Source organism: Rhipicephalus microplus, chromosome 1 (assembly GCF_043290135.1).
Source record: "Rhipicephalus microplus isolate Deutch F79 chromosome 1, USDA_Rmic, whole genome shotgun sequence".
Taxonomy (NCBI): domain Eukaryota; kingdom Metazoa; phylum Arthropoda; class Arachnida; order Ixodida; family Ixodidae; genus Rhipicephalus; species Rhipicephalus microplus.
The window spans coordinates 60,434,028-60,722,385 of NC_134700.1; the positions used below are offsets into that span (position 1 = coordinate 60,434,028).

The window sequence follows — 288,358 nt, forward strand, 5'->3', positions numbered from 1 at the left end:
AAAATAAACCATTCTTTGGTTCGGTCAATAGAACACAAGGCTCTGAACAAATTAGTATAAACTTCTGGTTGCTATCATTAATACATGCTTAAAAATGATGACAATAGGGTAAAAAATACGTGGAAGTCTGGGACTTGCCGGTCTTCTCTAATCGACACAGTGCTCTGAAATAAGGCAGTGTTTACATGCACCCGCAGAGCTGTCTTATTCAATAATGGCAAAGTAGATACATGGTGCAGAAAAGTTATTGTTGCTACCCCTTAATTGGAGGCAGTAACCAAGTAGACTCCAATGGCTGACTTAACAGCCCCCAAAATGCACTGCTAAAGCTTGAACAGTTTAACATCAGGTCCTTTTAGCAGGGGTGCAACAGCTGCGCCAATCGCGCCAATTTGATACAATTCCAGATTGTTGCACCGAGCTGCGCCAAACCCGTGAAATTGTTAAAATTGCACCAGGCTGCACCAAAATGCCCAGCCAGCCTCAATTTTTTTTTCAGGTGTATCAATTGCGGTGAGCAATGCAGGCCATGTCGGCCACCTGCAGCTTTGCGCCATCAGTCAAAGCGCGCAGACCCGAAGTAAAGTGCCTAGAATATACCTAAAATAATCTAGCCACCCACCCTATACTGGTGAGACGTGATTGACCAGATAAAGTAACAACACTGCATGCCTATCGGTCCGCTGACCACAATAGATACGTATCGGCGGGACGGCAGAACTTTAAAACAAAAACGTGTTGGTGTAGCCACCAACCCTTCGCGGAAAATGTAAGTTCTCTTGCCAGAAACGCGGCTATGGCTTATTAAGGCTCGAACAAGCTCGACGTGCTGCAAATGCCGACGTTGATTACCTTAGCAGTGGCACATAACGAATTTTGGCTGGAAGAGTGTTCTTGCCACGGTCTTGGCGATAGATATCTAGTACCGTCGCCGGGGCAACGGGCGTGCGCCGTTGTTACTTTATCTGGTCAAACTCGTCTTGCAAGGTAGCCGAAGCGGCACATAGCCCCATGCTGAAAAGGGTGGGTTGGAGGGGGTGGTGAGTGGTTAGAAAATTTGTTGACTTTGGTTCTAAAGCTGCTTGAGTCACCTTTGTCGCGCTAGACCGGTGCACGCGAAAAAGCGTGTTGAGATTTACAAGGGGCTGTTCGCGATACTGGGACACTTCACATTTTGCTCAGTTACTCATGCGTTTGTACACCGTTGAATTTTGAATACCAGTATAATTACCGACGTATAAATAAGCTACTGGCAATCATTTGAAGCAGTGTGTGACATTTATGCTTCTCTACATAAATAAACTAAATTGTGCGCCAATTTTTTCTTCACCACCTCTAGTTCTCGTTTTTACTAATCTTCCAAATTTCAAGCTCACAATATCGGCAGATTGATATTGAAACTCTCAGAGTTTGTCAATTGATTTAACAGGTGCAGTAAACGCTAATATGAACTTTATCATTGGTTCCTTAGCGAGGTGGTTCAAAATACTACCTTCATTGAAATAGTAGTAAATACTATGCTCACACTACATAATTTAGGTTATGTTGAATTGTTTATACATGTTTTTTCTCTAAATGTAAGCCGCCTTTTTTATAGTGCTCCAAATTCGCTATGTCATGATAAAAATGCATGTTCTTTTTTTCCATTACCAGCTCCGAACTTGGAATTTAGTGCTCCAAAAGTAACATTTTGCTGCTCCAAAAATTGCTCCAAATGATATTTCGGCTGTTGCACCCCTGTTTTAGCACGCCAGGAAATGCCGGTTGGGGTCCAAAGATAAAGTCTGAGCTCAGAGTTTTGTTACAAGCATGAAGCAATGAAGAAAATAGGAGCAAATGGGAATGCTATACAAAGATTAGCACTTAACTCTTCAGATTCAATTTCACAAAACGAAACACTGGTTAAAGTCAATGTCAGTGCTGCTGAGAGTGAGTGGGTTTTTGTGCTGTCGGTAGTCTCAACGAATAGAAAGTGCTGAGAGCACACTACGTAAATAAGCCGTGTAGTGATATTTATCCAAATAGCACGCACCAGCACTCGTAGTTGCGCCCTTATGTTCAATGGTAGCAGCTGTTGAAAGTGTCCATATAATTGCCATTGCAATATTTTATTCTAAATGAATGGCTAGTGGAATCACTGGATTACTCAAATGGGTTTAACAATGATTGTGAAACAATCAAGTATTGCTCATCACAAGCATGAAACTCAGGCACTCCAGAATATTCAATCCTTTAAGCAATGATTTCATCACCAGCCCGACTAGTTCCTCCATGTAGACTGCAGTATTGACCAGGGGCTCCCCTGCTGCAGTCGGTGATTACTTGTTACTCCTCAGTGTCACTGTGTGAGACTCTCTTTCAAAACACCTCCTCAGTGACTGCACAGCATCATCTATAAAATCTTCATCATAGACTGACTGATTGATGCCCTAATAAGGTGCTGTTAGGAGCTGTTTGGTATGCAAAACATCACACTGCATTGTTTCAAATTTTTTCTGGCCAGTGTTTTTCTCGGCAGCGATGTAAGATGATCGATGGTACTACTTAATAATGTAACACTTCTCTGGACAACCGAAGAACTCTTCTATATCATAACACATTGCCTTACCAACTGAACCACTTCTGCATTTACCCTGTCTCTGCGTGCTTATATTCAGCAGCACCCTGCATAGGTTAAAAAGAAATCTGTGAATCATTCACACTCACTCATAAAATATATTTTTTCCTTAGGCCTTACTAGTTGACTCAGACTCGCGGCTCAATGCAAATCTGACAAGTCTGGTGAGTCGACTTCCGAGCCCGTTAAAATATGATGATCATTTCCACACATGGTTTCAATGCTCCTTAATAGCAATATGTTGTATAATTGGCGCTCCAGTTGATGATCTTTTCCACAAATGGTTTCAATGCTCCTTAACAGCAATGTGTTGCATAATTGGTGCTCCAGTTACAACCTTTCAATTTCAGACCTTTATATAGTGACTGCAACCCAGTAAGGTAATCTCTATTCAAAGAGATAGCGCCTCAGATACTTTATGAGAATGTCCCGGGAAGAAATTCACAGGAGGGCATGTCAAGGAACCGCGACTCCGCCCCCCCCCCTCCTTGTAGTTCTGACCTCTCAGCTATAAATATTGAGTCGGTGCACAAATGCTTGTGCATTGAGATATGTGTGAGCTGTGAAAATTGAAAGCTCAAGGCGCAATTCCATGTGGAGGGAGGCCGCTACACTGCCACGAGACACTGCAAGGTGCCAGCTGGAGCACCTATAATGCAATATATTGCTTTTATGGAGCACTGAAACTATAGGTGAAAAAGATAATCATATTTTAACGGACTCGTAAGTTGACTCACCAGACTTCGTCATTGGTCACTATCAACACAAAAACCCTTCATTCTTGGGAGCACTCACATTTGCTTTAACCAGCGTTTTGTTTTGTAGAGTTAAGTGAGATTGAATCCAAAAGAGGTAACTGCTAATATCGATTCTCAATTGCTATAATTCTTGAACAAGGGTGCCAATAGTTGCAATTTGCGCCCTGGTTCGAGGAATATTGACATGACTCATCCATGCATAGTAAAACAAAGGCAAAGCCTTGAAATGAACAGGTTTCTTGCATGCTTTTCTCATAGCACTGTAGCGGCTTCCACATGACATTGTGTCCTGAGTTCTCATTTTATTGGGGGGCTTTTGCACCAGCATTTGGTGTGAAGCATGCTGGCTATTGCGCGGTGCCTTCTTTCAGAGGAGGGTGCAGGAGCATGCATGCTTCACAGAAACAGCTATTGATAGCTCGTGTAGCTGCAAAGGGCTCATTAGGGGCTGTGCTTGGGCGCTTCTTTTTTAATGCTGTTTAAGTGCTCATTTGTGTCAGCTGTGGTTGCATGCTTGTGTGGAATCACCTTATTTTATGGCTGACCTAATTATCAGATTTTTTTGCTTTTCGGGGGCCAGCACCCAGTGGGAGGACTGCCGCTTACAGTTCTGGCCCTCATAAATAACAAAGTAGGCAGCTGTGCTTTCTTTTGAAAATTTTTGTTTGCTGTTGATGCATTAATACTCATCTCTACCAGTTCCACGACATTCCTCATGCAGCCTGAATATGCCATTTACACTCCTGCTGCTTGCACTTATCTTTTTTATATCCATGTACCGTATTTGCTCACATAATAATTCCATTTTCTTCATTTTTGGATAATTTACTGATTTAAAGGTGTGGTTTGTACAGTGGGTAAAGTTTTGGAACAGGTCGACTAAATTTAAAACTGGAAGCTGGAATTGTGATGACTACGTTGTGCCATAACAAAACCATATCAGGTTGAAGAGTTCCTACCTTCATGTTACAGGCACATGTTCGCATTGCCTTGTAATGAAGAAGCCCTGAAAAGCCTTTGCAAGTAATCATCAAATGTCTTCATTAGAGAAACTTATTCATCCCAAATCGACTGTTGGAAAAAATTTTGCAATCTGCGAAGTACTAGTGGAGCTACAGAGATTCGTCACATGCTTTACGTGCTTTCCTTCACCTTTCGTTTGAGTGAGCTCACTCAAACCCACGCAGGAAGGGATGACTGAGGGACAAGAAGCTATGCCTATTTATCAACGTGCGTTCTGAACTTGAGCTCTTTTATTTTTATTCCCCCCCCCCTTTTTTTTTCTTCAAACATGGGGCTTCTTCTCAGTGTAATCACAAACAGGTGCACGGGCATGTGCCAGCCTCCGGTTTCGGTTGTACACATTGTACTTGAAGTGCAGTCAGTTGAATTTGGAGCCTTATTTGTTCAGGGGAAACAGCGTTTTTCAGGTGACTGATAATAAATTATGAATAACAGGCTGCGTGTTGCCCTATTATGTCTGTCTCACATGCTCTCAGGTGCCTCGACTACCCTCGGCAGCATTTTCTGACCATGCTCGAAAAGGGTTGCTGGGCCACTTAAATTGCTTCATGGAGAGTGTTGTGTATACTATACTGAATTTGTAAAAGAAATGCCCATTTTAGCATGCCTAATTCCTGTATATCTGCTATCTGCTACACTTTGTAAGAACAATTTGAAAACAATTTAAGTAACGACAGTAGATGATCGAGGCCCTTAAATTGCTGCACATTAAATGTTACCGTCAAGGCACTCAAAAAACAGGAGGAAAAGGTCTCTCTGGTGCAAGTGTGCCCTTAATTGACTATGCTTTATATGGTTTTGCCTGCTTCAACATCATCAAAGTGCTTGAAGAACAAGAAGAATAATTCTCTGTGGCACGAGTGTGCGATAAAATGCTCAGCTATTTCTGGTTTTCCCACTTCTCTTGAACTTTATTGTTATAGTATGTGTGCCAAAGTGAATTCTAATATTGAAGTGTGTGTGCAAATTGAATATTTTTCTGAAATTTCTCGAATACTTCTAGAATTTTTTTCAAATTCTTCATGTGGAATTCCAGAAAAAAGTTGGAGAGGCTTCCAAAGTTTATTCTTATGAGATGAAAGTCTTCCTTTTGGTAAAATTGATAAGTGTTGGTTGGGTGGCGTTTCGTAGTTGCCTTATAAAGAATAAGGCAATGCACAATTGAATTTATGTATGCTCGAATGTGTTTATATGCACGATTTCATGCAGGCGAAGAATTGATCAAATTTCAGGTCAAAAACCACTATAAATAAGCCCTTGCCTCTGCCACACCTATCATCTCCTTGTTAGAATCAGCCTTTTCTAGAGTCAGTGCATTTGTGACCGTAGCAGAGCCAGAAAGGCAGCTTTCACGCAATACGAGTGTGATGAGGTGAAACATATTGAAAATTTGGAGGGTCCCTTTCAGTCAGACATTGACCCTATTTTGTCTCTGGTAAGTTATAATAGTTCAAATAGCAAAATTTACAGTACGAATTGAGTCAAATAGCAAACATTATTCAAAAGATATTCAAAAATATGAATATTTGCGTAACCCTACTTATTGTTTACTTCACATTTTTCACCCCATTTTTCGTTCTCTGTAGAAAAGACATGTGCCCTTCTAAATGCTGTGCTAAGGCCACAGATCACAACTCATGCACGTGCCTAGAGCTCCACGCATATTCTTCTGTGAGACCTTCTATTTACCTGTTTGAATTCAAAATTGTGGAACCTCTTGGATCAATTTTCACTATTGAAACTTTATTCTTTGAAGTAGTTATGCTAGTAAGTTTTAAGTGTTCAAGCAATAATTTGAGAGTGAGTGTAATGATGTTAACTCCCACACAAGAAAAAAGGATCACAGAGACATTTTTCCCCTGCAGGTTCAATTGAGAGGCAGAAGAAGGAGCAGTGGGCTTGGCTGCGGTCGTGATGCAAGGAGGCCACAAAGCTCCTGTGGAGTGTCCTTCAGCTTGAGAACAAGAGCCTCATAGTAGCCCCGTGTTGGAGTATTTGTGCATCAATAGGACAAACAGGTGCCCCTGAACGGGGCCCTGACAGTGAGAAATTTGGAAGTTGTGGCTAGTGATTATTGCTTAAAGAGGTACTGACGCAAATTTTTGTCTTACAATATTAACATTGTTGACAGCCTATTAGTCACAATGTGGCGGATTGCTTGCTGCAGCATAGGACAGGTGGACAATTGCTGTCTGTTTATTACAGACTAGTTTTATCTTGGCACAGGTCTGAGAACACGAGCCACGGAATGCAAATGCCAGCTAGTGTGCTAAATGCTACACATAAAACGGGGCTTCCAGGTGTAAGCACTTGCACAGCAGGTCTATCAATAGTGAAAGTGGGCGGTGACAACCGACACAGTAATCAAGGCGCTGGGGCAAACAGCTCCCGCTCGGCGCTTCTGGCTTAAGAGATGGCCCACCATGGCGTATTGTTCTTCTTCCTCCTTATACACAGAACACTGATGCACTTCCGTGCTGCCTGCGTTATGTGCTCACATTCTTTTGCTGCTGCATATGCAGCACAATGTCGTCGTCAAGTTGATCGTTCTCGTTTGGGTGCAAAGATTTTCTTGGGGCATCCTCATGTTCCACATGTTTGCATTAGGCATGGACACAGCAGTCACTGAATAGTAGCCTGCTAGCACAAGTGTGGCCAAAAGGCAACAACCACTATGATGTCAATAATGTAGCTGTGCCAACTCTGAGCTCGGCAATATTGGTGGCACCTGGAAGTTGGGACTCAGCTTCAGGTCACTTTCAGTGATTCAATGATGCGAGATGCGGCATATAGCACTGGTTCAGGCACGCAAACTTTAATATTCATATAATTGGCCGTATGAGCTATAATTGTTCATCCAATTCGTAGATATACGCATCTTCAAGGGAATCGATGTCGCAGGCTATATTAGCCACAAAATTTTGTGTCAGTACTCTTTATGGTATTTTGCTTTATGTTTTAACTTACAGTTAAACAAATAAGTAAAGTATTTAGTAAGTGCTACATGTATTTGCCCAGTACTGTGCAAATGGTTTTGCAAAATTTGTGAATCAGCGAGCAGATACGCATGCACCTAGCAGGCTGAGAAAGATAAACACACTTCCTTGCAAAATGTTTAATCATATAAATAAATTCGAGGATGCAAAAATATTTGTCTTGTTTTTCTCAAATGTCCCGACACTACACTACATACAACACTTCCACCCCTTTACTCTACTGCACTTTCGAAGCACCATTAAATTGCTCATTGTGGCATATTCATATTTTTTACACTTTATAAACTGGCATAGCCTTATTACCATGCTTAGGCAAACATTACTTATGACCCTTACTACTTGCCCAAAGTAACCGGGATTTTTCTGCTGAAGGACTTGTTTTTGGGCTAGTTTATGCTTGCTTAAAATTATATGGTGTGTGGTTTTGTGTGACTGTTCTCTCTTTTTTGCACTATATTATGATTTTCAGCAGGAACCGGAAAACTCCTCGGACCCCTATCATCTATATTACCCACGAACCCAGAACTCCTGTATGGCCCATATACCCCATATGCCCCATAAGCCCTGTATCCCCCATATGGCCCCTAATCCCTGTATGCCCCATATGGCCCGTAATCCCTGTATCACCTGTATCCAATAACTTCGTATGATACGGGTCCTATCTGTGTAGGATTTTTCAGTAGGGTGATTTCACTTTTTTTTTACTCGGAGTTTTCTTCTGTGCACAGAGCTTTCCAAGCAGACATTTAAGGCATTCCATTTGCTTTTTATCATCATGGAACACCCGAGAAAAATCAGGGAATTTGAAAAAAAAATAAATATGGTAAACACCCTGACTGCAATTTTCAGAAATATTTCATAGAAATATCCGAGTCCTTCAACAGCTCTGAGTTTTTTATGTCTGTACCAACATGCGTTAAACCAAATGAAATCGTACATTTCCTCAAATTAACAAACTAATTGCTGTTGTCATCAGATTATCTTGATGTCTCTGGTTAGCTAAATAAACTATGCGCAACAACATATACTCTTTCTCAGGGTCTACAAATGTGTGTGACCTGGCGAAGGCACAAGCTGCAGCTATTTGTGATGACTACGAGGTGCTGGCATCAGTTACACAACCACTTGCCAGTACCTCTGTGAGTACAACAGGACAGACAGCTGAACCCAGCAGCGTGCCGGTTCAACACCTTTCAACCAGCTCTACTCCTGGCACCATCCAAGGGCCTAGTCCACGCCCTATTCTGAACACCACCACTGATCTCTCATTTGACCCCACCTCTACCCTCCGTCCTAGCCCCATCCTTGGTACCACCCGTGGTTCTTCTCTTGCCCCTCCCCTGGCTCGTCTTCTGGCCCCACCACTGGCACTTCTTCTGGCCCCACCCCTGGCCCCACCAGTGGCCTTTTGCCCCCTACTGCAAAGGGGTATATGCGTACACAATCTGGCACATGCCTCAAAATGTGTACGTTTCAGTTTACAACTCTTTGAACATTGTGAGATAGCCATGTCCATCCACCAGCTTCTGGTGAAAAATGACTAATTTTTGACACAAACATCATCAATGTTAGTTTGTACTTGATAAACAAAATGCAACTAGACATACATTTCTTCGTAGACACAAGAAAAGCTATAACCGTTACTCTGACATTTTGAGTTGCTCTCCAAATATACATTACTGCATGTACACAAAGCACAAGAAAATGAAATGCATAAATGATGTATTTTCACTAGAATCAACCTATTGCAGTGACTTGTGTAATTCTGCTTCTACCGATACATTGTCAATGCATTACTTTTGGTCATCAAGCGTAGTTATGTTCTTTCTTTCTCTTTGCTCTTCATTTTCTATTCTTCACCTCTTCTATCTATTCTACGCTTGTATATTCTTGTCCGATTCCATAAGAGAATAGAACTGCACGACCCATTATTATTGTGGCAGTGTGTTAGTGTTCAAAACAAAAAAGAAATGTACATACTGTACACGTGCACATGGAGGAATAGCTGCACTACAATCATTGTGATGAGCAAGATGTCGTCTTTCCTGGGCCTTGTCGAGAGCACCCAAGTTTAGCCTTAGAGAAGTCGACGAGCATAGATAGTATATCTGTTCAGTTAAAATTTGGGGACACTCATATGTTTGTTACGGTAATTTTTTTCTCTAATGCAATGAAAAACTACCCAATCGGAGCTGGATCACTAGGTGGCATAGTAAATGCTCTTAGACATTTATAACCAGGTGTTTTAAATCTGTCTCGACTGTGAAGTCGTACGCTCAAGAAGTGTTTCGAACAGTGGCAGGTGACCACGGCAGCAGTTAATCATATGTATTGTGTTGTGCATACACCAATACTCGTCATCTTCCACCAGCCGCTCTGAAGGCAGTGATTCAGTTAAGCTAAGGGCAATCTCCTTTTAGTACCTCGTAAGCAGCGTGGAGTAGAGCTGGGATGAATTATGATATTGTGGGCTTGTACATTATTCAACTCTTTACAATCATGATCACAGGCTTTTTTTTTATTCATGAATATTGCTTGTGGAGACTCCACGATATATTGTTCGGTACCTATGATGCGTCTGCCTTTCCACATCTTTAGCGCGATGGAGGGAAAAATGCTGTGGGTCCGTGTGCTAAGATTTGGGGGCACGTTAAAGAACATGAGATGGTCGAAATTTGCGGATTCCTCCACTACGGCGTCTCTCATAACCATATGGTAATTTTCGGACGTTAAACCCCACATATCAGTCAATCACATCTTCAAGGCGTATTGAAGGGCTGGGATTTCCTTAGTCACAATGTGCACACTCGAACTTTCAGTACTAATTAAGGTATACACAGAAGCATCAGAATATGCGTAAGAAACTGAACGACAGTAAAGTAAAGCATCTCGGCTTTTTTGGACATAGCACAATATTTTAGAATTAGATATTGAAACGCAGTTTCAGAATATAACCCTACACAAATCGTGAAAACAAAACTTGATTTTCACTATAACTCACGGCTTTTAAATTTTCACCAAAACCTAATTACACATTCCAGCTACTTTCAGTTCATTTGACCTTGTACATGGATTGAAACATGAAGATATATATACATATTTTATATATATATATATATACATCATTGAAGATTGAAAATTAATATATATATATATGTATATATATATATATATATATATATATATATATATATATATCCTGTGTGTGTATGTGTACCAATGCATATTAGGTCAAATGCATTACAATAGACACGATTATATAAAAAATATAGGGACCTTGAAGCTTCTTCTTTAGGAGTTGAACACCATCAAAATGTGTTACTAGGGCGTACTTCAAACACTTCTAGCAAAAATCACGAATTTTGGTAGTAGGCTTCGTCGCTTGTTCCTGTTCTGCCTTTTACCCACAAGGGGATTGTACAAGTAGCTGGCACCTAATGTAAGTGATCAATAAAAGACCACGCAGGCTAAAAACAATTTTGAGTTCTTTTTAACAGCATATGCTAATTTTGATGTCCACATAAGCAAAAGAGAATTGATTGATCTTTTTGGATGAATTATACCTATTTGTGAATGCGTTATTCTTTGGTAGGCTAAAAAGTGCAGTGTAGTATTGAAAATCTGAGTTTAGGCTTTGTTTGGAAACAGCATATTAACTACTCAGGAAGGCCGGCATTCCTTATGCTATCCTTTTCATTCTTCGGAAAAGTATGGTATTCGCTACAAACCTACAAAAGATTTTTTGTTCAAATTTAATGCTATGGCTCAAGACGAAGAATTATGCCCGACCAAGCCGGGTAGGCACAACTGCTGATAGGGGATCAAAACTTTGTAATGGGCTGGAGCATCGGATGACCTAATTGTTATGAAATTGTTTTTGGACGTTAAACCCCACATATCAATCCATCAATCAATTGTTATGCAATTTGCATTTTGTCATTTGTTGTTCTTTTGCAGTTCTGAAACACCTGTAGTACTCTTACTAACGCGGATATTTGCTCGACATCAAGCCTGCCCTTGTGATCTCATAGCAGCTTTCGCTGTAATAAATGTCTGCCCTTCGGAGCTGCACTGATGTGTCGCATCACTCTTTTCCTGCTGTGGTACAGTCCAAATATATGCCGTACTAATTTGATGGAGCATATTGTCAGAAAACGTCGGAAGTGCAGGAGGCTTTTAATTATCCAAGATGTAGCCAGCTCTTAAAAAGCGCTCTTGTCTTGTCTTGTCGCCTGGAACATCTTGGCTCATACCCACATAGGGGATTGGCCACATTGTAACTCATAATAGATAATTTTTTTTACGACGCTTGCTGAAAAACAGAAATTAGATAGGAACACTAATAAAGTTCCTTCAAAAAACGTGAAAAAGTGCAGAAGAATGCGATAAACCAGAATATATCAAACAAATTAGCAAGAATGAGGAGGGGGGACAAAGAATTGGATATATCTGGCAGTACCACTAGCAGCGTCCGTCGCAGCTGGATCTAGAGCGAAGACGCAGGCGGTCTTCTTTTTCGGGATAAGAGCCGCTATTGCTCCATACGCATTGCATGCAGGTGGCATTATCCCCCTATCCGAAAACAACAAAAAGACAAAAGAGAGGAAAAGAAAAGACATAACATTGCTCCGATGCTATAACATGGGCGCATGAACAAATTAAGGAGATAAAAATCAAAGCTAGACAAAAAGTAGAAAACAAATATCGTGACAATAAGAAAAAATCAGTGAACATGCAAGAAAGTTCACGAAAATGAATGGAAAGCACAAAGACTGATAAATGTTAAAAAGATGGCAGCATATCTACGGGGTGAATGATAGAGAGTGGGGTGAAGCATCCGTCCGTCCACTCGTTCTTGCTTCCGTCTACCATGCGTCCGTCTGTGTGACCGTCCGTGCGCACATCCACACGGCCGTGCGGGCGTCTGTTCGTGCGTCCGCACGTCCATCTGTGTATCGGTCGCTGCGTTCGTTCATGCATCCCCCTGCGTCCGTCCATGCGTCAATCCATCCGTGCAGCCATCCGTGCGTTCGTCCGTTCATACGTCTAGTGAACACTTCAAGTACCACCAACTCGCAACTTTCCACATATAAAAGCACCGCCATCCAGCGGGCGTTCCAAGGATTAAACGAGAGATGGCACACACACACTTTCCTACGGCTAGCGTTTCGTGTCTACTTCCCACCTTCAACCACCTTGAATTCATGATATATACTAGTTCACTGGATTCATGGCACTGCGGTCCGACACTCGCTAAATCTTTCTAAAACCAAAGAGGTTATGCCCAGCGAGTATAACGTACCAACCCTTTCTTTGTCAAATAGTGCTCAATTTGCATGCCAATGGCTGCTAATGGGGAATGAGAGACTGAAGAATTCGGCTTTTATTTATTGCACACGCTGCGAATTTTTCATTGCTCAACAACGCACAGGAGAAATCTCCCACCAGCACCACCCTGCAGGTCAAAACGTAAGACTGGTTACGAACAACAACTACGACGAGAGACGAACGGGTGCCGCTTTAAGGAGCTTCGCCCCTAAAAAGTCAAGAACTCGCAATGAATGATTTAATGCGCACAACATGAACGATGACCGGGATCGGTCGTGTGTTGGTCCGTGCCTGCGGTGTTACGTAGTCCAGGACCACTTCGTAGTTAACGTCATCGACATGGCTGGCATAGCACTTTGTTTGCCGCCGAAATACCGGCTGAGTAGCTTTTCACTGAGACCTCGGTGGCGAACAGGCGTCCCCGCCCAAACTAGGTCTCCGCGGTTGTAAACCACGTCCCTGTGGCGGGTATTGTAGCGTCGTGCGTCTGTTGCTGCTGCTGGCCGATGTGAAGTCGTGCAAGCTGTCGAGCTTCCTCCGTGCGCGCTGCGAATCCCTCGGCGTCAGTTTCCAACTCATCGTTGCTTTGACATGGTAGCATGGAGCCGAGCATCGCCTGCGCTTCGCGGCCGTAGACCCCGTCGTGGTGGTCTAGTGGCTAAGGTACTCGGCTGCTGACCCGCAGGTCACGGGATCGAATCTCGGCTGCGGCGGCTGCATTTCCGATGGAGGCGGAGATGTTGTAGGCCCATGTGCTCAGATTTGGGTGCACGTTAAGGAACCCCAGGTGGTCGAAATTTCCGGAGCCCACCACTACAGCGTCTATCATAATCATAGCGTGGTTTTGGGACGTTAAACACCACAAATCAATCTAATCGCGGCCGTAGAGAAGCTGAAATGGCTTGAACCACGTGGTTTCTTGCACGGGGGTGTTATACGTGAAGGTCACGTAAGGCAAGAACCGGTCCAATGTTTTGTACTGTACGTTGATGTACAGTGGTGGGCACTATAAGGGTGAACACGCGAGCGCGTGGCCGACGGCACTATCAGTGCCACGTAACAGCCATCGTTGGAAACACTGCACATACGCAGCATGTGCTTTGCGAAATACTCTTTCCACCGCGCGCATCATGACATCGATACGCTTGTTCGTCGTCTGCTAGCCGCATTTTTTGTTCGCTGAGCTGATACCTTCTGCATTTCAAGGTCCATCTGGATTGAAGATTGGCACGTGAAGGAAAGAAGTGAGTGTAAGAGGTATAATTATTAAACTTTTTATTCAAGAAAATTGCACTGTTGCAATTCAAGTTAAACAAGACCATGAGAACAAATATAAAAACATGAGAAAATCTAATAGCGAGTCATGTGACCACTTACAGCAACCCTAACACCCTAAGAGTGCTCAACGCTGTACATTGCGGTCATGTCTGCGAGCGTTTTATTCAGCCGCTCGGTAAGCCCATTCGTTCGCGGATGGTACGCGGTTGTCTTTCTGTGCCTCGTGCTGCTTAGTTCAAAGACTTATTCCATAAGCTGTGCGGTGAATGCTGTGCCTCTGTCTGTTATAACGCTAGAAAGTGCAGCGGGACGCAACACGACGTGGCTCATGAAAAATTGCTCTACCTCAGAAGCTGTTGCTCGTGGGATCGCTTGTGTCTCAGCGTAGTGTCTTAAATAATCGTTCGCTAAAATCACCAAACTTTTCCGTCAAAAGACAGGGGATATGGGCTGAGAATGTCTATGCCAACTTGGTCGAACGCCGTACAGGGTGCTTCAATTGGCTGAAGTAAGCCAGCCAGCTTAACAGATGATTGCTTTCAGCGCTGGCATTCCCGACAGACTTTGACGTACTCTTTGACGTGTGTAGAAAGTCCACGCCAATAGTACTTCTTGCTCACTCTCACAAGTGTACGTGAGTAGCCTAGGCGGCCAGGCGTGGCTTCGTCATAGCAAGCGAAAAGGACGTAATCTCGCAAGTCCCCATGAACACCAGCAGGTAGTGTTGCGACTGGCACCAGAGCTGACGACGGAGCGGTGCTCTTTGGATCCTCAAACAAGAAACCGACCGGCCGGCTGCCTATGACCACCAGGCATTGTCCCTCCTAGACAGAGGGTGAGACGTCGTGTTGCCACGACGCCGTAAACCCTTCAAGAGAGGACAACAAATACAGCATCTTCCTTGGAAGAGACCGCGGTGGCCGCCACAAATCGCCCCGCTATAAGCGAGCAGTTCGGCGGACCCTTTGAAGTATGCTGTCATGAGCTTGGGACGCCTCGGCCAGCGGCACACACATGACGAGGAAGAGCCGCGCTGGCGCCACCTCGGACTGCAGAGTCACGCATCAATATTGGACGTTCACGTGGGCCGTGCATGCTCGTCCTCCTCGCCAGGGGCCTGTGATCTGTGATCGGACAGTACCATCTGCACGTGTTCCCTGATCAAGAAATCTGGAGAGCACAGACCCTTATAATGAACTACTCGGCTCATTAGAAGGAGCGCCATGTAGAGGAACACCAGACTCCAGAGCTCCCCATGTAAGAAAGAGCTCGTACTGCACAAGAGCTCACATTGTATATAATGCAAATGAACCCTCATCAAGTCTCTCTTCCTCCTGCCTTGACAACTTCATCCTAGATCTCCGGTGTCTGCCAACCTTGGTCGTACCAACTGATTGGCAGCGTTGGGATACGACTCAGCGACGGAGAACGACATGGACCGGAGATCAGCCAAAAGCGCTGGAATTCAGCGGGATCGAAGCAGCATACCATGACCGCACATAATGGTGTGAGTGCCTGCCTTTGTGCTTAAGATGTATCGAGTCTTTTAGCCTAGTTGCGTTAAAATATATATATAACCAGCACCTGCCTGGCCACTGTGGTTGATATCTAAGCACTGAGCAGCTTTTGATGTTTTTTCTGAGAAAATAGGTTAAGAAAAAAAGCTTACGTGTAGTACCACGCGCCTCACGTAGCATGCGCCTCACGCGCCTCACGTACCACCTGAAGTTCACGAACGCGATGCGCAAACTGCTTCCGGCGCCCGAACATTCGCTTCTAGACGTTCTACTTCCCGTTCGCCTTCACCTTCAACAAGTCGTCGTTCTGTATCGCCTATGCGTCGACAACCCACCTCCATTGAGACGGAAAACTAACTGCCGCAGCTCCGGAGGCACGAGTTGCGTCATCGTCTAATCGTTTAACTCCTCGCCTGTCTCCATCAAATCTTAACGTTGTAATCGTCGAAGGTGTACGAACACTCGCACTCATCTATACCGGTGCCACGATATCTGTGATTAGTCAAAGACTCTGCCGCTCTCTTCCTGAAGTGACGATGCTTTCTCCCGTGGTTTCTCTTAGTACTGCGAGCGCCCAACAAACTCAGCCCGTCGCGGCATGTACAGCAAAAGTGGTTATTCGAGACGTGTTGTACACCATTGAATTTCACGTGTTGGCTTCGTGTTCCCATGATGTCATCCTAGAATGGGATTTCTTATCACGTCATCACTCCGTTGTGGACTGCGCTCGGGCCGAAGTGGAGCTGTTACCGTTTCGTGATGCGCCTTCTGTTGATGCGGCCGTATCTAGTGTGGCTAACCTTGTCGTCGCGACGGACATCGACCTTCCTCCTTTCAGCGCCCAGTTTGTCCCTGCCTGCTGTGCTTTACTTTCTGACGCTACCGTCCTATTCACGCCATCTGACATCTTCGGTAGCCGCCACCACACATCACTGCCATTCGCCGTTCTTGAGATTTGTCAAGACGCTACCGGGATATTTATTCTGAATCCCAACTCGTGCCCCCTCAGTTTGCGCCGCAACGAGACGCTCGGCCACATTCAGCTTATCGATGAAGGTAATATCGTGCCTGCCGATTTCTTCGACACCAAGCCGAATATAGAGCTGAACGCATTGGTTCCTCAATTTGCCTTTCACAGCGTGTCTACCGATGCATACCACCGTTCTATTGACAGCCATCTCGCTCCGGCTCAACGAGAGCAGCTTGTTACCCTGTTGCACAAATTCAAGCGTTCGTTGGACTTTCCCCAAGTGGTGCTAGGAAGAACGAACACCGTTGTGCACACAATTGACACAGGAAAGAGTACTTCTTTGCGCCAGCGCCCTTATTGTGTGTCACCGGCGGAGCGTCGGGTAATTTCAGAACAAGTAGATGACATGTTACAGCGTGGAGTGATCAAGCCTGCTTGTAGTCCTTGGTCTTCCCCAGTTGTACTCGTTAAAAAAAGGATGGTTCAATCCGGTTCTGCGTAGACTACAGGTGTCTAAACAACATTACGTGGAAAGAAGTTTACCCTCTTCCCCGCATAGACGACGCTCTAGATTGTCTCCAAGGTGCAGAATTCTTTTCCTCGCTTGACCTTCGCTCAAGTTATTGGCAGGTCCCAATGGCTGAGTCTGATCGTCCAAAAACAGAGTTTGTCACACCGGATGGCCTCTATGAATTTACCGTAATGCCATTCGAACTCTGCAATGCGCCTGCAACATTCGAGCGAATGATGGAGAGCATTTTACGTGGTCTCAAATGGAGCATATGCTTGTGCTATCTTGATGACGTTGTGGTTTTTTCACCCGATTTCACTTCGCATCTTACTCGTCTGTGTAAGATTCTACAGTGCCTTACAAACGCGAGGCTTCAGCTTAACCTGAGGAAGTGTCACTTCGGGGCTGAACAACTCACCATACTTGGTCATGTCGTCTCGAAAGCCGGCATCCTTCCCGACCCTGACAAGCTTCGTGCTGTTGCCGAATTTCCTAAGCCGACTACATTTAAACAAATACGGAGATTTGAGGCCCTGTGCTCCTATTTTCGTCGGTTTGTTCGGAACTTTGCCTCCATCAACGCTCCACTAACAAAACTCTTTGCTGGCCCTGCAGATCTTTCGAATTGGACAGCAGCCTGTGACGAATCCTTCGCAACACTGCGCCGACTCCTTACCTCACCACCCGTACTGCGCCATTACGACCCTACTGCGCCAACCAAAGTACACACGGAAGCAATTGGCGTCTGTCTTGGTGCAGTACTCGCGCAACGCAAACCAGGTTACACGGAGTATGTGGTCGCCTATGCCAGCCGCGCCCTCACTAAGCAGAAGCCAACTATTCTGTTACGGAAAAAGAGTGCCTCGCGATTGTGTGGGAGTTAAACAAGTTTCGCCCCTATTTGTACGGCCAAACTTTTGATGTGGTAACTGACAATCACGCACCCTGTTGGTTGGCTTCACTGAAAGATCCTTCCAGCCACCTCGGACGTTGGGCACTACACCTCCAAGAATTCGACATACGCGTCGTCTACCGATCGGGGCGAAAGTACTCTGACGCAGATGCGCTTTCACGATCACCCGTGAAATCTAATGATACCATTATATCAGCCCTGGACCTTCCCCTCTCTGCCGTCAGCGTCACACCCATGCCATCCGAACAGCGGAAGGACCCTTGGATTGCCTCGCTCTTGAATATGCTTTCTGACGCATCAACTTCCGGTTACCCGCGTGTTCTTCGCCGCCAAGCAACGCATTTCGCCATACGGGATGGCCTGTTATACCGTCGCAACTATCAAGTGGCGGGTCGTAAATGGCTGCTACTCATACCCAGCCATATGCGCTGTGATATCTGCGAATATTTTCATGCTGAGCCGCAACACGCACACGCCTGTGCGCTAAAGACGTATGAACGGATCCGCCAACGTTACTACTGACGGGGTATGTACACGTTTGTACGCAAACGCATTCGCTCATGTTCCCAGTGTCAGCAGCGCAAGACATTCCCTCATTCACCCGGTCAAATGCAGCCTTTGCCATGTCCTGCACGCCCATTGGACCGTGTTGGGTTTGACCTATACGGCCCGCTACTGTGCTCTATTGGTGGTAATGGATGGGTGATTGTGGCTGCCGACCATCTGACAAGGTACGCCGAAACGGCAGCGCTACCTTCGGCTGGCGCTCGCGACGTTGCAACTTTCTTTTTGCACCGGTTTGTTCTTCGTCATGGTGCACCACGGGAGCTCCTAAGTGACAGAGGTCGCGTATTTTCGTCCGAAGTTCTGCAGCAGCTCCTACATTCATGCCGTACGGTACACCGCACATCAACAGCCTACCACCTTCAGACGAATGGCGTAACGGAACGTTTCAACAGAACCCTCGGAGATATGCTCGCTATGTATATTGATTCCGCCCACTCCAACTGGGACGTTGTTCTTTCTTTGGGAGGAGGAAGAAGTGCGTTCGGGCATAATTCTGCCTTGAACAACTATCGTTTTTTCTTAAACTATCAGAATTTCTGACTTTCTCTGAATAAGCGGAACGGAAGACGTCACCCCCGGGATGGGGGACCATCCATCCAACGAGACAGCGGGCCCTAGCCGTTTGCTTAAGGATGGACCGAATGTGGGTGACCGCGTTGGCGCATCTGCTCCTTGTGATGATTCTACCGAGAGCTCATCAGTGGAAGAGATGGAATCGGAAGCCGACTTCAGGACATTCCATACCCGCCGGTTGAAAAGGAAGCTTCGCAGGACGTCATCAACGGCGGAGCCACAACCGGCGCTAGACAAAGGCAAGCGATGTTTCACCATCTCGTATGTACCCATGTCTACAACAGACAACCTGAACTCACTTAACAGGCAGTAATTGACTAATCATTTCGAGCGAGTAGCACCTGCTCTAGTGAATGAAATTCGCATAAATAGCAGAAAAAGCATATTGTCAGTTGATGTGACAAACAAAACCATTCTTGACAAACTGAAGGCAGTCACGCCGCTCGGAAGTATTTCAGTTCGCGCGTTTCTCGCTCAAGGGAAAAGAACAATGACTGGCGTGATAAATGACGTCGACGCTGACATCACAGACACTGACCAGCAGAATGTTGTCACGTCGACAGTCAAAATCGTGACCGTACGCCGCTTCGGGCAGTCTCGCTGCATCAAACTAGTATTTGATTCTGAGACTCTACCTCCTAGCGTGAAGGTTGGATACGTGAGACATCCCGTGCACCCTTACGTGCCACGGCCTTTGCAATGTCACAAGTGCTGCAAGTTGGGACACGTCAGTGCAATGTGCAAAGGTGAGACAACTTGCCAGCGGTGCGGTGGGTCTCATAAGGTGGACAACTGCGATACTGCTGTTCCATTGATATGCCAAAACTGCTCTGGTGCACATGAAGCAACGTCGAAGGAGTGCCCGAAGATCAAAGAATAAATGCGCGTCCTGCGGAAGATGGTCAGAGACAACTCGACACACAGAGAGGCAGTCACGTCCATCCGCCGACACAGACGTCGTCCAAAACGTTCGCACCAGCGAAAGCATAGTGGACATAGGAGTGATGCATCACCATCAGCAACAGATGAACATACACGTGCGCATTATCAGGCCGTTACACCCATGTTGTACACACCACGTCCCAGGGATGCAGAAAGTGGACCAACGCCCGCGTTGCATGCCGATGCTTCAGATACTGAGTGGCCTTCGCTACCGACCGGAGCAATAAAAAAGACCACATCATGGGCTGCAACTTCAAAGAGGGCGGAAAATGATAGGCAAGATACTGAGAAGAGCAAAACTATGCTGAAGCATCTACTAAAATCTATTCGTTCAATTCTCAACGAGCTACTACACACACCAGGAGCGAAAACAGCAGTGCAGATCCTCAACGTGCTGGAACCGCTACTGCTGATCCTTTCATAAACAATATGGCGAATTTCTACGATGAACGTGTGCGCAACTCTGATATAATGCAGTGGAACGTACGAGGTTTGTGAAGCCGATTGTCTGACTTTCGGCAATGGATGTTTAAATACAGATTTCCGTTGGTTGTAATATGTGAGCCGAATATGATGTCGTCGTTTCGTATTTGCGGATACATCACATTGTGGTCCCGTGATGATCGAAATGCGAGCAAAGTAATTATATGCGTACGTCAAGATCAAACGTACGTGAGACATGCCGTGGCTCCTCATGCTTCTAACGACTATATTTGCCTATCTATAAAGCACAACCGACGTTCAATATCGATCATTGGTGGATACATTCTTCATAGAAGCCACGTGGACTGTCCCCATCTCTTGTCTGTTCTCCAAGCTTGCCCTGGACCACATGTATTAGTTGGGGATTTTAATGCACATCATCCAATGTTAGGTTCTGCCTCAATGAACAACCGCGGGACGGACATTGCCGATTTTGTGCTCAATCAGGGCCTTATGTCTATTAACGATGGCTCACCTACTTACCTCCGTGGCACATCGTACAGCAGCTGTCTAGACGTATGTTTTGTGAGCAGAAGTCTCTTGCCTACCACCTGTCGGTTTGTAGACGTTGAAACACATGGAAGTGACCATCTCCCTACATATATACAGCTAAAAGGATTCCGTCGTTCGTCTCCCCGGCCTGTGAAAAGCGTAGACTGGCTAGGATTCCAAACTTCTGTGCATGCTCAGTGCGGGAACATTCAATCTATATCTGAAATAGAAAGCATAATTGCATCAGCCTTAACAACGCATACGAAACATGTGAATGTGTCGCTACCAAGATCACAACTTGACGCACAATATGAATACCTTCGTGCAATTGGTCGCCAGGTAGAGAGAAAATACAGGAGGACGAAATCACCATCTGACCTATCTACAGCACGCCAAGCACAACGACATGTATTGTGACACCTCGATAAGCTCGATAGGCAACGGTGGAGGGTATTTTGTAGCTCTCTTGATCCCAGAAAACCCCTGTCTCGAATATGGCAAACTGTCCGAAGCCTTCAGACGCCCACTCAACAGTTGTTCCCTTTCCGATCTTGGGCTCTAAAGCAAGGTCGACCTGAAGTAGAGGTTGCAGAAGATTACTGCCACTTACTCGTAGGTATGTCCTCCTAATCGATATCACCTTCGTATTTAGCCTCACCGCCATCCAGCGATGATCGCCTCGACTTACCATTCACAATGAACGAACTCGACGCTGTGATTTCTACGTCCTGACGGTTGTCCGCACCAGGCCCTGACGGAATTACTTATTCGGCTCTATATCACCTCAGCCAGGAAGCAAGGCGGGCTCTCTTGTCGTTCTACAACTCTACGTGGGAAACAGCGACAGTCCCAGAAAGTTGGAAGTGCAGCCGCATAGTGGCCTACTGAAACCAGGCAAGTGTTCACACGACTTGTCTTCTTATAGACCCATTGCCCTATCCAGTTGCATCGGTAAGGTGATTGAACGCATGGTGCTGGCAAGATTGGAATGGCTGCTGGAGAATATTGTCGGCTTACCAGATTTTAGAAATGGCTTCCGTAGAGGTCGATCATCTATAGATAATATTGTAGATCTAATTTCTTCTGTTGAAAAGGAAACACAACGTCGGAGATTGGTAGGTGCCATTTTCTTAGATATAAAGGGCGCGTACGATAGCGTCTACCATGAGGCTATTCATGACGCACTTAAAGACATCGGCGTAGGTGGCCGACAACACCTAGGATAAGGAGCTATCTCAAGGACGTATCATTTTTATGTCGACATCCGACGGTGACACGGTCAGGCACCTTGTAAGCCGTGGAGTTGCGCAAGGCGCCGTCCTGAGCCCCATGCTTTTTAACATAACACTCATTGGCCCGACGTTGCCAGAATCAGTGCGTATGCGGACGACATATGCATATGGGCATCTGGAGCAACGCGACTGCAAATGCGAGCAAGGCTACAACAAGGCACATCAATAACATCTAAGTACTTACGGTGTCAGGGCCTGGAACTTTCAATAGCAAAATGTGCTGCATTGACAATTACGAAGAATTCAATGTCGTGGTACCCAATATTCGCTCATGGAACAGTGATTCCCGTGGTCAAGCACCACCGCTATTTAGCGGTCGTCATTGATCGCAACCTGTCTTGGTCAAAGCATGTGACTGTGCTGCGAAACAAAATAATCAGTTTTGTGTATGTTCTTCGTGTTATAGCAGGACTGAGATGGGGCCCTTCGAAGAAAAGTCTTCTGCAGTTATACAAGGCACTGTTTGTGGGCTATATAAGGTACAGCTCACCTGTGCTTTCCAGCATGCGGGCAACGTGCCTTCGTACTTTAGAGAGCTTTCAGGCACGAGCACTGAGAATATGCCTTGGCCTGCCACGGTGCACATCTACCTCTGGCACTATCGAGGAGTCACGCACCTACCGTATACAGGTTTACACGTCCTGTGAGCCTCTTCGAGTGCACCTTCGTCTGCTGACCCGACATGCACAGCACCCGTTGTCTTCGCTACAAGTGGACCGACCAGGCTGTACCTATTCGTGATGCCTCGATATGCATAGGCACATGATCCCTTCAGGCTTCGCACCTGCCGTAATCCCTGCAGTGCCTCCATGGACATTGACTAAACCGCTGGTGTGCCTTCCCATACGTGGAATTTCGTATCAGTCGCATGTTTCTTATATTGCCCTCAAGCAACTAACCTTGGCACATTTAGATGACCTATACAGCGACTCTGTGCACATTTACACCGATGGATCTGTAACTTCACACGCCTCAGCTGCAGCCTTCGTGATCCCTCAACTCGGTATTTCCAGACAGTAAAAATTAAGATCATAGGTCATCTTCCACAGCTGCAGAATTTGTTGCTATACAAGAAGCCATAAAATTTGTGAACGACCAAGCACCGCGTAAATGGACGATTCTGTCTGATTCAAAATTAGCGCTTCAAGCTATCTATTCTTGCTCAAGAAGGGGCCAATTTTACGAGTTAACGTTAGCAATTGTCCAAGCATTTGACCCAACACACAGGAGCGGTCACTTGATTACACTGCAATGAATTCCTGGACACTGCGGCCTGGTTGGCAACGAAACAGCCGATAGCGCAGCAAGAGCGGCAATATACAACGCTCCTATGTACGTCAAAGTACCCTACTCGCGAGGTGATGCCAACACATTGTTGAGATCACTCATGCGCGAATGCGCTGCCACTTACTGGTCGCTACCAGATCACCGGAACAAGCGCCTGCGGGAAACAGACCCCGGTATGACTTTTCGTCTTCCAGATAAAATCAGCCGAAGACATGCTAATATACTGCACCGAATTCGCCTGGGCGTCGCCTTCACACGCCACTACACCCACCTAATCGGCCGTGCGGACAGCCCAAATTGTGAACGCTGCCAAGTGCGCGAAACGATAGCTCACATATTTTGTGAATGTGCATTATACGTGGCGCAAAGAAAAATGCTAACTGCAACGTTGGCAAGCATTGGACGAACACCACTAAGTGAAAGCCACATATTGTCAGCAATGAACGACCAAACGGTGTCAAAAACTGCTACAAAGGCTGTCCTAGACTTTATAAAAAGCACTGGACTAGAAACTAGACTGTAAGGTACTATGCTAAGTGGCTACTGTACATAAGCACCACCTCTTTTTGTCCTCATCATCACCCTTCATCCCTCTTTCCTACCCCTTTCCCTTATTCCCTGTGTAGAGTAGAAGGCTAGAGCGAACTAGCTGAGGCTGACCTCTCTGCCTTCTAATAAATTCTCACTCACTCACTCTCTTGTTCTTCATTTCATGACGTACGCCTATAATACGGCAATTCAATCAACAACAAGCTTTTCTCTATTTTTTTATATGGTCGTGACCCATGCAACACACTCGAAACAATTCTGCTATACAATCCTGATGCCTCGGAGTTCAGCCTAGTTTCTGAAATGGCCGAACAAGCCGAAGAGTGTCGTCAGCTTGCACGGTCCTTCACAGCCGATAACCAAGCTTTCCAAAAAGATCGCCACGACCATGATCTTGTTCAGAATACCTTCCCCGTTGGTTCTCTCGTGTGGCTCCGACTGCCTTTCCACTCTCCTGGATTGACTACCAAGTTTGCACCGAAGTATACGGGCCCTTACCGCGTCATACAGCACGCTTCTTCTGTCACTTATGTGATTGAACCACTCAAGCCGTCCACGGACAAGCGCCGCCTTGGTCGTGAGACGGTCCACGTCAGTCGCCTCAAGCCCTGTTACGACCCTCCTGTTTTCTCGTCACCTTGAGTCACCAGGATTGCTCGTCTTCGTCGCCGGGGCATTGTAGTGGGGAATTGGCAAGGCACTGACTAGTGGGACCATCTCTCTCGAAGTGCGAAGCGCGAGTGTGTGCTCGAGCTGTAAACGCTGGACTTCCCGAGCATTTGTTTCCGTACCGGCTGTCTGCCTATTACCTGGCGTCGCTATTAAACCCCCTTGCAAAGGTAATTCAGTAGGAACTTGTCTATTTTGCAGAATTGGTAAGGGTATGTTGTGGGAGAAATTGGGATGTTGTAAAACTCAGTTGAGTGAGAAAGAAACTCCAAACAGGTTAAAGAGGGAGGTTGCCACGTAGTGCTACTTGTGTGCTTAAGCTTGTGGTTTCCGCTGTGGGATTTGCCAGGCTTCAATTTCTCCAGTTCCAGAATTGAAACACTGTTGGGTTTGTGTTTCGTCACAGCTGAGCCAAAGCAAATCAGTAGTTATGGACCTCAACAAATTGACAAGAGAGAACCTGCTGAACCTGTTTTGGAACCTTTACAAAAATTTTAACGATGATATGCTTGCATCTCAACTCCATGAAATAATTCTTGAAAGCAAAATTGAAAAGGTGGGAATAGACGACTTCGTGAATATGTATTGATTAGATCAGGAAGAGGAAGAGAAGCGCAATCGTGACAAAGAGAAAATTGTGCGGAAGAATGAAGAACATCAAAAGAAGATGCAGGAATTAGACGAGGAGGTAAAAAGAATGCATCGTAAAGTGGGGGCATTGCAGCAAAGAGGCCAGGCATTCGTAAATGTAACGCACTAACGGTGTGATGTAGCAGCGTACCGTTTAAGGCCGAAGAGAAGGCTAGTGCCTATAAGGACATGGTTGAGGTTCTAACCCGTTCCGAGGAAAAAGAGCTCATGTTCAAAGCAACGTGTGAGGGTTCCGTGGTGGTGGAAACGTAGTAAAGATTATCAGAGAGTTCCACGAGAATTGAACCTTGCGGCCCTTTAGACGATGTTGATGAGCATCACAGGCGGACGAAAGGCTCCAAAGTTGGCACCAACGAGTGTGCCAAACGGAGAAGGCGTCCGAAAAACCCAAGCGCGGCAAAGCTCGCGTTCAGCGTGGGGCATTTTACGTGGACCTTCAAATGGCGTGGCGTATTCGCGAGAAAAGGCCCGTTGTCATCTGTGATTGGCTTGAATCACATGCGTCTGAGCGGCCGGAGAGTAAAGAAAAGAAAAGCGCAATCTACGTGGCCGTGGTCTAACGATGAACTGATAGGCGATCATCAGGACTGTGCGCGCGAGACAGCGGAGGAGCTTATGGATGATGAAGAACGCCAGAGTGGGACGAAGGGGTTGTAAGTCCGCTCAAAGAAGGGTGCACCGGGGACAAAGCGTCCGAAGGGCAACTGTAAGGCAAAGTTTGCGATGAGCACAACGCGTTTGAGTAAGCGCTTCAAACGGTGCGATGAAATCGTGAGAAAAGTGCCGTTGTTGTCACTGACGGGTCTGTATCGTATGCGGCCGAGCCGCCGGAAAACGAAAGCGCATCGTACGCGGCAGTTTTCGAATGATAAATTGCTACGCAATCATCAGGACAGTGCATGCGAAAGAGCTAACAAGCATGTAGGTGCTGATAAGCATCAGAGGTGGGCGAAAAGCTCTGTAGACGGCACCAATAAGGGTGCAAAACGGAGAAAGCGTCCTGAGAACAGGCAGGCGAAAATAGAGACGCGTTTGGGGAATGTGTTCAAAAGGTGGAGCGAAATTGCGAGAAAGTTGCCGTATCGCAAGCTTCCGAGCGGCCGAGGAGCAAGGAAAAGAAAAGCGCATTTTGTGCGTAAGTGGTCAGAGGGAAAGGGACTGTTCCGTTGTTTTCGTGGCACATTGGACGCGGTGCGAAACATAAATTTCGGTGGGTTTCGTGAACTAACAGGAATGGACGACGGCAGGTCTGCTTCAAGGAACGTCGCGGGGTTAGGTAGCAAGGGGATTCACTTATACGTGTGTTGTACACCCCATTTGTCGAGAAGATCGTTCCGGGCGCGACCGCCACGAGTTCGACTCAAGGTTTTTGAGAACAGTTGTTAGCTTCTCAGAAATATTGACCCAGGACTGTTAAAAGGAATGCTTTGTTTGTTTCCTTTAGTTATTTTGTACATACCTAGTTTTGAACTTTGTTTTTGCTAGCGCTATGTCGTTTCGGTAGCCTATATGCGTTGCATATATTCTAAGCACAACATTGACAATGCTTGACCTTAATCTTCTTCATCTGTAAATAATCATCATCACGAAAAACGTCGTCCTCCTTCGAAGGGTTGATCACGCGATTCGGCCTAATAAACGCCGTTGAGACTCCAACGCTGCTACTGTCTCACAGAGTGGTGAAGGTGCTTTGATCCCCAAGTCCTCTCCGACGTCACGTTCCCCTGGAGCTTCGTTTGTGTCGCCGCTTGCTTCCCCCGTCCGCTGTCATGGCTCAAGAACCGCTGCCCGGAACATCCAGCATCCCTGTCCAACAAACCCTTCCTGCGTGGATCGTCAACGCCCGGCAGCGCGACCCACCCATCTTCTGTGGTGTTCCGCGCGACGACGTCTAGGTATGGCTAAAAGAATACGACATGACCAGTGTTTATAACCTATGAGATGAGCCTTAAAAACTTTGTCATGTCACCTTCTATCTGTCCGATGTCGCGAAAACGTGGTTTTTTAACCACGAGAGCAGCTTCCCGGATGGACCTACTTTTGCTCAAGAAGTCCGTAGGATTTTCGGAAAACCGAACATCCATTCCAAAGTGTCGAAACGAAAGCTCGATGGGCGTGCCCCACTTCCCGGGGAGACGTACACTTCGTACATTGAAGACATCCTTACCCTTTGCCACCGCGTGAACTTGGCAATGACAGAAGCTGATCGTGTTCGCCACATCATCAAAGGGATAAGCCATGCCGCGTTTAACGCTCTGGCTGTTAAAAACCTCACCACCGTTGAGGACGTCATCACTACACGTAAGCATCTGGATGAACTCTAAGCCATTTGAGTGCACCCAGACTACCCAGACGCCAGTGACAGCCGGCCTTCCTCGGATGCAGATTTGCGCGCGCTGATTCGCACTCTGATTCGCGAGGAACTTCAAGCGCAAGAGTTGTCATGTGCACCCGCCCCTCGGCCTCACTCTCAAATTGCTTGTCTGGGCGACATCATCAAAGAGGAGCTCTCATCCATGGCTGGCGCTCTCCCATCGAACACTACGGCGCCACCAACACCACCCATGACGTATGCGCAAGTCGCTGCCATGCCACATGCCTTGGTTCAGCACGCGCATACTGTTCCTGCGCAGTCCAACGTAGCAGCATTTGCACCACACTTGCCTGTCCCAGCGCCAGTACCAGCGCCTGTGACAGCTCCAGCACGCTACGCCCCCTGGCGCTCGCCTCGCCCAATATGTTACTACTGTGGCATTCGAGGCCATATTTCAGGATTTTGCCGCAAGCGCCTACAGGACGAACGCCGTGGCTATGATGTTTACGAAAGGGATTCGAAGCCATCCCCGAACCAGTACCAGCGACGCCCTACGACACTTTCCTTCTCTCCGACTTCCCTCGCCGCACCTCGCCCCTGCTATCCTGGACGCCGTCAGTCCCATTCACCTCTACGACGCTCAACATCTCCTCTGAGACCGGCTGTACCTACTTTTGACTACCACTCAGAAAACTAGCTGGTGCAGCTTTTGGAGGGAAAGCTGCATCGCTCGAACAAACACCAAGACCTCCAGAGGACCCAGCCAACTTGTTATTAGTGTATGTGGAAGGGGTACCAGTTCAGGCATTGGTGGACACGGGGGCTGCTATTTCTGTTATTGATGCGGATTTGTGTACTCGTCTACGTAAGGTTGCCGCACCTTATACTGGAACTCTCTTACGTAGCGCAAATGACTCGCAGATACGGCCATCAGCACAGTGCACCGTTAGAGTTTTCATTGATGGGATCCGGCATCATATTAAATTTGCTGTACTGTATTCTTGTGCTTTTATGCTTATTTTAGGATGGGACTTTCTTTCTGATGCTGATGCTTCCATCTCTTGTCGACAGCGACTCATACATAAGCGAGAGACGGATGATATTTCCCGACATTATCACGTGACCGGCTACGAACAGCCAATGACTTCTTTGTGCCACCTAACCACGAGCACGTTATCACGGTTATGTCTGACTCCATTGACCATGGTGACGTGCTACTAAGTCCATCAGCCCGTTGTCAATTCAGAGGGATTGCACTTTCATCGAGTCTTGTCCGCTTCTCCAATGGCACCGCATTTCTCGCAGTACTGAATATAACCAATGAGCCGATTCTGCTGACCAAGGGCACTGTTGAAGTTTCGAGCGTGGACACACAACCTATCTCTGTAGGGGCTTCGGATACCAGTCAGGTGGAATCACGTTCGATAGCGACAGATGCTCCACCCACTACGGCTCTCGTCAATACCATCAGCACGGATCTCTCTCCCCCGCAAGCAGACGAACTACTGGCGTTGTTGTCTAAGCATAAATTTTCTTTCGACGTACATTCCACTGCTTTAAGTCAGACTTTTGCGGTGGCTCATCGCATACACACCGACAGAACTTCTATTGTCCGTCGTCGACCATACCGTGTTTCTTCCAGCGAACGCGAGATCATCGACAAGCACGTTGCTGATATGCTCAAGCAAAACATCCTCCGCCCCTCCTCAAGCCCTTGGTCGTCACCTGTCATTCTTGTAAGAAAAAAAGACGGTTTGGTGCGATTCTGCGTTGACTACCACGCAATAAACAAAGTAACCAGAAAAGACGTATATCCCTTGCCTCGCATTGATGATGCCTTAGATTCCTTACAAGGAGCGGAATATTTTTCGAGCCTTGACCTATGCTCCAGTTATTGGCAAATTCTAATGCACGAGGATGACAAGAAAAAAACTGCGTTTGCCACACCTGATGGGCTTTACGAATTTAACGTCATGCCTTTCGGCCTCTGCAATGCGCCAGCAACGTTTGAACGACTGATAGACACTGTATTGCGGGGCCTTAAGTGGAAAACTTGCCTATGTTACGTTGACGACATTGTCATATTTTCTTCAACATTAGAACAGCACTTGCAGTGCCTGGATGAAGTTCTGATGTGTCTCGCAGCTGCTGGTTTTCAGCTCAACACTAAGAAGTGCCACTTTGCTAGCAAAAGTATTAAAATACTCGGACATCTCGTCAGCAAAGATGGAATCCGGCCTGATCCTGACAAGATCACCGCCATTCTTCACTTCCCGGTGCCTCAACGCGTCAAAGAGCTCCGAAGCTTTCTTGGCCTTGCGTCGTACTTCCGGCGTTTTATACGAGACTTCACCACCATTGCTGCGCCACTTCACCAACTCCTTTTTTCGGGAGAGTCATACATAATGCAGGACGAATGCCAAAGGGCTTTTGACCCCTTAAAACGTGCCCTCACGTCTGAGCCAATGCTTTGTCATTTCGATAACGCCGCACCCACTCTCCACCATACTGATGCCAGCGGACACGAACTCGGCGCTGTACTTCTGCAACGAACAGATTGTTATGATGAACGTGTGATCGCATACGCAAGTTGCACCCTCACAGAAGCAGAGAAAAACCACACAATCACTGAGCAGAAGTGTCTCGCCGTTGTCTGCCATCCAGAAGTTTCGACCATATCTTCACGGCCGCCAGTTTACCGTCATAACTGACCACCACGCTTTGTGCTGGCTGTCGACGTTGAAGAATTTGTCTGGACGTCTCGGTCGCTGGATACTTCGTCTCCAAGAATACGAGTTGGACGTTATCTACCAATCCGGCAAGAAACACAACGATGCCGATGCCCTTAGCCGCTGTCCTTTACAATCCTCATCAGGCACTCCTGGCCTATCGCCAATTATGAGTGAACCCATCGAAGTGCCTCCGTCAGTTCATTCACTTGCCGCTGTCGATTTTCTTTCTACCTTCAACAACAACACGTTTGCATCCCACTAACGCAGCGGCACTTACTGTCGCTCTATAATACAGCGCCTTCAAGGCTCCTCTCGTCCTCCCAACGCTCGCGCCCATCGACAGCTGCGGAACTTCAAGACTGAAAACTCAATCCTTTACCGCTTTGTCTTTAATCCTGAAAGACAGTACTGAGTTCCTGTTGCTCCTCGTTCTCTAAGGGCGCAGATTTTGAAGGCTTTTCACGATGACCCCAAGGCTGGTCATCACGGTTTTCAAAAAAACCTATGAACGCATCCGCACTCGTTTCGCCTGGCCTGGTCTTTCCAACTGCGTAGCGCAATATGTTGCGTCATGCTCGCTATGCCAACGCCACAAGCGACCCACTTCCTCCCCGGGCGGTCTTCTACAACCTCTTCCGTGTCCTGACACTCCCTTCGATGTCATTGGCATTGAGCTCTACGGAGCGCTACCAATATCAGCAAGCGGCAAGCGCTGATTTGTCTCAGCAGTTTATCACTTAACAAGGTACGCCGAAAGAGCTGCCCTTTCGTCAGGATCAGCAGAAGACATTGCCACATTTTTTCTGGAGGCAATCTTTCTAAGACATGGTGCACCACGCATCCTATGGAGCGATCGCGGCAAGGCGTTCTCTCGAAACTACTCGAACGAGTCCTCCACGCATGTTATACAATTCATAAGACAACATCCAGCTACCATCCCCAGACTAACGGCCTCATAGAGCACTTCCATCAAACTTTCACCGACATGATATCTATGTATATCAACGCCGACCACACCAACTAGAATACCATCCTGCCATTCGTGACTTTTGCGTACAATGGCGCTACGCAGGGCACCACGGGCTATTTCCCATTCTTCCTCGTTTATGGCCGTCAACCAACATCTCCGCTCGACATCTTTTTTGATGACCCTGTGAACTCGTCATCGTCATCGAGGGAGCACTTGATCTCTCACCTGGCCGATTGTCACCGAAGCGCCCTCCTCAATACACAGGCAAGCCAACAAGAGCGGAAGACTCGCTACGATGGCGTCCACCGCGTAGTTCACTTCAATACTGGAGACGAAGTACTGTTGTGGACCTCAACGCGGGTTCCCGGCCTTTGTGATAAGTTTTACTCACGTTTCATCGGCTCCTACGCTCTAGTCGAGCAGACGTCTCCTGTTAACTATCGAGTAACCCCTGTTGCCGTGCCTCCCGACAGCCATTTTCGTGGTACGGAGGTTCTTCACGTGTCGCGCTTAAAACCATACGTGCGCCGTACACCACCGTCATAAACAGCGGCCTAATTGGCCGCTTCTGCGTGAGGGGGAAATTAGTGTAAGCACAATATTGACAACGCTTGACCTTCATCTTCTTCGTCTGTATATAATCATCATCACAAAAAACGTCGTCTTCGTTCGAAGAGTTGATCAGGCGATTGGGCCTACATAAACGCGGTCGAGACTCCAACGCTGCTACTGTCTTACAATATATCTATGAGAAGGATAGTGACATGCATTAGAGCGAGTCGCAGGGCTTAAGAGATGAGCTTCTTCAGAATAACGTGACGGCAGCTGACGAAAAAGAGGGTATGGCGTTTCCGTTGCGGGTCATGCATAGACACCAAGAAAGATCATGTTAGTCATGTTGATCATGTTAGATCATGTTAGGAGAGATCTTGACCCTTAGAAGAAGCGTAGACGGAAGTGGCGTCGTAAAGCAAAGGATACGACAAAGAGCACAGCCTGCTTGAAGAGAGCTGGTAAACATTTGAGGGCGGTTTACAGAAGTAGGTTTTTGTCGTCGGTGCCGGAGTTGCTTTGTATGCGTCCGAGTCACCGGACAAAACGGAAAAAAACACGGTCGGTGAAAAGGCAAACGGAAGGAAGGGGACCGTCAGCCTTTTGTCGCTCTATTGATAGCATGTTTGATGGGCCGCGGTAGTGTGAGGTCCGTGACTCGCTAATAATAACTGAGCGAGAGTAAGAGCTCTGGTTGCCAGCGATGAGCTTTGCGGGAATTGGAGGCGAAGCGAATGGTTTTTGCCGTTGTTCCATTTCCCGTTCACCAGGAAAGACTCACACGACGCGACACCACGCGTTCGTCTGAAAGGGAGTAGACAGCCGTAGGATTTTGAGAATATTCAGTAGTGAATTTGTTTTGTTTTGAAGTTTGCTTTTGACGGCTTAGGTTTGTTTTGAGTTTTTGACTGTGTTGATACTCCTTTAGAGTTTTTCAAGGTTCACGCAAAAGTTTCTTTTGTTAGCATAATGTTTTCTTCGCATGTGTCCGGTGTGGAAGAAAAACTAGTTGGTGAATTCAGGTGTATGCGTTGTGAGAGTAGTAACTGCAAGGGAAAGTCGTGTAGTAGTACATCCAAAGAGGAGCACTGTGACGTGCATTTGCGTATGTGGATGTTCCTGATGCAGGTGCAGCATATCAGATGTCTCTTCATCGGTTCTGAGGGAACTGATGATTAGCTTTGGCAGCACGAAGTTTTGGGAACTAAAATATGGTGTGAAACAAAAGGCTTTATTTTATGTGTATGAGGCCTGCTAATTTACAGCGGATTACTAACCCTTGCACATGGGTATGCCACGGGGAACGCATCGTTTGACAGGTAATTTTCTTGAAATCAGTCTAATGGGAAGATATTTCTCGTATTCGGATTGGGAGTTTTGACGAAAGCTCAGAGAAACGTTCCAATTGCTGCTTTACGTTTTGTGATACTACTTACGGAAGGCTATTTTGGAGAAGTGTTAGGACTCAATGTGTCTCAGTGCGGGCAGGGCGCTCTGCCGTGCTTGTGGTGGTGTGTATGAATGCTTTTCCCAGAAGATAGCCACAAGGAACGAGCGAGAAAAAGTCCTTGGCTGGGCGTCATCGGCAGTGACCTGGAAGACGGCTCCACACTACGACACTTCAGGCAACCTGTGCAGCTGGTCAACCTAAGGTCTAATCTATCGCCGGCGGACGAACTGTTGTGACTGGCGCCAGTGCTGACGACGGAGCGGCGCTGTTTAGATCGTCAAACAAGTAACTAACCTATGACTGCCAGGCATTGTTCCTCCTAGCCGGAGGCTGAGACGTCGTGTCGCCGCGAGGCCATCAACCCTTAGAGAGAAGACAATAAATACAGCATCTTCCTCGAAAGAGACCGCGGTGGCCGCCACAAATCGCCCCGCTATAAGCGAGCAGTTCGGCAGACCCTTTGAAGTATGCTGTCATGAGCTTGGGACCCCTCGACCAGCGGCACACACATGACGAGGAACAGCACCGCTGGCGCCACCTTAGACTGCAGAGTCACGCGTCAATATGAGAGGTTCACCTGGGGCGTGCTTGCTCGTCCCCCTCGCTAGTAGTGTGTGATCCGTGATTGGGCAGTACCATCTGCACCTGCTCCCTGATCTAGAGATCTGGGGAGCACATACCCTTTATTATGTACCACCCGGCTAATTCAAAAAAGTGCCATGTAGAGGAACACCAGATTCGAAAGCTCGCCTCGTAAAAAAGAGCTCGTCATGTGCAAAAGCTATCCTTGTATATAATGTAAATAAACCCTCTTCAAGTCTCTCTTCCTCCTGCCTCGACAACTTCATCCTGGACCTCCGGTGCCTGCAAACTCCAGTCGTAGCAGTCGGCATGGTCGTTCAAACGGGCGTTCTTGTATAACACGCCGCCTCAAGGTCTACAAGACGTCAACGAGCGGGAGATAAGCCGAGTTATGGTTGTGTCGTGGCCCTCCATGTGATCACTGATTGGTCGAATTTTCTCGTTGTCACGCTGCCGTCTGCTCAGGTCTGACAACCTAATAGCTCCCAAGAAGCCTTCGTCATCCTCTGTTTCCTGACTGACGAGACGAAGCGGTGCGCGCGACAGTGTGAAAGCGCATTCATGCTTACGGCCGGACTTATAAGCAATAGTGACGTCAAATTCTTGCAGCCGCAAGCTCCACAGTGCTGGTCGTGCCTAAGAGTCTCGCATGTTTGCCAACCAACAGAGGGCATGGTGGTCTGTCACTATCTTAAAGGAACGACCATAAAGGTGCGGGCAAAACTTCGTGATTGCCCACATTACTGCCAGGGACTCTTCCTATGCTATGCAATAATTCGCCTTGGCCCGGGAGAGGGAGCGGCTCGCGTAAGCTATGACTCTTTCGGTGCCGTCTTGACTCTGAACAAGCACTGCATCGAGACCAACGTTGGTGGCGTCAGTATGCACCTCCGTGTCAGCATCATCGTCGAAATGAGCGAGAACGGGCACTGACTGCATGCGCTGTCGCAGTTCAGCAAACACTGCTTGTTCTTGTTTTCCCACACAAGCGGGGACTTGTCCCTTGCGAGCCGAGCCAGGAATTCCACAATCCCTGTAAAGCCGCCAAAGAACCTGCGATAGTATACACACAAACCAAAAAAGTGCCGGAGTGCCTTCTTATTACCAGGACCAGGAAAATTGGCAACATAAGCAAGTTTGTTTGGCTTGAAATGGACTCCTTTGGCACTAACTACATATCCAAGAAATTTCAGTTCCTCATAAAAGAAGTGGCCCTTCTGTGGCTTTAGTTCGAGGTTCGCCGATCGGATAGCCTCTAGCACACTGCGCAAGTGGTGAAGGTGCTGCTCTAACGTGGCAGAAAAGACCACCACATCGTCAAGGTAGACAAGACAAGTATGCCACTTCAGCCCTATAAGGATAGTGTTCATCATTCGCTGGAACGTTGCCAGCGCTGAAAACAAGCCAAAAAGAGGCACTAAAAATCGGCAGAGGCCGTCTGGAGTCGTGATGGCTGTTTTTTCGCGGTCTCGCTCATCTACCTATATTTGCCAATACCCATTTTTCACATCCAGAGAAGAGAAATACTGGGCATGGCGAAGTCTATGCAACGAGTCGTCAATACGTGGCAGTAGGTACACGTATTTTTTCACCACGTTGTCAAGCTTCCGGAAGTCGACGCAAAAGCATAGTGTCCCGTCTTTCTTTTTGACCAGGACAACCGGAAACAGACGACCCTGGGCTGTTGAATGGTTTCATGACAACGTCTTCAAGCACCTCTTGGACTTTCTGACGTATCGCTTCGCGTTCTTTTATCGACACGCGGTAAGGATGCTGGTTGATCGGGCGTGCGTCGTCGTACGTGATTTTTCCGTGCTTTGTGACGCATGTCTGGTGGACTTTTGAGGAACTTGCGAAGCATCACCAGAATTCACAAAAGAACATGCGCAGTGCAGTCTCGTTACTGGTCGACAGCGCAGCATTGATGTCGATATTACCAAATACCGTGTCTGTGGCGTCGGTGGGCTCCGACGCAAAACAGTTGCCACTTTTTCTACTTAGTTGGCTAAAGCGATTCAAGTGCTGCAGAAGAGGTGTCGGTGCTCTTTGCTAGAGTTGGTAACAAGCAACTGCGATTGGTCATCACGAAGCTGTATAAGACTTCTGGCTACACAAATGTCTTGTTTTAGAAGGCGCTTTATGTTCGTTTTGGCCACTGCTATGCCATCGCCCAAATAGCAGCATGTGACGTCGACCATGACACTTGCTCGAGGAGGAAGCGTCACGCTGTCTGCAGAAACTCGAAGTACGTCGATACGCCGTTCTACATGCTGTACATAAATCGCTTGGTCATCTGAAAACATGACACGACACTCTTGCAGGTCAATAATAGCGCCACACTCTTGAAGAAAGTCAACTCCAAGAATAACGTCACCGAGGCTGTCACGTAGGACAAGCCAGCTAGCGACGGACTTATATCCTTGGATCTGAACTTTAGTAGCGCAGGCGCCCAGCGGAGTAACAACATGGCCGCCAGCGCTCTTGATCTCGAAGTTGTGCCATGGGGTGAGTATTTTTTTAGCTGCGAGGCCAGTTTCCTACTCAATTTTGAGTAATCTGCGCCAGTGTCCACTAACGCGTCAACCGCGTAACCATCAATCGTCACTTGTATATCAAGTGAAAGCCGGTCGTATACTGCAGTATTGTTACGTCTTTGAGTCGGTCGGAAGTCTTTGGCACTTTTATGTTCAGCGATCCCGCCCACAGAAGTAGCTTCATTACGTTTTCATGGTAGGTAGTTGGAGACCGTGCGGTTGAATACGGCTGAGGCAACAATGAAAATCGCCTCGACGGTGGTGAACGTGACTGGCGCCCAGCGGATGGCTGTGCAGGGCGCTGAGTGAGGTAGTTTTCGCAGTCGCAGGGTCACTGGCCATACCGGGGTGGTGGTGAGTACGTATAGAAGCCGCGAAGCCCAAGGCGGCGGTGTGGGCACTGGTGGTACAAGTGATCTGCTTCACCGCCGAGAAAGCAGAGAGGCCGGCGGTTGGGTCTACTCCAAGTATCTCACTTCCGAGAAGACGTGCACCTATCATCCATGTAATGAAGTGGCTGCTCTGATTAATGGCCAACTGGACGGCTCAGACAAATGTTGGTGACGCATACCTATCGTCGTAGTACTCTGCTGGCTGCGCCGAAAGGAGTGACGCTGTGGGAGGAGCGTGAACGAACAATGACGGAGAGGCCGCAGGTCACTTTAGGGGTCGTCTCACGGCGGTATTCAGTGGGGGCTGGCGTGGAGCTTTCAGAAGGTGAGGGGCCTTACAGTACATAGTGCAGTTATTTTCTGATAGCCACTGCAATTGAGCCAGACGTGGGATGAGGTGTCACGCTGGCCTTCAGCAGCTCTTGGCTAACCGCGGAACGAATAAGTTCTCGTAGGCTGTCGTTGGTTCAAGTTGTGGCGAGAATGTCCGCAGCGCACATGCCATTTATTTGTCTGTCACCCATGCTGGAACGTTGCTGCAGCATATTTTCAATAATCACAGCCTCTGTCAAGAACTCCGTGACGGTCTTAAGAAGGCTTCGCTGGAGGCCAGCAAAGAGCTCCTCTTTAACACCACGCTTCAGATGGCGCAATTTCTTATCCTCCGGCATTGTTGTGTCAGCTCGTCGGAACAGGCGTGTCATGTCTTCCACGTAGGTGAAAATCATTTCACTTCCGAACTTGACCTGGGCCTGAATCACTCATTCCGCTCGTTCTTGACGATTAGCGCTTGTGTAGACCTCCAGAAGCCTACGACGGAACTGGTGTCACGATGTCAGGTGCACCTCGCGATTCTGTTACCACGTACATGCCCCGTCCTCCAGGTAGAAGTATCCCAGTTTGTCCCATGTCCCAGTTTGGCTGCGTCATCTCATTGATTTAAGGCGGCTACGTGCTTGAAATCAGCCAATTCTTCGAAGTCTTCGTGCTTTGCTCTCCGGAACGTCGTCGGCACCTGGGGGTTCTCCAACGTAGGCCGGTTAAGAATCGCTGTTCCCGTGTCGGTTGAAGAACCACTCGTCATACCTGTTGAAGTGGTGGGATCCGTGTCACTGACTTGCGGAAGCAAACCCCCGATTTAGCGGCTGGTTCAATGCACTGGGGTGTTAACCCGGACTGAACTCGTATGGCGACTCCCTAAAGGGGTTGCCACATCCGTGAAGGCTACCCAGCAGCTCCACCAGTTTGTCCCGAGACTCCAGAAGTTCAAAGGGGCTTTTAATTAGTCATGATGTAGCCAGCTTTTGAAAAGTGCGTCCGTCGCGGCTGGGTCTCGAGCGAAGAAGACACACGCGATCTTTTTTTCAGGGTATGAGCCACCCTTGCTCCTAACCTATTACATACATGTAGTAATATGCAAGTTCTGGCACATGTGAGAAAAAACTCAAAGATTCTGGGCAGAAGTAGGTACAAGATGGTGCACAAATACTTTAGGTGTACCCTATAGGGAAAGAGGGGATGCGCATCTGATACATTGGTGCAGCTTTGGATGGCAGAAACTGACTTTCTTGATAAGAATTCCTGAAATATCATCAAGTCTACGACAATGCATTTGACTTTCTGTACATGTGTTTTTTTAAATATTTGCTGGATAGCCTCAAATAAAGTTTATATATATTGTAATGATGACAAAGCGGCGATCGTGCTCGGCGCATACCTGGAAGAGAAGGAAGACGACGAAGAGGAGGCAGATAAAGAACAGCCGGCCTGCAGCAAAGGCGTTGTCTCTTTGTCTCATTTCTCCTCGTTACAATGGCGCAGTCGCGAACTACTGACCCCGATATCCCTGCGTCCACTACACTTCGAAGTGGACGAGTGCTCTCGAACTCCCCACCGATCACGGACGGCGTCCAAGCCTCCACGGCGGCACCGCATCATGACTGCAGCGAGGCCATTTCTCGAGGCTTCTCTCTGTTCGCCCAAGAGCTCAAGACATCCGGGTTTGGCTGCGCCTCTTTTGGATCGTTCAACGAGAACGAAATTCCATATTTTCAGGGATTCAAGGATGACCCTACCAACTGGGTAAGCGTGATAAACTCGGTTGCCCTTAAATACTCGTGGAGCGACACGATTAAGAAGTCGGTCGCTGAAGGACGTTTGCGAGGATCTGCCCAAGCGTGGCATCGTTTCCAAGGCAGTACATACGCTACATGGCAAACATGGAGCGCGGCCCTGATATCCGCGTTTGCGCCGCTTCCGAGCGCTTACGACGACCGTTTCATGACCATGCGGTCACGCCGGCAAGGTGCAACAGAGGACGTCGCGACTTACATCTACGACAAGCTGGACCTTTTACAAGCTTGCGATATACAGTGGACCTCCTCCGCAGCCAGGCAGTACATCATCGACGGGATCCATGACTCGACGCACGCAGCCGTCTTGTCCGCCTACAACCACCCAGTCCACATCTCCACTTTCGTACGCCAGGCAATGGAGTTGCAGGACACGTCTCATCGCCGGGCGGCTGAAGTTGGCCCAAAGGAGCCAGCTTCACCGAGACGCGGATGCTACACGTGTGGCCGCATCGGGCATGGGTATAAAAGCTGCCCACAAAGCCAACCTCAAGCGATGCAATATCAATCACGCCCACTTCCAACCCTCAAGGTCCGCGTCGACGGCATCGGAGAACTGACAGCTCTCGTTGATACCGGAGCTCAACGTACGGCGTTGCTTCGCCGCCACGCCTCCGAACCTCTCCAGCCTTGGACTGAGCCACCACTGCGGGGTCTCGGTGGCGACGTACTACCGGTCGGTGCCCTAAACCTGCAACTCAACACCGAGGCCGGCAGCAAGTTTTTGTCCTCGGTGCCCGTCTTCGACGACCTGCCCACAGACATGGTTTTAGGGGCCGACTACCTGCTCTCCGGGGAAGTGCGTCTCACGGTGGAAGGAAGTACCGTCAACCTCCATCCTGTGGCTCCAAGTGTGCCTCCGGCGCAATCCCAAGGTGAGCTGACGACGCCACTTACACTTCCCGCAATACTCGAGAGGCACGCATCGCTCTTCGCTGATACTACTACTCAGCTTCCCGGAACTAGCGTGCTAGTGCACCATATTACTACCGACAATCATCCGCCGGTGTCCATACCGTTACGTAGATATGCCGAACGAGAGCGGATATTAATTGACCAGCAGGTGCAAGAAATGCTTGCCGCAAGCATAATCAGGCCATCTTCTAGCCCGTGGGCAGCACCTGTTGTCCTAGTCCGTAAAAAGGACGGCAATCTCCGATTCTGTGTTGACTACCGAGAGCTGAACAAGCACACCATACCAGACTCGTACCCGCTGCCACGCATTGACGACGCTATTGACGCCGTACGAAAAGCGAGGTTCTTTTCGTCGCTAGATTTAAAAGCAGGGTATTGGCAGATCAACGTGGCTGAAGAAGATAAGTTTAAGACGGCCTTCCGAACACCATCTGGCTTGTACGAGTTTAATCGGATGCCGTTCGGTCTGCGAACTGCTCCAAGCACCTTTCAGCGTGCCATGAACACAGTGTTAGGCACACTGATAGACCGTGCCTGCGTCGTGTACCTCGATGACGTTCTAGTCATCGGGGAAACAGAAAAACAACATCTACAAAATCTCGACACGGTTCTGCAGAGGCTATACAACACCGGCTTTCGACTTAACCGCGAGAAGTGCCAGTTTGGGTTGACGACAATATCTTATCTTGGTTATCAGATATCTCATAATGGCGTACGACCCTTGCCTGAACGCATAGACGCCGTTGCCAAATACCCTGCACCAACATCTATAAAACAGCTCCAGGTATTCCTAGGAATGGCGTCATACTTGCGCAAGTTTGTACCGAGCTTTGCGTCAACTGCTGCTCCACTCACGGACTTACTGAAGAAAAACGCCCAATTTCAGTGGGGTCCTTTGCAGGATAACGCCTTCCAAACCCTCAAACACCAGCTTACACATAGCCCGGTGCTCTGCCACTTTAATGAAGATTGGATGACAGAAGTCCATACTGATGCGAGTCAGATTGGCCTGGGGGCGGTTTTACTTCAACGTGACTCGAGTGGGCGTGGGCACGTCATCTGCTACGCCAGTCGTAAACTATCGGACGCAGAACGGCATTATCATTCGAATGAACTGGAGTGTTTGGCTGTAGTATGGAGTGTGGATGAAAAGTTCCGCCACTACTTGTTTGGCCGACACTTCACGGTAGTAACAGACAACTCCGCGATTGCGTGGATGTTCCAGAAGCAGCACCTCAAGCACAAGTTTGCCCGATGGATTGTTCGGCTCCAAGACTATACGTACGACATCCGTCACCGTGCTGGAGCACAAAATCAGCTTGCGGACGCTTTATCGCGAAATCCGATCGAGGAGTTCTCCACACGAAATCGAGAAACCTGGATCCTGTTTTCTCAACAGGACGTGACCAAGGCTCAGCAAGCCGATGGAAGACTCGCATCCGTTATAGACTCCATTGGCGATGCGGGACGCAATGCCAAGTTTGTCTTACGTAATGGAACGCTGTATCGGCGTCACTGGGCCGATAAAAGCACCGAGTGTCATCTCCTGGTCATTCCTGACACCTTAAGATCGAGCGTACTACGCGCCATCCATGACACTCCCGAGGGAGGCCATGTTGGCTACAGAGCCACCTTACGCAAGGCACAAGAACGTTTTTGGTGGCCGAAAATGGATAAAAGCGTGCGTTCATACGTTGCCAGTTGCGAGATTTGTCAGCAACACAAACGACGTCCTGGAGCTCGACATGGACTTCTTACGCCGATCAAGCCTCCAGAGACAATTTTCCACACGTTGGGCATAGATCACATCGGGCCTCTTCCAATGACGACAGCGGGCAATCGTTACATTATACTCGCTGTGGACTACTTGTCCAAGTTCGTAGAGGTCGCGGCCGTGCCTTCGCTTGCTGCTAGCCATGTCATCCGATTCCTGAAAGATCGCTTCGAATGGCGACACGGTCTTCCTAACAAGTTGATCTCCGACCGGTCGACCACCTTTCGCAGTCGCGAGCTCCGCACTTACCTACAACAAGCTGGAGTGGACCATCACTTCGCGTCGGCATACCATCCGCAGGCGAACGGACTGACCGAAAGGTCGAACCAGACTATCCAGGCTAGACTCGCACCGTACTGTAAGAATCACAAACGAGGTGAGGCCGACTGGGATGATCATCTCCAAGCAGCTGCGTACGCAGTGAACACGGCGGCACACAGCTCCACAGGAATTTGCCCCTACGAGATTGTCTATGGTCAGCTCCCGCAACTGAATGCTACGTTCGGTTTGGACACTCCCGTTAAAGTAGGGCGTTCCGCTGCACGCCAGAGACTTTGTCGCGATATCCGTGTGGAGGCGCGTAGGAGGATTGTGCATGCTCAACAGGCACAAAAGCGATACTACGACCGACGCCACCGTCCCGCGCCGAAATACAGTGTAGGTGATGAGGTGTGGCTACAGCGAGGTGCGCCATCGTCTTCAAACAAACTGCACCCAAAGTACGACGGCCCTTACATTATTTCTGAGCGCTTGGGAGATAACACTTGGCGAGTACGATCCACAGCTTCTGATACGCGCAGAGACAAGAGAAAACGGAATAACTTTGCGGTGCATGTGTCGCGGATGAAGAACTGCATACGGCGGCAAACGTGACATTGGTTTGTGTTTTTCTTACAGGAGTAGACCAGCTGCAGCGTGGCCGAGTGTAATGATGACAAAGCGGCGATCGTGCTCGGCGCATACCTGGAAGAGAAGGAAGACGACGAAGAGGAGGCAGATAAAGAACAGCCGGCCTGCAGCAAAGGCGTTGTCTCTTTGTCTCATTTCTCCTCGTTACAATATCTATATATCTCGTTCTTGTCTTGTCTTGCACTAAAATATTCTAGGAACACTACGATATTGTGGTTGCTCTTGTGTTTGTACTAGAAAAATAGGTGTCATAATCCAGGCAGTACTGCACATTTTAATTACGTGCAAATATATCAAATGGAGAGACAATGTTTCGTTGAACTGCATCAAATGTGAAAACCCCTATCCCAAACTTTTGGGGATGATCTACTTGTCCCTCTGGCAAAGGTCATGTTTAACCTAAGGTAGGCTGTCTCAGTAGACTTTGTATTGCAAGGTTTGCTCCTTCACTACACTCCTTTTCAGTTCGTTGCTTTTGGGGAGACATTAACCCAATCTCATTTGCACAACAAACCCAGAGTAGGAGCTTTAGAGGGCTCCTTGCAACTAGGCCTGCTCGCACAGTTGTTGCATTCATCACTTCAATCTTTTACATGTAAGTGTAGGTTAGGGGCAAATGCAATGTTGCAGTTGCTTTTAGATGTTACCAATGAACAATTACTAATTTCAACAGACTGAAGGACTATTCTCAGCTTTAAGAATAACCTTATTTATCAAAATATCAAAACGTATTCAGTTCATGAGTGATGGAAGTGATCTTACTTTTTTGAGCAGCCATAAAAGTTTTCAGAGCAGAAAAATGCTAGTTTACACGAAGATAGGTATAACGCGAGAACATAACAACGGCAAAAGGACACAAAGGAGACCTTTGTCATCGTTCTGATTTTGTGCTATACGTATCATCATGTCGTACAAACTAGCCGAAACCACCACACTGCTAGTTTACGGCAGATAGTAGTGTCTGAGGAGCAGAAATAAATTTGCCTCGCAATAATTGGAGTTCAGAGCATTGTTCAATATTCTTGTAAATATTCTCACTGTGAAATGTATTTATCAGACATCAATAGAAGTAAATTTCCTGATGCAAACAATGGCAGGTTGTCAAAAATGTGCTGTCAAATAAGCTACAATTTGAAATAGTAGTATTCAGGGCAAAAATCAAATTAAACTGTAAAAGCTGAGTGCCACACTTAAGAAGTGATCACAGTCTCATGCAAGTGTTGCCAAACGAGCAGTAGATAATAGGCTTGATAGAAAAGCAATCCGGCTCATTTTCACACTTCATTACATTAGCCTGCGAGTCTAGCTGTGAAAGAAGCCATATGTCCTATTAAGCCAATATGACAATTTTGTCGCACAAACAGGAAGACATCTGATAATGCTGCACACTAGTAGAATGCTGAGGTGAAAGTACACTGATTCTTTCTAAGTGCTTATAAGTTGTTCAAAGAGTACAATTTCGTACCCTCTCACTCACTCAGTATCATTTCGGAGCAGCTTTCGAGCAATTGCTAACAAAAATGACTGTTTGGAGCAGCGCGGAGCAACCTTTCTTTTTTGGAGCAATTGAAGCAACACTTCCATCACTGCTTCATAAAGCGACGCTTTAGATGTGTAGATGCTTTCTGAATATGTGCCACAAACTGCTGGCCCTGCACCAACCATAGTATCACGGGTATAAAAAGATACCTCAGGCACTGGTGCAGAAATGACGCAGAAGGAATGAAGACGACGGTGTTGTTGTGGGGCTGAGTCTCGACTGCCCTGTTGTCTTGAGTCCTTGCACACTGTGCGCAGCGTTACCCCAACCAGCGTTAACCTATTAAATACTCCCCGTTACATACTTTAGCTATGTCTTCGGCTGTGCGGGTAGCCGACGACAGCCGAACGTCAGTTGCTGGTATGTGCACTGCCCACGTCACTGTTGCCGGCCTTCACACTTCAGTCCTCCTCGCTGTTCTAAACGCTTACCCACACGACGTGATTCTCGGAATTGACTTATTGACTGGGCATACAGCCCTCATCGATTGTTCAACCGGCACTTTACAGCTAGAGTCGCCTTTGTGCTCTGATGTCCCTTCTGCAGCTCGCACACAGTTACGGTCTGTGGAGTGTTCACGATTACCACCTCAGGCCACTGTGTACCTTTCTATATACCGTTCCCACCTGTTCCTGATGGCGACTACTTGACAGCTCCACTCATTGACCTGACCCTTTTCCGGAACATCATACTTCCTCATACTATAGTGAGGATTGGCGACAACAAGACGCTTCTCACTGTCATCAACTCTTCCGTGTCGACCCAGGTCATTCCTTAAGGTATTGCCCCCACTCTGGAGCAATGTACAATTTCATCTTTCACTCCTGACATCAAGACCATAGCCGAACCTGTCGCAGCCGCACAGAATAGAGCTTTTCTAGACGAAATGATATCAAACAACCTGTCGCCGTCACAAGTTGAAGCGCGCCAAGATCTTCTTTCTTACCTCGAATTTTTGGTATCGATGACCGTTGCTTGGGCCGCACGAGCGTCGTAGCCCACCGTAAGGAGACTGGCGACGCCAGTGCCCTTCATTAGCGTCCTTACCATGTGTCTCATTCAGAGCGCCAAATAGTCCAGAAGGAGGTAGAGAAAATGCTCGACTTAGACATCACAGCGCTTTCAAGCTGTCCTTGGGCATCACCTGTTGTGTTTGTTAAATAGAAGGACAACACCTGGCGGTTCTGCATCCACTATCGGCATCTCAATCAAATAACCAAAAACTATGTCTATCCTCTACCTCGAATTGATAATGCATTTAACTGCCTTACTGGTGCCAAAAATTTCTCTTCCCTGGACCTACGATCTGGATATTGGCGAATTTCAGTCGATGACCGCGACCACTAAAAGACGGCATTCATAACACCCGACGGGATTTATTATTTAAAGTCATACCTTTTGGGTTGTGCATTCGCCAGCAACTTTTGAGTACCCGTTGGACTCCTTTGCGGTTTTGAATGTTCGACTTGCCTGTGCTATCTAGACAAAGTGATCGTTTTCTCGCCAATCTTTCAAGGCCATCTTCTACGTCTGTCGGCCATTCTTGACGTTTTTTTGCTGTGCTGGCCTCCAGCTTAACGCGTCTAAGTGCACCTTTGGGCACCATCAAATAAAGCTACTTGGCCACCTTGTTGACGCTACTGGTGTATGACCCAACCCTCATAAAGTCCGCTTATAAAGTCCGCTCATAAATCCTGATAAAATTTCCGGTCCCACATTCGACGCAGGAACTCCGCAGCTTTTTGGGACTTTGTTCATATTTCCGCCGTTTTGTCAGCAACTTCGCGGAAATCGCTCGGCCCCTCACGGATCTCCTCAAAAAGAACGTGGCTTTTTCCTAGTGCGAATACGAAGAACATTCTTTTGCGTAATTGATTTCTGCGCTCACATCACCACCTGTGTTGGCTCATTTTGACCCAGCCGCTCAAATGGAGCTTCGCACTGACGCAAGTGGCCATGGCATAGGGGCAATACTCGCACAAATGCAGAACGGCACAAACCGTGTCAAAGCGTACGCTAGCCGCCAACTTTCTCAGTCGGAAAGGAACTATTTAATTACTAAGCAAGAGTGCGTGGCTCTGATCTGGGCTATCGCAAAATTTCGTCCGTACCTATATGAACGCACGTTCGCAGTTATCACAGACCACCATGTGCTCTGCTGACTGTCAACCCTTAAGGATCCCACAGGAAGACTCGGGCGATGGGCGTTGGAATTGAAAGAGTACACGTTCTCTGTAGTGTACAAGTCTGGCAAGCTTCACAGCGATGCCGACTGCTTATCTCGACACCCTGTTGATCCACCCGACTCTTGTGAGTTGGAGGCTCATGCCAACATCCTAGCTATACCAGAGTTTCTGCATATAGCCGACGAACAACGCCAAAATCCATCGCTGCTATCAATGATTGACCGTCTTCAATTTGGCCATAAAGACCCTTAACTGAGCTCATTTTTCCTTCAAGACAACGTTTTGTAAAACCACAACTTACAGCCTGATGGCGCTGAAATTTTGCTCGTCGTCCCACGTCATCTGCGCAAGAACATCTAGCAAGAACTTCACAACGCCCCAACTTTCGGACATTTAGGTGTTTCCAGGCCCCATGACCGCGTCCACCGACGGGTATTCTGGAAGGGCCTTTATTGTCCGGTTCGCCGCTACGTTGCAGAATGGGACCTGTGCCAGCGTCGGAAGAAGCCTTTCGTCTCTCCCTGCCGGTAACCTTCAACCTGTGGAAGTCCCATTCGAGCCGTTACATCGTGCGGGTTTGGATTTGTTACGTCCTTTCCCAACATCGGCAATGTGAAACAAATGGAGAGCAGTAGGTACTAATTGTGTCACTCGGTATGCAATTACTCGAGCGCTACCGGCTAGCTGCGCGACGGACGTCGCAGATTTCCTACTCTATGACATCATCCTTCAGCATGGTGCTCCTTCTCACCTACTCACGAACCATGGCCGCTGCTTCTTGTCTCGTGTGTTTGAAGACCTCCATAAATCTTGTGCTACCCGGCATAACTTTACGACAACTTACTATCTTCAAACTAATGAACTTACTGAACGCCTCAACCGCACACTGATGGACATACTTGCTATGTATGTTTGTGACGACTACACCAATTGGGACATTGCCCTTCCATTCGTAACCTTCGTCTACAACTCGTCGCGTCATCAAGCTTCTGGCTACTCAACACTTTATCTTCTCTATGGACGTGATCCCTTAGTATCTTTTGACACCCTGCTTGCGCATGACCTTCCGTCCACCACTTCGTACGCATGCTCTGATCACACGTACAGTTGCCCGCTCCAAGTTCTCATTGTCCCGGAGAGCACAAAAATTGCTCAACGACAGCCGACATAGGGATGTCGATTTTTCTCCAGGCTCTCTCGTGCTACAGTTGCTGCCATTCCGTTATGTCAACCTGTGCGAGAAACTTTTATCGCAATACGTTGGGCCTTACCAAGCTCTGCGCCAAGTTACACCTGTAACCAATGAAACTTCTCCTACTACGAACTCCAGTGTTACATCCAGAAGTGACATTAGTCATGTTTCTCGCCTGAAGCCATATCACAGTGACCCGTCCGTCTAATAACAGCAGGCACCGGGACAGTTATTTGCCGCCCGTGGTAATGTCGCGGGTATAGAAAGGCACATCAGGCACAGGTGCAGTAATGACGCAGAAGGAACGAAGACGACGATGTTGTTGTGGGGCAGTGTCTGGACTGCCCCGTTGTCCTGCTTCCTAGCACAGTGTGCGTAGCCCAACCGGCGTTAAGTTATAAATACTCCCCGTTACAATACTGACGAGCCTTGCTTCATACACTCTAGAACATCAAATATTGAATAATTAAGAAGCCGATTCCTCGAATTCGAGTAACACTTTATGAAAAAAAAATTAAGATGAAACTCTCTAGGAGAGACATATAACATGCTGATGTAATAGAAGTAAAAAACAAGCTAAGCTGTGCATCTGTCGTAAATCCGGTACACTACGATCACCAGATGGCTTGGAAGAATAAAAATATTTTCCATCAGTTGAGAAAAATTTCCGCACAAAAGAGAATATGTACGCAAGTTTGTCGCACGCGATACACACCATCTGTCGAACTCACACTGAGATACATGCAATCTAATAGTGAAACGCAAGAACACACACTACTGAGAAAATTCTCCCCACCAGTCTCACTTCTGGCCGCTGTCTGTTGATCGTCGGACGCACAAAAATTGCTGCTAGGTACTGCACAACAGAGCAGCTGAACTGTTCTAAATGTTGAAGCAGCGATCACAGTGCATGGTTGCCGAACCGAACGTAGCAGCCTTGATCTCCACTGCGGTGATCACTTTCCAATCGATGCGAAAATTCAGAGGCCCAGTGTCGGTGCACGTTAAGGAACGCCGTTGTGGCGAAAATTCGCAGAGCCCTCCTCTACAGCATACTATAATCCTGAAGAATCAGGAAGATGGAAGACCAGGTATCAATATTAATACAATAAATTGTCTACACACTTATTCGGCGTCTCCCATAATTATATTGCCACCATTGCTGAACGAGCCACTGTGGTTCATACGCGTTTTGGGGCTGGGAAGAAGAAGAGAACATTTTCGTTGCTCTGGTTCAGGTGAACTCCTGGGTGTAGGTCTTGTTTTACTCGTTACATTACTGGTAGAAATGCTGGATACGTGTACTTCGGCTGTGTCAGCCATCTTGGAGACAGCTACATCTCCCTGAGCAAGAAGCAGCCGCCGCAAGCGTGGGTTACCTTTTGAATTTGGTCCCTTGGCATCGGCACATAGAAAGATGGCAACCACGATGACAAGCCAAGCGGTCAAAACCAGCGATGCCCATGGTTGTCTTCTCGCGCATGTTTTTTATGCACTACAGACACCAAAGTCGCTCTATGGAGACATCTTCGAGGATGCTGATGACTGGCTCGACGACTTTGATCGGGTTGCACTGATCAACGGATTGGACGATGTTCGCAAGCTGCGGCGAGTTTACTTCTACTTGGAGGATTCTGCGAAGATGTGGCACGAGAACCACGAGGGCTCCTTTGCAACCTGGCAAGGGTTCAGGCGACAGCTCCGTGACGCCTATCGCAACACCAAGAGGAAGGAGAGGGTTGAAAAAGCCTTATCAGGCAGAAACCAGCGGCCGAACGAACGAGTATCCTTGTTTGTCGAAGACATGCTTCGGCTCTTCAAGCGCGTGGACCCTGCCATGCCGGAGGAAAAGAAGGTGTGGCGTTTGATGAGCGGAGTAAAAGAACATCTTTTCGCTGGGCTCGTACGCAATCAACCGACGACAGTCGCCCAGTTCATCAGTGAGGCAACCAGGATGTAACGTACCCTGCAGCAGCGGTCATCACAATGCGAAAGCCAGATCCCGGCCACAGCATGCTCTATCGGCTCTGACAGTGAGAGACAGGCCCTCGCAGACTTAATTCGAAGTATCGTTCGAAACTAATTACGACAGCTTCATGCAGTGGGATCCCATTCACCTGTGTCAACCCTCGCGGATGTAATCAGACAAGAAGTCCGGCAGACCGTCACACCCTTGGCCCCAATCTCATCACCAATTTCCGAGGCCTCAGTCCTGACTTACGCAGCGGCATTGCGATCCCCAGCGCCACTGGCTAAAGATCCTGCTATGCGGACGAAATACCAGGCGATTCAACCATTCCACGACACTGCTTTGAGCCCGCCGCTCGGCTGAAGGTTTCCGAGTACACCCACCTATCTGCCGTCTGCCTCAAGAAAAAGTGTTGGCAAGGCAAGCACGTAGCGCACCTTGGATAACTGTCCGCTCTGCTATCACTGTGGCTAAGCGGGTCACGTATACCTGCACTGTCAATACCAGCAACTAAGTCTCCGCGGCTTGCACCCTGATTCTCGATGCCCGTGTTACGGTGAGCACCCCCGCGAAATCGAAACCTATCTCACGGGCCAGCGAACTCCCTCGACTATTCAGCACCACCAGTCGAGATGACCATCGCCTCGCCAGTTTACGTCACCCAGTTTGCCCTTATGGTCTTCCACTCCTTTCAGGAGCCGGTCACCAAGCCCCCGTAGGGGAAACTATAAACGGTGACTTCTGGGGGTAAAGTCGCAGCCCGGCAAACTGTAAGAAACCCTCCGACGGAAGGACCGGACTAGTACCATTCCGGTTTTGCAGTGTTCTCCGACAGAAAAAATATTTTTGTACCTAAATCGCCGTCTTCGTCGTCAATCATACTGTCAACGCCCTCGTCGACACTGGTGCCTACTATTCCATGATGAGCGCCACAATGGCAGCTGAAATAAGAAAAGTTACCACACCGTGGCAAGGACCCCAGTTGCTCATGGCAGGTGGCCATCTGGTGATGCCTACTGGTATGTGCATGGCACGCGTTCGAATACGTACGTCGACACTTGCGGGCTCCTTCCTCGTATTGCGCGTGTGCTCTCGGCCAGTCATTCTACGAATGAACTTACCTCGTGAATACGGCGCTGTTATCGACCTCCGTGAATTACTTGTGTCGTTCGAAGATCCTTTTAGCGCTGCGACTGACAGTACGCAATTCCGGATAAGAGCGCTCCGTGTTACCGACGATTCTCTGACTCCCACCTCGAAGCAGTCTCTTTGTCAAAATAGAATTGGGACAGGACGTGTCTGACGTGGTAATTGCAGAGGCCAATTTGTCTCTCCTTATTTCACGACAAATCTGTGTTGCCCGAGGAATGATTCAGCCTAGCAACAGGAATGTTGACCTGCTGGTCACGAACTTCAGTGACGAATATCGCCACGTAACGAGACACACTGCCATTGCATATTGTGAAGAACTTGCCGATGCCGATGGTTCGTCCCAGCTAGCTTCACTTTTATCAAATGGCCATACTGACGAGGCCCTCGCAAGCACTCTCGACGTAAACGAGAGACTACCTTCGGCTCAAAGAGAGAGCCTTTTGCGTATACTCGGCGCATTTCGAAACTGCTTTGCCACTACGTCGAAGGTTAAACAGACGGCACTTGCTCAACATCGTATCATCACGGAAGCCACCAAGAGACCCATCCACAACATGCCTACAGGTTGTGGCAAAAAGAGCAAGACGCTATACGTGACCAAGTCCAGCGGATGCTTCAGGACTACGTCATCCAGCCTTCGACCAGTCCCTGGGCTTCGCCAGTTGTGCTAGTAAAGAAGAAGGAGGGCACGTTGTGTTTTTGCGTTGATTACCGTAAACTGAACAAGGTCACAAAAAAGGACGTTTATCTTCTACCCCGGATAGATGACTCGTTGGACCGTAGATGCAATGCTAAATAGTTTTCCTTCATGGATTTGTATAGCGGCTACAGGCAAATCGCAGTGGATGAGCGCGACCACGAAAAGACGGCGTTTATTACTCCCGACGGCCTGCACGAGTTTAAAGTGTTGCTTTTCGGTCTATACTCTGCGCCAGCTACTTGCCAAAGATTGACGGATACGGTTCTCACGGGGCTCAAATAGCAATCATGACTTGTTTACCTAGATGACGTCGTAATCTTTGTAGACACGTTTGAACAACACGTCCAAAGCGTGCAGGCAGTCCTTCGGGCAATTAGGACAGCGGGGCTTTCTCTTAAACCCGAGAAACGTCATTTTCGATATCAAAAACTGAAGTTTCTTCGTCACATTATGAGCCATGCCGGCATCCGCCCAGAACCGGGGAAAACCTGGGCCGTTGCCACTTTTCCCGTGCTCTCAAATAATCGCGACCTACGCCGATTTCTGGGGCTCTGTGCGTATTACATGCGCTTTGTCAAAAACTTTTATAGCATTGCTGAACCCCTCAACAAGCTTACAGAAGACGGTGTCTCGTTTGCTTGGGGTCCCGATCAGTGCCATGCGTTCGACACCCTCCAAAACCTCCTCCAGGCTGCGCCTGTACTGAGCCATTTTGGCGAAAGCGCCGACACTGAATTACACACTGATGCCAGCAACGTTGGGCTAGGAGCGGTATTAGTTCAGTGGCATAATGGCGTAGAGCGCGTGATCGCTTATGCGAGCTGATAGTTATCACCTGCGGATAAAAACTATTCTGCAACCGAAAAGGAATGCCTCGCTGTTGTCTGGGCCCTAACAAAGTTCCGCCCATACTTGTATAGCCACCCATTCAGGGTAGTTAGCGACCACCATTCCCTTTGTTTGCTTCCAAATCTCAAAGATCCCTCAGGTCGTCTAGCATGATGGAGCCTTCGGCTACAAAATTTGAATGTCACCATCGTCTACAAATCTGGGCGGAAACACACCAACGTCGACTGTCTCTCACGTGCACCGGTCGAAAATGCCAACGCTGACCTTGAAGACAACGACTTTTTTCTTTCTGCCGTATCAGCAACCCGTTTGGCTGAGCAACAGCGTCACAACTCAGAGCTTATCCCGCTCATTGACTACCTGGAAGGACGCAATTCCCATCCTTCTCGAAGCTTTGCTCGCTTGCTATCCTCCTTTTATTTCCGTGATGGAGTGCTTTATCAAAAGAACTTTCATCCTACGCAAGCTATGCATCTGCTTGTTGCGCCACCTACGCTTCGTGGTAATATTTTACGTGCGTGTCATGATGGGCCATCGTCCGGACACCTCGGCTATACGCGCACGCTGCAATGTAATCAACACTCCTACTACTGGCCACGTCTTACAAAGACTGTGAAGCACTACGTTCGCACACGTCGCGACTGTCAGCGACGTAAGATTCCACCTTTATGACCAGCGGGACTACTGCAACCGATAGGCACACCAAAGGCGCCCTATCATCAGATAGGCATGGACTTGTTGGGGTAATTCCCCACGTCTTCGTCTGGAAACTGGTGGATTGTTGTCGCTACTGACTACTTAACACGCTACTGTGAAACAAAGGCACTTCCAAAAGCCAATGCAGCAAACGTCGTCCAATTTTACGTTAACAGCATCCTCTTACGTCACGGTGCTCCAGCTGTCATCATAACTGATCGTGGGACAGCTTTCACCGCAGAGATGCTGCAGGAAGTCTTGCGATTAAGTGGCACGGAACTTCGTAAAACTACGGCTTACCACCCGCAAGCAAACGCGCTGACTGAACGACTCAATAACACAATTGCTGACATGCCGTCAATGTATGTGCACATCAATCACAAAAATTTAGACGCAATACTTCCTTACATAACTTTTGCGTATAACACTGCTCTTCAAGAAAGTAGCGGTTGCACACCTTTTCGCTTAGTCCGCGGTCGCGAGGTCATGACGATGCTCGACGCCATGCTCCTGCCCGACAACTCAGGAGTATACCACAGGAGTATGCCGCCAAATTCGCGCAGTGCGCAGAAGAGGTCCGCCAACTTGCTCGTCACAGTATTCAACATCACCAAATCGCACACGCGCGCCTCTACAATCTTCGTCACCGTGAAGTTATTTTCAAGCCTGGTGATGAAGTCTGAGTGTGGACCCCTATCTGACAGCGTTGCCGTTCAGAAAAGCTTTGTCGCTGCTACTTCGGCTCTTACAAGGTCGTACGACATCTCGGCGACGTCACTTACGAGGCTCTCCCAGAAGACACGTCGAGACGCTCCCGTTCCACCCCGCAAACTGAAGCCATTCACGTTTCACAGCTCACACCATACTTTTCGTGCTGAGAATTACCAGTGAGTGACTGACCACGTTGGTAACTTCGCATCTTTCTTTTAGTTTCGTCTTTTCCTTACACTCTTTTCTATTTTTTATTTCTCATTTTACTCTTGACTGCACAACCAACTACGTTATTCCACTTTACGCAGTTTATTTTGCTTGCATGGTAACTTTCGTCTCATTTTCTTTTTTTGCCTTCATGTACAGCATCGAGACGATACTACTTGGGAGAGGGGGTAATGCCACCATTGATGAACGAGCCGCTGTGGCTCATACGCGTTTGGGTTTGGGAATAAGAAGAGAACATTTTCGTTGCCCTTGTTCAGGTGAACTCCTGGCTGTAGGCTTATTTTACTCGTGACAATATGGTGGTATTGAGACGTTAAACTCCACATATCAATCAATACATACTTAGTCACACCTCAATTATTCCTGCAGGTGAGATGCTCGGAGGCCAAAAAAACATTCCTGTCTGACTTCTATGCAGACATAAGTGACGATTTGCGAGTAAAGCGCCAGCACGATACGTTTGGCCAACGTTCTGCAGCAGGAGTTTTTTAGCCTTTTTGAAATCTAAAAAAGCGAACTCAGCCACAGTCTTTTCAAATCCCCACTTGACCACCCGACAAACAGTGCTCATGTGCCTACTGAAAAGTGCTTTTGGTCGTGTGAGGATGGCACCAGCATAAAGCCTCATTAGTAAAGGCCGTAGTGGGCATGCAGGATCACCATATATCTCATACGAGTAGCCCTGGGATAACTTTCCAGCTTCTCGTTCAGTCCACTGACACGTAAGATGCCTGCAAAGAATGAAAGAACTTCCTTGAATTGCATTTTTTGTAAGACGTTAGTCTTTCTTAGAGACCTTCGACGCAAAAATTTTAGTCTGTACAATTGGCTGTTTGATTGATTGATTGATTTGTGGGGTTTAACGTCCTAAAACCGCCATTTGATTATGAGTGACGCCGTAGTGGAGGGCTCCGGAAATTTTGACCACCTGGAGTTCTTTAACGTGCATCCAAATCTGAGTACACGGGCCTACAACAATACCGCCTCTATCGAAAATGCAGCCACCACAACCGGCATTTGATCCCGCGACCTGCGGGTCAGCAGCCAAGTACCTTAGCCATTAGCCCACCGTGGTGGGGCGTACATTTGTCTGTTTGTCCACCTTTAACGATACTGCGTATCCTAAACGGCACCAGCTGATAACTCAAACGGCCGATCCTGTCTGCCGCGCCAACTAATGTTGCTCGAAATTCAGCGTTCCTACTTGTGCAATTGTCAATTAAAAAGCAATTATTGTGCATATCTGAGGCACCATAACAACATGCATGTATTATGAATGTGCGTCTTTTGCTAGAAAATGCATACATTAGTAATTCTAAGGACCACAGCGTTTATCACGCTCGGCTGACTGTGCAATGCTTGCACGAAAAGGCAAGTGTTTCCAACGCTGAGATAAGACGGCACGGTGGTGGCACCTACCCATCGCCTCGCGTTCCACAACTTATCACCTCTGAGACGGGCGCGCACGCCCGTCTCAGAGCCGTCCGCTTCGTTTTCCAAGATAACCGCCAGATAGCGCTCATTTCTCACGTGTGGCGTGACATGATGCGCTCGTTCGCCTCCGCTGCATGCTCGAGGTGCTCTAACGCAGCGCTTCCAGAATACCATTTACCGGTTTTCTTGCACAGAACCTCAAAGAACGTTTTGTTCACTCTCTCCAGACGCAAGACTATGGTCTTTCGACGACATTTGCAGATTTATATGAAGATAGGGGGCCAAATTTTTACATGCCATTTTCCGTGTCAAGTTGGAGTGATGTGTTGAGAAACATTCACTTTAGAATATACAATGCGATTCATGTGGCTTCCACACACACACACACACACACACACACACACACAAAGAGAGAGAGAGAGAGAAACGAAAGGTTTATTCGAGCCTTGCAGATACCCAGGCTCAAGACAATGAAACGAAGCTATATGCTACTTGATGGTGATTGTGCCTAACAGTCACAACACTCTTAGAACTGTTGAGTTTCAATATGAAAGTCTAAACAAAGAGAACACAGTATTACCAAAATATGTTTGTACCTTATAAGCTAAAACCAGGGCTGTACATCACCTATCTAGTTGTCCATGTAATCGAGCAAGTACTTGTTGCCGTGGCACTTTTAGCAGAAATTGAAAAAAAAACTTTAGGGTATAACGCAAAGTTCGTGTCAATTGTTTTATTAGCAGATCTCAAAAGAATACCTTTGCATTATCACACAGAGATTAAGCACCGCCAGGTTCAAGCAGCTATAGACTATCACCATTGTCATTACAGGTGGTATAGGCATTTCATCTGAAAAGTGCTCAAGAGGTGAATACTAGCTGACAGCAAGCCAAAGTAGTGGGACCATTCTTAATGTTTAAACTTGTTGGCCTATATTGGGAAAGCCTTTCAGCGAAGTATTATTTCGGAAAACATTCTGGGAGTCAAACATGTGATTACGGCACGGAGAAAGAACTATTTGAGGAGGAGAATCTCAAGGCGGCGGCAGCGCGCGAGGGCGGCGCGATAGCGTCCCGGCGGAATACGGGTTACGCCGAAGCACGACAGATGGCGCTTTCGACCTGTTGCCATGAGGTGCTTCGAGGTCTGTGGAAGGGTGTAATGGTTCCAGGGCTTACTTTTGGGAACTCAGTGGTGTGCATGAGGGCAGAGGTGCAATCGGGAATGGATGTAAATCAAAGGCCTGTGGGACGCCTCGCGTTGGGTGCTCACGGGAAGACGACAAACGAGGCTGTAAAGGGCGATATGGGGTGGGCAGGTTTTGAGGCGAGGGAAGCGCAGAGCAAAATAAGGTTCGAAGAAAGGCTAAGAAATATGAAGGAGAGTAGATGGGCAGAGAAGGTGTTCCGTTATTTGTATAGGAAGAGCGTGGACACACAGTGGAGAAAAAGAACTAGAAGACTCACTAGTAAATATACGGCTGGTATTGTGAGCCATATGTCAACAAAGAGCGTTAAGGGAAAAGTCAGGGAGGCGGAGAGGATTTACTGGATGGCAGCTATGGAGAAAAAACCGGCTTTGAGTAACTACCGAAAGGGCAAAAATGAAATAAGGAGGGAGGCATTTTACGATAATTCAAGGGGAAGCGCTTTACTGTTTGAAGCGAGATCGGGTTGCCTTAGAACGCGTAGTTATAAAGCAAGATTCAGTAAAGAAGAAGAAAAATGCACATGCTGCGGGAAAGATAAGGAAACGGCGGAGCATGTTCTGATTGAATGTGGAGATATCCACCCAGGTGTACGTTTGGGCACGAGCCTACAGGAAGCCTTGGGTTTTAGGGACAACAATGGAAAGCTGAACACACCCGCGATTGAAATAAGTAAGAGACGGTTAGAGTATTGGTGGCAGAAAATTAGAGAGAAAGGACAAAAATAAATATTGGAAAAATAAAATATGGACAGAGTGCCGTAAATGGCAGAGAACTTAAGCTGAAAATTTACCTTTTTTCCATTAAGATAGAATTTATCGAAGTAGAGGCATTAGGCCAACATAAAAAAAGGGAAAAAAGGTTTTTTTTTTGTCGAGCCTGGTGGCATACTTGCCACCACCCCGTTATAAAGGGGACGCTCATAGCATCCATCCAGCATCCATCCATCCATCCATGACTGAAGTCCGCCGAGGAAGCGCTAGCGAAGCTGAACAAAGAAGCGACCTACCGAGAGAACAGTAGGAAACCGGCAACCAGAACGGTGGAGAAGGAAAAGCAGGCAAGTTTGGAAAAAACAGGTTTAGCCGGTTCAACTGTCGCAAGGCCCAGCTTCAGCGGGGTAGTGGTGGGGCAGGGAGGGAACAAAGCAGCCGGCGTCACAGGTGCAAGTAGCCCCCAGGTGCAGAACGCTCCAGCTGAAAAGTCGCAGCATGTGATAATCGCCGGGGACTCGAATTTAAATCGATGCACAGAAGCCATCAAAGAGAGGGTAAGAGGTGACAAGAGGGTTGCAGTAGGGGCGTTCCCCGGACGCAAGCTGGAAGCAGTCATGAGGCAAGCGAGCGCAAAGCTCAAAACGACAGCTGATGGACGAAACCTAGTGATAATTTCAGGCGGTTTAAACGATGTCCTAAATAGAGATGCAGCAAGACTAGCAGCCACACTGGCGAAAGGCGTCGATGACATGCGCGCCACTTCTCCTAAGGTACAGGTAGTGATATGCACGATACCGGAGGTACCGGTGCGTGATAGCAACCTGCAAAGAGCGGTGGTCAACGCAAACCAAGAGATATGGCGGATGAGTCGAGAGAAAGGCTTTGAGGTGGTGGAAATAAACAGAGAGGTGCATAGGTGGGGGGTTTTCAACGAGACAGAATTCACTTCGATGGGCGGCTAGGTCATGAGGTGGGCTGGCGACTTGCAGGACGCGCAGTAGCTTTTTTGGGGGGCAAGCGAGCCCTTCGGGGTGCAGGATAGCTAGTAACGAGAAAAACAACCAAGGAGACTCTTCGACAGGTGGTATGGACAGAGACGATTCCAAAGTGGCACCAATATCTAAGATAGGTAGAGTCCGTGGCATAAATAGACGTAGCCACGAGCGCCGAGCCAATTCAGACATAGGGTATATTAACATGCAGGGTGGTAGGAACAGGCTGAAGTGAGAAGAGATAGAAGAACAGCTAAGGGAAGAGAGGCCGATGGTATACGGTTTTGTAGAAACACATCTCAGGGACATGGAACAACCTCCGAACAATCCGGACTACGCGTGGGAATATTGTAATAGAACAGAAGGCAGCAGAAAGGGGGGTGGTATTGGGGCATTCATTCATAAAAGTACAGACTGGTAAAGGGTCAAGCAGGAGTGCAAGGAACATTTATGGCTAAAAGGGAAAGTGGCAGGTCAAAAGACACTCCTTGGTTTCGTGTACTTGTGGACGGGAGCAAAGGCCAGAGAGGAAAGCCAGGCAATGGTAGAGTGTATATCAAAGGACATTCAAGAGTTAGGAAGAGAGTGCGAGATAATTATACTAGGAGACATGAATGCGCACATAGAAGATATAGATGGGTATACCGACCCGACAGGCAAAATGATCATGCATATGTGTGAAAGGCTCGATTTGATCATTTGCAACAGTACCGAGAAGTGTGAAGGGCAAATAACATGGGAGGTAGGAAGGCTTCAGTCGACGTTAGATTATGCACTGATGTCACATAGGATGTATGATAAGCTCAGGGGAATGCACATAGATGAAGGTGGCTCCGGAAGTCTGGGTAGCGATCACAAACGTATCAAGCTAAGTTTTGGAAGAGCAGTGAAAGTGGGAAGGAGATAAGATGAGCAACTACAGGAAAATTTTTATCCGGAAAGGCAAATTGAAATAGCCACTAAACAAATTGAGAAAGTAATCACGGAGGATAATAAGACAGTATGGACATACACGAATCTAATTGGACTCTTTGAGCTAGAGCTTGCTAAGACGCGTGACAAGTCACCCCAGAAAAGAAGACACAAACCCAAAAGTTGGTGGGATGAGGAAGTTAAGAGAGCCTTAGCAAAACGTCAGGAAGCCTCTAGGGAACACAGACATGCTAAGCAGCGGGGTGAACCGACAGATGATGTTGAAAGAAAATGGGCAGCCTTTCTAAGCTGTAGAAGAGATGCATCCCTTCTGATCAATGAAAAGATTAGAAGGAAGGGAGCTCAGTGGCTGGCAGAAGTACATAAAAAAGATAAAAAGGCAGCTGCGAAATTTTGGAACCATCTAAACTCCCTAAGAAATGAGACGAGCCTAGAGCAGAGATTTATAACTACAGCCCAAGGTGCTAGGCTAGAAGGGGACGAAGCTATTGAATATATAAGAACAAAAGTGACAGAAAAATTTCGACAAAGAAGTACTTTATGCACCACAATAGACAAGGACGAATCAAGTGGTGCAATGGCTCCATTTTCACAACAAGAGTGGGTAAGGGCTGAGAAAAGGGTTCCTAGTAGTACATCAACAGGCCCAGATGGCATTCCAATTAGGCTGATAAAGACATTAGGTCCGAAGTCTAAGCAGGCTTTGAGAGAGGCAGTGAGCACAATAATAATCGATGGTGAAGTTCCCGATGGATGGAAACTTAGCAGAATGAGCATGATCTATAAAGGAAAGGGGGACAAAGCTGACATAAACAACAACCGTCCTATAACAGTGACATCAGTGGTCTACAGGCTGGCGATGCAGATTATAAAGGAAAGACTGCAGGCGTGGATAGAGGATGAGGGGGTGCTGGGGGAACTGCAGAATGGATTTCGGAAACACAGGAGTTTGGAAGACAATCTGTTCTCACTGACGCAGTGCATCGAAATAGCAGAAAAGGAACACAGGCCCCTGTGGCTAGCATTTTTGGATATCAAGGGAGCGTACGATAGCGTGGTTCAAGAGGAATTGCGGGGAATACTGTACACACTAGGCGTGGAACATGTAGTCACTAATCTTTTAAAGGGTATCTATAAAGATAACAAGGTAGTTATAAAGTGGGAAAAACAGGTATCCAAGCCTGCAGGGGTAAAACGGGTGCTTAGGCAGGGGTGCCCCCTGTCACCCTTATTATTCATGATGTACCTACAAGGATTAGAGGCAAAATTAGAGGGAAGTGGACTGGGCTTCAACCTCTCTTTAGTCAAACAAGGAAAACTTATTGATCAGGCACTACCAGCAATAATGTACGCAGATGATATAGTGCTAATGGCCAACAACAAGGAAGATTTGCAGAGATTGATGGACATCTGCGGTAATGAGGGAGATAGGTTAGATTTCAGCTTCAGTAAGGAAAAATCAGCAGTCATGATTTTCAATGACAACGAAGGTAGTGAGCTTAGAATACAGGAGGTCACGCTAGAGATAACAGATAAATACAAATATCTGGGCGTATGGATAAGCAATGGGACCGAGTATCTGAGGGAACACGAAATATACGTGACGACTAAAGAAAACAGGAATGCAGCAGTCATGAAAAATAGGGCACTGTGGAATTACAATAGGTATGATGTTGTGAGAGGAATATGGAAAGGGGTCATGGTTCCTGGGCTGACGTTTGGCAATGCGGTCTTGTGCATGAGATCAGAAGTTCAAGCAAGATTAGAAATTAAGCAACGTGGAATAGGTAGGCTTGCTTTAGGAGCTCACGGGAATACACAAAATCAGGGAGTACAAGGTGATATGGGTTGGACATCATTTGAGGGCAGGGAAGCTAGCAGCAAGATAAAATTTGAGGAGCGATTGAGAGAAATGGGGGAAGAGCGTTGGGCTAGGAAGGTTTTCAGCTACTTGTACATGAAGAATGTCGATACAAAATGGAGGGAGCGAACCACGAAGTTGACTGGTAAATACTTAGAAAACAGCAGGTGGCCAAACCAAAAAGAACTATCGGTTAAGAAGAAAGTGAAGGAAACGGAGACTGGCATGTGGAGAATGGGCATGATTAAGAAGTCCGCACTAGAGGTCTATCGAACGTTTAAGCAGGAAATTGCCAAGGAAAGGATCTATGATAATACTCGGGGTAGTTCTCTACTGTTTGAGGCCAGAACGGGAGTACTGCGAACCAAGACATATCGGGCCAAATACGAAGGGGTAGACACAGTATGCAGTGCGTGTGGAGAGGAAGAAGAAACTGCCGAACACTTGATAATGTTCTGTAAAGGGCTTCACCCTATAGTTCAGGATGATGGCGCAGAGTTTTTCAAAGCCCTGGGGTTTAGGGACCGGGAGGGCAAAATAAACTTTAAGCGGGTAGACTTCACTAGAAGGAGGTTGTCTGATTGGTGGGTAAAGTCAAGGCGCGAGTGAAAATTAAACTCTTCACTGCAAAGTACGAATCCTCAAACTCTTTTTTAAAGAAAAAAAATTAATATAGTTTTTGGTTCATTATATATTACGGCTTGGTGGCGCTAGCCACCGCCCGATCTAAAGGGTACAGCCATATCCATCCATCCATCCATCCATCCATCTTTTACATGCTCTTCTATGAACGGGACGCATAAAAATCGTGATAGCGCCTCGTACATTGTAAAATTTCAAAGATTTCTGTCTGTAACATCAATTGGTAGATATGACAGATATTTAAGCAACAGTCACTAATCGATACTGCCAGAATTATAGGCCGTACAGCGCTTGAAACGAACTGCAAATAGTGGCCCCTCAGCAGACGACGTCTGCCGCCGCATGCACGCGCCCCTCTTTCGTGCCGAACTGCAGCAGCGGGTACGCGTCCTGCAAGGAGAAGGTAATTACCTTCAAAGCTCCTAGTGACCCAGTGAGGTTGCGATCGTGGGCTCGCGCCATACCGAGAAAAGACCGACAGCTCACGCCTCGTGACTACGTTTGCGAGAAGCACTTCTCGGACAGTGACATAGACAGGCGGCGCTGTTATGGCTAGCTCGGTGGCGAAGTTCTCCTCGACAAACCGAAACGGCCAGTGTTATTACGAGACGCCGTGCCTTCAATCTTTCCGTGCTGTCACAGCTACTTGTCTGCTGTTCCCAAAAAAAGACAACGAACCGGACCTGACGTGAAGTGCGGAAAGCGTGCGAGGACAGATACTTCCGTGGCTCGAGGTACGAACAAACCCGCTGCTTGTAAGGGTGAGGAAATTGAGACTGTGTGTCGTGTAACGTCCTCTTCGCATGAGTTCACTGCATTGATCTACGTAGAAACAAGTACCCGTGTTTCCTAGGTTGAAAGATACAATACTACAATACTACGCTCTGTGCCGGTAGTTCTGGTGCTGCTGACGCGCTAGTGACGAACATGCGAATAGAGTCTTCGCAACTTAATTCATCTCAGATGTGCGTCTTGGACAAGTTTATGGTACAACAAGAAATCGTCATGCCCAGCACTGCTTGGAGCCGACAAGACGTCGTAGAAAAAACTCCGAGCATCTGCTTCATCCAGCTGAAGAAGGCATCACCGACAACACCGATTTTCGTAAATAAGAGCCTCGAGTTCACAATGTGCAAAGAAGGTGTGAAGATGACAGAGTGCGTGCTACACCGAGAGGTCAGCAGCAGAATAGTGAACTCTTGCGCAGGAACCCAGCATGCTATTGACGTCAGCAAATGCTCGAGGTCTTCCACAAGAAACTTGTATGTCGCGGCGGTCCGACAAGGAAAAGTTTCCTGGGATCAAAGTAGAATGTGGCTCCGTCGATGCGACCGGATTTTGGTGGCATAGAAGGTGTGCCATTCTTCTTGATGGTCCAGAAGATCAGTGCGGTGCGTGCAAGACGTTGTCCAACACACTACGAGTCCACCGAATTCGAAAGCAAAAGTGCAGGCAGACCTAGGGTTCTGTAACGTGCACCTAAATGTAAATACACGGGCCTTTAGCATTTCGCCTTCATCTAAATGCGGCCGACGCAACATCCCAAATCTTAATTGATAGAATATAGGTTAAGTCCTATTATTCGTTGAAATAAATTATACCTAACTTATTGGGTTTACGAAATCATAAATTATAGATTCCCTGTTGTACAATATATATCACGCTGGTAATTTTCATGTATGTGACGCCTATTTTTCTCATTAGTTTACCGAAAAAACTTGAAGTGCAATTGAGCTTCGCCTTCTAGAGTAGAACGCAATAGAATAGTCGGGCCCCGTGCGCATCGCCTTCTCAATTGCTAGCCTCAACGACACCGACACTGGTAATTCTGCGAAACGTTAAAACTTGGAGCTGGCGAGGACGCACCAAAACATCCGTTCGGGCGCGAAGCGCGAACGGGGAATCGGCGACGAATGGCTTTGAACCGACGAGCTTCATCGGAGAGCGTGGTAAGAGGGACGCGCGCATTTTTCCTTCTCCGCTAGTGGTATCTCACGACAGAGGGCACGTGAGCGCTGTGCACGATTCTTTGACTTTATTAGGACACCCGAGCGACGCAGTTTCGCCTCCTCAAGAATTCTTACTCCGTGGGTTAGGGTTAGGGTATGACAGCTCAATGCTACAGGTCTTAAGTGGACATTCAGCGTTTGGAAAATTTCAGTCAAACTTTTTATCCCTAAGTACCTTTAAGTTGACCTAAAAACTTGCATCACTCAGCACTGAAAGAAAAAGTACAAAGAAGGGTAGAGGACGTAGCACTTGCATATCTCCTCTTCCCTCAACTTTTTGACAATTTGCACTATTTGACAATAGTGTTTAGTCAATAGAGAGTGCGAACCATTTAACCCTACGGACACAACACTTGCCAGCTACCTTTTTAAAATTCTATAATGTGCGCTTGCCTTAGTCTTTGTACAGACTCATTGAACCCTTCTTATAGGCTAATTAGGCTAAGAAAGTAAGAAGCAACGCGCCGACAATGCAGCCTCAAACACCGTCTTTTGTGCATGAGCTTTTGCATGTTTGACTGTGCAAGAGTTCGTTCAAACAATTACACAAAAAAGATATCTAAATACAATAAGGTACGATGTGTTCATAACATGAAAATTCACTGTTTCGATTGTTTACGCATTTTTATGAAATTTGCACGTCGCAGTCTTGTTTGCACATTCAGGTGCTAGAAAAGCATTTATAATGTGTAATACTAGTGACAAGCAATAACTTCTTGTCCCAATTTAGACGACCTGAATAGGATTTCCTGATCATATTTTATTCTGCTACTCCAGTGACAGAAGTAAAGAAATTGATCGTGAGGAGTACGATCTTGTTCATGCTTGACAGCAATCAGCAAAATTCACTGTGACACTGGTAATAGTAACCATAATGCTTTAACAAACATTATGATGAATGAAGCCACACTGACCGGCATCATGCTTGTGCCCTGCATATGACCCATCAAGCTGGCACACAACTAAATTTGCACACATCATCGACTGATACTTCACAGAGTGCTGCCTTTTGTGGCCTGAAAAATATATCCTCTGGTTGACTGTAGGGTGGCAAATGGGCCTTGCCGTGTGGTCCACGAAGCCCCAGTAGTTGTGCAGGACCACTTCTGTAGTACACAGCGTGAGAGGACCAAGGAAATATACAGGAAAATCTTGCATATGACCGAAGTACTAAAATTGCGCAGCACTGTTAAAAAATTGAATAGCTTGACAGCCTACATAAAGATCAAGAAGAATAGAGTATGGCTAGAACGTGTGTGCACTAATTACCTAATGTGAATTTTACGTGCTTACTTCGGAGTGCTGCTTCAGATCACTCAAGCTCAGCCAGCTGTAGTTGTTGACATCCGCAATGTGCCCGAAGGTCACTGTTCATATGGCCGAATATAACTGGCTGACTATACTAAGTAGTTCCGACGACTTAAGGTCGAAAAGGAGCTCAAAGCCTCACCATCAAATGGGGTACGTGAGCCTGCGCAACTCCATCAAAAGGGCTCCTTGTCTCGATACGGTGACGCCTTGGCTGCTCCAAATTATCGGGATCTTCAGGGCCTTAGTCAGCACTTGTAGATCTTCCTTACGAAAGCGGAATCGGCCTCCGAAACATCTGTTCGTCTATTTTGTTTATGTCTGTATGACCACCAGCTCATTTACAAACCCTTCATTCAAGCGCGTGGTAACCGAGGAACAAACCCTCTATCTCCATTCAAGAGAGGTCAAAGTAGAGCTGCTGGTCGTAGAGCACGCTGCAATGCCGATAACGCAACGGCGGCATGAACACTTAAAGTAGCAGACGACGGCGATAACTAAAAGTCTTACTCGTGAACGTCGTTTGTTACTTGTTACACGGTTGATTCGTTGTCGCGCTTGTCTAACTACGTCCGGCCGTCTGGAATGTCTGGCATCAGCAGAACCGGTTTCAGTCGCAACTGTGGCACGCACAAAAAGGGTCTTCTTTCGTGTTGAAAGCTGTCAGAATATTTATAAATGATGTATTGAGAGCAAGTTTCTTCATTTCACTATGTACGTTAAATTTAACATTTTAAATCGTAAAAACTGTTAAAAAAATTGGCAGCATATCCACGGACTGAATGATGGAGAGTGGAGCGAAGCATTCATCCGTCCATTCGTTCTTGCTTCCGTCTATCCACTCATCCAAACGCCTGTCCGTGCGTTCATCTGTTCGTGCATCCGTACCTGTGTACGTTCATGCATCGGCCCCTGCGTCCTTTCATGCATCCATCCATACATCTGTCTGTGTGTCCGTTTGTCCATCTATTCAACAATCCAAGTAACACGATCTCGCATATTTTCATCATATTGCTGTGTACTCAGATTTGGGTGCACGTTAAAGAACCCCAGGTGGTCTAAATTTCCGGAGCCCTCCTCATAATCATATAGTGGTTTTGGGACGTTAAACCCCACAAATCAATGAATCATCATATTGCTGTGGTATGAGCAGGGCTATAGTATGTGCCAGGTAGGTAGAAGAGGAAGACGACGTTGTCTGGTGTGGCCTGAGAACTCCATCTTTGTCAACTAGGTGACCGAGGACTAAAGCTTGTCGTTCACCAAACCGACACTTCCCAGAGTTTAAAATCAAGCCAGTCTTTCCGACACAGTCTAAGACAAGGCTTAAACGGACGCTGTGCTCTTCTAAGGTACGCCCAAAAATGACGAACGACGTCATCGAGGTAGCATAAGCACACCTCCCATTTAAGACTACGAAGGACAGAGTCCATAAACCTTTCAAAAGTGGCGGGGGCGTTGCAAAGCCCAAGCGGCATCACATTGAATTGGTACAGTCCATCAGGCGTCACGAATGTGGTCTTCTCTTTGCCTAAAGAGTGCATAGGTATCTTCCAATATCCTGATTTAGGTCTATTGAAGAAAGGTACTAAGCAGAGTGTAAGCAATCAATAACATCGCCAATCCTAGGCAGCGGATATACATCTTTTTCGGTCACGGCGTTGAGTCTTCTGTAATCAACACAGAACCGCGACGCACAATCTTTCTTCTTAACCAAGATGACGCTGCTGCCCACGGACTTCACGACTCTTCAATGACACCCTTCTTCAGCATTTCCTGAACCTGGTTGGCAATTACTTTTCGTTCTGATGACAACACTCGGTTAGGCTTTTGTCGGATCGGATGGGCAGTGCTGGTGTCAATCCTATATGGTGAGCGCGAGAACATGGTAAAGGTCCTCTCCTCTTGGCAAAAGTAAAACACAGAAGCATGACACTTCAACAGATGGCGTAACGTCTTCTGCTCGTGTGACCGCAAAGTGGCGCTAATCATGCCTAGGATCGGCGACTCGTAAGAATAACTGCGCTTGCCAGAGACTGTATCTTGCTCACTTTCATCGTTGTTAACGACCGCTACAAAACCTTCAGTGGAATCATCGAAGACGCCAAGCTTCATTCCTCGAGGAAGCACAACCGGCATTGGCGAAGAGTTCAGTGCCTACAGAAAGATTGCTCTTTCATCAACAGATACCAAACAACGAGGGACGAGTATGCCTTTCTTAGCACATTGAACGATGGCAGGTTCAACGATGGCGTCAAAAGATGTGGCAGATTCTGGGGCGAACACCGCATTGACCTCAATGACTATGGCGGCACTGTCAACTCATCGGAAACAATCAGAGCGTCCTTCGCGGCCTGCGGCGCATCATCGACGAGGGCAGGAACAATGTCACCGCTGACGGAAAGTTCACCGCTTCCACAGTCGACGAAAGCGCCACATCCTTGTAGAAAGTGAAGACCGAGAATCACATCGTGGGTACAACGTCGCAGCACAAGAAACTCTGTTGGGAACACCTTTCCAGCCGATAAGACATTGATGGCACAAACACCGACAGGATGAAGTTCTTCCCCACCAACACCACGAAACCTTGTTGATTCGCCCCAAGAAAACATAACTGTGCTGCCAATACGACTTTTGAAAGAAATACTCATAACTGATATCGTAGCACCAGTGTCTACCAAAGCACTTGTACAAAAGCCATCTATTTCCACACGTATCTTGTTCTTGAAAATTATAACTGGCGGAGGCATCTGAGGCAAATCTTGTTGTGCGACGTCACCTCAATCGGTCGCGCTTGCTAGTTTTCCCGTGGCGGTGGTGATGACAGGCGTCATCCCGGCGAAGGGGAACGATGCAGGTCAGATGGAGGCGTCAAACTACGGTCAGAAGCGGGAGAACTGCCACAGTGATTTCTCCACCGTGAGGTACTCTTGGAAAAGGCGGGCCAATGACCGTTGTTCTGACCAGCGCCCGCTGGCGGAAACTGATTGGGAATGATATCGGGATGTCGGCTCTCTCTGTCGACGACAGAACCGAGCTATGTGCCCGGCGATACCGCTACGGTAGCACACAAGGGCTTGGCGGTATGCATTGTACTCCTGGAAGGCATTGCGCTGACGTGGTGGTGGTACAGGTACATCTTCGTTCGGGTCGTAATTGGTGTAGGCTGGCTGATGGGGGTAACTGAAGTGGTCTTCGTACCTCCGCAGTGGGTAGTTACTGCGCTGTGACCTCGGTGGTGAGGGTGGCCTGTAGTTGCAGTCATTGATGCCTGCTGCGGCAATTGGCACGGGAGGGCCACACAGAGGCGGTGCGGGTGTAGTTTCGTACGGCGTCGGGCGAGCGTGTCGAGTGAGCTCTTCTCAAACTATCTGGCGTATTTTCGACGCGAGATCAAGCGGCGTGTATTTGTCAACACTTGCCACGGTGGTTACATTCGGTAGGCGACCGATCTTGGGGGTGAAACGTCGCATCTTCAGGGTCTCGAACGTGCGACAGTGGCTTGTGACGTCGGTTACCGTGGCAAGGCTGCCTTTGCTGATGAGGAACTGATACACGTCCTCGGCAATGCCCTTCAACAGGTGGCCAACTTTGTCTTCCTCTGACATAGAAGAATTGACAATCTTGCAGAGCTTCAAGATTGCCTCGACGTAGGTCGTGCACGTCTCTCTTGGGATCTGAGCTCTCTGCAGTAACGTTTGTTCTGCCTGTTTTCTCTTAGCTACGGAGTCTCCGAAGCACGCTCTTATTTCGGAAACGAAGCGATCCCATGACGTCAGGACACCTTGGCTTCATTCGCACGCTGCATCGAGTGCATCAGCGTTTGTACTGGCCTCGAATGCGAGATTTTACGAAACAATACGTCTCGAGCTGCGAGAACTGCCAGCGTCACAAACGACCTACCAGTGCATCGCACGGCCTTCTTCACCCCGTAGAACCGCCTACTACGCCTTTCGAGCAAGTGGGCATCGACCTATTGGGCCCGTTTCCGCGATCTTCTAACAACAACCGCTGGATAATAGTGTGCGTCGACCACCTTGCCAGATACGCCGAAACCACTGCGATACCATCTTCTACAGCTGATGGCGTCGCTGCCTTTTTGTTACGCTCCGTTGTTCTTCGCCACGGTCCACCTCAAGTAATGATCAGTGACTGTGGTCGCCAATTCATCGCGGACGCTGTGGAACAATCGCTTCGCCTCTGCACTTCACAGTTCAGACATTCGACACCATACCATCCCCAGATGAATGGTCTTGTAGAACGTACCAATCAAACTCTCACTAACATGCTCGCTATGTATGCCGCATTCAAACACAAAAACTGAGATGACATCTAACCATTTATGACTTACGCATACACTACATCTTTTTACTTCTTTTTTTTTCATCTGCCCACTTCTAGGACTGTGCTAGGGTGTGTTAAATGAAGGATGGGATACAGTACAAAAAAATGACAGCATATCCACGAGGTGAATGATGATGACTGGGGCGAAGCGTCTGTCAGCCCGTCCCTGCTTCTGTTGATCCGTCCATCCGCGCGAGCCTCGGTGCGTCCATTCATGCGTTCTTCCGTCTGACCATGCGTCCGTCCGTGAGTCCGGTCCATCCGTTTGTCCGTTCGTTCGTGCATCCATCCATTCGTACGTCCACGCGTCCATCCATCTGTCCGTCCATTATTTAGTCTATTTGTCCATCCGTCCGTGCGTTCATCTGCAGTGAACACTTCAAGTACCCCCACCTTCCATCTCACATTCTCTGTGGCACATATCCACTCTAGAGCGGGTATGTGCCACCAGTGCCGGCGTACAACAACATCAGAGGATGCACAGACCCAAGCCTTAAGGAGATTCGCCCCTGAGATGGATGAAAAACTTTTATTGGGGTCCTGAAGGATTCCACCCCCGTTTTATAGGGGTAGTATCGCGGGCTTCTGAGAAGAAAGAAAAAAAATGCCCTCGTGATATTTACAGATGCCTAAACACCTTCACACAAAAAGATGGTGGGTCTTTGGTGGCGACAGCATTACAAGGGGTGTGTGAATATTTGGATAGCGAATCAAGTAGCATTCGCTAGTAAAATTGAATGGTACATATACGAAATACCAGATATTTCAAAAATATTTGGCTCCTATGGGACCACCATGAAGCAGCAACGTGAAGCTTTATTTTCTCCTTTTGATTCCTGAATTACCGCAATAAATGTCGCCGAAGTATTGGCAACACTTCTGATTCTATAAATATTACCAGAAGGAGCATTCTTGCTGCAAACTTCACTTTCAGCCCATCTTGACTATGGTGAAGCTGCATCACATTAATCCTTTTTTGTCATCATCATAGAAGCTAGGGAATATGGCTGCATTCAGCTTCACAAATAAAACACATGCAAGTATTCTGTTCATGTAAATTGTTCTTACAGATGCAGCTTTCAACACTTGTTGTTTATAATTTTATGAAATACTCTAAACAAGGCCATCGCTGTGGCTATTTTAGAGCAACAATAGGGTCACTTAAAATCCTTCATTGGAATTGCCGATCGATTCACTCTGCAGCAACTGATCTAATATATTTGGCATCGAAATTTTCTCCAGATAATATTGCACTACAAGAAACTTGGCTTTCAATGCATCAGTCTTTTCAAATAAATAGATTCAGATCTTTCCGTCTTGACCGTCCATCAAAAGGTGGAGGTTTGGCATTTTTTAATAATAATAGAATAATTCTCAAAGCGAAAATTGCGTATAAGCTCATGTCACCTGACAGTGAAATTTTCGCTTTAGAAATAACCTTACCAGGCTGCATGCCTTTTTTGGTAGTGAATGCATACTTTCCTAAAGGTGTAATAGATACTCGATGTTTAGACGCTGCAGTGACTTCTAGTTATCAAAATAAAATTCTGATCGGCGATTTCAATTCTCATCATACGTGCTGGGGTTTCCGAACTGATCAAGGCGGTAAGAGATTGTGGGAGTGGACAGCGGATAATAACTTGTGTTGCCTGAATTCAAGAACACCCGCTTACATTAGTGATAGGTCTCGTTCAGCCTTAGATTTAAGCTTTGTGAGTTCATCACTCACTAGTTTGTTGTGGAGTGCGTGTGATTGTGCAAATAACAGCGATCATTTGCCTATATTAATCGAGATTGCTTGCCAAGTTATAATGTCAGGCTTTCAGACTCGACTGTTTATTAATTACACCAAATTTAGGAAAGATTTAGAATTTGCTTTGGCAACTCTTTCTGAAGAGCAAGAAGATACAAAAGCCATGAGACTAAGTGCAGTGATCAAAAGAACATATAAAAATGCAGAATTTGTTGTGGAATCCACAAAAAGCACAACCCACAGTCCGTGGTGGAACTCGGACTGTGCCCGGGATAGCCGACGAAGAAAGGCAGCTTGGAAAAAAACTTATGTATAACCAGTCTCCCCAAAACTGGTCTGATTACAAGTATCAGGATGCAATATTTAAACGCACAGTCTCTTTAGCTAAAGAACAATATGATAGAAAACATTATGATCACCTTTCAAATGCTCGTAAGAAGAAGGCGCTGTTCAGGTTCATGAGATCACGTAAAATGATGCCATCTCCAAATAATATAGGGTTTAGATTATGTCCTTGGAAGAAACAAAGAAATCCTTAGAAATCATGGCTAAAGGCCTGGAGTGTGGATTTACATCAACTAAGCCTTACGATCCACAAAAATCAGCGTGAACTACTGAAGTTACTGAAGTTACAGAGGAAGAGTTACCACAAGTGATACAAGGTTTGCCCTCGTCAGCTCCTGGTCCGGATGGAATCACAGCTGCTATGATAAAAATATTATTCAAATTATCACCATGTGACCTACTAAACACTGCAAATTATTCGTTAAAGTATGCCTGGATTCCGTATGAGTGAAATTAGCTAAAATAGTGCCGATACAAAAAAGACAAGAATTCGGATATGTCATAGAAAACATTCGACCCAATTCTCTTACATCTGATATGGTGAAGCTCATCGAAAGAGTGCTCCATAAAAGAATTCCAATATGGATGGAGAAAAATTCGATATTATATCCAAATCAAATTGGCTTTAGAACAGATTGCTCAATCTGGTGTGCACACGCAGATTTATAAAGCCACTTTCAGCTTGCTCGCAAAAAAAAAGACAACATGCGGCACCAGTGACATTGGATATAGCTAAGGCATACGGTTGTGTAGAACATTCAGTTTTATTAGACATATTAGAGAGCTACAATTTCCCAAAATATATATTGGCATGGGTGAGGGAATTTTTGAGAAGAAGAGAGTTCTGTTGTTTTAAGGATGGGTGCGAATCGTCAAAGTGCAAACAAACACGCGGTGTCCCCCAAGGCGCTGTATTATCGCCAGTTCTTTTTAACACTTTATTGAGCACTATACCGCATTCCCAGGACGTAAAGGTGTTCGTATATGCTGATGATATAGCATTTTTCACGGCACATAGTGACATATAGTCTTTATATAAAATCTACAGAGATATGCCAATATGCTGGAGATATGGCTAGATGCAGTCTGCTAGACCTTAAATGTAAATAAGATTGCAGTATTAATATTCCCGTTATCCAATCCCATCTCGATTTACATATTCCCGTTCTCCGATCCCATCTCGATAAACAAGAGCCCATTCCGCAAGTGGAATCGCTTAAATATTTGGGAGTAATTTATAATGCCAACCAAAACTGGACTCCCCACATAGAAAGCATGGCATCTAAAGCACAACGCGCCTTAGAAATTCTTCGTAGACTGAGCAGCCGCCGATATGGTTCATGCAGAAGCACAATGGTGATGATATATAAAATGTATATAAGACCAATCCTAGAATTTGATTGCGCTTTTGGTTATGCTTGAACGAGAAGCCTTGAGATCGTGTCTAGGACTTCCTAGATTCTTAACAAACAATATTTTGTATCAGGAAGTACGATTGCCTACGTTGCCTTGCCGTTTTCGTATCCTAACGGTTCAGACGTTTCTGAAATTTTATTGCTATCCGCCAAGACGATCTGAATATGATTTTATAAATGACTCAGACACATTTTTCTAGCCCATTGGATACGGTTTCGAACACCTCCAATTGCTTTTGTTCAGAAACAACTAGATAGGATAAATGTAAAAATTCGAGATGTGATTTCGGCGCAGGTTACAAATCAAATTCTTAAGATAGAATTCGATGAGATTTTTCCCTCTAGGCCCAAATTACAATCCTATGGGGTCTTAAATAGCCGACTGCTGGATTATCTTGCCCACGCAGAAACGAATAATGTTACAACCACAGATGCTTCAGTAATGAATAAAAAGACAGGTGTAGGTATATACTTCCATTCGCTTGACTGGTCTTTTTCATTAAGATTACCGGATTTCACCCCAGTTTTTGAAGCTGAACTGTTTGCAATAGTTCTAGCGCTGCGAAAGCTACCTCTGAATGCCGCTAACGCGATCATAATCACGGATTCTCTGTCATTATGTACGTCGATTACGGCGTCAACAAAATCGATGGCCTTAAAGACGCTCCTTATGCTAGTTCCTCCTCAGCTGCAGCTACTGAAATTAGTATGGGTACCCGGTCATTGCGGCTTAGAAGTAAATTAAATCGCCGACTCTCTAGCACGGGCAGCATTGGAAGGGCCAGTACTATCACACCTTCCCGAAGTGGCCACTATAACTGTGACAAGATACAGAAAACTTGCGCTTAGTGCAGACGCTATGGAAGCAATATTGTCAACACCAGAATTTACTCACTTAAAATTTCTATGGAAAATTCATTGGTGTCCTTCTTCAAGACAGTTGGAAACCATAATAACCAGATTTCGATGTCGTGTCCACCCGTTAAATTTCTATTCACATAGGGCTGGTCTGGCGATATCACCACTATGCAACTTTTGTTCAGGATTGGAAACAATAGAGCACTATTTTTTATCATGTCGCCGATACAAATTGCTCAAAAAAACACTCTTAGTCCTCCCATTCGCTCGCCTGGGGCTGAATTTCACTATAGAAATAATAATTTCCTTTGGTGCTTACAATCTGGGCTTCAGCCACGAGAACGTTTTCCATGCAGTTAGCAAGCACCTTAATGAAAGTTAAAGAATTAAGCTTTTATTTGCGTGATTATTATTCCTGAAAAAAAAATTCCAACATACACAAGAGCTTTGTTGAACCACGCTGATTCCAATTTAAGGTATGAATAATTGTCTTATCTGAACGAGTGACAAATTACTTTTTTCGGTGGGTGGTTTTGATATTAAAAAATCTTACTGAATTAAGTCATCGATTCTTTGCCGATCCCCCTGAGTGCGAACGAGCCATGACTGTGGAATCATCATCATCATCATCAAGTGCGGAGCAAGGCGCGTGTGATTTCAAGCTAACTGTGCGCGTGAGTGTCAGCGAATCAGTTGATCACCTGTGGTGGCCCATGGAGGTGGCGTACCACAATTAGGCTACGTGTGACTATTACGTGGCGGTAGGCTTTGTGGCTGGGGACGAGCGGAAGTAGCGGCAGACGGAAGACAGCGGGCCGAAGCGTCGGACGCAGGCGATCCAGGTTCCGGCCAGGGAACGTGGCCGTCCACGCTGCTGCCGTCGAACCACCAGCTGGGTTGGCATTGCCGGCACGAGTACTGCATCTCGTGGCGCGGCCTGGCCTGCTATTCTCTTCCTTGCCGAGGGCATTGCGGATCTCGGCGAGACGTCTCCATGGTCAGACGTTCGGCACAGCGACGTACATGGCCTGGATATTGGTCATTGTTGCGCCGAGCATCGCGTCTTGACGCAAGGTGTTCGCTGGACGGGCTGGCCCATTACACGCATGGAGCATCGCGTCTCCAATGCGGGTTGACTGCTCCGTAGTCGCACCCATGCCATCAAGCGCCGGTGTCACCAGAGCGTCGCACATCGGCAAGTGAGCGCATTCCATAGCGCCTTTCCTCCGCCTCCTGCCCTGCACCTCATCGGCGTCTGTCGTACCGCCAATCTGGGCCTCAGGGGACGAGTGAGACGTTCTGCCGGGCGCTACGCGCGCGTGTGTACGGAGGACCACGGAGCCGGGCGAGGTCCAGGGTGGCCGAGGATCCAGGTGCCAGGGGAGTTGCTGGCTAAATCGAGGATCGCCGAGTGGTGCCGAGTCATACCTAGCGACGCGTCAGACTTGGACGTGGGCTGTGAGCTCACGAGCTGTGCACCCGAAGGTACCTAGCTGTGCTCTGGCCAAGGCAAGGAACGCCGGTGACTGAGCTGCCGCACCGCAGCTGTGGCGAGCAGCATTTCAGCACGGCACAGACGGTGCTGTGCGGGCCAGAACCCGCACGTGGAACCGCTACGCCCGGAAGGTGATCAAGAGCTTAGAAACGAGGTCCGAGGTCGCGCTGGTCCAGGCATCTCCGCCACCGCTGCTCGAGAGTCGTGAGTCCACGGGACTGTTCTTCCTCATGTGCCGCGGTGGTCATCCTGACGGCGTCCACATCACTGACTTTTCATAGCCTTTCTTTTGTCTATAAACGTTTGAACTCGTCTCCCTGTCTGTTTCCTGCGCCACTGCACAGTAGTGTAAGTGCTCGAACCGTCCTAAACATCACAGTATGTATGTATGTATGTATGTATGTATGTATGTATGTATGTATGTATGTATGTATGTATGTATGTATGTATGTATGTGTGTGTATGTGTGTGTGTATGTATGTATGTATGTATGTATGTATGTATGTATGTATGTATGTCCATCAGTCCGCATGTGTGTAATACTTTCGGTCCGTCCGCCCATTTAGCGAACACTCCATGTACCGCCATATATCTTTTCATCATATATTCGATGGATGGTTGGATGTATCCGGCTGTGCCTTTTAGATCGGGCAGTGGATCACGCCACCTAGCCATAAAGTTAAGTACATTCACTGTTTGTTTAAGGATTGAATCACTGTGTGTTTAAGGATTGAATTTCACTCACGCCTCAATTGTAGCCACCAACAATTAGCCTCCTCCTGGCTATTTCTGCCCGTTTAAACTGTATTTTGCCTTCACTGTCCCTAAACCTTAATGCTTTGAAAACCTCGGCGCCATCATCTTCGACTATAGGGTGGAGACTTTTACAAAACATTATCAAATGTTCAGCCGTTTTCTCCTCTCCACACGCGCTATAAACCGTGTCTGTGCCTTCGTATTTAGCTCGATACGTCTTGGTCCGCAATACCCATGTTCTAGCCTCGAAGAGCAGAGAAGTACCCCGAGAATTATCGTAAATCTTGTCCCTTGTATTTCCTGCTTAAAAGTGTGGTAGGTCTCCAGTGATTCTTTCGTAAGCATTCTCATCTTCACATGTCACTCTCTGTTTTCTTCACCTTCTTCTTAACCGATGTTTTCTTTTGGCTTGGTATTCTGCTGTTGTCTAAATACTTGCTTAACAATTGTTTTTAGTTTGCTTCCTCCATTTAGTATCGACATTCTTCACGTACAAATAACTGAAAACTTTCCTAACCCAACGCTTCTCTCCCATTTTTCTCAATCGCTCCTCCAATTCTATCTTGCTGCTAGCTTCCATGCACTCAAATGATGTCCATCCCACGTCTCCTAGTACCCCCTGATTTGAGGTATTCCCGTGTGCTTCCAAAGCAAATCTACCTATGCCACGTTGTTTAACTTCAAATCTTGCACGAACTTCTGATTTGATGCACAAGACCGCATGCCAAACGTCGAAAGCAGGACCATGACCCCTTTCTAAATTGCTCTCACAACTTCATACCTATTGTAGTTCCACAGCACCCTATTTTTCATTCAAGCTGCATTCCTGGTGCCCTTAGTCATTACGTATCTTTCGTGCTCCCCTTGATACTCAGCCGCGTTATTTATTCATACGTCCAAGTATTTGTATTTCTGCAATATTGCTAGCGTGAATTCCTGTATCTTAAGCTCACTGCCTTCGATATCATTAAAAATTATGATTGCCGCTTTTTCCCTGCTGAACTTCAAATTTAACCTATCTCCCTCTTTACCACAGATGTCTATCAATACCTGCGGATTTTCCTTGTTGTCGCCTATTAGCAGTATGTCATCTGCATACATTATGCAGATGTCATCCGCAAAGAGACTGAATACGAGTCGACTATCTCTAATTTGGCTTCTAATCACTGGAGATACAGCATAAATAACAAAGGTGACAAGGGACATCCCTGTCAAAGCCCACGTTGTATATCTATAGTTTCAGACACTTGTTCTTCCCATTTGATAACTACCTTGTTACTTTCCTAGATATCCTTTAGAAGATTAGTTATTCTATCTTTCCCATCTAGTGTGTTCAGTATTCCCCACAAGTCTTCTGGAATCACACTATCGTAAGCTCCCTTGATATCTAGAAGTGCCAGCCACAGAATTTTTCGCAATTTCGACGCACTGCATCAGTGAAAACAGATTATCCTCCAACCTCCTTCGTTTACGGAACCCACTTTGTAGTTCTCACAGCGCCCCCTTATTTTCCGCCCATATCTGTAGTCTTTCCTTTACTATCTGCATCACCAGCCAGTAAACTACTGATGTGACTGTTATAGGATGGCAGTTGTTTATGTCGGCTTTGTTTCCCTTTCCTATATAGATCATGCTCAGCCTGCTTAGTTTCCACCCATTGGGAGCTTCACCATTCATTATTGCTTTGCTCGATGCCTTTCTTGATATTTGCTTAGTGTTCGTTCTTAGTTCCTTCATTAGCATGATTAGGATGCATTCAGGGCCTGTTGATGTGATATTAAAAACTATTTTTTCGGCCCTTTTCCACTCTCGTTGTCCCAATGTAGCCACTGAGCTGATTGGTCCGTCCTCATCTGGTTAGGTGCATGTGGCGCTGTACTGGTGTTTAATTTTTCATGTTGTCATTGTTTTTATATATTCGATTGTCTCATCCCCTTCTTGTCTGACCTCTGAACTGCACTTATAAAACTCTGTTTCGTGCTTGTGTTATTACTCAGAGAATTTAGATGGTTTCGAAATTTTGCAGCTGCCTTTCTAACCTTTTTGCTCACTTTCGCCATCTATTGGGCCCATTTCTCCTAATATTTTCACTGATCGATTTGGACGCTTCCCTTCTGCAGCTCAAAAAGTTATTTCACTTTCTTTTAACATCCTCTTTCGAATCACCCCTCTGTTTAGCATATCTGTGTTCTCTGGAAGCATCCTGACGTCCTACTATAGCTCCCTTAACTTCCTCATCCCAGCACCTCGGGGGTTTGTGTCTGCTTTTTCAGGTTGATTTTACTCGTACCTTAGGAGGCTCTAACTCAAACAATCGAGTTAGATTTGTGTACGTCCACTCTGTTTTAGTATCCTCGGTGATTATTTTCTCAATCTCTTTAGTTGCTATTTATATTTGCCTTTGTGAATAAATATTACCACTTGGTTGCTCGTAATGCCGCCTTTCCAATTTTATTTCTCTTCCAAAACTCAGCGTGATACGTTTGTGACAACTACCTAAGCTTCTGGACCCATATTCATCTATGTTCATCACCCTTAGCCGATCATACATCCTATGTGACAATATTGCGTAATCTATCGTCGACTGCAGCCTTCCCACATCCCATGTTATCTGCCCTTCGCATTTCTCGGTGCTGTTGGAAATGATTGAATCATGCCTTTCACACTTATCCATTAGTATTCTGCCTGTTGGGTCAGTATTACCATTCACATTTTCTATGTGCCTATTCATATCTACTAATATACCTACCTCGCTCACTTCTTCTAGTTCGTCAAAGTCATTTCCTATGCAATGCATCAGTTGATTTTCCTCTCTCGCTTTTGCCTCTGCTCACAAGTTGTGGGAATTGAGGCTGGCCCGCTGCCTTTGCGCGGGCTTTGCCGCCTTTTCTGCCATTCTCATGTCCCGACATGTCTGCCCTCCTTTGCTGTCTGCCGCGCTGGGAAGGGCGGAGTGACGTTTAACTCCCTCACCCGGTAGCGGATGTTGACTGTGGCGCCGCGCGGGGAGCCTCCCGAGAGGTTTTCGCGCGCTGCGTCGGGAGCAGGGAGATACTGTCCGGGACAGCAAACGGTGAGCCGCGCTATCTTTTCCGTCCGTCGACTGCCGTCAGTCGGGGGCTCGTCGGACTTCGCCGGCGGTGCCTCGCGCCCGAGGCGAACGCTCACCTTTTGTTGCCCCGCTGCGTACTCACGGCCGAAGGGCGGTACGGTGTCCTAGTGCGTGGCCTGGCTACGCCGACCCGTCTCCCTCCGAAGCCAACGCGAGCGCCTTTGCCCTCGCTCGAGCAACCGGGCCCTTTGTTCCGGTGTCTCCGTGGATCACGTTTACCGCGGAGACGTGCTCGTGGCACCCTGTGTAGTACTTTGTGCCCGTGGCGTGGATAAGCCTACTTGCTTTCCCGCCGCGCCTTTTTGCAACAGGCTGTACTGCGTTTGGTGTTGCCACAATAAAGTGTTGCGACTTGAGCACTATCGTGTTTCCCGCCACGGCGACGGTTAACGCGTGCCCTGCGGCTCGCTAAGACCGGACCCACGCTGGTGGCCGTAGTCCTTCGGGATACGTGTACACCACAAAGTATACAAAAATTAGGAGCGGCATTTGCCCTGCCACCTTCCCTTTCAGCAATACATGTTCCTCGCACTACTACTTAACCCTTTGCCAGTCCGAACTTTTATGAATGGATGATCTAATACCACGACCCTTTCTGCTTCTTTCTGTTTTATTACAATATTCCCACGCATAGCCCGGATTGTTAGGAGGTAGTTCCATGTCTCTAAGATGTGTTTCTGCAAAACCATATACCATCGGCCTCTCCTCTCTTAGCTATTCTTCCATCTCTTCTCATTTCAGAGCATTCCTGCCATCCTGCATGATAATGTACTCTAGGTCGGATTTGGCTCGGCCCTCGTTGCTACGTCAATTTCTGCCCCGGACTCTACGTATCTTAAGTATTGGTGCCACTTTGGAATGGACCATATGTGAAATTGATTTGTGCTCTGGCAACACTGTGCGTTTTGACCCCGCCTCCATTTTAATGTGGGTGAGCGGTCGACGGCAATGCGTTCGCTAGTATTGCCGTACGACTCCTGAACACTTGCTTCACTGCACTGAGCTACTGCGACGACCACAGCAAGGCCCCGCCGCGGTGGTCTAGTGGCTAAGGTACTCGGCTGCTGACCCGCAGGTCGTGGGTTCAAATCCCGGCTGCGGCGGCTGCATTTCCGATGGAGGCGGAAATGTCGAGGCCCGTGTGCTCAGATTTGGGTGCACGTTAAAGAACCCCAGGTGGTCAAAATTTCCGGAGCCCTCCACTACGGCGTCTCTCATAATCATATGGTGGTTTTGGGACGTTAAACCCCACACATCGACGACCACAGCAAGACGTTTCCCAGTGCTCGAACATGTGATGTGGACAAACTCTTTAGGAATCTTGCCGCATCGTGCCACTTGTATGTCATTGCATCTTTCGGAAAGCGGTGGAAGGATACCTACAAGATATAAGCAAACAAACATTCAGTGGGACGTCATGAGCTAGGTTTCTCGTAGCTGTTTAAACGATTGTTGTTTACAAACACAGGTACTAACACAAATTCATCTTACAGGGAATAGAGGTCACACTTATATGTGCATTGCAGGACTAATGATGCACTTGTAATGTGACCGCCTCCCCCTCAGTTTTTTCTGTGCGCACTCCCGTTTCCTAGCAGCCTTTCCTAGATATGGCCTTTCACAGCAAGCCTTAAGAGGCATTAGTCACTTGTGGACACTCGGGAGAATTTAAATCAGTTATTTTTTATATCTAAGTTGCTTCAAAGGTTTCTAGGAACTGCGAGTGTAAGGCAGCCAAAATGCTGAATTCCATACAAATAAGTTATGGCTGTCTCCACAGCTGTATGTTTTATAATGCAACATGAAACATTTTTCCTGTGAGGTGAGTTGCAACACAAAAAAACAGCTGCAACGCAATTGAGCCAAAGAGACTAAAATGCAGGGAATGAATCCCGTCTTACGAATAAATAGGATTGCCGCGCTCCGACCTAATGCAGAACGTCATTCAGTCAAGTCCTGGCGATACTCATGGTGCCAGTTTTCGAAACCTACGGCAGTGCGCCCCGCTATCATTTCGATTTTGTATCGTTGGTAAAGGAAAATTAGTGAGAGAGGCCCCAATAGAAAAGTTGCGTCCATGCACGTTAGGGGAATGGAGGTTAAGTGCCTGAGCACATACTTTTCTGTTCCAATGTGGGCCTTATAGCCCTTATCTTCAGAACGACTGTTTTATTGCTGCGCGGTGACCGTACTTGCGGACACAACGGAGCTTGAACGTGGACAAGCAGCCGATCTGCCTTTCTAGGATGCGTGTACGGCATGTTACTCGGAGTAGCAGAAGCTCTGCACGTTTCTGTGCGCAATCACCTTCAAAAATAACGTTTCTTCGTCGCTTACCTACATAGTGTAATCTCGTCACAAAAAAGCCCGCCCTAACAGTTCGGCTCTGCCACACTAGTTAACCCATCAGCAGTGGCGGACTCTCTCTTCGACTGCAGGGAATCACCGGGGCTCTTCGATTTACCATCTCAGACTTACCGCGGATAGTCCGCGGGTAGTCCGAGGCTTCCCCGAAGTCATAAGAAAATTTGAATGCCGCACAGCTTCTCAGCGAGTTCGAGACGGTAAATCGAAGAGCACCACTGTCGTGTAGAGGCCCGACGTAGTGAAAACTCCTAGCCGCAAAGCTGAAAAACCTATAAAAACACAGCCTGTCCGCGTAACACAGAAAAATGGTTAGTCCTGCGTTGCTCTCGTGCAGCCCTTGCACCGCGGAGATACGTGCATCCTAGACTGTGCCCATAAAGGTTGTGCACGCCATACCCTGTTTTGCGTTCAAATGATCGCTGCAAAATCGTAATTCATGCCACATACCTTGCTCCCATCGCTATCTGTGACTCCGCGGTGCTTGCACAGCGGCACACAGCAGTGTACTGGCATTTCGCCAGCAAAAAAATCTGACTGCGACAGTCGAAGCGATGAAACGCGTACGTTCGCATATGGGTCGCCCGCGCGTAGTGGTCAAGCCTCGCCAGCATCAAAATGGCGGATATGGTGCCCGCTTCGTTCACTAGATGGTGCTGTTAATTCCGCATATTGCCTATTGCATCTGTCTATACTACCTGTCAAAGAGTACCACTGGTTGTTTTGCTCGTTACTACCTACCCTGCACCCCGAAGGGCCTGCGTGCCCCCCCCCCCCCCAAAAAAAAAGGTACTGCGCATCCTGCAAGTTGCCAACCCACCTCATGACCTAGCTTCCCATCGAAGTGAATTCTGTCTCGTTGAAAACCACCCCACCTATGAACCTCTGTTTATTCTTATCACCTCAAAGCCTTTCTCTCATCTTATCCGCCATATCTCTTGGTTTGCATTGACAACCGCTTTTTGCAGGTTGCCGTCACGCACCGGAACTTCCGGTATCGTGCATATTGCTACCTGCACCTGAGGAGAAATGGCGCGCATGTCATCGACCTCTTTCACCAGTGTCGTTGCTAGTCCCGCTATATCTTCATTTAAGACTTCGTTTAAACCGCCTGCAAATATCATGAGATTACGTCCATCAGCTGTAGTTTTGAGTTTTACCCTCGCTTGCCTCACGACTGCTTCCAGCTTGCGTCCTGGGAACGCCTATACTGCAACCCTCTTGTCACCTCTCACCCTCTCTTTGATTGCTTCTATGCATGGATTTAAATTCAAGTCCATGGTGAATATCACGTCCTGTGACTTTCTAGCTGGGCCGTCCTGCACCTGGGGGTTATTTGCACCCGTGACGCCAGCTGCTTTGTCCCCTCCCAGTGGCACTACTCTTTTGCTGGAGCTTGTTCTTGCCACCATTGAACCGGCTAAACCTGTTTATTGCGAACTTGCTTGCTCTTTCTTCTCCGCAGTTCTGGTTGCCGGTGCCCTACCATTCTCTCCATCGGCCACTCCTCTATTCCCCTTCGCAAGCGCCTCCTCGGCGGACTTCAGCCTTGCTCGTATAGCCCTCGTTTTCTCGTCCTCTGTCACCAACGCAGTCTCTAGCTAGGTGATTCTAATCAGCAGTTTACTCTGAGCAACCATCATTTTTTTCTTTTTTTTCTCGACTTCACATTGCCTACACTTGGCGTCAGCCTCCTCTCCATCCGCGTCTGCACTTGGGTTCATTTTCAAATCCAACCCACATACTGAACATTTTACAGCCTTAACAACCATGTCTTCCTCACACCAATTGTCCTTATGAAATGCACACTCGATAATTACAAAGCACGGCGTAGAACGAATCCTGCCCTACAAGAAAAAAGCAAGTTTAAGCTTTTCTACCAAAATTTGCATTGTCGGTGTATGTGCACCTCCCCCACAAGGTGGCAAGAGAAAAAACCACAAACACACAAACTAGTAAATACCTGGTGACTTACCCCCGAAAAAACCGTACTATGTAATAACTACAACAAAGGTTTCAACTAATGCCTTAATAATATAAAAGCAAGCTCTAAACATGCAAAACCACTTATCTGAGCAGTCAATCGGGAGCGCACAAAAACACGTCTATTCGTCGTGTCAGTCCGAACTGAACTTCATCGTATACAAGCAACACCATCCAGCGAACATTCCAAAGACTTACACTAGAGGTGGGTACTATATACAGGAGACGCACAACCCACGCCTAAGCGCTTTGCCCGTAAAAGTTGTCCGTTGATTCTTATGGGGGAATTTTATCTCGCCACATACAAGGCTTTGTTTAAACAGCCCTAAAACACTTTTTTAGCAACATGCACTTTTCTTAGGGTCGTGTGATCTCAGAACAATCTTGATGGAGTCACACACACTTTTGTTTTTCTTGGAGTGTAGGTCACGTACAATGTTGGCAGACAACGTGTAAACAAGGGCCTTGCAGAAAGAATTGAGCAGAAAACTTCAACAGCACTTCTGGAGGCTGTAACTGCGCTTTTTATTCAAAATACAAGGTTGTAATGTCTATTAACCTATTTAATAAAAATCATACTACAAAAATCACTCGTGTATACGTATATATATGACCTACATATGTTTTTCATACACACTGATGCAAAATTATTTACAAGTAAACAGGGTCCACGTGTCGAGTTTGCCTGTATATGTGTGTTTGCAAAGAGCTGCCCATGGTGTGGCAATTAAGATATAATGCTCCTGTTCCAGAAATCCGCAAGAAAATCATCAGCGTTTCGCCTGTGCACTGGCAGGGTCTGTGAGCAGGCACTGGTGTTCTGCAGAAAAAAGACAAGGAGAGCCAAATGTGGCAGTTCTATTCAGTTTAACAAGCTACGAGCTATTCACTAGAGAAAAAAACGCTTCAGTACTGTTTTCTAACTCTTCAAAAACTAGAAACTGACCAGGATGAACAAAGTTTATATTCCCAGCACCCTTTATATGCTAGTGATAAGTGCACACTTCCCACCATCTGTAAAGAAGGCAGTGGACGCGATGCTTGAGCAGAGCGAATATGAAGAAGACCCGCTGTGACCTCCAGCCTACATCGAGTTGGCCCTTGAGCTAAAAAAAAAACACTGCGTCGCCTACTCAGCTACTCGCCAAATATAAGTTTTGAAATTATTAAAATCCCAGATGCTTCTTTACTACACGATGTATGGAAATTTAAATAAATTGAAATTTAACGCGGCTGCACCTTTTCCATCCTTCACACACACACACACACAAACACACACACATAAATAAATGAATAACTATATATATATATATATATATAGATATCACAATTGACGTATTTCCGCCTCACTACGAGTTATATCCGCAGCAAGCGCCGTTTTAACACGAGAGCAAAGGTATCAATTCGCGGTTATTTCGCTGTCGGCGTCAGCGGTGTCATTGTGTGTGAGCAAAAACTGGTGGTGTCCGTGAGCGAAAATTCAAGGCAGTGGTAAATAACTATTAAGAACACTTCGAACGGTGTGATTGGGCTCGCGGATTCGAACATGCGTCTCTTGCTTCGTGGCATAGGCGTCAGTCGGGAGGTGCAAAAGGGGCACTTGCCCCCCTAAAGGCTCGCCAGCACTTGTGCCAAACCAAGCTACACCAGTTATCAGTTTCAGAGGAAGAAATGACGCGTAGTCAAGCAAAAAATATGATGTTTCGGTTTTATTCACTGGTCACAATACCTCAATTTTATTATATTGCACACAGATGTATTAAGCACAAAAAAGCTTGCGGTTGGTACTTGCCTTTTTTACAATATATTCCGATAAATTACCGCTACTTATGCGAATACAGACATGCCATTCGTAGCGTATTAACTTGGCGATCTGCTCAGTAATAACCCGAATAACAGAACGCTCTGTGCGCTGAAGTAGGAAAGCGGGCTGCAGGAATACTGATGGATGAAAGTCCAACGAGCACTGTATTTCAAGCCATTGCCCTTTTATTATCTAAAATAGATGGGCCCCCAGGCATACGTTTGTTGCTACTGCATCCTTGCTTAGCATATGGTTTCCGTAGGTACCGACGACAGCCGTACTGCCCGTAGGACATTGCACTGAAGACGTTCACCAAAAATAAAACGCACCTCAAATTTTCGCGCACAGCAGAGAACGCAAGCAAGTGCAGCCCTCTAAAACACGTGACTAGTTCTGTCATCGTAGAATAATTTTACGAGCGTGCCTTTCTATGCAGTGCAGGGCCTGCAGTGAGCAAGAAAAGGGAATTTTAGAATACTGCACCACGAGCTCTTGTGATGCGGTCACTGCCATTGCGCATGCGTCGTACGCGAGCCACCATTCGCGCGGAAAATCCGAAATAGCGGGCGAAGCGTTCAGCCTATGAACGCTTGAGTCGAGTCGAGGCAGTTTTCATGCATTTGAGTTTGTGGGGCACCTAAAGTCCATAGATTGTTACCAAGATGGGGAAACGTTATTCTAAATCTTATATGGTTCCCGCTATGCCCGCAGCAGCTGAAGCGCCTGCAAACGTTATTCTAAAACTCCCTGATAGCATGCACAGAGAGCACGACAAAAAAAATATTTTTTGTAATATTAGAAAGCTCATAAACTTCTTGCTCATTCCATATACATAATATTGCTGGGAGAAATAAATTTCACTTGTAAAACACAGGAATTGCGTCCAAGTTGAATCAAACTTGAGTTTTCGCTACTAGTGTTTGTTCCCTCACACATAGTCGCGCATCAATCGCTGCTCCCATATTTCTCCATTCGGATGTCGCTGGCAATAGCTTCCGAATCACTTTTCTCGACAAACTTAAATAGAATTCCGACATGATGCCTTCAGCGAGAGATTACTGGTAGCTGCCAGATGGTAACAAGATCACACCCTTCGTTACTCAATGAGGCACAACAAGAGTGTTTCACCCTCGCCATAATCACCACTGGCAGCGCTGAATTACACTCCTGCTCTCTAAAATGCACATATATACCTAATAAAGCTGCATCTTGCTCATGCACTGGAGTTTCGCCACCGATAATAAAACTGCTGCAGCAAGTGTTGAAGGAAGGCTACGATGTCGTCGACGGGCCTTCTGGGAGCGAGACAGAGGCCAGCAAGCCGTGGACCGGCTACGTGCCTTCGCGGATGAGGGTACGAACCACTGCCCCCGTGTTGCTGAAGAGTTTTGTGGTAGTGTATGCAGAGCCATAGACACATATACCATATCTGGAGCACACTTCGTGCCTTTCTATCCCTAATTGGCAATGCTTTCAAGAAGTACATATGAACTACCGGTGTTTATTACGCGCTTCTTGATGCCATCCAAAGAACATGAGGTACCAGAACGTTCAAATTGAATAATCATAACACATGTGGTTCAACGTCCCAAAGCTACCTGTACTGGAAGGCTCCGAAATGAACGTTGAAATCTGATAATCATACCACGCGTGGTTCAACGCCCTAAAGCCATCAGTGCTGGAGGGCTTCAAAAAGTTCGCCCACAAGGGGTTCTCATCGTGCACCCAAATCTAAGCACCTGCACCTACATCCTTTTCGCCTCCATAAAAAATGCAGCTGCCGCTGCGGGAATTCGATCCCGTGACCTTCAGGTTAGCAGTCGAGTGTCATAACCATAGACCACAGCGGCGGCGCTCCGCTTAAATTATGATCATGGGTGCTAGACGTCGTGTTGTGTATATGTCACTTGCTAGCGTGGGCACCCAAATTAAACAATAATATAAGGGCCAATTATCAATATAGGTTGTAATAGCGGTCATATTCACTATACAATAAGTACAACTTCATTGCAGACAGCTCTCACTTCACCGATTCCTAAGACAGAAGGATCGGACACTTTTAAACACGATACTTTTTCTGAGAAAACTTCGATGGAAATCTTTCGCTTTGTCTATCTGTGTGTCTGTCTATCAAATTTTCTGATTGTCAACCGAAACAGCTTGTCGCTTTGCCTTTGATTGTTTGCATTTAATTTCCAAATCCAACCACATCCGCACCGCCCACCAATACTGCCCTGGTTATGCATTTTTATTCGTGCGTAGGATCGATTAAAAACAAAATAGTGCGAATACCTGAGATGAAACATAAACTTGCCGTTATACTGCGGCATGTTTTTATACTGCGAAAGACATATATAGGTAATTTTAAGCGACGTAGTGTTTATAACGCTAAGATGTTAATGCAACACTATGCACGAAAAGTGGGGTGTTTATTGGGCTTTGCTAAGACAATAAAGTGGTGGCGCCTACCCGCTGCGCGCATCTAGGTTCTTTAACACAGTGCCTCCACAATTTTATTCACCCGAGTTTCTCCCGGAGAATATTGAATAACTTTCTTATTCACTCTCTCCAGACAGGAAGACTGTCGTCATTTGAAGACATTTGCAGTAAAACATGCTTATACCGGGTGAATTTTTTCATGACAACAGCTGCAGTAAAACAAGCTGCAAATGACAAGCGCGCATGCTATATTAAACCTTACAAAAACTCATATTCTGAAGAATGCAAGGACACCGAAGCTTCGCTTGTATATGCACCAACGTTCTTTGAGTTTGAGTTTCTGAATTCAAGGTTCTGCAAGGCTTATTGTAACAATAGTATCTCTCACTCGCGTCTTGTCTTGCGGCAGGTTTAGTCATATACGCATTTTGTGTCTCTTTTAGGTGCGCGTTTCCACTGCGATGTAGCGCATGCGCAACATGAAAGTGTGTTGAAACTCCTTGGGTGTGGAGAAAATAAGCAGTTTCTAGTAGCGCAAGATCTTGTCTGCTTTTTTTTATGCTTGCTCGTAGACTACTGCGCCTATTCTTTCAGAAATTTCTCAAAGTTTGAAATGTAACAAAAACTTTCCATTCCAGGAAAAATAATGCGTTCAATGTTGTCAAAGACCACTTTAACGACCTGATTTCCCCCTAAACCTGATTTATTCAAGTGTCCCCCAGAAATACCTGAGTGAAAAACTATGAGATCCTTTTATTGTGACCGAAATGCTCTTTTCATAGAGAGCACACTCCAACGGTATTGTGGTAAACTATTTCGGTACAATAGTTGTTAGGGCCCTGCTTCTGCTTACACAAGGCTCCGCCTTTCAGGGGCGAAGCTTCTTAGGCTATGGGTCGTTCCCTCCTCTATAATAGTACGTTGTAGTTATAGCCTCTTGTAGTTAGTATTAGGAATTACTGTCTTGATGGGGCTGTGTGTATATGACTTTTGAAATATTATCATTAGACGATGTTAGTTGTTTTCGCATAGATGGCGATTTTGTATAGTTGACGAACGGACGGACAGACAAACGCAGATATACAGACGAAGACAGACAGACAGATGGGCGAATGGACGGACAGACAGACAGAAAGACAGACAGTTGGACGAATGGGCGGACGCTTCGCCCCACTCAGGATCATTCATTCCGTGGAATATCCTGTGATTTTTCGCCGAAGCAATGGCGTATGTGTGGGAAAGTCGCAATCCGCCTCCAGGTCTCGCAGGCGTTGCTTCTTCTGGCGATATCGGTTGTTCCGGCGCCTAACAAAACCCTACCGGAACCCCAAACTGTAGCACAGAAAAAGAGAAAAGGGGCATTTTATGGGACGAACACTGCAGCCGGTAGCGCTCTTTCGTACCGGAATCTTCCAGTGGCGGTGGTGGTTGCTTGTGCTATTTATTGATTTATGTGACAGAATAAAATGATCATCGCCTCCTATATGTCTATCTCAAGCTGCTTACAGTTACTCCATTCACTCCTTTTGCAGTCGCATGCCGGAAGCTGGCAATACCATCACGTGTTCTGGCCTGCATTGACCTCACTTGGTGTCAATAACGACTGGTCTACGCTGACGTTTCACAGTAATTGGAACGGTAGCCCACACAACCAATGTCGTGATGTACCGCCCAGTTGCACTTTTATACTTCCCTAAGTGGGTAAGTGAATTGAACATACGGGAAGCATGCTTCGGAGTCCTGAGTGGTACTTTAGGTACGCAGTGCTAAACAAACAAAAAAAGGAATAACTCTCGGAGCAAGGAATAAATGACGACAAACTGCGAGTGTGCTTTCCGAAACTGTACATATGAAAATAAAAAAAGAATGTCAAATAATACAAGCAATTTTTATTTAAAACGACATGAAGGTATTACTTTTCGCGCAAAAAAAAATGCACTGTCATCATCGTCATCATTAGCCTGACTACGCCTCCTGCTGGTCAAAGGCCTCTCTCATGATCCACCAATCAACTCTGTTTTGTGTTTTCCATTGTCACGTTAAACCTACGAATGTTTTATTCTCATCGGCCCACCCAACTTTCTGTTTCCTCTTCGTGCGTTTGCCTTATCTGCGAATTCACTAAGTTACCCTTAATGACCAGTGTTTATGCTGCCTAAGTGCTTCGTGTCCGGCCCATGTTCATTAACTAGTATATCCTTCACCCAGGTTTGTTCCCTGACCCACTCTGCTCTTTTCTTGTCTCTTCTTGAGGCCACACCTGTCATTTTTGTTTTCCATCTCGCGCTGCGTCGTGCACAATTTAGGCTGAAACCTCTTTGTTAACCTCCAGGTTTCTGCTCTGTAGGTAAGTACTGACAAGACGCAGTTGTTAAATACCGTTCTTTTGAGAGTTAGTGGCAGATTACCATTTATGATTTGAGAATGTTTGCCGAATGTCGTCCACCTCTTCCTCATTATTCTAGCGATTTCGCTCTCATGATTCCGCTCCGCGATTACTATTTGTCCTAAGTAGACATATATCTGTACAGCTTCTAGCAACTCTTCACTTACCACAAAGCTCTGTTTTGGAGCGAGACTGTTGCTCATTACCTTAGTTTTATGCATAATTATTTTCAGACCTAATTTCCTGCTTTGCGTGTACAGTTCTGTAATTATGAGCTGTGATTCGTCCTCTGAGTTACTCATCAAAGTAATGTGATCTGCGAATCACTGGTTACTAAGATACTCTCCGTTAACGCTTATCCCTAACTCTTCAATCTAGGGCTCTGAACACCTCCTGTAAACACGCGGTGAATAGCATTGGTGAGACCGCGTCTCCCTGCCTTACACCCTTCTTTATTGCGATTCTGTCACTCTTTTATGGAGAGCTATGGTGGCTGTGGTACATTATGGATTTTTCTAGTATGTTTATGTAGGGTTTTTTGATACCTTCATTCCGTAGTGCCTGCATTACTACTGATGTCTCGACAAGTCAAACGCCGTCTCGTATCTATGAAAGCTATGTGTAGGGGTTGGTTGTATTCCGCGCATTTTCTCACCACGTGATTGATATTATGAATCTGGTCTATTGTTGGGTAGCCTGTACGAAATCCTGCTTGGCACTTGGTTGATTGTACTCTAATGTCCCCTCAAATTTATTAGCTATAGGTTTGTAAATAGTTCGTAGGGAACAGAAAATAAACTTGAGGGCCTGTAATTTTTCAAGTCCTTTACGGCTGCTTTCTTATGAACTATGATGATGGTGGCGTCCTTTCAAGAGTTTGATATCCTTCCCGTCGAGAGACACTCCCTTTTAAAATGGCCAATTGTTTCAGCATAATTTGTCCGCCATCTTCCAGAAGGTCGGTTATTACGTTATCCTCACCAGCGGCTTTGCTTTTTGCATTTTTATAGACCACTCTTTACTTTCCTTGTCATACTGGTAGGGTGAAGAATTCCTCTGAAATAATATTGTTTCTTATTGTACCATCCTGGTTGTTTTGTCTTCTGTACAGCTCTCTGTGGAACTCCTCAGCTAGCTCGATTATCCTATTCATATTGGTTATGACATTGCCTTCCTTGTTCCTCAATACATATAACCGATTTTCGCCGATGCACAGGTCTGTCTTCGCAGCTTTTAGGATTAGCTCGCTTTTTACAGCCTGTTAAACTTTTTCAATATTATACCTTTCGATGCAACCCTGTTTTATAGTATAGTGTGGCAGGACGACACCTGCGTAGACGTATGCATTAGAAGGGCAGCGAAGTCCCTTAACACACAAAAAAAATCTGATAGAAGTGCGATACTCTTCTGCAAGTGACGCCACGCTAGCGTCGTTTAGACATAGTAAGTCGCAATTTAGGAACAATGTTATCCCTCTACGCACACTTAGCTTGGCTGCTTGACAGGGACACAAATTTCAAAGGACCGAAAAATTCCTCTCGAAGTTGTTTGAAAGTCTCAAATTGGCAAAACAGTTCTAATGTCCCCATCTATTTCTTAGACCAGTTAGTTTATATATATTACGTGGAGTTCAAAGGCATCTGTCGTGAATTAGTGAAGTGCTCACCTACCTACCTGCCTCCAAAATCCACGATAATATAATAGAGACACCATAGTGTAAGACTTCTGACATTTCGGCCGTGTGACGTTGTTTAAAGTGCACTGACATCACACACAACATGGGCCGTACCAGTTGGCTCACACAGGACGGAAAAGAACGCAAACTGCTACAAACACGAGTTTAGGTGGAGTCACTAATAGAATGATTGGGTGTTGCATCGGCTAAAACATCCGTACATTAATTTTGTACTAAACTAGCTCAAACGACTTTTGGTTCCCCACGGGACAAAAAGTAATTAAGCAATGAAATCTGATCCTGTGACATTTTAGTGGTGTAAGCGGACATTTTGACCTAACAGTGCACAACAAAACGAGCAAACAGATAGCTGAACAAACGAGGGACAGAACAAGCGCTGACTTGCCACTGAACGGTTTATTGTATGGTGCATCCATATGTAAGCAACATACCGGTACACTTGACATGGACTGCCACCATTTTCTCGTATATGTAAGATGAAGTTATGAAAACACATGGAGCAAAAAAAAAGAAATACATTGTGGAACAGATTAACTTTAGCTTAGATTCTAAAGTTATCTCTTCTTTTACCAACTAGTTAGACTTCTACAACCTCTTGAATATTCTGATAACAATGCTTTAAGGGCACTCACCGGGCACGATTACAACTTTTAGTTACACCGTGGAAGTTGTGTGCCCAATGAGGAACGTTTTGCCACAACTTTTTTTAAATTGGGTCATTACAAGCTGAGAAGACTGCTTTTTTGAAGCGGCGTGAAACGATAATGAGAAGAGGCAAGCTCTACACCCTTGCCGCTCCTCCGCGTAGCCTTCACAACTCAAATCTCTTCCCTATCCTCTCCAGCATCCGACCAAGAGGTCACACGCGCATGACGTAGCCGCACAAGCCCAACCCTCATGCACGCAGGCGGCGTTTTTATTCATTTTTACCAGCGCTGTTTCGAGGTCTACTGCCTGTTTCTGTGGGATGGTTTGGAGACGCTGGCTTAGACATGGTAGAGTAGATGAGCGCAATGAGTGCACGAACACGTAGGAGCACTCCACGGCTGTCGTCTGCTCGATGCACTGACCACGGGGACAAGGAAGCACGCGAAACGCCAGCACACTAGCCCCGTATCTCGTGGCAATACACGAAAAAAATTTGAAAAAAAAGAACGCTCACATTCTCCCATTGCCTTTCAATAATTATGTGGAGATTTATTAATCTCTGTAAGCAACTACGCATGTGGTGTTATATAATTTTCGCCATGTAACGTGTCGCTGTGGCAACGTCAGAGTGCAGTCGTCTACATAGAGAACCAACGTCACTGCATTGCTGTGTGCGTAGGGCCAATCATACGCACACGTCATGCCCTGAATCTCTCGCCGCACGCCCGCAAAAGGAAGGGGGAGCAGCGTTCATCTTGAAATTTGACCCATATCCGCGGCGCGTTGCGTTGTGAATTTTAGCACATGTGACCCTGAACGGCTTATCTAAACATTTTGCTTGTCGGTTCGAAATTGTCAAACCTGAGGAGTGGCCCTTTAAAAATAATCTTAGCTATTGTGAAAACAGAGGAGCACCTACAAGAGTAACATTGAATAGCTAAGTTAGAATTCGCCATATTTTTCAAAGAAGCATTGCGGTTCTTGAGTAGAGTGCTAATACAACGTCCTGTTAGTCCAGTACGTGCTATTTTGCAAAGGAAAAAAATTTTGTATACGGCAGCACGTCCACGGCACAAACTTCTAGCACTTCTGCTAGTGCTTGATTTCACATTTCAAGCACCGTAAGAATCCACAGAAGCTGCTGGCGTGATGGACCGGTGAGCTAACAAGTCACTGATGTCTAGGTCTGATTAGGCCTGAGTAAACATGTTCGTCGTGCTTGAGTACACTTCAAGGCGGGCGATATGAGCGGTTACCCGTAGCCACACACATTTGTTGCAAAAACGGTGAGTGCTTCACCAAGACTCCGTGCCACTTGGCGGAGAAACAAAAGTTAGACACATAATTGCAGCACAGTAAAAGACGATAGACGAGCGTAACAAAAACAAGAGCTCCCTTCTTAAACTTGTTTTTCGCAGCAACATTATTCTATTTACTAATCATTCTCCAACTAGCCCAGCATTCTTTCTTATGCAACATCGCAGATATGATATTGTGCACTGGTGTACTAGAGCTTGCACAATGTTTATTGATATTTGCCGCTATAGAGCCATGTGAAATCGATGCACCCATGTTGATGACTTGTGGCACATCTCCATCCGAGAGAATAATAAGAAAAATAGCTATTTAGCACTTCTGGTAGCTGAAGTAGTAAACATACACCTGCCATGGTGACACAGCTTATATTGGCTCTCGCACAGAGATAGCAAGAACAAACGCATACTACTGGTACTAATATGTACCAATTCAAAGCATCTTCATAAGAAGAGAGAAATGCGAAGATGTACGTGCAGAAAGCAAATATCAAATGTAGACATGTTGATCAAGCCACGCATGAAATAGCCAAAGCATCTTTCACTATATTGAATAACAAGTGCATAGTCTTCTATGTATCACTATTCCAGATGAAGAATATAACTACCTGTTGGAGCAGACATGAATCATGGTGTGCTGTAACACATGTAATCAAGCGCACATTTTGATGAGTGAATATTTTCTGGATATGTTCGTTCCTTTTCCAAATAAATGTCCGTTGTGAGTTCAGTGCTCTGCCCCTTTTCTTTCCGTATCTAACACGTTGCACTGTAAAATATTGTACGATGTACAGGTATTCTAGGCTTGCGGCTTGCGCATGCCATAGAATGCATCAGGAATGCGTGAAGAATTGTTGGTAGCTTCAGGCGTGAACCCGTGGTGGCATGCGGCTCCGTGCTAATGTATGATTCGTTACATCGAAAACGTTCATTGCGCCAAAGGAACCGAAGTCCTATCCATTACTGTCATGATACACTACATCAGTTTACCGCTCCTAGATGTTGACACATGCCCCACCAAACAAGATCTGAAAGACGTGTCTGTAAAACCTCGTGCGTGAGCGTCAGTAGCGCAGAGGCCAAGGTGACGGCGCTTATCGTATTGGGCCAAGAGGTCGTCGGGGTGACCCTAAGTTCAACCTAATAATAAAAAATTTTTCAATTTTTCTTCATCATCTGTTTGTGTGTGTTTAACGACGTCGAATATGTGACACAAACAATGTCAGTGAAGTTTGGTAGACCCCAAAATAAAACATTATTGTCTTACAATATATCATCTGCATTCCCATTGTTTTACCCTTGTTCATAGCAGTCTTCGTATATCGAATGTTCGGGTGGCGCACGAAAGTCATCTTCCGAAGTTCTTAGATTTTGAGATTTGGTTTATTCAACCATAATCGATACGTAATATTGTACACAGTACGAACAAAAATCAAATTGAAAAAAGGAAAAGTATCATAACATGGTAAGGATAGCAGAATAAAAGCTGCAATATCTGCAGCTTGACAAGCCCCGCCACCCCGACACAATGGAAGCAATGTGCGGTACAGAGACAGGTTTACTTAGGGCAAAACATTTCAACTCGTACTGCAAAAAATCACTACAAACACTCAAGAAACATTTTTAAAAGAAAACTAAACATTTATAGAAATCATACCTAAAATAGAATTTTTGTGCATTACACGGCACCGGTGACTTGGCACAACGACATAAGCACATAATACGAAATTGATGTGCCATAAGGAATCTGTATATGATGTTTCGTGATGAAAATTAGACATTAAGCACAAACTTGAATCTTGAAAAGATTTTGCTAAAGTTGTGAGAACAGAACGAAATTTTGTTAACTTATCCAGCTTATTCTGCAGATCTCAAATCTGAGTACATCTTTATTATCGGCTATAAAACGATAAATGTGCCATTTTTACGTTTATTTAGCCCATTTTAAGGCAACTGTCTTCGTGAAAAGCAAATACAAAGTACGCTGCAACACTGCCACAGAGTTTCCTTACGAAGCTCACGAAGAAAAAAAAATTGGGTTATGTCGTCACATTCCTTCAAGGTGTGTTGTTAGCCCTTTACCTTGTAAGTGCTCCTTTGCGTAAACCACGCCGAATGACCAAGAACCATCGAGATAATTTCGAACATTCCTATGCGATTACACAAACAACCTGAGCTACAGTTTCTTCTAGAACTTACGTAGCCGCAAGCAATGACGCTGGAATATTTGACAGCACACGTATGAATTCCGGCGCACTTCACCGCTCCTCAGATTATCGATGGCCGAGGACCTGTACGCCACAACCAGTGGCAGTGTCTCTTTCTCCAATCTGACTTTCCGTTTACCGGCCACAACTTCGGCTAAATAAGCAGTTTCATCTTGAAGCCACCGCCTTCTGCTTTTGTTAACGTCACAACCACGTGACAGTAATTTTATGCGTTTCTTCTAAATTCCACTTTATTAAACGCGCTTAAATAGCGTCTTCGGCGACACCGCCTACCTGGCTGTCTTTTTTCTGTATAGGCTCATATAGGCTGTGGCACAAACTCTTTTGGACGTCGGAACATGAGGGAGAACAAGAATAATGTGTCGTGATGAGCATTGAGTTTCCTAAATATGCACTAAAGGGAACTCTGGCACTATTGATTATGGGAGCTGTAACGCACTGTGATTCAGAGAGAACGGGAATGATAAGTAGTACACGAATTTGTGTAATCTTCGTACTCTCGCTCGGTGTTCATGTGGCTTGGACATGTTTTCTCACAAGCAAAATCGGCAAATAATCTGCGGTTGCGCTTAACCATTTTATTCTTTAGGTCTTGCTATTGCAAATCGGGTCACGAAGCTCAAAGGGGTTCATTGTTTTTTTCCAAAAGAAAACCGAAACCAGCAGTAAACGAAGCCGCAAGTGCGATTGTCCACCAGCAAGTTAAAATCTAGGCAAATTCGTGTACAACCCATCATTATGAGTGTCACTAAACGATCGCAGCGCCAGAGTTCTTCCTAGCTATTTCAAGAAAATTTTTGGTGATGAGAAGTAAGAGTCAAGCTTGCCGCTGCAGCAAGCCCAGTTCAGGGATGGCGTCCAGGCCTCCTCAGCACCAACTGACTCGCATGCGCTACAAGCACCATCCTAGGAAGGCGTACATGCCTCCTCACCGGCTTGATGGTATTATATCAACACTTCTATTTAACGAGTTGACAACGCTTACGTGATCACGCACATCGCCGCGCTGATTGCTGCAACAACAGCATATTCTTCGGGCGCCACCACTGGTTCCCAAGACCGCTCGCCCGAAAATGCTGCAGGGATCATTCCCGAAGCCTCATGCTTGTCCGAACGACAGAATAGCTTGATGCCTTCCAGCTACCGTATTCTTGTACTCCACATTATCATCAGAGGTTGCGCGGAAACTAACGGAGTTCCCAGGATTCCAGGACGATGCTGTTCGGCAGGTCGCAGTGGTCTCGGCAGCCGCTATGTCTGACCACACTATCGAAATTGGCCCGTGGTCATCGACCGCCTTCTTGATTCTGTCCAAGCCTGGCACAACTACGAAGGTGTCTAATAACAATCGTAGCCTCAAATGGTGTGCGAGGCTGAATACAGTTTTTTGACCGCTTTCTCAGATCAGTGCTGCCCTCAACGCCGAGTCACTTTCCCTTGTTGAAGTGAAAAGAGAGGCTCATAAAATTGACGTGGCACCTCTACTCTGTGCCACCACACACTCCAACCTGACCACTACCGAAGACGAGGCCTAAAAGGGGCTCCACCTTGAGGCTGCAGCTGTGGGCTGAAGTTCACCACTAAATCAGTCAGGCTCTTTGCTAATACCCGAAGCAACTTCATCGCAGCCAGAGGTCGCTACTGAAAACAGACCTCATTAGGGGCGTTTCTCCAATGACCAAGACGCAGAAAGTCATTTTGTCTTTGCAGCCTTGCTCTTCGCTAACTTGTCCGACTTCGGACACCGAGCTTACTTGGAGAACCAGCTCGACAGTTCACTGGAGTCTTCCAGCCTAGCAACAGAAAGCGCCTCTGCCTCTACAACTGGCGCCCGACGCAGGTGCTGAACTCCGCTTCTGCCCTCAGTACCCGCCCCCCTGCCCGACGCCATAACTTCTCTGGAAGAGACTGAGATCATTCCGCATACAAAGCAGTTGGAGGGGCCAGCCCAAGAGTCATCTTTACTAGGGCAACTGCAGACACCAGCATCTCTAAAGCTTCACATGCCTACAGCCATGATGCTGCTAGAGACCAAATCAACCATAGATGAACTCACTCACCAAGACCATGATGTAAACGTCAGTGCTGAAGATACAGACAGCAGCCACTACAAAAGCTTCCCAGAATGTCCCACGGCACATACCAAGACGAGTCGTGAATTAAGTTCTCCACAACATATCACAGAAGCTGCATGCCCATTCTCGACACCAGCCAAGGCACCAAGGGTGCCTTCTGGGATATTCTTTCGGCAACCCTCCTCCGGCGTTCCACGTCTGCCGCTGAATCTGTAGCCCGCCTGAAGCACACTGTCAGGTCTATGTTTAGCAGCGGCCAACACAGTGTTTGCGTGGCTGAGAGCGACCACAGTGACGTAGCCAGTCTTGACCTGTTGATACATTATAGTGGAATATTGCCGCACCCAGTTGCAGCGTGACCGAGGCCGACCTCCGCCATGCTGTCAGTATCGGCTTTTATATGTAGTTCTGGCAGATATTCGGACGAAATTGCAGCATGGCTGAGAGATGCGGCGAAAACGAGGCGGCCAATGTGGGCCACCTGAGTCCTCGAAACTTTTCAAAGACGCGTTATGACGTGCAAAACAACGACATTCCAAGCAAGCCAGTACCCCCCACCACAGACATTTCGGCAGCTCGTCATGCTACGTAGCAGTCATGGCCGAATATATGGATTACAGTTCCAATGGGGCACGGGCGTGTACTGGAGGCTAGACGGCGAGGCGGAGGAAGACAAAGCGCGATACAGAGCAGCCAGTCCACAGCAAAGGTGCGGTCTCTATTGTCTATTTTTTCCTTGACGAATGGTACTTCCGTAGGCCTGCACCACTTAGCTTTCCCATGTGTCTGTTTTGTGTGCTGACCACGCTATGCTATGTTCCTACTGAAAGAGAATGACTCTGTAGCCCTTGATTTTGGGGCTAAATGGCGTAGCCTAAATCAAACAGTGTGAATGAACACCATTCTTCTCACCTTAATATCTTCAGATGCCGTAAAACTCACCATGTCTTGTATGAAGGCTTGTCAGGGCACGTGAACCCTCTGTATGCTGGCGAGCAGAACGAGAATATCCCCTTTGCGGACGCACAGCACGAAAGGCTTATTCACAAGAAACTCCACTACGTCGGGAGCGTGTGCCGACGACGATCCCTCTGAATCAGGCAGCAGCGGTACTGTGGGCGTGACCCCCTCGTGTACGCCCACCTGAACCTTGTGGAGCACCCACGTAAGGCTTACCGGCGTCATCGTCGTCACTGTCCTGCACAAGGTAACCATAGTCTGATGAGTAGTTTGAAGGCTAGATGATTCATAATCCTAAAACATTTTCAGCGGCTGTTGGCTATGCTTTGAATAACGTGTTCAACAGCAAGAAAGTTCTAAAAGTTTTTGCGTATGTAGACAGTATTCTCTTCATTTTAAATACTAACCCCTTTCAGCAAATTGCTAGCGCTGTTGGTGTTCTTTTGAACACGTTTAGACGATATGGAAAGGTCATATACTTCACCCACAAAGTTTTTAACAATGAAAACTTGAAGGTTTTAGATATTATGTTTTTCAGGGGGTAGCATAGTTGTTTGAAGTACTCTTCGCGATCGCAAAAACATACTTTATCGTTCGATTCGGCTCACAGTAAAGTTGTAAAGAGAGCTATTCTTCACAATATCTTCAATAAGTGCTGACAAAGCTCGGCTTTCACTTGGCTCAGGATTGATTTATTAGCCAGATTGGGCGCTTACAGTAAGCTGCGTTCCCTTCCCCTGCTCCAACTTGTTTGTGGTGTCCGAAACTGTCCTCCAGTAATTTAGGGACAAGAAGAGGTTTCGCTTTGCTCTTGGAGAAAGAAAGACCAAAATTGGTGTCGTATGTGCACAAAGTGGCACACAATTCAAAAAGCTGGCTAGTATTTACAATGTACCTGTAGTTTTTTCCGAGCCACATAAACCGGCAGGGCTATGCCTTCGCTATACAGCGGTCGTGCGGAAAGAAATTAGGGGACCCGAACGCTTCGCCTATAGGAGTTATGTTGATATGTTGTTTCTAGTGCGTACTTCAAACAGTGCGTGAAGCCTTTTCGAACTTGCTGTACACCCAGTACGTGGCCTTAAGAGAATAGGCACAGTAACCTGTTTGCCTTTAGTAGTGGGTGAACTGCTTTACACCATGAATTCATTATAATAATCACAAGTTCTGACGCCCGCTTGTATTGAGCGCTTGTACCACGCATAATAACTGCAATATTTTATGTGGCATTGTGAAGCACGTACATAAACTGTGTTTGTTTGAGAAGTATAATAGCTACTTTGACTGCATTTTCAATCACGAGAAATTTCTTTTTTGATTGTACTCGCAAGCAGGCACGCGGTCATGTCGTAAAACATCTGCTTGCCACGCTAACGACCTGCGTTCGATACCCACTCGGATCCAAACAACCTTGGTTCGGTCTCTACTATGAAGAAATACTAAATAATAATGGTCAAACCGATGCGTACACTAAACACTAATGCTCAAACCGATGCTGTATTTCTAGATTTGTCAAAGGCGTTTGATGTCGTTACCCATCCCTATCTGATTACAAAACTTCTCTCTATTGGCGTTGAACAAAAGTTAGTCGCATGGATAGTATGTTACTTAATACATAGAACACAGTGTGTCGCCATTCATGAGTGTATTTTTGAAGAATTGGATGTGTGCTCTGGAGTCCCGCAGGGCTCTGTACTGGGCCCTCTACTTTTTTTAGTGTATATAAATGATATTTATCTTACTGTTGAACCCCCTATTCATTTTAAATAATTTGTGGGCGACTGCGTGGTATACACAGCTATTAAAACCCGAAATGACCAAACTAAATTAAACAACGCCTTGCACTCAATTGAGACATGGTGTACAAAGTGGGGTTTAAGAATAAATGCTACTGAAACAACTTCTGTTACATTCAGCATCAAAAAGAGGTCTCTCGGCTTTACTTATTCTTTAGGCAATGCTACGATCAACAGATTCGATAAGGTTAAATATTTAGGCGTCACACTTACAAGCAACCTCAGTTGGGAAACACACATTGATAACATTTGTCAGGGTGCCCTTAAGAAATTGGCAATTTTGAAAAGAAAGTTGCGCAGTACTCCTCCTGCTGTGAAATTAAACGCTTATAAGGCACTATTACGACCTAAGTTGGAGTATGCAGATGTCATTGGGAGCCCTTACCAACAATACTTAATAAGTAAAACTGAAAGAGTACAAAATTTAGCTTTGCGCTTCATTTATTCTGTGTATTCACGTCACTCGAGTTTAACCATTTTACGTAATAGGGCAAACCTTCAAACACTTGAGTAGCGTAGGGTCATATCTATATTAAAATTCATCTATCTGCTTTACTACGGTCACTTCAATGTGTCGCGAAAACACTACATCCAAGAGCCCCTAAAACGATCAGCGAAAATTCATCGCAGTAAGACTATTAGGCAACCGAGTAGCCACATTAATTTGCATAAGTTTTCTTTGTTTCCTCGAGAAATTTTTTATTGGAATATGATACCTGAAGAGACGCTCAACTCTGTGTCATAAGAGGTGTTTTTAAGCGTATTCGTAATATCACTTTTGTTGTACGTTTGAAATTACGTCAAGCAACACTGATATATTGTGAAGTTGTAGGTCGAATTTCTGTCGAAAGATTTGTTTTCGCTCCTGCATGGGCCCGAGAAGGGCCTGCAGTATCTGTAAATAAAAATAGAGACTCAGTAATCCTTAACAAATTTTATTTGCGTCGTTCTCAATTTTTTCTTCAGGCATAAGAAGAAGATTTTTCGCTCACAACCAAGGACGCCGACGCTAGAATATCTGCCAAACGAACTCTAGCACTTTTGCATTAAAAGCATGCATGACCTTTCGTCACAAGTGCCGTGAGCGTTGTCTGCAAAATCCCGCTTACTTGCGGAAAGGTGTATATCGTACAGACTACAGTCGGGCACGGGAACATGAGCGATATGTTAAAATACTTGGATGTTTCATCAGCCTGTGTATTTCAGGTCCTGTGCATTTGAACCAGCGTTGTCTATAGCATTCCAATCCTATGCAAAAGTACAAATGCTATCACGAAAAAACGAATCGAGGCATATCACTTTGAAAGAAAAGAAGGGAATCGTCCTAGTGACACTTCTATTGTGGAGCGCAGTAACGAAGCACTTATTAGAAACTTGGCTCTGATATGTAGATACGTTGCTCTGCTACTCGGGATTAGCACTGTATGTGATCTGCTTTGCGCCTGCATGCATGACTCGGCTATGTATGTATTTAGGGACACCTTTGAATGAAGATCAGCAGTGAGTTAGCGCCCTGTCCTCCTTTTTGTGTTCCTTCATGTCCTCGTTTTTTCGGGCTACCTAGTTTCTAAATATTGAGCAATCAAAACGAAGCAAGATGGTACAAAAATCGCCGCATCTGCAGCTATGCTGGAATTGTGTCGGAGCATTTGAAGGAAAACATGTGAGAAAATTATATGCTTAACATACGCTATCAGCCGTTAACTAGAATAATATAAAGAAGACACCATATAAGCATATCCCACATGCACCACTGCTATCTAGACTGTGCAAAGCCTTTTGACATAGCTGGATAACCATCAATGTTCGAAAATGTGGAAAGCATTTCTGAAAACATCTACATATCTGTCTTAGGTCAACGAACGTGTGAAAACCGAAGCAAATGACGAAGCTTGTGTGGCGCCAACAGCACCATCTTTAATCGAGCGGTTTGAAGCGAGCATAGAAGAGCTAATTCCTAGCCCAGCTGATAGCTTTTTCGTTGCAATAATACATCATTAAATCTAAACAAGAACAAAACCTTATGATATGCAGGCAAAATAGTACTGCGGAGACAAAGTGCGCGCTTCAATGGAGGAGTTTTTGGGAGCCAGTGTTTCATCCGTGTGCTCTTGTGACAGTAGAGCATGTAGGCCAATTGTGGTTATCACTATGTCACGAAACTACAATACCTATATGCATCGCACCAAGGCAATAGGCTGTCTGCGACGTTTTATACAGTGATACTTATTAACACAACTATGCAAGATTTCTATTTCGTGGCATCACCCTTGTGATTGTCGGTATTAAAGTTTTATTGTTAAAGTATGGATACCAAAGAATACACGATTCGTTAAGCGTGTGCTAGATTAATTTCATTTCAACTGTCATGAAACATTATGCCACTGAACTATAAGACGGTCGTGTGTCAATCTAACTGCGGTCATACGTATGTATGATATTGTAAACAAACCAATCAATGCGTATCAAATAAATCACGAATTTATCAGTTGATATTAACAACGCTGAAAATACGTACGTATTACTTACGTAACCATCTGTGCTGCGAAAAGTTTCGCTGATTGGCTGCGTTCGCAGAGTGTTTTGGTCTTTAAACTGTTCTAGTGCGCTCCCGCATGTAACGTGTCATTGCGTTTTTAGCAGAATGAGCACCTTTAAAGGAGTGGCAAAAGAAAGTTTTGTGAAAATATCTTTTGCTTTTGATAAGTAGCTGATCGCTAGTTAATAGTTGTAAAGAAACACATTTCGCAAAGTGTTCGATGACTGGTAATGATATGCTGGAACGTTACGACCGGAAGTAATTTAGATATGGAAGAGAACTCGTGGAGCCGACACGCACTAGATGCTCATTTGAACCAACTTGTCGCGATTTCTTGATACGAGGAGGCAAGAATAACGCTCGTTATTGACTACCCCACAAACTGCTTTCGACAAGTGCTCGGCTGCTGGTGCAATAAAAACTAGAATAAGGCAAATTTGTTGCAATTTCTGTCGCTACCGACGCTCAACCATCCTTATTTGTCGATATGAATGTGTTGCGCCAACCATGGTGACGCCAATGAGTAGTCGATGGATGAGCGGCTCGTTGTCGCTTACCAGCAAAACTCTCCTTTATAATCTGGGCTCTCATATAAAAAAATAAGACGAATGCAGTAACGAGCAAGATGCTTCAATTGTTGTCGTTGTAGCCATCCATTGCTTGGATATGAACATAAATATTGATGGAGAGTACGACTACCTTCTTTGCCCTTGTCCATCGGTTCACAATATCTGAAACACCACGTATGACGTCAGAATTCTCTTTGTGTATTCTGTTTTCGATCTCAAGGTGCACAACACACATCATAAAAAACACACATATCCCACCGTGCAACCACATATGTTCAGCACCTTGGCGAAGACTCTTCGTGTATACTGAGTTGTATAGTGTGTATCTTTGTGTATACTGAGCTGTTACGCATCAAGAACTCCGTGGCTTCATTATCTAGACTGCCTGTATCTCGATTTCATGCCGTCCAGTGCTGACGTACATGAACCAGTGGGATTTGAAGGCCATAAAAGAAGGTCCCTAGAACAGCATACAGCTGCGTAACTTCAGCATCTGGAAGAGTTTCTACTCATTGCCACCTTCTTCCTACCATGCACGTTTGGGATGCCCACACACATAGTCATCGCTTTTATACGGCAGGTACCACGGTGACTGTCTCATTGTATGATGGCCAACGACAAGAAATATCGCACTATTTCCCCTGCAGTGATTCACTCACCTGCACACCACATGGGGTGTTACCTTGTATAGAAGGCTATAGTTTCACCCATGGTGAGATGCCTGGTGCCACTATCGGTCCATGTAGCCAGACGTAAGCTACCCGTTGAGAACAGATCTCAGTAGTAATTTGGTTTGGGCCAGCTGGTTTATAGTACTCACTTACCAAGTGCAGCCCGAAAACACGGGAAAAAGAAAGACAGTGGAGATAAAGAAGTGTATGTCATTTATTTCTCGTGTTTTTGCGCTGCACAATCTGACTACACCCAAGTTGTCATTACTGGATTCTTGGTGATATAAAGAGATGGACACCATGAACACTGGTGGTGGAGACACCACCACAGTATGTTCGGTGGGAAGACGCTCCGGCCCATGCTGCTTAAAGGGCCGGGCACTTGTGCACACCGATGGCACTGCAATTGGTGTCCCAGTATATAGAATCGGCGGCTGTGGTATTCCGCCCGCTAAATGTCGGGGAAGGGATTTTATGTAAATCCAATGAAACTTTGTTGAGAAGTGATACTTTCCTCCTTCGCTCACATTTCTCAATATACTCTCCTTCGCAATATCTTTACGAACATGGCGCCACCTGCCTTGCTCCTGCGTAGCAGATGCCCTTTCGCGGGGAGAGCGTTTGTTTGCTAGGCACTACGGTGAGGCACCGCGCCAGTTGTCTAACTCATCCTAAAACTATTTAAACAAGTTTAACGTTGACCCATGACTTCTGCATGTAGTGCTGCTTAGGATAAACAATATTTGCAGACAGAAGTCATAATAACTGTCAGTGGAAGCAACAGCTCACGTGGTCGCTCTCGAAGAGGCAGCGCGATCTCCCCGACGACCAATTTTAGCATTTGGTAAGGCATCCATTGCTTTCAGCTTAATATTGTGCCAGAAGGCATATATTTTGGGAGCAGAGGCCACAACGCGATTCGAGAATTCACTTCATTCTAAGTCTGGAGATACCGACGCTTAGCGACTCTCAAGAAAGCGGTGGGCAACTGCAACACGAATGCAACTGCGCCGACGTATTGAAAAGCGTCCTTTCTGCATGGTGTCTGCAAAGCGGAGCTGCTATTTGAACGATGTTCGCCCGATTGTGGGAACCACATGGATGCAGTTATCGACCGCTCTTCTGCCGGCTCCTTATAAGGAACACCGCTGGGCCTTCGTATTTAGGTGGCAACGGGAACCGAGTTTCACCCTTGTTTATTCTGCAGGTTGGAAATTATTTTTTAGGTGTGAAGCAGCTTATGGCAAAGTTCAATACGGTGTGAGGCGTGATCACCCTCGCTTAACATGTGCCATATCTCACCCGGCCTCTCGTAAACACGCGTGGGCGGAAGGACCCTGTCCTCGCGCTTACGGAGCAGGGGAGAGAAGTGGTGCATGCGAAGAGGGGAGAGGATAGTCGCCACGGGGCCTCTCCTCCTGTTTGCGCGAGGAGGTGGGGTGAACGAGGTGGCAGATAGCTGCCTCCATTTTGTTTTGAATGCGAAGCATTTCTTAGCAAGCTTCAGCGACTTTGAGCGTATCTACCTATATATCTATGTATCTATCTATCTACCTATCTATCTATCAATCTATCGATCTATCTATCTATCTATGTATCTATCTATCAATCTATCTATCTATTTATTTATCTATATATATATCTATACTCCTGCAACTTTTAGCTCTCTTGGCCGTTTTGATAAGCGCATCGATACCAAACTTGGTATGGCTAACACGATTGTATGAAGAACATATTCGACTACTCATAACATGAAAATCATGACATGTATGTTATGAATGTCATCATTACCATATTGTGGTCCTGCAGCTCTTGCGGTGGTTTCGTTCGCATGGCATGTTGCAAAACAGGTAGGGTATGGCATTATTGCACGACCGACCCTAACCTGAAAATCATGACATCGTGTCATGTAACAACATGACTAACATGCCACTGTCATTATGCGCTCGCAGCCGCTTCACTAGCTTCACATATATCAAAGTTGGTATTATGGTACGTGAATGGATGACGAAGGTATGTGACTGGTGCAAACATGATAATCATGACATGCGTGTCATGTAACAACCTGACTACATGCCATTCTCATGATGCACTGGGGGCCGTTTGGCTAGCTTTAATTATACCAAGTACTTGAATGGATGACGAAGGTACAATACTGGTGCATGATAAACATGAAATACGTTTCATGTACCATTGTGACTACATGCTAGCTTATGATGCACTTGCGGCCGTTTCGCTAGCTTCACATGTACCATACTCAGTATGACGTGACGCGAGCGGACGACATAGGTAAATGGCATATACAAACTGAATAATCACGACATGCATGTAATGTAACAACATGACTACATGTCACACTGATGATACGTGATGCCAATGGATGACGAAGGTATGTGACTGCAGCAAACATAATAATCATGAGAGGCACATCATCAGAGAACATGACTACTTCCCGCAGTCAAGGTGCCGATGCATTTCGACGTGACGCGGTGCACGTATTCGCCGGTGTTCAATTCGTCGCGTCGCGCCTGCGTTGCCACGCCAGGTGCCGGTCCTGCCATATACTCGCAGGCGCGCGCCGCACTGCGTTGCTTTGACGCATGCACCTTTCACCGCGTCCGGCGTCCCTCCATCAAGAAAAGAGGGAGACACAGTGTTGCCTGCGTAATGCATCGGCGCGAAATGCAGCATGTTACATTTCGCGCCGATGCACGCTGGTCGCGCCTGGCGTCAGACAATACACTGTTCGCGTTTTGCTAATGTACCGTCGCTGTGCCCAGCGTGCGCGAGCGTCAATGCTACATTGGAGTATATTGGGTCATTCATGATGTGCTCACAGCCGTTTTGCTAACTTCACATGTACCAAACTTGGTGTTACGTGATGTCAATGAATGGCGAATTATATGACTGGTGCAAACATGATAATCCCGACGCGTGTGACATGTAAAAACAAGACAACATGCCATGCTCATAGCTTGCTCGCGGCCGTTTCGCAAGCTCCACAGATACTATAAACTTGGTATCACGTGACGTGAATAGAATACGACGGTAAACGACACATCCAAACATGATAATCATGACACGGAAGTCATTTACAGCACCATTTACTTCCACCTCGTAACGCTGTGCTGACATTAAAATGACATCTCAACATTTCTCATTCGTGCTTCACAGATCATCGATTTCTACTATACGTGGGATCTGCCAATCATTTTTAGCGAACTTCGGCGGCTTTGAGCGTATCTATCTATCTATCTATCTATCTATCTATCTATCTATCTATCTATCTATCTATCTATCTATCTAGCAGCCTACGACTTTTAGCTCTCCGGACAGCTTCGATAATGGTATCGATACCAAACTTGGTATGACATAACATGACTGTATGCAAAACACACTTGATTAGTCATAACATGAAAGTCATCATATGTATTTTATGAATGTCATAATTTCTATTTCATGGTCGTGCAGCTCTTGCGGTGGTTTCATTCACATGACATGTTGCAAAACTAGCATGGTATGACATGATTGCATGGTGAACAAAACAGACAGACATGCATAACAAGAAAATAATGACATGCGTGTGATGTAACAACATGACTACATGCTACGCTCATAATACGCTCGTGGCTGTTTCGCTAGCGTCCCATATACCAAATTTGGTATTACGGCACCAAAATGGATGACAAAGGTATGTGACTAGGTGCAAGCATAACAATCATGAGATGCGTGTCATGTAACAACATGACTACATGACTACATGCCACGCTCACGATGCGCTGGTGACCGTTTCGCTAGCTTCAATTATACCAGATTTACGATTACGGGACGTGACTGGATGACGAAGGTATGATACTGGTGCAAACATGATAAGCATGAGATGCGTGCCATGTAACTACTTGCCTACGTGCTACGCTCATGGTGCGCTCGCGGCCGTATCATTAGCTCTACATGTACCAAACTCGGTATTACGCGATGCGAACGGACGACATAGGTAAATGACACATACAAACATAATAATCACGACATACGTGTCATGTAACAAAATAACTACATCCCACGCTTATGATGCGCTCCCGGCCGTTTCGCTAGCGTCACATATACCAAACTTGGTATTACGGTACATGAATGGATAAAGAAAGTATGTGACTGGTACAAACATGATAACCATGAGCTGCGTGTCATGTAACAACATGCCTACATGACACTGTCATGATGCGCTGGCGGCCATTTCGCTTGATTCACATATGCCAAATGTGGTATTATACGTCACGTCAATGGATGATGAAGGTACGTGGCTGGTGAAAACATGATAATCATAAGATGTGTGTCATGTAAGAACAAGACTACATGCCACAGTCAAGGCGTCAATACATTTTGACGTGACGCGGTGCACGTGCTCGCCGGCGTTCCTTTCGTCGCGTCACGCCGGCGACGCCAGGCGCAGGTCCTACCGTACACTCGCAGGCAGGCACGCGCTGCGCTGCGTTGCTTTTACGCATGCGCGTTTCAGCGCGCCCAGCGTTCCTTACATAGACAGTGTTGCATAGACAGTGTTGTCTGGGTAACGCATTGGCACGAATTGCAGCATGTCGCATTTTGCGCTGGTTGCCATCGAACGGCTGCGACGGACGCTGGTAGTGCCTGGCGTCCGACTACAGAGTGCCCGCGTTTTGCTAAAGTAGCACTGCCATGCCCCGCGTGCGCACGCGTCAACATTGGGTCAGAGTATATTGGGCTCTTCATGAGGCGCTCGCGGCCGTTTTGCTAGCTCCACATATACCAAATTTGGTGTTTTGTGACGTCAATGGATGCCGAAATATATGACTTGTGCAAACTTCATTATACTGACATCCGTGTCATGTACAAACATGACAAAATACCACGCTCATAGCATGCTCGCGGCTGTTTTGCTAGCTCCACGTATACTAAATTTGGTATCACGTACCATCAATCGATGACGAAGGTAAACGACACATTCAAACACGATAATCATAACACGGAAGTCAAGTACGCCATCATTAACCTCCACCTCGTAACGCTCTGCTGATTTTAAAGTGACATATCAACATTTCCCATTGGTGCTTCGCATATCATTGATTCCCACTGTACGTGGGATCTGCCAAGTTTTTTACATGAGAAGCATTTCTTAGCGAATTTCGTCGACCTTAAGCGTATCTATCTATCTATCTATCTATCTATCTATCTATCTATCTATCTATCTATCTATCTATCTATCTATCTATCTATCTATCTATCTATCTATCTATCTATCTATCTATCTATCTATCTATCTATCTAGCCGCCTATGACATTTAGCTCTCCTGACCGCTTCGATAATGGTATCGATACCAAACTTGGCATGGCATAACAAGACTGTATGGAGAACAAATTTGACTAGTGATAACATGAAAATTATAACATGTATGTTATGAATGTCATGATTTACAATTTATGGTCTTGCAGCTCTTGCGGTGGTTTCGTTCACATGAATCGTTGCAAAACTAGTATGGTATGACATGAATGCATTGCAAACACAACCGACAGACCCTAACAAGAAATTCATGACATGCGTGTGATGTAACAACATGACTACATGCTACGCTCATGATGCGCTCGCGGCCATTTCGCTAGCTCCACTTGTACCGAACTTAGTATTACGGGACGTGAATGGATGACGAAGGTATGATATTGGTGCAAACATGATATACATGAGATGCGTGTCATGTAACAACATGACGACATGCTACGCTCATGATGCACTCGCGGCCGTTTCGCTACTTTCACTTGTACAAAACTCGGTAATTCGTGACGCGAACGGGTGACATAGGTAAATGACACATCCAAACATGATAATCATGACATGCGTGTTGTGTAACATGGCTAGATTCCACACTCATGATGCACTCGCGGACGTCTCGCTAGCTTCACGTATGCCAAATTTTGTATTGCGTGACGCCAAGGGATGACGAAGGCATGTGACTGGTGCAAACATGATTATCATGCGATGCATGTCAAGCGAGAAAATGACTACATGCCACAGTTAAGACGCCAATACATTTTGACGTGACGCGGTGCGCGTGCTCGCCGGCGTTCACTTCGTTGCGTCACGCCGGCGTTTCCACACCAGGCACCGGACCTGCCACATACTCGCAGGAACGCGCCGCACTGCGTTGCTTTGACGTATGCATGTTTCACTACGTCCGGCGTTCCTCCAGCACGAAAAGAGGGAGACCCACTGTTTTCTGCGTATCGCATAGGCGCGAAATGCAGCAAGTCGCATTTCGCACCGGTTGCCGTCGGGCCGCACCGACGGACGCTTGTCGCGCGGGTCGCGCCTGGCTTCAGACTATAGAGTGCTCGCGTTTTGCTAACGTAACGTAGCTGTGTCCAGCGTGTGCGCGAGTCAACGCCAAATTCGAGTATATTGGGCCCTTTATGATGCGTTCGCGACTTTTTTGCTAGCTCCACATATACCAAAGTTGGTGTTACGTGACGTCAATGGATGACAAAAGTATATGACTGGTGCAAACATAATAGTCCTGACAAGCGTGTCCTGTATGAACATGAGAACATACTATGCTCATAGTGTGCTCACGGCCGTTCCGCTAGCTTCACATATACTAAATTTGGTATCACGTGACATGAATAGACGACGAAGGAAAACGACACACCCAAACATAATAATCAGGACACGTTAGTCATGTAAAGCATCATTTACTTTCACGTCATGATATTGTGCTGATTTTAAAGTGACATAAAACCTTTTTTATTCGTGTTTCGCATATCACCAATTCCCAATGTGCGTGGGATATGCGAATTTTTTCCTCTCCCGTTTATCTCTGTGACACAGCTGTGCACTTGTATATAAAGCAGCACTCGCTCGCTTCGTCATACTCTCCTAGCAGCGCTGATTGAGTGTTGAATTTGCGGTACACAGAGTAATACAAAAGAATGGGTTAGGGGTTAACATAGGCCGTATGGAATCTATACGAAATTCCACAACAAATAAAACGCACTTGGAAGTTATGAAGCGTGGAAACTTTGGCAAGTTCGTAGGACATAACTGAATGTATGAACAGTTTAACCTAAAAGCCAGCAAAGCGTAACTACGCTCATTCAAAAGTGGTGAAAAGGGATGTCATTTATGTTTGCCTTGTAGACTCTTGTAGGTCATACCCATATTCGACGCAACGCGGTTTCAAAGCTCAGGTTGATCACCTCTTAAGCGTGGTTGCTCGAACTCCCTAATTTCTGCTGTGGTGGAAAAGCTTTTGAAGCAAACCGAGAGTCAAGGAGGGTCAACTCAGCCTCAAAATTAGTCAGTTCCCAAAAACTGTGTTGTTGTGTCTTATCTGCACAACGATACACATAGGCATAAAAAGAAATCAGGAAACGCGCTGGCATTAGTGTTGTATTTGGCGCCCCGAGAAAGTTACCAAAGTTTTGTAAGTTGGTGAATCATCCAGCTGCAAATAGAGTAAGATTCTCTGTGAAATACAGAACGCACTTTGTACTTTGTGTTATTCGTGTCGTATATCTTATTCCGCTATCTTGCAGTAAGATATACATAGCGCAAACCGGTAGGTGCTTGAATGACCGTTTTAGTTAGTCCAATAATATATGCACAATTTCTGTTCACGGACACCTCGGAATACACTGCCGAGACTGCGGTTGCGTACCCCTCATTGAGCGTTGCAAGGTAATAGGCAAGCACAACTCGCAGACCAAGCGTGAGATAAGTTTGGCGGTACATCTGCAAGCTCCCTATCAATTACGCTGTTGCAAAGGGACACTGCGTGTCTTGATCATTTTGAAGTGGTGTATATGTTTCCGACTCAACCATCAAAAGAGAAGAGTTTTGCTGGCAATGTATCGGAGTGGTTGTTAACTGCACACTTGTACACATGCCCACTCTCTCATTTTTTTCGCCTATATATGTACACCGCACCGATATTAAATCATTGTTGAAGGACCGCACCCTTTTCTATCCTTGTTTTTTTTTTTGCTTCCGTAGTTGAGCTGTAACTACTTTTAGGTTGCACTGCTCCTACATTCAGGCACACGGGAGCATAGAAAAAAAAACTTGGGTAAACACGAGCGCTGCTTTGGACCTGCACATGGTTTCATTTCGTCGGAATTGGTGTACCTGTATTGTTTCTTGTTGCTTAAAAAGAAACAATAAACAATTTGCTACCCTACTGCCAACTGTTCACACAAATATTTTGTTTAGTTTGCTGTGCTTCTTTGCTGCTGTTCTTTGGGATGGGAAGTGATGTGGCTGAACTTAAGCGGGAAAGTGCGGATCTGAAACGTGAATTGCGTAAAGTGCGATGACTCAAGCACTGTGCAGAATTCGCAGATGAACAATATTGTTACGTAAGGTAAGGTAACTTACGGGTTTTTTTAATAGGCACTGAGTCCGGGATCTCAGCAGAAGCAACGTCGTCTTTTTTCTCTCCCCACGCTTCCCTTGTTTTTTCTGGTAATGCAACTTCATATCGTTCCTTTTGTCTTAGATGAAGCCCTCTAGGCAAGTTATTCTTGTATCCTTCGTGAAAACGGCTTCAGGTGGGCCACATGCGTCACCTCTGTCTTGCATGAACGTCGGCTACTGGTGACACGTGCAATTTCATAGTTGACCTCACTGAGACGACGGAGTATTACGAAAGAACCGGCGTAGTGTGCCCGTAGCTTTTGGCTCAAGCCACGTCTGCGTATTCGGGCCCACACCCACACTTGATCACCGTGGCATAGGTTACATGCTGGTGTTGACTGTCGTAGTGAGTTTTGGAGGACTCTTGCGCTGCCAGTGTTTGTAAGCAGGCAAGTCGACGTGTCTCTTCCGCACGACAAAAAGTTCCCGCAATTGTTAAATCGTAATCGACGACAAAAGGAAAAATACTGTCTAGCGTATATCGAGGTGAGCGAGCGTAGAGCAGATAGAAAGGGCTGTATCCTATCGTTTCGTGTTTCACCATGTTAAAGGCGTATGTGACGAATGGTAATACTTCATCCCACTTTTCGTGGTCGGAGGAGACGTACATTGAAACATGTTGATGAACGTTCGGTTTGTGAGCTCGGTCAGGCCGTCAATCTGTGGTGATACGCAGTTGAGTGTCTGAGTTTAGAGGCACTCAAACAAAGTAATCATTCCTCAATATCAGCCGTAAACTGTCGTCCACGGTCACTTATTATCTAGCGAGGTGGTCCGCGTCGGAGGATGACTGATTGAAACAGGAACTCCGAAACCTGAACTGCCGTGGCGAAGGATAAGGCAGCTGTCTCGCCGTACCGCGTCAGGTAGTCGGCGCATACAATTATCCACCAATTACCTTTTGAAGATAGTGGAAACGATCCCGTCAGATCAATGCCGACCTTTTCAAAAGGGGAAGCGGAAGGCTTTACGGGTTGCAGATGACCGACTAGACTTGAGGTGGGCCCCTTGTGGCTCTGACACTACGAACAGCTGGCCACGTAGCTTTGAATTGTCTTGCTCATTTTTGGTCAATAGAAGCACTCTTTCGTGCGACCAAGTGTTCGTGCGGTTTCTAGACGGCCAGAGGTGGGGTCATCATGTGTGAGACGTAGAAAAGACGTTTGGAAGGGTGCAGGAACGCAGGAACAACTAGCAGAAAGCGGGCGCCCGTCATGGACAAGTTCCTGTGGTAAATAAGACCTTTCGGACGCAGAATCGGCCTTCGCTCATTGACTTTTTTTGCTCCAAGAAAGAAAGCTTTCAAGCTTGGGTCATTACACTGCTCAGCGGCGAAAGTCACGGCATCGGGAAACCGATCGACAAAGAATCAATAAGGTGGTCAAAGTTACCGGCTTCACAATCTGTCGTCGATAGCGGCATCCTGGAGAGACAATTCGAATCGGCGTGTATACGGCCAGTCTTGTATGAAATCGTGAAGACTTAATCTTGCAAACCAGTGGCCCATCGTGCGATGTGGCCGGATGGGTCACGAAAGTTGACCAGCCAACACAGGGAATGGTGATCTGTGACGATAGTGAACGGGCGACCATAGATGTATGAGCAAAACCGTTGCACGGAAATACTAGCGCTAGACATTCCTGTTCGTTCACTGTGTAGTTGCGTTCTGGCTTGCTTAAAGAACGACTTGCGTACGCCACGACGTGTTCCTTCTTACGAGAACGCTGAACGAGAACAGCGCCGATACCGATGCCACTTGCGTCTGTGTGAATTTCCCTGGGCGAGGAAAAAGTGAGGTGCCAAAGTATTGGCTGTGAAGTTAACAAACACTTCAGCTGGTGAAGCAGCATTACACTCGCAGGTCAACTGAAACGGGCTGTGCTTGCGTAGAAGGCTCGTCAGGGAGTGAACGACATTCGTAAACCTGGATACGAACTGACGGAAATACGAGCAGAGCCCAATGAAGCTAAGCAATCGTTTGACAGATTTTGGACGGTCGAACGATTCGACGGCTGCTGTCTTTTGTGGGTCAGGTCTAATGCTATCTTTGTCGACGAGATGTCCCAACACCAATGTCTGTCGCTCGCCAAAGTGGTACTTTTTTTAATTCAATACAAGGCCGGCTTTTTCGATGCAGTTCAGCACGAGATCGAGGCAACTGTTGTGCTCCTAGAACGTATGTCCAAACATTACGACATCGTCAAGGTAACACATGCATATATGCCATTTTAAACCACGAAATATGGAGTACATAAATCTCTAGAATGTCGCAGGAGCATTACATAATCCGAATGGCATAACGTTGAACTCGTAAAGTCCGTTGGTCATAATGAGTGCTGTCTTTTTTTTGTCAGCTGCGTGCATGGAATTTGCCAATAACGTGACCTCAGGTTAACCGATGTAAAGTAGGACGCGGAATGCAGTCAGTCTAGAGCGTCATCGATGCGCGGCAGTGGATAGACGTCTTTCTTGATAAAAGAATTCAGTTGGCGGTAGTCAGCGCAAAATATCCACGTACCATCTATCTTCCTAACTAGAATGACGGGAGCAGCCCACAGACTTGTCGATTCCTGTAATATTCCCTTTTCCAGCAATTCTTGGACTTGCTCATCGATGATCTTGTGCTCCGATGGTGCCACTCGGTAGGGTTTCAGCCTAATGGGACGCACCAACTCGGTGTGGATCTGATGACGTATCCGGGACGCTGGAATTATGGGCCTTTTTCTATTTTTAGAAAAATTGAACACGTTCAAGTGCTTAGATAGAACGTCAAGCAGTATATGACGTTCGCTTTGGTCAAGTGACTTGCTGACCACTTGTAGCAATTGGGCATCCTCTGAACCTTGTGGGCCTAGGTGTTCATTTTGGCTTGTCGCAAGAACAAGCGCAACCAGCTTCGTAGATTATTCGGGTGTAAATACCGCAAGTTTCATGCCGCCTGGCAAAACTGCAGGCTCCATGGAACAGTTCATTGTCCACACAACTGCCCGTCCTGACACTATACAATGGAGAATGCATGAGGATGTTCTTTTTCAGACATGCCAAGGAAATCGATTTGAGCGTGGCGCCAAATGTGCCACAGTTGTTACTGGAACATGTCACGGGAACACACACAGCAGAAAATGCAGGAACGACTGTGTCCACGGAGACAAAAAATGCGCATACCTCCGGACAAGAATTTTAGAAAAGTACCGTGTATAGAGAGGTGTTGAGAAAGTACCGTATATAGAAAAGTGCCCACTTCTGCAGTCTACAGTTGCCCCACACTCACACAAGAAATCGATACCCAAAATCACGTCATGTGTTGACCGCGGAATAACCACAAACTCTGTGCAAAACACCTTGCCACAGAGCGAGACGTCCACAGTACAATACCCCACCGGGCACAACACGTCACCACTTACATTACGAAATATCACCCCACGGTTTAGGTCCTAGCAGGTTCTTAAAATTTTCACTCATCACCGAGACTGTCGCGCCCGTATCCACAAGTGTCCTGGTAGCCACTCCATCGACAACTACATGAACTTTGTTCTTCAACATAAACGCTGACGGGGGTATATCTGTCGATAGCACCTGTGATCTCAGGGCCTCCCCCCCACTGGCCGCACCGACTAGTTTTCCGGTGGCGGTGTTCGTACGTGTCACCGTGGCGACGGCGATTATGGCGCACGTGGAGCTGGTGGTGGCGCCAAACTTCGATCAGAGGCCGGCGAGGGGTAGCGTGACCCGGTAAGTGCGCGTAGTTTCCGTGACGTGCAGAGCGGATAGTCGAAAAGTTGCAGAGACATGTACCAAGACTGTCGCTAATATGAGCGGTGGTCACAAAAACGTGCGATGTGACCCGTGACGCCACAGTTGTAGCAAACCGGAATTGGTCGAGGGGCACGTGGCTGCTCAGAGTAACGACTTCTCTCGAAAGGCATGGGGTAGTGGTACCGCCCTTCAGGGGCACCATAGGCCGGCGATGTTGAGTAAACAGGCGGGCGAAAACTTCGTTCGTAGTTTGGAGGTGATGGACGTGGGAACCCAGCCTGCCATGTGCTTTGATATTCATAGGTGTGTGCTGGTTGCCATAGTGGGAGAGAAACAGGAGTCTGCACACGTTCTGGTTTGCTTGCGTAAGCATTTTTTTTTCATTTATTGATGCCTTAAGGGCCCGGAGCCATTACATAAGGCGGGAGCAAACAGTATATGAGAGACTCTTACTCACACAAACGCCGAAAAAGGAAGAAAAGACGAAGAAAGGGAGGAAAACATCTATAATAACGAGACAAGCAAGCACAAAAAAATGAAAAAATACTACCGTAGACTGGAAATAAAGCAGTAATATATACAAGTAATCATCTTCACATAGCATGTGTCACTAAAAGTTAGTTACTAACATGGTTCAACTAGGAATCCATTTCAATTTAGGTCAGATGCACTGTTATTTGTTCCCGAAAAGTCGTGCGGTCGGTGGACGAAACAATACTGTCGGGGAGGTTATTCCACAGTCTTATTGCTTGAGGGAAAAAGAATCATGGACGATGTGTGGCACTGACTGTGTGCGATTGGTTTGCTGTTGTTGAGGCGCGGCGAGATTCGGGGTGGGGGTTGAAGTCGAGGGTGCCTGGCAAGCTGGTGATTATAGAAAGAGTGAAGCAAGCAGAGACGCGAGATGATTCGACGTGATTGGAGACATGGAAGGTCAAGTGTGCGTTTGAGTTCAGTGATGCTAAATTTACGCGAGTAGTTTGACGTTATGAGCGATCAGCGCGATTCTGGATGGATTGTAATTCGTAGGTGAGATATGCTTGTGAGGAATGCGAGATAGTTGAAGCGTATTCCAATTTAGGCCGAAAGTGTGTCTGATATGCAAGTATTTTATTAGCGGGTGATGCAGATCTGAGATTTCAGCACAAAAATCCAAGTGTGCGTGAAGCATGTGCGCATATTGTTTCAATGTGAGCGACCAATGATAGTGACAATGTCAAGTGAACGCCTAGATACTTATAGCAGTCTGTTCGAGTTAATTCATTTGAATTGATTTGGTATGCGTGATTTGCGATGCCACGTTAACGCGAAAAAGACATGGATTGGCATGCAGTAAGTTTAAGGGGCATGAGCCATTTTTCACACCTTGCAGTGATAGTGTCATTGTCTTCCTGAAGATCAGGGGAATCGCTATGCTTGCGAATGGCATTGTAGATAACACAGTCATCGGCGAAAAGTCGAAGTCTGGTTTCTGTGTTAGAAGGCAGGTCATTGACGTAGATTACAAATAATAGCGGGGATAAGCCTGGGGGACGCCGGATGTAACACTAGAAATTTGCGAGTCATGAGAGTTGGCAGTTGTGTATTGTACACGTCCTTTTAAGAAATGTTCTATACAAGTAATCAGTTTCGGGGGATTCCAAGAGTAGATAATTTTGCAAGCAGATGATTGTGTGTGACACGGTTGAAGGCCTTCGAGAAGTCGAGGAAGATGGCGTCAATTTGTAGATGCTCGTCCATATGTTGCCAGATATCATCGGTGAATTCTGAGAGCTGAGTTTCGCACGATAATAGATTTCTGAAACCATGCTGGTGCGCATAAAAAAGTTAATTGATTCAAGGTAGTTCATTAAATTGGTTGCTTTAATGTGTTCTAGCAGTTGAATGATATGCTGATTAGCGAAATTGGGTAGTAATTAGGTTCTTTTGATCAGTCTGCAGACTTATGAATGGGAATGATTTGTGCCTTCCTCCAATCGTGGGGAACTTCACCAGTACTTAGTGATTGTTGGAACAGTAAGGTTAGTATTGCGCTTAACAGGTAAATTGTGTTTTAAGTAGTTTTCTGCTGATTCGATCGCAGCCGGCCGAGGAAGATAATTTGAGAGAGTTTATTAACTTAGATATTCCATCAGCGTTAATCTGGATATCAGGCATTCTGGTCGGTGAGTGGAATGGTAACTGGGTAAAATTAAAGCTTTGAGCAGGTGAAAATACTGATGTAAAGAAGTCCTTAAGCACTGTAGCACATTTTTCAGTTTCGATTAATTCGTTGTCTACGTTTGACAGCTGCAGATGCGTTTGACGATTTGGCGGGGAGATAATTCGAAAGAATTTGCGAGGGTTAGACTGTAGGATTGATAAGAGGTCAGTTGGGAAAAATTTGTCTTTAGAGGCTTTCAGCTCCATAACGTATTCGTTAGCAGACAATTTGTACCGATCCCAAACCCTCGCGTTATTAAGAAGTTTTGCTTTCTGATAAAGGCGTTTTTTTTCTTGTTAAGTAGGCGTTTGAGGCGCGTCGTAAACCACTGGTTATTTGTGTCTGTATTTACAAGCATATTGGGAATACGTCCGTTTTCAAGTTTAGCATCATGTTTTTATATAATTCCCGATTGGTTTTAACCGAGCGGGCAGTGTAGGACTGTGGGAAGTCGTCATAGAAGAGTGCAAGTTCGCGGGTAAATGCCTCGAAGTTAGCTTTCTTGTAAACGGTGAATAATTTTTGCGTTGGGGCGTTCTTTTTATAGGCACAGAAATGCTGATATGAAAGAAGCTATGGTCGCTGAGGGTAGGGATCAGTCACATTTTCTTATGTTTTCAGGGCTTTATGTTAATAAGAGATCTGGGGTGTTGTCACCACTTGCAGGGCGATCCTGAAAATCGCTGGGGCGATGATAGGTCTGCTGACGACGCAGCTCTTCTCTGACGATCTGCCGTATGGTATAACCAAGGTCATTAGGCGGCACTTTTCAACACTTGCCACAGTGGGGACGTTGGACAGGCGACCGAATTTCGGAGAAATTCGTCGCATCTTGAGGCATTCAAAGATACGACAGTGCTTCATCACGTCAGACACAAAGTTCAAGCAGCCTTTCCTAATTAAGAAATTGTACACGTTTTCGGCTATACCCTTGAGAACGTGTCCAACGTTGTCTTCTTTAGACATCCCTGTATTCACGATATTGCACAGCTTCAAGATTTCTTCGATGTACGTCGTACATGTTTCTCCAGGAAGCTGTGCCCTCTGAGACAATGCTCCGCACGTTTCTTCTTTGCGTCAGAATCACCGAAGCACTTCTGCACTTCTTCAATAAAACGGTCCCAAGTCGTGAACGTGTCCTCGTGATTCTCGTATCACATGAGGGTGGTGTCAGTTAACGAGAATACAACATGATTTAGTTGTTCGTTCGAGTCCCAGCCATTTCTTCTGCTCACTCGCTTGTAGTTCTTGAGCCACACGTTGACGTCTTCTCCTGAGCTCCCACTGAAGTATGGTGGCACTCTGTAGTACAGCACAGAACCCATCGGAGTTGTCCTCGAAACGTTGGATGGCTGCTCTTGTGCCATTACGATCGGTGATGGTGGGAGTCCGGCGAGGCGGCGGCTGCGACGAAGTCCTGGTAGTGAAGCTCCCGTCTTTGGGTTCGTCCTACCCATCACCTTCCACCGAATTGTTACGTAAGGTAAGGTAACTTAGGGGGTGTTTTAATGGGCACTGAGTCCGCGATCACAGTAGAAGCAACGTCGTCTTCCTTCTCTCCCCGCACTTCCCTTGTCTTTCCTGGTAATGACACTTCGTATTAGTATGAATCACCATGAACATAATTTGTCGTAGTTAGAAGACAAAATGTCGAGCTAAAAGCACTACAATCGCCTTTTTTAAGGTGAACCTGAGAGATTGAGGAATAAAGTGTTTTAGAGCACTAAATAAAGATGATGAAACAATACCAATAATCTCAAAAGTGAGAATATGGAAGTGAATGAACTTCCTCGCTCACACATTGGGAACCTCAAAATATTTTTAAAAAAGTAGGTGAGTGCTTGGCATTGTGATAGCACAAAATAATGTCGACGCTTGCGTCGCGTTCCCGTGTGGAGTTCTGGTATTGATAAGAATAATGTCACGTCTTTCACTCTTCGCTCGAAATGTGACGCAGTAATTCAAAAAACATGAATTGCAAGAATCACCACAGAATACATTGGTTTTTCTCCCAAGCAGTCATTCTTTGAGAACGAGCACTTGTGCCCTAAACTAAAGCAACTGCTCGGTATAACAGTTGTAACGGAGAGAGAAATGAAAGGGCCTTTTTTTGGATGGAAGATGAGAGAGCGTTCGCCTGAAAATTTGAAAAGTCTGACATTGTTAACACTACTTGCTAAGCAGATCTAGTGAATTTATGATAGTTATTGTTAGCAAGAACATAGCACATCTTATTCGTTGTTTGCTGATGATCACACCACGTAACCTCACTCATTTTAGCTAAGCCGATTCTCTTACCTTTATTTATTTTAATTGCCAGTCTGCCCGGAATAAACACGACCAGATAGAAGCATTTCTTACTTACTTTGCATTTCAATTTGAAATTCTAATAACTGAGACATGGTACTGATCAGAAGATTATTTTTTATTGCATGGTTTTAAATATTTTGTCCTAAATAGACCAACCCGTCGTGGTGGAGGTGTCATAGAGAGGGTGTCAGAAATTATTTTTTAACTTGATTGCGAATCTTTTCGAACCACATCTAGCTATCAAATGCTAAGTATACAAAGTAGACGCAATGTGTTACTGTTTTTTAACGACCACCTGATGATAACAGTGAAGGCTTTTCCGCTTTCTTAGAGCATCTACTATGTTATGAATATAAATAAAAATTATGTGCCATGGAGGGAATCATGATGGGATAAGAAGCAGTAGCGGGGCGCACGTCGTTGAGCCGGCTAAAATGGGTGTCGGGGAGAATGCTCGAATAACGGTTTGAAACGAAGCTCAGTGTTGCTTTTCCTTGAGTAAACGTTTCTTTGAAACGCAAAGACACGGGAGCAGTGATGTTCCATACAGAGAACTTTTCCTTTTCCAGGGAAGTTTCAGCTATCGATTTGCACGAAAAAGAATTTTTGCGATAGGGCAAAAAATTTCGGAAATTTTCGAAATGAGAAACGAGGGACGATTTATTGAGGTCAGAGTGCGCCTCCCGCTTCTGAAAATGATTCTGACACATGCAACAAGAAAAGTATAGACCTTGAGAATAAAACACTCTATTTGCGATTTACTTACAGCTTTTGTTGTGCAGCCTTAATTTCAGTAGTCGCAAAAACATCACACACCACCACTTACGTAATTTGTGTGTGAGAAGGGCAACGCGCATGTTAAAACTAATGTACCGGTAAATATTTTGGAATTCTGTGTGCGTTCGCAAAAAAAATTACCGAAATGGGGAATTTTCATGTCTGAAATGGGAATTATTTAGAGTAATAAGGAAGATCACTGCACGGGAAGTGGGTTGAGTTTAATATAAGTTTCATCGCAGAAAAACGAGCCGAAACAGTTTTCACTTGACGTGCAGTCGAGTGTTGCAGTTGGTGGAGAGGGTGAAGTGAAAGAGTTGTGTGTAGTGAGCAGGCGTAGGAGCAACACCACCTAGGTTTGCTGCGAGAAGCCGGCAGCTGCTGCGGGTGAGAGAGAGTGATGTCAACGCGCATCTACGACTTGACCTACTTGGCATTGTTTCAACAACTGCAGTGAGGGGCACGTGGTGCGGCGCGTTGGCACGGGGACACGGCGAACAGCGTTGTACAGGCTAGTAAAAAAAACACTGCTTCGCGTCTAATATAGTGTGCATAAACACAGCTGGTTATTGCATTATAAACCTACTACAGTCGAATTCAATTACTCGGAATTTTGTATTACTTATTAAATTTTTCTGGTTTGAGCAAATGTAATAGAAGCACCCACTCGCGTCATATGCCCTAATGAATCATTTATTGGCTGTTTATTTAGAATATCCCAGTGCAAAATATCAACGTCGGTATCAATGTTTCTAATGTAGATGATCATTTCTCGATAGCAATGTTTTCTAAGCAAAACAATATAGTTACAGTGGAATGACGTGAGTGTAAAGCTTCAGTAATTCAGGATATAAATTCAAGAAGAATGAATGATTTTCGAAATCAACTTGAAGGTGTTCACTGGGCACCCATATTTAACATAAGCGGCGCTAACATTGTTCATGAAACGGTAACATGATCAAAAATACCTACAGTATTTTTTAAAAATAATAACAATAAAGACGTCAAGAAAGCTACGTGAGCCTAGGTTAACACATCAATGTTTAAAATGATCTGCAGGAAAAATGAATTGCACAACCACTTTGTGCGTTCGAAAAGCGCGAATAATATTTCTGCGTTCAAAATATCCGTATTTTGGTAGCTAAGTATCTTGTATGTGCAAAGAAAAGGCATAAGGCAAAATTGTTTAGTGACACAGATTCTGAAGGGGATTTAGTTAGGTGGTCACCTAATATACTTCAAATCAAGGTGAAAGCAATGAAAAGCTCGAGGTTAATGATAATGGGAAGTAGGTAAAAGGTGTTGAACTAGCAAATCGCTCGAACCAACACTTTACAAGTTTAGACACTAGTGCCTATAGTACAGACACTCTCAATTTTATCAGAGCGCCCAGTGTAGACACGGTGTTTTTCGAGCCGACGCAAAAGATATATCTTTCTCAGCTTTTTTTTGCTCAAACAACAGCAAGGCACGGGACTTTGACGGCCTACAGAATAAACCATTTAAATTTCTGGCAGACTTCCTTGTAGATACTTTCAACCACATATTCGATATCTGTTTGTCTACTGGTGTGTTGCCGGCAAAAATGCAACACGCAAAGGTGACTGCACTGTTCAAATCAAGTGACTGAAATGACATTTTGAATTATTGGCTGTGGTCTGTGCTCTCTGTCTTTTTATAGGGCTTGGTGAAAATTATTTGCAAAATGATTGTGTCGGTCAGTGAAAATATCAGCTAGGTGATCTTCGCATCCGTAGCTCATTTGCAAGGGTGTATTGAATAATTGGCTATATAAACACAAAAGGATTTGTTTTGAATAGCTTTGATGAAGAAAGTAAAAGTAGGTGTAAATACTGATTTCTACAAGGCCTTTGACTGGATCAACCCAGTTAATCTACTAAAAAAGCTTGAATAATATGCATTCCCTGGATTACCCCTGAATCTTCTCAAATTTTACCGAATTTATAGAAAATAATGTGTTTGCATATCAGGTGATTGAATCTCTCCAGAAATCGGCGCACGTCACCTACAGCGGCTGTAAAGCATTATTGGAAGCTGCAGCGCTGCCGGAGAGTTCTCTGCTCGCGAAAGCACTGTCTCACCTCGTTTAGCGCAGCCCGTGGGTTTACGAACGCATCGTTAGGGCATCATTGTACGTAATAATTTTTTTTCAATCTGCACTCACAGAAGAGGCACACCGAGAGCAACATAAAGACAGCAAACAGAAAGTATACTCGACTTATCGACGCGGGAGAATGCACACGTACCCGAGAAAGACCTATTCATTGGAAGCTTTACTCGGGTGTCACAGCGAGTCCTCTGCGCTTTGTTGATCGTATTCGCAGGTAGCAGAAGTGATTCTTGTTACTTTTATTGTCAGCATGACCGTAAACCTTTTCTTCTTTAACTCTATGTTGGGCACCATCACACGTGACTTGCTTCCGCGCGCTAGGCAGTGCAAGACGGTGACATTTCGCGCATGATAACGTCAGAATCCTTTAATTTGAGTTCGTGCCCCAGTATGTCTTGTAGATTTGAATAGTAATTAGCTGCATAAATTGCTGTAAATTAGACACTTTGCACTTGAGAAGCTCAGACTAGCAAAATTCAGCTATCAGCCCGTCAAAATACTGGGCATCAAGTAAATGTTCTCGGTTGTGGAGGTTGCATAACTACGGTGCAGTGTGGCACTACGTAAAGCTTCATTGATATGTGGGGTTTAACGTCCCAAAACTACCAAATGAATATCAGAGACGTCGTAGTGAAGGGCTCCGGAAATGTCGATAACCTGGGGTTCTTCAACATGCGCCCAAATCTGATTACACGGGCCTACAGCATTTCCGCCTCCATCGGAAATGCAGCCCGCCTTAGATCCCGCAACCCGTGGGTCAGCAGCCGAGTACCTTAGCCACTAGACCACCGTGGCGGGGTGAACTACGTAAAACGAGAACTCTCTGCACATTTCACTTCACATGCAGTAATTGTTTCCAAACAGCGTAAAACATGCGGTCTCTGTGTAGTTGATGTTTTCGCGACCATGAGTTGGAAATTACATATAGAAGTTCAGACCTAATTGTGCAAAAGGTTGTGACTAGTTAACAATAGGAATAAATATATATCGGAATGAGTGCTACTTTGCATATTTTGTACAATATTCTGTTTTACTGTTGGAGCTCCCATAATTGCTCAATTCATTAACGTTTAAGGTTATGCTAATTTAGGAAAGATGCCTGTTCAAGCTGCCTAAAATATACAACCTTTCCTGTCATCTCAGCCTAAATGGTTAAAGACAAACACTCTCAAGGACTTCTCAGAGGCGTTATCAGAAGGGAATACTCTGCAGCATGGTGCTTATGAGCACTCAGTATCTGGGCACAGTATGTTGAAGCCAGAAAATGTTTATAAGGGTTGCTGTGCAAGGCTGTTAATGGTTAGGCTCTGATTATAAAAGTAATAGTAAAAGCCTTATTTAGTGTGGGAAAGGTATAGACGGCCGCAGCAGCACCTACATCAGCTGGCAATGTGAAAAAAATCTAAGGCGAGCGCCGCTTTTGCATTGATAGTAATGAGCTAGTAGTCGTTGCGTTGACACAAGGAACAAAAATAACATGCGTGAAGTCAAGATAGGTGAATCCTGAATGCTTGTGGCGAATAACAAGTCATTCGGATGGAACATAACCAAGCCGTAAAGAACAAAATAAATACTACGCAAGAGTGCTACAAAAACTTACAGAATTTTTATGCACTGAACCAAGACGACTTGAAGGCGAAAGTGGCCTGCATCTCTTTTTTCAGTCAAATCATTAGTTCTTCACTTCACCATGGGAACGTTTTCTGCACCTAACGTGGCACTGCACCAGTTACATGACACGAGGCATTCCAAACTTTCAGAACCTCAGTTATTTTTGCTTCGGCTTCGTGATTGGTTGGCCGATCACTGAGGCAGTACAAATTGACGATGTCGTGTGATGACGTGATCATGAGACCATCGTAATAACCTTACATATTCTTGTGATCCGTCATGTCACGATGACATATAATGGCGACGTGATCACGCGATGATTTTCGCACTACTTTTCTAGACGCCAACACCGGGAAATGCTAAAGTCAAAGACGTTATATTTTTATTTTAAATGCGAACCATTTCTTAGCAAACTTCGGCGACATTAAGCGTATCTATCTATCTCTCTATCTATCTATCTATCTATCTATCTCTCTATCTATCTATCTATCTAGCCGCCTACAACTTTCAGCTCTCCTAGCAGTTTAGAAAATGGTTGATTGATATGTGGGGTTTAACGTCCCAAAACCACTATATGATTATGAGAGACGCCGTAGTGGAGGGCTCCGGAAATTTCGACCACCTGGGGTTCTTTAACGTGCACCCAAATCTGAGCACACGGGCCTACAACATTACCGCCTCCATCGGAAACGCAGCCGCCGCAGCCGGGATTCGAGCCCGCGACCTGCGGGTCAGCAGCCGAGTGCCTTAACCACTAGACCACCACGGCGGGGCCGTTTAGAAAATGGTATATACCAAACTTGGTATGGCATAACATGACTGTATGAAGAACATATTTGACTAGTCATAACATGAAAATCGTGACACGTATGTAATGAATGTCATGATTTACAATTCATGGTCCTGCAGATCTTGTGGTGGTTTTGTTCACATGGCATGTTGCAAAACTGGTATTGTATGGCATAATTTCATGCAGAACACAAGCGACAGGCTCTAACATGAAAACCATGACATGCGTGTCATGTAACAACATGACTACATGCCACGCTTATGATGCGCTCGCGGCCGTTTCGCTAACGCCACGTATACCAATTTTTGTATTACAGCACGTGAACGAATTACGCTGGTGTGTGACTGGTGCAAACATGATAATCAAGAGATGCGTGTCATGTAACAACAAGATTACATGCCACGCTCATGATGCGCTGGTGGCCGTTTCGCCAGCTTCACTTACACCAAATTTGGTATTACGAGACGTCAATGGAGGAAGAAGGTATGATACTGGTGCAAACATGATAAACTTGATATGCGTGTCATGTAACAATATGACTACATGCTACGCTCATGATGCGCTCACGGCCGTTTCGCTAGCTTCACATGTGCCAAACTCGGTATTACGCGATGCGATGGACGACATAAGTAAATGAAACATCCAAACATGATAATCACGACATGCGTGTCATGTAATAGCATGACTACTTGCCAGACTGATGATGTGTTCTTGGCCATTTCGCTAGCATCACATATGCCAAATTGGTATTACGTGACGCCAATGTGCGACGAAGATATGTGACTGGTGCAAACATGATAATCCTTAAATGCCTGTCATCTGAAAACATGAATACATGCCATAGTCAAGGCGCCAGTACATTTTGACATGACGCGGTGCGCGTGCTTTCTGGCGGTCATTTCGTTGCGTCACCCCAGCGTTGCTACGCTAGGCACTAGTCCTGCCATATACTCGCAGGCACACGCAGCCCTGCATTGCTTTTACACATGCGGGTTTCATCTCCTCAGGCTTCCCTCCATCACGAAAAGAGGGAGACAGTGTTGTCTGGGTATTGCATCATTGCGAAATACATCATGTCGCATTTCACACCTGTTGCCGTCGGGTGGCGCCGACGGACGCTGGTCGTTCCAGGCGTCAGACTATAAAGTACTAGCGTTTCACTAACGTAGCGGCGCTTTGCCCGGCGTGCGCAGTGTCTTAACGCTACATCGAAGTATATTGGGTCATACCTGATGCGCTCGCGGCCGTTTTGCTAGCTGACTATACAGCAAATTTGGTGTTACGTAACGTCAATGAATAAAGAAATATATATGATGTATATATGAAATATATATGAAATATATGATAATCTTGACACGCGTGTTATCTAAGGGCATGACAACATAACACACTAAGAGCATGCTCGCGGGCGTTTCGGTAGCTGTACACACACTAAATTTTGTATCACGTGACGTGAATAGATTACGAAAATAAACGACATATCCAAACATGATAATGATGACATGGAAGTCATGTACGGCCTCATTTACCTTCACTTCGTAACGTTGTGGTGATTTTAACGTGGCATATCAACGTTTCTCATTCGTGCTTCGCATATCATCGGTTGCCATTGTACGTAGGATCTACCATTTTTTGTAGGCGAAAACATTAGATGCATCTTAAACGTTAAACTTGGCCGTTTGCATCCCGCGTCGGCGGCGACGAGTGATCCGAAAAGCTATGACGTGATGATGACAACATATATGACGTCAGGCATCGCAAAAATGTGACGTCGGTAAAGCTCACGTGACTTCACGTGATCATGCCATAGCATCACATCCGAACTTCGTCAAAGCTGGTCTGATCACAGAGGCAATGCAAAATCAATTTTACACTAACTCTGATTTCAAAGGCACTTCAAAACCTAATTTGGTGCAGTAAGTTGTAGTAGGGTGCATGGTGTGAATAGTGACCGTCATGGGCGTTGGCAGGGGTCGCCAAACTCGCCCCGCTCAATCCACCAAGCACTTGTAGCTTGTCCACACCTAACGCACATGAATGCTCCCCCCATCCACCTGTCGCAATGCAAGACGGGATTTCACCCATGGCAAAATCGTGTTGACACTCAAGAACTGGCGGAGAAGGATAAGTGTGCCAAGTAAGAAGAAAATGATGGCCTTCGCTTTCGAATCAGCTTAGGTTGATGAATAGGAAACACCAAGTTTGTAATGAGGATTGTAAGGCTATCTCTCACCTGAGTTAAATAGCGTAGTTAAGTACACAGTGAGTGGGCTCGAACATCTTAACAAAGGTCAAATTTAGATGCAGCATCACAAATATTGAAGTCCTGAATAATACCGAGGAGGAGGAGGAGGAAAGAACTTTATTCAGAGTCCGGCGAGTAGATGGGGTGGGCGATTGGCCCCGCCTAGGTTACGGCCAGGAGTCCTTGAATCCTGGCGGCTTCCTCGGCCCGCTGGACGGCCCACATTTGGTCTTCGAGGACGGAACTGAGCATTGCGGCCTCCCAGCGCGCGCGAAGGCTGTCAGCAGAGGCCGCATACTTGTTATGAGTACTAATCCCTCTACATTCCCATAACATATGCTGCAGAGTGGCTCTGGAGTCGCAACGCTTGCACCTGTCCGTTTTGTATATATCAGGATATATAATGTGCGATAGTGCAGGATTCGGATATGTCCTAGTTTGTAACTGCCGCCATTCGACAGACTGTTTTTTTGTTAATTTTGGGTGAGGTGGCGGGAATATGCTCCTCTGTAATCTATAAAGCTTTGTAATTTCATTGTATCTGGTCATTCTGTCTTCCCACTCCCACTCGTCTGCCACGCCGTAATCACCGGAGGAGGTTGGGGCGGCACTTGAGAGGGCAGCTCGGTCGGTGAGCCCTCGAGCTGCGTCATGTACAGCCCCATTGTTGCTGTCCCCCGCGATGGCATGAGCAGCTGTCCACATAATATATGTATTTCTGGGGCTTGTTCGACACCCTCCTTAGATAATACGTAGTGCCTCCGGGGAGATGCGGCCGTTGGCAAAGTTTCTCACTGCCGTTTGAGAGTCACTGACTATCACGGTTGCGTTTGTCTGAGCTACAGCGAGCGCTATGGCTACCTCTTCCGCTGTCTCGGTACTTGTGGTGCGTATCGTCGCGCATGTCATACAGCGTTTGTTGCTATCGATTACGGCTGCGGTAAACCCCCGTTTGCGCTTGTATCGAGCAGCGTCTACGAAATCTGCGTCCTTGTCATTACCGAACTTTTTTTGTATTTGTTTTGCTCTTGTCTCTCGTCTAGCTTTATTGTGTTCGGGGTGCATGTTTTTTGGCAAGGGTGGTATCATCATTGTTTCCCTGGTCTCTTTTGGAATGTCCACCTTAACGCCGTGTTGCGTGTGATACGTTATACCTAGTCGCTCTAGAATATGTCTTCCTGCTCGTGTCTTAGAGAGACGTTCATATTGCGCCGTACGCTGCGCCTCAATAAGCTCATCTATTGTATTGTGCAGGCCTAACTGTAACAGTTTGTCGGTGCTTGTGCTAATCGGTAGCCCTATAGCTAGTTTGAATATTTTTCGAATGAGGCAGTCTAGCTTGATCTTTTCCGCGACTTGCCATTTTAAGTATGGCGCTACGTATACTATTCTGCTAATCACGAATGCCTGTATCAACCTTATCGTGTTTTCCTCCCGCATGCCACTGTGCTTAGTTGCTATCCTTTTTATGAGTCTCATTATTTGGGCTACAGTTGCATCCAATCGCCTGAGGATTTCTCCATTGTTGCCCTTGGCTTCGATGAGCAGACCCAGTACTCTGATCCTGTCGACTATGGGTATGGTTTTTCCATCGGCTGTTCTTAACTGTATTTCTTCTCTATGAGCAAGACCTTGCAGGCAGTTGCCTGGTTTGCGACCTCTACGAGTAGGTCTGTACAGCAACAGCTCTGATTTTTCCGCAGAGCAGGCTAGCCCAGTACCTTCCAGATACCGCTCGACCGTTTCGACTGCTGTTTGAAGCGTTTCCTCTATTTCGCCATCACTACCACTTCTCACCCATAGGGTGATGTCATCTGCATATATAGTATGATTCAGTCCTTCGATTGCTTGGAGTTTGGTTGGCAGTCCAATTAGAGCCAGATTGAATAACATAGGTGATAATACCGAGCCTTGCGGCGTACCTGCACTGCCCATCTCAATTTCCTCTGAAACTAGGTCCCCTATCATGATCTTTGCCTTCCTTCCCGTCAGGAAATTACGCACGTAATTGAACGTCCGTTGTCCCAGATCTAGATCGTTTACCCTTTTTAGCACCGTTGCATGGGTTACATTATCAAAGGCCTTCTTGAGGTCTAACCCTAGAATGGCCTTTGTCGCTGTTCCCGGATTATCTATAATCTGATGTTTTAACTGTAGCATTGCGTCTTGCGTTGAGAGGTTCCTCCTGAACCCTATCATTGTGGGTGGAAGCGCATCCCGGTCCTCTAGATAGGTAGTTATCCTCTTCAGAATCACGTGCTCCATGAGTTTCCCCACGCAAGATGTGAGAGATATGGGCCTCAAGTCCGCAATCTGCACTCGCTTGCCTGGCTTGGGTATTACCACGATTTTTGCCGTCTTCCATTGTTGCGGAATCTGTCCTGCTTTCCATGATTTGTTAATGAATTCAGTTAACTTAGTTATGGACTCGTCATCCAAATTGCGTAGCGTTTTGTTAGTTATGCCATCTGGTCCAGGTGCTGATCTAGTATTGAGTTTTTGCAAGACGGCCCTCACTTCTGCCTCCCCGATCTCGTTGTCTAAATCATCATTTGCTAGCCCTGTGTAATCAGGGTGTGTAACGGGAAGCGCTTGAGAGATGTATGTTTTCTTGATTTCATTCAGGAAATCCTGCTCTGTACCTTGATATCTTTGTATTAACCGATTAATATTGTGCCTTTCTGCCAACTTGTTTCCGTCCGGGTTTAACAAATGTCTAAGGATGGTCCACGTTTTCGCCATTCCTATCTGGTTGTCCATGTCATTGCACTTTTCCTCCCACTGTTGTCTGCACAGCTGCTGGGCGTATTGCTCTATATCTCTGTTCAATTTAGCTATCTTTCTACGAAGTGTCCGGTTGTGCCTTTGGTTTTTCCACCTCCGTTGTAAACCTTCCTTAGCTTCCCACATGTGGAGAAGCTTATTGTCTACATACTCTAGCTGCGCCTCCGGTGGCACCGTTTGCGTAGCGGCCTCCACGTCTCGTTTTAACTTTTCGGTCCATTCCTCAATACTCCGTATCATTTCGTCGGGCTCCTCTCTGATGTTTTTGAACTTGTCCCAATCGACAAGTTTAAGTTGTCTGCCTTTTGCCTTCCGCGGCCCTGCCCTCACCGTTATTTCAAGTATAAAATGATCGCTTCCCAAGTCATGTTGCGTATTGGTCCATTGCGTGTCCAGTATATTTTTGGTGAACGTCAAATCTGGCGTGGTATCCGCGCAAACGCTAGTACCTGTTCTTGTAGGAATGGATGGATCGGTCACGAGCGTCAGGCCCTCCTCCTGTGCGTCCAACCACAAGTTCCTGCCTTTCTGGGTTTCGATCCTGTATCCCCATGCACCGTGTGGGGCGTTGAAATCTCCTCCAATCACTAGCGCCCGGTTGCCCGTTATAGCGAGGGTTTTTCGAAACAGCGTGCGGAATTTGTGCTTTCTGCATTTAGGACTGCTGTAAATATTCAATACGAAAAGACTGTCCTCTGTTTTTCGCGTGGGTATGAGTTCGAGGAGAATGTGATTAATTGCCTTGATTTCCGTGTCATGTTGCACCACCGCGTGATTTCGCTTAACCAACGTTGCTAATACCTTTGTCTCCCCATCAGCACTGCCGAATGACTTATATCCCGACAGTTTGACCAGCCCGTGCGTTTCTTGCACCATTATAACATCCGGGGTGCTGGTGTCTTTAAGATGTTGTTGCAAAATGTATCGTTTTCGATTATATCCTCGACGATTCCATTGCCAAATCGTGTAGCTATTTTGTCTGTCCATGGCGGCGTTACAGGCTCTCTAATCCCTCGGTGGGCACCGAGGTCCTAGCGTACGGTTTAAAAGACGTCTTAACTGGGCCCCCACCACTTGACTGCGATCCCCATATTGCTAGCTTGGCGTCGAAATCAGCCACCATTTGCTGCACTTTCTGCAATATTGTCTTGCCTAGCTCCTCAATTTTGGCCTCTATGTTTGCCTCAAATCTAACTTCTTGTTGTTCGAGCTTAGTTTGCAATTTTTTTTCAATTTGTTCCATTTTGGCTTCCATGGTGTTTGCGAATTCCTCCTGTCTTTCTTGTGGCGTCGCCACTGCTTTTCGTTTCTTTACCACGCTTTTAATCGGAGTGTTCTCTGGTTTACGTTTAACAGGGGTGAGGGCTGCTACCTCTTCCTCCATTGCTGCGCCTTTTTCCTTCATTATAACTAGTGAGGTTTCCTCGTTGCGTGTAACCCCTCCGTTTTTCAGAAAATCATTTTCTTCCCTGAGTTTTCTAATCTCATTCATAAATGCAACATTGTTCTGCCTGATCTGCGCCAATTCGTTCTCTAGCGCCTTAATTTTACATTGAAAAGCAGCCTCTGCCTCCGCGCGCGCCCCGGAGGCCACATCAGCCCAGCCCACCTGGAAGGGTCCCGCGGTGCCACGGACGCCGCTCGGTCCTTTTGAGCTTTGGGATCCTCCTCCCTCCTTTGATCGGGGAGACCCGGTGTTGCCGGTCTTGGGTCTAGACCTCGATCTGGACCTCGATCTGGACCTCGATCTGGATCTCGACATAGATGTGGTGGTAGTAAACGTAGAGCGGTTTTTGTTTTGTGCTTGAAGCTTGGTGAAGGCTTCTGGTCCGGATGCGTCCCGCGTCCGATGTTCCGATCTTTGACCTGAGTCACCCCATCTTTGCCTGTGAAGTGCTTTCGCTTCCGCCTCGTAGTAAAGTGCTTCTTCTTCCTCCCGTCGGGCTCGTTCCCAGCGGCGTCGTTTCACCAGATACGGTACCTTAAATCTGGCCTTGCAATGGCGATCTGCCGTCGGGTGGTCTTTGCCACACAGCTGGCACTTCACTTCGCACTCGTGCTCCTGCGGTGGGTTCTTAGTGCCACACCCTCTGCATATTCTGTTATTCGGGCTCGGGCAGACGTCAGCTCTGTGACCAAGGCGTCCACACTGGTAGCACACGTCTATTTTCTTGCAGTATAGTGAGCACTTGACCAGTGCTCTTCCGTAGCTCACATAACTTGGAACGCGATGCCCATCGAAGAGGACGATGACGTTTGTGGTGTTTCCCATCCTCTTGGCCATGAGGACTGTCGGATTTCTCGGGGTTACCAGCATTTCCACGATCTCTCTTGGAGACACGTCCTGCGTTACACCTCGGATCACCCCTTTAGATGTATCTTCCGGAGCTGACTCGTACGCATTGGCTTCGAATTCTTTGTCCCCAATCGTCAGTTTAGCGATGGTTCTGTATTTTTCGGCGCGCTCCTCTGATGGTGTGCTGACCACTAGAATGTTCTGTTTATAGTTGGCACATACCGTGTCTTCTTCCGATTCATTCCTGGGTATTTTAGCGGCGTTGGCGATGCAGCATTCTAGACGATTGATCCCGTAGTCAGTGACCTTGAAGCCGTCACGCGGGCGCACAATTATCTTGTAATCTTCCTTCGGCAGACGGGGCATCCTGCTCGCAGCCGCAATTTGTCTTGCTCTCTGTCCCTTCCTCCATCTATTACTGACCATGTTCTCGCTTGAGAAGTGCGTTTCTTGGTCCTTGGCTTCATGCGTTGTGGTTTCTTTGTTGGCTCGTCTTTTTCTGTTCACAAGGCGCCAACCTGCGTCGTTCTCATACTCTTGTTGCGTGATATCTTCGCCATCCACGCTCATCGTAGCCATCCTGTGGCATTAACCCGATAAGACGCCGCCTTGAAGGGGCTCAAGACGCCAGCGTCCGTGGGCTAGGCCAAGCGCATTATGCACAGCAGCAGGAGGCAACGGCGTCGTGCGTTCGTCGGCGTTACATAAATGTGGTCAATGTGCCGAAAATTAAACGTCCACCTACTTGAGAGTGGTATCGCGGGGTTCCGTGGAACTTCCACTTTCTTCACTGTAAGAAGGCGTCCGTCAATTCTTCGATTTCATGCTGAGAATCACTGAAAATCTGCGGAGCCGACGCGACATGCGTGTCTGCACTCCGTGGCCCCCTGGCGGTCCTCGAATAATACCGAGCAATGAAAGAAAAACGCCCTGTGAGTTTGGCGTATTATCACATCCAAGAACTTAGCACCCAATGGGGATTGAAACTCTCTTGGACGGCCGAATAAAATCAGAACGTCGACGTCCTAAACAGTTGTCCAGCAGACATCGATATATATCCATGTCGTATATATATATATATATATATATATATATATATATATATATATATATATATATATATATATATGAATAAAGAGAAGACACACGTCGAAAAGCAGAGACGTGTGTCTGTTTTTCGACTGCACAGTTGCCATGAATCGAATCGCGAACGGCAATTACTATGCCATGAATCGAATCGCGAAAGTACAATTATTGCGATATACAGGGCTTCGCACTGAAGCATTTTCTTCGGAAAATTTAGGTGGCGCCAACGTTTGAAGGTTACCCGTGGTTATGACCATAGCCAGCAGAAGCCTAGCTGTCGCATATCAGTCGCGTCTGAAATGTTTTCCGCAATACCGCAGCAGAAAAGCATAGTTCACATTACGTATATGTCTCGCGAATAATTGTTCAGGAGGCACTACGTTTCCTTCGCTAAATACCCTGCTTGTAGTCAATAGCATCAATGCTAGCTTATTGAATTTGACTTTTTTTTGCGCACCAAGAAGGTGAAAAGGTGCTATAGAATGAATGATAAAAACAACTCGTGAGTGGAGGCGCGTGGAGCAGACGACGCTGCGTTGAGCTAATGATATCAGCTGGGCGCTCTCGCAGTCTCCACATGAGGGCGCTGACGGCGGCACTAAGTATTACGGCTAGGTGACGTAAGGCGCCGCCCGATTTAAAGGGTGCCCATACTTCATGAAGGCGACTGCAGCATTACCGTAAATTTTCCGCTCTTTTTGCTTCGGCCACTCCACTCCACTTTTGTGAATTCACTTTCCGCACTCTCGTGTTGACACAATGAACATGGCATCGGCGACTTCATTGCTTACCATCGCACAAAAAAAGTAGATTCCACAATACTTACTTTTCCGTAGTTTCGTATTTTCTTGTTTTTGTTACTTAAGATGAAACTAGTGTTACAATAATTGTAAAAAGAGAAAGGTGTAACCATTTAAGCAATCGCAAAACTTTGTTCCAACCATACACCTTATGAACTTTGCAAGTTGTAGCACCATCTATAAGAAAGAAAAGTTACAAACATTTCTTTATGTTGTATTAACTCACATTTTTGTAAATTGTTTGTCACTAAACGTGACGCTAGCATCGTCACAAACCATTATGAGTTTTGTTGAGTTTTTCGACTCGTGTGATTGAAGAAGTTAGCTTTCATGGCTTCCGTGACCTAGTTTGCAATTCGCGCATGCGTTCAAGAGAAAAATACGCAAAATCGCACGTTTTTGGCAACTCACCGGCGCGATTATGTTGTGAAGTGGAATGCAGTGGGGTTGTGCGAGGTCTGCAAGTACAGCGTCCTGTTATATACACACCTGTGTGACTGACTTCGCCTTGCAAAAAAAGGTAAGTTTAAGCGCGCATAGGGTTCAGAACATTTATGTACAATCGCTTTCGGGTTCGGTGTGTATCGAGAAATGCCTGAATGCATACGCAAGCATTTGCATTCTCACCTGTGGTGACGGCTTTTACTGTTTGACACGCGGGCACCATTCAGAAAGCTCGCAAGAGTTTTGCTGAAGAGAAAGCAGCGCGAGTGGCTAGAAAAACTGTCAACCTTCTCGATTCTCAGCGCAGAAAGCAGAACTGTTTTCCCACCAATTTGTCTTTCGAATCGGAGACCTTGGGCAGCCTGTTGGAAGTCGTATCTCCTGTGAACGTGAGCGAAATCATTCACATCCGAATTCGTGACTCTTCAGAATAAGGCGCACTTTCGGAAGACTCGATATTTCGTGATGGGGATTCCACCCCACGACCGAGGCTTGGTACAGGTGGCTTTTCGTTTGGTATGTCCAGCCCCAATTTGCCTGGGGCTTCATTGTGGTCTGGTGTGGTAACTGCAGAAAAAAGTTTTTGAGATGACCTGCGTCAATGGGCTGTTGAACACAGTACTAAATGGAACGCCCTTGCTGGGCTATTAAAGCTACTCCAATCCCAAGCAAAGCATTCTCAGCTAGATTTTCCCGGTGACCCGCGTACCCTATTGGGAACACCATTTCCGGAAAGTAAATATCCGGTAAAGGCACTTCAACATGGCGAATATTGTCATTTTGGTCTTGATTCAGGATTGCGGCATTCGCTCAAAGCCAAAAAGCAACTCCAAGATGTTGTTTTACTTATAGTTATTGTGGTTGGTTTACCGCTTGCAAAAAGCTCCAAAATGCAGCTGTGGCCGGTTCAGTGCCAGGTGACCAACTGTAACGGTGATTTCTCACCATTTGTAATCGGGGATTATGCTGAGCTTTTAAAACCACTCTCATCAAAGTACTTTCTCAGACCTTTCGTGGATGAAATGCAATATTTGTTGGCATATGGGCTTCTTGTAAATGACCAAAAGATAGAACTTAAACTGAAGGCCTTTGTATGCGATGCTCCAGCATGTTCTTTTATATTCATGTCGAAAAGACACAGTGGCTACAGTGGGTGCCCAAAGTGAACTGTAGAAGGCGAATACATTGATGGCAAGGTTGTACTTCTACATTCCGATAGCCCTCTGCGCACGAATAAAAGCTCCAGGGATCCGCATTATCCCGAACATCATCGTGGAGCATCGGTTCTTCTTGAGCTGTCTATAGATACAGTCCGTAACGTTCCTCTGCGTTACATGGATGTAGTTCTGCTAGGTCTTGTCAAAAAGTTTCTCATGTTGTGGCTATCAGGACGTTTGAACGTAAGACTTGGTCCAGAGTCTCGTCTGAATTTCAACCAAGAAAGCAAAACCTTATGTCTACATATTCCGAGTGAATTTCTACGGAAACCACGAGGACTTGATGAGTTAGACCGTTGAAAAGCAGTAGAATTCCGCCTTTTTTTGTTCTACACTGGGCCAGTTCTGCTCAAACGCATTCTTCCAGAAAAGCTCTATAAAATGTTTTTGTTTCTTCATATAGCACTTTCTATTCCACCCAACCACCACTTGTGTTCTCGCTATGCAGACTATGCTAAAGATCTTCTCAAGCACTTTGTTAGTGCTTTTGCTCATGACTATGGAAAAGCTCATGTGTCCTTCAATGCGCACTGCCTGTTGCACCTTCCTGACGATGTAAAATTTCATGGTGAATTGGATTGCTTCAGCACTTTCACTTTCGAAAACAACATGAAAGAATTCAAAAAGATGCTTCGCAGGCTTGCGAAACCCTTGCAGCATGGGGGAAGCGGATGGCTGAGGAGCGGTCAAGCCCTGCCAAAAAGCTTTATGAGCAAAAGGGTGCTTTCACACCAAGCTACCCTCATGATAATGTCCCATTGCCTTCCGCGTGCTGTTTGCCATGTTTTCGAACAGTGAAATTTTCAACCTTCTTGCTGAGCTTGGACCAACAAGACAACTGCTGCATGCTGGATGGACTTGTTATTAGTCTACTCAGCAACTCTGTTTTGTCGGCCAAGAGTTCCTGGTAAAGTAAGATCTTTACACAGTGCCTCTTCAGTCTTCAAGACTGGGCATATACAGTGTTTCAAATCTTTCAGAACTCAAAGCGTGGCGTCTGCTTAATATCCGAAAAATAGTCTGCCTACCATGAAGGAACCAGTTTGTGAACCTTTCAGAGTTACATTCAATGTAATCTATGTTTTTTGGAGGTTTGAATAATACACGAGGAGGTTTGATAATATCCCTAAATCACGGGAGAGAAACAACACTTATTTACGCATCCAGCGTGCGAAAAGTCACCGGCCATATTTTAATGCAGATGCCTCAAAAAATTTTGCTTATCTGGTGTTCCTTACTATGCACTGACATCGCACAAGTTAATGGGCCCTTGTCATTTTGCATTTGTTCGTTTTGTGTTCTGTCATCCGTCTCGGTTGCTCTACGCAGTTCATTGGTTCACTTCACAGATCCTCTACCAGTTCACCTCCATCGAAAGGCGATCGCCTAGGCAGGAATTGAACTTGCATCTTTTGGTTTATCAGTCGAGCACCTTTGTGACTTATCCACCGTGGAAGATAGAAGTTTAATTATCTTTTAGAATTTAGCCAACTGTACTTTATACTACAAGCTGTGTCCTATTGTTCTTCTATGAGCCTTTGTTGTACTGCAACATTACAAGCTGTGCTTTGGTGAGCATGATCCTTTTCATATTGACATGAGCAACATACACTTTATTTTAGCTGTCAATTTTTGGCACATTACTTTTCGTTACTACAGCGCCTTCAATCATGTGCAATGTAAGAATTTGTGGAGGTATGTAAATTATTTCATTTACGGGACAAAGCTCTAGGAAGTTCAGCCTACAAAGAGCAATACAGTTTCACATTTAAAAAATTCTCACCTGTCGAATATTGCCGGTCATATTTCATAGTCTCAGTTAATACAAAAACGTGACATTTATTAGAGGTAACAGATGGAGATGATTGCTCCTAGCCTGATTAAATATTTTGAAATGCCTAAACACGATATAGCTCTGTAATTCAGCCACTACCTTATTAGTTACCTGAAGTTACCTTACTAGTTAGCTAAACTGGCAACTTAAAAAAGACCTGAGATAACTGGACATCATCTTTACTATAAATATCGTGCACTGCTCCAAATTCATCGCAATTTATAAGGAATTTATTTCACTGTAGAAATGATTAAATGTTTGTGTTTGTGCTGACCGTTGCAGACAGGCAATTTTTTAGCTCAGTCAAACTAATTATTTTAAAGCTGGTCTAGTACAAATGGTGGGTGTTTTCCACAATATAACGATGTTACTATTGAAATTTTTAATTGATTACCATCATTTAACTTTACAAAAGCATATGTTCACATTCTTCAGATATACTATGCCCACGTGGAGTTTACTGAAACCAAGAGTGTAACAGTGATTCCTACAATATGAATTTTGCATTACAAATGCTGGTGGCCAAGTCATGTAACTTCTGAAAGGCGGGCGCTCATGGTGAAAAAATCGCGTCTTAAGGAGTTGACGGGGACAAGTTCAAAATTTTAGTAACAGGATTATTCAGTAAGTGCTGCATTCAGGTATGCAGATTCTTTAGAGTATATTTGAGCTGAAACTCATCCTAATGAGCTTATTTCACTATATTTTCTTATTTAGCTACATATGACCATGCACGAAAGAGCCTGAACAGGTGCGAGTATACGTCGGATCTGAGTAGTGGCTCTCAAATGCGCCACAAAAGGTGTCGCCGGGCGCCGTTGGTGTATACGGACTCGGACAAAAGTGAATCGGAGCATGTTCAGAGCGCTTTGAAAAAGCTTCACACACCGGTGGTACCAGAAGATTTTCTTGAAGGTCAGTAAAATGTTTTCAATACTGCCTTGTAATGGAAATAAAATTAGTTGCATATCCATGGAGTGAATGATGGAGAGTGGGGGGAAGCATTCGCCCGTCCATTCGTTCTTGCTTCCGTCCGTCCATGCGTCCGTCTGTGAGACCGTCCATGCGTCCATCGGCCCGTCCATGCGTGCGTCTGTTCGTGCGTGCGTCCCTGCGTTCGTCCCTGGATCCGCCCCTGCGTCCGTTTATGCGTCCATCCACGCGTCTGTCTGTGTGTCCGTTCGTCCATCTATTAAACACTTCAAGTACCACCATCTCGCATCTTTTCATCATATTCCCCATAAAGAAGCACCATCATCCAGCCCACATTCCAAGGACTAAACGAGAGATAGCACACGCACACTTTCTTAAGGCTTGCGCTTCGGGTCTACTTCCCACCTTTAACCACCTCGAGTTCATGATATATACTAGTTCATTGTATTCAAGGCACTGCGGCTCAATGCTCGCTAAACCTTTCTAAAACTAAGGAGTTTACACCCAGCGAGTATGACGTAGCAACCCTTTCTTGTCAGATAGTGCTCAATGTGCATGCCAATGGCTGCTAATGGGGATCGCAGCGTGCGCGTTAACTAAAAGCTGAATGCTCCTGTCTCTCATTCCCCATTAGCAGCCATTGCCATATACATTGAGCACAATTTTTATTGTTCAACAACGCATAGAAGAAATCTCTCATCGGCACCACATTGAAGGTCAAAATGTTATACTTGTTACACACTACAACGGCTACGAGGGACGAGCGGGTGCCGCTATAAAAAGCTTCGCCCCTAAAATTTACTGCTTTTATACTTAAACCCCTATAATGATCAGTTTGTTCACATGACTTAAAGGGCTCGTAGACCACCATTGGACGCTCGCGTACTGCTGCTGATGCACGCGCCCGTTGCGTTTCTACCTCGGACGCCCAGGAAGGGCACCAGAAGAGATGTTCAAACGAGCCGTGGAGCGCGGCCTAGCGAAGAAAAGAGCGATACGAATGAACGCATAGAATTTCACCAGCATTTACTGCAGAATTCAGTTAACTTAGTTATGGACTCGTCATCCAAATTGCGTAGCGTTTTGTTAGTTATGCCATCTGGTCCAGGTGCTGATCTAGTATTGAGTTTTTGCAAGACGGCCCTCACTTCTGCCTCCCCGATCTCGTTGTCTAAATCATCATTTGCTAGCCCTGTGTAATCAGGGTGTGTAACGGGAAGCGCTTGAGAGATGTATGTTTTCTTGATTTCATTCAGGAAATCCTGCTCTGTACCTTGATATCTTTGTATTAACCGATTAATATTGTGCCTTTCTGCCAACTTGTTTCCGTCCGGGTTTAACAAATGTCTAAGGATGGTCCACGTTTTCGCCATTCCTATCTGGTTGTCCATGTCATTGCACTTTTCCTCCCACTGTTGTCTGCACAGCTGCTGGGCGTATTGCTCTATATCTCTGTTCAATTTAGCTATCTTTCTACGAAGTGTCCGGTTGTGCCTTTGGTTTTTCCACCTCCGTTGTAAACCTTCCTTAGCTTCCCACATGTGGAGAAGCTTATTGTCTACATACTCTAGCTGCGCCTCCGGTGGCACCGTTTGCGTAGCGGCCTCCACGTCTCGTTTTAACTTTTCGGTCCATTCCTCAATACTCCGTATCATTTCGTCGGGCTCCTCTCTGATGTTTTTGAACTTGTCCCAATCGACAAGTTTAAGTTGTCTGCCTTTTGCCTTCCGCGGCCCTGCCCTCACCGTTATTTCAAGTATAAAATGATCGCTTCCCAAGTCATGTTGCGTATTGGTCCATTGCGTGTCCAGTATATTTTTGGTGAACGTCAAATCTGGCGTGGTATCCGCGCAAACGCTAGTACCTGTTCTTGTAGGAATGGATGGATCGGTCACGAGCGTCAGGCCCTCCTCCTGTGCGTCCAACCACAAGTTCCTGCCTTTCTGGGTTTCGATCCTGTATCCCCATGCACCGTGTGGGGCGTTGAAATCTCCTCCAATCACTAGCGCCCGGTTGCCCGTTATAGCGAGGGTTTTTCGAAACAGCGTGCGGAATTTGTGCTTTCTGCATTTAGGACTGCTGTAAATATTCAATACGAAAAGACTGTCCTCTGTTTTTCGCGTGGGTATGAGTTCGAGGAGAATGTGATTAATTGCCTTGATTTCCGTGTCATGTTGCACCACCGCGTGATTTCGCTTAACCAACGTTGCTAATACCTTTGTCTCCCCATCAGCACTGCCGAATGACTTATATCCCGACAGTTTGACCAGCCCGTGCGTTTCTTGCACCATTATAACATCCGGGGTGCTGGTGTCTTTAAGATGTTGTTGCAAAATGTATCGTTTTCGATTATATCCTCGACGATTCCATTGCCAAATCGTGTAGCTATTTTGTCTGTCCATGGCGGCGTTACAGGCTCTCTAATCCCTCGGTGGGCACCGAGGTCCTAGCGTACGGTTTAAAAGACGTCTTAACTGGGCCCCCACCACTTGACTGCGATCCCCATATTGCTAGCTTGGCGTCGAAATCAGCCACCATTTGCTGCACTTTCTGCAATATTGTCTTGCCTAGCTCCTCAATTTTGGCCTCTATGTTTGCCTCAAATCTAACTTCTTGTTGTTCGAGCTTAGTTTGCAATTTTTTTTCAATTTGTTCCATTTTGGCTTCCATGGTGTTTGCGAATTCCTCCTGTCTTTCTTGTGGCGTCGCCACTGCTTTTCGTTTCTTTACCACGCTTTTAATCGGAGTGTTCTCTGGTTTACGTTTAACAGGGGTGAGGGCTGCTACCTCTTCCTCCATTGCTGCGCCTTTTTCCTTCATTATAACTAGTGAGGTTTCCTCGTTGCGTGTAACCCCTCCGTTTTTCAGAAAATCATTTTCTTCCCTGAGTTTTCTAATCTCATTCATAAATGCAACATTGTTCTGCCTGATCTGCGCCAATTCGTTCTCTAGCGCCTTAATTTTACATTGAAAAGCAGCCTCTGCCTCCGCGCGCGCCCCGGAGGCCACATCAGCCCAGCCCACCTGGAAGGGTCCCGCGGTGCCACGGACGCCGCTCGGTCCTTTTGAGCTTTGGGATCCTCCTCCCTCCTTTGATCGGGGAGACCCGGTGTTGCCGGTCTTGGGTCTAGACCTCGATCTGGACCTCGATCTGGACCTCGATCTGGATCTCGACATAGATGTGGTGGTAGTAAACGTAGAGCGGTTTTTGTTTTGTGCTTGAAGCTTGGTGAAGGCTTCTGGTCCGGATGCGTCCCGCGTCCGATGTTCCGATCTTTGACCTGAGTCACCCCATCTTTGCCTGTGAAGTGCTTTCGCTTCCGCCTCGTAGTAAAGTGCTTCTTCTTCCTCCCGTCGGGCTCGTTCCCAGCGGCGTCGTTTCACCAGATACGGTACCTTAAATCTGGCCTTGCAATGGCGATCTGCCGTCGGGTGGTCTTTGCCACACAGCTGGCACTTCACTTCGCACTCGTGCTCCTGCGGTGGGTTCTTAGTGCCACACCCTCTGCATATTCTGTTATTCGGGCTCGGGCAGACGTCAGCTCTGTGACCAAGGCGTCCACACTGGTAGCACACGTCTATTTTCTTGCAGTATAGTGAGCACTTGACCAGTGCTCTTCCGTAGCTCACATAACTTGGAACGCGATGCCCATCGAAGAGGACGATGACGTTTGTGGTGTTTCCCATCCTCTTGGCCATGAGGACTGTCGGATTTCTCGGGGTTACCAGCATTTCCACGATCTCTCTTGGAGACACGTCCTGCGTTACACCTCGGATCACCCCTTTAGATGTATCTTCCGGAGCTGACTCGTACGCATTGGCTTCGAATTCTTTGTCCCCAATCGTCAGTTTAGCGATGGTTCTGTATTTTTCGGCGCGCTCCTCTGATGGTGTGCTGACCACTAGAATGTTCTGTTTATAGTTGGCACATACCGTGTCTTCTTCCGATTCATTCCTGGGTATTTTAGCGGCGTTGGCGATGCAGCATTCTAGACGATTGATCCCGTAGTCAGTGACCTTGAAGCCGTCACGCGGGCGCACAATTATCTTGTAATCTTCCTTCGGCAGACGGGGCATCCTGCTCGCAGCCGCAATTTGTCTTGCTCTCTGTCCCTTCCTCCATCTATTACTGACCATGTTCTCGCTTGAGAAGTGCGTTTCTTGGTCCTTGGCTTCATGCGTTGTGGTTTCTTTGTTGGCTCGTCTTTTTCTGTTCACAAGGCGCCAACCTGCGTCGTTCTCATACTCTTGTTGCGTGATATCTTCGCCATCCACGCTCATCGTAGCCATCCTGTGGCATTAACCCGATAAGACGCCGCCTTGAAGGGGCTCAAGACGCCAGCGTCCGTGGGCTAGGCCAAGCGCATTATGCACAGCAGCAGGAGGCAACGGCGTCGTGCGTTCGTCGGCGTTACATAAATGTGGTCAATGTGCCGAAAATTAAACGTCCACCTACTTGAGAGTGGTATCGCGGGGTTCCGTGGAACTTCCACTTTCTTCACTGTAAGAAGGCGTCCGTCAATTCTTCGATTTCATGCTGAGAATCACTGAAAATCTGCGGAGCCGACGCGACATGCGTGTCTGCACTCCGTGGCCCCCTGGCGGTCCTCGAATAATACCGAGCAATGAAAGAAAAACGCCCTGTGAGTTTGGCGTATTATCACATCCAAGAACTTAGCACCCAATGGGGATTGAAACTCTCTTGGACGGCCGAATAAAATCAGAACGTCGACGTCCTAAACAGTTGTCCAGCAGACATCGATATATATCCATGTCGTATATATATATATATATATATATATATATATATATATATATATATATATATATATATGAATAAAGAGAAGACACACGTCGAAAAGCAGAGACGTGTGTCTGTTTTTCGACTGCACAGTTGCCATGAATCGAATCGCGAACGGCAATTACTATGCCATGAATCGAATCGCGAAAGTACAATTATTGCGATATACAGGGCTTCGCACTGAAGCATTTTCTTCGGAAAATTTAGGTGGCGCCAACGTTTGAAGGTTACCCGTGGTTATGACCATAGCCAGCAGAAGCCTAGCTGTCGCATATCAGTCGCGTCTGAAATGTTTTCCGCAATACCGCAGCAGAAAAGCATAGTTCACATTACGTATATGTCTCGCGAATAATTGTTCAGGAGGCACTACGTTTCCTTCGCTAAATACCCTGCTTGTAGTCAATAGCATCAATGCTAGCTTATTGAATTTGACTTTTTTTTGCGCACCAAGAAGGTGAAAAGGTGCTATAGAATGAATGATAAAAACAACTCGTGAGTGGAGGCGCGTGGAGCAGACGACGCTGCGTTGAGCTAATGATATCAGCTGGGCGCTCTCGCAGTCTCCACATGAGGGCGCTGACGGCGGCACTAAGTATTACGGCTAGGTGACGTAAGGCGCCGCCCGATTTAAAGGGTGCCCATACTTCATGAAGGCGACTGCAGCATTACCGTAAATTTTCCGCTCTTTTTGCTTCGGCCACTCCACTCCACTTTTGTGAATTCACTTTCCGCACTCTCGTGTTGACACAATGAACATGGCATCGGCGACTTCATTGCTTACCATCGCACAAAAAAAGTAGATTCCACAATACTTACTTTTCCGTAGTTTCGTATTTTCTTGTTTTTGTTACTTAAGATGAAACTAGTGTTACAATAATTGTAAAAAGAGAAAGGTGTAACCATTTAAGCAATCGCAAAACTTTGTTCCAACCATACACCTTATGAACTTTGCAAGTTGTAGCACCATCTATAAGAAAGAAAAGTTACAAACATTTCTTTATGTTGTATTAACTCACATTTTTGTAAATTGTTTGTCACTAAACGTGACGCTAGCATCGTCACAAACCATTATGAGTTTTGTTGAGTTTTTCGACTCGTGTGATTGAAGAAGTTAGCTTTCATGGCTTCCGTGACCTAGTTTGCAATTCGCGCATGCGTTCAAGAGAAAAATACGCAAAATCGCACGTTTTTGGCAACTCACCGGCGCGATTATGTTGTGAAGTGGAATGCAGTGGGGTTGTGCGAGGTCTGCAAGTACAGCGTCCTGTTATATACACACCTGTGTGACTGACTTCGCCTTGCAAAAAAAGGTAAGTTTAAGCGCGCATAGGGTTCAGAACATTTATGTACAATCGCTTTCGGGTTCGGTGTGTATCGAGAAATGCCTGAATGCATACGCAAGCATTTGCATTCTCACCTGTGGTGACGGCTTTTACTGTTTGACACGCGGGCACCATTCAGAAAGCTCGCAAGAGTTTTGCTGAAGAGAAAGCAGCGCGAGTGGCTAGAAAAACTGTCAACCTTCTCGATTCTCAGCGCAGAAAGCAGAACTGTTTTCCCACCAATTTGTCTTTCGAATCGGAGACCTTGGGCAGCCTGTTGGAAGTCGTATCTCCTGTGAACGTGAGCGAAATCATTCACATCCGAATTCGTGACTCTTCAGAATAAGGCGCACTTTCGGAAGACTCGATATTTCGTGATGGGGATTCCACCCCACGACCGAGGCTTGGTACAGGTGGCTTTTCGTTTGGTATGTCCAGCCCCAATTTGCCTGGGGCTTCATTGTGGTCTGGTGTGGTAACTGCAGAAAAAAGTTTTTGAGATGACCTGCGTCAATGGGCTGTTGAACACAGTACTAAATGGAACGCCCTTGCTGGGCTATTAAAGCTACTCCAATCCCAAGCAAAGCATTCTCAGCTAGATTTTCCCGGTGACCCGCGTACCCTATTGGGAACACCATTTCCGGAAAGTAAATATCCGGTAAAGGCACTTCAACATGGCGAATATTGTCATTTTGGTCTTGATTCAGGATTGCGGCATTCGCTCAAAGCCAAAAAGCAACTCCAAGATGTTGTTTTACTTATAGTTATTGTGGTTGGTTTACCGCTTGCAAAAAGCTCCAAAATGCAGCTGTGGCCGGTTCAGTGCCAGGTGACCAACTGTAACGGTGATTTCTCACCATTTGTAATCGGGGATTATGCTGAGCTTTTAAAACCACTCTCATCAAAGTACTTTCTCAGACCTTTCGTGGATGAAATGCAATATTTGTTGGCATATGGGCTTCTTGTAAATGACCAAAAGATAGAACTTAAACTGAAGGCCTTTGTATGCGATGCTCCAGCATGTTCTTTTATATTCATGTCGAAAAGACACAGTGGCTACAGTGGGTGCCCAAAGTGAACTGTAGAAGGCGAATACATTGATGGCAAGGTTGTACTTCTACATTCCGATAGCCCTCTGCGCACGAATAAAAGCTCCAGGGATCCGCATGATCCCGAACATCATCGTGGAGCATCGGTTCTTCTTGAGCTGTCTATAGATACAGTCCGTAACGTTCCTCTGCGTTACATGGATGTAGTTCTGCTAGGTCTTGTCAAAAAGTTTCTCATGTTGTGGCTATCAGGACGTTTGAACGTAAGACTTGGTCCAGAGTCTCGTCTGAATTTCAACCAAGAAAGCAAAACCTTATGTCTACATATTCCGAGTGAATTTCTACGGAAACCACGAGGACTTGATGAGTTAGACCGTTGAAAAGCAGTAGAATTCCGCCTTTTTTTGTTCTACACTGGGCCAGTTCTGCTCAAACGCATTCTTCCAGAAAAGCTCTATAAAATGTTTTTGTTTCTTCATATAGCACTTTCTATTCCACCCAACCACCACTTGTGTTCTCGCTATGCAGACTATGCTAAAGATCTTCTCAAGCACTTTGTTAGTGCTTTTGCTCATGACTATGGAAAAGCTCATGTGTCCTTCAATGCGCACTGCCTGTTGCACCTTCCTGACGATGTAAAATTTCATGGTGAATTGGATTGCTTCAGCACTTTCACTTTCGAAAACAACATGAAAGAATTCAAAAAGATGCTTCGCAGGCTTGCGAAACCCTTGCAGCATGGGGGAAGCGGATGGCTGAGGAGCGGTCAAGCCCTGCCAAAAAGCTTTATGAGCAAAAGGGTGCTTTCACACCAAGCTACCCTCATGATAATGTCCCATTGCCTTCCGCGTGCTGTTTGCCATGTTTTCGAACAGTGAAATTTTCAACCTTCTTGCTGAGCTTGGACCAACAAGACAACTGCTGCATGCTGGATGGACTTGTTATTAGTCTACTCAGCAACTCTGTTTTGTCGGCCAAGAGTTCCTGGTAAAGTAAGATCTTTACACAGTGCCTCTTCAGTCTTCAAGACTGGGCATATACAGTGTTTCAAATCTTTCAGAACTCAAAGCGTGGCGTCTGCTTAATATCCGAAAAATAGTCTGCCTACCATGAAGGAACCAGTTTGTGAACCTTTCAGAGTTACATTCAATGTAATCTATGTTTTTTGGAGGTTTGAATAATACACGAGGAGGTTTGATAATATCCCTAAATCACGGGAGAGAAACAACACTTATTTACGCATCCAGCGTGCGAAAAGTCACCGGCCATATTTTAATGCAGATGCCTCAAAAAATTTTGCTTATCTGGTGTTCCTTACTATGCACTGACATCGCACAAGTTAATGGGCCCTTGTCATTTTGCATTTGTTCGTTTTGTGTTCTGTCATCCGTCTCGGTTGCTCTACGCAGTTCATTGGTTCACTTCACAGATCCTCTACCAGTTCACCTCCATCGAAAGGCGATCGCCTAGGCAGGAATTGAACTTGCATCTTTTGGTTTATCAGTCGAGCACCTTTGTGACTTATCCACCGTGGAAGATAGAAGTTTAATTATCTTTTAGAATTTAGCCAACTGTACTTTATACTACAAGCTGTGTCCTATTGTTCTTCTATGAGCCTTTGTTGTACTGCAACATTACAAGCTGTGCTTTGGTGAGCATGATCCTTTTCATATTGACATGAGCAACATACACTTTATTTTAGCTGTCAATTTTTGGCACATTACTTTTCGTTACTACAGCGCCTTCAATCATGTGCAATGTAAGAATTTGTGGAGGTATGTAAATTATTTCATTTACGGGACAAAGCTCTAGGAAGTTCAGCCTACAAAGAGCAATACAGTTTCACATTTAAAAAATTCTCACCTGTCGAATATTGCCGGTCATATTTCATAGTCTCAGTTAATACAAAAACGTGACATTTATTAGAGGTAACAGATGGAGATGATTGCTCCTAGCCTGATTAAATATTTTGAAATGCCTAAACACGATATAGCTCTGTAATTCAGCCACTACCTTATTAGTTACCTGAAGTTACCTTACTAGTTAGCTAAACTGGCAACTTAAAAAAGACCTGAGATAACTGGACATCATCTTTACTATAAATATCGTGCACTGCTCCAAATTCATCGCAATTTATAAGGAATTTATTTCACTGTAGAAATGATTAAATGTTTGTGTTTGTGCTGACCGTTGCAGACAGGCAATTTTTTAGCTCAGTCAAACTAATTATTTAAAGCTGGTCTAGTACAAATGGTGGGTGTTTTCCACAATATAACGATGTTACTATTGAAATTTTTAATTGATTACCATCATTTAACTTTACAAAAGCATATGTTCACATTCTTCAGATATACTATGCCCACGTGGAGTTTACTGAAACCAAGAGTGTAACAGTGATTCCTACAATATGAATTTTGCATTACAAATGCTGGTGGCCAAGTCATGTAACTTCTGAAAGGCGGGCGCTCATGGTGAAAAAATCGCGTCTTAAGGAGTTGACGGGGACAAGTTCAAAATTTTAGTAACAGGATTATTCAGTAAGTGCTGCATTCAGGTATGCAGATTCTTTAGAGTATATTTGAGCTGAAACTCATCCTAATGAGCTTATTTCACTATATTTTCTTATTTAGCTACATATGACCATGCACGAAAGAGCCTGAACAGGTGCGAGTATACGTCGGATCTGAGTAGTGGCTCTCAAATGCGCCACAAAAGGTGTCGCCGGGCGCCGTTGGTGTATACGGACTCGGACAAAAGTGAATCGGAGCATGTTCAGAGCGCTTTGAAAAAGCTTCACACACCGGTGGTACCAGAAGATTTTCTTGAAGGTCAGTAAAATGTTTTCAATACTGCCTTGTAATGGAAATAAAATTAGTTGCATATCCATGGAGTGAATGATGGAGAGTGGGGGGAAGCATTCGCCCGTCCATTCGTTCTTGCTTCCGTCCGTCCATGCGTCCGTCTGTGAGACCGTCCATGCGTCCATCGGCCCGTCCATGCGTGCGTCTGTTCGTGCGTGCGTCCCTGCGTTCGTCCCTGGATCCGCCCCTGCGTCCGTTTATGCGTCCATCCACGCGTCTGTCTGTGTGTCCGTTCGTCCATCTATTAAACACTTCAAGTACCACCATCTCGCATCTTTTCATCATATTCCCCATAAAGAAGCACCATCATCCAGCCCACATTCCAAGGACTAAACGAGAGATAGCACACGCACACTTTCTTAAGGCTTGCGCTTCGGGTCTACTTCCCACCTTTAACCACCTCGAGTTCATGATATATACTAGTTCATTGTATTCAAGGCACTGCGGCTCAATGCTCGCTAAACCTTTCTAAAACTAAGGAGTTTACACCCAGCGAGTATGACGTAGCAACCCTTTCTTGTCAGATAGTGCTCAATGTGCATGCCAATGGCTGCTAATGGGGATCGCAGCGTGCGCGTTAACTAAAAGCTGAATGCTCCTGTCTCTCATTCCCCATTAGCAGCCATTGCCATATACATTGAGCACAATTTTTATTGTTCAACAACGCATAGAAGAAATCTCTCATCGGCACCACATTGAAGGTCAAAATGTTATACTTGTTACACACTACAACGGCTACGAGGGACGAGCGGGTGCCGCTATAAAAAGCTTCGCCCCTAAAATTTACTGCTTTTATACTTAAACCCCTATAATGATCAGTTTGTTCACATGACTTAAAGGGCTCGTAGACCACCATTGGACGCTCGCGTACTGCTGCTGATGCACGCGCCCGTTGCGTTTCTACCTCGGACGCCCAGGAAGGGCACCAGAAGAGATGTTCAAACGAGCCGTGGAGCGCGGCCTAGCGAAGAAAAGAGCGATACGAATGAACGCATAGAATTTCACCAGCATTTACTGCAGACTCGTACACAACTGCAACGCCACATGTACATATCTGCCTCTGGGAAGTTTACGGGCCCTTGGAAACTCGCTTGTACAGTATGATTGTTTTTGTTTTTTTAACATCTGGGGATGTCTCATATGATCACCTATACAAGAGGGCCTTGTAGGGACCAGAATGCCAATCAGGTGACATGACCCACATTCCGTTCCAGTTCAACTATTTTTACTGTAGTGCTCGGGAAGTACTCTTATCAGTAAGTGGGATAGGCAGAACGAACAGAAAAAAATGCCACAGACATGTCGGCTGATGTTTAGATAGGAGAGGCTATTCTTGTGAAAGGTGCCTTGTCATCCTTAGTGCGTTAGATTTAAGGGGGTAGTTGGCGTTGCGTCCACTGTTGGCACGTAACGTTGGTACTCGCATGGACTTACGTGTCCGCAGGATATGGGTGTTGTTGATTCCCATAGCAACACACGCCTCCATATGGCATGCCGTGAACACTTAAGCGAAACCCCTTAAGTGAACACGCCAAAAAAAAGGGTGTCTTTGAAAAAGATAAGTTTTCCTATCGAAACATGGGCTGACCTGTCTGAGGCTTTTTTCTCCCATTCATTCTGCCTATCCCACAATGCACTTCTGTCAGCTACCTTCTTGATTTGGGAATTTCCCATCAGCAGAAGTAAATTGTCATTGAACACTTTGAAGGAATGGGGCCAATTGCTCAGGAAATCTGAAGGTGTGACATGTTAGCTGACAAAAATTTAGACTGATTTCTTGGTTATTGCAAAACAAGAGCATTCCATTGTTGTGTACATGGTGTGTTGCATGCAATGATTCAATTCTTAGGTCTTCCCTTAGCTAGCAGAGCATCTTCAGACCCCCAACGAAATGACCACCGATCTGTTACGAGCCAAGCATCTGCATCATCTAGTCCACTGCACACATCGACTTATCCAGCTTCTGGAGACGCTCTGAACACAGGTGTGTAACGCAGGCGATTCACTTAGGTACATTTTACATGCATGCCTAATTACTAATGAAGCAGAGGTTTGATTTGCTGAAACCTGCATTTCTTTTTATTTAAAAAAGCGGAGAATTTCATGTTGAGAGTGTCACATCAGTTGGGTAGGGTGAAGAGGAATACTCGTTCGTTGTTTGTACAAGCTAAACTTAGTAGAGCTTGAAGCAAGCTTGGGATAGGAATGCTTGAAAAGCATAGGAAATTTCTTGGTTATTGTACAACAGGTGCATGTCACTGTTGTGTATGTGGCGTGATGCTTGCAATGTTTTTGTTTTCAGGACTGCCCTCAGCTGGTGGAAGAACTTCAGATTCCCAAAGAAAACACAATCGATCATTTACGAGCGCAGCACCTGCTTCATCATCTAGTCCAGTGCACGCTTCGACTTATCGAGCAGTCGAAGACGCTATGAACACTGGTATATAACACATGCAATGTACTAATGTACCTACGTTTTGCATGGATGCCTAATATTTAGTTACTTAGTCGGAACAGCCTAAAGCTGTGTTTTATTTTAAAAGAACCCAAAGGTTTTCATGTCAAAGATATCACATTAGGGAAGGTTAAAGAGGAATGTTTGTTTGTTGTTAGCTAAGCTTGGTACACTTTCTTGAAGCAAACTTGCTATACAAATACTCGAAAAGCATGTGAAAGTTTCTTAAAAAGAAATGAACCAAAAATTATCTTGACGATGCTAAAATGTGCTCAGTTTGGCGTACACGCTAAAAAGTGAAAATTTTGAAGCTATCATGAGGAACTGTTTTTTAATATAAGCATGTGGCTCTCAAAATACAAAAAAGGAAGTATTGAAATGCGTGCTGCAGTTAATTTATAGGGATTTTTTTCAAAAACCTGGTTTTGCACCATTTCATTAATTTCAAATGGTGGTTACAGAAGGAGATATTTTTGGTGATAAAATCTCTTGGAAAGATACTTTAGATGTAATGCCTATATGTTTGCAATAATTAAAGCCATTTCGTCAAAATTGATTTTTAGCGAGCGCCCTCGTTGCGACATTTGGTGTGGAATGACCCAATATAAAAACACTTACCTACTTCCCAAAATTGAGCATGAAAATTACTGGCAACAAGGCAGCATCCGTGATCCTCACTTCCGCTTTTTTTTTCGCACACACTTTAATAAATTCAAGACATGGGCACAACTTGTAGAGAGTGAAGTAGGAGCCAATTTTTCTGGTTAATCTTGTTATTGATGCTTATAATAGTTTGGTTACCAATTTTAGGCCAGACGTGGCATAAAAATCTTGAATTTTCGGCTTGTGTACAGCTACTATCTTGATTTTGTGTATAACAAATCACCAGATAAATATCTGGCGACCCAACTGCTGAAGTAGGAAAAAGTATTATGCCCCCCCCCAAGTATGTACCCCCCCCCTCCTACCACTACAGATTTCAGAGCGCATATACTGTCTGTAAAAAAACCTGGGAAACACGACGCAAAATGCTTTTGTCGTTTTCTTGTCTCATCTACGACAATAATAAATTTGACATGGTGCACTCTGTTTACTTTTTTCCTTCTTTTAGTAATTGATCTACATGCATGCAATAGCTATAGTATTAGAGCAAGGATGCTTTCTTGCTCACACTTCTGAGTGTAGGGATCATGTGGTTTCTCCGCACTGCACTGGGGCAGAGCCTGTTTGTTACAGCCCTTGTCGCCATCAGTTGAATATTCGGGGAAATGTGCAGAATTTTCACACAAAATTTAAACTAGGCGTTGAAGTTTGTTCATGGAGTTCATTTTTTGCAGATATCTTTTAAAAAGGTTTACCAAGTTGGTGTACAAAAATTGTGCTTGTTTGCCCTTTTTTTTCTTGGCACCCATATCCTCACAAACCTGATCCCCATTTGCTTGCCATTACCTTCTTTCTAGCGTAAGCAAGGACAGATTTTAGTCATTCTTGGAGTGATTTTATCGATTCAAACTTCATCTTTCATGACTTGGCATTTATACTGATACTGTCTTCGCAGATGTTGAAACAGAAACAGGGGCACAGACAAGCGTGCTGGATCAACGTGACAAAGAGAGTTGTAAGTATTATTGAAATTTAGCCGCAGACAGTTAAGTGGGCAAATGTATTCTCTACTGATATTTTACACGTGGAATTTATTGCAAGGAATACATAGGGGTCCGTTCAACAATAATACCGATTACCTAAACACATTTTTTTGTAACCAGAAACACTCTTGCTTTTATTTTTCTCGGCAAATATTTTCCTAAGATAAAGTGGTATACTGGCTGGTCTTGTTTACAGATGCTTAAATTCAAGGAAAAACAGTCAAAGCCAAACCAAAATTAAATACAACTGCCATTTGACATTGGTGTTCAACTTCTGGCGTTTGCCCGAATTCGCTTCTCCTGAAAGTGCCTTCTGTCAAAAGCAAGCTTGCCATGAATCCTTCATACATCACCTGGAAAACAGCTTTTCTCATACAAAAAAAAACTTAGCAGATACCATGTTTTGTGGGAATTTATTTCGTGCGAAGCAGTCTGTGGGTAATATCTATGCTGAATCTTTTTTACTTCGAGCCAGATTTTATGAGGTGCACCAAAATCCCTTTGTAAGTGCAGTAGTTGCGTGCTTACCGGAAACGTTGACTATACTTGAAGAGTGATGTATGGTTTCACTTAAAGCCAGCATTCAAATTACAGCAAATGTCAATATTTGTCGTCATGGTATATACCTGGGGATAAGTTCATTAGCATATTAAGTGAGTCAAGCAATGCTTGAATACAGCTTGCTGCTTCATAGGAACAAGAATGTAGTGTTTAAAAAATGGAAAGTAGACAGATTTGCCTTTTTACTACTTCCTCAACTTTATGCGATTCTGCAGAACTCATGTGCGAGAGTATTCTTATTAGACTGCTATGGAAGTGGAGCCAAGCTGAAGCCATACCTGTCACTAACAAGACCACATGTTTGTATCTTAATACATATGTAATGTTTATTGCTTTGTTATAAAATGAGATAGTCAGTACTGCCATTATAGTTGATGTTAGATTAACAATACGTCTGCAAGGGTCTTTTTTCAAAGCAGTTTCAAGGCCTGTGGTTTCAAGGCCTGTGTGGTAGAATATCTGGCTGCCACGTAGAATGCTTACGTTTGATTCCTGCTGTGATCATTTTTTAGTGATTGCATTCGTTAAGTCAACGTCACTGACGTTAGATTTTATTAATGCTCTGACATTTAAATTAATTATAGCTCATGATTTTATTAATGCTCTGACATTTAAATAGTGAGAGGTAAGCAGCAATACAGTGAAACCCTTTTGAAAAAGACAGTCACATGACGGACCAACGGGCATAAAGAGACACCACTTGTCTCAAGCTCTTAAGTAATTTTTAAATTAAATAAATTGTTGATAAAACAGTACCAAAATAGATAAGTGTTCAGTCTTAAATTAATACATATTCAAAATAATTCTGGTATCTGGTATATATCATTGCAGGTTCATACACGCTCTGCATTTGCTGTAAACATACTGCTGTACCGCTGTGTAGATCTTGAAGGGTCAGTAAACAAGCCCGGACTTTTTTACTATCCTCCGAGAAGCTTGGCAATTCGTAGAGAAGACTGACATTGTCGACACGTTGCAACGCAGCGCAGAGCCTCGATCTCAAAAAACAATTCCCGCTTTCCTTTCCTATGGCTGACCAATCCTCCTTTCACGCGCAGTGATGCAGTCGCCAATCGGTGTCTTGACGTAGCACGCAGCTCGTCGACTAGTTTAAAGCAGTCATGGCGATGGCTACACCTTCCATCCCTGCGAAGGAGAAGGATGGGAAGGTTGTGCCAAAAATTTTAAAGCTGCTGAAACTGGTGTCCTGTTTGTTTATTATAGCACATTTTTGCAAAATTTGTGCAGCGGCAGGTTCACTCAGCAAAAGTGTGAATGTGTATAAAAGACCTCGGGTTTGTTTACTGGCTCTTCAAGTAATTTTTTATACTTTGTATATGCTAGGGAGCTGGAGATATATTTGGAGCAGAAAGTCTATCTCTACTTTGGTGAATAGCGGTACTATATGAAAACAGCTTTACAACGTATTTTGCTCTGTGTTGAGTCACTAATGTTCATTTTTGATAAGTATATTGGGTGAAATCGTGCAGCACTTCAGAGTAAGCACTTGGTTCTTTATTTAGTTGTCTCAGTGGTTTTTTTTTTCCTGCCTGCACAGTATCAGTCTGAGAGTACCTGAAGTTATTTTTGGTAGCTCTAGATAAGGGACATTTAGTGCATGGATGTTTGCTGATGTGAAAAGTCAAGCTTGCACAGACAAGCAAATTGAGGGGAAGCAAGCAGAGAAAACACTAGTGGCCGTACTTGTTTTGTCACTGTCTAAAGCCATGCATGAATATACACACAATATGCACAGCTTCTTGGCAATGCTTCATGAACTGCTGGGCTCCCAGCAATTAGACATTAAGTAAATTTAACTGGCAGATATATTACAGTGCCACATTGCAGTAGAAGGGTTGGAAATTGGCAAAAGTTCTGAGTTGTGCCCTAAAATGCGTTTTCAGTTGCGGCAGGCAAGGCCCGAATAGCAGCCTACTAATCATTGAGGCTGCTATAAAGTCCTGGTTGTGGTATGCACCCGAGCGTCTGTTGCCCAAACGACGAAAGCCGGGTTCTGAAAATGAAGTCTGTCAAACTGCAGGTGATTTTTCTCTGTACAGCATGATAAGACGCACAAGGTTCACACATGCCTGTTTTGATTTCATGAAGTGCCGATGCAATGTTTGCACTTTCTTGTTGGAAGATCCCTGAGAGCTGCATTAGTACTGGTCAGGTGCAGCGGTTTGGCTGTAAGTTAACCTGAACCAGCCAGCAACGCTCCGAACGCGTCCTGTGAACAAAAAAGGAAGCAACGGCTTTGCTGAAAGCTCTTATGCACATGCTGGGAGAACTTCATGGCACCGTATAGTACCATCTTTTCCCAGTTACGGCGCCAGCACAGTTAAGCACTGCATGCCCTATGTAGTCTAGAAGCTGTTCTTTGCTCTACAATCTTTGCGTGTGGCTATTCATTCACACGTGGTTTGTAGTGGTCATAAACTCTCTTGATGTACGTCTGGCCAGGCCAAAGCATGCTCATATTTATTGGGATTTATATTGCACGTGAAAGTAAAGATACAGTGTGAGCACACACGAAATCTCATGAAAAAAAGATTAAACTCGTACAATGACAGTGTGTTCACCATGAAATATTATCTCGAGAATTATGTGCTAACAAGCCCGTCTGAAATGGATGGTAATTCGTTACTGTTGCGTGACATTCCAGATTCCGAGTGAGAAAAAGGATTAAAAGAAGGCAGCAAATGAAGAGGATGGAATACGACCTTTCTGTGTGCAGTAAAAAGTTCAGCTCCAGCGGCATAGGATACGGGTATCGCACTTGTTCTGGACACTCTTAAACAAAAAACGCAGCCTTTGAACCATCCTGGGTAGACGTGACATCCCATTGTCTCGTCGAGTTTCGAAACTAACCTGCCTCATCTACGCCTCAGTATTCTTTTCGTATATATTATTTCGCAAGCCCTCTACAACCTAAATGCCTGCTTTCCCAATAACAAGAAGCTTCATCTATTTGGAACCATCTATATATTGGCTACCCCCAGGACAGTGACATTGTCAATGCAGGCTGGGCTTTCCATCTGCAAACTTTTTACATTTATAGTTAAATAGTGGTAAATGTGTTGGTGATAAGTGCCCCGCATAGTTCATCTTAAGCCTTTCTGTCTCACTTGAGTTTTTTTTTTGTTTGAAACATCATCCCCTCTAGTCCTTTTACCACCTCTGGCTGCTTGTTAGCTCTAATGCTGTTTTTTTTCTTTATAGTCATGTATATCATTGTATTTTCTTTCAATAAGCATATCTTTAGGTGATACAACGTGGTGGATTAACATTTTGAGGCTGTATGTTTATATCATATCAGTTTTTTTCTGAATAACCAGTGGTGTATTAAGCAAGGTTGTCATTTTTACACCTCTGGTTATGTACCTTTGTTATTGTACCTGTGAAGTCCAAAAAATGCATAGTCTGCCATCAGAACAGTGAAATGGTCACAGCTGTGTACTTTTAAAACTTTTTATCTCCATTTATTCAAAAGAAAAAGAGTGGTAGGGTTGCTGATGTGCTGCAAGTCAGGGGCACATATAGTTCATGTTTAGCCTTTTTGTCCCACCTCAGTATTTTTTCTTGCAAACTTGATATCATTCTAGTCATTTTACTGTTTTTTGTGCTTGCTGCCATGCAGTGACAACCATCTGCTTTTTTCTTGTCATGTGCAACATTGTATTCATTTTTTTCCGCTCGGCGTAGATCTCAGGTGGTTGTGAGCATTATCATTTCAGCTCATGTTTGCAATTTTTGTTGTCATGACATGTTCTAGAGGAAGTGATAGTGTGTGTTGTAGTGCATTCCAAGATGGTCACATTTCAGCTTCTCTTGCTATAGCTTAATTCATGTCTGCACATCCAAAGAGAGCATTGTCTGTTGTTCCCAAACTACTTCTCTAAAAAAATGAGCACAGTTCAAAAATTTTAAGCTTTACGTGTACAGGGTATGAATGTATTATTATGTTTGTATTCTTTTTTGCAACTCGAACAGATGAAACGTGATGGCATACTGATGGCAAACTTGTGCGTGTTAACGGGGTCATCACTGCATGACCCATTTTTTTTATTAATTGTACCCTCAGGGCATACAGCATTATAGAGGGGAGTGGGTTTAGAAGACAAAAAATACAATTGAAACGTGAAAAACAAATTACATTCAGTACATGCGTACAACACTCGATGACAACGTGTGAATGATAACGCTTACACAATATAAAAAATCAAAATCAAACAAGGAAGCACCGCGACAAAAAAAAAATACCGTAATGACGATCTAACACACAAAGAAAGTACTGAAAAAAACACATTTATACTGATGGATGTTCTAGCTGTAGTTCTGTAAACATTTATTCTAAAAAATAAAAATGGTTGAGCAATGAGATGTTATTAGTGTGCCCTAATGCCTTACCAACCTAAATTATTCATCTCCTTAGCACTTGCTGAATTTGCAACCAAAGAAATGTTGTGTGAATATCTTTTGTTTACGAATACTTGCTGTCATGGCTCTGTATGTGTGCATTTATAGCAGTGGTTTTTACTGAATCCAATGAAATCTAGCAACCTTTTTGCTTATCGCTCAAAACAAAATTTCCCAAAGCCGCTAAAATAAGATAAGTGATATGTCCTAATTCTTTGATGAAGCAGTTTGAAATTACTCCTTGCTCACAAGGGTAGACAGATCTCATTAACTAGAGTGTACTAAGGTTCTGAAAGATCTGCAGCATCCTTTGACATTGCATAACTTATATTTATTCCTTCCCTACCTGTTTTAAGTGATTTAAGCAGTATGTTGATGCATTCAAAAACAACAAATTTCAGAAATGCATCAGGATTGGCAGAACTGCGTATACAAACTTGTAGTCTGAAAACATGCTTCAGTTCTTCATATGAAATGGATGTTATTTTCTCAATCTATAATCCTTAAATGTTTTTATAGCGTGAGCGAAATTGTCCCCTTCAGCCGTTGTATATGTTATGATTATATGCTGATAATGATTACTGTAATGCAAAATTCTAGAATGTTGTAGGTTTCCCGCGTTTTCATCGAACAGATGCCTGTGTGTTTTATAATTTATGGCACTTGCATCATAGCACTTTAATATTCATCAAAACTTATGTTCTTGTCTACAATAAACGTGAAAAGTTTTTGTCGGCTCACTTTATGAAAGTTCACGTCGATCGTTATAATTATTTAGGTGTTTTAAAGTCCATGCACAGAATTCCCAATGATGCAAGTCTTAACATAAATGGTAAGTTGCGAGAAGTGGCGTGCAAATATGGACTCATGAACGAAACAACACAAACACCATTTGTTTTTTTTGTTCCTGTGTTTATGTTTGCACGCCACCTCTTCGATAATTATGACCTAACGCACAAATTTTCAAGCATGCATATTAAGTAAGATTGAAGTTCCAATAACGCCGCGTGGTTTACCCATACGGATATCTGGCGATGATTCGGCAATAAAAACAATAAAAAAACGTCCCATGAGCATCCGCCTATCCGTCCTGGACACCCGCCGGACACCCACTGGATTGCCAATTAGTATGTGCCTTAGAGTTCTGCGAATGTCCGCTGCACGCCTATCGCTGAATCGCGGACGACCAGCGGACGACCGAGACATCCGGAAGTGGTGGTCACGTGGACCACCGTCGGTGTTTATATGCCCATTGAGCAAGTGTGTCCTCCGATTCTTCTTCGGTATGTTCAGTGTTGATTACGGTTATTTGGGGCGAACATACATTATAATCAGTTTGGTCAGGCGTAGTCATTTTTTTACAACAGCAGCACCTACACCAGCCGAAACAACTCACGGCGCGCAACGAAAGCGCGAAATCGGGAAAGCGTCATCGGCTCTGCCCGCCGTCCCGCTCCACTTTCACGTAAAGCCCCAACGCCGATGTACAAGCAGAAGGCGCGGCGCTGCGATTTCAGGAAAGATCCATACTCGGAACCCCTACAGCTGATAGTCGGCGTTCTGAATATTAGGACGCGTCCTCTACAGCATCTATATAAAAGACCAAGTAAATATAAGTGATTTACCAAAATACGAAATATATTCCAATCACACCAGCAATTTTTTCTGGTCACGTAGTTCTGATTGTTTATTAGAACAAGCTAACACTATTCTTAAAATGCTATATTTGTTAAGCAAAGTCAGTTATTTACAGGTGAGCTTTAAAAAAAGCTGTTCTTTTCGCACCACAAAAACGCGTCAACCGTAATGTAAACGTATTCTATGACCTCGTGGCTCGCGTGAAAACACTTGGTGTAAAGTTCGGTCACCCTTATTTTGGGACAAACACATTGAACGCGTTGAAACACGGATGGCCAAATTATGTGGAGCGATGTGTAGACCTCTGCTTTGAAAAATATGGCTTTTGGTGTATTACAATATTTATCTCTCATGGTAAATATTGTATTCTAGTGTAGGGAACAACGTCAAAAAGATGGCGGATTCCAAGTACAGTGGGAATTGATGATATGCGAAGCAGGAATGAGAAAGCGTGATAGGTCACTTCAAAATCAGCACAATGTTCAGAGGCGGAGGTAAATTATGTCGTACATGACTTCCATGTCATGATTATCATAGTCGGATGGTTCATTTACATTCGTCCTATATTAACGTCACCTGATACACACTTCGGTTTATATGGAGCTAGCGCAACGGCCGCGAGCGCGGTATGAGCGTAGCATGTAGTCATGTTTTACATGAAATCTATATCACGATTATCATACCTGGACGTGTCATTTACATTCATTGTCCATTCACGTCACGTAATATCAAGTTTGGTATATGTGAAACTAGTGAAAGTGCCGCGAGAACGCTGTGAGCGTAGCACGTAGTCATGTTTTACATGAAATGGATATTATGATTATCAGGTTTGGACGTGTAATTTACCTTCGTCACCTATTCACTTACCGTGATACCAAATCTGGTACATGTGGAGCTAGCGCAACGGCTGCGAGCGCGTCATGAATGGCCCAATACACTCCGACGCAACGTTGAGGCTGGGCGCAGCGACGCCACGCTAGCAAAATGCGAGCACTCTATAGTGTGATGCCAAGCACAACCGGTACGAGCAGCGTCCGTCGGCGCAACCCGGTGGCAACCAGCGCGAAATGCGACATGCTGCATTTCGCGGCGACGACGCTAAGTAGTCAGCACCGCATCTGCGGCTCTTCGTGACGGAGGGGCACCGTATGCCCTTAAACGTGCATGCGTCACAGCAACGCAGCGCGGCGCGCACCTGTGAGTATATGACATGCAAATACACAATGAAGGTCGGTGGGCTGATCCACTGATCTCTACTAGGGAGATATCGGCGCCTGGCGTGGGATCACAGGTGTGACGCGATGAAACAAACGCTAGCGTTAAATGTATTGGCGCCTTTAGTCTGGCGTATATGAATTTTCCTACACAATATGCATCTCATAATTATCACGTTTTCACCAGTAACCTACCTTCATCATCCGTTCACGGCATATGTAAGGTAGGAAAACGGCCGCGAGCGCATCTTGAGTGTGCGACGTCGTTGTAGTATTACATGACACGCATGTCATGATCATCATGTTCGGACTTGTCATTTCCCTATGTCGTCCGTTCGCAACACGTAATACCGAATATGGTACATGTGAAGCTAGCGAAACGGCCACGAGCGCATCATGAGCGTAGCATGTATTCATGTTGTTACATGACACGCATCTCATGATTATCATGTTTGCACCAGTCACATACCTTTGTCATTCACTGAGGTCTCGTAATACCGAATTCGGTATATGAAAAGCTATCGAAATGGCCGCGAGCACACCATGAGTGTGGCATGTAGTCATGTTTTTACATGACACGTATATAATGACTTTCATGTTAGGTTCTGTCGCTCGTGTTCGCCATGCAGTCCTGTCATACTATACCAGTTTTGCAACATATCATGTGAATGAAATCACCGCAAAACCAGCAAGACCTTGACATGTAAGTGATGACATGTATGACATACATTTTATGATTTTCATGTTATAACTAATCAGTTAAGTTCATCATACAGTCATGTTATATCATATTAAGTTTGGTATCGATACCATCAACGAAACGGCCAGGAGGGCTAAAAGTCGTAGGCATGCCGACTTTTGCCGGATAGAACAAGTGCATGCCGCGTAAACAGCCTGGGTTCGATCCTCACTCAGACCAGCAATTTTTATTACCTATTTTATCTGCATCTTCAAGTTTCGCTCATGGTCAAGATGATAATTTTTCGCTGAAAACCATTGACGCCCAGGTCGACGCTGAAGCCGATATTAGAATTTCTGTGAAACGAGCTCCTGAACGCTATCGCGTATTATTGAATGAGCATAGGTGTCGCGTTCAGTTGAAGCCCTCAGTGCGGATGCATGGCACAACAGTTCAACTGTGCTAGTGGTACGACAGGCGGGGACGACGAAGAAACCACATGGCTGACTGCCAAGCTCTTTCGTTATGTCTAAATTCAAATACAGCAAATACGACCGCAGTTAGAACATAACCAAAACCACAGACGTGAACCGTTCGCACAGATGCTGAAACATTTACTAGTAATGCCGGCCGTACACACGTGTTATATAGACGGCCGTAATACGTAAGGCATGATGTGGAGAGGGAGAGTACTAAGTCGCACACTTTTTTTGTTTCTTAAACGTATGTTGTGAAATATTTAGGCAGAGAAATATCTTACAATATCGACAAAATATCCTATAAATTACTCTTTTACCACAATGTTAGAAGTTTTTTTTTACTGTGGTATACAGTACTTGGAAAGACAATACTCACGTCTGCACCTAACGGAAACGAACATCTGCCTTTTGGTTGAGCCCCGTGTAAGCTCCTTGGTGTAATGAATAATTATGTAAAATAGACCACGTCTCCTTGAATGATTTGACGATGTACGTGGATGGCAGGGGTATGAAAACTTTTTTCAGCAAGAAACGTGTATATGCTTCAGCGTTAGTAGGAAGCATTTTAGCGACTGCTCTGCTTCATAAACTTGCACCTTGGGAAACGAGAACGTTTTCTTTCTTTTGCTTAATCAGACTGTTAGAGCGAAACTGTTATTAGATCACGACAACATTCATTTTTGGTGCCGTATATATTTCCGCTGCAGCCGCTTCCTCTATCCGTAATCACTACCTCGAAAAGAAAAAAATAAATGAGAAAAACGTTCAGAATATATTCAGTTTGGAGGAACACGCGCGCTCTGCGTGGTAGCCAAGTATTCAATCATAGAGGCATGTCAGTGCATAAAACATTTCGCGAGAAGACCCTATACAGACGTCATTTGGGAACGGAATGGCCTCATCTTGCGTAATATAATTGTCATGAATGAATAAAATCAGAACCAGATGTCACACGATGCAAATTGCAAAACTAGTGGGTTACTTACAGCTTCTAACCTATCACAAAGGGCCCAGTCATTAGTTTTTATTGTGATCAGCCAACGCATTGACGAAGTCCACTTAATACTTCGCAGACGTGCAGCAAGTATCCCGCGCTTCTCTGCTGAATTTACCTGCTTCATAAGGGTTATGATTTGTCGCGTAGTGGGTGCCGCAGAAGGGTGCATTAGCAGTTGCCTCAAAATAGCGTACAAAAGTATCTGGAAAAACTGCCCTTCTAGGGTTTTCTGTGACTATGCTGCAAATTCTGCGCAGGCGTTTTCTTTTTTTGCCCACACATACCTGAAGTTGGCTTCATCCGTAAAGGCTTCGTGGATACCAAGTTTCTGCAGTACGTCTGTGAGCTCAGCCTCAAAAGTGGCTGAAAAGCGTGGCATTTCGATCCTGACTCTCTGGCGCTCCTTCACTGCCTCGAACACACGATCCAAGACCTGCGCATGATGCATGACTTCAATACCGCAGTGCATGATGTAGAGTGAGCGTTCCCATGAAAACAAAACTTTCACAGAGTTACTTTCAAGTTGGCCATGAAAGCGGTGAAATTCGTCACTTCCAAATTGCAAAACTACGAAGTGATGGTAGTGCCATATATTTACACATGGCCAACAATAACGCACTTAGTTTTACATTCATTCTGGCTTCGTGTTTAGGTAGGAGGACCATTGTATTGACGCTATGCTTGAGCTAGGGCATCGAGTTGACCACTAAAAAAGCAAGCCTAATGAGCAAATGTAGCTCACACCAAAGACGTTGTTGGCATTCAAATTGCACATTGAGTAAAATTGTCGGCATATAGTCACCCTTTGATAAACGATACCGGAAAAATTGTGAAAGCAAACGTTTATACATATCTGAATCCGTGACAATTTAACGCGCCATGCACAGTTCCCAGCTGGATAAATATTCAATGTCTACGACTAAAATATTACGGCCGCAGCCCCTTAATGTATCGGCGTTCATCATTGTCTGCTGCTGCTGCTGTCGTGACCGTGGATTTTCTTGAGCGCATGGGAAAGAGAGAGAGAGCCATCGCCTTGGCACTTGGCGCGTGGCGCGTGACGAGTGACAGCGATGGGCGCACGTTGACTGAGGCAACGTTCTTTCTAAGAAGAACGCTTAACTAAGCACCAGCTCGCAAGGACCGAGAGTGCGCCGTTTCCCGCGAGGAACAATGCCGACACAGCCAGTGTCTGCGAGCGAGTTCCTTAAATAAACATTACACCATATCCACGAAGTGAACGACCAGTGGCTCGAAGCGTCCATCCGTCCGCGCGTCTGGGCTTCCCTCCTTCCCTCCGTGCATGCGTCCGTCCATCCGGCCGTCTGTTCGTCTGTGTGTCTGTCCATCCATCCTTCCGGTTGTCTGTCTGTTCGTGTGTATGTCCATCCTTCCATTCGTCTGTCTGTCTCTCTGTCTGTCTGTCTGTCTGTCTGTCTGTCTGTCTGTCTGTCTGTCTGTCTGTCTGTCTGTCTGTACCTTACAATAGCTTACAAAGGCAGCTTGTCAAAGCTATGGGCCGGTAACTTGCTGCACAAGACGGCTCTTTGCCCTGTTTTAGAACGGGGACTACAATAGCCTCCTTCTATCCATAGGGATAGAACCCATGGCTCAGATATTGTTGTAGAGACTCACAAGCACCATTTGCGCATCGGAGTGTAGATGTTTCAGCATTGTGTACATGAGTTCAGCGGCATACAGAGAAGTGTTGTGACAAGCTTTCAAAGCAGCGATAAACACAACCATGCCAAGGAGACAATTCTAATATTCATTTCTGTTAGGCTTGCGGTTTAAGGGTTTCTTTTGAGCTATTTTCTTATATTTACAAAAACTTCCTCAGCAATTTGAAGAGCTATGTACGCGCTCGGAATGTTCAGAAAGTGCAACACCTGGTCTTTATGCTCTTGCATTGATTGTCAACGAAAGTTAGAGCGTTGAACTGCTTATCTGATAGTTTAGTAGCCTATTCAATACTTTCCCTTCTTGTGTGTACGAGTCGATACCCGAGATATAGTTCACTCAGCTACTTCTCTTAGCACTATGATGAATGCACCTGCCCTGGAATTTTACTTGTTTGTTGTTTTTAAGATTTTCTGCCGTGTTGCAAATTGAATGCTCGTGTTGATGCAAAGTGGATGCTCGTGTTGCAAAAGCCATGCCTTATTTTGCTTTTTCTGTGCATTTCTGCACTGGCCGTTCACCACTGAAACAAGGTTTTTTTTTCTTGTGGCCCCGTTTGTCATGCGAATAGACTCTAGTGCAGCATCAACTATAAAAGCAGTAAAATGTGCAATAGCATATGTCAAAATCATTGAAAGCATTTGTGGGCATATTAGTTATACGATGGAAGGTTTCCCAATCTTCGCTTGCTAACTTCCACTGAAGGTTATGTGGTATAGAATGCTGCTCCGTGGTCTGGGGGCAGATAGGAAAGTGGTCACTACCAAAAGGGTTTTGAGCCTTCTCCCAATCCAGGCAGGGTAAATGAGTGGCTGAGCAACTGTTATATTTATTGCAGAATAAGTGTTGCGTGTGATGCTGTAATATGTTGGTTCTTTTTTTTGTTGAGAAGGCATGTGCCAGAGTTCACGATATACCGCTATATCAAATGGGTCCGTAAATCCCGTTGGGAGTCTCTCCAGAGTGATTTGTGTGCGTTGAAATCACCGGTCAATATAAACGGCTCAGGCAGCTGGCTAACTAAGCCTTCGAAGTCCTTCCCGTTAAGCGCTTGATCCGGAGAAATATATGGAGAGCAGATAGTTGTCATTTTATTCAGCAATATGGCGCGAATAAGCACTGTCTCCAGAGAAGTATGAAGTTGTAACAGCTTCCTTGCAATGGACTTCATCGAAATATTGGCTACCCCGTCTGACGAGGCAAAGCGGTCAGTACAGTCCTTAAAATGATATATTGATTAGAAAATTATGTGTTTTGGGGCTGTAGGTGTGTATTCTGTATTGTAACGATGCTACAGAGCACAGTAGTAGTAGGAGTACTTTAGGATTGAAGGTGATAATTAGTTCTCGTACGCCATCTAGAATATAAAAAAGTCCTCTAATATTCTACTGCAGGTTCTCTGCAGCCATTTATAGCTTGAAGGGGGAAGTACTCGGTATATCAAGATTTATTTCATGGTGAACCCTCTCTTGGAGGAGCTGTTATACGTTGTTTGTTTCTATGAGCACACTCAAATAAGCGGTGCCATTCCTTCGACACCACCGGTGTCGAAGTGAGTGGTGATGTATCCATCGCCTCACTGGAGGCGTTTGGCGAACGCACAATGCGCGCAGGCTGTTGTTTCAGACTCGGCTGGCAATAAGAGGTTGTGGAGGTAACTGAGCGGCTAGGTCGTTGGCCTTTTGTTAGGCCAATGACCTAGCGACCTGCGCGAGGTCTGAGTGGAAGCCACTGGCTGTTGTGACACTGCCCCCTCGCAAGTCACATCGCTATATGAGGTGTACTGTACTATTAAGAACCGCTTTCGTGCTTCCTTGAACGATACGATTTCTTTGAATTTGAAAGTTATATTGTATTTTTCCTTTTTACATGCAGGGCATGATCGGGAGTAGGAAGGATGTTCACCAATGCAATTCGCACAGCGAGGTGTGTTCTGGCAGTCATCAGAGGAGTGTTCATGCCTACCACATTTTGCACACGTTGGCCGTCCTCAGCAACTCAAAGATCCTTGGCCATACCTCTGGCACCGGAACATCGTCTGGGATTAGGTATGCATGCTCTGCCACAAATTTTTATGTACCCTGTTTCTATATGATCTGCAAGCCTGCTTGAGCCGAATGTAAAGATAAGGTGCTTGGTGCTCTTTCTTTGTTATTCCTGCGTATATTTCTCCTTTTATTATAAATCACATCTCGCTCTTTCCATGCTTCGAATAATTCTGCTCCAGTCAGTGTAATCAGGTCATCATCTGTCACTAAACCACGAACTGTTTTCGTTGATTTGTGTGCTGTCACAGTTATAGTGATATCTCCGAACCTCTCAAGACTAGCAAGTTTTTTTATGATGGGATTTGCAAGACATTTCGAGAAGAAGATCTCCACTTGTAATTTAACTGATCCTATATCCTGCTCCTAGTTTTTTTGGAGGTATTTCGCCACCAAGAAAGGTGAGACACCTCTCGCTGGCACGTTGGTTTCTTCATTGTGAATTTTATGATATTGCCTTTGTACGATGTAAAAAAGCCTAATGTCATTTCGGTGCCAACTCGTTTGAGAAAGTGATCAGGAAGTTGAGGGAAGGTAGCATACAATAAATGTTCTATCATTCAGCAGCTTTGGTAGCCACCCACCATCGAGCCCAACAAAGGGACGCTACAATGCTTGGGTAACCCATGTAGAAGTCAGCTACAAATCACTGCTATAACCTAATATAATATATCCAAGACTGAATATAGAACACAAGGTTAACCTAGGCCTATAAAACTGGGAAGCAACTGAAAGAATTAGAAGACAGGACAGCAGGGAAAGAGGATAGCAAAGAAAAAGATATGAGAGGGTGGTTAGGAAAACGCGACCGCCGATTTCCTCTGAGTGTGTCAGCCCAGGGAAGCCGTCTGCGTGAAGCCGGGGCCAAAGCTGTGCGTTACCTCTGCTGGGGTGCCTTAAAAGTCCAATCACCCGGCGTCGGCTCTACACCCAGAATCCTCTTTTCCCCAGACATGGTAAAGCCACACATGGCTAGGCGTGGGAGGAAGTCGAATCCCTCCTGTTAGCTCGGGTCCATGGTTTCGCGACACACCAAACACCTACCTGCGAAGGCACTCCTTCGGGGTGGGCATGATCTTTAAAAAAATGATCGACTAAGCTCTAGACTCTGGACTATTCGAGTATTTTTGTTCGTACCTCCTTTCTGCCTACTACCTGGCGTAGCTAATAAACTCCCTTGCAAAATGGTGGAAGTGTGCTGGGTACGCAAATCTGTAACTTCAAAGCCAGAAGCTGCCCGCTGCATCAACATAGCCAGATCATACCACCGAGCAACGCACCTCCAAGCAAAGTACGACCAAAACTTAACTGGTCATCCTGCCTACCACCCTGTGCCAACGGGATTCCCCTTCTTCAGCAGCACAGAGGACCAAGATGTGGAAGACTGGTTGCATTTGTTTGAAAAGGTGAGCGCCGCCAACAAGTGGGATGACCCCTCGAAATTAGTGCATGTCCCAATTTAGCTCAAAGACGTCGCCAGCTTGTGGTTCACAAACCACCACGCTAAATTCGCCACTTGACCGCTCTCAAGACTACCCTTGTAGCTGTGTTTGATCGCCCCGCAGTGCGCAGGCTCCGTGCTGAACAGCACCTACGCGGACGTACGCTAAGGCAAGGCAAAAGCTTCAGAAGCTATATCGAAGGCGTCATCAATTTATGCCGGCGTTTTGACCCTGAGATGACTGAACAAGACAAGAGCAGCCATACCTTGAAAGGCATGGACGATGATGCATTCGAATTGTTTCTGGTGAAGAGCCCAAGTACCGTGTCGGAACTTGTGACCTTTGCCAAAGCTTGGAAAAAATTCAAAATTAACGTGCATCAGTTCGGAGGGCAATGACAGCTTTTATGTCTCTCCTACCTGCCGACCACCGAAGCACCAACGAACCGCCTAACGTCGACCATCAGACAGGCTATTCAGGAGTAGGTCTTCGAGGCATTGCCATTGCCGACGTCTGCCTCTCCACCAACACCTGTCACCGCGCCACTGACTTATGTGGCCGTCGTGGCAACGCCACCGCGTCGTCTGTCATTGCACACCCCATAACCTGTACAATCATTCACCGTGTGGTTTCCAGCTACACAGCAGCACTCCCGGAATCCCTGGCGCACCGCTGACAACTGGTCCATCTGCTATTTTCCGCGGAATTCTAGGTCACGCTGCACGTCTATATCTTCGGCGCTTCGCAGTGTACCCGGTGCAACAAGATACCCTGACTACTTGTTTCGGCCTCCATACCACGCGCCTGACGTACCACCTGAAGTTCACGAACGCGACGCGCAAGGTGCTCTCGGTACACGAACCTCCACTTGTCGACGTTATATTTCCCGCTTGCCTTTCCCTTCAACAAGTCGTCGTTCTGTGTTGCCTATGCTTCAACGACTCTACTCGATTGAGACAGAAAACTAACGGCCGCAGCTCCGGAGGCACGAGATGCGTCATCGACTAGTCGTTTAAGTCCTCGCCTGTCTACCGCCAATCTTATTAATGTAGTCGTCGAAGAAGGACGAAGACTTGCACTCATCGATACTGGTGCCGCGATATCTGTGATAAGTCAAAGACTACGCAGCTCTCTTCGTAAAGTGACGATACTTTCTCCCGTGGTTTTCCTTAGCACTGCGAGCACCCAGCAATTTAAGCCCGTTGCGGCATGTACAGCAAAAGTGATAACTCAAGACGTTTTGTACACCTTTGAATTTCACGTGTTGGTTTCATGTTCTCACGATGTCATGCTAGGATAGGATTTCTTTTCGCGTGATAACACCGTCGTGGGCATGGTAAGGTTATCCCACGAGCTCCTGACCCGACCAAGCTCGCATGCGCCATGTGGCGAGGAAAAATAAAACACCTGGCCGTTTCATTGGTGTTCGATGGACTCGTGGTTTTTAGAACATAGTCACTCTGAATAGTGTGTTAGATGAAGTGGGCAACGTTTGAGAGTACTACACTCTAGCGCAAAAGGGTTTTAAAAGAGTATGTGGTTCGTCCTTTTGGGGACTAATGGGGCTGCCACAACCAATATTTCCATTAAAGACTAACGGCACTGGGTCTAACAGTTAGTCCCTACAGACGAGCTCAAGTGAATAACACTTAATCTTCACATTTACACCTAAGTGAGTAACCGTTAGTCCAATTATTCACCTCAAAAGAGTAACATTTAGTCCTCATGATTTCCCCTTATAGGACAACTGTTAATCCCCACATTTACACCTTACCGGGCAACCGTTAGTCCTCACAGTTGACTTTGCCGGACGAACAGTTGGACCACTCAAATACTACACTCGGATGAACTTTTTATCCGCAGCTCAAACGCTGTTTTTTTGTTTATTTTCCGCCAGGCCTAATATTTTTTTCGCCTGTTTTTCTGCGCAGTGAGCAACAAATTGCGCAGAGAACACGCGAAAAAGTAATTAGCCACCTATGTGTAACGGCTTTCGCAGTCACGGCAACAACGCAAGACAAAAGTGAGACATCTAAATATTTTATTTTCTACATACACATTATGTTTCTCCATTCTGCAAAGTGAATTCATGGTGAAGTGTACAACTCCAGTCTCTTTGTAAAATCTTGTTCACCCCTTGTGGAGCTCCTCCGACAGAAGCGATAGATGACAGACGTTGCAGACGCCAGCACACGCAGCTTTCTGCCTGTTGTGTTCCCACGGCTGCATGTACAATATTATAGTAAAAATAGTTAGACACACGTGACACGAGATAAACATGCACGCATATGACAAGTACGTGCACGATAATATAAAAATATGCGTGTAAAATATGACACACAAATAACTTCACCTTCACATCTCGCACAGTCCTTCTGAAGCTGCTCTGACGAAAGAGATGGATGACAGGCATCGCAGACGCCAGCGCACACAGTCTTCAGCACGGTGTGTGCCCATGGCTGCACAATAAATATGTAAAATAGAAACACGTGACAGAGGATAAATACAAATTCATATGAAAAGTACGTGGAAGGTGAAAGAAAACATACGTGAGATATGACATTTTATTAATTTCACCGTGATGTCACACATCGTCAAAGACTCATTTCAATCCCTGTACCGCAACAGCTTAGGTGCGGCGGCCACAGCCACAACTCCGCGAAGCACCGTGCCGCTAACATGTAAGCGAGTCCTAAGCGAGCGACGTCGTTCAGCTCGAGCCAGCCAACGCGAGACCAAACGCGGCGCTGCACGCGGAGTGTCTACCGCCAGCGAACTTCGAACAGAAGAGCGAGAGTACGCTCGGCTGCCGCCACGAACACCGCCGAGCTGGTTTGAAGCTAGCGCCGAAGAAATCAACGCTAATGCGGCCCTTTCCCACAAACTCGGGTGAGTGCAGAGCGCAAACGTGAGTCCCCCGCCGCGGCCAACGGATGGCGCCGACCTGCTTGCTTACGACTAAGGGGAAAGCCAACTTTATTGGCGACCAATTTTCAGTGAGTTCCGACGCTAGCGAAAGCCCTGCCTGCCCATGCTGGTGCACACAGCGTGCGACATACTACAACCAAGCTCGTTACGAGAACCCGTAACGTGTTTTCGACGACTCCCAACACAGCGACGAGGTCTCAGCCCAATGTCGGCAGCCGACAGCTCATCGCGGCGGCAAAGACTCAAAGATTGGCGAGCACTCGATGAGCGAGCATATGGGAGGCCGACGGCAATAGCGGCCGATTTCCAGGCGGTCGCAAAGCACAGGCGAACTGCAGACGCCGAAGCTGACCTTCGGGATGCATTTCGTGTGTGCAATATACAACACGACCGAGCCCGTTGTCAGCAAGCGTGGTCCGTATCACATACGTGACAAGTAGCGTAGAATAAATAATGATAACCTACTTGCCTTAGAATCCAGCGCTGTTTCCTGCCCTGAGTCGGACTGAAGTATATATCTAATAGGCCTGCTGTCTTCTTGGCCGCCATATTGGCCTTCCCAACTGTTGCTGTCGTGTGTTGGTCGTGACTATCTTGAAGACAGAGATATACAGCGCGGCGTGGTGACGTGTCCAGACTTGCTCCAGACTTCATTGGTGCAGCGAAACGTAAAAGGAGCAGCCCACGCTCATCCAAGCGTACACACAAGCATCAGGTCATAATTCCTATATCGTCGAATACAGGCAGCCATGGTCGAGCACTACTGAGCGCGACGCAACGCGAACCGTCGCCAGAAAAATACGGGCCAGAAAAATCGCACTGCCTGCAATCCCCGGGCAGTTAATTCCTTTGGAGCTTGTTTGGAGACTAAGTGGCTTGCGCGAGGCACGCTTCCCTCTGTGGTTGCTTCTCAATGGTCTATCTGTTCATCGCTGACCCGCAGGTCACGGGTTCGAATCCCGGCTGCGGCGGCTGCATATCCGATGGAGGCGGCAATGTTCTAGGCCCGTGTGCTCAGATTTGGGTGCACGTTAAAGAACCCCAGGTGGTCGAAATTTCTGGAGCCCTCCACTACGGCGTCTCTCATAATCATATGGTGGTTTTGGGACGTTAAACTCCACATATCAATCAATTATCCGTTCATCGCGCGCGCCTATTGAACTCCGTTACTGCTTAGAGGGCTGAAGCTCAGTAAAGCGGCACCCGTTCGTCCCTCGTAGTTGTAGTCGTAGTGTGTAACAAGTGTTACATTTCGACCTGCATGGTGATGCCGGTAGAAGATTTCTTCTGTGCTTTGTTGAACAACAAAATTTCGCGGCGTGCGCGTTAAATAAAAGCCGAATGCTCCTGTCTCTCATTCCTCATTAGCAGTCATTGGAATGTTCCAGTAGGAAACGTAGGTGAAGTATAAGTGTTCAAAGCCGACTTCTGCTGACTGTCATTCCCAGTAGCAGCCATTGTTTACCTCCACGGTAGTGCCTGGTGAGATTACTCCTGTGCGTGATTAAAGTATAAAAAAATTTCGTTCGAAACGTCGTTGATTGATGAAATAATCTAACGAAAGACGCCAGATGTTTTCTAAAAGCAAAGCAAAAAGACGCCAGATGTTTCTAAAGCAAAACAAAAAGATGACGCCAGCTGCTTAACGAAAAACGCCAGGTGTTTTCTAAACCATTGGTTTTATAATCAAAACCATATTGATACGGGTTTGTAGTTGCCGACGCTCGTTGCCGTCGGTGTGTGCTCGTATGGATAAGGATGCCGAAAGGCGGGCGCGCAGGGCAGCGTCGGCGCGCGCTCGCAGACAGGACCCTGAAGTGAGACCACACGAGGCAGAAGCGCCCCACGAAGCAGTGCAATAACCACTTAGCTTACATTTCACCGACCACAAAGCGGTCATAATGAAAGGACAACGGAAACCAGCAATATAAGTTTGGTAAAACATTCAATCAATCGTTTCACGTCTTTTTTTATCCGGCGAATTAACGGAAGAAAATTTCACAGTATTACTTCCAGGAGCTTCGTCCAATCTCATCATCATTCACCTTGTGGATCTGCCGTCAATATTTCAGGTAATACTGCCTTAGAGTATAGGTACTCTTCTATAGAAGAGCACAAGGCTGACCCGTAGGCCGCACACTTGATGAGGCACTGTTAGGTTCACCTTGATTGAATACATTTCTTTGGCATGTGCGTGGCCTTCACCGTCGCTACAATTTGTAATAGCCACCTAAGGAGAACAACTGAGATCTAAGATTGGCATTAAAATAGTCCCAAAAGAAAACCATTCTATCATTTCAGCAATTTTTCATGTGGCCTCCACATCCTGCCTTGCTTAGGTTGTTTAGAGCGCAAGTACAAAAACAAAAATCAGTGAAGCCTCACTTGAAAGTGTCTTTCCGTAATTCTTTAGCATCATGGGTACACATTCAAATGCTTTATCATTCGTTTTATACATCGGGCGCCAGCTGTGCTGGTTATGCAAGAAGATTGGTCAGCAAGGTGTGTGACTACGCGCGTCTCGTTCTTGGCTTTCAACGTTGTAAACGCTTCTGCGAGACAAGCGTGAACACGCTCGCGCAACGTCGCGAAAGGCGACAAATAAAACATGAGGAAAAAACAAATGCACGCTAAGTGATTCAGGACAACTTAGAGACGGCTGTATAACGGGCTGTATTTACTTCCGACTACCAAAGCTTCTTTATTTAATGATAAGACGAAAAAAAAATAAAAGCTACCTCAGATGGAAAAAAGTCATAAATCTATTTCTCCGTTCGAACGCATTCATTGTAAGAAGTCCCACTAACCCCCACAGCGTTGCAACTTATGTATGAAATAGGGTATAGCTGTACATTTATTTTATATGTAGAAGCATGGGTGTGTAGTCTAGTCACCCGCTTTTGGAGCATGAGGGCATAGGTTTATATCCCAGCACTGTAAGGAAAATAAAATTTTTTGTTTCATTTTTTATGCGGAAGACATTATTGGCCTGATCAGCCGCTCGTGACGCTGAAAGCTGTGCAGTCGCACGGCCGCAGGGCCCTATGGGAGTGTCCGCTCTTTACGTAATTCTGTTTCTTAATGATCTGTCTGTCCATGAGCGTGTGCGCCTCTCTTTCTGCTGCTGTCACCAACTTCAGTGCAATTGCGAAAGTTTAGCCCATTTCTAAGTGACCACTCACATTTATCTAGTTTTTGCATATTCAAACATGCCGACGTTCTCATCGAAGAAAAAACGAAAACAAATAGTACGCATACTTTAGTGGAACATCTGTACAGAGTAATTAGATATATAGCGCTACTTTATTTGTAAAAGACATAGGTAAGTAAATATGAAGATTGCAGTGCTTATTAGGCACCGCTTGAAAGCGTTGCTATGACCGAAAAAATATATGGCGCCAAAATCTCACGCAGAGCCTATTGGCCAATGTTCTCGCGCAAAATTCAAATGGACGCTTTTCTTTGCTTCTCTCAAGACGGAAGACTATCATCTTTTAGCGACCTTTGGCAGAGAAGTACGCAAATGTGCCTCCAATTTTTTGTCACGTTGTCATGACTTTGAATAATGCAGTAAATGGTGTATAAGTGTGATGCTACGTGTAGAAGACGTGCCCTGGCTTATACACCCTCTCTTAGTTTCATAGCAGGTGCCATTTTTTTCCGTCGGCTTCAACCGCAGCGTCTTCCGTCACACTATTCTCCCTCCTACCGAAAGAATCGTCCAGTTAGAAACAAAAATGAATAAGCAGAGTTATAAAGGCACCAACTCTTTAAAATTTAGTTAGAACAGACCAAGTTATATGTCTCGTGGAGTTCCGTGACCTCATTTGAACATTAAAACTATTGATCAGTCCGCGGATGTACTAAACAGCTTTGGCGGTTGTGGCTGGCTGTCGCATACTAGATCACATAAGCATGTTCTTCGCATGAACTCTGATGATGTCATGGCTTGAGCTCTTGTCAAGAATGAACAAGCAGTAGAGTCCCTGTAGCATTTGACTCTATTTTGTAGGCGTCTGAATGAGTATCGTGGCAGGCACAAGCACATCCCTTCATCTTTGTGTTTTCGTTGACGCAGGCTGATAGGATGGTGCCCGAGTCCTTGTTGGGTACAAAGGATGATTGATTGTCTCCTTCTGTAGTTTTTGAGGTGCTCGGACTGTAATCGTGGGTGCAGTCTAGATCTTTTGTGCGAAATGCATTCAAGGCGCCTTTCCTTTATCATAAGTTATGCTAAGTTTTCTTACGTCTTGAATGTGTTTTTGCTTCAAGAGGGTTGCTTTGCGACACATTGTGAGACATATTTCTTTGCTAAGTGGTCCTTTTAGCTGTAATGGTGCTTTCGAGATATGTTTTGTCGATTGTCCTGCTTTTTGGAGGATGGGCTGCGGTCACTTATGTTGGCCGATTTGCCTGTGCTGGTCATGATGGAGAGGCAGCTCTTTAGTGACCTGACTGTGATTGTCTTCGCAAATTGGTGTGATGTCTACTGTGTCGCTGATTCTCTGTGGGCTGTTGTGATGCATTTTGGGTAGTCAAGATGATTCTCCAGAGTTAACAGAGTTCTTGAGAGCCTTCTTCTACGTCGTTTCTTGCGTAGGGTTTTCGCGCTCGGCAGCGTGCTGGCTTCGATGCGTCTGGGTTTTCTGTGTTGTTTTGACTTTCAGGTATCCGTGCACTGGATAATGGTTACCAAGGCAGGCATGGTTTGGTGGAATCATAGCTTGAAATGTCTGTCTTTCTGTTTAACTAACGTTCTGAGCTGTTGTGACGCATGAATTAGCATAGAGAGGCCTGGACTTGGCTGATTATTTTTCGAGTTTGTTAGCTGTGTACCAACTATAGCGAGTGTGTGAAGCGTGACGTTGGCGTTGTCAGCAACTGAAGGGCCAAGTAACAGAAAACCAGGTCGTGAGCCAAGTGTGCTAGACGGGAAGTACAATGCACTGGGTGGTTTCGTAGCACGATCACCATGGTGCAGTCATGACGTAAAGATAGACCTTCGTGCCATAGCAAAACGCGGTAGTAGATCATCAAGACGTCTTTCAGTGAGCGGACGTTAATATTGGCCTTGTCGGAATGAAAAGAACGACTCATTTTGGGTGTTCTAATGCGTGAACTCAGCTGGGGCTTGTAGCAGCTGAAATTTATTGCCTTCAGATGACGGGTTGTATGCGAGTCTTCATCGTAATCTTCAAATTAAACAATCATTTCATCTGTGAATTTTTCCCAAGATTCGTCATTTTAAAAGATGAGTGTAATATAAAACCTAAGTTTCTCACCACTCAAGTGTTTATTAAAGTTAGCGACCATCTCCCATTCCGTCCAGGATGCAGCAATAGCCTGAAACCAGTCCTGCACGGGTCCATCGTCCGATTCTCCGGTCTACTTGGGCATGGAAAGATCAGCCAATAGCTCTGTCATGATGCTGTAACTGCATACACCAATGATCCTCATCTGTGGTCGATATTTTTATGTCCCTTCGTCAAGCTTGGTAATCACGCTGTTTTACTGTACGTAATTCTCAGAGTGAACCACGCCTGCTGTGTTCAAAAAGCTTCGGAACTGTAAGCCATTTCGCTAAGATTACACTCACTTCGCGTACATTACAGATTATTCTGGAACCAAAGTGATTGCTAGCGATTACGATAGAATATTGGACGGCACTTGTATAAATGCCCGCATGCTTCTCCGCTTGTCACTTGGTCAACAGCCGACGCTCTCTTCACCGCTATTGGTACCAGTGTGTGTCGCTGTAATCTTAGTTTTCGTATGTCGGGCACAGGTTTGGTCCAAATAAATGGTATTCCAATCGATGTACAGTCTGCTCCTTTCAGCCACGTCGTGATGTCATTACAATATTATGCTGGCGCGTCTTGCCGGTGGCTTCGTGAATAATGTGAGACTGATGAACAGCAGCCAGATGTATGCCCATGGCACAGCTTTATGCTCTTCCATAGTAAAGTACCTAGTACCCTAAATCTTTACCCATTTTTTTATAAACACAATCTGTAATTTACATGGCCTCATCAAGTGTGAAACCGAAGGGACGGCTTTATGCACTCCCATAGTAAAGTACCTCATGCTCTAAATCGATGACATTTTCTACACACCAAGTACTCTAAATCGTAACCACTTCTAGAGGTGAAGCTCCTTAAGCCGTCTGTCGTGCATCCCCGATGTATGTATTAGTAGTAGTAGTAGTAGTAGTAGTAGTAGTAGTAGTAGTAGTAGTAGTAGTAGTAGCAGCAGTAATAGGTAGCCACCTTTCGCTTACTCTTTGGAATGTCCTCTGGATGGCAGTATATGTATATGATAGGTAGAGTTACAGTATATGTTAACTTTAAGGAGCAATGTTGTGCCACTGTTTTCCGGGCCACGCTAACCTGTCTTTTAACAATTACAGCAACGCTACTGGTCGCGCGCCATTACGTGGTTATAGGTGGTTCAAACGCGCCGCGGAGAAGCCAACCCTACGCAGACGACGCCGATGCTTTGCGGTGTTAGGAGCGTGCTGGCGTCCTCGCACAGACACCGAGTACGTCCGTCACGGACACTAGATGCGTCCTTCAGAGATACTGGGTTCGTCGCACAGAGACGCTGAAGGCGTCTCAATGACGGTGCTGCCCCCTCTTCTTTCATAAAAACTAAAAAGAAAGTGAAAATATAAATAAAGCAACGCTAGTACTCAGAAGCGTTAACGCTGCTCTTACGCGGGTGGTGAGTGTCTTTCCCGCAAAACTTTTGAACGCAAGATGGCGTACCTTGGCGCAACTCTGCTACCTAAAGCTAGTATATATAGTAACTCTAATGATAGAAAAGATGTGACATGCCGGTATTTGGAGTATTCACTAGATGGATGGATGGATGGACAGACAGACGATGGATGGACGAATGGATGGATGGATGGATAGACAGACACACACACACACACACACACACACACATACATACATACATACATACATACATACATACATACATACATACATACATACATACATACATACATACATACATATACATACATACATACATACATACATACATACATACATACATACATACATACATACATACATACATACATACATACGAACGAACGGACGGGGCCAGTGGATGATACACGGTTTTCCTATAAAATCCTTCTAAGCTACGCCGCACTCATCATCATTCACTGCGTGGATATGCTGTGATCTATTTTTCTATCGCATGTTTAATATAACAAGCTGCAGCAGCTTCGTGCAATAACGAGGCAAAGCAGAGCATGACAAGGCGGCCGTATTGGACTCGTTGTAAGTCTCCTACAATCCACTCATATCCCTCGCAGTGATGTGCAGCTGCGTAATACCATCACCGCTAGATCAAAGCACTGCGCTTTGATCCAGCAGCCGTGGTAGTTCGTATGTATATGTTGCGCAGATCGACTAATCACACAAAGGCAGAGACGTTTCTGCAACTTCTAGCCGCATTCTGAGGAGAACAGCTGAGAGCACGCACCTCGGGCGTAAGGTTAACGCAAAGGTCGTCGAACTTCCCCGTTGGCAGAATTATGGTTGCAGAGTACGCTTCGCTCGAGAAAGGCAGCTCGACAACACGCACGCCCAGGTCCTCGATGCAGGCGTAGGCTAACATGGCTGTTTGTCCCATCGTCGGCACAGCCGGCCAGCTGCCGAATGGACGCCGCATCATTGGGCTTTTGGGGAATGGAAACTTCCAGAGCGTGTCCAGCGTGGCGGAACTTAGAAGAACTATGCGGCTATCACCATCCAGGGGGCAGTCTGGTGGTATAACCTGTGCCACACCCAAAAAAATAAACATTGTCATATGTTGTTGTACTGTTAAAGACTACGCAAAGTCTCCATTATTAATTGTGCAGTACTTAAATATTCCCAACACACAAACCATAATTATATGCGCATCACTGCTCTGGGCACATTAAGTCCTGTTACTATCGCACAGCGTTTCAATACTTCCTCGTTCCTTTAGGTGAGCAATAGGGACGGAAAGTATTAGATAGAGTACTGTAAAAATAAGTATTATGGGCGTTGTAGCTCGGGCGAGTTGGTCATGTTAGAAGAACTATACGGCTATCACCATCCAGGAGGCAGTCTGGTGGTATCACTTAAGCCTCACGCCCAAAAATGAACATTGGCCTTTGTTGCACCCATAAAGACTACACCAACTTTTTATAAAGAATTGTGTAGTTCCCAATTATTCACACCATAAAAATCTTAATTATATGCACATCACTGTTGTAGGCCACAACAAATCCTGTTATTATCGGACAGCGTTAAAATGCTTCGTCTTTAATTTGGGTCAATTATAGGGCCACAAAAAATTGGCAGATCCCACGTACAGTGGGAATCAATGATATGCGAAGCACGAATCAGAAATGTTGATATATCACTTTAAATACAGCACAATGTTACGAGGTTGACGTAAATAATGCCGTACGTGACTTCCGTGCCGTTATTATCATGTTTGAATGTATCATTTACTTTCGCCCTCTATTCACGTCACGTGATACCAAATTTAGTATGCGTGCAGTTAGCGAAACGGCCGCGAACATGCTGTGAGTGTGGTGTGTTGTCATTTTTCTATATGACACACGTGTCAGGATTATCATGTTTGCAGCAGTCATATATTTCGTCATTCTTTACGTCACGTTACACCGAACTTGGTAAATGTGGAGCTAGCACAGTGACTGCGAGCGCACCATGAAGGACCCAACATACTCTGATGTAGCGTTCACGCTCACACAGAATTTGCACAGCGACGCTACGTTAACCAAACGCGAGCACTCTATATTCGGACGCCACGCGCGACCAGCGTCCGTCAGCGCGGCCCGACGGCAACGAGAGCAAAATGTGAGATGCTGCATTTCGCACCGATGCGTTACCCAGAAAACACTGCGTCTCCATCTTGTCGTGACGGAGGGACGCTGGATGCGCTGAAACGCGCATGCGTCAAATTAACGCAGCACGGCGCGCGCCTGCAAGTATCAGGCAAGACTGGCGCCTGGCGTGGCAACGCCGGCGTGACACGGCGGAATGAACGCCGGCGAGCAGGCGCACCGCATCACGTCGAAATGTATTGGCGCCTTGCCTGTGCCATGTAGTGATGTTTGCACGTGACACGCATTTTATGATTATCATGTTTGCACCAGTCACATACCTTCATCCATTGGCGTCACGTAATACCAAATTTGGCATATGGGAAGCTAGCGGAACGGCCGCGAGCGCATCGTCAGTGTGGCATATAGTCTTGTTGTTACATGACACGCTTGTCATCATTATCATGTTTGGATATGTTATTTACCTATGCCATCCGTTCGCGTCACGTAATAACGAGTTTTGTACATGTGAAGCTTGCGAAACAGCCGCCAGCGCATCAAGAGCGTGGCATGTAGACATGTTGTTACATGACATGAATCTCATAATTATCATGTTTGCACCAGTCGCATACTTTGGTCATCTATTCCCGTACCGTAATACCAACTTGGTATATGTGACGCTAGCAAAACGCCCACGAGCGCATCAAGAGCGTGGCATGTAGTCATGTTGTTACATGACACACACGCCATGATTTTCTTGTTAGGGTCTGTCGCTTGTGTTCGCCATGCAATCATGTCATGCCATACCAGTTTTGCAACATGCTATGTGAACGAAACCACTGCAAGACCCGCAGGACCATAAAATGTAAAGCATGACATTTATGACATATATTTCTTTATTTTTATGTTATGACTACACAAATATGTTCTTCATATAGTCATGTTGTGTCATACCAAGTTCGGCATTGATACCATTATCCAAACGGCCAGGAGAGCTAAAAGTCATAGGCGGCTAGACAGATAGATAGATAGATAGATACGCTCAACGTCACCGAAGTTCGCTAAGAAATCATTTATTAATTCCATAGGGCACTGTAAGAAGAAATATTAGTGGTGTTGTATATAGCTCAGGTGAGTTGGTCATTCTAGAAGAGCTGTGCGCTTACCACCATGCAGGGGACAGTCTTGTGGTAGCATATGAGCCTCACACAAGGAAATAAAAGTTCTTATCAGTTGCTGTATTAAAGACTATACGAAGTCCCTGTTAATTATTGTGTAGCACCTAAATATTCACACCACACAACACCTAATTATATGCACCTCACTGTTGTGGGCCACAAAAACTCCTGTTATTATCGCCAACCTTAAAGTGCTTGATCTTTCATTTCGGTTAGGGGTGTTCTTGGGATGCTGTAGCTCATGCTAGTTAAAAATTTAGAACTGTGGGCTATCACCATCAAGGGCAGTCTGGAGGCATCATTTAACCATCACTCAAGAATATAAACTTCATCTGCTGTTGCACTGTCAAAGACTATACCTGGTATGCACTAATAATTATATAGTACTTTACCACACCACACAAAACCAAATTTTATGCACATCACTGTTGTGGTCCACAACAACTTCTGCTAATATTGGACAGCGTTAAACGTTTCAGTTACACTTGGGTCAGCAAGAGGGGCGGAAAGTACTGCATAGAGCACTATCAGAATATATATAAGGGTGTTGTAGCTCGGGCAACTTGGCCCTCTTAGAAGAATAATACGGCTATCACCATCATGGGGGTAGTTTGGTGGTATCACCTGAGCCTCACGCAACAAAATGAACGTTGTCGTTTGTTGTTCTAGTGTTGAAAACAATACCAAGTCTTCATTAATAATTGCATAGTACTTAAGTAAATGCACCACACCAAGCCTAATTATATGTCCATCACTGTTGTGGGCCACAATCACTTCTGCTACTATCAGGCAGCATTGCTTCTTTTTCATTTCATGAAATTTTTTTCAATTCATGCTTCTTTTTTCATTTGTGTCGGCAATAGGGAATAGGACCGGAAAGCCGTAGCAGTTTGTCCCTACGAACTGACTTCCTCCCATAAAGGGGTATTTTTACTCCTTGAGATTTCGCCCCTCAAGACTGCTGAGGACTAAACAGTTCCTCTCTTGACAGTTACTCCCGGAAAGACGAATCGTTCAACTTTTGAAGAGTAATGGTTGTGGAGTACAGCTACTCCTCCCCCTGCAAAAGTACGAACCACAGACCCCTTTTTTGCTTTTTTGGCTTAGAGCGTAGGAGTACGCATACGCGTGGATGAGCGTGGCTACTGCTTTTACGCTTCGCTGCGCCCAGGATGTCCGAACGCCACGCTCTATTTGCAGTGCCCAAAGAGTAACTGCAAATGCTCCCTACGGGAGCAGAGTAGCGCATAGGTCCGCCACCTTGCCTGTATAGCAGCCATTGTTATGCAGCAAAGCCGCGTTTTGTTTTTTCTGGCTACCTGCTTAAGCCTATCGCCGAACGCAAGTCATCGTACCTGGCGTGTCAAATACTGGCGAAGAAAGTAGATACGCCTCCTTTCATTATTATGCCATGGGAGTTCAAAAGCATTTTTTAGTCTGTTCTGTAATGCAAAGCGCAAAGGCGTAGCGAAGTGCGGAATAGCATGCACCGCAGCTTCCGCATGGCCAAGTGGGACCAGCTATAGAAGATAAGCAAGAAGTCACAGACAGAAAATAGACATTCTCCGAGATTCAAGGAGCGCCTCAGTAAGCCTACATCATTGATTATTTCAGTGTTTTTTTTTTTTCGAAAAAGATGCTGAATCCACGCAATTACGTTGCTGTCGATGCTTGAGGATGTCCATAATGGAACAAGCGCAGAAATACACACACTCAGAGAGGACACAGATAAGCGCTTTTAAAGCAAATAAAGGCACCAGCTCGCAGCTCACGAGCTACAGAGCGCACGACAGCCCCTTATAAATTCCAGGTGGACAGCGACAACATTCGGTAGTACTGCCTGTGCACCAGCTTTTCTACAGGGCATAGTTTCTAGCGGTGTTAGAGAACAAATTCGCTGTATACATTGCTACACAAAGAGAGCATATACAGTTACTCTACATGCCCACAGATGGTCGCGCCGCCAAGCGCAATTAAGGAGGATCATCTCAAGAATGCTAAGTAAGTAGACGCTCCCTGGCTCAGCTGTGCTAGCATCAGCGTTTACACGTTATGAAGAAATGAACACTGCCATTTTCCTCGTTTCCTGCGTGTGTGAGCAAACCATACCCGCCGTGACACAATAAATCTCATCCATTCTTGTGACACGTGAAGTTTCGTGAAAATACGTGACGAATTGCTCTTTCGCAGGTAGCCTATAGAGTACACATATCAGCTTCGTGAGGTTTTCTGCAGCTGTGCAGTTTATTAAATGTTATCGTCTGTCCCTTTCAGTTGAAACTCACTTTGTTTTATTTGCATACAACATTCGTTGGAGCTTTTCTAGTGCATGAATCCCATAACATGATACGTGAAAATTTGTAGCGGCTCGAGGTTTGCTATTTTATAACTGAGCAATCTCAAATAGGCGTTTTTAAGTTATTCAAGAAAGCCCAGCGGGCACGCGGAGCTCCAGGGAAACGTGTTACGCCGAGTGAGGCGGCTGTTCCGGCACTCACGTTGCTCGTTGGCGTGGTGGGATCACGATGTGATTTGATTGATTGATTTGTGGGGTTTAACGTCCCAAAACCACTATATGATTATGAGAGACGCCGTAGTGGAGGGCTCCGGAAATTTTGACCACCTGGGGTTCTTTAACGTGCACCCAAATCTGAGTACACGGGCCTACAACATTTCCGGGGATCACGATGCGAAAAGAAAGGGTTGCCGCTTGTTGGACATTATTAAATCCTGAACTCAAGATATCTCTGACCACACCTGCATGTATCTCTACGCATGAAATGTCAAACGGATATCGCAGTCAGTGTAGGTATCACCGAGCATGGGAGCTGAGCGGCACGCGAGTTGTTGCGTATTACAGTATTGCGTATAGATACATGTAATGAAAACGTACGATCATGATAAATGTGAGGTGGAAGACTGCATTCATGTTGATTTAGCAATTAACTGTTGACAAGTCACTACGGCATTTATTGCCTTTGCGGTGTGATCGGGCCTTTAACGCCAAGGTGCGGAAAAGTGTTAAAGAAAAAAAAAAGGTTTTTATTGACAATTCACGGTGCTGTAAAAACAAACACAGTGGGCACAATTTAAACGTGTTCAAAGACGAAGAATTTGAACTCGAGCCCAGTTGCGAGGTACCTCGCTCGGATTATTTGCGTTGCCTTTCGATTGCTTCGTCACTGTGAGACATGTTCGGTGGCAGTATATTCCGTATTCAGCGAAACCGGTGTTTATTTTGTGTCGGCGCATTCGAATATTGCTGAAGGAGATATAATGATGTCATGTTAACGCTCGGCATTAAAGAAAAAAACAATGAAACTTCTTAACAATATTGCAAAGCGAATGAGGTCTTTCGAAAGCAATGTAATATAAAAATACCACGTGCAAATTGCTGACTTCAAGGAGGCGAGATGTCCTGCGTATCATACTGCATCGCTTTGCAAAGAAAGAGCTCATTCTCATTGCAAAAAAAAAAGAGAATGCGGACGTCTTCCACCCGTTATAAACAAAATACTGCAGTTATTTCATGTACACGTACGTCGCACAGTCTGAGAGAAGGTCGGGAAGCGATACCGTGGTATCGTTGTGTTTTCCAGAGTTTATTTACATTTTAACCGCAGTCTACTAAAGGTCCCAGTGGTTCGCATTGGGCAGAAAAAAATATTGTCGGAGGCAAGCCAAGTGTTCTTCCATTTGTTGTGTAGGTGTTGCTAACTCAATTCATCTTTGTGTTGTTCACATACATACATAGGCCAGACTGATTGTTGCATCAACACCCGCTTCAGAGAGCAGTTAACAGCATTGAATAAAGCCGTCTCATCACAGCTCGAATCGTCATGACGATTGTTATAGTGCGAGCTGACGACAAAAAAGGGACAAGATAATGAGTGCTTATGCGCTCGCGTTTTTGTCCCTTTGTTGTTCCTAGCTCCCGCTATACCAATCGACATGACCTACCAACTAGCCCGAACTGGCACTCTTCAAATTGTCAGTCATGCAATTGTAATTTGATCTTCGAAGGCACAGTAGATGTGCCCATTCTCCAGTGGTGTTTAATTTGTGAGAAAGTCGCTAAATTTAGCGTCTTTTCAGTCGTGCAACTGAATATATATCTACTTGGAGTTTAAGCAACTTTTTGGGGGACTTCAAAAATTTGAGCTTGAGTGTTCTAAAACATACATAGAAAACTACGAAACTGTGAGACTAGTGGACTGCTTGGAACGTGCATCAATAAATTAGGCCAAAGCGTACAAGATCAAGGTGTCTGTGGCGCAACGATCTTCTTTGTACAATGTGGTTATTCCGAGCACTCGTTCTTTTGCAGTTAAAGATGGGCAAATCGGCTCCGAATGGCTCACGGTTTACCGCAAACAAGTGGACTACTACCAGGGTACTACAGCTGCTCATTGGTTCACAGTGATGTGGCGAGAAGGTAGCAACGCAATTCAGCTCCATTCGTCATAGCAGAAATGGATTTGAAATATTGTGTGAAGAAAAAATATTCCCTTCACGTGCGTTAGCAAGTAAAGAACAAGATTCAGGAAAAAATATTATCGCCATCATCATAGCTCAGCGACTTTGGCTAAAATTAGTGACTCTTCGGAGACGTCTTGGTGACTTCGCCAAAAAAAAAGTTAACACCACTGCAAGTCACCCTATCCAGACTACGCGAGAACTCTTGGAGGCGTAAGTGTTGTAGAGAACACCACACGTTGTATAATTCTAACTTCCAACTTTACAACACTTACCTTATAGATCGACTGTAAACACTCGTCTTGGTTTTTTTCTCTTTCTGAGCCTGTTTGTGGCATGCAAAATGCACCCTCATTTTACTATGTTTTTTAACGCTTGCAATGCCCTAAAGTTTAATAGTGAGTGAGCGTTTGCATTGTGTATTCTTTCGCTGTGGTACTTCTTTCTTTTAAATTTAATTACAACCTGAAGTTGAAATACCAAGGAAAGTAGGTTTGCAGTATAGTGCAAGCGAGGAACACTAGTTCTAGGCAACGAATGTTACTTTACGCAATGTCGTTTATACTTAGCGCACCCTTAAAATACCAGAACATAAAATTTTCTCGTCAACAGCCCTACTGGTCATTGATTTCTAACGCATTTGCGAGTGATGGAGTTCTCCTGCACGTTTCAGGCCACAAGACTATGTTTTTTTTAGTTTCATTGATGTCGATGGCGTAATGGCACGAAAGGATAAAAACTGAAGCCTCTCATCTGCTCAGTTGGTTCAACCGCGGGCAGGTGGAAATAGTGGACAGGCCGTTGCAGTTAATACCAATGTTAATTAGTGAATCACGCAGTATTATATTGTCAAGTGGTCGTGACGTAGCCGAAAGGAGCAGACGGGCTGTTCAGGTTAAACTCTTCATTCATACTAAACGAACATAACCTGAAATAACTTAGAAACCGGAGTAAACCACTCATCCTTGAGCGAACTACCGTTTCTGTTTTTTTAGGGACGAAGCTCCTTAAAGCGGCACCCATTCGTCCCTCGTAGTTGTCGTAGTCGTAGTAGTGTGTAACCAGTCTTACGTTTTGACCTGCAAGGTGGTGCCGGTGGGAGATTTCTCCTGTGCGTTGTTGAACAATAAAAAATTCGCAGCGTGCGCGTCAACTGAAAGCCGAATTCTCCTGTCTCTCATTCCCTATTAGCAGCCATTGGCAGGCACATTGAGCACTATCTCACAAGAAAGGGTTGCCACGTTATACTCGCTGGGCGTAACCTCCTTGGTTTTACAAAGGTTTAGCGAGCGTTGGGCCGCTGTGCCTTGAATACAGTGAAGTAGTATATACCATGAACTCGAGGTGGTTGTGGGAAGTAGAAACGAAGCGCAAGCCGTGAGAAAGTGTGCGTGTGCCACCTCTCGTTTAGTCCTTGGAATGTCCGATGGATGGCGGTGCTTCTATATAGGGAATATATGATGAAAAAATGCGAGATGGTGGTACTTGGAGTGTTGACTAGATGGATGAACGGACACACAGACAGATGCATGGACGGACGCACGGATGGCTGCACGGACGAATGGACGCATGGACGGACGCAGGGGCGGATGCATGGACGAACGCGGGGACGGACGCATGGATGGACGTGCGGACGCACGAACAGGCGCACGCATGGACGGGCGGGTGGACGCATGGACGGTCCCACAAACGGATGCATGGAAGGACGGATGCAAGAACGAATTGTCGAACGGACGCTCCGCCCTCCATCATTCACTCCGTAGATAAGCTGCCAATTTTTACCACCTACCAGTCGAAGTAAAAATCTGCTCTCGTGCTGAGTTTTTGAATGTAGGCAGGGTAGTAATTATTTACCCCACTGAGGTTTTGAGCGAGTATAGAAACAGTAAATTTTTACTGCCTTCACAATGTTTTTGAGGTGATTTCTGGAAGTTATTTCAGGTTGTGCAAAAATAATTATAGTTGACGGATGCATTCGCCCAAAAAGTCGACAAATTTATTAATTATGAAATGATGGCAGAATTGATAACACATCGATTACCATACAGGCAAACACACACACACACATACGACAAATGCAGAATAAAACACTACTTCAACAGACTGCACGCGTTACTCTGCTGTACTTCGGCAATCCGGTATATCTAGGCATGCCTTTTTGACCTGTCGTGTAGTGCCAGTAGGAGCCTTTTTTTGCAGCAATTACCAATAACGGTTAAACGTGCAAGCATAAACTTCAAGTGGGTTGCAGGTCGCTAGGTGTCACACCGACCTTTCATTAGAAACCCACCTGATCTCACCTTTTTGAATATCCAATAATTAGCTCTCGCATCGGGCCGTTGGCCCCACCCGTGTTAACACTGCTGATGCACAAGTCCATAAAATATACCTATGTACACACAGACCACTGCAACTCACTGGTTTTCATTGAGCGGCGGTGCACACAGTAGCAGCACTTATTCATGAGAACGGGCGTAGAAGAGCGGTGGACGCCTGTAAACAAGCTTCTTACCAGCGGCGTACTATAGGCTTTTTCGAGGAGCACGTCTATGCGATGAACGACAGCTGGCGATCACCGAATACATCTCCTGTGCGAATTTCGTCACCATTTTGGGCTGCTCAATTCGGGCTGCACTTTACTCCAGCAGACATCGTCTTCAGTCGAACAAAATAAATGCGATGCTTCTTTTACCTGCCCCGGCGACGCACTCATACTGGCCGGCTTCTGGTTGAAGACGTAGCGAAGCCTTTCGCTTATCGCTTCGGTAACTGGTCACTCTTCAGAAAGCAACTACGGACGATGACACTAGCTTGATTTTGTTACCGCTGGCAGCTCTTCGCAAATCAGCACAAAAGCGAGGTATCCACGACGTACAGGTTCGGAGGTTCGCGCTCTGAAGTGCACGGTCGCTCGATGATGTAAGAAACACGTGATATTCATCAGCTCAACCAGACACACAGATCGCGAGCTTCTTCCAACGTCTGCTTCCAGGGCCGCCGCACAGCAAAAGCCAACAATTTGCGAGTATATGCAGAACAACTTTCCAGCAGTTTTTTTTTCTTCAAGTGCCCCCCCCCTCACCTTTTTTCTTTGTTTACAGAATGCTTTCCTCGGTTGTTGTGCTCGTGCTGCTCGCCGTTGCAGTGAAAGTGCATTGACTCGAGGTCAGTCATGAGGCGCGACGGTGCCGTACCAAACTATGAAAAAAAAACATCTGTGGTCCTCGCGTACATTTACGATTTAGTGAGAGCTTCAGTCAGCGGCTTTTGGCCAAAAGCTGCCGAAGCAGGTGCAGCTTGCAGTCACGTGGTAATAAACTCAAGAACGCAGGTTAAAAATTACGTGATAGAAAACTCTCCAAGAGGACAAAACTAGATTTCGACATCCTTTACTACGTACCTCAGAGCTGGTGAAAAAACTATGTCATGTGCCACCTTTTACTCCAACACGAGGTAGCAATTTTAAATTAAACACGAGAGAGCTTTCAGAGGTCATGGGCCGGGAAAACTCCAAACTCGAATAGTTTTTGCTTGCAGTGTTGGGTCAGTGAGTAAGGCTTGAGTTAGTGAAGTCCGTTGCTCGACTAAATGAGCCGTGTTTGATGATGTGCGGTCAGTCACACTGTTGAGAAGTAACCAGTAGATGACGCCGTGGAAACAGTCAAGGGTTTTGATGTGGGTCGCCGAGGAGACATGTGATCAGCTCCTACTGCGAAGGAGAACGTACCACCAACGCTGCTGCATCGATGGAGTGAATCGCGAAACCGGTGAATATGATAAGAGCTTGGTGTGGACTTGCGTTACAAGGCCCATACTTTGAGGTGGGGCTCATGGTAGCATTCGATTTGTTTTGATTACAAATGCACGTCAAAATCACCGCTTGTTCTTTCTGAAGTCAACGATTGCCACATGGCTGTTTCTGTAAGTAATTCAGAACGTTGGAGCGAGGTGCTCTTGCTCAGGGGTTGAACTGAACAAACGCATGCTTAAGCTACAACTTTCGTCAGTTACCAGTGTCAACATGATTGAGTGCATCCAATGAGAGCTGATTGAAAGCTGAGGCAGAATGAAAGCTTGAGAACAAGAAGCGATGCATTACCTCGCACAATATCGGAGCAGCTCGTCCGTCTCAACGAATGGCGGCATTCCATTGTTTCCGTCACTCTTTCTTATAAGGACTTGTAGTAAATGAGTAAAACTGCCTTTGTAAGTGTTGAGCACCTGCGAGTTTGTAAGTTTTGCAGGTATTGATCACTCTAGCCAGGATCACATATTATGAATCCCTAGAAGTTTCAGCTGCCGCACAAACCAGAAACGTTGCTATTTTCTCATGGAAACGGAAGCACGAACAGCGGCGTACCACATGTAATGAGGCTCAAATAGAAACGGTGGTCATCTGCTTACTTTCTCTAAAATGATGAACAAGTTCGCCAACTATGGCGCATCGTTCGGTGATCAGTAGGCGAATAACTGGAGGGCGGCATAAACACTCATTTACCCGCTGGGTGTTTCAACTGTACAAGTTGTTTACACTGCTTCCTCTTTCCGTCACGGGGGCGCCTGTCCAAAGACAAAAGCAACGTACAAATGGTCGTGGGGTTCGCGTAGGCGCGAGTGGGGTCTGACAAGTTAATGGGTCGTCGAAGCTGTCACATTTCGTAGTAAAGTTCCCATGGTGTCCGCGCCTAGAGTGTCCTTGGTTATCTCCCTCGGTAGACGGGTTTTCGCAATATGTGGAGAGCATGTGGTGGTAGGCTTCTGAGTCAGTCGGATGTCTTCTTCCCTGTGCTGGCAACAGTATCGCTAACGCCTCAGACATATATGAGTGAGTGTTGTTTCTGTTGGGGTGTTGTTTCACGGGCGGACAGTGAATTTCTCGGTGAGCATTACCGTGCTTTGAGAACAAAGTTCTTTGATAACTGTTGTTGGTTAGTTCCTTAAATAGCATTATTTTTAAATAGCGTTTGCTTAAATAGTGTTTGCCGCTACAGGTACTTGTGCGTTTATACTCTGGCCTTATTGACCGACTGGGCATATTTCGCGAACGAGGAGGCCTTGGCCCCCCTGGGCCTCCCTTGCCTACGTGTCTGCTAGTGGGTATAACCTATTTATATAGACTGTTCTAGATTTATTTCGTATAGCCACGTCATAAATGATCTTTAGAGAAAGAATTCAGTTGCTAGTAGCCTATCGTCCCGTGCCGTGTCCTCCTTTTTTTTCGTGTACTGTGTGTTTCACCTCCCTCCCATCCAGTTATCGTGACTCCTCACCTGCTTGATGCCCGTGATGGCCTCGGCCCAGGTGTTGACAAGCCGGCGCTCTTCGGCACTGCGACGCGCTAGGTTGGCCGACGACACCAGCGTACGGTAAACACGCTGGCCGATTTTTCGGAACGAGTCGCTTAGTGGTAGGTTGCTGTTGACGAGGATCCGGTTGGCCATCTTGAAGGCGGCGTCTTCCTCCTCGGGGGCTGGCGAGTTCCCGAACGGTGCGAATACGAGTATGCGCCGCATGGACGTGTGAAACTGCGGCAGCTTGACCTTTAGCGCCTCAGCCATCTCACGTTCGGTTGTACGCTGGGCGCCCGCCATCACCAGGGACACAACAATCATAGCAGCGTGTGGTGACACAAGCACGTTATCGTTCGGGCACTGCGTGAAGAGATTTCGAAACATGTGGCAGCCGAACAGGCTGATTGCCTTGGGAGCGTTGTCCATGCCTTCTCCTTGAGCAGCACAGCCAGCTGCTCACACCCGTCTTTCCTAGCTCGTGCAGCTTTGTGGTTCCTTTTCTGGCGCTTGCCCACTACTGGAAACTGGCCAAAACGGGCGGGTAATGCAAAGGAAATATAAACCTATGTATGCAGGGAAACAAAAATAATTTCTTTGTTCTTATTTTTATAAAGGATATAGTATTTTTGAAGATACAAAAAGTTCATAAAGAAACAAATACAATTTGAAATCACTAAAAGTTTTCATAATACATAATTCTTGCCGAAGCTATTGCAGATTAGTAATGAAACTCTGAATTTAGGCTTGGATTACGAAGACAGCTGCAATTGATGCGGCTTTGCAACGATTTCGCAATGACTTGGCAAGTTGATCTCCTTGTGTCACCAAGGAATTCATAGAGGGCCCCACAGATGCCCCTGTCACTATATTCTAATGAAGCGGCCCCGAAGAGCAGGATGTTGGTTGGTTGGTTAGTTCTTCAACAACTTGGCGCAACCCACGTAGGGGGATAGGCCATGAATGGGACGGTGCCTTGCTTTTTATTGAATTCACTTCTTGAAAGAAGCGATTGAATTCATTAGGTAATATAGGTAATAATTTAAAGGTGTTGGATTTCTAAACAAACAAAACAAAAAGCTTGAAAAAGATAACATAATAAACACGCACAGAAAAAAAGAAAAATGTCTACATTTAAAACAACTGAATTTATCTATGTCTAGCATTGCATTCTTTACGATTCTCGTAAGAAATTTGTAACAGTGGTAAAAACGCTCCTGTGGCTGAAACCAAATGCGATTGCGCCAACTGAAAGAATAACCGGAAGTGTCAAGTTTTAGTCCAACTTTCGTAGGGGTGCTACTAGTAGTTTTTTTTTCTTTGACTTTTGAATTTTTGGCATGACAAAAAGAAGTGCTCCAAAGATTCACTCATTACAGTGAAGGCACAAAGGTGACTGTTCCAGACCCGACCTGTGAAGTTAAAAGTTCAGTGAAGGGACTCGACAACGCAGTCTTGTAATCACTATTTCTTTCTTTCTTGATGAACACCACTTATTCTTCCGAGGAAAGTTTAGCTGTGGATAGTCTGATAAAAACAAAAGAGATTTTTCAAGTTATTGGCCGCTGTGCATTTTTCGAAGCGTGCTGTTGTGATATATTCAGAAGTAGGCAAAATAGGTAAAACAGGGCAATCAAGTGAAGATACAGATAGAGCATCTGCATGCTCATTGAGAGCTAAACCTCTATGACCTGGTACCCAAACTAGTCGAGCGAGTCGCACATGTCTAAGAATGAGCGAGCAGAAAGTTTCTGAAGCACGTGAAAAAGTTGGTGAGCTTAAGGCCGTACAGACCGCGAGACAGTCTGTTGATAGATGTTGCTGATAGATGCTGATAGATGCTGATAGATGCTGATAGATGCTGATGTTGCTGATAGACAATCACTGCTGATAGATGTTGGGGCACTTTATGCAATTCTAGGACTACTGCCAGTAGCCCCACTTGGTAAGTAGGGGTAAAGTCGGGTAGTCAAATTGAGAAAGCCTGATCTACAGAGGATGATATAATTCCTACGCCAGAGTTCTCTTCATAAACAGAAGCGTCAGTCGCTATCACAATGGATGTTTCTAGATTGGCCAAATGATCTTCCAAAATGCCATTTATATACTGATATGGTAAAGTTTTGCATTCTTGGGATATATATCATCTAATTCAATCCTAATTATATCTACAGTGTTGAGTACAAGTATTTCCCAAAGGTTAACTCTTAAGGGGTCCACAAGTTTCTCTGAAAATATTACTTGAGGGCACAGTAGTTTACACCATTGGTGGTTGAAAAATGAGGCCTGCTGGTTATTGAACACATAGTGTTACTTCCTCTGAGGTGTTGCATTGATTCAAAGGAACTTTCGCACTGTTAGAATATGAAAAATATTGATACGAGAAGGCAGGCTGGATTCTTCGTGTAGGATATTTTTCGCAACATATTTAGGTAGCTATAGGCAAAGCGTAATGATTCGCGTTTCAGCAGAATCAGTGGTCGAACTTTGCAAGCCGGAGCGCCAGAAAACAAAACACAGCTGAATTTTATTATCGGTCGAATGTACTTGCAATATATCATGACGAGCACGTCTCTACGCAAACCGGCACGATAATTACTGAGCCTGTGCAGCATCCCTATGGCACGTGCTCCTTTAGCAGCCACGTTTTCTATGTGGGGACTCCCGTCAAGTGTTTCGTGTAGGTTACCCCCAAGTACCTAACTGACTCGACCTGAGGTATGACGTCTTGTTGGTACATTAGTGAAATTCGCACTGGGGCATTTTAAACGAAAACTATGATTGTGCTTTTGTTAACATTGAGGCATAGGGCGATACCCTCTAGCGACGTTTCCAGGCTATCCATGTATGTCTGCAGAATCAGGTACAGTGTGTGAATGTCCGCCCGCGTAGCGAAAAATACGATATCGTCAGCTTATACATAGACCTGTAACTCTTGATGTATGGGAATGGTGCATAGTAGTGCAAGAAATAATAAGGACGACAGTACTAATCTTTGCAGTAGACCTCTCGTTTGCCAATATAATAAAGAGTTGACACCAGATTGCGAGCATTAAAATTCTCTATAAATTAAGAAAGCATGGATACAGGCCAACAAGTATTGAGGCAGTCTTAAGTTCTGAAGCGAATCTGGCAGTTTCACAAGCTCCACGCTATCACAAGCTTTTATGATATCTAAGTTTACCAAAGCGGAATATTGTTTCTGATATTGAGCAAGTTTAATTTTGCTTTCAAGATCCACGTGAGCACACCAAACGGACCAACCACGTCTGAATCCGATATGACATTGGCTCAGTGTAATTTTTTCCGACATCCATCGATCTATACGTCTATATAATATTCTTTCAACGAGTTTTACTAGGTGCGATATAAGTTCAATGGGCCCGATAATATCTAAGGTAAACCCAGCGCCTTGCTTTTTTTAATAATGGAATCACTTTTTTCAATCTCCAATCAGGCAGAATTTAAGAGCTTCTAAGTTAGTGATTAATAATTTCGAGTAGGCCAAGTAGGTATATTTTATGTACCGATTTTATCACCTACGGCGTCATGGCATGAGGACAAGGAACAGAATGGGGTAGTGTTCTGACTACGTTTGCTAGTTCTGCAGGTGTGACCTCTTCAGAATTCTCAGCCCTATGGGGGGACTGGGCTTGGTGTAAGAGAATTGTAGTAAAGCGACTATTCAGGTCCTGAGCTATATCTTCGAAAAAGGCCTTCAGTTCAACTGGTGATGATACTACAGATTCTATATTTCTTAGTACTGGAAAACTTTCTTATTTCTCAAAAACTGAAAAAGTGCTTTTCTATTGACCGGCTTTGAAAGGAACTCACATCGTTCATTACTAAAGGATGTTTGGCGTACCAAGTTGAAGTAATCTTTTGCTTGCTTCGTGAAGGTAGCGAAGAAATAGGCTTTTGAAATTATTAGGTTTATTCGTTGATTTTCAGATGAATGGTTTTACCCACCAGGGAGGATCGGTGACAAATTGAGTGGCAGTATAATTTCTGAAAAAAGAAAAGAAGCGAAAACGCTGATACCCGATAAAATGGTATATGAAACTGAAGTATTGGTGCTAAGTTCAGTTTATTTACGAAATGCTAATTACGAAAGTTCTGAATATCGTAAACAAATCATCAAGTATAGATAAAGTAAATTAGGTGCATAAAGGATACTATGACTATATATGTACCTATTCTAAGATACTAGACACTGAGATGTACCTACAATATCAACATAGCAGTCTCTTTATTTCTTTTACAAAATGAATAACGGAATCATATGTGCCATTTGTATTGTCCGACGCCCCTAGTGGTTTGAAAAAGTGGTTCTAGAAGTTTTTGCCTTATACTTTGACATCTGAGACATTTTGTGAAGAAATTCTCTGTGGTTTGTACTTGACCACAGTAGTTTTACTGAGGAGAAGAAATCAAACCGGGCCTTTAACATGCGAGTTTGTAGCGGAATTTCTTCGTTTTTCTACAAGCCATCTTGTAACTTTCTTATGGCTTTCTCTGCTAAATCATTTGACTGAGGATGATAGGGCGCTGCAGTCACGTCTTTTCTTTGGTTTTGCACTAGAAAATTGTGAAGTACAAACCCATGAACTTAGTAAAGTCTAATATTTGTCACAAGAGTACAAATTATACCGAACCTCGCAAACTTATGCATGGAAGCCACCAACTATCACTTCTGCAGTTGCAGAATAAATTAGGACAGCTTTTATTCACTTCGTTCTAGAATCCATGACTACCAATATCATGTGCCCATCAATAGGACCTGCATAGTCCGCCTGCAACTGGTTTCATTTTTCTCCTTTCTCTTCTGGGTCAATTCTCTTGTGGGCCATGGTAATGGTAAATGTGTTTGCACTCGAGGCATTGCCGCGGACTGCACACAGGCAAGACATCCTACCTTCAATCATTCAATCTCACCGTCTATACCCGGAAACCAGAACAGGGACCTCGCAATGTTCTTTATTGCCACCATGCTTGGGTATGTTTAATGAAGCAAGTCCGAGATGCTTAGATGCGCATCGTGCTTAAAAAAAGCACGATGCGCTGTCCCCGGTAGAACAACCCTTGGTCTATATTTAGCTCAGCATTTTTGCTGAAGTATTACCAGAAGCGGATCTGCTGTACAGACAGAAATTGTAGCCAGCCTTTCTTAATTCAACATTTCCCTCGCAGCAAACGATTCTTCTCCGTAAAATTCACAACCCTGATACTGCTCGCCTTTTTTTTTTTCAAGCATTCCCACTGCCAGATATACTCGGGTGATTTTCTGTGCTTGTAATGTTTGGGCTGTTCGGTAATGACTGGTGACTTGAGAATTAGCATTCTAATGTTCTGTTCTGCTGTGATACTGCAATTTATAATCGTAATTGTCCACGGAAGTTCGCACCTCTGAATCCTTGCTGCAGCCATGGGAGGAATTACTTTTCCTGGTTTAAACAAACCCGTCAGGGGATTATGGTCGGTCACCAAATCAAAGTGATTGCCATATAAGTAGTCCTTACTCGGGTCACACTAAATACAGAGACCAATGCTTCCTTTTCTAGCTGGGAGTTTCGCTTTGCTGTGAACAAAGCTCTGGAACAAAATCTAATGTCATCGTCTGTGCCATTGACGTGACGGGGAAGTATGGCGCCCGCTCTTACGGGTGAAGCATCATATTTAAACTTCAAAGGTTTGTTAGGGTCAGTGTGTCAAAAACTTTGACTCTTGTATGGCCTGCTTAACCTTTCCAACCGCTTCATCGTGTAGTTGCTCTCCTTTTCTCGTAGCTCCCTTGATTAGCACAATACGTAAAGGCGCTTATACTGTGAAAAAGGTTCGGTAATAACTTGAAATAATAGTTGAATAACCCAAAGACTCTTGTTCGCTCACGAGTTGGGAACGATGCTTGCAATACATATAGACGTTATTGTTTGCCTGCATTCAGCTTGCTATTTTCCTTCGATTAGCTAGCAATACAGGTATTAGCAGATTCCCATGGATCCAACTGATAAAGCAAAGACAGCTTTTCTTACGCGAGAAGGTTTGTTTGAATTTAATGCTATGCCATTCGGATTGTGAATAGTTCAGTCAACGTTTGAGCGCTATATCGGAATCGTCATGCGGGGCCTAAAACAACGAATCAGTTTATGTTACCCGGATGATGTGGTTATCCTTGACCGAACTCTTGAGAAACTTAATCATCGCTTCGATCTTGTTGTTACATGTTCCGCGAAAACTGTCTACACAATTTACAAAAAAAGAATGTCGCTTCAGGAAAAGTGAAACACTGGTTCTGGGACACCTTGACAGAAAAGCTGACGTGAGGTGAAATTCGTAGAAACTTGACACTATCCGCAGATTCAAGCAGCAACTCTGTCTCTGGCAGCTGCGAAGCTTTCTGAGCTTATGCTCTTACTTTCATCGCCTTGCGCCTCATTCTGCTGAAAAAGCCGAGCTACTGAATGGATTCCTGCACAAGGCCGTCTCTTTCCACTGGACACTAAATTGTGAGTCAGCGTTTAGGCAATAACAGTTCGTTTTTATTTCCAGGCCAATTCTAGGCCATTTTGAAGCTTCTGCTACCACAGAAATTCACAGCAATGCCAGTGGAGTCGGTCTCGGAGAGGTACTCGTTGAACGCCACGAAAATGCTGAACAAGTCGTCACCTATGTAAGTCGGTCACTAAGGAAGTGAGAGCGTAGCTATCCAGTCAGAGAAATGTCTCGCCGTCGTTTACACTGTACACAAGCTTCATCCCTTAATCTAGTGCCATCACTTCTCAGTCATAACCGACTGTCACTGTCTTTGCTGGTTAGTAGGGCTTTGATACCCCTCTGACCAATTTTCGTGATGGAGCCGATGATTACAAGAATTTAGCTTCATAGTCTACTACAAGAGCGGTAACTGCCACACGGACGCTGACTGCCTGCCAATGCTTCCTCTACCAACTATGAAGCGCGAAGCTGACATTATTGACCATTTTATCACCGCTATGGGCTCTCATTTCTCTGGCATCGTGGCTTCCCGAGCCGCACAGCACAAAGAACGTTGCTTAGATCACTTGTTTGCCTCCGCGAATGACCCCGCCAATTGAAGCTCTTTTCTAGTTCTTGACGCTGTCTTATACAGGAAGAATTATTTGGTCAAAGGCGCCTGTCTGCATCTGGTAGTTCCACGCACTATAGGTTCTCAACTTTTATGGTTCTGCTATGATGACGCAACCAGCGGACACATAGGTTTAGCGAGAAAGTTTCATCACATACAGAAAAGGTTTTATTGGCCCAGAATAGGACGCTATACGCAAAATACGTAGCGGGTTGCGAACAATGTCCACTTGACAAGCGTGTCACGACTACGCCAGCCACACTTCTCCATCACGTACCACCTCCTATTTGTCCTTCACGGACTGTTGGTGTAAACCTCCTAGGTCTGTTTCTACGTTCAACCGATGCCTGTCGCTGAGTCATAGTCTGCGTCGACCACCTGACGCGCTTAGCAGAAAGTGCAATACCTTCTGCAACAGCCTTTAGTGTCGCAGTTTTTGCTTGGCGTTATATTTCTACGTCATGGCTCTCCACGAGTCGTCATTAACGATCGGGCACGTCAGTTAGTCGCTCACATCATTCAATAGATTATGTGCCTATCTACCAGCCAAACCCGCCTTGCGATCCAGTATCACCCACAGAACAATCGCCTCATAGAGTGGAGCAACAGGACGCTAATGAACACACTGTCCGTAGACGCTGATGCCAAGCACAAACAATTTGACGAAGTACTGCCCTACAATGCATACGCATACAACAGCGCAAACGCGAGACGAATGGATACTGGCCTTTTTTGTGCTCAGAGCACCGCTCCCGTCACAGTTGTATCGACACCATTCTGCATTTTGTATTGGATGTGAAACCAGAGATTCCCTATTCACTATCCCGCATTAGAAGCCTGTCGTATCCAAGCCTCCAAGCAATCGCATCTCAACAGCTCTCCAAGACTTGGTACGACGCCCACCATCACGTCATGTCTTACAGAAAAGGTGATCTTGTGTGGTTGTGGACACATGTCCGCAACGTAGTTTGTGCTGAACGTTCTTCTCCCGCCTCTCCGGACCACTTGTAATTATAAACCACCTCAGCGACGTTACATACGTCATCTGAGCGTCACAAGCTATGGTCGGCGTTCAAGCAAAACACAGCTGACACATGTAGGGCACGTTGAGCTTATCAACGCCAACCTCCCAACCAACTCACCCAGTGGGCATCGTCTGTGAACGGGGAAATAGATCATCCTAGGGCGGATGAAGAGGACGAGCTGGCACTGGCTCGCGAGTAGCTTGGTCACCTCTTTTTCACTCTGCCCTCTTCCTTCCGCAACCATTCTCCATACTGCAAATGAAGGCACTTCATACTCACAATTTTCATAATTTGCTCTACAATAGAAGCAAACATTACATAAGGATACAGTGAACTTGGTGTTCAAGAACACGCTGATACCAAAGTGCACTTCATCAGTGTGGAATCCACCTCTTTCAAATGCTTCCACTGAACATTTTACAAAGACGCACTGAAAGTTGCAATATAAATGGAGAAAAAACTATGTTTGCCTTTGCTAGCCCACAATTGGCTTCATGCTTCTTGAATTATGGGACACTAAAGACAAGCACTTTATACGTCAAATTAGAAGATCAATGCTTAGGATCATTTAAAGCTTAAACATTATGCACAGTCGTTCTTCAGTTATAAAAACGTTAAGGTAATTGTAGGGCGATAGGCTAGTCACAAATTGGAGACTCGCTGAAATGTTATATTTTGCTTCAGGAACTTGCTTCGATACAGACTCACCATAACTTTCGCTCAACCGGAATAATTCGATCTCGAAGTGACTAAGGTTTTTCTCCACTGCACTCACTTGAAGTCAAAGTCACCAACTTAATGCTCATGCTGATGTTGAACTAGCAAAAACGCACAGCTTGACCTGAATGTCAGCGAGCCTCAGTAAGTTGATTGATTGATATGTAGAGTTTAGCGTCCAAAAACCACGAAATGATTTTAAGAGACACCATAGTACAGGGCTCCAGAAATTTCAACCACCTGGATTTCTTTAACGTGCAGCCTCAGTAATTGCTTCGTGAAACTGCTAACCTAAATTTACTTTTTTGATTATGGTGTTCCTCCCTTTTTATAACCAATATTTTACATAACGAGGGCTATACTCTCGATCTTGTTCTTGAAACACATGTTATCAGTGTCTTTAATCTGGTAATGATATTTACATGACATGCATTACTCACACGTGATATATTTATGAATTGATATAAACAACCTTACTGAAAACTTCCTCTGAAAGAGTTTACATGGATGGTCACGGCGTCGCCATCCCCCAACCCACACCCGTATTTTAGAATACCCAACATATTACATTCCTGTGGTTTCATTAGCCACCTTTTTCGTGCGTCATTGTCGCATTGCACAATTGAAACAGGGTTGTGAAAAAGAATGACTGCACGACAAACAGGCAGCGAAAGCAACACAAGCGTGCACATTTAGAGCTAATATGATCAATATTGTGTGCCTTTGTTTTAGTGAGTTGAAAGCTGGTTGTACAGATGTATCCCCTCAGCTTCTGCGAATATTAGTCTTTGAAATCGCTCGTACACGAACTCAACATTTTGAAACCCTGAAAAACCGACGGAAGTATACCACATGTGACCAGCCTAAATCGTGGGGATCAGTGCTACGTGAAGCTAGCATGCCAGAGGTAGGCCCGCAATGCCGCGAATCGCATTTAGTACTTTAATACGTAGCGTATTTTACCGTTTCAGCATTGACACCTCTTATTCTTTAAATCGTGCTAGTTGGCAGACCCGCTTAGACTTGGCCTCAAATCAAAAAAGGGCTGTTCACGCAAATTTTATCGACGTTCATGCTTCCTTACCTGATGAAAGTGTTGCCAGCTAGAAAGGCGCGTCCAGTTATGGACCGTAAGACCTGCAGGCAGTTGTTTAACCAATAGCCAATGTGGGACATTACTTTGGACACCACATGCACAAAGCTGTGATGGTTGAATACTTTCTCTAGGCAGCGCCTCCTCTATTTTTTCAGTGCCCGGGCGAAGGAGCGGATTTCAATGAGAAGCAGCCGTCGGTGCTAGTGCGACGTTTCACCGCATGTCGCCGCAACTGGAGTAGAGATGCCGCCACACCGTCTCTCGCGCAAATGAGTGCCACGGCTGCATTCGAAGCTGCTATATGGCTCGGGTTTCAGCTGTATACATATTGTTTAGAATGCATTAGAAACTTGGAAATGGGATTCGTAGAGCACTTGTTGTTTTGGACACCCAGCTTATTTCAAGGGCACGTGTCGTTCGCGACTACTTGATCGAGGCGCTCGCGCGTCGTCTGCTAGCTAGGCTGATACCAGAAAGCTCATGCAAGTAATCCGCAGAAGATCGTTTTGTCACTATGGCATTCACTTAATTGAAGGTTGCTTTTTTGACTAACTAAAATTCGATTTTTGAGAGAAGCCTTTGCCAGAAGCTAATAATAAAAGCTTGGGTTCCTAATGGTTCCTGATTCTCGCAACTCCCAAGTGGCATAGCAAATTATGCGCAAGCCTGTAGTTCATGCACTAAATAGCACTATATGCCACTAGACTGCTTCAAGGGATATATTTCATTCTCCGTTCCCTTCGCAAAGGATTACATGTAATACCACCGAGAAAAAGAAATTGTAAGATAATTAGGAATTTCGACAGGTGATTTCACCATTTAGTCATGAAATAAACAAAAACAGCTCCATGTGCGGCGTGATTTCTGCAATTATGGACTATGTTTTGAACAGGTGCTGTTAAAGTCAGAAGCCTCATACCGACTCTCAAATTCAGACAAGGTGACAGACATGAAAAATGCAGCTTTTGGTCAGTTGCTTGAGCTTGTCTGTATGTTCGTGGACGAATTGTTGTAGCACTAATATCGGGCTGCTGAGCTCTGTTTCTTTCTTCTTCCCTCTGGCCTCTTAATTCGTTAGCGAGCAGAGTAGAGGCCGAATGGCAGTGTGGTGCCCATGGGCTCCCATTCAGCATCGGGGCGTAATGTTAGCATTGCACATGACTGAGATCGCGAGGCAATGTTGTTATTGATAGACTCATTTGTTGACTGTTCGGATGCAGTGCACTTGCATTTAGTGATACCGAATGCCATGTTGCCAAACGTGACGGGTAGTCTTAAGCCCCCACTACTCATAATCGATAATATAGTCGGGTTATAAATGACGGCTACCTATTAGACTTCTGTACGAGGATTTGTTAGGAGACCAATTGTTCTGCCTGATTACTACAAGCACGCCACCCCAAAACTCAGCGGAAGCACGGAAGCAGCCATTTAATCGAGCTACAGCCGTACTGGGCATGAAAGCGACAGTTTTAAATGCCAAATCAAAAGCGAAAAGTGATCCCGGACGGTGTCCGGCGTTTTTTCGCGTCAGCGGCGTGAACAATAGTGATGCGCAAATCATTATTACACGAAAACATCATTATATGACGTCACATATCATAAATGTTTGTGACGTATTGGAAGATCGCATAACTTGACGGCATCACAAAGCATCTTCGCATGGTTGAGTTGGGCTGATAATGAGAGCAGTGCATAACCAACTGAGTGGCAGAGAGCTAGCTAGCTTTCTCTCCAATACTTGAGGCAGTAAGAAAACCATACTGGGCGCAGAAAGATCCCGAAGGGAAGTAGGAAACATTCAGTGCATTGAATAGGAAGAAGGGTAAGATAGGTTGTGCCTTTCAGTGGTCTCAGCTTAATCTATAAGGGGACCGGCGAGTTTTCTTTTTGTAACGAATGAAAACTAAATAAAAAAGTCAATCTAATAATTCCCCCAGATATGCAGTGATACACAGCAATATTGTATACTAAGGCATGCAAATAATGAGGTTTCAAAGCTTGAAAGGGAAAATAAAAAGAGAATGCCGTAAAACTCGAACGCGTATATCAAACCGGTAGCACGGCCTGACATTCCGGTAAAAACAGCGTGCCGCTATGTTCGTGTTACTTTTCATCCTCCCTGCATACGTGAAAGCAGTGAAGAAGCACGGCTGCTGATTAACAAGCATGAAAACATGATTCCCGAGCTTCGTAATACGCGCAGCCGTTCAGCGCCAGCATCCCGTCGATGGTTGGATGGATGGATATGGCTGTACCCTTTAGATCGAGCGGTGGCTAGCGCCACCAAGCCGTAATACTTAATGAACCAAAAACTAGATTTATTTTTCCCCTTAAATAGTGAGGTTGAGGATTCGTACTTTGCAGTGAAGGGTGTAACTTTCACTCGTGCCTTGACTTAGGCCACCAATCAGATAACCTCCTTCTAGTTCATTCTACCCGCTTAAAGTCTATTTTGCCCTCACTGTCCTTAAACCCCAGTGCTTTCAAAAACTATGCGCCATCACCCTGAATTATCGGGTGAAGCCCTTTAAGGAACATTATCAAGTGTTCGGCCGTTTCTTCTTCCTCTCCACACGCACTGCTATTGTGTCTACCCTTTCGTATTTGGCCCGATATGTCTTGGTTCGCAATACTCCCGTCCTGGCCTCAAACAGTAGAGAAATACCCCGAGTATTATCATAGATCCTTTCCTTGGCAATTTCCTGCTTAAAAGTTCGATAGATCTTTAGTGCACACTTTTTAATCATGCCAATTTTCCACATATCGGTCTCAGCTTTCTTCACCTTCTTCTTAACCGATAATTCTTTTTGGTTTCGCCCCCTGCTGTTTTCCAAGTATTTACCAGTCAATTTTCTGGTTCGCTTCCGCCATTTTCTATCGACATTATTCATGTACAAGTAGCTCAATACCTTCCTAGCCCAACGCTTCTCCCCCATTTCTCTCAATCGCTTCTCAAATTTTATCTTGCTGCTAGCTTCCCTGCCCTCAAATGATGTCCACTTCATATCACCTTGTACTCCCTGATTTGGTGTATTCTCGTGAGCTCCTAAGGCAAGCCTACCTATTTCACGTTGCTTAATTTCTAATCTTGCTTGAACTACGGATCTCATGCACAGGACCGCATTGCCGAACGTCAGACCAGGAATCACGACCCCTTTCCATATTCCTCTCACAACATTATACCTATTGTAATTCCAGAGTGCCCTAGTTTTCATCAGTGCTGCATTCCTGTTACCTTTAGTCGACACGTCTATTTCGTGTTCCCTTACGTACTCGGCCCCATTGCTTATCCATGCGCCCAGATATTTGTATTGATCTGTTATCTCTAGCGTGACCTCCTGTATTCTAAGCTCACTACCTTCATTGTCATCAAAAATCTCACTGGTGATTTTTCCTTACTGAATCTGTAATCTAACCTATCTCCCTCATTACCGCAGATGTCCACCAATATCTGCAAATATTCCTTGTTGTCGGCCATTAGCACTATACCATCTGCGTACATCAATGCTGGTAGTGCCTATTAGTTTTTCTTGTTTGACGAAAAAGAGGTTGAAGCCAAGTCCACTTCCCTCTAATTTGGCCTCTTATCCGAAAGGTACAACATGAATAATAAGGCAGACAGGGGACACCCCTGCCTAAGCCCCCGTTTTACCTCTGCAGGCTTGGATACCTGTTTTTCCGACTTTTTATTTACCTTGTTACCTTTATAGATATCCTTTAAAAGATTAGTGACTACATCTTCCATGCCTAGTGTGTCCAGTATTCCCCATAATTCCTCTTGAACCACGCTATCGTACGCTCCCTTGTTATCCAAAAATGCTAGCCAGAGGGGCCTGTGTTTCTTTGCTGCTATTTCGATGCACTGCGACAGTGAGAACAGATTGTATTCCAACCTCCTGTGTTTCCGAAACCCATTCTGCAGTTCCCCCAGCACCCCCTCATTCTCTATCCATGCCTGCAGTCTTTCCTTTATAATCTGCATCGATAGCCTGTAGACCACTGATGTCACTGTTATAGGACGGTCGTTGTTTATGTCAGCTTCGTCCCCTTTCATTTATAGATCATGCTCATCCTGCTCAGTTTCCATCCGTCGGGAAATTCTCCATCGATGATTCTTTTGCTCCCTGCCTCTCTCGTAGCCTGCTTAGACTTCGGGCCTAAAGTCTTTATCGGTATAATTGGAATGTCATCTGGGCCTGTTGATGTACTACTAGAAAGGCTTTTCTCAGCCCTTTCCCACTCTTGTTGTGAAAATGGAGCCATTGCGCTACTTGATTCATTCTTGTTTATTGTGGTGCATAAAGCACTTCTTTGTTGAAAATTTTCTGTCACCCTTGTTCTTATATATTCAATAGCTTCGTCCCCTTCTAGGCTAGCACCTTCAGCTGAAGTTATAAACCTCTGCTTTAGGCTCGTCTCATTTCTTCGGGAGTTTAGATGGTTCCAAAATTTCGCCACCACCTTTCTATCTTTCTTATGTATTTCTGCCAGCCACTGGGCTCCCTTTTGTTTAATCTTTTCATTGATCAGAAGGGATACATCCCTTCTACAGCTTATAAGGATTTCCCATTTTCTTTCAACATCATCTGTCAGTTCACCCAGCTGATCAGCATGTCTGTGTTCCCTAGAGGCTTCCTGACGTTTTGCTATGGCTCTCGTAACTTCCTCATTTCACCAAATTTTGGGTTTGTGTCTTCTTTTCCGGGACGAATTGTCACGTGCCTTAGCGAGCTCGAGCTCAAACAGTCTTCCTGCTAGATTCGTGTATGTCCACACTGTTTTATTATCCTCAGTGATTACTTTCTCAATTTCTTTAGTGGCTATTTCAATTTGCCTTTCTGAATAAAAATTTTCCTGTAGTTGCTCATTTTGTCTCCTTCCCACTTTCACTGCTCTTCCAAAACTTATCTTGATACGTTTAAGATAACTACCCAGACTTCTCGAGCCACCTTCATCTACGTGCATTCCCCTGAGCTTATCATACATCCTATGTGACATCAGTGCGTAATCTATCGTCGACTGCAGCCTTCCTACCTCCCATGTTATTTGCCCTTGACACTTCTCGGTACTATTTCAAATGATCAAATCAAGCCTTTTACACATATACATGATCATTTTACCTGTCGGGTCGGTATACCCATCTATATCTTCTATGTGTACATTCATATCTCCTAGTATAATTATCTCGCACTTTCCTTTTAACTCCTGAATGTCCTTTGATATACAATCCACCATTGCCTGGTTTTCCTCTCTGGCCTTTGCTCCTGTCCACTAGTACACGAAATCAAGGAGTGTCATTTGCCCTGCCACTTTCCCTTTTAGCTATAAATGTTCCTTGCACTCCTGCTTGACCCTTTGCCAGTCTGTACTTTTATGAAAGAATGCCCCGTATGGATGGATGGATAGATATGGCTGTACCCTTTAGATCGGGCGGTGGCTAGCGCCACCAAGCCGTAATACCTAATGAACCAAAAACTATATTTTTTTCCGTAAAAAAGAGTTTGGGGATTCGTACTTTGCAGTGAAGAGTTTAATTTTCACTCGTGCCTTGACTTTAGCCACCAATCAGATAACCTCCTTCTAGTTAAGTCTACCCGCTTAAAGTTTATTTTGCCCTCCCGGTCCCTAAACCCCAGTGCTTTGAAAAACTCTGCGCCATCATCCTGAACTAGTGGGTGAAGCCCTTTACAGAACATTATCAAGTGTTCGGCAGTTTCTTCTTCCTCTCCACACGCACTGCATACTGTGTCTACCCCTTCGTATTTGGCCCGATATGTCTTGGTTCGCTCCGTAGTCTACCGGCACAGCGCCACCATGCGGCATCGGTGAGCGTAGGCGGAGCTTGCGCTCGACGACCTGAAGAGAGTGTACGCCCGGGCACTGAATAGAGGAGGCGCTGTTCCAGGTCACTAAGTGTATGTGAGTGAGAGAGACGCCGCAGTGCTATAAATATATATAGTATACATCCTTGCGATATGACACTCGTAGAGCTGCGCACTCATCACATCAGAGGGAATGAACATGCCAGCGATCATGATGTCTTGAGGGACCTGTAGGTTCATTTTCTACAAGAAAAATTGCGCTAAAATAGTAAAAGACACTACAAAGAATCAATACTATAATCGACGACAACTTTTCTTGGCACTGAAGGGAAAGCTACGGCGGTAGAGCCTCTGCGCATGTCACCCTACGCGAAGTGGTCCGTTTTGGCGCACGGCTCTTGACGCTATTGAAAGTGACAAAGGCGCAACGTCAGCGTTGCATGTAGACGTAGACGCTGCTTAGCGCTTGAGGTGCAAGTAAAATGGCGGGATTTTCTCGCTCGTTCGATAACGCGAAGTCACAACGAATAAATTAAAGTAAATACGACTATGCTAATGGTGGGAGCTGTGTTATGGCTCAATTAGCTTTATGTAGCAAATAAAGTGGGAACTTCTATATTTCACGGTGAAAGCACGGGCGCTGTTGTGAAACTACATTTACTGGTGGTAGAATGCCTGCGATTTGACTCTCTATAGCCTTCGCTCCAATGCCAAAAAAATGTTGTCCACAGATCGAGCGCTCCATATGTTTAGTGTTCCTTCTTTGTGGTGTCTTTCACTATTTTAGCGCAATTTTTTCTGCACTAGTGATCCGTATCACCTTAGGGGAACCTGAAGTTCCGGTGAAAGGTGGGTGTGCCGATGGCGTCGACCTCTAACAAGCCGTTCTCGCGAAAGTTTATCCGCGGCTACGGGTGTATCAAACCCATAATGAAAAAAGTGCCAAATGCCACGTAGAGAGAGAATAGATGTTATGCGAATCATGAATGAGGATGGTTATGCGCCACTTTCAAATCAGCAAAACGTTATGAGGCGCACGAATGTGGTACATAATAAACGCTAGTAGAAATGTGCGCCCTCAGGTATACAGTTAAGTTGCAAGTATGTTGTTTATAGTCACGTAACGACGGCACCACGAACGTTGGCAATACCAGCACCGGCAGTAGTAGCCATGTAAAGTATGAAGTCAATCACTTTGATGTCAAGATTATCATGTTTGCGCCTAGAATATGTGTTCATCGCCCCTTCACGTCGCGTTATATGAAATTCGGTATATGAGAAGCTAGTGAAACGGCCGCGAGCGCGCTATGAGCGTAGCATGTGATCCCTTTTTACATGACACGCATATCATGATTATAATGTTTGGACATCTCATTTCCTTCGTCATCGATTTACGTCACGTAATAGCAAAGGTAGCTTAAGTGAAGCTAGCGAAATGACCGCGAGCGTGTCATTAGCAAGGTATGTAGTCATACTCTTACGTGACGCACACGTCAAGATTATCGTGTTTTCCCCAGTTCATCATCCATCATCATCAACCTACGTCATGCATTCACGCTACGTAATACCAAATTTGCTGTATATGAGATGTGAAGCTAGCAAAATGACCGCGAGCGCACGATGAGCCTATGATGGTAATGACTTATATTACATGCATATTATGATTTCCATGTCAGGCCCTGTCACTTATGTTCCTTATGCAGTCATGTCATAATACACCAGTTTTGCAATATGTTATGCGAACGAAACCTCCTCAAGAGCCGCAACATCATGGCATGTACTTCATGACATTCATGAGATACATGTCATGATTTCTATGTTATGACTTGTCACTTATGATCATCATACAGTCATGTTGCGAAATGACCATGTTTGTAGAAATCCCATTATTGAAACGGCCAGGAGACCTAAAGCCCGTAGGCGGCCACATAGACGGATAAATGAAACAAGTATACGTACAAGCTAAAAGCCCCTATTGTTATAAGCAATCAATCAAATTGCCAAAGCGTGAGAGTGACCTAAGGCAAAGTTGGCATTTCTATAATTCGTAACAGATATGAACATTACACGCACTGAACGTGCCGAAACCACGTTGTGATAACGACTGTCGCTCTATAGTGTAGTGCTCCGGAATTATTCACTCCTTGGGTTCATTACGTGTACCTTTTACGGGTCACAGTCAAGCAGCATCACGACCAGACCACTTTGCTGGGTGTTATTCAAAACTTTACAGTGCCATAACCAAGTGCCGAAACTTATAATACTGTGTTTCCACAATGTTTTAGGCGTGGTTTCCTTGGATTTGCAAAAGACAGTGAGCTCAACTTCGTGCATTGTTTGCACTTTTAGTGAGTGAACTATGGACTACGAAACCACCTGCAATTTAACGAGCGTTTTTAGAAAAGTTTCATTACATAATGCGAAGTACTTTTTTCGTTCACAAATAGTGTGATCAAGCTTTCGAACGGAAAAGGACGTGGAAGTACTTCATTTAAGCGTGCGTGGTTGCTCGGCCAAACACCCACGTACGCGCTCGCCCACTGAAAACAAATGGCGCGCGTGCCATAAGGCGCAAAAAAAAAAAAATAAGTAAAAACACAAAACTAATAAAAAACCAGTTCCCCAGTAGTTCCTTGACCTAATCTTAGCCCAAAGTTACACATTCCTCCCAAAATATTGCGAACATTGTCTGTAAGAGTTATCTCTCTTCACTGCCAACATTAAGGTGCATCGAAAATGTTTAAAGCGATCATAATGTATCATATCATTTTTTCAAGATTGGCTCACACGCCCCATTTCGGTGGTCTACCGGAAGGTATACCAGGCAGCTGACTCACAGGTCGCGGGATTGAATCCTGGCTTTGGCGGCTGCATTTTTGAAGGTGGCGAAATAGTTGTTGGGCCGTGTTCTCAGGTTTGCGTGCACGTTAAAGAACCCGAGGTGGTCACAATTTTCGGAGTACTCCCCTGTGGCATCTCTCATAATCATATGGTGGTTTCGGCACAATAAACCCCACACATCCGGAAGATTGACTCCCACTTGCAAACCCGGTCCATAAGCTGTTCTACATAAGCTGTTTATGCCGGTCCTTTGACAGTTGTTTTTGGCCTGGCCGAATGCGAAATCAATTATGTTTGTCCAAGCACCACTGCTTGAAAAAAAGTTTGGTGATTGTATACCAAGTGAGTCCGCTTCGGAAAATTGTTGGTCAGTCTATGTTCCAGCGAGTCCGGTTGACAAAACTTCTGGTCTCTCGGACTTCGGCTAAGTATTATTTTCGTAAGTTTGAGTCTGAGTGAACTGGTTGAACAATATTTTTCGTAGTCTGAGTCTGTGTGAGTCCAACTGAGTGACATTTACAGAGTCTGAGCCCACTCGAAAAAAAATATATTGACGAGTAAGTCAGGCTGGCGAAAATAATCGTGAGTCTGGATCCGTGTAAGCACGTGTAAAGAAAAGTTCAGTGAATCCATGTCCAAGTCAGTTCTGTTGACGAAAACATTGGTGAGTCTGAGTCAAAGTGAGTTTTGTAGGTGAAACATTTCGTGAGTCTGAGTCCACGTGGGTTCGCTTCACAAAACATTTTGTGAAGTTCGATTTAGTGCTATAGCAACAACGTAATCACACGGTGCTGAAAAACAATTTGTACTCGAATAGATGTGGCGTAACACTTGGCGCGTGGACATACACGTGAGAAAATCTGTTTTCCTGCAGAATTATCCTGGCTTCGCAATATCCAATATGTCGCGTGCAAATCTCGAAGTGTTTTAGGTTTCTTAGAAAAATGCAAGAATTTTGCCTCTCGCCCCAGATAAGATACTTTATAAAACCAGTTTTAGACCCTTATTTGACACGCCTGCTGCTTTAGGAATCCTTGGCAGCATGGGTCATTGATATAATGAGAGCATTTACAACATAGATGTGACGACTTGTTTACGTTAATTACAACCGCCACTTTAGCGAGTACAGTGCATAAGAAAGCCTTGAATGAGAGCCACTGCAGCAGAGTAGGTAATACTTAAAGGGGCCCTGCGACACATTTAGAGCATGTATTTTTATTAGTTCTTCTGGTGCTGTGAAACGCACTGATATCGTCGTGCGACTGGCAAAACTGAAATCGAAGCTGCTATAGTTTTCATTCACGAGACGAACTACCTTGGCTTCGGACTACAGTGACACATATAGTGTAAGACCATTCGCTTTTGATTGGCTTGACAGGACAAGTGGCATGAGATATTGACATGGTGGTAGCTAGGCAATATGAGTGATTGCTAAGAACAGCTAAAACAAAAACCTTTGTTCAGCACAAACCTTTCTTACACTTCCTCAGAAACAAATCTTTCTTGTTTTTAAATGATGTATTTTCAGAACAACGAACACAACTCGTTTGCGAGCGAGATTATGGTATGCCAGAAAAAAAAGATGGTAAAGCATGCCGCGTTTTTAGCGAGGCGAAAATGCGACGCGCGGCGCACGCTGGCGTTGCGTGGAATGCGTCTTGCATGCAAGCCGAGATGTAGCCACGCCCAAGGCGTATAGTGAACTAGAACTACCATACCAAAGCCTATATGCAACTACACTGATTGACTACGCTGTATTGTGACCGTGGAGGTGTCTGCTACCAGACACCCATGGTTCGTAGCAACCATGCTAACGACATTATCAAAAAGAGTGGCAGCAAGGTATTGTGTGAAGGACACCATAAATATGGTTATCGAATAAGTGTCGCAGGGCCCCTTAGGATTCAATCGCTTTTCATAGTATATATTCTAAAGCATCTATGAAATTAAGCAGAATTATTACTCACACAATTTTGATTACACCTCATTCGTTATGTTCACGAGATCCACAAGGCAATGTGTACAATGAACTACTTCAAAATGGCGTTTTTCCCCAGAGTAATTCGCGAGTCTAACAAACGGCCTCATGGCAGGGCTACTGCTATCTCTCCTTTGCTTCCTCTTTGCAGACCTTGTATTGTAAATAGTCCTCGTGATCTTCTGTGGGGTGTCTGTCTTTGTGTCTTTCGTTACTAAGTATTTTCTGCTTCTTTGCTTACTTACAGTTGTAGATTTTTTTCAAGTATCCGGTTTTTCTTGCCTATATTAGTATTGTTCTCCCTCTCCACTGTAATGTCGAAAGGGGCCGTGGGTACTGTAATGAGTAAATAAAGAAATACAAAATTATATCTCAGTGAGAATCATTTATTTTGTCGACTTATGTCTGTTACACATATAAATCATTTCAATGCCAACAGAGAAGCACAAGTGCACCACGTCGTTCATCTTTCTTTCATTGTCACAGTTTTCATGCCTTCTTTTAAAGTTGGACGTTATTCGTGTTTAAAGTTTCGTTTCTTGTCAAAGCCAATTTGTCCATTATATATACTCAGCTGGCTATTCTTCTACGAGCTTGTGTTGTCTTGGCCACCTTGTCAATTTTGTAAATACTCAAATTATTATGAGAAGGTATTAGTGCATCACGGAAACAATAAACTGGTAATCAAATTAATAGCTGAATACTTATCGCGTATGTCAGAATACTTTTTCCATAGTGCCGTTGGGCACATACCTGCATGCCACGTCCCATGGAATGCGGATATATGCCAAAGTTGATTCACAGTTTATATCAAATCAGGAACAATGAGAACTGGTTCGAATTGTTAAGGCCTTGATGTCCAGTAGCGCGTGTCACAGGAAAACAAGGACCAGTGGAATTGTCGGTGATCAATAATTTCTAGTGCACACGAAGATTGAAAACCGTGGTTCACAGCTACAGTTCAGTCCGGACGTTCTGCGTTAAAGTAAAGTTTAATACCTCAAAGTTCACAAGTACTTGAAATACTTTGACAAAACGCATGTCTTGCGAACGTCAGTTGCGGTTGCAGTGTTGGTTTCCCGATTTTACAGAAATGTAAAAGACATTGCCCATAAATTCCTATGAATAAGCAAGCTGTAGTCGAACATAGCTCGACCACGTGGGAACACGCCAACGAAGCTGTGTCCTCTTTCTCGCTCCCAGTACCAGTTTTCAATGCCTTGCTATACCTTCCTTATTGCAAAAACAGCGTTATGCGAGTATGTTTTTTTGGCACTGGTACACGCTGGAGACGCTGGTACACGCTTGTAATCACTGGCCCTTCACTGGGCGCACTGGGAAAAGCTGTGTCGCACTGGTAGGGGCGCTGGCTCAACCGCTGTGTTGCTGGTGCGCACTGCGAAGCGCTGGAAGCGCTGGAATTTTCACTGGCAAGCGCTGATGAGTACTGGAGCACGCACTGTTTCTACCAGCGCAGCTGCAGCGTGCATGTTATTGTAGCGTATGCCATGATTTGTTTCGGTGCGGTTGAATATAAAACGCTTTATTCGACGGCAGGCAGATATGCTACCCTAACAGATACCGAGCATACGTAATTTTTTAACAGATACCGAGCATACGTAAGCGGTCTTACCCAGTGCCCGGCCCAGCGAGCATTAAACCTGTCATGCCAGCCGCGTTAGTATATATGTTACCGGCGATTTTCGCTTCGTGTACACACTACTTTAAAGTGTGAGAATAACTGTAAAGAATAGTTTAGACATCCATGAACCTAAATCAACTATTTTGTCTCGTGTCGATGTTCGCACAAGGAGCGCTGACGATCGAACGTCGCGCTTTCAGCTACGCAGGCTGTCACCGAAAGCTGCGGGTCGCACTTAGGCGGTACTTCTCCGACTGATATGTAACAACACGCAATTTCCACTTGGTAATTTGGTACGCCTTCGTGAACTTACTCCTTGGCATACGTTTTCAGCGGATTGCATGGGTATTTACATGGGTGTTTTTTTTTATTGTCGGTATTGATATAATTGCATATATCTGTACACTGGCACGACCGATGTTTACTGCCAGCGGAGGCCAGAAAAACGGCTGTCGCTCACCATCGCCACTCCGTAAGTGAATATCTGCCATTGATTGACGTTCCACTTACTTCAGGTACAGTTTAGGTAACAGTTAAAAATATTGCAAAGCTCAAATACAGAAACTTCAAGCATCGTAACTCAGCCGCTTCGAAAGCAGCCTTACCCAGTGCCCCGTCCCAGCGAGGCCTATCGTGCCACCCGCGTCGGTGTACCTGCTACCGGCGCTTTTTACTTTAAGTAGACACTATTCCAAAGTGTACGAATGACTGTAAAGTACAGATTAGACATCCCTGAGCCTAAATAGACCATTTATCCGCGTGTGTGGTGCCCGCACACCGAGCAGCGACAATCGATGTGTCGCGCTTTCAGCAACGTAGGCTGTCAGCGAAAGCTTCCTTCTGAGCGCAGGAGCCGGTGCTTCTCTGACTCGTATGCAATTCTGAGTTGGTAATTTTGTACGCGTTAGTGAACTAACATACTGGCATACTTTTTCAGCGGATCGCATTAGTAATTTTTTGGCGGTTTCTTAGTTGTAAGTATCGATATAACTGCAAATATGTAATCTGGCACGCCAGATGCGTACTGCTACATCGTCGCTTGCACGAAAAAAGAAACTCAATATTCACTCGTGCGCACCAATATCTACCAAACAAGACATTTAAATCATGTGTACATGTTGACCAGTAGCAAGTGCTAGAAACGACTATCAAAGGAATAAAGACTATCGGCCGCAACAGCTGACAATCTGTGGCTGCTCCTCCAGTCAATTTGAGATTTTTCAGAGTTAAGATGTAGATAATTCAAAAAACTTTGCGCTCTTGCTATTATCTGGTCGTCGATCAGTGCCCGGAAGCCGTTCGTCACAGTCGAATCAAGATGCAATTGTTATTTAGAAAGAAATATTGTGTCAGTCTTGACTGTGCCACTTGTACACATGAAGTTGAACGGCGTGTTCTTCGGATAAGTAGTGGTTTACAACCCTACAAGTACGTTGAGCGTGGCGTAGGGGGTAGCGTACTTGATCAGAGATCAAGAGGAAATCCCGTCAAGCGGTATATTATTTTTTTCCATTTTTATTATTTTTAAAATTTTTTTAAGAATGCGCGTTATTTTACCTATATATTTATTTATTTATGGCGAATGGGCACCCCCGTTTTATCCCTGGGAAGCCATTTTGCGCAAAGTACTGGGACGCTGCCGGTCCAGCGTCCCAGTACCTGCGCTGGGAGGCGCCTATACTAGGCCCATAATCAGGCATGGAACTGGACGCTGGTACCCAGTGGCGCTGGTTTTTGCAATAGGGTTGGCATCGCCTCCTACGCTATGTTTACACTCAACCTTCTTTTTACGTCTCTCCTGGGTCCAATGATCGTCTATTCAATGGTCGTCTATCCCGCCGAATTGTTATTCTGCAAAGCAGTCAGCCATGATATTATCAAACTGGAGGAGCGTGCCCGGGGCCAGCCTTGCCGCTGCTTTGCCAGTTGTCACACTATCATAGAGGGCAATGGTGAGCTTCGGGCTGGGCGGAGCTGGTGACGTCGCTGCAAGAGCTTCAGGATGTCGACGGTGCCTTCCACTGTTAACAAACTATAAGTAGGTGTATAGGCACGCTGCACCAGCCAGGCGCATCGACCATGGCATGGCCTCCCCGGCCACGTTGGGGCCCATTTCTGGTCAGGTTCGGGAAATCTTCCCTGAGCCACCCTCGAGGAAGTGAAATCGGTGCTCTCTGTTGAACGGCGCTTCTCGTAAAATAAAAAAAAAACGCATTTTCTTACCCTTGGATAAAGTATGTGTTTTCAGAGACAGCCATACACTCGGCTTTTTTGGTAAAGCATGGTAAAGAAAAAAAATGAAAAGTACCATCGTTGAACAACGTAGGAGGCATGTATGCAAAACAGCCGATAGGGCTCTGCCACTCTTCGCTACTGTGGACATTTGGCACATTTTCTTAGCCTGCTTCATCCAGCAGTTCGCTTGCGTGCTACTTCGTGTATATGCAGGAAGTGATAACTTGTCATCATGGATTCTGGTACCGAATTCAAATGTTGCTTAAGCGCGGAGAAAAAAAAAACTCCCTGGATGTTTGCTCGGATCTCTGTAGGTTGGCTACTTCTGGTTATTTTATTTCACCGCTTCTTTGGTAATTTAGCTTCCCAAACACTTTTGTTGTAATAGTGAAAAAGTGAAGTGGAAAGGTACGTGACATCAATGCCATGTCGAACGACAGCACGCGTTTGAGCTACGAATCCGCTATTGAACAATTTAGAGCTCTCACAAGGCAGGATGGTTTCGCATAAGTTTATGTTGGCCAGATTTGTGTGTTTGCGCAGTTATCCTCGCCGTTCATATATTCAGTGGGCGCGAAAGGCAACAGAAAAAAGGCGCGACTCCTTCACGCTCTCCCCTCGAGGTTCCGCGCGCCGCCGCCAGGGCCACTCGTAGTGTCACGGGGAATGTTTTTCCGAAGCTAATGTCCTCCGGCGCCAATCGTGAAGACGGCTTCATTGTGCAGTAAGTTTTCTTTTTTGTGCAAGGTTAAAGCAAAAAGTCAAATCGCGCTAATCGTTCCGGTGCGTGGCAACAGGGCGGGTGTGGAGGCAGCGGATTGACGGCTTCATCCCAAACCCCGACCGCCAACGTGTTCAGGGTGAGAGGGGAGCGCTCGTTATTGAAACGTACCCTTCATAAGCTTTGGGCTGTTTAGCGGGGCTTTGTTTTTCTGCGCTTTTTTACTTTTACAAGTTGCAGGGTGCCAGTACGGTGCATAGGGGTCGTAAGTGGCACATGGAATCTTTAAAACACACAGAGCGAAAGAAGCCGAGGGTGAATACTTTATTCCCGCTTTCTGCAGCTGCAGCAGGAGAAGCGTAACCCACAGCCGGCCGCGGCCCTTTTCACGCGCATAATCTGTCAGAACGCCCCTCTGGACGCCTCTCGCCCCTCCTACCCTTCTCACCCTTTCGTAATCACACGCGCCGTCAGGTTGTAAGAGAGGGTGTCGCCCGGCCGCCCAGATTTGCTTTGTGCGGTCCTTGCAGGTGCTGTCCCTTCGGTGATATTATTTTCTGATGGAGGGGCGGGGGATAATCGCGACAACGATACGGCAGCAGTGGACGGGCTTCTTTCTCGCAAGTTGCGTGTTCAGCCCATGCTCGAAATTGAGAGCAAGGTGCTCATTCCCGACAGCTCCGGTCGCTTACCCCCGAGTAATAATTCAAGTGGCGCGCTCGGATAAGCCAGCCGTTGTGAAACTTTGCCGCGGTCACTAGCATTATCGGCAGCCAGAGAGGTGGTTGACAAGTACGGATGATCAGTTCCGAAACGAAGCCACATCTTGCTCCGTTTCTTAATTGCTGCTGCTACCGCGGATGATACTTCCCTTGAGCTCTCTTAATTGTGGATTCAAATAAAGAAGGGCTAAAGATAATTCGGATGCATAAAAAAAAGAATGGAAGACTTGCAGTCCACACATTAAGCTATTTTCCCGAGGAAAACACGGTTTCATAATATGAATGAATGGTGCTACTTACTAGCAGTTTTGTTTGCACGTATGCCTGGAAAACATTTATTCCTCCCTCACCTTCCTGCAAATTCAAACACTCTTGAGTTGCACGACAGCCAACTGACACTATATGCTAATTTTTTCAGAGCAACCACTCGAGCGCCAGCTCAAAGTTTCCAAAAACATTGAAAAAGACAAAAGAAACTACACTCAAGAGGTAATCCGTTGACATAAGGGTTGTATATCAGAGAGGGGGCGTTAAGATGTGGCCTGCAAAGTCACTGAAGGCACAAAGAGCTTAGCTTGCTGTGCACCCAACTTAGCCAGTTAAGTCACACGCATGTTTCACGGGCATAGAGTGGATAAAGTCAAAACGTTTATACTGAACATCACTGCACTAATTCTCTACGCTCTGCCATGCTAAAACGAATCACGTCCCTCAATACAAAAAATTTCACATTTCACCGATGCTGTATAAAGGCTTTGTACTGAGTAACGTGTGGGCCACCGCCATAAACAAATTATTGTTTCATTCTGGCACCCACAGAGATCGCTCTTGTTCTCGACTTTGGGAAAGCCCGTCAGAAAGGTGTAGCAATCGCAGATTCGGCAACTTTCCACTTAATCATGACGCACTGCGCGTTTTGATGTTGTTGGCAATAGCTTGTAAGGAAATATTCAGGATATATGCAAGTGAATAAAGGAACGCACCTTGACCGTGAAAAAATGTGCCACGTGCTGGAAGTGAACTAAACTGCTTGGCAAATGACTGGGTGCAGGCAGGGCATTTCCTCCGTATTTTTAGCTCTATAGGTTGAATGAAGAGCTTGCAACTCGGATTAAAAAAAAGATGAAAGGAAAGATATGGAGGATTAGTCGTATGTCAGCAATCGTCTACGTTTTGTAACTTGTTTTTTCCTTAATGGTGGCATGTATACCACCGCATAAAAATATTATTGTGGCTTAAGAAACAATACAACGGTACATTTTGGATAATATAAGGCGATAATATGAACAATTATGGCAGGTTATTGTCTCAAAACCACCATAACATTATGAGAAACGCCGTTGCAGCGGGCTTTGGAAATTTCGACCACCTTGGGTTGTTTAATGTGCACCTAAATCTGAGCACACGAGCATAATGAGTTTTCGAGTCTCGGCCGCCGCGGCCGAGACTCGATACCGCGACCTGCAGTTTAGCAGCTGAGGGCTTTGTCCACTAGCTTACCATGGCGGGTAACATAAGGTCGATTTTTATGGTGTGAAATATAATTACCTCATTGTAAGAAGCATATATTCTAATCCGTGTATATAATGACAATAGACCGATTCTAAGATCCTCTCAAATCTGGTTCAAGGCTGGTTGTTCAGTTTGAAAAGGATAAGATGATCTAGAAATACGTCTAATGTTAGCACAAGGCCACAACAAACGTTCAAAGCTCGACGAGTTGGTAAGGGTTAAAACTCTGCAGGAGACCAGGACAAAACGAAGAAACGAAATGATACCGACATACGCAGACTCGCGATAGATTCATTCAACGCGTAATCGATGTTAAATATAGCGTCGAGCAAACAAAAGCGTGCCGAAGTCAAACTTTATAAGCATACTGCAAAATTCAAACGGGCAAAAGGCACGAAAACATATGCGAAAAATTCGAACAGCCAGACGTGTAAGGCCACGTAAAACACCAGTATCATTTAGAACTCAGATAGGCATGCTTCATATTCGGCAGACTTACTGAACCTGCACTGACCCACCCCTAATTCCTTTTATAATGTTGAAGACTTCTATGATTTTTTGGCGTATGCATCTGTTATTAGTAGGAAGCACGTTTGCATCTTCCAAAATGAGCTCGCTACAGCACTCTTCGCAGATCGCTGACCGGACACTTGGTTAGAAAATACTCATGTTCTTTTAGTCACATATTTGTGCACCTTTCACTCTCACTAATAAATGACACTCCCCCCCCCCCCCCTCACACACACACGTTCACGGCACCTGATATGCAATAACTAAAGCTCATAAAACATATTGCTCTTTTTCTTCTGTTGAACAGAACACTGGCTCCTTGTTAGCAAGCCGGTAAATTCCTTGCTTTCTGTTACTATCCTGCAAACTTTTGACACCTAGCCTGCGGCTGGAAACGCTACGCGTACATTATACTTCGTTCTCATCTTTTTGATACCAAACGAAAGGTGGTGAACATAAAGAATGACTGCAAGTGACTGATTTTGCATGGCCTCATTACTATCCACTTGTGAGGTATTTCCCTTTCTTTAAGAGCATGCAATAGCGTGCTGCAGGCCATGCATGTTGCTTGGTCAGGATACTCCGCTATGTTAAGTCTTGCAGCCTGCTTTTTGGAACTGTCATTTGTTTCATTGAAGCGACTTATCCCATGCAGCTTGCAAAACAGTGATTGCTATTCCCATCTTCACAAACCTTCGAATGGGTAAAGGCGTAATTGAGGGGAGGTTTTCTGGCCCTATAGATTGGTATGCCCAGCGCGTATGGTCTACCTGGAAACGTTATTTAGAATCCAGAAACTGCAGACAGAAATCACGTCAACAGTCTAAAGTCATCTGAAGACCTAAACCATACGTAGAAAAACTTTAAGCTCTCAAGTTCTTTTTATAGTATTGGCGCAGTTTCTCTCTACACTGTATGGATTTGCAATCACGTTTCCGGAAAGATCATGCTTGAAGTGCATACCAATCCAGGTCCAGAAATCATCTATATCACGCCTTCGCCTAATCGAAAGTCGCGGGATAGAATAACAGCAGAGGTGGCTGCAATTTCGATGGAGGCTAAAATTTTGTAGGCTCGTGTGCTCAGATTTGGGCGCATGGTAAAGAACCCCAGGTGGTCGGAATTTTCGGAGCCCTACGGCGTCTCTCATAATGTTATGCTGGTTTTCGGACGTTATTCCCCACATATTAATCAAACCCATTCGAAGGTCTGTGAAGATGGGAATCGCACTCACTGCCTCGCAAGGTGCGCTTGAAAAGTGATGCTTTCATCAAAAGCAGGCTGCAAGACTTAACATCGCTGGCCACGGTCTGCAACAAGATATCGCGCGTTGTTGAAGGAAAAAAAAGACCCCACAAGCGGGCCGTAGTAAGGCCAAGCAGAAGCACACGCATTGATTCCTAAAATTGGTCACACTCCATGTGGTCTGCAAAAATGAGGTGCGAAGTATGGTGCGCGCGTAGCATTTTGAGCACCAGGCACAGTGTCAAAAATTTGTAACATAGTGATAAAAAAGAAGGAATCTGCCAGCTTGCCAATCGGGAAACAGTGCCACGTTCAACAAAAGTCAAAGCGAAAGCAATGCGTGCTATGTGTTGAAGATGGTGGGTATCAGGTGCTCTTAACATGCGGGAGGTCATTTATCGCTGAGAGTGGAACGTGTGCAATTATGCGACTTAGAGAACATAAGAGTTCACTACTTAAGTGTCTCGGGCTCTCATTTGCCATTTCACTCATGCTCAGAAGTACTCTAGCAAGCCTGTTTGTTAAGATGCAAACGTCTATTCCAGTGACAACAAATACGTAGGCCGAAGAACGTTAGAGGCTTTTCACATCAGACGAAAAGGAGAAGGGGGCGTCAGTGAACCTTTATAAGTCTGCCACAGAATTATCATGCATATCGGAGTTTTACATGCTACTGTTGACTTACGTCGTGATGTAGTCGTGAACAGACAAAGAACACTATTGGTTCCGCAATGCTACTCCTTTAAAGCAACATCGCGGGCCGCTCCCACGTAGGAACGGGGAGGCCTAGCCTTACCGCCGCATCATGGGCTCTCTGGACAGCCCGTAGTTGTGGTACCAACTCTGAACTTCGTAAGGCAGAGTCCCAATCTTCTTCTGTGAGCCGACTTGGGCCCCGCAACGAGGGGCACTGCCAGAGCATATGTGCAAAGTCACTAACCTCACCACAATCAGTACAGAGTCAAAAGCCTCCGAGGAGACTATGCTTAGGAAAAGCAGGCTTGGATAGGAGCTAGTCTAGAGCATTCTAAACGTGATGGCCTGAAGCCTAGATAAGTTGTTGTGCGTAGGAGCAAATGACTGCCTGCTCAACTGGTAGTGTTTAGCCACTTCACTGAATGTAAGTAAAGCGTCCCTGAACATCTCACTGCCAACCTGTGGACCTACGTCCTCCCCAGCGTGGAGGGTTACTGCGCGCCCCCGGGAATGAGCAGTGTCATTCAGGTTTACTAGAGAGTCCAGAAGGGGTTCGAGATGTGCAGAAAACCAGGTAATGGCATGAGGAGAAAGTGTCCTATTTCCAAGTAGGTTAAATAATTCAGCACAGACAGAACCAGATACGAGAGCCTTGACCGCTGACCTTGAGTCCGTGAAGATTTGCGATCTACTGTCATGCAAAAGGACAAGGGCTACAGCCAACTGTTCGGCTCTTAAGGGAGTAGAGTCCCTAACTGACGCAGCATTGATAATTGAACCCATATGATTAACGAAAATAACAGAAAACCTAGCTGAGCGATCGTACTGATCGGCATCGACAAAACACACTGAATGAGAATCGTTCTTGATGTTCTTCAGAAGTGTGATGTCCCTAGCCCGGCGCCTTTCTACGTTTTGCTGAGGATGGGCGTTTCATGGAAACGGAGATGTCTGAATGGCAGTACGCTGTTCATCCGCCAGTTGAAGAAAGTGATCCTCTACGAGCACCGAACTGGGGACAGCCCAGTGTTCTCTATCATTCCGCAGAGAGACTCACAGCTTTTAAGGCACGCAGAAGCTACGGACGAATGAATAACAAAAGGAAGTGAATAATGAAAAAAAGCTTCTCACTATACATAAGTAAAACTCAAAATGGAACGGGTGCATATGATGAAACAGAGAAGCAAAACCTGCTCTACATTCATGTGCCTAGCAGCAAGTCCTCATAAAAAATTCCGCCATATCCACGAAGTGAATGATGATTAGTGGGCGAAGCTCCGGAGGTAAATCTGGTAAACCATGAATCCTCTGTACATTTTGCCCACTCGATTTTATTACATCGCTCCCCCTAGCGTACGTCGCCGCACTAAATCGAACGATTGCCTTCAACCAATGACACGCGCCATATGTCACATCATTCCTATTTTATAAGATCTCGCGTCTTTCATCAACTACAAGTACCGCTTTCTAGTTTATAACATCTTGCATCTTTTCATCATCAGCTACAAGTACCACCATCTAGTAAACACTACAAGAACTAAACGAGAGGAGGCTACATACAGGAGACGGTACCGCCATCTAGTGAACACTGCAAGAACTAAACTAGAGGTGGCTACATACAGGGGACGGTACCGCCATCTAGTGAACACTGCAAGAACTAAACTAGATGTGGCTACATACAGGCTACAGGGGACGCACAGCCCACGCCCTAAGGAGCTTCGCCCCTAAAAAAGGCAGATCCCAAGTACAGTGGGAATCGATAATATGCGAAGCACGAATGAGGAAGGTTGATACGTCACTTCAAAATCACCGCGAGGTTACGAGGTGAAGGTAAACTATTTCATACGTGACTTCCATGTCATGATTATTATGTTTGAACGTGCCATTTATTTTCGTCATCTATCCCCGTCACGTACTACCAAATGTAGTATATGCCGAGCTAGTGAAACGGCCGCGAGCACGCTATTAGCGTAGCATGTAGTCATGTTTTACATAAAACGTATATAATGATTATCATGTTTGGATGACTCATTTACGTTCATCGTTTATTCACGTCCCGTAGTACCGAATTTGCTGTTTGCGAAGCTAGCGAAACAGGGGCGAATGCATCATGGAGGGCCCAGTATTCTCCCTCTTAACGTTGACGCGCGCGCACGCTGGGCGCAGTGACGCTACGCTATCAAAACGCGAGCACTCTATAATCCGACGCCAGCAGGCGCGATGGGCACGACCTGGTGGTAATCATCGTGAAATCCGACGTGCTGCATTTCACTCCGACGACGTTACCCAGGCAGCACCGCGTCTGCCTCTGTTCAGGGCGGAGGGACGCCGGGAGCACTCAAACGCGCATTCGTCAAAGCAACGCAGCACGGCGCACACTGATCTGCGCCTGTCTCGGCATCGCCAGCGTGATGCGACGAAACGAACGCCAGCGCGCACGCGTGCCGGTTCACGTGGGAGTGTATTGGTGCCTTGAGTGTGGCATGTAGTCATGTTGTTTCATGACATGCATCTAGCGATTATCATGTTTGAACTAGTCACATACCTTCGACATCCATTCACGTGGCGTGATATCAAGGTTGGCCGATTGAAGCTAGTGAAACAGCCGCGAGCGAATCATGAGTGTGGCATGTAGTGTTGTTGTTACATGGCACGCATGTCATGATTATCATCTTTGAATTGTTATTTACCTATGTCGTCTCTTCGCGTCACGTAATACGGAACTTGGTACGTGTGAAGCAAGCGAAACGGCCGCGAGCGTGCCATGAGCGTAGCTTGTAGTCCTGTTCTTACTTTGCACGCATAACACGTTAATCGTGTTTGCACCGGTCACATACCTTAGTAATCCATTCACGTCCTTTATTACCAAACCTGATATATGTGAAGCTAGCGAAACGGCCACGACCACATCACAAGTGTGGCATGTAGTCATGTTACGTCACACGCATGTCATGATTCTCATTTTACGGTCTGTAGCTTGTGTTCGCCATGCAGTCATGTCATACCACACCAGTTTTCCAACATGTCATATGATCTAAACTACACCAAGAGCAGCAAGACCATGAAGTGTAAATCATGACATTTATGACAAACATATCTATTTTATAATATGACTAGCCACTTATCTTATGCTCGTCATGCTGTCATGTTATGCCATACCAATTTTGGTATCGATACCAATACCAGAACGGCAGGAGAGCTCAAAGTCTTAGGGGGCTAAATAGATAGATAGATAAATAGATAGATAGATAGATAGATAGATAGATAGATAGATAGATACATACGTTCGAATTCGCCAAAGTTTGCCAAGAAATACTTTGCATTTTAAAAAGGAAGGTTTAAACAGAGCCTTTTAAATTCAGCTTTTTTTCTCCGCTAAAATAAACTTGCGCGAAAATATAATATAAGCAGAGAAACAACAACCTACACTACACTGATATGCATACTAATAAGTATGCTTCAAAGAAAAGAACAAAATGTTTAAACAGTGACTTTCCGTCAGCCATTTTAGCCTTATATATATATATATATATATATATATATATATATATATATATATATATATATATATAAAGAAAGGAGACAGAGAGAGAGAAAGAAGGCAACATTGTTGCTGGTGTCTTCCATGTCCACAAGCGATGCTGACAACACTGATTAATATGGAATATTCTTCAGCAACGATACCCTGCGAGTGAACATGTTAGGCGTTTTTCTTGTGGCAAAAGCACATATCGACGAGCTGGATCTGTTAGGAACGAAGCTCCTCAAGCTCTCAACTCGTCGGTCGTCGTCATAGGCCGGGCTATCCGGATCATGTTTTAGTTTCAGTTGCGGAAAAAGAGTTGAAAAGGATTCGTGCAAGGTCAACCCAATCTAATGTTCATGTTGATTCACCGGCAAAATCAAGACGCACGGCCATAATTCGATATGTTCACCAGCTGTCCTATAACCTTAAGAAAGTCGCACCTCGGGACAATATTAGGGTGCTATTTTCAGTACGTGACAATATGGGAAGTTGGGAAGTTGTGTGTGCTGACGAATCCGTCACGTGGGGATAGGGTGTTGTGCACAAAAAGGCATACACACAAATTTGTGGAGTGCATTTCGTTCGTCATTTATCTTATTGTGTTCACATGTGGGAAAAAATATGTCGGCCAAACCAGTGGGCGTGTGAATGAGCGATTGAGAGAACACAATTACAAGGCAGAGAAACTGCCGCCAGAAGGTTTTCTCGCTCTTCACATTCACGCGTGTGGGTGCGGGCCTTTGTTCCAGAGTACAATCATTGTTGGTCGGCATAAGGATGAGATGACTCGGTTGATCATAGAAGCCGAACTTATTGATGTTGTTGGAGATGTATGTATTAGCAAGCCTTCAATCGCCTTGTCACCCACGGAACTGGCGTTCCTACGTACGCAGTGATACGGGATTTGATCTGTGTGGCTTTTTGTTGTCCTATTTATCGTTTTTTCTGTAGGTAGATGACATTGTCGTGCATATATCTGAATACACGTGCTTATCTGCTTGCTCGCTCTTGTGGTTTAAAACGGCTTGGAGGTCGAAAATAAACATGTTGTTGCTAGTAGCGCTCTGTCCTCTCAGTCTATTCTTTCCTGTGTTCGTTTTTTTGCCTCGCGCTACATAAATTTCTTTCAAATGTTTCACTAACAAGCCCACATCGCCACTATTGTCGGCTGATATGCCGAAACAAAGGCGTTGCACAGATCGTATAAAGAGCGTTCATAGCGCTCATATGGTCCTAAAATAAGCTGTATACAGATGCTGCGCCACACCCAAGCCACTCGAAAACAAGCGCATCGATCACTGTCATGACGTCATGCAAAAAAGCATTCTTAGCACGCGGGAGCATGCATACGGTTTCAAATTATATAGGGCGTGCGCCTGCGCGATCCCACTCGCAAGCGTTTCAACGTATCAATAGGAATATTTCAATCTAATCATACGCACACTTACTAACAAATAAAACATATCACGCACAGTTTCACGCTAGATATTCCCGCTAGCTCAACATAACACAACACATGATTGCTAGAAACTGCTCATAGTCACTCCCACGTTGTAGCTTTCGACATTACAACGCCGGAGCGCGATCGTAAGGCGCTACATTCAATAGACCAATGAAAACGTCGCGATTCTGACTCTGAGCTCGACAAGCGGCGGCAAAACAGCAACGCTGCGAAGCACACCAAAAGATAAGAGTTAGGGCAGCTGCGGCAATCGCCAACGACGCCAACAGGACTCGGCTGCTAGAGCTCGAGCAGCCGCGTCTCCACGAGAACGCCAATAACATACAAATTAGTTCCTTTTATGTCACATACTCGATGATGACTGGTTAGTGCAACACATGTTCAGCAATTACTTACTACGCTGCATGTCCAACGACCAACGACCGTGCAGGGCAAGGGCACTGCAAAAGTGCTTGAAACCTCCGAATGGGGATGATCGAAACACCACTGCTGTTCCCAATCTATGATCATAAATCAGTGCTGTTCAAGCTAAACGTTAGCCTCAATTCATGTACATGAAAAAACATTTTTAACTCAGAAAAAATGTTCGTAGCTTTAATAAATATTTCATAATCACTAAAGGAGCTTCGCTTCAACGTTAGCATTCACTTCATGATTGTGCTTTAGTTTTTCCCATGCACTCCGGTCGAGAACCTGACTACAGTTTACGTAATTAACTTGAAAAAAGGTGAAGTAGTACTTGTAAGACATCTACAGTTCTGGCACAATTTAAGAGATACGTTTGATTCATGTAATTGCAACGTGCCTTTACTTAATATAAAAGCGAGTTTTTCTGTCAAGACTTTAACGTCCAATGCTCGGAGCAAACGCAGAGTAGCAAAACGATTTATTGCTACATATTGTCGCAAGTACGACGGTACAACAGCAAACAAAAAGGGTGAGGCGGGGCGACAGCCTAGACATGCAGCTTTATACCGATCGCACTCGGGTCACATGATTACTGGCAGCTGGGCTTGGGCTAGCCGCTCTAGCGACAATACGTGGCGCTATCGCATACATGACATTTCCTCCCGCTTAAATTGTGCGGAGCTACACTTACACGAAATTAAGATGGCGTGTAGCGATCTGGCGCTCGTTGACTGCGTACTGGATATCTTGGCACTCGTGGTGCGGCCTTGGAGGCTGCGGGTGCTGCCGTAGGTGTCTCCGCAGTGGCATCCGAGAACTCCCAGAAAGTGTCCTTGTTCTCCTCACCTGTGGAGACCTCAACTGCACCCAAGAGAAGCTGATATTGGGGACGATGCCACATGGCCAGGCCCCGTGGCGTGGGTAGTTTGACGGCATACGAAACAGGTCCTTTCTGCCGCAATACAGTACCCAGAAGCCATCTGGGTAGTCCCCTGTAATTTCGAACAAGAACACCGTCACCTACAGCAAATTGTCAGGATTTGGAGCTGTATAGGCTGGACTCAAGAATTTGCTGGCGGCGAACTAATTCTTCTAATTCTGGCTTGAAAATGTCCAGTTTGGAATAGAGACGGCGACCGAACATAAGTTTAGCCGGCGCTTCTTTCGTGGTAGCGTGGGGTGTATTCCGATAAGCAAGCAAGAAGCTGTCAAAGCTAGCCTGCAGGTTTCCAGCATTTAAATCTTTCTACACGGCCGTCTTTAGGGACTGAACGAAACGTTCTGCCAAGCCATTCGAACTTGAGTGATAAGGTGCTGTTGTGACGTGGCGCGCTCCTATCTCTAGAATAAACGTTTGGAACTCGGCAGACTTAAATTGTGGGCCGTTGTCCGACACGATCGCTGCCGGATAACCGAAACGGCTAAACATTTCGCGAAGGCAATTGATTTATTGATATGTGGGGTTTAACGTCCCGAAACCACTATATGATTATAAGAGACGCCGTAGTGGAGGGCTCCGGGAATTTAGACCACCTGCGGTTCTTTACCGTGCACCCAAATTGGAGCACACGGGCCTACAACATTTCCGCCTCCATCCGCGAAGGCAATCGATGGTTGCCGTGCTAGTAGTGCTTTTCATGATGCACACCTCTGGCCATTTAGAATGTGCATCAACCACAACTAGAAACATGTGATGCCGAAAAAGCCCAGCAAAATCTATGTGTACTCGCTTTCAAGGGTATGTTGGCCACGACCATGGGTGCAAAGGAGCACTGTTAGGGGCACTACGCTGCTCCTGGCAAGGTTTGCATCTTTTCACATGAGACTCAAGATCCACGTCAATTGAAGGCCGGCAAACATAGCTGCGGGCCAACTCTTTGGATCGCGCAATACCTGGATGACCGTCGTGAAGTTCTTGTAGCACCAGAGACCTCAGCTTTGCAGGCACCACTACACGCATTCCCCACAGGAGACAGCCTAGGTGTGTGGTCAGCTGTGTCCTCCAGTCGAAAACTTGAGCTCCGCATCGTCCATAAAGTTAGACCACCCCGTATTTGTGAGCTCGAGTACTCTGCAAAGAAACTGATCATGTGAGGTTGCACGTGCAATATCTTTGTGCGTCACCGGCTTCGATTGCAAGCGTAACGAGTAGAAGTTTCGTCTGCAACATTAGCAGATTCCCGACGAACCGGCAAGTGCGACAAGCAGTCAGCCTCTACATTCTCGTTTGTCGGTCGAAACTTCAAGGTGTACGTGTAGGCATATAACGTCACTGCCCAACGTTGAAGGCTTGCTGCTGCCAGGTTGGTGTGCCAGGCTTTGGACCCAAAATAGTCTGCAGTGGTTTATGATCCGTTATCAGCGTGAACGAACGCCTGTAAATACAGTAGTCAAACTTCTCAACGCCGAAAATGATTGCTAATGCTTCTTTCTCGATCTGGCTATACTTCTGCTCAGCATCGGACAGAGTCCTTGAAGCGTAAGCAACAGGGTGAACGGTTCCATCAGCAAAAATATGAGAAAGCACAGCACCTACCCCGTAATAGGATGCGTCGCAAGCAATTTGAAGCGGTTTTTGCGGATCATAGTGAGCCAGCACCTCCGGGGATACCAACGCAGCCTTAATGTCGTCAAAGGCCGTTTCACATTCGCTGGTCCATGCCCAAGCTTGGTCGTCACGCAGGAGTTTGTACAGGGGATGGGCTAGCATAGCCAGTTGAGGTAGAAATTTTTCGTAGTAGTTTAAGGCTCCGAGCAAAGAACGAAGCTGTGGCTTTGTCTCCGGTGCTGGCACGGCTACAATGACACCAAACTTGTCCGTCGTGGGATGTATGCCATCTGCACTCAACTTGTGCCCCAAAAAGGGTAATTCCTTCTGAAAAAAAAAACGCATTTCTCAGCTCTTAGTCGAACTCCTCGGCTTTCCAAACGGGTTAAAACTGCTTTCAAGTTCTGTAGGTGTTCGACTCCAGTCCTTCCGGTCACTAGGATATCGATTGATATGTGGGGTTTAACGTCCCAAAACCACCATAAGATTATGAGAGACGCCGTAGTGGAGGGCTCCGGAAATTTCGACCACCTGGGGTTTTTTAACGTGCACCCAAATCTGAGCACACGGGCCTACACCAGGTCACTAGGATATTGTCCAAATAGCATGCAACACCTTTGAGACCCTTAAGCATGGTGTCCATTATTCGCTAAAAAATACCAGGCGCCGAAGACACGCCGAAAGGCAGCCGGTTTACGGCGAACAGTCCATTCATCGTGTTTATCGCCAGAAGACGACGCGCCGGTTCCGCTAGCACTATCTGTTGATAAACCCTGTTCAAGTCAATTTTTTAAAATTCTTTTCCTCCCCTGAGTGCAGCAAAAACTTCAGCACGTGGTAAAGGGTAGCATTCAGTGTCAAGCATAGGGTTGACAGTAGTCTTGTAGTCGCCACATAGACGGATGTTTCCGTCTTTCTTTACCACAGGCACTACCGGTGTAGCATACTCGCACGTGGCTAATAGTGTGATCACACCTATTGATTGCATTTTGTCAAGCTCTTTTTTCACTGCTGGAACCAGTGCGAAAGGCACACTGCGCGCCTTGAAAATCTTCGGAAGAGTTCTGCTTTCTCCTGTGTGATGCATCCCGATTCTTCCTTGAAAAGGTTACTGTACTTCTGCAAAGGTTGCTAACCTCTACTTTCGCTTCCTTGTTTGTCGGCTCCTGTGCCAAGCAGAGCTTGTTGCAGGAAAATACCACGTCCCAGTTGAGGCGCACGTGCTGTAACCACTCTCGGCCCAGAAGTGCCGGTCCTCCCTGCTCAGTGACATACAAAAGTAATAGAAAAACTTTTGCCCATTATGTTCAACAACAAGTCCAGCCGCTCCTGCTGGTTCGACTAGTGCACCTGTGTAAGCGCGTAGACGCACTCTTGTCATGATCAACTTCAAAGAGGGAAACCACTGTTGCTGTTTCCTGTGAGAAATTACATATACCGCTGCTCCCGTATCCAACTTCATTTCAAGTGGAATTTTGTTTATCAACAGGCATACTTTTATGACATCTTTTGCCGAGCCCGTCATGCCATTTAGCATCATTTCTGTGGCCCAGTCAAAAACTTTCAGGCTGCGTGCTCGCGCCTGAGATAACTCCGCGTTCTTATCAGACTGACATATACGCTGGGTATGCCCTTTCTTGCCACAGCCGAAACACGTCGCCGACGCATGTCTGCAGTTTTTCCTCACATGCTTAAAAGAACCGCACCGCCAACACATGTTTGACGCTTTCTTTTCGCTGGCATTTTTTTACGGCGACTGCTTTATGCCCTGGCTTTTGTGCAGATGGTGTAAGTCACAGACGCTTGTTTAACCATGCACTTCTGCTGCACTTTTTGTTGCTAAATCCAATGCTAAAGCTTTTTCGACTGCCTTTTGAAAGGTCAACTTCTTGTCTTCAGCGAACAGCACTCGCCGAATATCTTGTCTTTGTAAACCACAAACCAATCTGTCCCTCAGTGCCTCGTCTAAAAAATTATCGAACTCACACAAACTCGAGAGGGAACGCTGTTCCGCAACAAAATCGGCAATGAATTCAGTCTCACGCTGAGACCGTCGATAAAACTTGGCTCTCTCACCAATTACTGATGGCTTTGGCGCCAGATGGTCGCCAAGCAGTTGCCTGAGAGTGTCGTACGACTTGCTTGATGGAAGGTCAGGGGCCGTAAGTGACTTGAGTAGAGCGTACGTCTTCGCCCCTATTAGGCTCAAGAACGCGTGAACCTTGTCTGCCTCCGGTACTTTGTTGAAGTGGAGAAACGATGTCAACCGCTCGTCGTATGAAGTCCAGTCGCTTGAGGAGTCGTCAAAAGGCTCCATGTGGCCGATTCTTTCTACCACTTGCGTGATTGGGTCTGCCATTCCTGCTGTTCTAGTAGCTCGCTAGGTGTCGGCGTCCGCCCCAGAAACTTCAAACAGGGTAGAACCTTTCCTCTGCCAACGCCGCTGAAGGTTCGAATCCCTTCGTCACCAGATGTAATGTCCAACGCTCGGAGACGAACGTAGAGTAGCAAAACAATTTATTGCTACATATTGTCGCAAGTACGACGGTACAACAGCAGATGAAACGGGTGAGGCGGGGCGGCAGCCTAGACAAGCAGCTTTATACCGATCGCAGTCAGGTCACATGATTACTGGCAGCTGGGCTGGCCGCTCTATCGACAATACGTGCGCTATCCCATACATGACAAAGACAAGTAATTAATATCCATTGAATGGGTTCCTTAAAAGGGCAGAGGGTTTTCTTGTCAGTGGTTGGTAACGTTTCGACGCCTAGTGAAACAGAACCTAAACACGCGTTCGTTCCAAATGACCTTTGCGATTCGCTACAGCAGCACGACGACACAGAGACAAATGGCTGTTCGCGTGGTTTTACGTCTCGAAACAGTGTTATGGTGAACTACGTAAGGCTATGTTCCGAAAATCGTGGCCACCTGGTGTACTTTACGTGCACCTAAGTCAAGTATCCGGGCCTCGAGCATTACGCCTCCATCAACACGCGTCCAGCATGGCTTAGTTTCGATCTGAACACTTTTAAGTCAGCAGTCGAGCACAATTACCACTATGCCATGGCAGATGGAAACAGAAAGTTAATCCAATGAATGCATCATGAGACACTTACGCCAATGTGAAAGTACCACTCAAAGACACGTAAGTCAAAATTCAGCGTCGAATACATCTGAATTAACTGTCATTGTTATTTTAAACGTCATTATTCACTTCTACTTGTTTGAATTATAGTGAATAAGAGTCAATAAATTAAGTGCGACCATTTTCCTCGCGAAAAGCCGCCCGCGTATGGGGCTTTGACGAGAGGAGCAGGTCACACGAGGCTTAACGGTAACCTGAAGAGCCTGAGAAGTGCGGTTTGGGAGTGCTACGCCGAATTCCAAAGCTTGCGTAAGGGCTTAAGAGCCAAGCACGAGCCATTCAGGCTGGCGGAAACAATGAAGCCGCTGCAAATCAGAGCACAAGGGAATACAGTTATGCCTAGGCGGCAGAGGCACGTGAACCAATTATGCATACTACAGCGTGCTCAGCGGCTTTTCAAAGTGACCCGAATCTTCCATCTCATAGGAGAGTACCGTCGAGGGCCTGCTGCGGCAATACAAGCACTGCATCTCGTCATCGTTGTGAACTCGACGCCGCCCGGTTCCAAACCCCACAATATAACAGACTAATGTAACTTGTCCGCACTGGGACTGCGCCCACCCTGAGGGGGCTGGCAAGGGCTGCTGTTTGTTTTTCGACCTTTCTTTCTATTTCTCCCCTTCTCAATGTTTCGATACTATGCCTCACTTTCTCTACCCTTACGTCTCCATTCACTACCTCCCCTTCCCTTTCCCACTCCTTTGGAATTGGAGAAAGCCAATTTCGCAAGTGCAAGCGGGTATGCCACGTGCTTGTTTTCATGCCTTTGGGTTTGTTTGCGATAGCACAGACTGAAATTGAAGGTCACTTTATAAATTCCGAAGTGTATTCGTTGCAAGCCGGTGCCATTTGACTCACACTGGAACGTTTTCCGCGCGTCTTCTTTTTTCCATGAGAGGGGCGGATTGTGGCTGGGCTGCAAGGGAGATGCGTACGCGTAGGAGCCATCGGATTAACTCGACTTCTCTTACGAGATGAAATGTCTGATGAAGGAGTGTTTTATAGCCAGCACTGATAACCTATCACGCGACTGCTGAGACAGTGCAAAGAGAGCCTTAATACCGGCACTGCTCAAGCCTTACGAACATATGATTAGAGATTGTCATTGCCTTAGCTATAAAGTGAAATATTCTCAGGGCCAGTGTTGGCGGCAACATGTTACATGTAACGCTGTTGCCAGTAACGCGTTACTTCTTTCGGTAACTCAGTAGCGTACTCGTTACAATTGTAGAACCTTAACGGGTAACTTACTAACGTTACAATTTTCAGTATATGCAGTGTCACGTTACTTGTTACTTTTTCGTCGTTTTGGTGCCATTTTCGCATAGCTCACATCAATGAATATTTCAGTCGCAGCGCCAGCGAGCTTTCCGCCTGCAGGTTTTGACAAAGAATGCGAGGGTAAAATAAATTTTTGTTTATTTTTGTTTTTGTTAAAAGTTACGTACAGATATTTTTGAAAGCCTCAACTTCATGTGGAAAGCTGCGGACTCCGCTATTAGAAACTGCAAGAAGACGTTTTTTACAGAATTGGTGTTTAGCAGGTGAATTGCTAGCCCCTGCGCCTTTCAGTGTCCGAAAACCAGGCTGACCAAAGGAAACACTCGTATACTGGTTTACTCCGTATAATGTGCTGATTGTCACGCTTCGTATGTTGATACAACCAAAGAGCTTTTTCTAGACATTGTGGCGACAAAAAACCAGTGTCTGCAAGTTCGAGTGACAAAGAAATGCACTTCACAGAGCAGGGAGAGGGGAGCCTACAACCGCATCAAATTGGCAAAGTTCGGCATCGTGCACTTAGCGCCCAATTTATCAGTGGCTTTTTGTGGAAACCTGGCTCATCCCGAAAGACATTTGGTATAAAGCGGTAACAGTTGCAATATCGATGGAGCCTTTTAAACGGAATTCTGCACATCGTGGACAATAGGCACGACCCCATGGCAGAAATAAAACCCCCGAATAGAACGCAGGCGCACGAAACGTTAAAGTCGCATTTTCCTTCTGAAAAAAAAATTGAGTATTTTTTTCTTGCTACCTTGGTTGACTTGGTTTCTTGCTACTCTTTGTTTAAACCAAAGCCCCTGATTCCTCTGTCACGTGACCACTACGGCTAACAACAATTACAGGCAGTTTCACGTACGGGAGACGTAACTACTGTTAGTCTCCCGACCGCGGTACACGCAAAGCAGAAGCTTAGGCAGAAGTTTTGTTTCTTTTTTGCTGGAGAGGGGGGGGGGCACCTTTTTAGCTGAAGTGGGAGCCGGGCAGACAAGTATGCCATGACAAAAAAATTTAACAAGGGGCAAGGGGACATTTGTTAACTGACATTTGTTACCCACTCCTGCTTGAGCCAGAACAGGGCCAGCAGTATTTGGAAATAAATGAATAAATAATAAAAATTTCCACGAGGTGCCACCTCAACGGTACGCCACTGTCACCAACAGGTGTCTCTACGAGAGAGCGGCACAAATCAGAAAAAATAAATATAAGATAAATTTGAGTACTTCATATTTTATGCATATAGCACCCACTAGCCTGTAAACAAACACGGTTTTCTTTTAAGTGCATAATTTACGAGGCAAAAATTATCAAAATATTTATAAACGGAGGGACTAATCTTATCACCAGTCGTTTTGTAAAGTTTGTGGGGATGTGACACACAAATATTACCGTTACAAAAAAGACATCTTGAGTATGGTATATATTGCCACGTTCCATTTCCCAAGTTTCTGTTATCGTCCCAAAACACCACACGATTCTCAGCGCAAACCGCGCCTGCAGTTTTCGAGAAGGTTCCGGACTGTAGTAGATCATTTCTATAAGATCACGCCCACTGTGCGAACGGTACAGATTGTTCTGGAACCTACGCCACCGCAAGCGATAACGCTAGAACATTCGACGGCAAGAGTATAAATGCCGACGCGCTTCGCCACTTGTCAGTTGTTGATCGAAGGCCGACGCTCCGTTCGCCGCTATCAGTCCGAGACTGCTATCTGTGCGAGACTGCTGCTGTAATTGGACTTTCCGTTTACCGGGCACAGGTTCGCCCAAATAAACAGTTAAATCCCAACACGAAGTCTCCTGTATTCGGCCACGTCACGACCCCGTGACATCTTGTGGAGGTGCTGCTTCGTTTATGTACCGGACGCCCCCGTCAAGCCGTGAACCCAGCCCACGTCGCGGAGAAGACACCGACGCCAACCAAAAGTAGCGAACAAGCCGCCGACAGCAAGGGCTACCACCGGAGTACGGGCTTCTACAAGACAAGGCGCGGAAGACCAAGGCCATGACCGCGACTGCAGTGACAATGACAACCGCAGCGTCCCAGCCCACGATGGTCATGCATCAACTCAGGGAACCACCAAGTTTCCATGGGTCATCGTTCGAAGACCCGGAGTCCTGGCTAGAAATATACGACCGTGTGGCCGCCCTCAACCACTGGGGCCATGACGAAAAGCTGCGTCGTGTGTTCTTCTATTAGGAAGACACCGCAAGGACCTGGCTCGAAAATCGAAAGTCCACGCTCCGAACGTGGGATGTTTTCTGCGGCACATTCCTGCAAACGTTCGCGAGCATCGCTCGCAAAGAGAGGGCCGCTGCTCTACTAGAGACCCGGGTTCAGCTACCAAACGAGAAGGTTGCAATTTTCACAGAGAAGATGACCCGCCTGTTTCGTCACGCTGACCCAGACATGCCTGAGGAAAAGAAAGTTCGTTTCCTCATGCGAGGGGTCAAACAGGAGCTCTTCGCGGGACTAATGAGGAATCCACCGAACACCGTCCAAGAATTTGTATCCGAGGCGACCACCATCGAAAAAACCCTTGACATGCGCAACAGACAGTATAATCGTCGCCTGACTGCAGACTGCGCTGCTGCTCAAGCCAGTAACTCCGGAGACCTGCGTGAAACGATCCGAGCGATCGTGCGGGAAGAGCTGCGCAAGCTGTTGCCTTCGGCGCAGCCTCAAGTGGATTCAATCCCCGACATTGTGCGAGAAGAAGTTCGGCAATCACTTCAAATTCCCCATGCACCGCTGCCAGAGCCGGAAGCTATGAGCTACGCTGCTGCACTGCGCCACAACGCTCCTCCCCGTCCACGCCAAAACGCCGCCCCATCGCACTTCCGTCGACGGACGCCACCGCCGCCACCACCCCCACCGACGTCATACCGTTCGCCAGCGGTCCAGCGCCGTGCACCGAGGAAGACTGACGTCTGGCGCACCCCTGACCATCGCCCGCTCTGCTACCACTGCGGCGAGGCCGGACACACATACCGCCGTTGACAGTACCGACAGATGGGACTGCGTGGCTTCGCCGTCAATGCACCGCGTCCACAGCCAGGAGAACGACCTCGTGACATCGCCGACTATCTGACAGGAACTCGGTGGACACCACGAAGCCCTTTCCGTTCGCCGTCGCCCAGCCGCCGCACGTCACTGCACCACCGGCAGTACTCCGGCCCAACGCGGGGCTGGTCTCCTAGCCCGTATCCGGGAAACTAAGGGCAGCAACCGGTGGAGGTGCGGTTGCTGTGCGACGAACTACCGAAGATCCTCCGACGACGACGACGCTGCGACGGAGCTTTCCGAACACAATGCCAACCAGCCAAAGCCCTGACGGCGAAAGCTCACTTACCGAAGGTGGCCTGACGACGCAACATGGAAGCAGCGGAACAAGCCGACGCAGCCGTGACCCGACGTTACGCCCTAACTGTTGTGCGAGATGGCGAACTGGCGACCTCGACGTTCTTATCGACGGCCACAGTGTGACCGCTCTCGTCGATACTGGAGCTGACTATTCTGTCATCAGTGGGTCGTTCGCCGCGAAGTTAAAGAAAGTTAGGACAGCTTGAAAAGGCCCTGAAATCCCCACAGCCGGAGATCATCTCTTAACGCCTGCAGGAATCTGCACAGCGAGAGTCACGATTAACGGCCGTATTTATTCTACAGACTTCGTAGTCCTACAGCGTTGCTCGAGAGATGTCATCCTTGGCATGGACTTCTTATGCCTCCATGGTGCTGTCATCAACCTAAAAACAAAGTCGATAACGTTATCCACAGAAGAAGCACTACCGCCACGCACGCCGTCAGGACACCATGCCTTGAATGAGCTGGAAGAACAAGTAACCATTCCGCCTCGCTCAAGCGTCATTATTTCAGTCGGCGCTCCTAAATCACTGACTTGGAAGGCGTCATTGAAGGCAGTCAGCATCTGTTGGTCACCCGAAATATTTGCGTCGCAAGAGGAATTGCAGAGCTGCGGGGAGGTAAAGCAACAATTCTGCTCACGAATTTCAGCAATGAGTACAAACCTGTGAACGAAGGAACAACGGTCGCATACATCGAAGCAATTGTCGAAGCCACTAGTGCTTTCGCCCTCGCCGATTCTGCGGAACCTGCTCAGAGGAACCAAGCCCCTCCCATAGCTTTCGACGTCAATCCCAGACTTCCGAACGATGAGCAAGAACAGCTCAAGGCCCTGCTCCTGCAATACGAAGATTGCTTTTCGTCGTCATCGAAAATTCGGCAGACCCCAATCACGAAACATCGCATCATAACCGAAGAAAATGCCAGACCACCCGGTCAGAGTCCGTACAGGGTTTCGACGCGAGAACGTGAGGCCATGAAGAGACAAGTTGATGAAATGCTGCGGGATGACATTATCCAGCCGTCCAAGAGTCCATGGGCATCCCACGTGGTGTTAGTGAAGAAAAAGGATGGGACCCTACGTTTCTGCGTCGATTATCGCCGCCTGAACTAAATCACAAGAAAGGACGTGTATTCTCTCCCACGAATAGACGACGCACTTGATCGGCTCCATAACGCCAAGTACTTTTCGTCAATGGACCTCAAGACTGGCTATTGGCAAATTGAAGTCGACGAAAGAGACCGAGAGAAGACAGCGTTTATAACACCGGACGGCCTCTTCGAGTTTAAGGTGATGCCCTTCGGCCTTTGCTCAGCGCCTGCAACTTTTCAACGCGTAATGGATACAGTACTGGCAGGATTGAAGTGGCAGATTTGCCTTGTGTACTTGCACGACGTCGTCGTGTTTTCCTCGAGTTTTGACGAGCATCTTCGGCGCCTTGAAGCTGTACTTCAAGCCATCAGGACTTCCGGACTCACACTGAAGCCAGAAAAGTGCAGATTTGCTTATAAGGAGCTCTTGTTTCTGGCGCACGTTATCAGCAAGTCTGGAGTTCGTCCCGATCCACAGAAAACAGCCGCCATCGCCGACTTCCCGCCGCCCAATGACAAGAAAGCCGTACGCCGATTTCTGGGCCTGTGCGCCTATTATAGGCGGTTCGTGAAAAACTTCGCCCGCATCGCCGATCCTCTCACTAACCTTACCAAGGCTGACGTGGAGTTCAAGTGGGAAACGCCACATAAACACGCTTTCTAGGAGCTTAAACATCGCCTCCAGACGCCTCCGTTACTTGCCCATTTCGACGAATTCGCCGAGACAGAAATACATACTGACGCAGGCAGCGTAGGTCTTGGCGCCGTTCTTGTGCAGAGGGCTGACGGACGTGAAAGGGTTATTAATTACGCCAGCCGATCGCTATCCAAGCAGAAGCAAATTATTCCACAACAGAAAAGGAGTGCCTCGCCATCATCTTGGCTACGTCGAAATTTTGCCCCTACCTCTACGGCAGGCCCTTCAAAGTTGTGAGCGACCACCACGCATTGTGTTGTCTAGCCACCTTGAAGGACCCTTCAGGTCGCCTCGCACGGTGGAGCCTGAGACTTCAAGAATATGACATTACTGTCATTTACAAGTCCGGCAAAAAACACTCCGACGCCGACTGTCTCTCTCGTGCGCCTTTCGACCAACCGCTACCCGACGACCCGGATGACGACTACTTCTTGGAAACGATAACTGCCGACAACTTCGCTGAACGACAGCGGGCCGACCCGGAACTTAAGGCCCTAATAGGATACCTCGAAGGCAGGACCGCCGAAGTCCCGAAGGTATTCAAGCGCACACTTGCGTCGTTCTTTCTACGAAACGGTCTTCTACAAAATAAAAACTTTTCACCGCTTCGAGCTAAGTACCTCCTTGTGGTGCCTTCAGCTCTGCGACCAGAACTCCTGCAGGCCGTGCACGACGATCCGACGGCAGGGCACCTCGGTGTTTCTCGCACGCTCGCGAGGATACAAGAAAGGTACTACTGGCCACGTCTTACTACCGACGTCACTCGTTATGTGAGGACATGCCGGGACTGTCAGCGACGCAAGACACCGCCGACAAGGCCAGCGGGACTTCTGCAGCCAATTGATCCACCTTGCCGACCTTTCCAGCAGATTTGTATGGACCTACTGGGGCCGTTCCCGACGTCGGCTTGCGGAAACAAGGGGATCGTGGTAGCTACCGACTACCTCACCCGCTACGCCGAGACAAAAGCCCTGCCAAAAGGCAGTGCATCCGAGGTAGCTAAGTTCTTCGTCGAAAATATCGTCCTACGTCACGGCGCCCCGGAGGTCCTTATTACCGACAGAGGAACCGCATTCACTGCCGACTTAACTCAAGCGATCTTGGCATACAGCCAAACAAACCACCGCCGGACGACAGCGTACCACCCACAGACCAACGGCCTCACCGAGCGGCTTAACAAGACGATCGCCGACATGCTGTCAATGTACGTCGATGTCGAACACAAGAAGTGGGACGCCATTCTTCCGTATGTGACATTCGCATACAACACGGTGGTGCAGGAGACGACGCAGATATCTCCATACAAATTGGTCTACGGAAGGAGCCCGGCAACGACGCTCGATGCCATGTCACCCAACGTCACCGACGAAGAAAACCTCGATGTGAGCGAGTACCTTCAACGCACCGAAGAAGCCCGACAACTTGCGCGTCTCCGTATCAAGAATCAACAGACGACCGACAGCCACCGTTACAACCTTCGACGACGCTTCGTGGAATACCAGCCCGGTGAACGAGTTTGGGTGTGGACGCCGATACGCCGACGTGGACTAAGTGAAAAGCTTCTGCGACGGTACTTCGGACCGTACAGGCTGGTTCGACGTCTCGGCCCACTTGATTACGAGGTTGTCCCCGACGGCATCACGAACTCTCAACGACACCGATCGCGACCTGAAGTCGTGCATGTCGCACGCCTCGAGCCGTTTCATGCGCGGTAACAAACTGAAACAGTGTTTTTTTGTATTATTGTTGTATCGTAATTTATTCATTGTACTTTCTTGCATTATTATTTTACCTTCATCTTTAGTTAAAGCATCGGGACGATGCCTTTTTTCAGAGGGGGGCAATGCCACGTTCCATTTCCCAAGTTTTTGTTATCGTGCCAAAACACCACACGATTCTCAGCGCAAACCGCGCCTGCAGTTTTCGAGAAGGTTCCGGACTGTAGTAGATCATTTCGATAAGATCACGCCCACTGTGCGAACGGTACAGATTGTTCTGGAACCTACGCCACCGCCAGCGATAACGCTAGAACATTCGACGGCAAGAGTATAAATGCCGACGCGCTTCGCCGCTTGTCAGTTGTTGATCGAAGGCCGACGCTCCGTTCGCCGCTATCAGTCCGAGACTGCTATCTGTGCGAGACTGCTGCTGTAATTGAACTTTCCGTTTACCGGGCACAGGTTCGCCCAAATAAACAGTTAAATCCCAACACGAAGTCTCCTGTCTTCGGCCACGTCACGACCCCGTGACAATATGAAGATTGAAGATTGAAGAAACATTGCTTGAAACTTATAGAAAAAAAACTATTTTGAACAATTGCGGCAGATGCGTTTTACTTGCTACAAGGTACTTGCTTCAATATTGATAAGTCTTATCAACTTTGTTTTTAAAACAAGTTTCTCTTCTTTATCTGCGCAACAACAGCTACGTCTTTTGTAATTGAACCACTAAGCAGTGAGGCTGTTTTTCAAAACGCCCACATGAATGCTCGCAAATTTTTGCGATAATTCTAGAGGCTCCATTCAACGCGAAATGTGTAGCCACGAATATTTTTTCCGTGACTAAACCATAACGCCTTCCCTTGGCACGTCGTGACTCACCAGAATAGCCCGCTTCTTTGTGGCTCGTCCGCGCATGCGCGCCTGCGTCGATAAGGCACGCACCAAGTTTTGGTGGCCCAAACGAGATGACAGGAGTACAGTTACTGTATATGCTAGCATGTGCAGTAACGCTAGAAAGCAGTGGAAAAAGGGAGATCTGGTGTCATAAAATAAAAATGCCCCCTCCCTTCCTCTCCCTAATCATCATCATCATCATCATCATCATCATCAGCCTGACTACGTCCACTGCAGGACAAAGGCCTCTCCCATGTTCCGCCAGTTAACCCGGTCCTGTGCTTGCTGCAGCCAATTTATACCCGCAAACTTCTTAATCTCATCTGCCCACCTAGCCTTCTGTCTCCCCCTAACCCGCTTCCCTTCTCTGGGAATCCAGTCAGTTACCCTTAATGACCAGTGGTTATCCTCTCTACGCGCTACATGCCCTGCCCATGTCCATTTCTTCATCTTGATTTCAGCTATGATATCCTTAACCCTCGTTTGTTCCCTAATCCACTCTGCTCTCTTCTTGTCTCTTAAGGTTACACCTACCATTTTTCTTTCCATTGCTCGCTGTGTCGTCCTCAATTTAAGCTGAACCCTCTTTGTAAGTCTCCAGGTTTCTGCTCCGTAGCTAAGTACCGGCAAGATACAGCTGTTATATACCTAATAACTAAGTGCAAATGCAGGCCTCCTCGATTGCCTGCTGGTAATCGGCGGGCAATTTCCGAGACCTTTAGACGACCAGTTTTGATTTCAACGATCTCCTCTAGAGGGGCTGTTCGGACTCGGAAAAGCTGATTACCGCTAATTTCTTGAGAGTTCAGTGATTATTCTGAGTGGTTATAGCGTAGATGATCGAATCTGATATTGTGCAAAATGTCGCATTGAGAAAAAAGGCTTCACCATGTGCAACAGAGTCAGAAGCCACCACATGTAACAAGCAAGTTTAGGCCATTATATTATTGCTAAGGGCCCCTACATTTGTACAAATAATACTCGTTAAATGATCATATTTAGCATAGTCCTTTTTTATGTGAGACATTTTATGGGAAAGTTAAATTTAGATGTGAAAAATTCTGGTTCCAAGTTCCTGTAACGAAGACATATTGAATGCAATTTATGATTGTGTAGTAATGGGCGAGGTAATATTAGTTAGTTTTGTCAGCAACGGTAACGCGTTATCTTTTTCGTAGGTTACGTAGGGTGGTAACGTGTACCTTTTTTGTTGAAATAACGTGTAACGTATATAGTTACTTTTTTGGTGACGAATACAACACTGCTTGGGGCACATTTAAAATTATCTAATAGAAAAAACTGGCGTCAAGGCACACAGATACTTGCCCATAGTAGCAAACAGCTGAACATAAGCTGTACACTGACGATAACTTGGGCCCCGAGACGCTGTGTTTACGGGGAGTCTCTGTGCAGATAAGGCGGATAGAGGTATTACTAATAACCGAGCTGCCGATGGCAACACCGTGGAGGACCCGACACCCACCGATCCCAGTTAAGCAGTGTTCAGACTGTAGTCGTATCTGTCGTAAGTGTGGTATCACGTTACAGCCGAAACATCGAATTGCGTTGCTGGCGTACACTAGCGTTCACATTAAGCCCTTCAGAACAATACGTTTTTCAGAACGGTCTAATGATGCACTGCACTGAAGAAAACTGTGTTTCGTATTTTCAGAAATGGCGCTGGTTAGCAAGCGGCTGTTAGCAGAACTTGAGATGGTTCAAGTTCAAAATGAGCATATTATCGCGTATGCAGTTAACCGACGCAGAAGGAAACGTCGCAGAACAATGCGGGTGAGTGAAATATTCTTCAGCAGGGCAGTTGTGTTCCGCAGGGCAGTTCAGGTTTCTACAATCTTTTCGCGAAGCTATGGAGTGGCAATATGGCGTTGTTCTACAACTTCATACGAATGTCTCTACAGCAGTTCGAATTCCTTAAAGCCTCCTCCGACCACTCATTCAACTTCAAGAGACTTCGCTGCGAGAATCTCAATCACAGGCACAGCGTCTGGCTATTACGCTGAGGTAAGCTTACTTACTGGACGTTTGTAGTTTTTATCTGCTTGTCATTGCGGGCACGAATGTAGGTGAGCTGCTACCTCAACTGTGTATCCGTCCGAAGGGTCGGTAATTGTTTGTTTTGGCGGCAGAAAAATGGGTCTGTGGTGTGCGCTAACACTTTCGCCGTCTATAGTTACTGCAGATACTTATACAGACACGCGCTGTGAAGCTCGAGCAAAAAACAAATGGGAACATGAGAACATGCGTGATTCTAACAACATTCACGCTGCTTTTATGCTATGTCGTAAAGATGTCAAGTAAAGAAATATTTTCGGTAAGGTAACATTAGGCATACTTTTTTATTGTGCTAAAATACATTTTACAGAGCAGATGTACACTAGTGTCATAATGCATTTTTTATGTAAAACCCAAAGTTCGATAAGCAAAACGCCGTTGTAACCTTGTCGATTTCGCAATTTTCAGGTTCTTGGCAACAGCTAACAGTCACTATTCTCTAGCGTACAGCTTCAGGGTTGAAAAATACGCGATCTGGGAACTGCTTCCTAAAGGAAGCATTGCTATATGGAAGGTTCTGCAACCGAGGGTGCTGAGGTGACCAAATCTAGCGTAAATGAAGACTATTGCTGATGAGTTTATGTAGAAATGTAACTTCCCAAACTGTGTTGGTGCGATTGACGGTAAGCACATTCATTTGGATGCACATCCTAACTCTGCCCCACTGCGGTAGTCTAGTGGCTAAGGTACTCGGCTATTGACCCGCAGAACGCGGAATCGAATCCCGGCTGCGGCGGCTGCATTTCCGACGGAGGCGGAAATGTTGTAGGCCCATGTGCTCAGATTTGGATACACGTTAAAGAACCCCAGGTGGTCGAAATTTCCGGAGCCCTCCACTACGACGTCTCTCATATTTATTTGGTGGTATTTGAACGTTAAACTTCACATATATCAGCACATCTTAACTCTCGGTCGTTGTACTTGAACTATAAGCGCAGTTTCAGCGTCAACCCCACGGCATCTCGTGACAATTGCAACAGGTTTATGACTGTTTACAAAGGAACTCTCGGCAGCGAAAGCGATGGTGATGTTTTCTCTATAGGTGGACATTGTGCATTATTGGGAATGAAAAAAAATTCCAGTCTTCTGCGGCCTTGCCCAATAACGGCACTTGACTTCCATTGGTGATGGTAGCGGATGATGCGTTTTCTCTAAGAGCGAACCCAGTGAGACCTTATCCTGGCCTCCAACCAAATAACACTAAAAAATAACACTACTATCTCCTCTTCTCTTCAACATCGGCATTACACGCTTAGCAAGAAGACTAGACGGCGTTTCAGGGCTATAGAGTACGCGTTCTATGCGGACCCTAAGGGCCAACAATGGCTCTTTGGGATAAAAAGAGCAAATCTTACAAGACGCAGTGACCACTGTTGACGACTTCGCTTATGAGAGCGGAATGAGCTGTGCTCCCAATAAATGTGAATTTATTAGAATCCGAGGGAGAGGCCACCGCATTAACGAGTCGGTAAACCTCTTGCTAGGAGACCACTAGATAAAACAGGCACAGAAAATGCGAGTCCTCGAACTGTGGCTACAAAACTACAAGCGAGTGAACCACACAATCAAAATCCACAGAACAACGGTGAAGCAGATCTCCCGTATGATTTATAGAGTCACCCATCACCGAAAAGGTTTCAAGGAAGCTGAGTTGCTCCGGCTGTTTCAGGCTTTTGTTCTCAGTCGGCTAACATATAGTCTTCTTTTCCAGGAGATCAATAAAACCGATTTAAAGGCCCTAGATTCGCTGATAGGAACGTCGTACAAGGCGGCTCTTGGCCTACCTCTTGGAACGTCCACAGAACGACTCAAAGCTCTCGGCGTACACAATCATTATCAGGACTTACGCGCACTGGTGCTCATTTCTGAACGATAGAGGCTTACCTTAACCACTACTGGGAGAAAATTGCTACGCCATGTAGGTTACCCAGCTCGGCCTCAGTATGCGGGAGAGGATCTGGAGTCCATGGCTAAACAGCTACGTGAAAAGATTTTAGTATCCCCTATCCCAAAAAACATGAGCCTCTGATATCACAAAGGTCGTAGTATTTCGCGATCTCGCAAGTTACAGCGGCAATTCGGGAACGATCCGGACACGGTGTACACAGATGTCGCCATATGCGGCACTAACAAGTACGCGCTTGCAGTCGTAGGAGCGGCCCCGGGTCAAGGCCTTCTGACATGCGCCACCGCACGAGCCGCGTCCGCGAATAACGCTGAGGTTTTAGCTATCGCACTTGCTATTAAAGCTAAGGATATTCTGGGATAACCGTCCCTTGTTCTCACCACTTTAATGATCGCATGTAGACTCTTTCTCACGGGAAGACTACCACACAACATCATTTGCCTAATAGGGCCGGACCTAACGCAGGGCCTTGCTATCATCTGGTGCATGGGTCACGTAGGACTCGATGGCAATGAGAGAGTGGACGGCACAGCTCGTGCTTTGACCAACCTAGCGGCCTACCACTCCGACCAGAGCCCTTTTTACCGTGAGATATTCTTGAAGACCAACGGCTTGAGCGACGAAGGTACAGTGCACCACACCCAGCTTTACCCGGCCGGAATTCTTATGACTGGCGCCTTATACAAACAAACCCATATACAAATCTTTCATTGAAGCATGTCATTCACTCTGCGATGTACAGCGATAGTTGTCCGTGGTGCGAAGGCAGGCCCACTCTCGCTCACATAACGTGGGATTGTCAAAACAGGCTAACCGGAATTAACTCGCCGCAAATAGCTGGCGAAATTTCCGCAAGGGAGCAGTGGGAGATTGCACGCCAGCGAGGATCTGGGGGTGCAACTAGCACTTCTCGACCAGGCGCAGTGGGCCGCTGAAGCCAGTAGAGCCCTCGAATAGGGGCCCCATTCACATGCTCCCCATACCTTTCTTTTCCTCATTTTCTTTGTCAAATGAACGTTTTATTATATATATATATATATATATATATATATATATATATATATATATATATATATATATATATATATATATATATATATATATATATATATATATATATATGTGTGTGTGTGTGTGTGTGACGCTATGATGAATTGCAGTCGTGGCCCGGCTCATACTCCATGTTTATTCTATAAGCACTTCTTCCTTCTCGGCTTCTACCAACCATCGCTACCTTCATACGTCACATGATTCCCCCTCCCCCCGAAAAAATGCGCGAGCTAAAAACTATGAAGCATGAACAAGTGGTGTCTCATCATAGGAAAAAATATCACAAAATAGAGTAGTTCCATGTAACACGGCAGTTCCATGCACTTGCACAAAAATCTTCACAGGGAAGGCAGTCCAGTTACATCTAGGAGACCTCAGGTGGGCGAGGTTGGCTGTTGCGTTCTGGAGAGCATAACCCTGCATTCGACGTGGAAAATGGTGATGACACAGCCTGGATAGTAGCGAAAAACGAACAAGGTTGGGAGTCCTTGTAGCATTGGAAGGTTGGACGTCTAATGCGTCGGATTTCGAGTCGTGGCTGCGACAGACGCATTGTATCTAGAATGCGTGCTTCTTGAGACATGGTGACGGCTAGATGCCTGTGTGCTGGCGGCGTGCAAGAAGTGCTTCCGTGTCTTTCTGGGCGTTTTCCGTGGTGTTGTCTGTGTAACCGCAGACGCAGAGAGCGTCTGTGGCGATGTTCCTTCATACGGAAACGTCCTACTTCTTGAAATGACCCTTGGATCAAAGTCCTTAATTTTTTAAGTTGTTAAAGTCGTGAGTGTGCTTCCGTTGAAGTTTTCGTTCGTCGTCGTATTTTCTTGGTTTGGTGACAGCTCTGAGAAAATTGTGGTTGGTCATCGTCGTTGAATAAGGAGACGCTGTCGGTATTGCCAGCATTCTTTACGAGTGGATGCAAGCATGATTTCTGTCAAGAAAAGCAGTAGATACATTTTCGTTTTTATCGGCGAGACTCGCATTGATTGGTGACTCCGTAATGTTTCCACTTTCGGTTGGTCCCGTTCCTGAGAATGACATCGCCGCAAACATCGCTTGACGTGTTTCCGATTCCGTAGGTTCGTTTCTTTGCGGGAGAATTGAGCCAAGCGTTCCTGAAGTACAATCGCTTTCGGAATGGCAGTGGCTTGACAAGGTATTTGGCCGATATTTCAGGTGGTGAGTTGCGTATGTGGCGATATCTTGAGGGGTGCGATGAGAGTGACAAGCACCAGACGAGCTACTTGGCACAAAACCAGGTGGTGGCTTACGTAAGGAAGATGAAGAGTCAAGTACATTCGGTGCTTGAATGTTGTCTTGATTTGTGTATTGTATGGAAGAGTTTAGCGTTGGTGATATTTGTGTACATGGGAAACCAGGTGGAAGGTTCGGCCTTCTAGAAAGATGGCTAGGATGTCTTTCTATGAGCAGATCACTGACTTTGCCGGACGGGAATTGTAAACTTCTGCTCTGTGCTCGAACGCGTGAAGGCTGCTTATGACTGCGATGACTGAGATCGAATGCACTGAGAGCGTGTGTTCTAATCGAATCTTTATTGGAGTCTTGAAACCAGACGATCATTTCTTCTTTTATTTTTTGCCATGACTCGTCGTTGTCGAATATGTGCGTGAGGTAAAATTTAAATGCCTCACCAGTGACGTAGTCGCTGAAGTTCGTAACCATCTCCCGTTCCGACCAAGATGCAGCGGTAGCGTGGAACTCGAACAGGTCGAACCAGTCCTGTACAGGTCCATCGTCCGCTGTTCCGGTGTACTTGGGGATGGGAAGGTCGTCTGATGATGCTGTCATGATGCTTGGTGGTCATGGTGGTCCGCGTTCGGTCACTGCGTCTCGCTGAGGTCTTCGATGATGATGGCCGGGCGATGAAGTGGTTGCGAGGTCTTCATCCTGTCGACTTGTGTAACGCTATGATGAATGGCAGACGTGGCCCGGCTCATACTCCATGTTTATTCTATAAGCACTTTTTCCTTCTCGGCTTCTACCAACCATCGCTACCTTCATACGTCACACACACACATATATATATATATATATATATATGTATATATATATATATAGAGAGAGAGAGAGACAGGAACCCCGTCTTTTTCAAGGCATTATGCCTTGAAAAAGACGGGGTTCCTGTCGAAACGTCGGCACAATAAACAGTTGTTATGTGAAAGCGCATCTACTTTCATATTTATAACCTTGCGGCAACCGAAGTTATTCTTCTTTTATATATATATATATATATATATATATATATATATATTTGCTCCGTTGAATTTCTTTCTGTATCTTGGAATGTCATATAAACGTCGCTTAAAGGGCTTTTTCTTTTATCCGTATGATGTCACAATAACTATTTATATCGTAATGTGATCAATGGTAGTTTAACTGTGGTGAGGCCAGCTTGTTATCTATGTCTAATAATGTCAAGCGTGTCTCTGATGACTAATTGCATTTATCACCACATCTTCTAGAGCTTTCAGTGAATTAATCTGTCCCTTGCTTATGAGATATTTTACTCTGCACAAGTTCTAATTGCAGGACTACAATAGGAGAATTATGCTTCTCGCTCCCCTAAATTATTTATTAGTAAAATACTCGCGTTTTACAAGTCTTATACATTTAGAGATTTAAGGTGTATAGTGTACAATGTCGCAAGCTTTCCAAACGTAAAATCTCCCCTTTGTTTGACTAAATGTAACGCGGTCTTTTCCACCGCTTACATGCTGGCGAGAAGTTCTGACCTCGCTGGTAGTTTTTCGTGGAAGTCCAGTGTCATTTTGAACCTTCACTTCTTGGACAGAATGCACATTTATTTTAATTGTAGAAATCAGAACAGCAGCTTTCACCACCTTCACCGCGCCAATAAAACTGTTAACAATAATGTACAGTTTTTATACTGCATGCATTGAAGCCAATTTCGTGTAGTGTTTTCATTTAGCTTCTCTGGCGATGACACTATTTTAACTTTTTCATTTATCGCATGCGTGATGTGCTTTCCTTTACATTTTAGTTTACCTTTCTTGAACTAGGAACGAAAAGTCGGAATTGCTTAGGAACAGTATGGATATCGCACTAGCGCAAAAATTTCCACAGAAACAATTTCCACACATCTGTGCATGTAAATACAATCATCATTCTGCGCTTCAGTTTGCATTCAGTTACGCTCACGTGTAGATATAATGGTGCTTAGGAAGAACGACAGAGTGTAAGGTGCGCCGCGTGCCAGCCTGTTCTTCCCCCCTCCGTGGATAATCGTAAAAAGACAGCGCGCCCCGGACGAGGGGACATCTCAGAACACGGCCAGGATAACAGCCCGCGATGTCGAATAAAGAGCAGAAAACGGATGAGAGTGAGGGCAGAGGCAGCTGTAAGGGGGGAGTCAAGCGGGACTGCTTCGACCGGGGTATGACGCGACTCCCGTCAGTCTCATTGTGCAGAGATTAGGAAACGGCGTGTCAGCCGGATATTGATTCACACGCACTGCTGGAGGATTATACGGCCCGTTAAGAACGACTTTGCAGCCAGTCCGCAATTGGCCGATAGAGCACACGCCAGCAGGAAACACCTGCGGCCGCTATGCGTATTCTGGACTTTTTAAGCGGGAACTCAAAAGCCCGTTGCTTGGTCACGGTAAAAGGGACAGTTTCATCCCTTGTATGGTTGCTTTCTCTCTTTGTTGCCAAAGATACAAGTGGATATGTTGCCATAGAGATAAAGAAAAAAACAACTGAGAAATAATTAGACTGCTAGGTACGCGCACTTTCTCTCAATGGGAAGACGACCACAGACGGGTATAGCAAAGGAGGAGCACTGACATCAGCCTAATAGCGAATAGGTCAGTTAATAAACAGCGAATAGGTTAGATAATAAATGCGAAGCATTTCTTGGCGGACAACAGGCACTTTGAGCGTATATATCTATCTATCTATCTATCTATCTATCTATCTATCTATCTATCTATCTATCTATCTATCTATCTATCTATCTATCTGTCTATCTATCTATCTATCTATCTATCTATCTATCTATCTATCTATCTATCTATCTATCTATCTATCTATCTATCTATCTATCTAGCCACATACGTCTAGATGCTCTTGTGATCGCCTCCTTCACTTGGGCTCGACAAATATTAGTACGGGAGTGTAAGAGATTTTGAGAAATATGACTGTCTGATCAAGGCATGGACAACGAGATGATCTCGTCATGTGCATCCTGCAACCTTTTACTCGAGACACGTGGGGCATATACCCGTACACCGTAGGGCGTGGTATGCTGGTATGCGCCCCCGGTGATTGACAGTTTACGAGTATATTTTGCCACGGGTGGTGACAACGGACATTAGTAATTTGAGTTTGAGAATGTTAAGAAAAACTTACATCGGCACTGCTCACCCGACGGATGCAAACAGTAAGCAATATTTGAATTCAAGCATTATTCCACGTGGAAATAATGTATTCTACACAGAGCCACGCCAGATCACGGAACTCCATTGCAAAAAGTCTCTATGCAGCGTGAACGTGCTGCAAGGTTCGTTGTGGTTCCGGTAGTGGCACTCTAATTTTATGAACATTACATATGCACTACTATCACACCGCCGTCACGTGGGGTTAAAGTCAAGTGTAGTTAATCACCATCGACTGAAGCTGGCTTACGTAGAACTATCAACGTTTACAAAAGCTGCAACTACATTGTAAACGCTACATAACGACCTAGCGCTTATGGCGTTGGTAATAACCATGTTGCTTTTTGGCATGATTAAAAAAAACTAAATAAGTTGTTATACAGCCATATGGGACTGTTCAGCGTGTCTCCAGGCGTAAAAAAAATTGTTCATATCTTTAGCGTAATTTCGTAATATTTCACTCAAAATTCATACACCACAGTCCCGTGCTGCTCCTGCTGTGCATAACACTGATTCTCACGGTACATGAGACTGGCAGCTTGGCCGCACTTTACCACTTGAAGTCCACTTCTAGTAACCTGCCCATAGATAATTTTACAGTGAAGCCTTCAATGAGATCACAGCAAAGGTAGTTTTCAGCACCGTATTTGTGCGCTGCCTTGCCGCTGGCAGTAACCACTGTCACTAAAGAAAGGCATGACTAATCTGTCCGTCTAAGACTCGATAGAACATTTGCAAAGGCAGTTGACGATTTATCATGCAATGTTTTGTCACAAGGATGAATGTTCCACAAATAAAGTGTATTGTTACGTGAAGAACGGCAAGCAGCTCAGAAATCACAACGCGCACCTGAAGATAGAAAGCATGCGCAAAATCAGCATTCACTGCAACAGCACGACTAACAACTGCCACACCTCAACACTTAGAAAGTATAGACTGCTAGGTGAGTAACTAATTAGCCCCGCAGTCCATCTTGAGTTCCTGAAGAAGGCTGCGCGTTCCATTGGAAGGATCTCAAGGGAGCAGACAAGAAGCCGTCGAAATTTCAAAAGCGGATGGTGGCTCTGTTGTACAATCTTGATTTGGACAATCTGTGTTGCAGGAAAAAAAAGAAGTTTCAGTGCTTCAAATTGTCTTCACGGTGAAGACCTATTAGCCAGCTCCACCATTCTGGCCCCTTATAGTTTCCCAGAAACATATACCTGCATAGACATATGTCTTCCTTAAGTTCGGTGGACCCATTTTAGGTCAAGAACTTTGAGCAAATGATTAAGTTGCTAATCAGTGGCCGGATTCGCAAAACTCACTTACGAAAACATTTTTGCGCAAGAGAAATATTGTTGCGTAAGCCGATTCATGAAACGAAAAAACGTCTTAAGAGGCAATCGTTGTCACAGCGGCCGCTGCAATGAAGCGCGCTGTGACTGCCCGGGAACATGTCAGCGATGGTGATGCAGTTCCTATATTTGCTTACGTCACCGAAAAGTGCTCGTAAGTTGATTCACGAAGCGAAATTGTGCGTAAAAATAGCGTGGTTGAGAAAAAATCCTAAGAGGGGTCCGGACCACTCTTAGAAACAATGTGGCTACTTAGAACCTGCCGCCGCGGCGGTATACTTTGGTGCCCTGGCTGGTTTTGAGTTAATTTACGCCCATGAAGGGCTGCCTGATGACTGCTGGTGCGTTTTTATTTCTTCCGGTGCTTTCAGTTTCGTGTGTTGTTTCCCTTGTACGCAGTGGATCGTGTTGACAACCACCGTCGTCCAATAAGTTCGAAGTCGCAGTAATTGAAGCATTGTATTGGGCGTCAACGGCGTAAAATTTTGCATGTAAAGATTTATGGTTGGATGAAAACCAATATGATACGTGAATGGTCGGTGCATTCGAACACGGCATGGCATAGGATCAACCTTATTTGTTATGTTGTTGTGTTGCGCCCCATCTCATCCAATTAAAAGTGCGGCTCAAGACCTTGCTTCATAGGTGGAAATTACCACCAAAGAGGTCAATGGGAGCACATTCCTTGCACGCTATTGGAAATAAAAATGAGAGGAAGTTTTTAGTGAGTGGTTCATAAAGGTTGTGCTCTAATGTACTTTCATTGGCTCTAACTGTCCAATGGGTGCGATTTCTGAAATACAGCTTTCGATACACTTTGGGACAATCTGGAACAAAGCGTACTTTGTAAACCGGAGCGTATTAGGGGTGCGCGTGATTACTCATGGAACTACAGACAAATCATGCATTTTCACTTTCACTGTTCAGACACCGATATGGACCGTGATAATGTGGCAAGCAGTCGGAATAAAATGACCCTAGTAACTTTGTATGACACCGAAAATATGCAAATCCTCACTATTGTGGAGCAAACCTTGGCTGAATTCATCCCTGCGTCAATTACCAGCCATGTAACTTGGCGCACACACATCATTCAAACGTAGAGCGAGCCACTGACATGTATTTTGTGTGACGCAGCGGCCACTTGACCTGAGAATAATAGCGTTGCGAAGGCGAATTTCCTATCGCATGCTCTGATCGAAGCAGACGACAAACGCGAGCAGACGACGGGTTGGCCTACGGGCACAGCTTGTGATTGGTTGTGAAGCAATACCCTCTACATCAGCTCATTCGTGACGTTGCCAAAACATTTCTTTCATCTGGCACGCCTGTCGTGTTCGTCATATCACCCCCCTCGCACATGAGAGCAAATTTTGTCATGCCGTGAAAATAGCGCAAGTACTTTCTAAGAGCTCTTTTACGTGCTGCGCAGTTGGCGAAAACCACATGGCGTCCTAAACAGCATATCGGTCGGTGCGACTTTCAGCAAACACTTCTCGCATGAGTTACTTCAGCGTTCGACCGGATGCGCTGTGATTACGGCAGCTCTTTCGGTGCGTGTAAGCAGTGCGGAAAGTTGCGGCAGTGCAATGGTGTACGGTGAAGCGCAGCGAAGCCTGTGCGTCGGTGCGGTTATCAAGCGGGGATCGGCGTCGGTGTATCGACGGCAACTAGCACTCGAGAAGCCTGCAATGTGTGTTTGTGTGCCAGTAACAGTTCGTTTGCTTGACCTTCCAGTGTCTCTGTTGGGTGCTGTGTGACATTTCGGATTGACAGCATTTTGGCACGTTACTTGAATGACCCCAAGTACGTACGGAAACGTATGAACTACGCGCTGTGTTCGGTTCTTGCTTCGCCACTGGTTAGCCCGTATGCTTCTATTTTTCTGAGAGCAATTTAGTGTTCGGAATTGAAACGATGTTTGTTGTGAACAGTGGTGCTGTGTTGACGTTCCAAGACTTGTGAACAAGCTGTGCTCGTGTGACCGAAAATCGAAAGACAGCGTTGATAACTGTTTTGCCCTGCGACGTTGTGGTGGTGGAGCTTGGCGCTTTTGTTTGTTAATTCGTCACTTCGCCTTTTTGTGATAACCATAGTCCTAGCGCTGTGATGTGGTGAACCAAAGCTGCGAGATGCTACATTCTGTAGTGGATCGTGTTACTATGGCAGCGCGTCTAGACTGTTATTCGGTAACAACTTGAGAGTTCTATGTGGCAGCGAGAGCCCATGAACGTCAAGCTTGCCTCCGGCCCCCAGAAAGAGCAAAGATTTCACCAGTGCCTTGCTTTGGATGAAGTTGTAGGCCAATACCGCCCAACTTCAGGTTTCCGAGTTCGTCTGGCCATCGTTTTGCACGGCACTGGAGCCTTGACAACAGCCGGTCAAGGCCAGTTCTTACACTTTATCAATGGACGTGCACGCCTGGCCAGCCCTTCATTGCTGTCATCAGCAGCTTCCAGTCTGCAGATGCCTTTGCCTGTTGGCCATAAAGCACACTTCGTTGCTCATGACATCGATGGCTACTAAATGCTGCCATCGCTGAGTTCACCTTGAAGAACTAAATTTCACTGGTACTATAATTCACGCGCCCCGCCGCGGTGGTCTAGTGGCTAAGGTACTCGGCTGCTGACCCGCAGGGCGCGGGTTCGAATCCCGGCTGCGGCGGCTGCATTTCCGATGGAGGCGGAAATGTTGTAGGCCCGTGTACTCAGATTTGGGTGCACGTTAAAGAACCCCAGGTGGTCTAAATTTCCGGAGCCCTCCACTACGGCGTCTCTCATAATCATATAGTGGTTTTGGGACGTTAAACCCCACATATCAATCAACTATAATTCACGCAGTACCATAACGTGTGCAAGTTTTTGAGCCCATCACTGGTTATGTTTCTCTATGGTAAGTTGAAGCATGAAAAATTTACTACTACTGTTATATACATACATATATTATGAAGCAAATACATCAGATTTTGTGATTTGATACAAGTGAGCTCTTGTTTGATTACGAGGTTGGGCCTGTCGATTTAGGACGTTTGATAGTTGGAAAGTTAATGTGAATTTATTTTCCGGAAGCCAGGTTGCATTTAAGAAATTTATGTTATTTGTGAAAATTAGTTCTATAGACGATTACCACTGTGGTAGCACTATACTTCCCTAGGACATATATATTGCGGTACGTAAATTTTACATGAGGCTTCAGTTAATTTCAAAGTGATTATAGCAGATTTTGGTCACTTTGACGAAGTGATAGCTTCGTCAAAGAAGTATTAGAAGTGAGTGCTTTTATTGATTGTTTTTAAATATCTCGTTTTTGGCTCTTAACAGATCGCAGAGATTGGCTTGTTAAGGTCCTGTGATGCATCGGTTGCACACACTGGCACATCAATCCTCATCATGACTTGGAGCACCTGTACAAAAATAGGAAGGACAAGTGTTCCCTGACTGTGGAAGTCTATGTCACTGCTGGGACTGTTATCATTCAGCGGATGTGGCCTGGAAGCATGCATGGCAGCCTCATCTGGAAGGACTGTGATCTGCTTGGGAGCTTCGAGGGCACAAAACTGCCTATAGGCTGGCTGCAAGGTTAGTTTTTCTTTAATCCATTCGATTATGTGAACAACACTTACTGTGCACGAATTGAAAACCCAAGCATGGTTGCTTGCAGTGCATACCTGTAATATTCTCACGCATAATTCTTATTCAACAGTTACAGAACTAAATAGCAAGACAATTGAGATTGTTGAAAGTTGAAAGCCTGCAGCTTATGAATTAAAGTCCAATCATCTAAGACCCAAAAGCTGGTGCTTCTAAACGAGCACAAATACTTTGATTCCTTATTGAGCTCTCGAGCTTGTGACTCCCTCGATGGATCGAGTGCTCTGAAAGGAAATAGCAAGTGGGTGAAAATCGCCTGGCTGTTCACAACTTGCAAGGAGAAAGACCTATTGAACAAGCCTCAGACAACATAGGGCCAGTAACTGCATCTTTTACTTCATGTAGCTTTTTCTCTCTCGGTGATGTGGCTTGTTGTGTTTAAGCCGAACGTGTTCACCACGATTGCATAATGATTTATACTTTTCTACAAATTGTACCTGACCTAAGTATGCATTGTAGATCTCTAATGGTGACGTTCAGTGTGTTTCAAAGCCATGATGTGACGAGGTTTATTAGTCGATAACGACAATGGCAAGACAGCATGAAGAACCATCCAGCAGAGATCAGCACAGCAGCGAGCTTAAGCACGAGTCGAGAGAGCCGGGCGTTGGCGATGCTGCTCGCAGCAGGCACATCTTCATCACAATCGCCCCCGCTGAAAAAAGAGCCATCCTGGCGACTTAAGAAGTTTCAGGCAGAGGCTCATGGTATGGTTTCAGTCGGGAAACATGGACGATGTCACGTGCGTGCCGGCGCATGTTGTCCTACCGGGAAACTGGCTCAATTAGGAAATTACCAGAGAGGTTTTCTCCAAAACAGTGTAAGGCCCCTCGCACCGGAGGACAAGTTTCGAGTAGAGTCCCGGTATCATTTCTATGTCTGTGGCTAGTCTACTTCAGCAGCAGTGCGATGCAGCCAGCACACATGCAAGCCAAGTCATGGAGCGCTTCTTTGGTGTTCAGTGCAGGACGCAGCATATCCATCCGGCAAGACACTGGTATCACCAATGATGGAGAGTGTTGGTGGCACCTGTAGGAGCCCGTTGTGTTTGTTGCGCATGAATATTTCCCATGATGAAGTGCATTTTTGAAAGGTTTTCTTCTTTTAGAATAATAGATGTCGGCAACAAGCACACTCATAATACACAAGTGCTTTGTGTCTTCTAGACTGCCCATTTGCTCCTATACGTGGTATCGTGAGCTGGCTATGTTAGACAGCCTTATGAACAAGTTATGAACATTGGCTGTTGTGTTGTAATGCAGTCTAACTTCTGTTTCTTAGTGAACGTATTTGTGGTCTGCTTCTCGCACCTAGTGTAGTCGAAATAGAAGAAACTTTATTGACTTTTTATGCCTGGTAGAAGTTTTATGCCTTCATCTATAACATTGTAGTTTTGCTCTTGTATCATAATAAAATAGATTTTCAGTTTTCACTGTTTGTGTGTGTCTTGAGGCTTGTCATTGGCTTCTAAAAATATGACATCTGTAAATATGAGCACATAGTTAAAAACTAAACACTCTTGCATGTAGCATGGTTGTAACAATGATCTGTATTTTTCTAACTTCCAGCAGTAACAAGGGATCCGGTGCTCCACGGTCATGTGCAGTGTATCAAGAACAGAGCACAAAAGACCAACAAGTATAAAGGGACCGCCAGTGACTGTTCTCCTGCTCAAAGTTTACGACAGCAAAAGGAGCACATTTGGATGTCAGGAGCAGTTTGAATTGTATACGTAGTACCATTCTGCGCAGCTGCAGCTTAACTTCTTAGCAGTTCATTATTCAGCAGTTTCTTTGCTTGCATTCTGAATTATTATATTTGGCATAAAAGATACCAAATTATGACACTAATTTAAAGGCTGTTGTAGTGTTAGTTGGCGAATATTTTTGATCTGAAGTTTTTCACATGCGTGTTAAGTGCCTGCGTGTCTCTGCATTTACCTGTTATAAATCACAGCATCCATGGTCGACAATGGTAACGGTGTTTGCATTCTTTGTAATACAAGAAGTAAAGCCTTGGATGCTGTAATCTAGTACTTAGTCGATGTAATCCTCCAGCCTACACTCATTGGTTTAGCACCAATGATGCCATGAGTGGATAAGCTCTGGGAAGTGAATCATTGGGAATTATTTTATTTGGAAGGAAGAGGATCATCACTTCTCCTAGTATATCTTAACAGTAGATTTTAGTGCTTGTGTATTGTTATCCCACTGCCTGTCCGTCCTTCAACAGTCTACTTATCTGTTTCTACTGTGTAAGTGTAACTTTTTAATGCATACTTTGCTCGGATAGGTTTTTTCATAATGTTAACGTGTACTGTGCAAGTGACTTATCATCTGTGCAGCTTTACTTAGACTAGATATAAAAGTATCTATTTTAATTTATATGTAGCTAAAGCATGCATTTACTTATCTTTTTCTAGGTGCCTGTACGATTGTTTAGCCCTACAAAGGTACTGGTATACTCTAATATTAAAGCTGGCATCTTTAAATACTTTGTTAGAGCAGTAATAATGTGTTTATAACCATTATAACTATTCTCAGATAAGCTGTAAAACTGTATGAAAATGTATTTATATTTTTCTAACTGTGTTAAGGTAATTGTTTTTATGTTCTTTCATTGTGGGCCCTGTTTTATGAAAGTGACAAATTTTACTTTGCAGTGGCATAGTATTAGTTGTGATTTTACACATACGTGCTGAACAACATCGCAGTTGAGGCCAGCAGCAAGACATACATGCAGTGCACTGGAGCATCACCTCACATAATTAGTGTACAGTCTTTCCCCACCAGTAAACTGAATATTTTTCAAGCAGACTAATGGACAGCTGTATGGGAACTGTGTTGATGCCCAAACTTTGAAGTCTTCTTGAGGAGTGTTTTTCATCATTTTTGTCCAAGTGAAGTAGCTACCCAAGGCCACAACTGGTGGGAATGTGGTGGTTTCCTCTCTCCAAAAGCACTCCTACCAGCTGCCTCAATGTTATTATGGGGTGAATTCACGAACTGAAAAAATAATTGGTCTTTGTTTTCTTGGCCGAAAGAGTCACTTCCACCGTTGAGCCACCACGACGCGCCAGAAGAGAAACTGTTAGCTAAATAAAGTTGATTCTACTTTTGAGAAGTGTTTTGGGGAAACAAAATGGCGCTTATAGCTGTCAATATAAACACTGTTTGCACCAAGGAGCTTAGTAGCTTATAATTGTATTATTCATGTATTGTCTAGAATTTACTCACGCTGTGCCAACTTTCAGCCCAAGTGTCCTAACATGCTTTGTTAGTGGGTTGTGAATGAGCCAGGCTATGTAAATAAACAGAGGGATATTGCAGACATGTACAAAATATTGATGCACAGCCCTTTTCTTTAGCAAGATATTGTCAAGGGCTTTATTCTTTTGTTTTTTAAAAAAACTGCTTGTCACTGGGCAGCAGCGGAAAACTATGCATCAAGCTTTTGTGAGATGGTTCGAGAAACACCGTGTTCAGGCATAACAGTGCCGGTGAATTTCTCACGTAAGTTACTTTCTGTAGTATATTCAAAATGAGTGTATTAGAATCGTTGTTTTATAGCCATTCATTTTAATATTTACACCTGAGTGTTTGTTTGTATGTATGTATGTATGTATGTATGTATGTATGTATGTATGTATGTATGTATGTATCTTTTAAATGAGAATACGCTTATCATTGGTGAGTAAGTTTGGTAATAATTTGGCTGAATTTGTTTCTAGTTCTTTTTCTTCTGAGCCATTAAACATTTCAATTTGTTTTGTACTGCATAAAATAAATGTAACCTTACACGAAATATGTGTGTTCGAAGAAGTTGTTTCATTTGCCATCCTACAGTCATGGGCAAGAAATTGCGTAAAATGAAACGAACCCGCGAAGATTAGTTTGGAGCGTAGCTATTCCAAATGCATATCTTGTACACATTGCGTTGGTCGAATATGTCGATTTCAACATATCAATTTTATCAGAATAAGCAAGCTATCACCCGTGGTTGTGTATGTGTGTGATAATTATGTATATTGTAATACCGGTTGGCAATTACAATTAAGGTCACAAACCTAGTCAAGCTGAATACACGAATTTCGTCCACCCCTTTCATCTGCACTGAAACTGTTGTTAATAAAAAATAAACTTTGGTTTAAAAATTTATTCAATTACCCAAAGCAGAGTATCTCTCTATCACACAATTCTAATTGCCATTGTTGTGTTTCATTTTTGACCATAGGGGACCCTCTCAGCAGAACTCGATTAACTGCTATAGTTATAGTTCATTTTAACCATTGACAGCGACATTACACTGAAGCGCGCAGCATGACAGATAGCAGGAGAGAAGACACAAACTAATCACTCTCCTTGTGTCTGCTCTAACTGTCCGTGCTCTTTGTTCTTGCTGCATGCGATGATGCCCACCAAATTAGCACGAAAGAGTGTCCCTGCAAAGGCTGTCAACTTGGCCGCAAACAGTTAACTCGCTGCATGTGTAGATTTTCTTCAAAACACCGTGACGACTGACGACTGATCGCTGGTCGAATATCCAAACACGTGAAAAGTAATATACCAGGTATGATATTGGTATTTCAGCACAGGACACTTTTGCGATAACAGAGGATGGAGGAGAAAATTATGAAACCTGCGTTATGTAATTTATGAAGGAGCATGGTACTGCGCTTTTGGGTCAAAAGAGGAGTGAAACAAGCAAGCGTGAAAGCCTCCTTCTTAAAAAATTTGTACCCGCCACCACGCATAATGTCAGGCCGGGCAACCTCTTGCAAAAAAAAAAATTGCTCGGTGACTCTGCGAATCGAACCAAATACCTCCTGGATTGTAGATGAACACTGTAACCGCTCGTACACTGCAGCAGTGCTTGCATTCACCCTATTGCTGATATATCGTCATTCCTTCGAATGATGCCAAATGCAAAAACGTCCGGCGAAACTTGGTCAAAAATAGAAAAAAATAGTTAGAATGCGTTTGCCCAAAGTTACTAGACGATAAAAACCGCCACGTGTGAGTGTATAACCTTGCGCTATTTACCGTGTACATTACTGTCACTACGTTGGGATAGCCAGCCCTAACGTAGGCTACCTTCTCATAATTTGCCAAATGTGAATAAGAAAATAAAAATATATATCGGCCTGTGACAACGCTAATCAACTATTATGAATTAACTGTCACAAGTGTCACTTTCACTAGATGAATAGTCAGTTTGTTTCTATTATCGTTATTTAAGGAAGACTTGGCTAATTAACTCACAACTCTCCTAATTAGCATTGATTCTCACATCTAAAGACGGTCACACTTCATCTCGCTTTCTGTGTGGCTGTCACTCCCTTAAAACGCGTACTCCCCTTTTTTATGCTCTCCGAGCATCTGACGCTGTTTGCGGAAACTTTTCTTGACGTCTGCTGGGCCAGAAAGTTGTCCTTATTATCTATGGATTTCAAACATTTGCGAAGCCGAAACGAGAGCCTCTCACTCTCTTTTCGTCTTTTTCGCACGCCTGATAGCGTCTATCGACTTCAAGACTCGCATACACGTCCCTTGCTTTGTTTGCACACTCAAACAACGCTGGACGAAATATTTGCACCGTGTTTTGTGAAAAGCATTAGCAATGAACAGCTCCCGACCAGTATCCCTCATTTTACGTAGACACATACCTAAGCGTAAGCGTATGCACGTTCTCGCATTCCGGCTTTATAAAAATGCTGCGGTGCATGGAACCAGCGAAATTCCACTCACAATTTCATTTGATTACTATTGTTATCTATTTCCGCACAATTTGTCTGCAGGCACAAGAGTCGCTCCTGTGTCTTGTAATAAGAATATTGTAACCAAGGCTACCTTTTACTATAGGTACAAAACACCCTTACGTTCACCACTATACCATGCTCGATTGCACCGAATTAGTTGAGTAGCAGGCAGCTTTATTAATTGTAAGGTAACTGGTCGCGTTTAACAAGGGAAGATATTTGAGGCACAGTTTCAAACATTGCATGCATCGATTTATGCGTGGTTTCATTGATGTGGTGCACCTGGAGTGTTGTTTACTTGTACTTAGCGAGATAGTGCGTGGATTGCTGGATGGCTTAAGACCATCGAGCAATTTCGTTTTTAGCTACAGTCGTTGATGAAAGGCGAGTGCTTCGCTTTGCACAGCCCACCAAAACGTCTATTACAACGTACGCGGCGTCCCGTAAGCGCTTTAGCAGACGCTCGCGGAACTGAAACTCAGATGCAGCAAATCATTGGCTATCATCGTATACTCTCGATGCTAGATGCTTTGCGTGCTACCTTGATATTATCGGCACATACTTCTTTCTTTCCTTGTCGTTTCATCGGCTATCGTGTGTCCTCCTCGCCCTCTTAAGTGCCGAAAAAGTTAAATTCGTATCACGCTATAGTAATTCCTCCAGATAAGAGAATTCTCGGCTAAGAAAATGCGTAGCCAAGAAAAAGCTTTGTGAAGTTTACCCCTGTGCTGCTCCGGGGTTACTGTAGGCGTTCGGTGTGGGCGTAGAGGACCTTTTGTACACTTTTCCACGAAGTAGGTTGTTTAATTGAATCTGGGATTGTTTGCAGGTGCGCAATGACAAACTGAAGTTCGAGAACGGGTTTGGCGTGTCTGTGGCATCGTTTATGGAGGTTTTTATTCTATATTTATGTTGAAGTATTATTGGTTGGAAAACAGATGTGTGTGCTCACAAGCTGAGTGTCTGTACCGGTACGATTGTCTCACCTGTACCAATTAAAGTTTTAAAGTGAGAGCGTTACAGAGCTCGTTTCGCAAAAAATTACGGCATTGGCGTGGTTTGTTGCAAGCGAAAAATGCGTGACTCAAAATCAAGAAGGTGCGAAAAATAAATGAATAAAAAAAATTCCTGGATGAAAGCGCGGATCGAATCGTGCCAATTCGAGTCCAAGTGAAGATGAAATCTGGGTCAGTTGCGTGGCAAGCGGATGTTATACCACTAAACCACATATATGCTTGTGCAGATATACAGTGAAAATAACTTTTTAGCATAGAATTGCAGTGAAAGTATCACACACTTCAGAAACACAACAGACTTGTATGCATGCTTCTCAATAGAACATGTATATTGCTGTAATAATGCGTGGTACAAGTGCCTATTGCCGTCGGGTGTCAGTGCAATGTGATTATCATAATGAGTTTTCGGCCTAAAGATGGTCACCCACTACGAAACGTACACAAACCTCTGTCCCTATTTTCTAAAGGCCACGTAGTGGTGCATACCAAGTTCAAAAAGGCTTCCTGGACTGAACGTCTGAAGTGCGCACTAAGAAGAAGGTATAGCCATCGCGTTCCACTCCTATAGAAGAATGTTTATGATCGTCAAATGTTTTCTTCAGCTCAGTTGATTGCGACGTGAGCATGATCCTGGATTGTATTGTTGAAATGTGAATAGTTATCTCGTGCTGGAAAATCTCAATAGACTCGTGGATTCGGGCAAGAATGCGCTCAATTTATTTAAGAAGGTTGGTGCGTGTCTGTAGTTTACCATTGAGCTTCCTATAGTGCCATAAGTATGTCGACGTGTGGCAGAAGAGGAGGACGAAGAAAAATGAAAAATTAAAAATAATATCAAACGAAGATATTACTAAAATAACCTTTTAACTACTCTGGATGAGCAGAGCTCACACTGCCCAAACTGTCACCAAACTGCTTTCGACGAGCACTATAGTTACCCTAGCCACCTAGCGCAGAATTACTGTATATGCTATACCTTTAGGCAGCAGAGTTGCGTATACCTTTTCCTTCCACCGCTCCCACCGCTGTTGGGCGAGGGCTGTCACGTGGTGTAAAGTGACGTCAAATGTTCAAATTCACATGGCCGAGCCAACTTTACGTGCACGATGGCGCGGCGCCCGCGCCAACTTCAGTCTCATCGTGACAGCAAATGGGGGCGCACGTATAACTTTTATGCTTCTTTACATTACCGTGTTACTGGATAGAATGTCTAAGTGTGCTGATATTTACAGAGCATAAACGCTTACGTAATGTACACTACCCACCGGATAGGCGTTAGCTTGCGGTGCTATCTCGCAAATCCACCTTTGTTTTTAGGAACTTGCGAAACCAGCACTGCGGAGACTCTAGACATCCATCGAAAACAGGCCCCGGAAACTCTCAAGTTCATGCGATCACCTGTAAGGGGTGGAAAAATCAACAGCGGCGCGTTACAGCTTCAAGCAACCCAACTGGATCACCCTTCCGTTATGCAGCGCAGAGGCACCGCCATTCGCGCTATTGCACTTTGTTGTATAGAGCTCTCGTCAGGGCCAAGTTTCAATTCAAAATATTCTTCAGATAACCGAATACTATACCTTGTATATTGCTGCACCTAAATACAACGAAGTGCTGTTTATAGTATGTATCTTTGCTTTGCCAAAGATCGCGTCTACTTTTTGAAATAGTTTTTGCTCCGGGTGACTAGTACTTTCAGTAGCCAATCGACATCAATACTCTCATTTGAAAGTATGCGGCGGCCAACGCAAGGTAATGGTGTGCGATGCAATTGAATGGCTTCGCGTTGTTTCGTTTTGCTGTAAATATTTTGAGCTACTGCGTCTAACACCGTCGTTTTTGTTCTGGTGTTCGTTTTTGTTCTGAACACCCGTCTCAAGCCCGGAAATACACGGACCGGTGAGTCTGTTACGTCTGTTTGCTACCATTAACGTGGTTTCTATGTTCCATTGGATTTGCGGCATTTGTGAACCGCGCTAAACATCGCTTCTCTGTCTTTTTAGGCATCAGGCTCACGCTTCGCGACACTGCGGTGATCATCTCATCGCTGAGAACGGTGAATCGTCACAATTATCAACTGCTATTGATACTGACGGCGCTTGAATCGATTACTGATTGATTGATATGTGGGGTTTAACGTCCCAAAACCACCATATGAAGATGAGAGACGCCGTAGTGGAGGGCTCCGGAAATTTTCGACCACCTGGGGTTCTTAACGTGCACCCAAATTTTAGCTCACGGGCCTACAACAATTCCGCCTCCATCGGAAATGCAGCCGCCGCCGCCAGGATTTGAACCCGCGACCTGCGAGTCAGCAGCCGAGTACCTTAGCCACTATACCACCATGGCGATCGGATCGACTACTGAGCTTCACGTGATTCGCGTGCCTCGGCACTAGCTGGATGCAACTATACTACAAAGGGCCCTGTGGACTGGGCATTGTTGCGATTTGCGATATTTGTGAACAGCGATAAACATCGCTTTTCTGAATTTTCTGGTGAGTGTTGGTTTTACCATGTGAACTGTATCAAATTACTCGCCGCAAATTCCAAACCTAGTAAACTTAGGGTGTTGACATTGTTACATATCGAGCGCGCATAGGTAGTTCCAATCACCGACTGCTGTGGAGACCGCGTGAAGGTTTTCGCTTTCAGACAGCCGTTGGTTTCATAGCTGCGTGGTGCCCAAGGGGGTGGCTCATTTTTCTCGTGTTTTTTGGTGTTCATCTTGTAATATTTTGTGATGACGTCGAACTAAACCCAGGCCCTGACAAGATGGATAAGGTTATTGAAGCCCTAAAGATGTTGAAGGTGCACTGAAAAAAATTTCAAAAGGAAATGAACAGTAAGATGAAGGACTTTGTGTTGGGCATAACAAACTTTAAAAATGCGTTTCGAAAGTAGAATCTTCGCTAGAAAATTGTGTAGCTAATCTCACAGCATTATCTGAACCTAAGTCATGTGTGGAGTACATCAAAGGCGATATATCAGCCTTCTCTGGTAAAAAAGACTAAAAAATAATAGAAGTCGTTGACGTCATAAACAATAATGCGCAGAAAAAAATTTGATATCTAAAGTCTTGTCTGAGGCTGAAAAATAGGGCTACGAAGCTTCTCAAGTCATAATTGTAAAATTTTTCAAAGGCCACCTTGGTGTCGATATAACGAATATTGAACGTGCGCATCAGATTGGGTCTCGCAAGCAAGGGCATCACTGCTCAGTAATAGTGAAGTTTCTAAACGACAAGACAAAGATCAGTGTTCTGCTTACTCTTACAAGCTAAAAAAGTCAAATCATTAGGAGTTCGGATAGACGAGGATTTTTCCTCTCGCGTACAATTAGCCAGCAAGAAACTTCGTGATTTTGCTCGGTCAAACTGTCAACCTCGTGAAGGTTCAAGCTATCAGTTGATAAGTTAAAGACAGGCAGGAAAATATATCGGTACGAACATTCTGCGGAAAACGTCGTAGAATGCACACAACGAGAAGACAACGTTTGACGCAGTCGCAACAAGCAAAAAAAGAACATTGGAGTACCTAAAGTTGATTGATATGTGAGGTTTAACGTCCCAAAACCACCATATGATTATGAGAGACGCCGTAGTGGAGGGCTCCGGAAATTTTGACCACCTGGGGTTCTTTAACGTGCGCCCCAAATCTGAGCACACGCGCCTACAACATTTCCGCCTCCATCGGAAATGCAGCCACCGCAGGAATACCTAAAGTCTATAATTTCAGCCATTTTTCATAGCATTCTTAATAAACAAGATCATCTCTATTTATTCATTTATGCATGTACATGATAATCGGAACCGATACATGGTTATACCCGAAATTAAAGACTGCAAACTACAAATTTCAAACCCTTTAGTACCTTTAGTAGAGACCGCATGGGAAATAAGGGTGGTAGTGTCGTAATAGCCACCAGAAAGCATATCCATGTTAAAGAGATACCTACGGAAAATATTCTCGAAATTGTTTTGCTTGCATGTTATTTACCAACTATAACTCTAGTTATCAGAGCATGCTATAGGTCGCCCGACTGCCTAAAATTGTTTATGAGAAACCGCAAAGTGTCTTAGGCCCCGTCCACTCCAAGTATAACCGCTCCTCTATCATTTTAGCCGGTAATTTCAACTTTCCAGGTATACAGTGATCTTATTTGAGCTCACCTTGCAGACGACACACACACGAATGTACATATTTCATCGACCTTTTGAAAATATTCAAGTTATCTCAAATGGTTCAAACGCCCAAATGTGGGGTTGTAAAAGTTGACCTGTTGCTAACAACACACGCTGAACGTGTTACTGTGGATATTCTAGAGCACATCAGCGACCATCGTGTTATACATTGTACCTTCAATGCACAAACTGTGAAAAAACTGCGACAAAAAAGGAGATTTATGATTACTCTAGAGCTGACGATGAAGGCTTCAACTCGGAGCTCTTTGAGTTTTACTAGTTATTCATGGAAATATATAAAACTTGTTCTGTGCAAAACAACTGCATTCATTTGCGAGATCAACCGTAAAGACTGCGTGAGAGATACGTTCCAAAAAGATGAATGTATGATACAGGAGACAAGCCAGGGTTTACCGGAGAGGTTAAGCGACGCTTGAATAAAAAGAAGCTATTGTTTAAAAAAGCAACGCGCACTAATCCCTGCGACGCTCGATCAGAATACCTTTTTTTGTCGAAAAAAATGTGCACAACATATTGAGACGGAAAAATATATTTTTCAACGAGGATATATCCTGATTCTTGAAAACACATCCAAAAAAAATTTTCGAATATCAATTCTCCAGCACTCTCCGAAGAATTACCATTGTTTGAGCTGAGCCTGGTGCTGAAATTGATGGAAGTGACATTGCTGATGGGTTTAAGGACTTCTTTAGCAATGTATTTTATGAGGAAAAATTTCTGAATATGTCGCAACTGTTTTCCAATATTTTAAAAGTTATAGAGTGTGTTAATGTCCCTGCGATGGTATTGTGAAAGCCATCGAGAGTTTTAAATCTTTTTCTAGTCCAGGTCCTGATGGTATTTGTACAAAGATACTAAAACTAAGAAAACAAAAACCATGCTCTTATACACACACTACTGTTTCAACAGCCTCTAAGCACTGGCATCACTGCAGATGACTGGAAATAAGCCCATGTGATACTAATATACAAAAGTGGTGACAAGAACAAACTAACTAGCTACAGGCCCATATCATCAACTTTTCTTGTGTGCAAACTACTCGAACATGTCTTATTGTCTCAAAAAATGCAGTACATTACAAGTAATTCCATAATTTTTCCTAACCAGCACGGTTTCCAACGTGGCCAATCATACATGTCGCAGCTTTTCGATTTACAGACATAGATATGAACTAGTAAAAACCGACGCCCTTTTTACTAATTTCACGGAAGCATTTTACTACGTGCCCCATAACCGCTTACTATAGAAAATGAGTCCAAATAACATTGGTTAAAAGGTACCCAACTGTGTCAAAGAATATATAAACAACCAACGGCAAGCTGTTGTGATTAACAATGTTGGTTCATCATTTCAACCTGTTATCTCCAGAATGCCCCAGGGTTTTGTTTTAGGAGCAACTCTATTTCCCATTTATATAAATGATATTCTTCAAGGCATACGTTCACAAATCCGGCTATATGCAGAAGACTGCGGTTTGTACCGACCCATAAGATGTAAGGATGACTGTGTTAAGCTACAACATGACTTGTATACGCTTGAAAGATGATGTTCACAATGGCAAATGGGTGCGAATACTACTAAATTTAAGCTCATGAGACTGAACACCTCCAGCCAAATTATGGGGGAAACTTACATTCTTAACGGTGAAGCCTAGAAAGCACAACATCGTTCAAATATCTAGGCATTCATCTGTCCCCTAATTTGCCTTGGCAAAATCATGTGAATTTTGTTGTTTCTGTGACATTGCAAACACTTGGCTTCTTTCTTCCTACGTTTCGTCAGGCTGACAGTAGTACTAAATTTTCGCATACACTACCTTATTCCGCCTGAAACTTGTAAACGCTTCTTTAATACGGAACCCGCAACACATGTGTCTTGTGAACAAGCTGTAATCTTCGCAAAACGAGTAGCGTGTTTCGTTTTGCGCAATTATTCACGGCAATCTAGCATCACAAAAATAAAGTATGAACTTGGTGTCACCTCCTTGCAGACTACAAGAAAAATATGCGTGTAAGCCTTTTTTCATCAGATTTTTCTTCAACCAAGTAGATTTTCTCGAGCACACTTCGTACCCACCGAAAAGGTTTTTTCCCGTATCAATCACAAATTTGAGGTTGAGCAACATTTTACTCACACTAACCCATTACAGTTTTCATGCTTACACCTAGCTATCTCAGAATAGAATCATCCCCCCAGTATTACAGCTGAAATAACTGACCACGCAGTAGTTGAAAACTCTTTAATTGAGGCGTTTTTATAAAGATACATCTTAGCCTATAAGTATTAGTGATTATTCTTAACACAAAAATGTGTATCCTAATCACTTTGTCGCGACGCCTGTATATGCAAGAAAATGTGTGCATTATTCTTGTATACCGAAAGAAATGCAGTTGGTTGGTGTCAATTGATGAGAAGTGTACTGCTAGAAATTTCTATCTTGCTTCACTGTTTCCCCGCAGGGGCATCTACGTGAGCAGGCGTTTGGTGTGTAGTGACACCGCGGATAAGAGCAAACGGGAGTTTCGACTCCCTTCCACGCCTAGCCGTGCGTGGCTGTGCCGTGTCCGGGGAAAGGGGGATCCTGGGATTTGAGCCGACGCCGGCTAATTGGACCTTTAAGGCCCCCTAACAGAGACAACACACCCCTTTGGCCCTGGCTTCATGCAGACGGCACCCCTGGGCTGACCCACCCAGGGAAAATCACCCAGACACCTTTTCCTACCTTTTTACCTACACCTTCGTCTTGCCCTCTCACTTTACATCGTTTATGTCTTCTCTCTTCTAGTCACTACTAATTTTTCTGGTGGCAAGGATTGACCGTGTGTGGTCATACCACCTTGTTATACAATATGAGGTTATAGCAGCGGCGTACGACTGGCGTCGTGCAAACTCTTTTATGAAGCTCTGCCACGTCCCCCTAGCTGTAAGGCTCCATGGTGAGCGGTCGGCACTGTTGCCGAACTTTCCGAACTATCAGGAAGTTGAGACGGAAGCGTGCTCTCAACTCCCTGATCGACTTCTAAAAAGAGGTCGCACCAAAGTTCCATTTCATTCGAATCTTCAAACCGACCTAAACAACTTTCCCATTTCCACGTTTTGCATAGCGAAAGAAGTACAACTCTGCGTAAACAGTCCCCCTTCTTGGCGGTGATATCCCTAGTCGAAGAAATAGGATGATAATGATGTTGTTTGATGTGTTGTGGCACAAGGGCCATTTCACGGCCAAGAGCGCCAGTTAATCTTACTAAAAATATGGACAATGATTGTGACAAGCGGCTGTATAAGGGCCATAAAATTCCTCGCCGTAAGGCGCGTAAAAACATACAAGTAATAAAATCATGATCATGCAATGAAAGGTGTGTGTGGTGTGAATAGGTGACAAAGTCTGTGATGATGAAAAACGATGGTGGACATGTATGGCATTAGCACAGGTACCTCACTAGTTCATACCCTTGCGTCCAAGGGCCGCGAGGCAAGTGCTTTTTTGTGTAGCCACCGCAGCAAAAACCTCTCTGGAGACCTCGTGCTACGGAGTGCCCGGGTATATGATATGAAAATTATGAATTTCTTTTAAAAATGCTAACAACGATTTATGGCTAAAAAACGGTTCCCTACCGACGAACATTGCAGGGTGTAAAGGTATATGTTGTCAGTAGGGTAATGGAAAATGTTGTTTTCTCAGAGTTTCTAAGTGTTTGCACTGGATTCACATGTGAAGGACTGTTAATGCTTCACCACATCTGTCACACATTGGTGGATCGCCACCGGACAAAAGATATGTGTGTGTCGTTTATGTGTGTCCTATCCTGAGTCTCGTTAGTATTACCTCTGTATGACGCGATTTCGATACGGGCAGCCAATGACCAAGGTGTGGCTTAATAATGTGTAGTTTGTTTTGTGTGTGTGTATCCCACTTGCTCTGCCAGTAGTCCCTGAGGTTTCGTTTGAGAGACGGCTTAAGATCAAGGGCCGGGATTGATATGGGTGTAGGGGCAGTGCTTTTGTGAACGGATGCAGCGAGCTGATTCGCCCTCACGTTGCCTTGAATCTCATGGTGCCCTGGCACCCAGCACACTACAACATGTTGCTTGAGTGTGTAGAGTGGGCTCAAAATGGCGTAAAGTGAGACAAGGACTGGGTTTTCTTTGTTTTTTAAGAGTGTGCAGAGCCGTTACCACACTGAGGGAGTCCGTATAAATTACTGCTTTTTGTATTTGTAATTGCTTGATGTGTTTAGCCGCCACAAGTATCGCATTAGCTTCCGCTGTGAAGATACTTGTGCCTCGATGTAGAGGGCCAGCATCCGAAAAGGATGGGCCGACAGCAGCGTAGGACACAGAGGAGTTAGATTAGGAGGCACCTGTAAAGAACTCAGGACGTGTGTATTTGTGTTCCAGGAAGTATGTTCGGATATGGGCAATAGGCACATGTTTTGTAACTTCTAGGAAAGACACATCGCAGTCTAAAGTCTGCCATTGCCATGGTGGTGGGTATGCTACAGGAGCCATTAAACTGTGTTCAAGTGAGACTCCTGTTTCCTCAGCTAGATTCTTCAGGCGAACTCAGAAGGCTGCCTCATTGAAGGCCTGTTTTGAAAAAGAATGGAGCTCGACAAGTCATTAATAGTAGAGTATGAGGGGTGCCTCTTGTCTGCTTTCACCTTAAGGAAATATACAAAGGACATGTAGGTTCTTTGCAGATGAAGCGACCACTCATTTGACTCAACGTAAAGGCTTTCTACGGGGCTGGTGCGAAAAGCACCCGTAGAAAGGCGGATGCCCGAATGGTGCACGGGATCCAGCATCTTCAAAGCACTTTGAGTCGCTGACTGATAAACAACCGCCCCATAATCTAAGCGGGTGCGAATGAGGCTTCTATACAAGTTCATGAGACATTGCCTGCCACTACCCCACGTAGTACGTGACAACACTTTTAAAACATTCATGGCTTTTAAACATTTTGTTTTTAAATACTTGATGTGCGGTACGAAGGTCAACTTGTTCTCCAAGATTACTCCTAAGAATTTATGCTCCGCATTAACAGACAGACGTTGACCGTTTAGTTCAATGTCGGGTTCTAAGTGCATGCCTCTCTTTCGGGAGAACGTGCTTTTTTGTGGGTTAGGTCAGAATTCGTTTTCCTCTGCCCATTTGGAGGCCTTGTTTAAACCTAACTGAACCTGCCACTCACACATTGCCAGATTGCAAGATTTAAAGCCAAGCTGGACGTCATCGACATATGTACAATAAAACATATTGCGAGGGATGAACAACGCAAGGAATTCATTTTGATGAGAAAAAGTGTGCAGCTAAGTACACCACCTTGTGACACGCCAGTTTCCTGGACAAATGTTTGGGAAAGAACCGTGCCCACTCGGACACGGAATGTCCAGTTTGACGGGTAACTTTCGATTATCTGAAACATTCTTCCGCGCACGCCAAGGTGGGACAGGTCTCTTAGAATTCCAAAACGCCATGTTGTATCATAAGCCTTTTCGATAACGAGGAGCACAGAGAGAAAATATTGTTTATGGACGAAGGCGTCTCTGATCTGTGCCTTGATACGAACAATATGGTCTGTGGTGAATCTACTCTCTCGAAACCCGCACTTAAATGGGTCGAGCAAATTGTTTGTTTTAAGGAAATGTACAAGTCGGCAGTTTATCATGTTTTCGAAGACTTTGCACAAGCAGCTTGTAAGTGCAATAGGCCTATAACTCGAAGGTAAAGAAGGGTCCTTGCTCTCTTTCACAATTGGAGTAATAATAGCCTCTTTCCAGGAGGTAGGGATAGTGCTAGAAAATCAGATAGCATTGTACAAACAAAGTAAACTTTTCGTGTTTCAATTGGTAGGTTTTTTAACATTTCATACACCACACGGTCAGAACCTGGGGCAGAAGTACTGCAGGAGTTTAGAGACGTTCGCAGCTCAGCTAGACTGAAAGCTTGGTTATATGCCTCGTATCTAGTGCATTTGTGTTCGAGTTTCTGCTTTTCTATTCTTGTTCTGTATTTTTGGAAAGTGTCAGTATAGTGGGATGAGCTGGACACCTGTTTGAAGTATGCACCGAGGAAGTTTGCCTGATCTTCTAAGGTATCACCCTGAGTGTTTACGAGTGGAAGTGTGTGTACTTGTTTTTCTGCTATGCTACCAACCATGTTCCAGACTTTAGCCTCCTGTGTGTATGAATTGATCCCTGACAAAAAATTCTGCCGGCTTTCTCTTCTGGCCTGCCGATACGTTCTCCTGCCTTGAGACTTTATTTTCTTGAAGGTGTCAGGATTTTCGGCTGTCGGTGAGTTCCGAAGCAGCCTGCAAGCTCTGTTTTGCTGTTTGCGCGCGTTTCGGCATTCAGGGTTCCACCATGGCACATGCCGTTTTCCAGGGTGTTCATTTGTTTGTGGGATGCATTTTGTTGCAGCATCAATCAAAAACGCTGTGAAGTAGTTGACAGCAACATCAATGTTCAAAGTACATATGTCATTCCAACCTAGACGAGCAATGGTATAAAACTGTTCCCAGTCGGCTCTGTTTATGAGCCACTTAGGAACACGTGTTGGACACTCAGTTACTGTAATTGTGCTCAAAACTACGGGGAAGTGGTCACTTCCGTACAGATTACTGACGACTTTCCACTGGAGTAGAGGCACAAGAGATGGAGATACTATGCTTAGGTCTATGGAGGAGTAGGTGTTATTAGCGAGATTTTAATAGGTTGGTGCTTTTTGCTTTAGGAGACACGCACTCGACTAGAGAAGGAACTGTTAAATCAGTCGACCTCGCGCGTCATATCGAGGGTCACCCCATAGCCTGCTATGCGCATTAAAGTCTCCAAGGAGAACATAAGGCTCCGGAAGTTCATCAATTAAAGAGTGTAAATCACGTTTTTGCAGCTGATAGCTAGGAGAATTGTAAATAGTGCAGATTGTGATCAGTTTATCAAAAATAACCGCTCGAACAGCCACTGCCTCAAGGGATGTTTGGAGTTGTAAGTATGTGCATGCAATTCCTTGATTCACTATGATGGCAACACCTCCGGATGATGTCATAGCATCAACACGGTCCTTTCGGAAAATAACGTATTTACGAAGAAAGTTTGTGTGTTTTGAATTAAGGTGTGTTTCTTGTACACACAGCACTTTTGGTGAGTGTTCGTGTAAGAGTTCTTGAATGTCGTCAAGGTTTCTGAGAAGGCCCCTGACGTTCCATTGTATAATTTGAGAGTTCATGGTGAATGTAAAATAGTGCTGTGTGTACGAAAAGCGAGTGGCTGTATAGACAGGGAGTTTGAGTTCACTTAACAGGGCCGTCACCAGGCCCTGTTATCTGCTGTTTTGTTTTCTTGGCGCGCTCCAAGGAGCCACGCCGCTCTTTCGGCACAAAGGGTACCGACGTATCCATTGCCTCCTCGGAGGCACTGGATGCCCGCACGTGCGGGCTGTTAGCTCGAACTTCGGGCCTCACCTGGTGAGGTGAGGCCTTGAGACCCGAGGACTCTGGAGTCTCCGGTCTCTGTTTGGGTGTAGGCGGTGTAGCCTGGGCTACAGCCGCCTTGGGGGCAGGTGCCACAGCCACCGGCTCAGTATGCGCGGGCCGAAGGTGTGGCGAGGGCTGGTGCGGCGGTGCCCCCTGACGCGCCGCATCAGCGTATGTAGTTCCATAGAATGGTGCTACTCTTCGCGGTGCTTCCTTAAATGAAATGGTCTCCTTCACCTTCAACGTAATTATTTCTTTTTCTTTTTTCCAGTATGTGCAGGAGCGTGAATATGCGGCATGGTTTCCTTCGCAGTTTACACAGTGTGGCGGTTGTTTGCAGTTCTCAGACACGTGGCCTAGGACTCCACATTTTGCACAATTCTGGCGACCACGACAGGTTTTAGAGCCGTGGCCATACCTCTGGCATTGGATGCAACGACGAGGGTTTGGTATGTACGGCCTGATAGATGTCTTCGTGTACCCTGTTTGAATAGATTCCGGTAGTTTACTGGATGCAAACGTGAGTATTAAGTGTTTTGTCGGTGTTTTTTTATTATCTCTTCTGATGATGATTCTCTGTACATTAGTGACATTTTGGCTCTTCCACCCCTCCAAAAGTTCAGTCTCAGTCAAGTCAAGTAAGTCCATGTCAGATACCACTCCGCGAGTTGGATTCATTGATCTATGTGGTGTTATGGTTATTGGTATGCCACCGAAATCTGAAAGACGGTCTAGCTTTTCAAATTGTTCTTTGTTACGGATTTCGAGGAGAAGGTCTCCGCTAGCCATTTTGGTTACCTTGTATCCTGTGCCAAGAGTTTTGGTAAGACATCTTGTAACTAGGAAAGGAGAGACGGTCCTGGCTTGCTTTTCAGTTTTTTACAGTGGATAACATGAAAGTGAGGATATGTTTCTTTTGGCTGGTTGAAAAAATTTATATCATCGGTGCGTACCCGCTTTAAGCCAGTACGATCAGACAGTAGGGGGAATGCTCTATTCATGCCTGTCTTATTTTTGTTCAGCAGCGTTGGCGGCCACCCACCACGGAGCCCAACGAGGGGATGCTACAAGTTTGCGGATGCTGAAACCTGCAGACGCCAGCCGTACAACGTCACTATAACCCAATGTGCCTAGCCCAGGTAGGCTATTTGCACAGGGTTAACTCTAGCCGCCAGAAAGTTTGCAAAAAAACGGAAGAGAGTAGAAAACAGGACAGATAAATAGTAAGAGATAAAGACGAAGATGTAGGGAGAGAGAGATAGGAAAAGGCGACTGCCGATTTCCCCTGGGTGGGTCAGCCCAGGGGTGCCGTCTACGTGAAGCTGGGGCCAAAGGGGTGTGTTGCCTCTGCTTAGGGGCCTTAAAGGTCCAATCACCCAGCGTCAACTCAACAACCAGGATCCCCTTTTCCCCGGACACGGCTCAGCCACGCACGGCTAGGCGTGGAAGGGAGCCAAAACTTCCCCGTTAGCTGGGGTCTATGGTATCGCTACGCACCAAACGCCTACTTACGCAGACGCCCCTGCGGGGGAAGAAATAGGAAAAAAATACAAAGCATCAAAAGTAAACACTGGAGAACTTTTCGTAGAAATAAAAAGAAAAGAACAAGTATCAAATTTGTATGACATAGACAGTATCAGAAACATGGATATCAGAATCACAGCTCACTGATCTCTAAACACATGTAGGGGTATCTCGAAAATAGATGTCCTGAACCTGAGCGACAAAGAGCTCTTAGAGGGTTTCCAAAATCAAAATGTAGCAAAGGTCCAATGAATAACGATCAGACGAAAAAACGAACAACACCCGACAAAACATATAGTCCTAAATTTTGGCACAAGCATGCTTCCTTGCTTCCTCGAATCAGGTTCCTCATACATACCGAACCCGAGATGCTGCTTCAAGTGCCAGAGGTTTCGCCATGCTTCATGATTTTGTAGAGGTAAAGAAACCTGTACAAACTGCAGCACCAACTACCACAAGTTGGAGAAATGTCAGGAATCTCCCCACTGCGTGAACTGCGAACGCGATCACCCGGCGTATTTATGATCCTGTTCATGCTGAAAAAAAGAAAAATATATAGTTGCTCTAACAGACAAAGAAAAACTAACCTTCTTTCAAGCGAAGAAGGAGCTTGGACTCTTACCCAAGAAAAGCTATGCCAGCGTGAGGTAGCAGGGGGCAACACCGCAACGGCCTCAGGAGCCTGAGGGGATCGCGGCCAATGGTCCCGTAGCAGCTCCACCTGCTCCTTGGTGTTAGCAGCCAGTGCAGCTCCACCATCAACATCTAAGGCGGCCCTACCTTCTTCGGTTGCGCAGGGTACGCGACTCAGTCACACACGAAAACCCGAGACGTGCGTCTCAGAGCCTGGCTCTCGATCGATCTAGCTCCTGTGACAAGGTGATGGAGGTCGACCCTAAAACCTCGGTGTCGTCGACACCGAAAGACTAGCGCTCTCTCGAGCGCGCCAAGCGGGACAAGACCCCGATAACGCTGCAAACCAAGTGATAACATAAGAGGTTAGCACTCTTTATGAACCCAGTTTTTACCATATATTGCGTACCATAATTTTAACAATTAATTTGCATTATTAGTACATTTGCTTCCTTTTATTTCCATCATGGCTTTCATTGTTCATTATAAAATCAGAGGCCTACTTCAAAACTCAGGTGACATTAAAGACATCTTTAACAAGTTTTCGCCGATAGCATTTTGTCTCTAGAAAACAAACCTGGATTCAAAGCCCACTCGTATACTAAAAGGGTATACAGTTGTTCGTAAGGACCGGCAACATTGTAGCCGTTTGGTGGGAGGAGTTGCAATTGCAATAAAAAATGGCATTCCCACCCGAGCAAACACATTAAACGACCCTCTCGAGGCTGTGGCAGTCAGCATTATTGAACACAAAACCATATTCATCTCCCCTATCTACATTCCCCGCGACGAAAAATTAACTTTACAATAACTAGAGGACTTTACCACCCAACTTCCAGAACCGTTTGTTCTCGTAGGAGATTTGAACGCCCATGGTACGCTAAGGGGCAGTGACAAAACGGACGAAAGAGGGCAACTGAGTGAAAATGTTATTTTATCGAATGACATTTGTTTTTTAAACTCTGGCTCACCAACATACTTTTCACCAAGCTCATGCAAGTTTAGTTGCCTCCCTCTAGCATTCCGTTCACCCTCTCTTTTTAATGATTTCATGTGGGAAGTGCACGACTCTCCGTACAGCAGTGATCACCTACCTGCGATCATCACACTGCCAACCTCACTACCCACCATAACCTCGAATCCACGCCGCTGGCTAATCCATCTTGCGGACTGGTCACTATTTTAAGAGAATGCAAAACTCGAGGACGCCATCTCACCAAATATGACCATCAATGACATATATGACAAAATCCCAAATATGTAGTTACAGCTGCAAAAAATGATACCGCGATCATCAAATCATGTCCAAAATAAACGAAATGCCTGGTGGACAAAGGAATGCACTACCCCATATATAGTGACCTCGTGAACTTCAAGCAGGCTATAGCGAAGGCGCGATATATTTGTAGAGAGGTTGAAAGAAAACATCCTGGCGCAATTACGTATCTTCCATAAAGAGCCCAGTCTCGTCTAAGTGATTGTGGGACCAAAGTAGGAAATTTAGAGGAGACTACTAAGCTTATGCAATACGCGTTCTCACGAGCCCAGACATCTAGACAACAACACAAGAACAAGCCGACATATTAAGGGAACATTTCTACAACATTCCCAGTTCAGCCAACTACACTAAAACTTTCGTAAATCACAAAGAAACTGCAAAGAAGAGGAAACTACCGCTCACAGGGGCTTCACACGAAGCTTACAACCAACCCCTAACACTACAGGAAGTAAACAATGTACTCTCACATAGTAAGAAAACGGCAGTAGGCCCCGACAACATACACTACTCTATGCTGGCACACCTGTCAGAATCGTCGACAAAACTTTTACTTACATTTTTCAACATGGTATGGCAATCTGACTCTATGCCAGAAAAATGAAAAACATCCATAGTAGTCCCACTTCTGAAAACTGGAAAACCCCCAACACCCCCTCGCAGCTCCAGACCGATCGCTTTTACCAGCTGCCTGGCGAAAACTTACGAAAGTATCAAAAACTGCCGACTATATCATTTATTGTCTACTTCAGAAATTAGATAGATAAGCATCGGTGCGGACATAAGTAAGGTTGCTCCACCACTGTCCATCTTGTTCGTCTGGAGCATGAAATACGCACGAGAGGCTTTTTGTCACAAGTCACGCTGTCTTGTGTTTTTTTTTCTACCAAGAAGAGGCCTACGATACCACGTGGGAGCACGGGATGCTGCAAGACCTCGCTAATCTAGGCATTCGGGGCAAAATGCTAAAATGTTTGTCTGATTTCATCACTAAGAGAACATTTCAGGTGTGGTTGGGCACTGTGCTTTCACGAACATTTATCTAGGAAAACGGCGTACCTAAAGGCTTCGTCCATAGCACTCCTCTTTTCATAGTAAAAATGAATTCAACTATTACGTTCATACCACCCACAACCATGCACTCTCTATATGTTGATGATCTTCAAATCTCTTCTCGTGCTTTTAACCTATAAACATATGAGAGGCAACTTCAAGTTACCATTAACAAACTAACACATTGGCCTGACAGATATGGCTTCCAATTATTTACCCAAAAAACGGTTGCGGTGGTATTTAAATTTAAAAGAAAATTATTTACAGAGCAGAGCTTACATAAAACAACATGGCGATGATGATAAAGCACGCACAAAAAACCTCGGGGTTACATTTACAACTGAACTTTCACTGTTTCTTCTTTTCTTAACTTACTTTGTTTTATTGCACTTTACATGAAATGGTATGCTCCCCCCCTATGTAATGCCCATGTTAGGCCCTTAGGGTAAATCAATGAAAAATGAAAAAACAAACCTCTCTACTTCTGGCATATTAATAACGACGCCGATAAAACCTGCGTTCTGTTCGTCGACCTGGCTTCGCTTGGGGCTATAGTTGCTGTCGACAGCTAGTGTATACGAGGAAACTTCGTGCGTGATGAAACTTGACCTCCTTAAAAAACATATCACTGCAATATTAGTGAGCTAATAAAAAACCATTGTGTTAGAAACATAAATGTGATACCAAAGCAAAATATTTATGTGTTATATAGTTTACAATTATCGCATATGAGAAATAAGGTAAAAGTAGTCGGTTCAAACGATCTTGTATTTAGTGCAACACTAGTTTTCAAAAAAATTGCACGAGCTCTCGCTCAGTTTAGTGCGAGAGGGCAACCGGCGTGTAAAGCAAAGCTGTCATTTTTTTTTCTCCCTCTTTTTCTTTAATCTGCCGCTGCCTTTTGACCTACTACTTCAAAGACTGAGGTTCATATTTCGTGTGGATACGTCTCAACACAATGGGTGAGGCACTCGGGAAATGGCAAAGGATAAAAAAAGCTCTATAGGATTTTTGCGCCATAACAGTATTGTCTAAACTTACCTTCTCTTCTTGGGCAGGGTCCTCATTGTTGGAAATAACTGGTCCTGCTAGTTTAAATCTGTGAATAGTCAGTATGTCTCTTTTAACCCTTTATAAACTGCCCAAAACTGAAGCCGATCGTTTTCTGAAGGTGCTGTGATGCTCAACAGATTCTTGAATATGATTCAGCCAGGATCAATGTCAAAAGCATTCTTTATCTTCCCTCGAAATAAATGCTATCACAAGCTAACGTAGTATGCAGTAGAACATAAGATTTTACACTTCGTCCGCAAATGTTCGACTGCGGATGTTTCAACACACATTATCGACTAGTCATTGCTATACGTGTACGAGGAGAATATTGAATCTCAACCATTGTGTTGCTTCCGTTTTCGGAGTACTTGTTATCCTTTTTTCATCTACAGAGTAAATGTTTGGATTGATAATGCCAACAACACTGCCTTAAACGATATCTCTGCAGAAGAAGCACGCAGAAAGAGGCTTTGTGAAAAACACACCGCAGATGCTCCTACAGGTAAAAGCTAGGTCGCTTCTGTTCCGCAAGAGGCTAAAGACTACCGCAGTACCAACTGTGTCAGTGCACGACTCAGTACAAAAAAAGTAGGTTTCAGCAGGTAAGCACACTGCTGTTAGCTGAATACAGCACACTGTACTTCTGTGATTTTACACATTCTCCCACACAAAAGTTTAGCCGCTAAAACTAATCTGAAACACTTTCTTTTTTTGGGGTTTTACAAAGGACCGCAACCATCCTTACACCCAGTAAATAGATCAATTCAATAAGACTCCCCAATTAGGCACTGAGATCTTTTTGTGCATAAATTCATGCAAAGTTAACATGCCAAATTATTTCACTAGAGCAACCACAACTGCCCGACTACACAAGCTCCCAGCCCCCCATGCCTGGTATTTTCTATGCCTTGCTCACTTAAGGCTCTCTCATCTTGTTGTTACTGCATCGAGTAGTTGCACATGGCGGCCTGCCTCCTTTGTGTTTCTAGGGCTCTTAGAAGTGCTACACTACCAGTGCCAGCCGTTGACGTTGATGATTTTCATGCCTGGTAATTTCTATGCCTTCCACACTTAAGGATTTCTCATCACATTCTTGCTGCATCAAATAATTAAGCAATGCGGCCTGCCTCCTTTCTGTTTCTAAGGCTCCCACAAGCGCCAGATTACCAGTCCCCGCGGTCTACGTCAATGATTTCAACGCCTCGTAAGTTGAATGCATGGCTTGCTTAATTATGGGCAAGATTCTCTCACAATTTGGTTGCTGCATTGAGCAGTTGCACAATGAGGCCAGCCTCCTCTCTATTTCTAGGCCTCCCACAAGTGCCAGACTACCAGTCCCAGCCATCAACGTCGAGGATTTCCACCCCTGGGTAGTTCCTCGCCTAGCTCGTTTAACTATGGGGAAGATTCTCCCACCATTTTGTTGCTGCATTGAGTAGCTACACAATGCGGCCTGCCTCCTTTCTGTTTCTAGGGCTCCCACAGGTGCCAGACTACCAGTCCCAGACGTCCACGTGGAAAATTTTCACGCGTGATTAGTCACACGCTTTGCTTGCTGAACTATGGATATAATCCCCTTAAAATAAGGTTTATTGGCACAAGTAGTACTTGCACAGCAGGTCTAATGTTGCGGAAAGCGGGCGGCAGCAACAAACTAAGAAATCACAGCACTCGGGGCAAACGCTCGCGCTTGGCTCCTCTCGCTAAAGGCGTGATCCACTGCGGCACATAATCTTCTTCCTCTCTACAATACCCCGGCGACGAAGACGAGCCATCCTGGCAAGTCAAGGTGACGAAATTAGAAGTGGGTCGTGATAGGGCTTGAGACGACTCACGTGGACAGTCTCACGACCAAGGCGTCACCTGTCTGTAGATGGCGTGACCGGCTCGATAACGTATGTTACATGAGATCGACGTTCGACCACGCGATAAGGACCGTGAAACTTGGGCCCAAACTTACAGGACAGACCTGGGGAGTGGAAGGGGAGCCAGACAAGCGAGCCCACGGCAAAAGTCTCGACTTGCTGGTCGCGGTCGTGGCGGTCTTTTTCGAGTGCTTGCTTGTCCGAGGTAAATGATCGGGCCAACTGACGACACTCTTCAGCGCGGTGCACAATTTCAGAGAAAAGGTTGAACTCTGAGACGTCGGGACGATACGGCAAAATGGTGTCAAGGGTGCAGCATGGCTCATGCCCATATAAAAGAAAGAAAGGCGAGAAGCCTGTGGTGGACTGCGTCGCGGTGTTGTACGCATAGGTCACAAATGGAAGAATAACATCCCAGTTCGATTGGTCGGAATTGACATACATGGCGAGCATGTCTCCTAGCGTTCGGTTGACGCGCTCAGTTAGACCGTTGGTCTGCGGGTGGTAGGCTGTAGAGGTGCGGTGCACCATGCGGCATGCCCGAAAGACTTGTAAAACTTCGGATGAAAAGACACGCCCTCGATCCCTCAACAGTTCACGTGGTGCCCCATGACGCAGTACGAAGCGTCACAAGATGAAATTGGCTACGTCACGTGCACCAGCCGTAGGTTGTGGAGCTGTTTCAGCATACCTCGTCAGATGGTCGACCGCGACATTGATCCATCGATTTCCAGTGGCAGTGTATAGAAGGGGACTATATAAATCGATTCCAACGCGGTCGAAAGGGCGCGCCGGACACGGTAGAGGCTGTAATCATCCGGGTGAATGGGCCGCTGTCTTTCGTCGTTGGCATTATGAACAGGACCAAATGTATTACATTCGGTCTTGTTACATGTACAAAGGTGTACATACCACGCCAGTAGCAACGCTGGCGGATCCGGTGATATGTTTTTAACACACCAGCTTGAGCATGTTGTGGGTCGGCAAGAAAATACGCACAGATATCAGATCGCGTGTGGCCTGGTATAACCAAGAGCCATTTACGGCCATCCGCATGGTAGTTTCTGTGGCATAGTTGCGCATCCCGTATCTCGAAATGTGTGGCTTGGCGGCGAAGAGCGCGTGGGTACGCAGACAACGAGGAGTCGGAAAAAATGTTGAGGAGAGATTTTATACATGGGTCTTTCCGCTGTTCAGACGACATGCTTGAGACGAAAATGGGAGCGATGGGAAAGTTAGCGTCCGAATGCAGGACTGCGCTGGATCTCACTGGTGATCGTGAGAGGGCGTTCGCATCAGAGTGTTTTCGTCCTGAGCGGTAGACGACACGAATGTCGAATTCTTGTAGGCGAAGAGCCCAACGTCCAAGGCGACTTGAAGGATCTTTTAGCGACGCCAACCAACAAAGTGCATGGTGATCGGTCACAACGTCGAAACTCTGTCCGTACAAGTAAGGACGAAACTTGCTTAACGCCCAAACGATTGCGAGGCATTCTTTTTCAGTTACGGAGTAGTTCATCTCCGCTTTCGTGAGTGCGCGGCTTGCGTATGCGACGACGTACTCTGCAATACCTGGCTTTCGTTGCGCGAGTACTGCTCCCAGACCAACGCCACTGGCATCTGTGTGCACTTCAGTGGGGGCACTTGGGTCGTAATGGCGTAAAATCGGTGGGGACGTAAGTAGGCGGCGCAGTGTAAGGAAAGCTTCGTCACATGCCGGGTTCCAGTTAGAAAGATTAGCTGGGCCGTTCAGTAGTTGTGTAAGTGGAGCTATAATTGTTGCAAAGTTGTGGACGAAACGACGAAAATACGAGCACAAGCCGATGAAGCTCCTAAGTTCTTTGAGTGAAGTCGGCTTCGGAAAGTCTGCTACGGCTCGAAGTTTGTCTGGGTCGGGGGAAATTCCATCCTTTGTCACAACGTGACCAAGTATCGTAAGTTGGCGAGCCCCAAAGCGGCACTTCTTTAGGTTAAGCTGGAGGTTTGCCTTGGTAAGACACTGAAGAATGGTGCGCAGACGGTCGACGTGGGTAGGGAAATCAGGAGAAAATACAATAACATCATCGAGGTAACATAAGCATATCTGCCATTCAAGGCCGCGTAAAATTCTGTCCATCATTCGCTCAAACGTTGCAGGTGCATTGCACAAACCGAATGGCATAACCGTGAATTCGTATAGGCCATCCGGCGTAACGAATGCTGTTTTGGGACGCTCACAGTCTGCCATCGGAACCTGCCAGTAACCTGAACGTAAGTCCAGCGAAGAAAAGAATTCGGCACCTGGTAGGCAATCGATAGCGTCGTTGATGCGGGGAAGAGGGTATACATCTTTCCGGGTAATTTTGTTCAGTCGCCGGTAGTCGACACAAAATCTAATCGAACCGTCTTTTTTCTTCACTAGCACAACAGGTGAAGACCAGGGGCTAGAAGATGGCTTGATGACACCACGCTGAAGCATATCGTCCACGTGCTCTGCAATTACACTTAGTTCCTTGGGTGATACGCGGTAGGGGCGTTGCCGCAAAGGAGGGTGCGTTCCAGTGTAGATTGTGTTAGCGATGGTGTTAGTTTCACTTAGTGCCTTCTGAGGAAGGTCAAATGAGTCACGGAATTCATGCAGAAGGGTTGTCATCTGGTTCCGTTGATCCAGAGGAAGCTTGCTGTCGATGGAACGATCGAAGATATCCGAGGAGTAGTCATCCCGCGTAAAAAGAGGAGCAACAGCGTTCAGTTGAAGTTGCTGGCAAGTGTCGTGGGACTCAATAGGCACAATAACGTTGTCATCAACAGAAAGAACATAGCCCAGTGTTTCGTGAGCTCTTAAGGTGAGACGGCATGAGCTAGGATTGCAAACGACCATTCCGGAAGTATCTTGGTGAGGTGGCAGAGCGGCGTATGGTAGAGACATACCGTGGCGGCGACTGAAAACGTCAGATGGGAAGAACACAACGGTAGAGCCGGACAATTCAGTGCGATTGACGGAGACAACGATGGCACTAAGAGGGGGAACGTCTATGTCGGAAGCAACAGGAAGCTTGCCCAGGTGAGTGAGCTCATTTTCGGTAGATGGCGCATCAGAAAACACAGAAAATTTTAGCTGCGTGCGAGCGCAGTCAATTACGGCATGGTGGCGTGACAAAAAATTCCATCCAAGTATCACGTCGTGGGAACAAGCGGCCAACACGAGAAACTCGATGCGGTACAGGACGTCCTGAATGATTACTTTCGCTGTACATGCTCCGACTGGTCGAATAGGTTGCGTGCTCGCGGTATTCAGCAATACGTCGGAAGGCGGCGTTGTTACTTTTCGTACTGAACGGCAGAGCTTTTGACTCATCACAGATACGGCGGCACCAGTGTCAACAAGTGGAAGAGTTCGTAGACCTTCATCAAACAGTTCCAGAACGTTTGTGGGGGACGGGCGAGGACTTCTACAATGCGACGATTTGACAGCTCGTGCTTCCGGAGCTGCGGCAGTCAGTTTTCAGTCTCTGCGGGGTTCGGTCGGCGACGCAGCGGGGACGGAGAACGGTAGCGGCGTGGTGAGGATGAGCGACGGAGACCGAATGGTTGGTAGTCGGCAGCAGGGTGGTGGTCTAGTTCGGATGGGGACGGGTCGCGTTGCATTCATTGTCAGTCGTATTGACGGGGCATTTCTCGTTGCGCGTTGTACGGGGCCGGGAAAGAGTCGTCAGTGTACCTCAGAGCTGCAGCCGGGCCCGTTGCGAAGCGCCGGCGACAGAGGCGCGCCACGTGACCTGGATATCCGCATGCATAACAGATTGGACGATTGTCAACTGTGCGCCAAGGGTTGCCGTTATAACGCTGTTGTGTTGCTGGAACTGGCGTCGTTGGTACTCGTAGAGGCTGGGGAGTCGGCCGAAGTGGAGGTCGTGGTGGACTAGCAGCCACATGCACCAGGTTCAAAGGCTACTGTTTTCATCGACTGGGAGTTTCATGTTATATTTGCTTCTATTCACACAGTATTTCTTGTGAGAATCTTGCTGCTGCTTATGATATATAAAGTTTCTTGGCGCAAGGGCTACTTTATGGCCAAAAAGTGCCAGCACATGTGACAAAAAATTTGGGCTATGGGTATGATGAGTGGCTGCAAAAGGGCCTAATATTCTTCACCCTAAAGGCAGGTAAACATATAGGAAATAAAATTATGACAGTGACATGAAATGTGTACAGTGAAAACTTGTGGTCGTTGGTTCTGATGATAAAGCTATGAAGAGATTACAGAGCACGAATGTATCTCCGGCGTCCTTGTCTCCAAGGGCCGCGAGACATGTGCTTTTTAATGTTTGTACGGCAGGAACAACCTCTTGTGAAATGTTGTTCTACAGATTGCCAGGGTAGATCACGTGGAAGTTGCAAACAAGTTTTAAAATGCAAATAATGAGTGATGTTCGAAAAGTGGATCTCTACCAATGAACATCGCCGGGTGAAGAGGCATTTGTTCTTGGTAGGATGGTGTTAGAAAATGCTTTTTTCGAATGAGATCTAATTCACTGCACTGTATAAAAATATTTAGGACACTAAGAGGTTCGCCACATTTCTCACACATTGGTGGATCACCACCGATAAGAAGGTGTGAGCGTGTACTATATGTGTGTCTGATCCGTAACCGACAAAGTGATACTTCTGTACGGCGTGTTTGTGATGTTGGTGTGTGGTCACCAAGGTAAGGCTTGAATAAATGTAATTCATTACGTTCTTGTTCGTCCCATGTACGCTGCCAATAATCCCTCAGCTTTTTGTTTCTCAAAAATTGTTTCCAGTCCATTACGGGGATGGCTACAGATGACTGCCGAGTGTTTGCATGGACTGATGTTGCAAGCTTATCCGCTGGAACGTTTCCCTCATTTTCACGGTGTCCTGGCACCCGACATACTACTACACGCTGTTTCGATGCGTAAATAGCACAAAGGAGAGATTATAGCGAAACAATGACAGGATTTTTGTACTTTGTGATAGCATATAAAGTTTTTAAAACGCTTCATGTATCCATGTATATGACTGCATTACTTATTTCTGATTCTTTATTGTGTTTTGCTGCCGCCAGTATTGCGTAAGCTTCAGCAGTAAAAATGCTTGTGTGAGGGTGGAGAATACCGACATCCGAAAAAGATAGGCCCACCGCTGCGTAGGACACACCCGCGCGAATCTTTGATGCTTCAGTGAAAAATTCAGGATAGGTATATTTGTGTGCCGATTCGCAGAAGTACATCTGAATGTGTAGGGGTGGGGCATACTTTGTCATAATCACGAAAGATGGGTCACAATTTATAACCTGTCATTGCCATGGTGGGGTGAATGTAGTAGATGCTATTGCGCGGTGTTCGAGCAATGGGACGCCCGTATCTACAGCTAGTGCTCGCACACGCAGCGAGAAGGGCTGTTTCAATGTGAGTCGGTTTTGAAAGAGCTGGGAGTTGGATGTGTCATTTACAGCAAAGTAGGTAGGGTGGTAGGTCTTGCGGTTATCTTCAAAAAATGTGTAAAAGACAGGTACAATCTTTGTATAAGTAGCGACCATTTATCTGAGTCTGCGTAAAGGCTTTCCACGGGGCTTGTACGAAAAGCTTCCGTAGAAAGGCGAATGCCTAGATGGTGGACAGAGTCCAGCATTTTCAATACCTTTGGTGGTGCGTACTGGTACACTATCGCCCCATAGTCTAGACGCGTGCGGATAAGGCTTTTATAGAGGCTCATCAGACATTTTCTGCCGCTGCCCTAAGTTGTGCGGGACAACACCTTTAGGATGTTCATTGTTTTCATGCATTTCTCCTTACTGTACTTAATGTGTCGTATAAACGTGAGCTTCGTGTCTAGAATTTTGCGTAATTTTTTTTTCACTCAT

At 45.5% G+C, this 288,358-nt stretch overlaps 1 protein-coding gene and 2 long non-coding RNA genes across 3 annotated transcripts in view; 2 read left to right on the forward strand and 1 right to left on the reverse strand.

The window, feature by feature from the left end:
- LOC142767904 (uncharacterized) overlaps positions 1 to 6,391 on the forward strand; it is a 13,499-nt gene extending 7,108 nt beyond the window's left edge. The window contains exon 4 of the long non-coding RNA XR_012885137.1: positions 6,264 to 6,391. This is a non-coding gene — a long non-coding RNA (uncharacterized LOC142767904). The remainder of the gene's footprint in view (positions 1 to 6,263) is intronic.
- Positions 6,392 to 83,912: 77,521 nt separating this feature from the next.
- Positions 83,913 to 192,623, reverse strand: LOC142765366 (serpin A3-7-like). The gene is made up of 5 exons (XM_075866179.1): positions 192,177 to 192,623; positions 179,917 to 180,210; positions 164,606 to 164,754; positions 98,954 to 99,209; positions 83,913 to 84,242 (listed from the first exon to the last, which is right to left on the reverse strand). Exons 1-4 carry the CDS (start codon positions 192,621 to 192,623, stop codon positions 98,975 to 98,977), a joined length of 1,125 nt encoding a protein of 374 aa, XP_075722294.1. The 3' UTR covers positions 83,913 to 84,242; positions 98,954 to 98,974.
- A 63,244-nt stretch (positions 192,624 to 255,867) lies between these two features.
- LOC142769407 (uncharacterized) lies at positions 255,868 to 260,442 on the forward strand. The gene is made up of 2 exons (XR_012885829.1): positions 255,868 to 256,566; positions 258,207 to 260,442. It is a non-coding gene; the product is annotated as an uncharacterized LOC142769407 (long non-coding RNA).
- Positions 260,443 to 288,358: the final 27,916 nt, after the last annotated feature.

Excerpts from the sequence above, each read along its gene's own strand:
- LOC142765366 (XM_075866179.1), bottom strand. The coding sequence starts at position 192,623 with ATGGACAACGCTCCCAAGGCAATCAGCCTGTTCGGCTGCCACATGTTT. Across the intron at positions 164,755-179,916 it reads GCGTTAACCTTACGCCCGAG|GTCTTGGATCGTGTGTTCGA; the intron begins GTGCGTGCTCTC and ends CATCATGCGCAG. Across the intron at positions 99,210-164,605 it reads ACGGATGAAGCCAACTTCAG|GACAGTGACGACGATGACGC; the intron begins GTATGTGTGGGC and ends TACCTTGTGCAG.